The 288,358-nt window shown below is 47.2% G+C and overlaps 1 protein-coding gene across 1 annotated transcript; it reads left to right on the forward strand.

Moving 5' to 3' along the window:
- The first annotated feature begins 24,313 nt into the window (after positions 1–24,313).
- Positions 24,314–229,658, forward strand: DBP (D-box binding PAR bZIP transcription factor). The gene is made up of 4 exons (XM_069607035.1): positions 24,314–24,880; positions 76,289–76,621; positions 214,718–214,941; positions 223,598–229,658. Exons 1-4 carry the CDS (start codon positions 24,715–24,717, stop codon positions 223,811–223,813), a joined length of 939 nt encoding a protein of 312 aa, XP_069463136.1. The 5' UTR covers positions 24,314–24,714; the 3' UTR covers positions 223,814–229,658.
- The last annotated feature ends 58,700 nt before the right edge of the window (positions 229,659–288,358 follow it).

A 288,358-nucleotide genomic window follows, 5' to 3' on the forward strand; every position in this document is an offset into this window, starting at 1 on the left:
TAGGAACTTGGTTTCTGTCTATCATGAGCCCACCACACATGAAACAACAGTGCACAGAAAATATAATGGGGTGCTGAACTGGGTTTAAGCAGCTGTAGTAAAATGGAGTTCTTTCATGGGTGAAATCAACAAAATGGCAATTCAATTTTGCCTCCAAAGTGACAGTCTGTAAGGCCCTAAACATGTAATTATGATGTCTTCCTTGACAACATTTATACCCTTGTTTGTGTGGTAACTGTGTGCTTTCTAAAAAGCTTATTTAAAAGGTAAAATGTGAGTTAACAGGCAATTTCGGCTGAGTGGGGGAAGGCCGTGGGCTGCTTGGTGATTTCTTCAGATGTGAAACTGAATTCCTTCCCTTAGTTGTCTTGGAGACCTAGAGAGGCCTGTAACTTCAAACATGAGTGCATCCCTTACAAATACAAAGAATAAGTGTCTCTGAGGTCGAATCCACAGGCAGGACAAGATAAGACAGTTCTGGTCCCCAGCATTTATGACCTACAAGTCACGCAAACCCATTAAAAAATGCATTATTGTTCGTTAGCCCTTGGAATGAGCAGGCTATTCTAAACACAGATCTCTCTGCTGATATCATGTACTCCAGGAAGGAGGGGGACAGAGCCAAGGAGTGGTGTTGGCTGTCCATTGTGTAAAATGAGAGAAATGTATTTCATCATGTAAAATGAATATTTATCTCACTATAGTCATTGTGGAATTTCTGGAAAGGTGTCAGCAAACCCCTTCTGGACATCCCAAAACGGTTTTTGTGGGATCAACACAGCTAAAGTTATTCATGAAAATGTAATGTGGCCCTCCTTGTGAACTTGAGAGAAATAAAACTTTGATTAAAGCGGGCCCAGTATGGTTCATAAGCCACCCACCAAGGGCCATATTTTTCACTGATATAATTCTGGAGTAAATGAAGAAAAAATGTATCTTTGCACAGGAATGACGCACAGACACCTGACAAGGCTTATTTAACTCACAGTAAAATATCGAAGTGAGATGATGAAGTGGTCTCCCCCCTGGTGTCCCAAAGCACTCCCACATTTTCTGGACCTATCAGCACACAGGTGGGAGTGGGGCACTGGAGCAGTAACCAATCCCTTCTGCAGGAACTATGACACATTAGTGAAGTCATTTGCCCTATAACTAAGTAAGCTTGTCTCAGAGCAGGACTCTTTCCACTAACCCCGGAGGTGATCTGCTGTTGAAATCTGGAGAAACATCCCAGCAGTAAGAGGCATAGCTTGCAGTGTGGCCAGGAGATTTAGAAGCTGACTTGGGACCCCTTGGAGGACTCAGCAGAGACCTTGACTGACCCCTGTTTGCTGTCCCAGCAGTGTCCTGATGCTCCCTGATGTCCAGTCCATACCTCTCCTGTAAGTAGAACTAAACCAAAAAAACGACAGAGTGTGTAGGCCCAGTATTCTTGTAGCATTGCATTAGATAATCCCCCATTTCAAAATCCCCATTTGCCTGTATATTTCAGTCATTTCCCCATTGAAGAATCATTGTTTGCCTGTGTATTTCAGTCATTGTTCCATTGAAGAATCCTCATTTGCCTGTGTAGATCCTTAATATATTTTTCAAAGAAAATCAATGAATTCCCCCATTGAATCCATGCAATCTGGATTTGTAGAATTTTTAACCAACAATCTTTTCCCAGTGTTTTGTGAGCCGGTAGATTTGCGAAAGAATTGACTTCAAAATGCCCTGTTTCCATGCATGTCCCATTGTAAGGCAAAACAAAATTGTTTCCATTTTCCCATTCCAAACCTATTTCCCCATTGTAAGTGTTCTGACTTGAGTGTCGTGTAGACCGATGAGACCTCCGTCCCCAAGTGACGCACAGGGGAACTAAATAGAAACCCGCTGTACGACCTTTGAGGCCACAGGTGAGAGATGTCTTCTCGGATCCACGGAGCCTCTAGGAACACCGATGCTGCTGTCAAGAGGGAATGAGGTTAAGCACCAGGCAAGCACAATACAATAAGGAAAACAAGTAACTAAAGTGTCTTACCTATCTGGTGTAAGGGAGACCCAGGTGACCTAGTAGGGAGGTTCGAGGCTCATTAGATGCGGCGGTCCCTGGAATGGTAGAACCGCAGGTTCAGCGTGGATGAAGAGTAGCCACCTGTGGGAGTCAGGGCTGGACTTGAATCCCCAGTAGGGAAAAGGCGTAGAAGATCAGCAAGGTACCAAGGGATGATCCAAAGACAAGTCGAGGTGCAGTCCAAATATCCGGCAACAGGTAAAGAGTTCCAAGCAAAAGTACCAAGGGGTGTCCAAGGGAGTCCGTGATAGATTTCCGTGGTCAAGGTAAACAAGGAGCAAGTTGTAACGCCAAACAGTGTCCGAAGCCAGCTGAGAAGCAATGAGCGTTCTGTCTCTCAGTACTTTATACTGATCGCCCCTGGATCACGTGACTTCTCTGGATCATGTGACGTCCACCAAGATCACATGGGGAACGCCGTAGTGTATCACGTGACTGGCGTGAGGACGTGAGGCCGCCCTTTCTGCTATACGTTCTCCAAGGCAGTTGCCAATGCAGAAAAGGTTGCAATCGAGCCCGTACACTGGTACGGAGTTTTCGGTTCTGTGGGTTCACCGAATCACTTGAGCCTCGAAGCTTGGGAGGAGGTGTTGGGGGAATGTGGGCAGTGTTCTGACGTGTCGTGACCTGGTGTGCAGAGGATCGCCTAACATAGCCCCCCCCCAACGGCCCACGACCCCGTGGGCAGGACGGATGATCCCTATGGAAGCGGGCAACCAACCGCGGGGCGTTCAGATCAGACGCGGAAACCCAAGAACGCTCCTCCGGGCCGTAACCCGTCCAATCCACCAGATACTGGAGTCTACCCCTAAACCACCTAGAACCCAAAATGGCCGATACCTCAAAAACATCAGGAGAGGTCAAGGACACCGGCGCAACAGGGGTACGAAGACGGACTGAGTCGGGACAGGGTTTGAGGAGGGAGACATGAAACACAGGATGGATACGCCAAGAGCTGGGGAGTACTAAACGGAAAGCCACCGGATTAACAACCTGTGAGATCACATACGGACCGACAAAGCGAGGCAGCAACTTCCGGCAACCCACCAGTCGAAGATGCCGGGAAGATAACCAGACCCTAGAACCCACCACCAGAGGGGGAGCAGCACGACGCTTGCCATCCGCACGGGCCTTAATGGAGGCCTTTGCTTCAGTGAGATGAACCACTGTACTTGCATGAATAGCCGAAAGATCCCTAAGACATGACGTGGCCGCAGGATTCAAAGAACCAGAGGCATCAGGGACCGGTAAAACCCTGGGATGTTGACCATAGAGGGCGTAAAAAGGAGAATAACCAGTAGCTGAATGAGCCGCGTTGTTATACGCGAACTCCGCAAGCCGCAAAACGGCCAACCAAGAGGACTGATGTTGCAATATGAGGCAGCGTAGGTATTGTTCCATCGATTGATTCGTCCTTTCGGTCTGGCCATCGGTCTCCGGATGATAGGCCGAAGAATACCTCGTATCGATGCCCAACAGTTTCGTCAAGGACCTCCAAAACCGAGAGGTGAACTGTGAACCTCGATCGGAAACAATGACCGAAGGGAGGCCGAATAACATAAACACATGTTCAAAAAACAAGTCCGCCAAGACAGGGGCCGAAGGGATACCCCTACAAGGAACAAAACGGGCCATTTTAGTGAACGTGTCCACCACTACCCAGACGGTGTCAAAGCCTTTGGACTTGGGGAGATCGGTAACGAAATCCATTGTTAACGTATGCCAGGGCCTGGGAGGTACCGGGAGTGGAAGCAACAATCCAACCGGTCGACCCCTTTGATGTTTAGCCTGAGCACATACCGCACAAGATCTGACATAACACTCTACATCGCGCTTCATAGAAGGCCACCAACACCAACGCTTGAGAAGATCCAAAGTGCGCTCTTGTCCGGGATGGGCATTAAAGGGAGCGTCATGAGACCACTCAAGGGCTAGGTTACGTGTATCAGGTGTAGGAAGAAACAGGCGTTCATGTACGAAAGGTAGACCATCTGAATATACAGGATCCCATTCTCGCAACTGGTCAGAATGATTGCTAGTCCAGGACCGGACCAAATCTAATAGTGACAATGAGGGTGTACAGAGACAGATCACATGGCTTTTACCGAGAACAGTGTCGGGGAATGTAGGCAACTGGACCCCACCCGGAGAACGTGACAAGGCATCCGCCTTCCCATGTGAAGTGCCAGGACGGTGCATGATATGGAAATCAAAGGCGGAAAAGAAAAGATGCCATCGGACCTGTCTGCTATTGATGCATTTCAAAGAAGCCAGATCCTGTAGGTTCCGATGATCGGAGTATACCGTGACGGGATGTCTAGCCCCCAGAAGATGATGACGCCAGACGCGGAAAGCATCCATGACAGCCAAGAGTTCTTTCTCCGTGACGGTATAATGAGACTCAGTACTGGAAAACTTACGGGAATGATATGCAACCGGATGTAATTTGCCTGTATTTGGACATGTCTGTGATAACACCGCACCGAGGGCAAAGGAAGAGGCATCCGCCTCAACAATGAACGGAAGATCAGGATTAGGATGTTGGAGTACCGGTGCGGTAGTAAAGGCGATTTTCAAAGCCTCAAAAGCCTCCTGCTGTTCTCTCTGCCATTGATAAGATACCTGAGGACTAGTCAGGGCCGTAAGCGGGGCTACAATTGTGGAAAAGGAAGAAATGAAACGTCTGTAAAAGTTGGCGAACCCTAAAAAAGCCTGCAAGGATTTGAGTGTACGAGGTACTGGCCAATCTAATACTGCTTTGACCTTAGATTCATTCATGGATAACGCCCCAGGGGTGATGTGAAAACCCAAAAACTCGACAGTTGTCTTATGGAACTGACATTTCTCAGGTTTGGCAAACAAGGAATGTTCTCTCAAACGGGTCAATATTTCTCGGACATGTATCACGTGTTCATCAAGGTCACGAGAAAAGATTAGGATATCGTCCAAGTACACAACCATATATACATCCAATATATCCCTGAATATGTCGTTCATGAATCGTTGGAAAGTGGCCGGGGCGTTACATAGGCCAAAGGGCATGACCAGATATTCGTACAAGCCATACCGAGTGCTGAAAGCGGTCTTCCACTCGTCTCCCTCGCGGACGCGTACTAAGTTGTATGCGCCGCGTAGGTCGAGCTTAGTGAAAACGGAAGCGTGTGTTAAATGGTCTAGAAGCGGAGTGATTAACGGGATGGGATACCTATCCTTTTTAGTGATAGCGTTAAGACGCCGATAATCTACACAAGGGCGTAAATCCCCCTCCTTCTTAGGTACAAAGAAGATAGGACTTGCCGCGGGTGAAGTGGAGGGGCGGATGTGTCCTAGTCGCAGGGCGTTCTGTACATAGTCTTTCAATGCCAGTTCTTCCGAAGGGGACAAAGAATAGATCCTGCCCGAAGGAATATTGGAATCGGGAAGCAGTTCGATTGGGCAGTCATATGGTCTGTGTGGAGGGAGTACCTCAGACGAGCCCCGGTCGAACACTGACTCGAATTCTCTGTATTCTGGCGGAATCCCAGATACCAACCCCCCAACAGTATGTGTATGCACAAGCTCCGGATCGTCGACAGTCAGTGCGAGTTGGGCTAAGGCCCCCAAAGCCCGGGAAGGTGTGTCAGGGGCTTGATGGACCGGAAGACAATAATTCTGACAGATATCAGACTCAAAGACTACAGTACCTGACTGCCAATTGATCAACGGATTATGTTCATGTAACCATGGAATCCCTAGGATGATGCCGAATTGGGGTGTGGTGATCAAATCAAAACTCAGGGTTTCGGTGTGTACTTCTTGTATGGTTAGCAAGAGGGGTGCGGTTTGCTGTTTGACAGGACCAGAAACCAGTGCAGAGCCGTCCACGGCTTGGACATGTTCTGGTCGTGTTTTCACCACTAAAGGTAGGTTGAGGGAATGGGCCAAATCAATATCTATGTAATTACCAGTGGCACCTGAATCGATAATGATATTGACTGCATGAAGAAGGCCTGTAGAGGGACATAGGGTAGCCTTTACAGAAATGGGTTGAACACGAGTAAAGGCAAGGGAGGTACCCGGAGAAGATGACGGAACACTCGACCTGTTCTCCGGTTCTAAGGTCGAGCCGTCCGAAAAACCTGACTCTTCCTGGGCCGTCGAGGACACTCTTTCACGAAATGTCCAGTGGTACCACAATAAAAGCATGCATTATCCACCCTTCTACGTTCTCTCTCAGATGATGTAATAGGACTACGTAACCCTCCCACTTGCATAGGTTCTTCGGTACTGGAAGCAGGAGTGCCAACAAGAGTGGGAGAGGAAGTGGCCCCCAATTCTGCTCTACGCTCCGATCGTCGTGCATCTACCTGCAAGACTAGATCAACCAATTCCTGGAACTGAGTAGGCATAGAAGGGATCACTGCTAGTGCATCTTTCATGGTGTTACTCAACCCCCTATAGAAAACCACCGCCCTCTTGTTTTCTGGCCATGATGTTTCCGCAACTAGCTGATTGAATCGGGTGATGTAATCTATCAGAGACCTTTTACCCTGAGTCAATTCCAACAACTCCAAATCCCTAGACTGTACTTTGTGTCGGGTATCGAATTCTCGGGCCATTTCTAGGACCAGCAAATCAAAGTCGTAGAGAACTGGGCTGTTGTTCTCTAACAGGGGATTAGCCCAAGCGGCTGCTGTTCCGGCCAAATGGGAAAGGGCGAAGGCAGCTTTAGCAGTGGTGGTGGAAAAAGCCAAAGGTCTGCATAGGAAATGTAACTTGCACTGATTAATAAAGGTTCTGAACTTCTTGGGATCCCCTTGATAGCGTTCAGGAGCAGCTAGGGGGGAAGGGGTTGGAAGTATCATCGGAGTTGGGACTACAGGAGCAATAACGGGAGAGGGCGTAGTGGAGGAGCTGGCATCGCCAAACTGAGGGCCTGCAGGAAGGGAATGTTGAACACTTTGTATGGAATCTAACCTTTGATGGATCACAGCGTTTGCGGCGGCCATATCTGCCCTTAATATTGTAATTGCCTGAACCAAAGCAGCTATGGGTTCATCCGTGGATCCCTGCATCGTCTGACACGACTATACGGCTTCTCAGTCTGTTCTGACTTGAGTGTCGTGTAGACCGATGAGACCTCCGTCCCCAAGTGACGCACAGGGGAACTAAATAGAAACCCGCTGTACGACCTTTGAGGCCACAGGTGAGAGATGTCTTCTCGGATCCACGGAGCCTCTAGGAACACCGATGCTGCTGTCAAGAGGGAATGAGGTTAAGCACCAGGCAAGCACAATACAATAAGGAAAACAAGTAACTAAAGTGTCTTACCTATCTGGTGTAAGGGAGACCCAGGTGACCTAGTAGGGAGGTTCGAGGCTCATTAGATGCGGCGGTCCCTGGAATGGTAGAACCGCAGGTTCAGCGTGGATGAAGAGTAGCCACCTGTGGGAGTCAGGGCTGGACTTGAATCCCCAGTAGGGAAAAGGCGTAGAAGATCAGCAAGGTACCAAGGGATGATCCAAAGACAAGTCGAGGTGCAGTCCAAATATCCGGCAACAGGTAAAGAGTTCCAAGCAAAAGTACCAAGGGGTGTCCAAGGGAGTCCGTGATAGATTTCCGTGGTCAAGGTAAACAAGGAGCAAGTTGTAACGCCAAACAGTGTCCGAAGCCAGCTGAGAAGCAATGAGCGTTCTGTCTCTCAGTACTTTATACTGATCGCCCCTGGATCACGTGACTTCTCTGGATCATGTGACGTCCACCAAGATCACATGGGGAACGCCGTAGTGTATCACGTGACTGGCGTGAGGACGTGAGGCCGCCCTTTCTGCTATACGTTCTCCAAGGCAGTTGCCAATGCAGAAAAGGTTGCAATCGAGCCCGTACACTGGTACGGAGTTTTCGGTTCTGTGGGTTCACCGAATCACTTGAGCCTCGAAGCTTGGGAGGAGGTGTTGGGGGAATGTGGGCAGTGTTCTGACGTGTCGTGACCTGGTGTGCAGAGGATCGCCTAACAGTAAGGCAAAACGAAATTGTTCCAATTTTCCCATTCTGTTCCTACTTCCCCATTGTAAGGTAAAAACGAATTCCTATTTGCATTTTTCTTTCCCCAGTGAAATTGTGCTCATCATCCAAAATCGATTTTCCCATTCTGTTCCTAATTCCCCAATGTGAAGTAAAAAAACAAATTCCCATTTGCTTTTTTCTTTCCCCATTGAAATTGTGCTAAAACTCCCAAAATCGGTTTTCCTATCCTGTTCTAACCATAAACCTAAAAACCTGTGTGTTACTGCCAGGAGTGGCAAAACAAATGTTCCCCTTGCATCCCTGTCTCCTCTCTATAGATTTTGTGATCAATCTTTCAAAATCCGATTTTCCCATTGTGTGCTGACTGATAATCTATAAAGTCCTAACTGTCTTTTAAGTGTAAGCAGAACGGATTCCCTTCCCTTTAGTTCTTTCCCCTAGCAATTGTGATAAATAATTTTAAAACCTATTCTTCTATTGTGCTCTAAAAACGAATGTTCCCCTTCTTTGACTGCTCCCCGTATTGTTTCTGTGAACCATATACCAAATCCGATTTTTCCCTTGTGTTCCCACTCCTTGCCACTTCCATCCATCCAAAAGAGACAAGCCTGGTGGATGTTTGAGGGGGTGGGAGGGTGAGGGTTGCTGGGAGCAAAGCATAGTTCTGTGTACCTTCACTTTCCTATTTGCTTGCATTCATTTTCTTGGTGTGTTTTGAACTGTTCTCTGATTGTAGTGGCGGGAGAAGTAAAAGGAAAATCTTATCACTGTATATGTTTGAGTTATCTTAGTGTGCTGTTTGACCAGAAAGGATATTTGACTTTGTGTTGCCACAACATTGGTGGCTGATGTAAGCTGTTTATTCTAATTTGACCTAAATAATAAATTAATAAGTACCTTCTCAATACACACCGGACTGGTTCCTAGTCCATTGGGGCATAGGATATTTGTTTGGATTTTGTGCAAGATGGGTTGGAGGCCTTCTCAGAAGGGACCTAAAGTATAAAAATCAAAGCGTTTTTATTGTGCGCCACATTCATTGTAGGGGACGGAGATCCCTGACTTGCGTGTGCCGTGTAATATACCGCAACAAATTGGGGGCTCGTAAACCGGGATTGAGGAAGTGTTTTCGCTCGTGACAGTGCAGCAGAGCAAACTAGCCATTCAAGGTATAGTTACATTTAGTGGGTAGAAAGCTGGGTTGCATTGTGAAGGCGCCATCCAAACTTGTACCCTGGGTTCAGGGCTGTGTGTATACATCAAAATAATCAGTGAGTGCATTGTTGTCAATACAAACAAAGCAGGAGCAGGGTGGAGATTTTGCCCTTGCATAGAGAACCTATCGGATTCAGAACACATTTCATAATGAGCACCGTAGAAATTAACATGGCTAGGAAGCACCTTCTAGCCAAGCGGTTTATCAAGGGTGAATGGGTAGAACAAGTGAATGAAGCGTGGCAATCTAGAATGATGCAGGAGGTAACACCTATACACGTGGATATGTGGCAAGATAATGGCCTGCTACATTGGGCCCTGACAGATTTTTATATGACACCGACTACCAGAGATGAGCACATTAAAATGGCCCACCTCACAGCATATATGTACTTCCATATGATGATCATGGAAGAACAATACAAGGAGAGTGGAGCTACTGTGCAAAATCAATCTGAGCTTTTGGATCAAGCACAGAGAGAGTTGAAGCAAGTAGAGAAGAAAGTGCAACAGAGTCAGGATTCTGAGTTAAAATTAAAAAACATCGTTCAGACAGAATCTCAAGGATGAGTTAGCCGCACGGCAGAAAATAAATTTAGAGTGAGAGTCCCAATGTTCTGCACTGAAAGAGGAATGTCTAGAAGGTGTTGAGAACCTGAGAGAGAGTCAACTAAAATTGAGTCAACAAATGGTGCACCATAGAGCCTGCTTAGAGGACATCTGTACATTTCAAATGCAGATTAAGCAATCGAAAGAGCAGAATAGCCAGTTGGCCATAAGGGAGGTCCATTCCCAGGCGGAATTTGATCAGGAGCGCCAGAATTTGAGTGCTATGAAACGGCAGAGAGATCACATCAGCGAACAGAATAGCACATTGTGTCAGTGAAAAAATGTTCTGTGTCAGGAAGTGTGCCAGTTAAAGACAGACGTGGAGGAAAGCAAGTCATGTTTTCAGGAACTTACTGACATGAGGGTAGAAAATGAAAATTAAAGGGACATGTGAGGCAAGCAGAATTGGATTTAGAGCAAGCGACAGAGACCAAAAGTGCACAAAGTGAGAAGACTAGTCTCCTGCAAAAGAAGAAGGCTGAGTATACCCAAATAATACAGGGCGCACAGAAGGAAAATGAGTCCTTTTGTGAGGAGAACAAGGGACTCCATGGCCAAGTAGTGGCCCAAAGCAAGGTCATAGAAGCTACTAAAGCCCTGGTAGCAGAGCTCAAAGCTCAGACCTCTATATACCACCAAGAGATAGGGGCTGAGAAAGAAAGCAGAGAGATTGGAGAAGGAAATGGCTAGATACAATCTGGCTTTGAGGCACCCCGAACAGTTAGGGTATGGAAGGGCAACCCGTGACCACGATGTGATGTCCTCTTTACCAGGGGCCTCAAGCCAACTCACCACATTATAGGCGCAGGGCGCTGCTAACTTCATGCCTACCAATTTACATGAACAGGGAAACATGAGGCAGCTGGACTCAATCAGGCCTAGTATATCTGAGCCGGAAGGCCAGTCCCTAGCAGCTATTGACGGATATTCCTCTTTATCCAGATTGGAAATACACTAGCAAATACTTCTGACCAGGAAAGCTCCTATGATGAGAGGATCAGGGAGTTAGACTGGCAGAAACATAAACTACAAAGGGACCACTTGGTCTGCTTTGCAGACAGAGAAGGATCAAGGACCAGGCCTCAAAACATCATCTTGAAAACCTTCACCCAGTTGGGGGGTTGTGGGGGTTCTCCACCACACCCAGGAGAAGGGAGGAGGAAGATGAGTACACCCCTGTTCAAAAGGGGGAGCCCAGGTGAAGTGGCCTAGAGAGCCCACAGCACCACAGGGGAGAAGAGACCAGACCCTGTCATTCTGCAAGTGATTCCCAGTCTCAAGGAGTCAGGGAGCGCCTAGAGGACAGGCAGTGGACAACAAATAGTAGCGGCTCTGAGTCTGAGGGCGAATGGACTCAGTTGCAGAGGAAAAAGACGACTGCCAAACAGAAGAGAGGTCTTGTAAAAGACCCAATTTTGTAGATCAAAGCCATCCGAAGCTTCATGGCTCCCCACCACAAAAAATGGTAAATACTCAGTATGAGAGCATCTGGAGCTGTATGACCAGATGATGACATCATTTGGTATCAAAATGTATCACACTTCCATAGAGTTTTTTAAAATGGACATTCTCCCTGGAATACTCCAGCTTCTTTGCTGGGCTGGAGGATCAAGATCATCAAAGGTGGTCCACCTATAATGTGGCCATTTTGAAGCATTTCTTTGTATACAGGAACCCGCAGGAGGCCCACAAGGTGGCCTACAACCTGCAGTGCGGAGAGGACCAGGCACCGGGAGAGTTCATGCAAGAACTGAAGCGGGCATTTGCCTAGTTCTCTCGACGGGTGCGCACCAATAGTAGGGAGTTCATTAATACTTATTTTCGTGCCCTCCCTAAATATATAATAACCCAACTGGTTAGGGACTTCTATGAGCAAAGGACCCTGAATTGGGTAATAGAACAGGCTACCTGGATCTATGAGGTCCAAAAGCCAGTGGAAAACAAAAAGAATCCCAAAAATCCCAAACCATCAACCACTCCTGCTGCTGCTAAGGTGGCAGAGGTGAAGAATACCCCCATTTTGGACTTAGAAATGGGCGGGCCTAAAAACGCTCTTCCCTCCAATAAGTAAATGAGAGGCAGAGGAGACCCTCTGATCAATCCAAATTGGGGGGTAGCCACGCAGGGTATCTACCACCTATATTAGCCCAAGATGCAACGGTAACCGACCCATCTTGGGGTATGTATGGACTCCCCGGCACAAGGGGGGGGTCCATTCAGGTAAGTACGGCCCCAGAAAACTTCCCTCAAAACTTCCCTCAGGAGGGAAGAAATATTTCACCCTCCAACTTAAGTTTCTTTCCCAGGTACCCTCCAAACCCCAATTTTCAGAACAATGCTCCTCTCTCTCCCTGCTTTCCAGACTCTAGACCCCCCAAATCAGGGAGAAGGGAGACCAAGGATGGAGGGCTACCAGGGAAACCCTCAATACCCGAGATACCCCTGGAGAAGGGACAGCTACCCTTCCCGAGAGCAGCAAAGGTATGACTCTAGACCCCCATACCAACCAGAAAGGATGTTGCAACTGGAACGCCAGGTCCAAAGTCTGACCCAAGACCTGAGTCGCATGTTAAGGGTTCAGCAGGGCCCTCAAATGAACATGGCCGCCCAGAACAGCTCCAACACAAGGTCTGGTGCCCGGGAGCAATGATGGGGAGAAAACCCTGACAACCAACAGGTTCCAGAGAAGGAGGTCCGGGGGGTGGAAGGGAGATGCAAAGCCCTAGAGGAAACTTCCTTTCTCACCCATTAAAAACCCCTAGAAACTTCTGAACCTGAACCCAAATCTCCTACCGCCAAAAAGCTGGACCCGCCGGAACAGAGGGTAAGTAGGAGAAACAATGGGACAATGAAAACCCATTTCGTGGAGAAAGTCCACGTCATCCAGTTTGAAGGGGAAGAATCCCTGGAGGATTCAGGGAAGAAAATCTTCTCTTTCATGGATGAGGGATTCCTCCCAAGGAAAAAGTGGTCCCAAAAGACCCTAACTTAGACTAGATAAGTATGGAAACAGTACAACTACCAATTCCTGAACCCCAACCATGTTACCCATGTGACTCTGCAATAAATGAGGTATCCTCCCCCAACCCTGTTCAAGTGAGTGTCTCCAGGAAAAGGAAAGGAGGGCTGCAAAGACTCAGGGGAAAAGGGGATTTCCCAATCCCACAAATATATGGGTGCCAAATTTGCTTCACAGATTCCCGGACTCTGACACAGAAAACTGCCCAAGATCACATAGTGTCAGAGTCCAAAATAAAGAAACTAACTTCCAGGCTAGCTCAAAATGCACATTTTCTTTGCCCCCTTGAAGAGAGAGAAGGCAGATTTTATGCCTCCATCAAGGCACAGGGGCAATGTGCATTTTCAGCATGTGTGGATACTGGATCCCAAGCCACCCTTCTGTCCAAAAAGGCATCTGACCAAATGAATTCTACAAGGGGGGAGAGTCACCAAATTGACCTCACAACTCTTCCTGGACAACTCCAAAACTTCAACAGGAATTACATTTCTGTCGGGGGGAACTGCGGATCTGGAGATCAAAATTGGCCAACATAGGGTGAAACACCCGGTCATAGTCGTCACTCCGGAGGGCACACCTTGTCTCCTGGGGAATTACCTCCTCCTGAGTTTGTCACCCATAATTGACTATTTGACTATGTGAACACGGTCCTCTGGACAGAGACTAACCAATCAAACTGAAACAAAGCACAAATTACGTAAGTCTAAGTGGCACATGCCACATGATTGAACAACTGTCTGACCAAATCGAATTCCACCTTAGGAACAACCAAGTCCCTGACATCACAGTTATTTCAGTAGGAGTACAAACTGGTGATTGGAACCCTTCCTCATTTTTGAAATTCAACCTTCCTCCCAGTTCTAATTGGCATTCCACACTGGGAGGAAATAACCTGAAATGTTTTACCGATCCACAATCTGAAGAAAACCCAAACCCATGACAAAAGATGATGAAAAACCAGCTCAGAGTCTGACTGACATCCAGAGAAAGGGTGAACAGCTGTTTCTCCCCATTCAGGTAAAGGAGAGGGAGGGCCTGTTCTCGTCAGTGTATGCCTGAATAATGGAAAAAGCTTAAATAAGCGAAGCATTATTCAGGAAACTCCCAAAAGATCAGGCCAGTCCCACATTTAAGTTGATTGATAAGTGGAAAATGGGCCTGGAAATTCCAAATTCCAAACATCTTCTGCAGTGCAGGTGCATGCTAAAAATGTCCATTGGTGACAAAAGCATAGATCATAATTGCTGGGTTGTGAGAGATATCCTCTCTGCCTTTTACTTAGGCAGTGACATTCTCAATCGGTTCGCAAATAATTTGGACCTAATCAATTACAAAGTCTCATCCCAACTGGTGGGTAACCCCATCAGCTTTGATGACCCTGAGAAAGCATTTTGGTCAGGCCAATCCTGCCCTATGCAGTTGAAGTTCAAACGGGAGAAAAGGTCTGCATCCCAGGACAGGTACGACAAGTCATAATTCCGCCAAGAATAAAGCGAGGACAGAACTTCAAAAACCAGGACACTTATATAAATTTGAAATATCACCTCCAACAGCAAGGGTTGTATCTGAACCCGACACCACTAGTTGACCTACAACACGACACCATTTGAATATTGGTGGATAACAACGACCCTAGAAGTATCACTTTGGGTCCAGACACCTTTATTGGAATGGCGGTTGTGGCCCAACATTTTTCCATTTACTTAGGGAAAGGGATCATGCGACAAATTCCAAGTGACTGTTACAAATGTGACTACGACATCCCTCCGGAGAAGATTTTCACCCGGCAAGGGGGGAATTTCTTGGTGTACTCTTCATGCCCTTATGGTGGGGAAGAGGTAACCTATGAAATCAGGAAGGATGAGGTAGTTTTTCAAGTCAACAGTGACTACCTTCCCTCCTTGAAACCTCCTGTCCAGGCCAACACCATAACAAGAGATCTCTCCACTAAACTGGAGGATACCACAGAAATTGCAAAACCTGAGGTATTTCCAGGTTGAGGAATGAATCAACGTCGCTGATGCCTGTGAGACCGAGTCGCAGAAGCAGAAGCTGAAACAGGCATTTTGGGATTTTCAAGAGATCTTTGCCATAGACTCGTACGACTGTGGCCGCACCGAGATACATTCAACCTCCATACCAACAGACCCTGGGATGGCCCCCCTGTTTGTAAAGCAATACCAGTTGCCTCTCGCGTCTATAGACTCACTCACAGAGATTATAAAGAAATTAGAATCCCGTGGGATAATTCGTCCAGTCCACAGTACCTTTAATAACCCAGTACTGGGGATACTCAAACCCAATGGCCAATGGAGACTTTGCGCAGACCTTAGGGAGTTAAACAAACTGGTCCACATGTCGAGATGGCCCCTTCCCTACATCGATCAGGGAATGGCCCAGATCCAAGGGTCAAATGTGTATACCACCATTGACCTGACCAACGGATACTGGACAGTACCCGTGAGTAGGGAAGACCAGTACAAGCTTACCTTTACCTTTGGGGAGCAACAATACACATGGACCAGAACCCCCTTTGGATACATAAACTCTGGCAATGAATTTAACATCTTTCTTCCCAATATGGGTGAAAGGGGAAACCTAGCCTATTTTTTGGGGCAATTGGGCCTGCGCATAGAGCGCCATAAGGGGTAGTTAAGGGAGCAGGGAAGGTTCGGGAGCAGGCGACAGTTGGGAAACAGTTTTTGTCCAGGGCGCTGCTCCCAAGCCTTCCCTGCTTTGGGCCTTGGTAGTGGGCAACAGTTGGTGGTAGGGGTTTCAAGGTTGGAGAAAGGTAGAGGAGTTTCTTGGGACTCTCGGTGGGGATATTTATATATAAAAACAATTTTTTTCAAAAAACAATAAAGGGTGACAGGCATAACGGCAATTAGGAGGTGCTATAAATAAAGCACTTCTTGGGCTTACCTGGAGGTGAGCTGCCTCCCGCAGCACTGTGGGCCCGTTCCATGTCTCCCGATGTCTCTGGTAAAAGGGGTCTTTTGCACGTGCCGGTCAACAGGCTTCCTCAGCTACGTGTGCATTGTAGTGCGGTGCCGGCGTTCCGCCACCAGGGGGCAGTGCAGAGCCCTTAAAGGGGCAGCACAGTTTATGCTAGGAATAGTGTGGTGCTTAGAAGCCAGATTAACAGTGCCACACAGTTAGAGTGAATCTTTTCATTTTGCCACACGTAGAGGAAAGTAGCACTGTGTGCGCACGTTATAGGTTTGGCAATAATATGTTTCAAAAAAAGAAAGGAAGATTTTGTTGTCAGGAATTTATTTAATTTAGATTGCTGGGGTCACGTTTCCCCAGCCATTTGACTATTTCAGGAGCATTTCCATGCTTTAAGGGGGACAGCCCCTGCCTGCCACTGGGGGGGTTATTATAATATAAGGGAGAATTATATAGGTTACATGTAGGAAGCCTGGTATTGCTTCCAGCATATATTTGTTAGGTCAGGCCCCGCAGGAAAATATTGATCAGGCACGTGAGCCAGCTATTTTGGGGGCGCGTCAGGGAGCAGTGTCATTAAATTAATTATTTTCAGATTGTAGCAAGATGGCAGGACAGGGCTCTGGACTTAGGGGCTTGGTGGATGCCCAGGCATTGAGGGATGCCCTGGCTATTATTATCAGGGCATCTAAAGCCCAGCTGGAAGAGGCAGTAGGGGAAGTTACAGGGGAAAGGGAGGCTGGGGAGGGTAGGCCACAGCGCAGAGCGGCATCGGACGGGGCCCTCTCTGCAGTGGTGGCTTGTAGCTTGGCAGCGGGATGGGGGGGGGTATGGGACAGAAGGGTCAGAATGAGCAGGAGGGAGGTACCTAGGAGAGCAACCAGGAGTGGGGGGCGGTGGGGGAAGGGTCAGGTAGTGGGACAGGAGCTAAGGGGCCAGTGGAGGCCTCTAGCAGAACAGGAACCAGGGTAGAGGTAGGCACAGGTCAAGTTATGGGTGAGGTTAGGGTCAGCTCTGACCGAAGAGGGGCTGCTGTGCAGAAGGGCAGAGGAAGGAAATACCTGCAGAAGAGTGCAGGTGGGCGGAAGAGGGCTCCATCCCCGTCGGTTAGTGAAAAAAGGGGCAGGTGCGGAACAACCTCCCTCGCCTAGGAGTGCGTTATGCGGAGGGCATAGTATGACCCCTGTGGTTCCTGATGAGGTGGTAGGAGGGGGCTTGAGGGCGGTCCCTCTGGAGAGCAGACTAGAGGGCTCATTACAGCCCCTAGCACGGATGAGCACAGGGTGGAGGAGAGAACCTACACACCCAAGAAGATGAGGAGCAGGTAAGGGTTGCCGCGACCCCGCTGATAAGACGTCATTGGAGCGGCTGGGCGAACTCCCTGGGCTCACCAGAAGATGAGCTGCCCGAGCGTGCGCTCGCAACAACAATGGTATTTCACTGGGGATAATGAAGGGGAAGAGGAGAATGTGGTGCAGTGGTGGGATGGGTATAAGATGGGTTACGGGGAGAGAAAGAGCAAGTAGGGGTTTAAGGTTTGAAGGGGAAGATCAGGTTGGGAGGCAGAAGAGCAAGAAGACAACAGGGAAATCGGCAGGGGAATCTGCTAATGTTTTTTGTCTCCACAGCAGGAGCCCGGGGAGAAAAGAGAGGAGGAGTTTCAGAATGGAGGACAGGATGCCACGGCTAGGTGATGGCGGGGTCGAAAGAGGTGAGCAGGAACGGGAATGGTTGGCGGCATGGGTCAGGTTGGGCACGAGATGGAGGACATGTAGGGAGGGAGCTGGGGCACAGGTGACAGGTGGGGAAACAGAGTCTCTGACTGCGGGGGCCTTGTTTAGTGCGAGCGGAAGGAGTGTCTCCTCAGTGGGAGTACAAACTGACAAGGTGGTGGAGCCTGTGGCCTAGGGGGGTTGAGGTTCCTAAGGAGAGGACTGTGGTAGGTGCAGGGAAGGACAAAAGGATGCCTTATATGGGCATTACAAAGCTGCAGGGTGCACATTTGATGGGGGCGACAAAAGAAAAGATGTGGGCAGGAGAGTTTGTGGACATTTTTAAACTCCTGCACAGGGAGGTGGGAGCGAAAGAAGGATCCAAGGACGAAGACCGGGAATTGGCCACAAGACCAAAGGTGCCGGTCAGAATTGACAATTGGACGTCAGCATTTATTATACATGCAAGTGTTTATTGCAAGATGTTTCCAGAGAGGTTTGTACTGAAATACATGGATGTAATAAGGAAGGCGTTTACAAGTTTCGAGAGTTTCACATGGGTGAGATACGATGAAGAATTTATGGCAAGGATGGCAGAGGATAGCCAAGCGGTATGGGGAGAGATTGACATAGATCTATGGCTACAATGGATGGCACCTACGCGTACAGCATCAACGCTGCATACGGCAAGTGGTTTACCTGTGCCTTACTGGCCCTTCCATGGTCGCCCAGCCTCGGAGGAGGCTGGGGGAGAAGGCAGAGGTCAGCCATCAGCAGCATGTTGGGCATTCAATAAAGAAAGCTTTACGAGAAAGGTGTGCAAATTTAGGCACAAGGGTAGCCTATGTGCGGGACGGCATCCGGTTACACAATGTTTTTAAACAGGGGACAGAGGGAGGGGGCGTGGATCTGGACGTGGAGTTGGGGGGAAAGGTCTTTACTCCAGTTCAAGTTGCGGTTCTGGAAGAGTGGCTCAGTTTACCCGGACAGGGAGAGGGGCAAGATTTATGGGGAAAGGTTTTCACAAGGGAGTTAAGTTGGGTTATCAAGGTCCAAGGATGCGGCAGTGGGTGGAAAATTTGAAAGATCTGGAAGTGGTGAAAGTGAAGCTGCACAAGGAGGGGCAGCGGAAGAGTGGTAGGGCTCATTACGGATCTGTCGGGAGACTTGTTGGTGTTTTCCAGTTGGGGTCGTGCCTAAAAAGGTTGCGGGAGTACTTAGACTAATTTACCATTTTGGCAGGGCTGAAGGGCATGTCAGTGAAGGTTTTTTTTTATTGCACCGAAAAACTGCGGGGTGTACTATGCCAGTGACGGGCAGGCAGTGTGTTTGGTGAGGAAGGAAGCTTGTGGAGCATTCATGGCCGGGTGCGTTATCAAGGAAGCGTTTAGTTTGTCACTGGTGCACCAGGAAAAAATTTTGTTGCTGGGGATGCAGTTCAAAGGTCAAAGTAGGTTGAGAAAGCATTGCATATGGGCTGGGCAATTTTATGCGCATTGTTTGAGCGCTTTAGCTCTTTGCTGCAGTGTGTTTTACTTACAGTTCGGGTTGTGAAATAGGTTTGCATTAGTGGGACGATTTTCAGTGGGGCGGGCAGAGAACAGGAATTTCGGAGGATGCTGGAGGTCTTGCAGACATTGATGCAGGAATTGGGAGTGCCATTGGCAGTAGTTTAAAACTGAAGAGCTGGTGGTGGTGTTGACCTTTCTAGGGAGGGAGTTGGATGCTGTGGCCGGGACCTCACGCTTACTGCGCAACAAGGTCAGCAGACATGTAGGGTTGCTGGAGAAAGTGATAGCGGAAAATGATACTGGGGGTATACAGAGGTTAGTTGGGCTTCTCAATTTCGAGTGTCGGTTAGTAGCCCCGGTTCGCACTTGTGTAGAAACATGGCACGGTCTATGGCGGGAGCTAAGTACCCACAGCACGGGGGGAGGTTGTCAGGAGCGGTCCGGGAGGATTGCAAGTTTGGCCAAGATTACTGGAAGAATTTAGTGGGGGGCAAAAAGGGGTTATATCATAGGATTTGCATTAGGGTGAAGGAGCACAAGTAGAGCGGCACACAAGAGGATAAAGGGCAGTGATGCTACGTGAAGGGCAGGTTATGGGAATTGAACGGCATGGACAGGGGTGCACGTTTGGCCCCTGGTGCAGTGGGGTGGAACAGTGATGAGAGGGAGCTGCATGGATGGGAGTGAACGTTTGGCCCCTAGTGCAGTGGGGGTGGAACCACGATGAGATGGAATTGCATGGACAGGGGTGCATGGATGGCCTCTGGTGCAGTGGTGGAAACACTGATGATATGCAAAATGTTCACGGGTAAACATGGGATTACAGTGGACTAGAGGGAAGGATGTGGTGTCACAGGGGGCAGTGCATAGTGGGAATTCATTGGTACGGACAGGAGACATGGGTATGGCAACTGGGAAAGGGGGGACAACAGGTGAAGCACGTAGCAGAGAGCAAGGGATGACTTGGTTGATTTTATACTGGGGTGTATGGACGAGGGTTGGTCTAGGGCAACGATAGAAGGGAAATTGGCGGACACTGCTTTTACAGGAAACGCCTTTGGGGCTTTCAGCCTAGCGGCAGGGGAAATAGCACATAGGATGCTGGAAGGATGGGTGTGCTGGTCATCAGGGGAGGGGGACATGTTTTGTACTTTGGGGCATTTACGGTGTCAGAACTGCTGGGGAAGGAGGTTTCGGTAGGAAGATAAACATTGCCGGAAATAAGTGTAGAGACAAAGATAGGCAGAGCAAAGACGACTCAGAGAGGAAAGGACGGTTGGGTGCTTCTGGATAGAGGTAGTAAAAAGGTGTCCTGTTAGTGCGGGAATAGCGTGGCGGGAAACAGGTATGGGTAGAGAAGGGTTTCGGTTTTTCAGCATGAAAATGGGTCGAGGGCGACAGCAGTTCAAGTTCGAGGGGTCATGAGAAGGGCTCTATTGGCATTGCGGGAGAGAGCAGAAGAGTTGTAACTCACTGTTTTAGGACGGGGCAGCGTCGGAAGGTGGTAGGATGGGGCTATCTGAGGAGAAGGTCAAGTTTTTGGGGCAATGGGAGTAGGGAAAATACAGGGGGTATATCGGAGAGAGGGGGGATGGGGCCGGTTAGGAGAGGAAGGAGTTTGGGGGGCGGGGAGAACCAAGGCAGTTGGTGGAGAGAAAACTCATAACATTTTCTTTTGCAGATGTAGCACGGATTAAGGGTGAGCGCCGCAGATCAGGATTGTAAACTACGTGGTGAAATGGGCAGGTAAAGATACGGCAAAAAGAATGTCCGGGACCCATTGGGATGTATTTATAACAATGCCCTAGTGAGATGGTCGTGGGTAAGGGGGCTCTGGTGGGGCCAACTGCTGCCTATGATGGCAGGATTGAGGGAGCACCAGGAGGAGCCGGCGGCAATAATTCTTCATGCAAGGGAGAACAATCTAGTCAGGGATATGGGGTTGTCGCTGCTAAAAGGATGCAAAGGGGCCTGAGTTGGTTAAGGGGGTTATGGCCCAAGGCGGGGCTGGTGGGGGATCAAGCTATCGCCAAGAAGAGTATGGAGGGGGACCGCTGAACGAAGGTGCAATAGAGAGGACAAGGATAAAGATGAACAGGGAGATGCTAACATTTTTGCAAAGACTGGCACACCAGGAAATAATTTATGAGGTGAGGACTTTTTCATTGTTTCAAGAGAATGGGGTGCATTTGTCACGGTTTGGAAACATGTATTACCTGGGGGTTTTGAGATTGGTAGTGTAGGATATCGTAAAGAGTTGGTAGAGGAAAATGTGGGTAAGGAGGGGGTGGGGCAGAAAGAACACCTCAGGGGTGGGTTTTTCTGGTGCCGGGGAAATTGCCCTTTGGAGAATGGGTGGGGAATCACAATGGGGTACTAGCGCGGTAAAGGAGGGGGGTGGTGCTGTTTGCACGAACGGGCTACCCTGGGGGTACAAAGAGGGGGAAGAGGTATTGAAGAAGGAGGGGCATGTGGACGCTAGAAGAAAATGGGAGAAAGCGGGAACGAAGGTTGAGAGGAATTTAAGGGGAAGGGAGGGAGCAAGAGATAGGAAGGGAGGAATTCTAAATGGTTTATTTATTTAATTGTGGCGAATTGAAATTGTTTATTTATTTAATTGTTTGGCAATTTTGTTAAAATGGATATGTTAGTCTGCAGGGCCAGGGAGGCAGGTTAGAGTTTTTTGTGAGCTGTGGCCTGTCACATTAAAGCAACCTTTTCCACTTAAAAGCAAGTCTGGGAATTTTTGTGCAGTAAGCCCACGGGGGAGATAGGGGGGAACGCGCAAGCGTTTCCCCCTGGGGTGATTTTGGGCGTTGCACAGGCCAAGTCTGCGCATAGAGTGCCATTAGGGGCACTTAGGGGGGCAGGGAAGGTTTGGGAGCAGACAACGGTTGGGACGTAGCGTTTGTCCCCACCCTCCCACCCCCTTTTGGGTAATTAAGGGAAGGGCCCGGATTTTCTTTTACATGTTCCCCCTATTTTTAGTTCCAGGGTTTGAGAATGGTCAAGGAGGTTATTGGGGGTGGTGGGGGTGGTTTTCGTGTGACAGGCCGGGGCGGTCGACGGGGCAATATGATGTAAGGTTTTCATTGTTGCTAATGTGGCAGGTCAGCCTGGCTACAAGTCGTACTTTAAGGAGGAGATTGGTGTTGAGGTGAGTTTTCAGGGGTAAGGAGTTTTTTGTGTTAGTGCCAGGGACATGGCCCTTTGGAGGGGAGGTGGGTGAAGCACAATGGGGTACTAGCGCGGGAAAGGAGGGGGGTGGTGCTGTTTGCACGAACGGGCTACCCGAGGGGTAAAAAGAGGGGGAAGAGGTATTGAAGGAAAGGGCGTGGCCTCTGGGAGAAGATGGGAGAAAGCGGGAATGACGGTTGTGAGGAATTTAAGGGGACGGGGAGCAAGGGATAGGAAGGGAGGAATTCTAAATGGTTTCATTATTTAATTGTGGGAGGAATGGAAATTGTTTATTTAATTGTTTGGCAATTTGTTAAAATGGATATGTTAGTCTGTAAGGCCAGGGAGCAAGGTTAGCGGTTTTTGTGACCTGTGGCGTTAAAGCGAGTCTGGGTATTTGTGTGCAGCAAGCCCAAAGATGCAGAGAGAGTGAATCAAGGAAGGCAGGCTTGCACAGATTACCAATTTAGCGGGCTCAGGGTGAATACGGAGACCCTCAGGGTGAGTGGTGCGGGAGGAATTCTTTCGATTGTCTGGCTCACGAGAGGGCAGAGGGAGGACGACTGAGGGTAACAGGGCGCACTGACAACAGGACAGGGGCGAAAGAGTGGCAGGAGAGAGGGGTGCTCGAGATGAGACTGAAAAGTGCGCTGCCCGCGACGTGAAGGGTGCAGTCAGCTGACAGGAGAAATGTGGGAGGGGAGGGCTGCAGAGCTGGGGGGGGGGGTAGAGATAAGAGGAGTCTTCGGCAGCGAGGGAGTAGGCACAGCAGGGAGAAGAGGTGGGAAGAAGCCTGGAGAACAGCTGGCGGGGGAGGGCGGGCGCACGAAGTTGGAGACCTTGGGAGGGGAGCAGGGCCATCGGCTTCCTGCGTTCGATATCCTCAACACGAGGCGGGGCTAAGGCGAGCGCGCGAGGAGAGCGAATGGGGAGCCGAGACTTTCCAAACCAGTGTTTTTGGCGCACGCTACACGCTTGCCTGTCTCTAGGGTGGCGCCTTGGTAAAGAACATCATTCACCAAGTCTTTGTTCTAATTGGATCGCCTCGAAAAGATGAATTGTCAACGCCGGCAGCAATCGAACCGGCGGGTGGCACACAAATACCAACAGCGGGCGTATTAATTAACCCTTGGGCATTTTACATGGCATTGGAAGCTATAGCCTTCCGCTCTTTGCAGTTGGCACGGTAACCAACCGTTCAATCGTTGTGACATTGTATCCTGGCATCCTCAGATCACACACAATTCCCAAACTCGCATTAAACCCATTTGCGGGCCATTCTACCTACTAAACGCACTCAAATTGCGCTCTGCGTCTTGCAGCGAACACATACGTCGACAAGCCCTATAAGCCATGCACCTAATAAGCTGCAATGGCATTTCGTGACATGCACAAGATTTACACGCAGGTGCATTAACCCACTGAGCTTTGCACGGCGTGTTAAAACATGTACCATTCGGTGCGCATCGAATCTCTTCTTTGCTATAGTTGGCCTCTGGGTTACACACAGACATCAGCAGCAGGTGCATTAACCCACTGGGATTGGATCCTGCGACGAGCGATGTCTCGCCGATCAGTGCACCCTGCGCATTAATCCATCGGGCTCCGTGATACGGCGGACATCAAATGAATCCACCCGTCCACGCAGAGATCCCGCCCAGAAACGTGTCTCCAAGTGTGAATCAATGCGAGCTGATGCTCCTAATTTTTGGGCTAACACCGCTGAGTCACTGTCGCTTTAAGACTACACCGACACACGCGCGCACGCTCACAATCTCTGCCTCTTAATCAGAGCCCTGCCAGGTGACACATGCCTGTCCATGTGTACCTAACCCCCGCCTGCCACTCCCCCGGTGCCTCTCCATTGGCCCAAACTGGGTCAGGCTCCTCCCGCGCCTGCTCCCATTGGTCAAATCTAGGTCAGGGCCCACCTGCCTCCCTCCACCCCCATGTCGCTGCCACATGACTTTCCCTGGGAAACTTGGGAAACACACACACAGAGTCCTCGGGATAAAAAAAAAATAATTAATTAAATTGGCTCGCCCGCGCCACTGATTGGCTGCCTGCGGCCCACTGGGTCTCACTTCATGGATGTGGCTGGATGAGAAGGAGGGGTGGTGAAAACTCCGCCCCCTCCCAGTGCCAAAGAGGGAGGGGAAAAAACCCGTGCAGGGAAAAAGCAAAACATTTTTTGCATAGAAGACCGAAGGAAATGGGCCAAGTTGGATATCTTGGACAGGGATAGCGGTTGGCTGCGCCTAGAGACGATTGGATTCGCAGTTTGGGAGACACGGATCCGAAAGCAGAGCCTTGCAAAGTTCCCGGAGCTGCCCTGGTGTCTGGCTTTTGTCGATTTTTAACGGGGTTGGGGCACGCACTCTGCACTTGGCACTCGCGTTCGCCCTGGCAAACCTTTCGGAGAGACCGAAAGACACCGACCGGAGCTGCGGGTGCGTCAACATGGCAAGGCCGGGCGGCCAGCTGGGTTCCAGCGACAGGGTGACGGGCCCGCTGCTTGCCAACGGAGGACTGGCAGCCGTGCCCGGGGCGGGCATGGTAAGCCTGAAGAGCCTGCTGCAGGGGCCGGTGAAGGGCCAGGAGCGGCGTGGCAAGGAGCACAGTAACTGTGAGTACCGGAGCTAGAGGGGAGTTGTTTGGCGCTGAGTGGTGTGTGTGTGTGTGTGTGTGTGTTCAGTGCTATGCCCTCCTGCAATGTTGCATGGCATGATACGGGGCGGTCGGGCGCATGGCATAGCACACTATCGGGAGCTTATCTACTGCATCCATGTGGGCTGAGTGTGCACGCTGGAGACAGGCTTGTGTATAAAATGCTGGCCACGGGTTCGAATCCCAGCACGGTAGCCCGGTGGGTTTTGCAATTCTCGCAGAGATCTGCGTGGAGCCTGCAGGTCACGGAATTCAAAAGCCAGCCAAGGCAACTGTGTGGGCACTGCAGCCTGCAGTAGTGTGCGAACCTGCACCTAAAAACGGGCTTGAGCCTGGTGGAGCCCAAGCAGCCTTGGTCCCCGTTGAGATCTTTACTAAAGCGGCTGGTTTTTTTTAAACGCCAGGAGACCAATTGATGTGCTGCGAAGCAGTGGTCGTTAGTGTAGCGCCTCGACATTTGCAGGCTCACGGAAGGCAAATCCTCATAGGCCGGCAAGTGGGCGACTGCAGCTTTCACTCTTAATGCATGCATGTATTCATATGTGCGTGTGTCTACGTGTGTCTGTTTCTCTACCATGCAGGCACATCCCTCTGCTGCATTTCGCAGCGGCTGCCTCTCTGCAGACGGGAAACCGCGAACGCCTGGGCCTTCTTCACTCCCACACCGCAGGGCACCCCTGTCTGTGACTGTCCCTCGGCAGAGAGATGTGTCTGTGTCTCCGTCTGTCTGATACCTGCTGTCTCAGCTCCTCTGTGAGTATCCCTCGTGTCGGCCTGCCCGCGCTCTCTTTCCATTTCGCCCCATCTGTCTGTCCGCTTTCTTTTTCTGTGTCTTCCCTGCTCATGCGTCCTTTCCGCATCAAAAAATGCACCGGAAAGTGGGGGGCGGCGTTGCACGCAGACAATTTGGCTCTCTGTGTAGGTTTGCATGTATCAGCCCATGTATTTCATGTCTTCCCGTTTCGGAATGCCAGCATTGTGTATTTATTTATTTATTTATTGCCCTACCTATGCCCTTCTTATCTCTGCGGTCTCGTGTTCTTTTACCGGCCCGTGCATTATACCTGCCTCTATTCCCATCTATCTCGCCCTTACTGCCCCTCCCCCGTGCATTTAATTCTAGGCCTATATCCGTGCAGGTCCTCTCTACTCCCCTTCTAAAGATAAGGGACGACACAGGCTCACAGCCCTTCTCTGCGCCCGGCTCAGCATCTCAGTCTGTCTCCCCAGCTCTTGCAACCCGGCTTGGTCTGCCAGCCTCCCTGAAGTCTCCATTTCCCTACTGCCAACCTGTCGGTTCCCAAGTCCAGCCCTTCCAGCTCAGCCGGCCCCCTGCCATTACAATGTGCCTGCGACCTCGCTCGTATCTCGCCTCTTATTGCGTGGCATTGCACCCAGGCCAGCACGCCCTTGCATTCGGTGATGGAGAACGTTGCAGTTACGGCTGTCTTTTGTGCAAGTATTGTCATGTCAGCCAGCGTGCCTCTTTCCAGTGCCACCCCACTCTGCCTCGTCTACCCGTCTCTGTACATGCAATTCCAGCGGGGCCCGTCCCTCGGCTGGCCATGTGGGTGTTGCAGCCAAACGGCCCCTGAAGGTAAGCGCACCCTACTCTCCATCTCTCCCATTCCACCTGTCTGGCCCCTTTCCCCCGCTATCCCACCCCCCCCCGTCTCTCTGTTCACCCCTTCTTCTCCCCGAGCCTGCTCGCCTCTTCTCCCCGCTCTACCCAATGCACCCACCTCTCCGCCTAAAACCCCCGGCACAGCTCGCCTCCTTTCAGAATTGGGCCTCGTCTCAGCCGGGGATGCGCCGTGACATTATGATACATGGGGGGCTTGCGGGCAGATTGTCACTTTGTGGAGGTTTTCGTTCCAGTCGTATCTCGTGGTTGCAAAAGCCTGTCTCATTTCAGTGTCGTTGTTCGGCCTATCTCCTTGCAGTCTGATTTACATATTTTTTAGCACAGTGCAAAGTGACTTTGTACTGGTGCAAAGTGACTTTGTACTGCCAACAAACACCCTGATTTACCGAACACTTCGCACTGAAAAAGTACACTTTGCACCGTGAAATGGGCCCACTTAGCGCAGTGCAAAGAGTCCCTTTTCAGTGCAAAGTGATTCACACAACAGTGCAAACTGTATTTTTGCACTGTCCTGTAAATCAGTGTTTACAAAGTCACTTTGCACCACGCTAAACATTCAGCCAATCAGGTTCACCCCCTGAGCACCCGTGTGCACGCCTTCCTCGCGTTGGGCGACCGTAAGTGCCACTCTCGGCCTGCCAACCTTCGGCCTGCCAACCTTCAGTGATGCCCGGCAGTGTGAGTGCAGGTTTGCCCGTCCGCACCCGCTTGTGTGTGTGTTGCTCGCCTAGAAGGCAGCAGCGCTTGGCATGTGCCCGCGCGGGGCTCTTACGGATCACGCCCCCCGCCCCCTCACTCTGCCCGGTGCAGACCACTCTTTAGAATGGATCGCAATCCCCTTCAGCGCACCTGTGACTGCGTGTCTACCTGCCTGCCTCTGTGAGCACCGCATGCCTGTCTCTCTGTCTGCAGTGCCTGCCTTGTCTCGTCGTCCCTATGTGTCTGCCTTTCGCGCTGCCTTCGCTGCAGGCGAGCCTGCTTCCTTGTGCAGTGCTCGTCTACCCTGTTAGCATTCTGTGCACAGCTGGTCTCTTTATTGATTGCTTTTCTGTGCATATATTGGCTGTCTCTCTGCGCCCACTGTCTCTGTGCAGTGACTGTCCCATCCCTGCACTCTTGCTTGTTTTTATCACCTTGTTCGTCTATTTTCCCTCGCCGTCTACAGATCCACGGGGGGCGGGGGGGGGGGGGGGCTACTCCTGCGGGGATTTGCAGGGGTCGGGGTGCACCGCACGGTTGGTGCATTTTGTGGAACGCCTCGGCTGCCGGGCCTAGGAGAGGGCCAGTCTCGGGGCACGCGCATGTGCAGATTAGGGCTGGCATCTCTGCCAGAGTCTCCCCGTCCCTCTGAGGTCTTTGGGGGCCTGCAAGTCTCCCCTCGTCCATCTGCCATTATAGGTAGTGGTGTCTCCACGGTGAGGCTATCCGCGTCTGTAGCTTCGTGGCCGGGCTGGGATCCCGCTGCAGCAAAGGTCTTAAACTATCTGTGTCAAGAAGATTACTCGTCGCACTTTCTCTGGGTCTTCTAAACCCTTCCTTATCAGGGTTCGAATTGGCCTCCCTCGTTTTGGCCGGGTCTGTGGCTCAGTGGACTAATACATCCATTACATGTTTGACACCCTGGTCACCGGTTCGAATCCCGGCAGGTCCACTCAGCCCTTAATCCTTCCGAGGGCGATAAAATGAGTACCATTACATTGGGTAACAATACACATCTGTTATTAGCGCAAAGGTGGGGTGAACCTGTGCTTTACAAATACGCCCGTTATGTCTGTCACTCGTCCAATAATCCGCCTGCCTGGCCCTAGCTAACAACCAGCGTCTCTCTTGTTCTGTCTGTATATGTATCCGAATCTGCCGTTCAGCCATTCTGTCAGTCTGTCTTTCTGTCTCCTGAACCCTTGGGCCCCTCATAGGCCCTGGTGACTGTCCCTTATGTGACTGTGCGCCCCGGCATTCACCCCCTCGCCTGGCCCGTCCTTCAGGCGCGTATTCTTGGGGCAAAGCAGCCAAATGTCCTCTCAAAAAAACGGGAATTAAATGTCTAGGGGTTTCAAGTGTTGAATGTCGAAACATAGTGGCGCCATATTAGTTGGGCCTGTCCCTGGGGTGCTTAGTGGTAACTCACTGGCACACACCGACTGAGCTGCTGAAAATAATAGCTCAGAGGTATGCGCACCTGCGGCAGAGAACTGTTTGCAATCCAAAGGTCACAAATCAGGCCTCAGCATCCCCACAGAACAATTAAAATGAGTACCAATGGACTGGGTAAACACAAGCGAACACGAATCAACGTGTGATAACATTTTGTAAATTATTACTAATAATATTATCATTATTAACCTCATAACGTTTTCGGTTTTCTTTTTGCTGGTGGCGTTTTTTCTCCGTCCCTTTTAAAAATGCAACCCTTCACAAATTCGATCGAGGCCTGATTGTGTCGCATGTGCGCTATGAATTCCTGACCCAGTCCTGTTTTTGTTTCCATCCTGGTACTTGCAGATTGTTCCGTAGGTCACCTTGACTTTTAGCCGCGAAAGTGGAGCTTCTGCTTAAAAGTGAGGGTCCCCAAAGTCCTAAATGATCAAGTCTGCAGCTCTTATGGTGGGAGGGGAGTGGAGGAGACGGGGGATATTTACATGTACTAACCGTAGCGCACATTAGCTCATCCCATGGTGGAATATCGGGCCCAATTCGCTTTCTTCACCTACCAGGGCGCTTCCAAACATGCTACTGGTGAAGGCCAATCGTTATAACCCCATGCCTTGGTGATTAGCCCGTCTTCGGCGCGGGCACACCATTCAATTGATTCAACCAATTCCCCACTTCTTTACTCTCCCCCCTTCCACCCATCATCTCACTGAATACCCCCTGTTACGTGTCTCCCCTGTTGGGAGGCATGGTATCGCCCAAGGGTGTTTGATGTCAACGGGGCACCAGATTGAGGCTGGCATATAGGGCAGTTGTGATGTCATCTGCCAGATTGGGGGGCGGGGGGGAGGGCTCGGAAAACTAGCCATATTTAAACAAAAAAAACGTTTGGGCCCACCAGACGCGTAGTGCGTGCTTGGCACGAGTCGGGCACATGCCCTGAGACAGCGTGACACGTGACTGAGTTTGCCGCAACTATACTGCCCCGGCATTCAGAGGCAACTTCCTTTCAGGTAATACGTAATGACCACATTTCCCTGCCAACCACCCCGCCTCCAAATGGGAGTGAGACAGGAACGCACGGGCAAGTTCAGGGGACGCTCCACCGAGACACGCCGGAAAGGCGTGACACTCCTAAGAAACTACAGTAATTAGAGCCCAGACTCACTCACGTGGCAAAGGCAGGCGGCGCATCTCCCGTGGCTTCACACAAAACACCCCGTGCGGCCGTGCCTTTACCAGACACGTTTTTGGGGTTTAATCGTGGGTGTACAACACAAGCTTCGCCCAAAAGACAACATCCCTCCTACACGGGTTTGTTGTGTTTACTTACACGGACAGGGGTTGCGATGTCGTATTTTTGCCCACGTAGGTGTCTCGCCAGTCAAACACGGAAAAGGAAAACGCGGATTTGCTGCAACTAAACGGGTCGGAACTTGGAAGGCCGATAGCCCTGGGCAGGATGCAGTTATTGGCAAGCTTGCAGTGCCAGTGTAGAGCAGGTAACATAGACCATTGGTTGATACGTCACTGAGCCTGCCCCTGCCCCGCTTGCATGGCCCCAGGATCTTTAACATATACGCATATTGTCTACTGCTTATATTTTCCATTAAAAGCAGTCAGCACAATTATTTTTTTTATATTAAAAACGGTCATCTTAATCCCTTTATAAAGCGACTTCCCCCCCCACATCCTTCGGGCCCCCCAGTTTGAAGACCACTGGTCTAGATGCAGGGGCGCACCAAGCATAGCGCCAAGAGCCCATGCAAATGGACGCAGAGCACGGTATAAAACTCAGTAACATAACCTGGCAGAAATGGAGGTGAACTGTGGAAAAAGTTCAGATTTTTTTCTTGTTTGGGATCTCGGTCTCCCAAGGTGTGTTCAAAGGTGGGAGTGAGGCATGTGTGTCACAGGTCATACCCTAAGCCGCCATCTTCGTGTCCCTACTCCAACTGCAGTTTAGCACCGCGACAGCTGGCCAGTTTAGAAAGTGGGGGGAGCGTTAATATGTTGCAGCTGAATTCGATTGAGCAAGCCAGAACCAAGCACACAGTGTTCTAGGGGCTTCTTGCCCTGAGGACATTTTATCTCTTAAGTAATGGGTTGAATACATATGCACGTTCGGCACACATTTCATACAATTGTGTAAGAAGTCACAGAATCTACTGCAGGACAATACACAAAATATCCCAATCGATGCTAGGTCACCAACAGTACTCGAAAGCCGTTTGCAATACATTTTCATGCAGCCTGTGTCCGAAGACAACCACGAGGCCAGGTTCAACAATATATTCCAGCCTTGACCACTTGCAGGGTGGTTGAGCCCAAAGCCCAGAGATGGACCTCTTTCATGCTGGTTGTGCCCAAAGGAAGTCATACGATGTGTCTCAACAATATATGCCAGCACTGTCACTGAAAAACACGTTCATGCTGGTTATGCGTCTTGAGATCATACCAATGGTACATAAGGCGCTATATAAATGCCAATGACGACCCTCAGAAAAGCACAAGGGGTAGCATATGGCCGCCTCGATAGGTGTTGTTTGGTCAGTTACCCACCCACTGACTCCTCCTGGCCACGCTAATCCCTGCGGCCTTTCCCACCCAATCCCTGCCCCTCTGCCAAAAACGTACCCTTCTGGGATTATTGTTGAGCATGCTTTATCAAGTAGTAACATCAAACTTTGTTTTTGTTCTCAACGTTCCTGCCAGTGTTATTTCAAAGCAGTCTTCTGAGAGTTAACTGCTTCATTGGAGCTGTAAATGATGCGCTGCTGGGGTAACGAAAATGCCTTAACCAAGTGTGCCTTCAGGCGCTCTTGATTTATAATCAGTATCTGTGTCCTTCACTGAAGTTCTGTTCAAAACAAGCATTGGCAAAGCCAACAACTTTGGCTTGTGTATAAGTATGATATATGCTACTATATGTCCAGGTGCTCAAGCCATTGGCGTCTGCTACCATTAATGACCAGTTCGTACCAATACGGCAGTACCTGGCAAATGCCTAGCCCGTATCTACATAAAAGCCACAACTGTTGGCATTGCAAATGCTTGTTTTTGTTGTACTGAAAGCAGACCACGAAGCCTGTCAATGATATTTGATAATATTGCTACTCTTTCAAGCTGCTTGCAACAAAAGTAGACCAGCAGTCTCGTCTCGGCAGTACATGCCTGCATTTCCACAGTACATTTTATTGTCATGATGCTGGTACCCAACAATACATGCCGGCATTGCCCCCCAAAAATAAATGTTCATGCTGCTAATGCCTCAGGAAAACGAGAGGGCTGTCTCAATGTATGCCTGTATTGCACCCTTTACGTGCTGTTAGTGTCAAAACCAAATTATATATGCCTGTACTGCACCCAATATTGCTTTATGTTGCTCTCAGTGCCGGCAAACCTCACCTGTACCCCCTAGACACACATTTTCGAAGGCATGCACACACATTTTCCTTTCACATACTTTTTTCATTCCAGTCCAGCAGCTCTGCTCCAGCCCTCATTGAAACCTGAAGTCCCGCCTCTGGTGGGCCTATGCAAGGCTAGCAGGGCTCGGATTTCGAGCCCTTGAATGCACTCTTCTGCACCTGCTGGGGCTGCAACTCAGGGCCCTCTGGGGACATTGGCTTCTAAACAACCCCTAGTTCCTGTAGGGGCAGAGGCATTTGCAGGCCCCACTGTAGAATGCTGGCCCTGCTGGCACAAGGTTCTATGTCCTGCAGAGCGCTCCCCTGCCAGGCTTACTGGTGAACTGACGAAGAACCCTCTGCAAGGGACAGTGGACGCCTATGCACAGGGTCGGACTGGGCCATACAACTGTCTCGGGCCCCAATGAAAAAGTGGACCGCAATTGCAACTGGCTGTTCATTCCTTTTGTGACACTGTTTGAATAGTACCCAAGGTGAGGTTATTGGATAAAATGTGATGCAAAATTGTGTATTTTAAAGAATATTTATTCAGCAACACTGCTCCAAAACTACTAGGCGCATAGTGAAGGAACTCATGAAACTGGCTCACATTGGCCAGAAACATGGCCCATTTTGACTCCAAAAACTGTCCCACACCAGTATTTTGCGTTTTTGGGTCAGCCATGGGCCTATTGCCCTTTAGACCAGTCCGAGTCGGCCTATGCATAATGAAAGGACTCTGGCCCCAAGCCCACTCTGCACTTGCTGGACTTGGTGTCGAGTCTATCTGGCGTGCGGGGGGCTCACAGTGAGTGCCGCTAGCTCTGTGGTGCTGCAAATAACAGATCTTACCATGGCCCCACTACATTCTACTCATTCTTTAACTGCATAATGATGAACGGCAGAGACGGCACTGCCAGACTTCAAACACATGGATAACAAATAGATGCACACAGATCTGTGAAACTCGACAATCAGGGGGCACCAATTCAAGTTGCAAGCTACTAGCCAGCCATCCATAAAAAGTCACCCGCCACCTCAATTCTATACATGCACACAGCACACCGATCGTTACTGGACAAGAGTCAAACACCACTGGTCAATGACTAGTGGCGAATGCAAATTTCCCACCCTGCTCTACATATATGTGTTCCTGTCCACATGGGATGGACCTACATAATTGGCAGAGGTGCATTAGTTCACCTCTACATGTAAAATACCTGCTCAATATGAAGATTCGAGAGCCCACCAAAGCTGGAATGCAGGCAAGCCACTGCCACCTTTTCTCTCCTTACATCAGTACTTCTCTCACACTCATGCTTCTTTAAAATAAAAAAAATTGAGATTTAAACTCCTTTTCTGTGAATTCTAGCATGCTTGGCACATGCCATTTTGCATTCCTCAACACATTTTAATATGTTGGGTTACAAGTACCCAAAAGTAACATGGCATGAGCCAAAAAGCCAGGAATAGTTGATCATGTCATGCCATGCATTGGGCAATGTGACATCACTTTCAACTGTCCTATAGGTCTCACTTAGTCCAGCATTTAGACGCACCCAAGAACAGCCTTTGCGATAAAGCAACCTGCTTGTAGTTACTATTGGGCAAATCAATGCATGTTGTTGTTGTGCATAGACAGCATTTGCACATCAGGAAACGTTAGCACTCGACAGGAGCCAAGACTTTCAAGGGAGAAGGGCCACCCATATCCTCTTTGCCACGACTGCAGTGACTGCAGCGACCACAGATACAAGTGAAAGATACAGTGGGAGCAAAAGTATTTACCGCCCAGGAGGCCTGCTGGCGGAGCAGCCCATCACACATGCGACCCCCCTTCAGGGCCCACCTGCTGGCTCCCGCATATGAAACAGCTGGGTCCAAAAATACCAAACTACTCTAAATGTTCCTGGTCCCTTCCCTGAAGAGTGTGTCCGGGAGTTAGGGGGGTGGGCAAGCTCTCCCTTCTGCCCCCCAGTTGGTTCCTCACTGTCTAGATACCACATAGATTCCCTGCGGGCCTTTCCATCACCGTGTCCTGCACATGTGGTGTTTGTGGGTTTGGTATGAATATGAATGGAAATCCCCAAACATCCAGATGGGTTTTGACCAGTGTTCAGGGAGAGACTGCACAGCGCGCAACATACTTAAACTACGCGGTAAGCAAGGGATCCCAAACCCTCTGGTAGTATCTGCAGCTATTAACGGGTTTCACTCCAATAGGATAGGCTTACAGAATCAACCAATCAGGAAGTACAACCGCCAAATGCACGATTTCCACCAAGGGGCACTACCATTTTAGAAAGTGACCAATCAATGAATGGATCCATCCGTGGCCAACCAGCCAAGCTTGGGACGCTTTCCATCAAACAATTCCCATTCGGATATATCCAGACATCATCACAAAGAGCACCCCGTTACCCCAGGTTGACTTCATTACCCGAAGGCCAACCCCTCGTCCAATTCTCCCTTCACGTTTTATTCCCTCTGAAAAGGCACCCACCCCAAAGCCAGCACTGTGCCACACTGCTCCTTCCGGCAGGACCACCAGCAAAATAACGCTTTGATTACAGGTTTGAAAGAAATCCACAAAGTAATCATTAAGATGGTGTGGGATCTACATTTTCACGGGTATGCATTTCCATAGATAAGGGGAAAGTTGTGTCCAGTATAAGAGCCTTTTTGGCAACTTGCAGCTCTCCAGATGTTTTGAACTACCACTCCCATGAATCTTCACCATTTACCTCGCTGGCTAGGGCTGATGGGAGTTGTAGGGCAAACCATCTGAATAGCCGCAGTTTGCCTTCTCCTACCTCGGGGCATATTTCAGTAAACCTGGACCATCGTCATTCCACTCTGCCTTGCACATAAAGGGGTTGGTCTGCATGCCCTTGTCCATACAACCCAAAATAACAGAATGGGAACTAATGTTCACGTTGTGCACTCCGTGCATGAAGACATCCCTATTCTGCCTCTGAATCGTTCCCAACCCCTCCAATTCGACTTCGGCCGGGTTCAGTGCCTCCAACTTCAGTCACGTGAGCTGCAGATGTGAACCTTGCCTTTCAGCACATTGACAGTATTCTCAAATGCAATGTTTTTCTTAGGACTTGGCATTTCCCGTCTAATGTTGTAGGTCCTCCTTTCTGACTTGTTTCTGAATGTTCTACAGATAGTGTTAAGTTTGATACAACGTGTTCCTGGTTTGCGTTATCCCGCCTCCTGGTGCAAGCTTGAGTCTGTGCCAGTGCCCCCACTGTGCGGATATCACCACTCATCCCTAATGATATTCCATTGTCCCTCACACTTTAAAGTATCCTACGGGTGCTCTCATCGCATGATATTGTGTCTGCAAGCTGGGGGTACATATTTGCACACAAGCGAAGGTCTTGAACTGGGACTAGGCACCCACTCCGCCTTTTAGCTCCCGGCATTCCTTGCAAAGTTTCCTTGTAGGCGCATTATGTGACATAGGGAATTGATTTTACAGGTAGGAGGGGGCAGCATGCCATTCCGGTACCTGTAGGTCGGCTGCATGGCGGCCCAGGGATTTTCAAAAAAGCCTTCGTAGGACATGTCTGAGATGTAAGAAAGCTTGCTTGACTATTAACCCTGACTTGGGTGAAAATGTGGGTTTAAATCTTGAAGCAGACCCCTGGATGAGTTTAAAGTAAGAGGTGTCGCGGCATGTGTGTGCTTGTACCTTCTAGTGTTCTCCATTGCAATAATACCCTGCAAGTGATATCCCCACTTACAGCTCCCTCCCACATGCATGGCACCAGCACTTTACATGTCGGCCCAGGGAAGAGGCATCAGCCCCACCCCACTTGCATATTATTGATTGCGCTTTGAGTCGCCCCCACTGGCACTCACTTGGGCAGCCCGTCCCTACATGTGGCAATTCCAAAACAAATGACGCCTGGCACCCATGCCCCTTGTTTCTCCCGTTGCAGGCATTCCACAACACTCCTCAGAAGTGGGTTGGATCCCATGCCCATGCTGGACGACCACTCTGGGAACACTTGTGCACACGTATGGGATAGTGGGCAGGCACGGGAGTGGCGGCCTAGGAGGCCTTCAAGGGCCAGCTTCTGAAAACCTGCTGAAAGCGGACTTCACCGTCCTATCTCATGGCACGAGGAAGTCTGAAGAAGGATGGGATAGATGGGGCATTGGCAGTCTTTCTTTGCAAGACACATATGTGTTCCCTTTGACAATTTACACCCTGCAATCCCCAAGCAGCTGTTAATCCAGGTATTTCATGCCAGAATCACAGCAAACAGAGAGGTCTTGGTAATGGACATTTTACCTGGGGAGTGTCTGCTTTTCAGCGGCTTTTCGCCCAGTTTATTTTTTGCCAGCCGGACATTGAATAGTCTTTCCTGCCGCTGCCTCCAATTTGATTTACGTCCTAAGGCAATTACATGCTATCAGGTTCCAAACCAATCTTATCACTTCAAGAATGTACAATGAACACAAGAAAAAGATGTAGGCAGCCATAAAAAATCAAGCTCAGGACTGACATTGATGGGCTGAAATAATTGGTCCTTTGTGAAGTCCTTTGTGAAGTGCTTAGAAGCTTTGCCTTCGTTTTATAGGAGTGGTGCAACCTCTCTTACTAATGCACTGCTTTGCTGATCTCCAAGCTCGTTTGTACATTTGAAGAATTTTAAAGTTTTGATATGTGTAATGTGCGGTCCTCTGATGCGTTAGAGTGTGGCCAACAAAACTACGACTGGGTTGCAGGTCATTTTCCCTTCACTGCAAGGCACAAAATAAACAGTGCCACATAGCAAATTGCTATGCAATTCAGTAGGTTTGCTAATTAAATTGAAACTTATGTAGCAAAGCTAGCTATTTAAATTACCCAGTTCAATGAAAGCACAGCTTACCCTGCATTCCTCTCTTGCCTTCAGGGCTCTCTTTGCTCTCTTTTTTTTCTGTTCACTGCAAGTTCTATTGGGCTAATGCAGAGAGAGAGGGCATCAGTAATCATGTCCTTTACTCTCAAAAGCACCAATGGGTGTGCTAGGCAAGACCAGTTCTTTATTTTTCAAATAATTTCAAACCAGTGTCCCTTCACGCAGCAAACCTTTACATTTTACAGATTCGTCTCAGTATTGTCTTACTTCAGTGATATACATAAATGTTGCTCATTTTATGTCTTAGGTACCAATAACGTCTTGTGACATTACATATATTAGTACAACATTGCTAATCAAATAGGTTTGTTAGCTAATCAAATATACTTCAATTAGCAAACTCTGCTAATCCATTTTTGAAAACTAATTTATGCTTTGCACTGTGCCAAAAACTGAGCTGAAATGATAAACAGCACAGTTACACTTCTTGCTATGGGAATTTGAAACAGTTTTACTTTTTTTAAAGTAAGTGTCAAGAGAAAGCGATTTTGGTTGTTTTTCCTCTTGTTAGAATGAAAACAATGAACGCTGGCTGATGCTCAATTTTCATTTGGGCGTGCACTCAGTTTCTATGTCACATGGTACCAGCTGATGAAATAATGCATTGCTTCCCCCTTTAATGTCTGATTTTAGGTTGGGCCTGGGTTTGGGGTCGATATGGCAATGCCCAAGTGCCAGCCCATGATTCTAGTATGGGCCATTTCTTTGGCCAGTGGGCAGTTTCATAAATTACTACACTAGTTTTAACCAATGATACGAAGCAAATATGCTTTCAAAAGCATTATTTGCAACACATCTTAACTATAAAAAAAAGAACTTGGGTACTGCTCAAAAGGTCTATTCCGAAAAGTAACGAACTGTGATGTGTGATTGTGGGCTACTTTTTCATTGGTGCCCAGACCGATGTCCCAATCGAGCCTGTCTGAATACTAGAGTGAATTTTTTAACGCGCCACTGGCAGATTAAACCGCATCAAGGTGCAAAGCTCTAAAAAAAACGGATTTGTATCGTGGCTGAGAAAATAAAAGGTAAACGTCTTTAGCAAAAAGAGTAATGACACGAGGGATGGACGAAAGGCCAAGTAGTCCATTTTGCGCATAGAACTTTGGGGCGCATTGCATAAACAAGGAGCAGCTACAAAAAAGCCTAAGATCACCCCGCAATTCAAAATTAGATTAAGGGATCTCAAAAGACATATATTCTCTCAAAGCAAGGCCCAGCCAGGCTTGCATGTAGATGCTCCTTAGGTAAGCCATGCAAACATTTCAAAACCAGGCATAAGACCAAAGCCGATCCTTCTTTTGCAAAGCAACCACTGGAGAAATTGTCAGAGAATTGTCACTGAATCTTGACATATATTGAGTGTATTTTGGAGCGTAGGTATGGCGCTAATTAATTTCAATACTGACAATACATCATTGCACACCTCAACACACTCATTTCAAGTTCCCAAAACGACCCTCGGCTGCTTTAAATACTGCTGCATGCACACAGCCCCAACCCGCAGCCACCACGTCCCTGTGTAATCACCATACTTTACACTCACCATTCTTAACACTGTGGGGGTGGTCTCTTCCCAAGAGGGATCTTTTTTGGCCTGACTGGTGACTTTATATAGCACCAGCACAAATCAGACTCTCTTATTTCGGCGTGGAGACCAAGAGCTGCTTCACGTAAATATGTAACTGGAGTAGTCTACGAAAATGTAACATAGTGGGGTGCTGTTCTTCAAGGGTAGGGTGTCTTAGGCTTTAGCAACCAAGAGAGTAACTCGCCTCTTCTAGAAACTTCGTAAAATGAGTGTTGAAGAGATTCTGTTCAGTGGACCTGAGCAGTCTCGTCCAAACGTAGAATAGGTCAACACTAGAGTCAAGATATTCTGGTGCGTCTGTGTCCAGGCACTTGAATATTAAATTCAAGCTATTTCAAAATATTTTGTTTTCTTACTGAGATACATGAAAATCAAGAGATGTGCACAGAAATCCAAAAAAACCAAAAACATGGCTGCATTGGGGAATCCACCGATACAGCGCGGATCTCCATCCTCGCCCCACAGCCAGCAACATGAACCTGAAATAACATCATGACATGAGATGACATTTCAGCCTAAACAATATTCACAGCTGATAAATTAAGCATTAGAACAGCCACGCCCACCCACCGACCACTTACAAAAGACAGGTGGGGATTTCAACACCATGCTGAATGCGGCACTCAACAGTATTAGAACCCTTCGCAAGTCACCAAGAAAGTACACACTGGCCTTTTTTGTTGTACGAGATGCTTGGAGCTGCTTTTATGGTGACACAAGACAATACTTCTCTTTCTTTGGCTCTCAAGGCCGTTCTGCAAGGAAAGGTAACTGGTTGAGTTCAACAGACGTAGATGCAAAACTGTCAGATGCGCTCACACGCACGATGATATCCCCATTGCTGTCTGAATGCTTGGAGTCCCCACAGTGCACCTCAGCGATTGAAGTCAATAGCGTTGCAAGAGATGGCTTTCAGGGACTCGGTAACAGACGAGGTCACTCAATATTGTGGTCAACGAAAATTCAGCTGTGGACCACTGAATTGTATTGGATTTGTTGTATCAAAAGTATACGGCACCCAAAGTCCCGCAAGAAGACAACACTTAACATTTTTTTGTAATTACCTGGCCGCATTCATTCTTAAGTGCAACCAAAACATTTTTGCACAATACACCAAATAGGTTTCTACTCTAACAACGTTAAGGTTCTACACTAAGCAAGCAACACACTTCAATTCCGTGCACATCACATCTGATCAAGCTTAGCACATCAGTTGCATGTGCGGAGGGTGGGGGGCTTGCCTTTAGACACACCCACACACCCCGGAAGCAATCTCGGGAGTGAGGAAACCCCTCCTGAACCGACTCTCACCCAGTCCTCCCTCAATAGGCGACCCACTCTGCTGGCCCCATTAATGCCTGTGCTACTCCGCGCTTTACAGCTCAAGGACACGTTTTGCAATATATCAAATTATCCAAACTCCCTGCTCTGGCAGCCCTTCTAGATGCATGGCCCTTCTTATTTATCAGTCTGAGGAAAATGGGCTAGGAAGAGCGATTTGTATTGCCCAGTATCTTCACTACATATGTCTCAGCTAGAGTTTTCCTGAATGGGCTACTATGGAGCGCAATCAGACTAACTCGTGGAATTAGGCATGGAGGCCCACTGGTGCCCCCATCCCCACCCTCTAGGCCCCCCATTTCCCGTTCTTGTTTGCAGGCAGCAAAGGTGAAATCGCTAGCAAGGTGACTATGAGAATTTTATAATGAAGCGGGCTTCAGTTTCTATAAGTACATGGCACTCATACCTATTTACACAGATAAGGTATTGTATGTCAGACACCCAAAAGATAACATCCCTACATTAATAGAGGAAGCCGCACATTTTGGTGAATATTCTTGGCTTAAAACACTTCTAAATCTTCTTATCGTCTAATTTTAAAATGTTCCCTTTCGCACGGGTCACCCGACTTTTCGCACGGGTCACACGGGTTACGGAAAACGAATCTGGCAATGCTAGTCTGTCGTGAAGACCCAGTTCAGTGAAATACCTGGGGGCTGTTTTTGCGAAACAAGCAGAAGGCCTCGTTAGATTAAACCACAGTATCTGCTATACAGAACCGGGGGTGGGGGCGGGTACAGAAATTGATTCACCAGCCAGCTTCAATGATGGGCAGGAAAGTTACATTTTTGGGAAAATCTCTCTATTTTGGCTTGGACTTACCAAGTCAGTATCACTAAATTAAGGATTTGAATTTTACTATATAAATTCCTCATGCAATTTTGCTAGACTCCCACTGACGTGGTGTAGCCAACATGGAGCATCGAAGAGGGAGTTAAACCATCCATCCTCAACACCGAAGGAAACTGTTCCAGCTTTCGCAATTATTTCACAGCCAGGCGGATACATCCTTAAATGCAAACCATGCAGCTTCTCATAACAGCCCTAAAGTCATTGTATGACGATGCATATCACCATCTACTCCTTTGAAATATTACAGCTGTGCTTTTTTGTACTCTAGGGCGCATGGGCTGTTGTAAAAGTCTTTGAGACCTAAACAGATCATAATGTTACAAATATATATGTGCATTGCACAATGCAATAAAAACAACTTGGAATTACATAACAAAGTCACATGCCATGTACCCACTTGGCCCTGTTTTCTTTTCTTCTTCTGGGAAACCTGCGATCAGAAAGTCAGATGCCTTGTTTACTGGAGCTGCACCTGATCAGTTGATTCTAACACCTTAAGCAGCCTGTGTGGCTTCATATACAAAGAAGAGCACAAAGCGGGACTGGTTTCCATCTTCTTCTTTTTCATGCATTTTAATTCGAGCACGTGAATAACATTTTGCAAGATATCACAGGTTATTTTGATGGTTCTCATTGTGGAGGTAATTTCGCTCAATTCCATTTCCATCTGGTCCTTCATATTTTCCTTTGAAAATATATGTGGGAAGGTAAGGACCTTAGCACATAGTGCTCATTTGTAGGGCTGGCAAGCCATTGACTCCTAAGCCAAGTCCTTATCAAAGTCGTTTCCATGGCGAAAGGAAGGGTAACCATAGATATGTTTTGTCTGGTCCGGGTTTATCAGCGATTCCTTTCCAGCCTCTCTTAAATGAGGATCTTCAGTCCGGCATATCAATGCCATTGTTTGGATTGTAGATTGAGGTGTGCACAGCATCAACTGAAACCTTGCCAGATGGAGTGGCCGAGGTAGGGATGGATTCATTGATCATTAAGGTTTCCAGCTGTCTTACGTCACTTATATTAAGTTGAGCACTAGAACTCGGCAAGAGAGCCACACCTGGTTCGAATCCCAGTCTCCTTCTCCCACTTCCCTCTAAAACAGCATGAATACTGGCCAGTAGGTACCATGATTTTAGAGTTCTCACACATGAAGAATCTGCTCTACCGTTCAGAATAAGTTGGCTATTTGTCCTTGAAATGATCCCTGGGTAGCCGGCAGCTTAAATGCCTAAGTCTCTTGTACTAGGTTTGAGCTTGCATGCAACCTCGCACATGTATTTGTGCTGCGCGCAGACGCGACTGGACAGGCTTCCATCATTCACTGCTTTCTTGTAACCAGCATGTTAAGCTCCGCTTGCTCATGCAACCCCTCAGTAGATTAATGGTCCATCACTCAGGCAAGAAAAGACTAGCTACTGATACTCTGACTGGCTAGTTAGAAGGCCCATTAACAGCAGGTTAGTGATGGGATCACGCCAACCAGCGTATAATATCGGCCAGTTGGCTTCAACTTATAGCGCAAGCAAATACCTGCCACCATACTATCTAGAGGCTTTTAAGGATTACATTTTTTTTTTAAAACTGCAAAGCCTATGTCATCCCTGCATCACCCTAGTTTTGTGCATTGTAATGCGAGTAGCAGATGAGTGCTGGTGCCACCGCGACCCTCTCCCTAACTCTCCATCGGAGAACCTGAGGAGGCTTAATAACAAGTAAATCTTCAGCCTACGTTTGGAGCTTGCCTACACCGAGCGGGCCAAATACAAGCATCTCCCCGGTCCTGCCCGAAATCATTGTATGCCTACGGAGAACAACTGCCGGCCAGTGATAGAAGTGTACCAAAAATGAGTGGAACTGTGACTCCGGCGGGGGACACAGTAGGAAGGAAAGTAACAACATGGAACACATTTTTCAAGGGTTGTAGTCATGCTGGTTGACAGCCAGTTGAGTTGAAATACATCTAGGGTGTGTTTACCAATCTTCCAGCATTCCCCCTAAGCCACAGATTTTACGGGGTGGCCTGACGTGGCCTGCACAAATGCACCTGTCTTCACTTTGTGTGATGCGCTCAATGCAGCCTTGTTTCCCACTTGCATGTGCCCATGGCACACAGAGCTGGAGAAAATGCCCGCTGCAGATGGTTTTCAGGTGCGTTCACGGCATGCTAGGCAAATGATCGCCAGGAAAGAACTTTAGGGAGCAACCTTCAGATCCAGTTTTTCTGGTAAAACACAAAACCTAATATTTTTCCGTCACAGGTGAGTTTCTCCCTCTCGTTTAGATACGCTATATTTTGGAATTACCAGTTCACCAGTATGCTACTGACTTTACTTCAGCACCATCGGTTCTTCAGATGCACTGGACTGACATGTGACTGACTACCCACAGAACCATTATGGGCAATGGCTCTAGAATCATCTAGATTTCTATATAGGTCAGATCACTTCTATGTTATTTTATGTTATTGGGGCCTGCATTGCGCACCATTGCCATGTTTCAGGGTCTGCAGGCGCTCAGGCAGATCGGAAATGGAGGGGGATTTGGAGCGTTAATGGGGTTAAGAGGGAAAAGCGCAAGAGAGGTTTGATGTGCTGTTAATAGATTTAGTTCGGAAAAACCGGTCACTGTGTGCTGGTATGACTGGTAGATTGGCAATTTCCTGTTGTATGTGAATGTTCCTGTGTGTTGGGTGTTGTGGAGAGACAGAACAGTATATGTAGTTGGGCGTTTTGTGTCTGAGGTTTGTGTCAAGTCGTTTATGTAATGGTGCGGATATGATGAGTGTTAGAGGGTTAGAGAGAATTATTAGTATGGTTGGTTGAGGTTGCTTGGGATTGTTGCAATGGGTTCTCCCTTTCACTTAGTCTTGTTCCTGGTGTTTTTGTGGTTGACATTTGAGTGGTCCAGTTGCGTGGAATTCTCTTACGTTGTGGTGAGTGGATTTTTTGTCGCCCCAAAGTTTTCATTAGCTAGGATTGTTAAAGAGCCATGTTTTTAATAATTTCCTGAACTTGAGGTGGTCCTCTGTTGTTCATATTTCCGAAAATGCTGATCCCCCCCCACATTTTTGTTTTTAATATTGTTTGCGTTTGATGCAGATGTTGTTGGTGGATCTTAGTGTACGTGTTGGTTTGTAGATGGTGATTATTGATTATCTCCTGTATGCATTCCACTCCTTGGCTGTGGATCGCTCTGTGGGTTATGCAGAGCGTTTTTAAGATGTTCTTAGTGCTGGTGTGATGTGTTCTCTTCTTGTAAGTTTAATGAGTATTCTTGCAGCTGCGCTCTGGATTCAATATAGCTTCCTTAACAGGAATTCTGGCATTACGATGTAGAGGCTGTTGGCGTAGTCTATTCTTGTCATGAAGAGGGAGATGATGGTGAGCATTCACTGTCTGAAGGAAAAGAAGAGAAGTATTTTTTTTTTCCTGTGTAGGTGGAAGAACCATTTCTCGAGTACTGTGTTTACTTGTGATTCTAGTGTTACCTCGTTGTCCATTAGGATTTCAAGATTTTTGGCCACCTTGGATGGTTCGGGCGAGTTGCCTAGTTTGGCAGCCCATGGAATGTGCTGGTTGTTTGCCAGGTCATTGGGTGTAATTATAATTTCGATTTTGAGATGAGTTTGAGGCTGTTGGTGCTCATCCATTGGTTTAGTCCAATGAGGCAGTTGGTTAGCGTTGGGTTCTGTTCTTCATTGGCGTTGATTTTATAGATGATTTGGGTGTGGTCTGTGTAGGTTTAGCAAGTGAGGGCATATTTTTTGATTGGTTGATCAGTGGAGTCATGCAGATGCTAAAGAGTGTCAGTGAAAGCAATGAGCCCTGTGGGACTCCACGTGTTGTTTTCCGAGGTGCTGATTTGAATGGCTCTAGCCAGATTGTTTCTGTTCTTTCTTTCATGAAGGATTTTAACCAGAGGAGAGCAGTGTTGCTGATCCCAATATGTTCTAGTCTTTTGATGAGTGTCTTGGTTGACTGTGTTGAAGGCTGCTAAGAGATCGCATAGTATTAATGCAGATTTGGTGCAGAGTTGGTGTTGGAGTCTGCGTTGGTCTTTAGGTCATTTCAGATAGATAGATAGCGCAGGTTCTGTTCCTTTCATTGGTTTGAAGCCTTATTGTGCCTGATCCAGCAGTTGCTTGTTTTCCACGTATTCCAAGATTTGCTTGTAGACATAGCTTTCTAGTAGCTTCAACAGGCATGGTATATTTGAGATTGGTCAGCAGTTATTAAGGTCTTCCATGATTCCTGAGGTATCTTTAAGGAGTGGTTTGATGTAGGGTGATTTGAAGGCTGGTGGTACTGATCCTGTTGCTAATGAGAGGTTGAGTTAGTATTTTGCCGGTGTTCGCTGGGCGAGGATGGCGTTGTAGCCATCTGGTGGGAATGGATCTGCTGGGGAACCCGCTCTTGATATTGCTCATCAGGTTGCTGAATTTATCTATTGAGATAGACTGGAAGTGGTTTAGGCCCTTGTTCAGAGTGTTTTCCAATGGGGTTTTGCATTATAAAACACTTCTGTGAATTAGGCCCTTAGTCTGGTTCTTGGCTCCAGTGTTGGCTGGTTGGGATTGTCCTTTGGACGTTTTGGCTTGCTTTGCATGATTAGCTGAATGCTAGTGATTTTGTTCTTGAAGTGGTCGGCAAGGTCGCCACATAGTTTTTGTTTAGGGATCAGTGTGTTTTTGCACATAGATGGGTTTCTCCTCTCGTTTATGATCTTGAACATTTTTTTCTGGGTGTTGCCTGCATTTACAATCTGTTATTTGTAGCATTACTTTTTGGCTTTGAGCATTTCGGCTTTGTATAGTCTAATCTGTCTTCGGTATGCAGTTTTTTGTATGTTGATCGTAGTTTCACCTCCATTCTTTTTCTAGTTTCCTGTTCGTTTTTTTCAGTGCTTTGAGATGGAGCTTTGAACCATCTTACCATTGTCTTCCTTCATGATGGGTAGAAAGGTGTTTCCGGTGCAATGTCATCTATTGTTTTTGTGATCCATTTTAGGATTTTATCTGTCCTTTCTTCTATGCTGGTTGTGTTTAGGCCGGTGAGTGATGGTTTCATGGCTTCCAGTTTTGCGTTTAGGTCTACACTGTTGATGGTTCTCCAATTTCTCTTCTGGGCTGGTAGGTTATTAGGTATCCTTGATGGTATTTTAATAACAAAGGGTATAATGAGGGGGTTGCTCCAGAGGATTTGTATTGGGGGCGCATTTGTGACCAGGTTTTTGTTACAGAAGATTATATCTAGTATGTGGCCTGCTATGTGGGTTGCCCTTTTACCATTTGTCTTGGATGCATTGTAGCTAATTGATTGATTAGTGTTTTGGGTAAGTTGATGTACTCTTCTTTGAAGCAGATTTTGAAGTCTTCAAGAATGATCAGGTAGTTGTGATTAAAGGCCAAGTTGGTGACGGCTTCTATGACGGTGTCTACAAATGTAGGGTCTTACCTTGGCAGCGTGTAGACGAGTATCAGTGTTATATTGGTGTGAGGGTCTGAGGTTCGGTGTATGATGAGCGATTCGCAGTTTGTGATGTTTAATGGTTGGGCTGTTGTAATCTTTAGGTGGTCCTTGTATGCTACGGCGAGTCCTCCTCCTCTTTTTCCTGGTCTGTTAGCTTGCTTGAGATTGAAGTTGCTGGGTACACAGTCATGCACTATGACCATGTAGTTTTGTGTTATCCAGGTTTCAGTGATGAATAGGATGCCTATCGCTCCATTGCATAGCAGCGCTTGAAGTGTATCTTTGTGATTTTTGTGGTCAGTTTGGTCTTTGGCTGTATGTTTTGGTGGCCATATAGGGGCTGTTCATTATTACTGGTTGATGGCATGTTTGGGTCTGTGGGAGCTGATTCTTCATTGAGTAGTCCAGTCAGCTTCTGTATTGGTTAGATTCCTTCTTCGTGTTTGTCTGTCTGTCGATGTTGATGGTGCTTTTGGTCATGCCCATTTTTGGTGATGAATGGTGTGGTGGTGTTGTTTCCTTCTTTTTGATTCCTGCGTTTTTCATGTCTTTCTGCTTGGTGTTCTTCTATCCTGTGAATGTGCTTGGGTTTCTTTGGCATCACTGGCTGTCCGAGTGGGTTGACATGTATGGTGTTAGAGTGATTTTGATCTTGTTTAGGCATATGGGCTTATTTCTGTCTGGTGAGTTGCTTGATCCCTAGGTGTGTGTCTATTTTTAGTTGTGGTGTTCCGGGATTGTTCCATTTCATTTGCTCTGTTTTGATTGTTCCTTGTTCGTCGGTCTTTCCGGGTGCGTGGCATATTGGACTGGGTTTCTGTTCTGTGGAGGCTATTGTTCTAGGGGGGGGGGGCTTTTCACGGGTTGGACAGTTCTATGCACTGGGTTATCCTGTGGGTTGTGAGACCACCAGTATCAGGCTCCCCACAACGAGAGTCCCCCGGCCGTGGTCTTTTGTGGCCTATGGTTTGATCTTCCGATGTGGGGACCGGTATTTTTTTTATTTTGTCAGCTTCACGGTGGCAAAAAAACCTCCTTGTGTTGGCCTGTGGTTTGATTTTCCCTTGAGGGTCCTGTGCAGTTGTCTCCCTTTGTGAGCTTTTGTGTTATTAGTGGGTCCAGTAGTGGCGAATGCCTCCCTGTGGTGTTCAGTGGTGGCCTGTGGTTAGCTCTTCCTTTGTGAGGTCCCGTGTGGCTGTCTCTCCTTGTGGGGTCCTGTGGTTTTTGTCATGTCCGGTTCACGGAGGCAGTGGCTTTCCTGTGGTGATTTGTGGTTGAATCGGTTTTGGAGTTGTAGTTATCTCTCCTTGTGGGGTCCCCTGGATTTGGAGTTGTAGTTGTAACTCTGTCACAAAGGCGATGCCCGTCCTTTCTTTTGGTGACCTGTGGTTAGATCTTCCCTTGTGGACTCTAGTATAGTTGTCTTATTTAGTGGATTCTTATAGGTTTGCCCTTGTATCGGGTTCCACCGTGGAAAAAGTTCCCCTTTATTAACCTGTGGTTACTGTCTTCCCTTGTTGGTCCTCTGTGCCTGTCTCTCCTTATGGGGTCCCGCAGATTTTAGTTGTGTTCGGTTCACAGCTGCACAACTTCTCCCTTAAACCGAATCCGTGGCTACCTGCAAATTCGTATAGATTAAAAATATTGCATAATCATCCTACCTCTACATGACTGCCTTTCTAAAACGCGGCACGCTTGCAAGAATAAACAGCCATCTTGGGCGTCGTAACATAAATACACGTGCATGAAGTTACTTCCGTTGTGATCAGGTAAATACATTCTTGCTTAACAGAGGAATGCCTCCTCAGGCACTCTGAGCCACAATGGGAAGCGAGCACCGAGCACCTGCTCTGGGCACGAGGCAACGTGACAGGGCGGGTGCTGAGTCATGACACAATTGGCCCATAGCTCCTGTCAGAGGAAGGCAAGGCCCGTTTCCAGGCGCGTCCTTCTAGGTACAATTTTAGTGCTACCCCAAAAGTACGGCATGTCCTTACCCTAAGTGCAAGCTGTCATTTATTGATCTGATAACACAGTTATTCAATGGCGCACCACCCCAGTTTCTTTCCCGCCAGTCACGTTTTGTATGCAACAATGTTCTTCGAGTCATATATTTCTATTCAGTGCTGAGCACCAGCCTTTAGTTTACCCCCCGTCTTTCCATTTAAACAGAGAGCTGGGGGAAAAGGGGTGAAAGCGTTTGAAGACGATGCCACCATTTTGGCAGAGATCGGTGACTCTGTTTATGTCACAGAGTCGGCAAATCATCTACCTTGCCAGCCTCATCCCCAAAATTACCTCAAACTCAATTTCCTAGCTTATAAACGTACAAGCAGACCAAACCTCCCTACATACCCCCTCACAATGAACTCCCCGCCCACATTTGCCTTCTAGCAGTATTGCATAAAACCCACAAAAGCGAAAAGAATTGTCTGTGGGTTTTAATTCTGCGCCTTCATTTGGTTGTGAGCATGAGTTGTGTTTACAGACTACACATTTTGACTGTGCATATCTTTACGTACACGCCCGTGCGCGTATATATTCCAGGGGTGAAAATAAAGGGTGAATAAGCAGGAGCTAAAATTAGCTCCTCATGGGCGCAGGGCCTCGCCCCCTGACGCAGGAGCTACCTCTGCAGGACCAGGCTACTAATGTATGTAGCAAGCATCAGCTCTAACTTCAAGCAATAACGTTTTCCATCAGTAATAACAAAGTCCTGGTGCATTGCAGAAGACTCCAACTCTATTCCTGTCAAAATAAAGGAAAACCTTGTCAATGCTGCTCTTAAAACTATGCACAGTAAAAAGAAAGCCAGTGAGTGGTTATCTGCTCAGGGGTTCAATGTCATTTCAACTAAATACATTACTTTGTGGTCATTTACTTTGTGGAAATCACCACGAATTATTTCCTCACATTTTTTTATGCGGGGTTTACGCCCCCAAACACCCATTCACTACTACCCCTACACCAACCCCCCCTTTTCCCCTTAACCCACAAATATAAATTCGAAGAATTTCAAATTTCCACTAAGTGAATTACCACAAAGTAATTTACTTCGTGAAAACAATGGGAGGCCCTTCTCAGTATTATGACTAGAACCCACATCTAACGTTGATGGATTTAAAAGCACACAATGTGACTTGTTAATCATATTACATGTTTTTTAAATACTTCAAGAAATCCCAATTACAGGCGTGATTATAGACATGTGAATTTAGGCATATTAATATTAGGGTAAAGACATTGCTTGTTGTTTACAACATTAACAAGGGTCTGGGAGCCCCTCTTCTGAGAATGAACACTGCAAAATTACCTGTTCTATGGGTAGGTCCCCACTCAACCACGATTTAGCTCACTGTGCCTTTCGCAGAGGAGAAATCTCCATTTGCATATCAGTCTGATCCCACCCACCTGGGCAGCCCAGCACCAAAATGTTCGGCAATTTTCCTCTGAACAAGAGTAGCAGCAGCAACACCGGACATTTTTTAGGCCTTGTTGGGCCTCATCAGTCAGGTGAAGCTGTGCCTCTCTAAGTGCAGAGAGCAAGGGGTTAACATTTGGAATACTTCGGGTAATTTAGGGTTAATCCCCAAGCACTACAAAATTGACAAAGATATGGTAGCCCCTCTACTGAGAACGAACACAAACAAAAAGACGTTTCTATGGGTAGGTGCCAAGCGAGGAGGATCTGTCTTGGGTTATTGTACCTTTCATAGAAGAGAAATATCCATTTGAATATTAATCTGGTCCCACTCTCCTGGGCAATCCAGCACCAAAATGCTAAGCTATTCTCCTCCGAACAAGATGGGTTGCTGATGGTACTCTTGGAGAATTGCCTAGCCTAACGGTGCTGGACTGCCCTTATGGCTGTGACCAGACTGACAAGGAAACCGGTATTTGTCCTCTGTGAAAGGTACAGTGAGCTGAAACGTGGTTGGAGACCCTCCTGAGTGGCATACATTCTGCAGAACAGGTTATTTGAACCATGCTCGCTCTCAGTAGAGGACCACTCACACTTATTTAAGTTTACACATTTTAAGTAATTTCTGTCACTCTAAAAGTATTTTTCATTTTGATTATTTTCAGGGAGTTTGAAGTAAGATTATACTGCTATAGGATCCCAAATGTAATTGGTTTCAGGGCACTGTGAAGGGATAGCATCACTTCCTGGGAGGATTTTGGTTTAATAAGGCAACATATTATCCAATAGCGGTGGGATGAGTGGGACACAGCGGGCGGGGGGGGGGGGTGTGGGTGTGTGTGTGTGTGTGTGTGTGTGTGTGTGGGAGAGAGAGAAGGATAAAATGTGGAAAAAGGAGAACAGACAAAAAGAGAAAATACACACAGCCCAACTGCAATAAATAAATACAAGCAAGAGTCAAATACAGAGCGAACGAGAGCCAAACACAGACAGGCCTCAGAAAGTTAAAGAAAGATGCAAACAGAAAGATTGTTATAAATCTTGTTATCACGAAGTGCTACCACCACCAAGTGCCCAGGAGTGGTAGCTATTGAATCATGTAGTATGCGCTTACTGGCTCATGCTTGTCATTTCAAAACACTGTAAACAACAGCAGTGATGAGACGGGAATCAAACCAAGGACTTGCCTGTTGCGCTCAAATCCAACTGGCCCAATGACTCTTGCTGCCCTTTGGTATTGCAGAATGTCCTTGCATCTGTGGGGTCAAACATTGCATGGTGTGAGGCCTTCACCCTCACCACGTGCAGCCCATGCTAAAGGCTCAAACAGCTCCTCTCGTCATTCGATATTAAAACATAGGCTCTCGAGGAAGAATATACAGCATAACGTGTTACACAGGGGTGAACATCGAGGACAACATCATTGGGAAGATGTCGTCATATATGACCACTTTACCTGACCTTCTGAGCAGGAAGGGGAGTTTAGCACTAGGCACCCTACATTCATCAGGTACCACTAGGTGTGTACTCCCGAATGTGAACGGCCACGTCAAATGTTAGGTTTGTGTTAAGGAGTACGTGCTCTTGTAGCAAGTTATGCACAGGCATCGTCCATTTGCTGCTTACAGTTGACTGCAGAGGGAATCAATGCAGAGAGTCAGAGCGGAGAGCTATGTGCACAGGGCCATAGTTGGGTTGTGTGTTAGTATGCAGTCATTGCCAGTACCTCCAAAGGCACCTCCCATTAGTTCACCCAACGCTGTGGAGAAAGACAGGCCCCATTCATTCAGTTTCACCAAGTTTGACCACACTCAGAGGCCAAGTGACTGAGGAACTGCCACAGGTTATGAGCAGTCCTTTAGAGGCAATGGTTTTGATGGGTCGATAATTAATTTTTGGAAAGAAATACGTATCCATCAGCAAGAACTCTGCCAAAGGGAACTAATTTGTTGTTCTAGAGGTTTCCGTTCTACCACAGATTCCTCATGTTTGAAAGACACCCAAAACCGTCTATTTAAAGAATGAGGGAAAATAACAAGAAACAAGCACCTGCTGCAGAAACCTTTGGAGAACAGAAGAAACATATCTTGTCCTCTCCAATCAGGAAATCCAAGCAGTAATGTTTGGCAAACATGAGCAATGAAGCCCACGTTGCCACTTGGCAAATGCCCAGACCAGAACACCTTTCTGGAAAACAGATGTCACAGCTATACTTTGGATAGAATGTCGAAGGACCCATTGGCATAACTTTGTTAGCCAAAGCAAAGCATTCTGAGATGCAGAGAATAAATCACATAGACAGAGTGTACTTAGAGCTCGGTCCACACAAGCACCAGCAAAGCAAACAAGAAGCTCTGTAACATTTCTGAAGTCCTTCATTCAGAAGACTTAAAAGTCAAGGTCCTCTTTATATCCAGTCATGAAAAAGTGCCTCCATCTTGAAAGGATGTGGAGGAGGGGGGGGGGGGAAGACATGTAAATGAATTTTCAGTAGGAGGTGTAAATCTGTCACCAATTTAGGAAAGAAGGATTCATTCCAAAGTCTCCTTCTCTTTGAAAGGCACAGTATGGGGGATTGAAAGTTAGAGCCTGGAGCTTGCTCACCAATCTAGCCAAAGTGATAGCAACAAGGACAATCACCTTAAGGTGAACAAACAAGGAGAACAAGATGTCAAAAGCTCATGAGGAGCCACTGTCAAGAACATCAAAACTGCACCCATGCCCCAGGCCAGAAACACTCTTCAGAAATTGCATAACAGTAGGTGTGTGTCCTTATTAACACAGGGAAAGCCGCTAAGTAGCCCTCAATTTGGCCAATCTGAAGGCCACAATTAGCAAGCAACACCAATAAATAGAGCACACCATCCGTGGAACAGGCCAGAAGATACAAGCCCCTTCCCTGGAATCAGACGTCCAACTCTCACCATCTACAGGCATGGATCGATTTTGCAGCAGGTCCCATGGCTGATAACATGACATGGAGAACCTCATCAGACAGATCCCAGTCCTTGTCCCAACGTCTACTGAAACCCAAACATTAAAATTAAGCCTGGCCAGATTCTGGAGGAGGATCCTTCTCTCCACCTTTGACAGAAAGAAAGTCCACCCTTGTTGGGAACTGCAAATGCTCACAGATGACAAGTCCAGAAGGATCAGATACCATAAGGACGTCCTCTTAGCACAATCGGAAGCAAGCTCCTGAGTACCAACGAGAATAAGAGATCAGCGGGAATGCCTACAGGAGATCGAATGTAAAATCGACAATCCGCACACTCCCTGACACACCCCTCGGGGGGAAGACCCTGTAGCAAAACAAATTGCACATCCTGTTGAGACTGAGAGCAAACAGGTCCATGTGAGCAGTGCACCTAAGGCCAAGATCTCCTCCAGGACTTCTGGCAGAGTTCACCTTCATGCACGACTGTCAATTGCCTACTCAACGCATCTGCCACAATATTCTTCTTTATCACCAGATGTGGGGCTAACAAGAAGACCTCTTTGCTCAGCCCAGAGGACCACCAGTGCATGACCTCCCTGCAGAGAGGCAGCGACTCTGTACCATCTTCCTTGTTTAGGTATTGCTTGACAACCGTGTTGTCTGTTAAGATCGGAATGTACTTTCCCCATATAGATGCCAGAAAAGTCACAGATGGCACTGTATAGCCCCGAGTTTCAGCAGATTGAGGCATTCAGCACTCTCACTCAACGTCCACAGACTGTTTGCAGTTAGGCTGTTCAACCTTTCAGGTGGATCTGTAACGACTGTGGCGTGATCCATTGGGGCCATCCATCTGAGATCCTCAGACACCCTGTCAGTGACTCAGACCAGGTTTTTCATGTTGCCCCTATATTGGGACCAGTGCCCATATAAACAATGCAGGAAACTCACCCTCAGTCTGGCCTCCTGCTCTAGGACAATAGATGAGGCCTTGAGTCCCAGAAGTAGTGGGGAAGCCAAAGCCTGTTCTGGAAGGTGATGATCATCTATTGGAAGTTGGAAGTGTATGACTGGGTTCTCTATAGGGAGACCCTTGTCAGCCAGTGTATCCATCACTGTTTCAAGGAACTGTAGTAAAAAGAGATACAAAAAAGATCTGCAACTTTCTCAAGTTGAAGGAGAAAACCAGACCATGAAACAGTTGGCACATCTGGCAGAGGTGTTCGAAGTTCTTGACAAGCGGGTGTGCCCAGATCAACCAGACGGCTACATATTGGAAGGCATGGATACAATCCCTCTTGTAAAGTGAGCTGCAAGCCCCACCAGATGCTTTGTGAAAACCTTGGAGATAGAGGAAAGACTGAAAAGCAACACTGAACACTAGTTGTGTACAACACTCGCCATCACACTCAGGATCATCCAATGTTTTGCATAGGCAGAGATATTGAATTGGGCTTTCTAGATGCCCAGTCATTGTGAACCAGAACTTGTAGGATCTGTCTGGTGTCACCATCTGGAAGGTGTCTTTTCAAAGGATCAAGCAGGTGCTAGCCCTGGATGGGACTTCGAGCACTTCTCTCTTGGGGATAAGACAGTAGTGTGAATGTAAGCCCTTTCCAATCTCCATAAGAGGTACCATGGTTGTCTCGTACAGGAGTCTAGACAGCGCTTCCATCGGAAGGGTTTCTTGCAAGGGTTTGGCTAAAGGAGGGGGATTATTTGGTGGCTTCTGCATGGAATGGATTCATTCAAATGCTGGGAAATTACCAGTAAGCCTCCTGCAAGGGAGATAATTTTCATCCACTACAAATAGAAAAAAAACACAGCCTCCTACCACCGGAGTAGAGCACTGTAAGAACTCCAAATTAAAAAGGGTGTGCAACTGGGGCAGCAGAAGTGACTGATTTGGTTCGGGTACTGCCTTTTGACTCACCTCTGACTATTGCTAGTTTCAAGTACAGTCCCTGTTGGCCCGGCTGCCTGCCCTTCACCTTGCTGTGAGGAGGAGGAGGAGGAGGAGAAGGAGAGAAAAAAGCAGCCACTCAGAAAAGAAGATTCAGACTGTTGGATCGGTAAGCACAGGGACTCAGTAGTCCCGTTTGATATCTTAAAGTTGTTCATTGTATCATCCACTCTTGTGCCAAACAAACTGGTACCATCAGAGGACATGTCAATCAATTCTGACTGGCTTTGGTTGTAAAATCAAAGTTCTGCATTCAAGAATGCCTGTGGACACATACCCTGTGCCCTTAGAAATCTGCTGTGTCATGGCCTGTTTGCAGAATTTGCTTGGCTGCCTCCTTGCCATTGTTGACAACGCCAGTGAACAGACCCTGCGCCTCAGAGGAAATTAGCCATAGTCCCCCTCACCATGTATAGCAAGCTATTATGGACAATGCCTTAACATCCTGCAGGGCTGAACTGCTGAATGCAGAGACATTGTGCCCAAAGACACCTAACATGTTGGATTCCCTTTCATTAGAGAGGGAAGGTGAAGCAGCCACCTTCATGCCAACTGAGGATGCTGCCCCACCAGGCTCCTTGCAGTCTGATATGTGGAAACCATCCTGAGTCATTGAAAGCATGTCTGTGCTTCTTAGCGTTTTCAAGAAAGTATGAACATATGCTGTTTTCCCCATAACAACAACACTGTCTCAGAAATGTCTGAGCTGAAAGGCAGCAAGTATTCTTTTGGTGCCTTTGCTCCATAATATCAGTCAAGGCATTCTGCTTTCCTTCAACTAAAGAGGCTGCAATGCCAAGAGATTCTACCGCTTCGTCGTCCGTGAGTTGATATTGATATTTTATTTCTATCGCGCTCATACACCGGTGTTTCAGAGTTGAAAACAGATATTCATACACCCAAAGGGGACAGAGGTCTAGTTAGTGGTGTGTCCGAAGACAACTCTGCAATGTCGGTTTCTAAGTATAGAACTTCTCAGGGAAATGGCTTGTATCACCTGATTCCAGGTAACAAAGACCAACGGAACAGGATTGGCTTCCTCATCTAAGATACGCTTAAACCGAAGGGCAGAAGGACGTACACAGGCTGGGACAATGTCAAATCCCCTGGGGTCCAGCATGGCTTAAAAGCCTTGGACCAGGTCTAAGACCAACGCCGAGTCAAAGCGTCCTCACTCATTATGATCCACTACTGATGCCGGGATGGAGGAGGAAGAAGGGCCTCCACCATACCTGGAGGACGTGTTGAGGCTGGGCATCACCAGCAGCCCTGAGAAGATTCTAATTCTTCTGGGTTGGAGGAGGCACTAGGGTCTGACCTGTTGGTATCAGACATTGTGCCGATTCCTCAGATTACGTCTTAGGTGTATGTGTATTTTGTATTTAATTGCAAGGAGGTTCAACAATAACATGTACATAGAATATATATGGGAATAGGTGAGTATCGGGGGAGGGTGCCATACTACATTGCAGGTTGATGTATGTTTGATTAGAAACCGGTTGTACTAATGGGTGATATTATAGTGGCGGCCCAAAACGGGCAAGCCATTAAGTACATGGAAGAATCGTCAGAAATGAGTTTGTATATTGTATACAGTAATTTGACATATAACGCAATAGAGAGTGCCGTAGAGGCGAAGTAGAAAGGGTGAGGGATGGGGTGAAGGAACTAGGGGTGCAGGTCTACACCCAAAAGGTAGAGGAGGTGCTAGGTGGATTTGATGGCCAGTGGTATAGTGCTGCAGTGGAGCAGAGCAAGTAGAAAAAAGACGCAGCAGCAAAGAGGTGGCACAAGAATGTTGTGGGACTGAGTTTGATAATATCTGCAGATCGTAGAGTGCAAGGGGAAAGCGTAACGAAGTGGAGGCAGGCAGTTACGGGGATACCATGCCAGGAATGGATTGGCAGACAAGATGGAGAAGTTTTAAAAGCGAGAGGTTGCACATGCATAGTCCTTCTATCTCTAATAAGTGGTTTGAAGATGGAGCACATCAGGTAAGGAAGAGGATTCAGACAAAAAACTTGATGATCTTAGGTAAAGGGGAGGCCCAAGAGCAGGCTGGAGCATTAGTCTAGGCGGCTCTGTGTGATATTACTGCATGTTAAAAACCGAACACAAAAAAAGACTGCTCTATTTTGCTCGTTTTTGTTTCGGCTTTTTAATGCGGCAATATCACTTTCTACGCCAACCACCCCCTCTCTGCCCTGACAAGGTGAACGCCAACCCACCCCAGCCCTCTCCCGCAGGAAATTTACTTAATCTGGGGATTAACCCCCTGAATCTCCTTTTTAAGCCACACACTGCCCCTTCACATAACAATAAAACCCTCACTACATACACGCACACTCACCCACACACAGACACACACCTACCTTCCACTCCCGCAATGGCTCTTCTGGGTCCTTGTCAACCCGTCAGCCCCTCCACGCACTCTTGGGCGGCAGGGGTGTGACAAGTATGACAGTTCGATTTAGAAAGACCGCTCCATGCAGTCACAAAGCGGCCCTTCTAAATCGACCATTTTTCTATATGACCCTTTTTAAAAGGTCAATTCACTTAGGACCGTCTAGGCAGCTGTGGACACGTGCGGAAATAAAAGTTAGTGGAGAGTAAGGTCAGATGGGACAAATTCTACAGATTGTCGAGAGGCTAAGCCTGGCAGCCATAGAGGTGGAGATGATGAACTGCTCGAGTTTGTGGTTGCTGTAAAAGAGGACGCTCAGGTTGCTATCCATGGGATGGAGTGAGGGCATCAGGTGAATAGGATAGGGGGAAGACTGGGAGGGGCATGATAGCCCAGGAGATATATGACGTTATTCTTCAATGAGTTCAGCATAAGGTATTGGAGCACCATCCAGTGATGTAAACCTGCCAAACAGTCCGTGATTTTGGAGCAGAGGTCCGGGAGAAAGGGGAGTGGGGGGTTAAAAGTTCTGTGTGTCATGGGTGGAGAGATGGTAAGAGAAGCCACACAAGAAGATGAGTTTGCCCAGTCAGCAAGTGTAGAGAGTAAAGAGAAGGACGCCAAGGACAGATTCTTGTGGAGCCACATAAGGAAGGGGAGTATATTCTTATGCCGCCTACTTCCACAATATGGAGAACGATAGGCCAAACCGGCAGCAGGCAATCCAGGTAATGACAGTGCCCTGGAAGCCAAGGAGAGCAAAACCAGCGTGGAGAGAATAGCTGTCAACAATGCCAAATGCTGCAGAGTTTGAGAAGGATCATGGTTGATGACAGTGTTTTGTGATACGGCAGCTATGCAGGTCTCACTGGAGAAGGTTGTTGAAGCCATGGGTTTCCAGGTACGAGGGGATGTGCTTTAAGACCAGCCATTTAAGTATAATGGAGTATGGAGGGATAAGAGAGACAGGCGGTAATTGGCATGGTTGTTGGGATCAGCCATAGTTTGCTTTAGCAGAGAAAGCACAGCTACTACTTTGTAGCAGTCAGAGAAGTTCCCAGATTAGAGGGAGAGATTACAGAAGGGGCAGAGGTGAGAGGTGGTATCTCCTTTATAATGTGAGGTGCAAATAGATCAATGGGGGCACAGGAGGAGTTGGCTAACCGGAAGATAGGGGGCAGTTAGAATGGAGAGATTGATGCAAACTCAGAGAAGATGGAACAGCAGGGTGGGGAGGATGGTGTGTAGAAAGAGGAAGGGGGCATACGAGGAGGACAACAATGGTATCCCAGTCTTTGAGGTTTTAAAGGAGACACATCAGGCAAAGTGATCCCCTGCAAGAGAAGAAAGAATGGAGAGTGTGGAGCAGGGACAGGCATGACTTAGAGGGATTTGGCAAGTTTGCAGAGGAAATGAGAGACGGATTTGGCATGATCAAGGACAAAGTGAAGCCAGAGGAGGCCCTCCTTGCAAGAAGTAGTAATGTGGGAAGGAGAGCTGGATTTCCACCAACATCTAAGGCAAAGTTGCACGTTAGACCTTAGGCTGAATGGCAGTAGAGTTCCAGGGTTGGAGAGAAGGAGCGAGCAGGATAGAACTGCCAAGGCAGTATCATGAGCATTATAACAATCCTGATTTTCTGTTTCAATGGAGGCCTCGTTGGGAAACGTTTATCAGGTCTAAGCAGGGCAGTATGGAGTCAGTCTGCAACATGCTTTTGTTGATCCGGACTGGTCGAGGGAAGCAGAGTAGTTGAGGGATGTAAACAGTCAAGTGGAGGAACGACTGGTCTGAGGGATAGGAGTCAATGATGGGGAGTTAGGACAGGGGGAGAAGGGCAGGAAGATCAAATCCAAAATGTTTCCATGGGAATGAGCGGACTGATTGTGAAGGGAGATAGGAGAGTGGTTAGAGAGGAAGGAGTCAAGTAAAGGCTGATATGCCTTGTTTGAGCAAGGCAGGTTAAAGTCACGCATGACTGTGGTAGCTCCCTCAGAGGGGAAGGATTGTAAAAGAAGTGGGAGCAAGGCGCTGAACCTAAATGTACTCTAAAGAAGGGGGTAGGGGGGAGTGGCGGTAATATCTTTCTTGATCATGGGGCTACCCTTCCTCCTCTCTTGGAGTGATGAGGAGAGTGCGAGAAGGTAGCATGGTCAGTGCGGGAGAGCAGTGACTGCCTCCTAGAGCAGAGCTATGCTTGGAAGATGATGAGCTCTTGGAAAAGGGGTCATTTCTTCTTCTTTATGTCTTTAACTTTATCACACTGCTCAACCTACTTTTGAGTTTTCTGAGTCACGTGGCGTTGAAAGGGTCAATGTGGTGAGGGTACTACATGCTGCCTTACATTTGTGCAAGTCTGCACAGGGAGGATATTTGGGGGCGAGGTGGAGTGGGGAGGGAGTTGGGGGCAGAACTGGCCAGTGTGAACTGGAGCGCCGATAAAAATGATGGCAGCACGTGGGGAAAGGGTTCATGTGGCTGCTGAAACCAGGGGTGGACTGGCCCATAGGGAACTCTGGAGATTTCCCGGTGGGCCTCTGCACCCTGGGCCTCTTTTGTGTGGTATTTAAACATTTTCTCATAGGAAAAGCATTGGGCTTGTTGAAAATGTGTCATATGGGGCCACTTTGAACATTATTTCCAGGGCCTCTTTTGGTCACCAGTAATTATTTCCAGGGCCTCTTTTAGTTCCCAGTCCACCCCTGGCTGAAACATGGGCAGGACACTGGCAGTTCTCGCCTGTCTTTCCAGCCACCTGATGGGCTGAGCGCCCTTCCCTGGGTGTCAATGTCAGAGTCTTGGAGGCTTTGTAGAGGAGGGGACATGGCATAGCACAAAAATGCTAGGTTGTAAATCGGCATCTGAGAAGGCGGAAAAAATAACTGGTGTTATGGGGTGGCACGGCTACATATAAACAAATACTTTCAGGGCCATATGCAGCACCACAAGTGAAAGTGATGTCAAGCAAAACCAGCCCCAGGTGGCTGGTAAAATAGTTTCTGCTCTAGTCTGGGAAGGTACTTTGTTGATGAGAGATTTGTGTGCGGAAGGTATTCATTACATAAACCTGTCTACTACCAACAATTTCGGACCTGCAGGGTAGAAGTGGTAAACGTCAAACAACTGACTTGACCTCACACAACACATTGCACGCACACAGTGCCTTAAAAAAAAAGTTCAAACTTATTAGCGAATTTAAGAACCCATCAACCTGCAACCGCACTCCAACCGCATCACAGGAAACTGTATATCTGCCCACTTCACCAACAAAACCTTGCGGTCGCAAGATCATTGGGACAAAAAGTCTAGCATCTCAATACCAAACAAAACAGAAGCAGTAGCACATATTACAGCAAAAGCTGCAACCCTGGCAGCTTTCTGCCCCTTCCTCAACTCCAACAATCCAGCAGCTTCACCAGAGAGCCCATGATCACCTAACTGTTATGGACTTGATCTTGATGGTCGTGTAGACTAGTAATGCCTCCGTCCCCAAGTACCACACAGACAACGAGATATTCAGTGCCTGTGCAGTCTTTGAGGCCACAGGTTGTTTTGTGAGCCGTCAGGTCTGGAACCGGGAACAGCCAGAAGGACCCCTGGAGCACTGCAAGGCAATAAGTGATTATCAAACAATGTGCGTGTTGTACAATGAATACCCAGCAAGGAAAAAGAGCACCGCTTACCTAGAGTATAGGAAGTGTCAACCTGAAGGATAGTGGGGCCCTGGACGGGGCTTGAACTTCCAATAGCAGAGGGTTAGGGGTTGGTGTGCGACACTCTGTGGATGGGCGCACACCGTGGTTTGAGGCAATCCAGGTTATGCAGCCAGGCGAACGCCTTGCAGAGGCCGGTGGCCAAAGTACCAAAACAAAACGAAATCCGTGAGGCAGTCCAAATCCAAGTCCGAGGTCGTGAAAAATGCAAAGACAAGGTTCAAAGGTGCCAGGGGTGTAGACAAATCAATCCAGTAGACAAATTCCGAGGTCGTGCAAAGATCGTAGGAGCAAGGTTCAAAACAAGGAACAAGAGCCGTACGGTACTGAAAGAGTTCAGCTGTGAAGCAACGCTTCCGTGTTCCTGGCCGCTTTTGAATCCTTGAGAGAAATCACATGATGCATGTCACGTGATGCGGAAGCGTTGTCGCCACGTGACTCCTGGCGGTGCTAGCCCCTCAGTTGATGCGTGATCGTGTTGGCCCCCTCACGTGACGCGAGGATCGTCGCAAACGATGTGGATTGTTACGGGCTGCCAGTGGGAGTCTCCATTGTAATTTCCAGCGCTGGGATGGCCGGTAAACCCATGGTCCAAACAGTGTCTTGGTATGGCGGGTAAGATGATGCAGTCTCCGACTGCCAGAGTGCATAAACGGGATCCCCTGATGGTGTTTGGCAGAGGCCGGGCGTGCGGAGGGAGCAGGGAGAGGGTGTGCAGGAGAAAGCGTGACACTAACATCTACAAAGCCCAAACACGATAGCCAGGGATTTCCTCACGTGCCAACTGATCTATAAAACAATGAACTGTTCCAATAGTCTTCAAATCTGTATATCTCATGGCCCTGGTAAAACAAAACCCACAGCAAATCCAGATGACGATTCAAGCTACCCCCTATTACTAACGCTTCCTACACTGCACAACACCAAGAGAAATTCATCTACCAAGAACTTCGGGACTACGTAGACACGGTGCTACATGTTTTAAAAGACTTTCTGTTGAAAGTCTAACGTTTGCTTGTGCACTTTTGGTCGACCCCAATCCGAGGTTTCTTTTGTTCTGGGGGTTCCCCTCATTGCCCCCATCCCTGCACCATGCCCGTGCTCCCACACATCCTTCTCCCCCTTCCCCACATACACAGATACACATACATTTAAATGTAATTGGTCGATTCAACCAAAAGTGCACAACTAAACTGTAGACTTTCAAATAGAAGTCTTATTAAACATGCGATATCGTAGGAACCAACATTATGCATGAGACAGAACATGGATTCAGAGCAATGAGGGGAACAGAATAAACCCTCCAATTCATCTAGGACATACTCGTGATCATCACTGATACTGACACACCATCCTCCCTCATCCACCGGGATATTTCGTCTGCATTTGACACCATCAGCCACAAAATCCTCCTATCAAGACATTGATATGGGAATGGAAGGAATCGCGCTTTACTGCTGGAATCTTTTCTATCCCAAATAACGGGGAGAATGCACATGCTTCCTTTCAACTCTGCCCCACAATATCACCTGCAAGGTATGATACGTTTTCAATCTGCTTCCCTGCCCGCTGCTCTTCAATGTCTACTTGGCCCCATTTTTGGTAACTCATGTCACACCTGATATAATAATGCCAATCATACACAAAGTGTCTATAAACTAACAAGTCTCTAATGAATATCAACCAAATCGGGGTTCGCAGTTGACAAGGGCCGGGAGCTATTTAGCTCCTGGGGACAGCCTTAAGATACTGCTTCACTTAACAGCTACCAGGTGCTACTTTTGACTCCCCAAGCCAACTGGTCCTACTTAAATATGCCTTGGAAATTCACTGTGTCCGGGGATTTGAAAAAAGGTACATCAGGACACTTCTAGAAGTCTTTTAAAGCAGGAGGGTTCATATGTTATGGGGACAAAGTTACCAATGCATAACTTTTTATCTTCTTGTTCTGCTCATCCAACAAAAAACCTTCACTGCTCTGAGAACTCATTCGTGAGAACCGACTTTAATAGCTCCTGGATTGCAATGAGCAGCTCCTGGTCAGCGGACTATCCTGTCACCCAGGAGATACTTCGAGCTCCGGCCCCCATGAATGAAAGTTTTGACCCCTGCAAATGCTTCTCACAAAAGCACTTGTGGCTGATGATCAACCAGTTGAAACTCAGAACATCTAAAGCCACACTCGTGCTCTGCCACACAAGCACAATGCACAACTATTTGTTGGCCATATGAAATGGTAATGTGCCCTCAATTGACTTCAACAGTCAAAACCCTCGCATTTACCGTGAATAAAGTCCCCCACCATGGGAGCACCACATGAGGCAATAGTCATGAGCTGCTTTCTCATCCAATATCCATTCCACCCATCGTGCCAAACCTGATGTTGCCACTAAGAATCCTGACAGTCATTGCCCTAGAACTATGAAGACTTGACAGCGCCAACAGTCTTTTCCTAAGCCGTCTGTACTGCTTGCTGAACAGGGTATGGAAAATAGAAACGGCCATAGAGGACTCCCTCCTGAGACTAGAATGAGCGGGACACATCATCCTGGTACCCCGGACTCTTCACTCTCTCCCAATTAAATACAGGAACCACTTCAAATTCCTTTACATATTCCACAGTGCCGTCCATGACCGGGCCCTAGAAACCACAATTAAGGTTCATCCAGTATGCACCTGTCAGGACGGTTTGCTAAAGCATCGTGACTATATAATAACAGTGCAGTGCTTCAAGAGGCAAATTCAAGAAGAGGCCGCTTTCTCAGCACTAGCATCTAACCTATGGAACACCATCGCCTGGTGACTCTGCGCTTTGGCTGACCACCTGACTTGATCCTTAAAAACCTGGCTGTGCAAAGGCCACAATAGGGGAGATAGCGCTTACGTGCTCACTCCTGAGGACGGACACAATCTTAATTGGGTCGGAATCACCCATGTGCTCTTCACAAAGGACGCAGGTCATCTAGACCTTTTTCTTGAGCAAAACCCCTACCTGGGCGAAGGATGACTAGAACATCCTCACAGCTTCTCTCCCGAACTCCATTATCATCACAGGTATAAACAAAGGGAAGATGGAATACCCTGCCCTGATCACTATCCCACTGGGTCCAACCGGGTCATACAAAAAGCCTGGGCACCAATAAACAATGTTACCACAATTGTAAAACACGTTTCATCCATTGTTGCCACCAAATCTTTGAGAAGTGTCTGGAAGCAGATTTGTTGTGAAATCTGTGGCAAATATGGTGCATTGTAATGCACTTGGGCGTCGATAACCTTGGTCCAAACTACAAGCTGTATAACGTATTTACTCAACAAACTGATGCACATTATCCGCAAAAGTGGACCACGCGTGCCAGATAGACCATCCTGCCGGGCATTGCCCTATTGCCTTCCGAGGCAGTCTGAACATGTATCCTCAGCCCAGGTGTGCTGTCCCCACTAACCTGCCCTCCATTTCTTCTCCTCACTAGGCACTACATAAAACGCTGGTCCCTCCCCAGCTGACACTATCTCCATCAGAGCTGTGCAGGCCTTACACTCCATAACTCTGCACCATTTCTACCCGGACACCACAAGAACACAGCACAACACCCTGATCCAGTAGCTCTCCTGGCAGAACAAGCTAGCAACATGTTGACAAAAGAGCGGCAATGGGCATACACACACAAACTAAGCACCCTCATCCAACTCCACATATTAACACACAGGAAAGAGGTTCTACCTGTCCCTAATCGTCAACACTCCAGAATGTACATCAGCTTCTCCCTCTCCTCTCTCACTATTTCTTCCAGGACCAATGATACGATATGATAGGTTATTTATAACGCGCTTAATACCCAGAGGTTTCAAAGCGCTGACCCAGGGATTGAACCTGCGCTCCGTGTGGTCTTGCTTCCAAGGCGAGCACGTTGTCCCTAAGCTATCCTCCCGAGACACTGAGCCAATATATCAGAAGGCCTACTATACAAGACCACTCTACATTGCAATAAAAAAAGCAGCACCTACCAAAGGGTCCTGGAGTTCCGTAGAAATGTGTTCCTGTGCTGGGCTCGAAGCACAAGGGCTATTGAACGTACTAAGGAAGATGAAATAGCATGATCTCCTTAAGAGCAGCAGTATACGTGCCGTGGGCTCAGCCCGCAGAGCCATCCCATGCAGCACTCCCTGCGTGAGCTCCATGCCCCCTGTCCCCAAGCTGCTGTGGGGGTTCTGCCCCCAGTCCCTGCCCTTCAGCATCAGATTCACCTATGGAGCCGAAGACGCTCATAGGTCCAGGGATCTGCAACCTTTGGCTCGCCAGATGTTTTGGACTACAACTCCCATCAGCCCTAGCCAGCATAGTCCATGGCAAGGGATCATGGGAGGTGTAGTCCAAAACATCTGGAGCGGCAACGGTTGCAGACCCCTGCAATAACCCAATTACTTGCAAGGGACTCAGGCGCATGCGTGTGATGCAGGGGAGTAATGGCGCTATCAGGAAATTGTGTACAGAGTCAGAAAATGTATATGGCACCATGGCCAGGGACCTGCCTAAGATTTTAAGAGGACAGGGTATTTATACCCTTCGAGAGGGAAAAAAATACGTTTGGAGGACTAAAGGATGATTTTTGTAGGACAAACGGGTGCTTTTAGAGGTCTTACAAGAAAAGGAACTGATTTGGGCAGGGCTAGCCTTGAAACCGCAGGTTCTTGCACCCTGCAAATCGGTTCCCGGATCGATCACGGGAAAGGCTGCCAGATACTTTGCTCTCCAGCTGCAATCATAAATCCTAGAATTGCCAGGTGCTGCCATCGCATGCCAGAATGAAAGGTTTTACAAACCCTCCCAAACCCCCTTGTCACTGGTAACTTGCAAGATGTCCCAAAAAGCTGCGGCTATTGAAAGGTCCGTCACTTTGGGGAATTGTCAGTTGCATGTCACTGTGTGTCCATGCCAGCCAATACCACTTGTCTGTCACAAAATCTGTCTGAACTGGGACATATTTTTCTTAATTAGATATTATAGTCAAAGACTTGTTTATCGACACACAAATAATGAAAATACAATTTGGTCCACAGTAACACATATCAATTCATTAGTTAAGATTACTCTAAAAATCTGTCAATACATTAAGAACATTACTTGTATACATCTATAGCCTGGTAGTATGATAAATCATATTAATGTCATTGCAAACAGCCCGAAACATTAGCAGGATTCAAGTTATTCAATTCCAACTTGCCATAAGCCGTGTTCCATTTATTGCGTGCATCATTCAGGCTATCACAAAAAAAAACTGTCTTTGGTGGTCTCTAGTACCTGTTCGCAAAGTCTGCACCAACGTTCCTGTCTAGGCATTTTCATCCATGTGCCAACCTTCTTGTTAAGTATTAACCATGTTCCCGGCTCCCCTAGCACTTATGGTCTGTATCTGCAACCCTACAGTCCCTTCTCTCTGCACTTATGAGCCATTCATCGGCTGCAATTATTGAGTTACCTGCACCTTCTCCCCCCACCCCCCTCCCCTCCCTTCCCCTTGCATGATCTGAATGACACAGGGCCTAGTAAGATCGTTTTGTCCTCTCTCTGTTTCCCCCTCCTTGCCTTGTCGTGCCTAGAAACGCTTGTGTACAGGCGCGCTATGAATGACATATATTGTATCATATCAGATCTGATTCTCGGATATGCCCACAAGATATCCCTTTCAGGAAATGCGTAACCACATGCTGGGCTATATACCGCATCTATTATGGATGCCAAGTATAATCCACTTGAAGATTTAGAAATCCAACAGGTTTTGCTCACGGTCATATAACTTAATAGATTTTCGAGTCGAGTTTTTACACTGCACATAATTGGCACAATCAAAAGTCTCAGACGCACAAGATCCCCAAGCAGATCGAAGGTCAAAAATATAATCTTACATCTCGCAAGCAAATGCGCCCCCATGAAATATATCCCCTGACAATATCATAAACCAAAGAGCCAGGAGAGGCATGGGAGCACTTCCAGTGGCAATCTAAGTGTCTAGTGAGCAAAACACAGCTTCATTTTCAAACTTTACATTCTATATGTACACATACTCAATGGGGTAGAGGGCGGGAGTTTAAGAAGAGTTTTGAACGCACTGCTGTCAATACGGTCTAATGTTTGCCCCATTTTAATAGACCATATTTGTGTTCCATAGGTAATTACAGGGAGGATTTTACTTTGATATATCTGCGAGCATAGCCAAGGTTAGAATTAGGGAGTGTATGTTCTTTCTACATTTTCCTACTACAAATACCATTGTTGGTGATCCCGGTTGTTCACCGTGTTGCATGCTGCGAGAAGCATACCCAAGTGTGATTCCACACCATTGCTGACAAATTCAAGATTATGGGCCTCATAAGTTTGCCGGTCCGGTAGTAACGGTGCCGGTAAGCTACTGGTGCCTTTACTACCAGACCGTCAAACTACGAGTTCTGCTTGCGGGTGCCTTTTTGCCCGCCAGGTCTGATCTGGCGGGCGTACCGGCACCCGCGAGCAGAGCATGTCGGAAAGAATATTTTCCGGCACACGCAAATGGGAAATTACCGGGTCCGGCAAGGCCGTAATGCCTCGGTAATCGCCCATTCATGGGCGCTGGAAAGAAAATGATACCAGCGGCAGCCATGCCGGTTTTACAGGCACGGCTACCTCCAGTATCCTAATGAGGCCCTATGTGTTTTCCATACTACACGATGTTTTGCTGAATTAAAATTGACAGGCCCAATGCCATCGGTTGGTGGAAGTCAACAACCATAAGTGATCATATGTAGTGGAAATCGTCTCTGGCATCGACCCTCATATCCACAATATAGGGATATAGAGGAGCATTCCCAAACACATAATCAAGGATAGATGCACTTTTTCCAGCCATTCGAGTGAAACTTGGCGGACAATACCCTGGACAATGTGCATTCAACATAGGAAACCGTAAAAATATAGCATATTCACCCAAAACAACCCTCTTGAATCTGCGCAGTTAACAATTGGGGGTATCCAGAATCAATTATTAAATAATCATGGTCCGAATTAAAAGCACCACAAATTAATGTGGGAAATTCTGAAATTTCCCAATTAACATTCCAACCTCTGATAACAGTGGGATGGCAATGGGCATACATTGGCTCATAGATGTTAATTAATGGCAGTCGTCTAGGAGTGTCTTTTATATCCATCCACCTCAATCCCCCAGCCGAAACACAATCAGTAGCGGAATCTTTGGCTAGAATATCAATATTCTCACTGACACTAATAATTAGACATCCCTAAGGACGACCTTTAGGGCCTTTTATGGCAGGAGATTGAATAGTTTGTCTGCCATCGACTTCCAATGTTCCCACCCTCCAGGTCTCTTGCAAAGCAATCGCACTATTCTCCCCTCGGGCTTTCCAACAGCCGCCCCTCCCCCCCAAATTATAATGATCATGCACTCGTGTATTCCAGGAGAGGATATTGAAAGCTACTCTAGGGACGTTTTATGAGCTGTGGCTGCAACACCTGAGGTAGCCAATTCCAGTCAGAAGCTAAAGGCTCGTCGACCCGGGCTGTCAGGAGTTTTTGGGGTATTTGTCAAGTTCCTGTGGAGTCGAGATTAATAGCCGGCGAGGCATAATCACCCATACTGAGAAATAAAGGCCCTCTACCGTGCCTCCCCACAACAGCATGGGGCAACCTTGGGCGATTGGTTATAGTGAAAGAGCTCATATGTTGCAGGGACAACTTGGTGGGGCACTCAGGAGAAGCCTCAACAATGGTACAATCGTAACCCTTTTTCCATAGAGCCATTAAGTGTGAATAAACATATTCAAGCAACGAGGCCACATTGAAATATACAATAGCAGTAGAGAATTGAGGGCCCTCGAGTTGCTCCCCAATAGCAATGTCCTCTGACCTAATGCCAAGCATGGGGATTACACCATGAAACAACTGGAGTACAGCAAAACTATTTAAACAATGATAATGGGCCAAACAAGAAAATGTGTATCTTTAAAGCATAAGAATTACTACCATTACTCTGGTCACTGTTACTTTTCTGTGCTAGTAATTTAGGTACCCGTGAATCATGGATATTAGTACCCTCTATCTGCTGAGAGTCAGTACTAGTGGAGGTATTTACCCATAGGGCGGATGCAGCCCTACAGATAAGGGGTGCATCAGCCACTTTTACTCCCAGAAAATAAAAATAGAGAGTCAAAATACTCATAACAAAAAGTAGGAAACAGACACATAGGTCCTTGTGCCCTTGTTGTCACCCACACAGCTGCATGGGCACGTTTGGACCAGTAGTGCACTTAGTACCACAGGAAGAAACTATTATTGCTGCCTGATACGAAGATGAAAAATCTCTCTCTCAATGTGCTTGAATAAACTAGGCGCAACGAAGTATGTGTTACAAAAACATTTCTGTTTTACTTTTAAAACATACTTTTACTCACTTATAAAATACTCCCTTTTGGAATGTGACTTAATTATTTACTCCCTAAAAAAATGTTTTACTCCCAACTTGAAAAAATAGGAAGTAAAATACTCCCACTTTAAAATCTTATCTGGAGCCCTTGTGAAGCGGTATAACACCATTGGTCAACTGAGAGCAAATGCCAGTAAGCACACTAGGGGAAGGACCCCGATCTAAATTGGTGCTGGCCTCAACCCTGGTGTAAGGAATGAGAGGTCCCCCTATAAATAGCGAGCAAGTATTAGTAGAAGCATTAGACTTTGAAGGAAGCACCTTAGTTTGTAATCTTACAGGCTCTTCCTCGCGGAACTATTGCGCCACTCCCTCCATACAAATAGAGACATCTACATCAACAGTCTCCCTGCGAACAGTGTGGGAGGTAGACCCGGGCCGGCGTCTGGGTAAATCAGGCTATAGGGGAGCAGCTTGGGCCTCCGATGTTTTTACCATAAATGAGTGACTATGTTTAGTGGCGACTTTGTTGGTATCATTTACATACCTAACATAATTTAATGATTTTGTTCTTAGCCACTCTCTTTTTTTTTTAAACCTCACCCCTTCAATGCAGCATTATGAGTTTTAATGGAACTGGAATCATCAAATAGACCAGCCTCATTAGTGATCGATTCCCTAGTCACTGTACTTGCAACTATCTGACCAGTAGCTTTCTTTTTTTCCCTATTACCCTTCTGATGACTTTCAATACGATTCTGGGCAAATGTCAGTAGGCTTGATTTCGTCTGTTTCTTCCTAGGTTTTTCTTTTTGTTGTTAACCATAGTAGGAGAGATTATCCCAGGCAATGATTGTGCGTCAACAAGTATGATGTCGCTTCCAGAACCGTCAACAATGATAAACTCATCAGGAGCAGAGGTAGATTGAAGATGACGATCAGAAAGCTGCTTCATAGCGCAGACCACTTCTTCATCACCTACTGTTGTATTGTATTGTATTGTATTGCATTGTAGTCATTATTTATATTGTGCCGATTTCCCCATTTGCATGGCTTCAATGCGCTTTGTGGTTGGAACACCCTCAGAGCCCGAAGTCCAGATATGGGAAAAACGAAGAGTGGACTTTAGATGCATGTGTGAATTCTACTGGGATTAGGACTTAAGAGGGCTGGCTAGGCTCCAGTAAACAACCCCCAAGAGGTCAGATGCATGTGCGGGTTCTGTCTGTGGTCAAGACAGACTGCTAGTGCAGGAGACTGGATGTGTGCCCAACCAGACCGAATTTATCGTAGGATGTTGCTGTATACTAAAAGCAGAGGTGTTGAGGCACATCAGCGGTTTCAGTGAGGAAAGCTATATGAGCAGCTAGACCGAATTTGACATAGCCGTAGCTGCATTATAGAATGCATGGATGGAGAGCCGTGCCTGCGGCATGTGTCCACAGAGCTGGTGCATTTATACATACCTTAAACTCAGACAGAGTTTGTCATCAATGTTGTTTTGTTAGGTTTTTATGACCCTTAAGTCTCCCAAGGTGAGAGGCTGGTTGTTCGAGTGCATCTTCTGGTGCGGTCAGCATACTACCATTGGTAATGACCTGGCTAGTGGCATTCTTTTAGTGCAATAGGCAAATAAATTAAATGGACATTGCGACCTATTGCTGTCGTATTTTATGCCCCCCAGGAGCATTTTAGCGCATCACCATTCCTATCCCCAAGGGCCATCTGAGTGCATACTGTGTCCTATAGCCCAAGTTAAACTGGCGCACTTCCCCTCTATCGCCAGTGAAAACCTGTCAATTGAGCATTCTGAGTGTTTAGGTATGCCGTTTGATAATTAGGTAGGGTGGCCCTTACAAAATATCCTGCCCCTAAATCAAACTAGGCACGCTACAGTTGCTACCTCTAGTGGTTTGTCGAATCAAGCATTCTGTCCAGATGCTTTTCACTGGCAACGTTTCAAGGTACAATCAGATTTCAGGTGGTGTTCCTTCCCAGAGTGCACCAGTTAGAGAGTTGGAGGTCCGACGTGGGAGAGCGGGTTGGTGTATGATTGTCTGTGGGAGTGGAAAGGGTCGAGTTTATCAGTGTGCCACTGCGAACACTGCTGGCTAATGCTGTCATGTGAAATTGTTGGTGTTTTGTTGGGTCTGGTCCAGCACTTGTTTGCGAGGAGCGAACAAAGGATAGTGTGGAAGAGGGATTAAAAAAGAGGAACGAAAAATCCAGGTTTTAAGGCCTTTCTGAATGTGAGATGGTTGTCAATCTGGCAGTTGCAGAGAGGGAGATGGTTCCAGATGGTGGGAGCTTGGGTGGAGAAGGATGAACCGCCCAGTATTGTGCAATTATATTGGGGGATAACTAGGAGAAGTGCTGAGCCAGATCTGAGGGTCCTGGAGGGTCGGTAGCATGTGAGTTTATCTTGAAGGAATTTGGGACCAGTGTTGTGGATGGCACAGTGAGTAATGCACAATGATTTAAAGGTAGTCCATCAGCCAATAGGGAACCGGTGTAGGACTCTCAGTGCGGGGCTGATGTGTTCTCTAGGTGGGAGGCCACTGAGCAGGTGGGCTGCAGCGTTTTGGATTCTTTGGAGTTTCTAAGTTGGAATGCAGTGCGCCTTGATAAAGGCAGTTTGCATAGTCTAAGTGGGATAGGATGATGGTGAGGATGGCAAAGATTCGGTGTGGGTAGATGAGGTAGGGGAAGATTTGCCTGAGAATGCGTAGGTGGAAAACTTAGGTTGTTAAGGACTTGCGGATGGGACCTCACAACATTCATCCAGATACATAGCAGAGAAACTTGGGCTCATCAAAGACTCCCTACCGGAAGAACGGAACAGTCAGCCATTGGGCAAAGTATACTGTCTTTATTATCCAAAACATACAGGAATCACAGAGGAAAACAATTCTCCAGCATTCTCAGCTTCTGAGCCTGTGTCACATGGTTTTATACAAGTATGACGCCACAAAATCGGGTAAACACCCAAAACATACGGGGTCTCCCCATTCGTCAGTTTGGGCTAACTATATATACAAAATCCATAGATTAGTATATTTATTGGTCCCCCATATCAGGTAGCTCCGCATGAGACTACCCCTAAATGTTACAAACTAAACTGTTGCAGGGTACTAGGAAGGCCATTGGCCTGTGCAACATTTTATACCACCTCATAAATGGAACCTCTGAATTGGCTAAAACGGGTCCTCCCAGGCCTGGGACCCTGCCTGGTCACAGAGCTGAGTGTACCTTTTCAAGGTGATGGGAACGAACATGGAGGGCTGTGTGTTCCCTATTGTCACAACTGTCTGATCACCTAACCCTGAGAGAGTGCCTGCAGGTTGCAGTTCTGGTGAGCAGCACTTGTATCATTCCACTCTGTCCTGCTGGTAACAGCTTCTCTTCCCACCACGAGTAAATGAGCATTGTCATCTTCTGCTGGGTCACATGTGAGATGACTGCAAAACAAAGCTCTTCTGTCTGCAATTATGAGAATTTTATTCTGAATTCTTGCAGGTGGCTTGCTGGCTCGGGAACCAGGAATTTTCCACCTGCCCCAGTCCTTGGCTGTGAACACCAGCACTGCGCCTTGTGCTGCAGGGATCAGGTCTCCCCTTTCATGTATTTGAGGCCTGTCTTTCCAATCTGATTCACTGTAGGTTCCCTATGTGTCTTCATGGCTTCTTAAGGTTAGCTGCAATAAAGCATATGCAAGCTTGGTCCACGTATATACTGCATATAGCGGTTTTGCTTTGGCAAAAGAAAGAAAAGGTTCTTAGCATTATGTAAATGTATCCACCCCTCTACCTACGGGAGTTACAAGCATGTTTTACATGTCTACAAGCAATAAACTAGTGCATGTTTGTGTAGCTTCATGAATGGATGCATATTTACCTCATGGCTATGTCGTGATGTCCCTGATGATGTTGTTGATACCGAGCTTTATTGCCATACGACCTGGTCCATTGATGAGACCGCTGTCTCCTCGAAACCATCAACTGGATACAGTTTAAATGGCTGGCTGACAAAATTTCACTTGTCATATCTGTGATACATTTGTGCAGCCACTGACTGGCCAAAGAGTGAGTTATACCTTTCATACTTCATTCTGCGAGTCGACAGTCGCATAGCGGTCATAATGGACATTTCTGGGACCCTCCCTTCAAGGTTCTGGATACGGACGCGATGTATTGGGAGAGGGATAGATTAGAGTCCATCATGCAACCGTTTTTCACCGAAGTGAAGGGTCTCGAGGGGGGGGTGGAGGGCTTTATAGTGAGGCCAGGGGATAGGTTAGGGGAGGAGAGTGGTTTCTCTGCAAACTAGGATTTCTGTTTATCCAGTGTTGAGGATGAGGTGGTTGGTCATCATCCAGAGGTCAATATCCGAGAGGCATGAGGATGGATCCCGACGGGTGGTGCCTAGCGATTTTTGGGATTTTGAGGATGATCTGGGTATCATCTGTGTAGGTGTAGCAGGTGAGATTGTGGAAGTGGGTTCAGATAGAGATTGAAGAGGAGGGGAGATAGGTATGTGGAACCCAAGTCGGCGCTGGGCCGGATGTGGAGTTGAAAGGGAGGAGGAGCATGATTTGTAAGCAATTACATATGAAGGAGGAGATCCATGTGAGAGAAGTGTCCTTGATTCCTAAGGAGTGTAGCCTGTCCCATAAGCAGTGCTTTTTTCTAACATTAGTGTAGGGAGCCCCATCCAAAACAGCAACCAAAACATTAGCCACGTCAGGTGAATCAGGCAATCAATCAATCAAGAGGCCTTTTTGGTGCAAGGTACTCAAGAATAGTATTAGGTAAACCAGTGTGCAAAGAAACTGTGCATTGTAAATCTTCACAAGCACAAGCATTGACCAGCATTGATATGTGGTCATTGGCCTGCATTAGTAGAGTTGAAGAAAAACCCTCATTAACGGGATTGGCTAATCTTGATGCAGCTTTGGCAATAACAGACGGAATGGGAGACTCTTCATTAATCGGGGTCTGAAACAAGTGGGGCGTTGCCGTAAAGGCTATTATTGTGCGGTGAGCCAACAACCCTGTGCACGTCAAAGTCTTTTATCTGTACTTCTCTTGATACCACGGGTAGCGAATTACCACCCTCTCTGCATCCCTGAACCAGGTGCAGATTCGTGTGAGTAATAGTTTGCCCAGTGGTGTTTTCAGTGTCCAGTGGAACATCAATTGTGGTGACCAGCAGGGGAGGTATATTTAAAACGTTCTCTGAGCGGAGCAACTGAACAATATCCCGACTGCCGAACCAGGCCAGCTTGGAAGTAATACACAATTCTAGAGCAGATACGTTGTCATTGGTCAATTCTACTCGAGCTTGGAAGTATTCTGTAATTTTCGAATTTATTGGAGGCAAGTTATGTTTATGCGGTACAATGGTCGGCACCTTTATTAGATTTGGCATCAGTTCGTTCATAACCCAGGTGAGCGCCCTGGAGTAATCCTGCTACTATCGCATTCTCATTGAAACTAGTCCCACAACACCCAATATAAAGTGGCTCATGTGTGCGTGTGTATGTGTGTGTGCGCGTGCGCGCAGGAAAATGCTTCAGACAAGTAGGGTGGGAAACTGACATCGGCCCATGTGAGCCCCAGAGAAGTTACTGTTATCACCAAGATATCTTTTGAGGAGTGGATCTCTAAAATGTAATGCTAAGAATCAAGCACTGTTAGCCATCAAACTAATAACATTGGGGTGTTCTATAGCGCTTCATAATGGAGTCATACTGCTTTTAAGTGCTCTAATAATAGATGTTATTATTACCCAAAGTAATGATACTCAAAGTATCAGCCTCTGAAGAAGGAGGGTCTGAGTCAGCCTAGCTAATTTTAAGAGATCCTTCACATACATCGGCATGAAGCTCAAAACCCTCCATCGGTCACAGACGGTAAAGGAGACTTAAAGCAAGACCATCCTGGAGCTGGCTAGAATCCAGGGAACTTGTTTGGCGGTTGTTCATTCGTTGACAAGACCTTGGACAGAATGAGGAAGTATAGGTGGGACCGATGTAGTATTCACGAAACCATTGGGTGCAGTCGGGGTGAGGTCCCTGCTGTGCGTCTTCGGTTACTTGTGTAATCTGAAGGTGACTGTTCATAATTGCCTCCCATTATGCAACAAACTGCTATACTTGAATAATTCTTATGTCACATGTTATTAGATTTCCACTAAGCACAAGGAATAGAACGGAATAGCCAATAATGTGAGTTCTTGTTTCTTCAAATGGTGTTACATTTCCCAGTTTCTTGATTGTGAAAGTGGCAGAAACCACATTGGTTGCGATATTGACTAGAGGCTAGAACCATATGATGTTTTGCAATAAAGCTCTGTCTCTATGATCCCATCTGGCACTGCCAGATGCTTTCCACCCCTTTCTGTTCCCTTCCTAGTTACTTTGTCATGATACCCTTCTCACGTCCTCAAACCGCCCAATATTCCTATGACGATTTATTACCCTCTCCCTTTGCTTTTCAGGGACCAGCAAACCTTTTCTTCAATCTCCTCGGTATTCCCTCCATACTCCCTAACATTAGTGAGATCCTGATGGACCACATTGCCCGACCTTACCTTGAACCACGGCATTCATGCTCCTGCTTAGACCTACGATTCTCCACTTACAATTCCTGTCCTTTTGTATCCTGATGTTCTCCCCATACCTGCCAGGAAATGTCATATTTCTGCGATTCATTTCCTGATAAATTCTTCCATAATTATCTCCATAGGCCCTCTTAATCCCGATACCTTTTCTGGCATTACCTTCTCATGTCTGCCACTTACCGGATGCTCTCGCCATTCCTCCAGCCCCACAACCCCCTTGGGCACACCTCTTGGACCGCTGATGCTCCAGTGGGTTTCCTGCTTGTCTTTTTCCTATGTTCCCATGCCGCCCCAGCATCTCATTTTGTCTTGCAGGGTTTCCTATCCTACATGACCTCCCTCTCCCCTTGCCCTTTATCTTTCCCCCATCTCTCAATATTCATTTGTGGCTCCTATGCTTCCTTTCACCTACATACATGTTTATCTACCAAGGTCATTATATTCTGCCCACCTTCCTTGTCCTCTATGCATCTCTCTCATCCCATCATCCTTCTGTCTCTCATCATGCAGGTATTATGAAGGAGAAGGAGCGGAAGCTGGAAGAGGACATCCCAGGGCCACGCGCATCTCACTGCGCTTTCCTGGGCTCGCTCCTCTGGGAGCGCACCCTGCCCTACAACGAGATTGAGTATGTCGACTTGGACGAGTTCCTCCTGGAGAACGGTCTGCCACCCAGTCCGCCCCAACAGCCTTTCTCCTCCGCCAACCTGACGCCGCCACCATCCAACCAGTCAGTGGTGGATATCAGCCGGCCTGCATCTTGTGCCTCCTCCATCTCAGCCTGCTCCTCGCCTGTGCAAGACATGATGGGGAGCGAATATGAACACTGCAATGGGAAAGCAGGTACTGACCAATAGTGTCACACTTCACTTTGTTTCACGACTTTCTGCAGTAAGAAAGATTTGGCAAAGCCAATAGGTTTGACTTTGTGTTATGGTCACAATCTGATGCGCGAGGCTGGAGATGTGCTTTCACTTACACTTGGCTTTGTTTTCCCACATCTCCTAATGAGAATCATTGACACAGCCCGGGAGGTGGGGGAGGAGAAGGTGTGGGGGGGGGAGCGGGGGGGGGGTGTGGGGGTGTGTGTGTGTGTGCGTGCGTGTGCGTGTCCGTGTCCGACCTCAAGGCTTTCTAAAAGGCAAACAGCATGTTGCCCCTTGTTCACCTCACCTATGTGCCTGGTGAGACACTGTACCTCACCAGCACACCCCTGATTTTGCACAACAAGCCACGCCTTTCAGGGGTTGCAGTTGGTACTCAGGTACAGACTAGAATTAGCTACAAATCTAATGCTGGGCAGTCCTTGTGTGTGGGACCAGACTGATATAGACAATCATATTTCGCGAGGAAACATGATTGTAGACCGTTCTGAGGGGCAGAGAATAGGTAATTTGGGGCTGTTTGTTCTCAGTAGTGGAGCCCTCACAATTTTGACCAGTGTTGAAATGCTCGGTGTTTCTTCCCACGTTAGTCGGGGTATTCCAGCTCTGAACCCATTTCTGTCTGGGGCTAGATATTGCACCTTATCCACACCTCACTGATGATGTACAACGATCCCAAAACAAGTTTCAGGGGTTAATGTTGGTACTCTCGTTCAGAGTAGAATTGCCTGGCATTCTGGTGCTGGACTGACCAGAATTGGCCTCTGGGAACCCCGGTTCAGAGTTCCTAGGGTCGGTGCCCGCACACTTCGGGCAACCCTTATCAGAATGCATCAGAAGCAGAAGACGGTGGGGAATGGCTCGTTCACACTTTTCTTCTGCTTCCGCCATGAAGAATAAGGCTCTAAGTTGAAAAATGTTAAGGGGGTAATTCATAGAATCCGGCGCACGAGAAGTAGGCCTTTTTTAGATGACGCTGATATCCTGTATTGTTCTCAAAGGAATGAGATGTAAGTATTTCACATGGCACGGATAATAAAAACATTCCACAGATGATGCATTTGCCGGCTCCATCCACGCTCCTTTTTTTGGTATAAATTACTGTTCAAAGACACCTGCTGTGTCTGTTCACTTTTAGCTATATGTTTGACTCAACCAGTTACCTCAGGGGAGTTTTAGGACTGAAATAGGGTGTTCCCAGTGAGACAGTCACCTGTTAATGTAAATTTTAAACCAGGAAGTGAAGGTTGCACCTACGCCGGTCCCTGGTGTTCCTGCGGAATCTGTGGTGTGGCAAAAGCGCCAAATAGCAGCACGAAAGAAACGTTAGTCAAGTGTAGAAGGCCTAACCAAGTAAAAAAGCAAAAAGATTGATTCGAAAGATAAAATAAAAAATGAGCTGTATCAAAACCATGAACAAAAAGGAAGTAGATCAGTTCTACATCAAGAGTAGGGAGCTAGGCAGTCCGGCATCTCCACCAGCAGTGGCATGCACAAGTGGCCCCTTGGTTAAAAAAAACTATGTTGATGGATATTGGACACTAAAGGAAACCTCCACAATAAACAAGAGTTAAAATAAAACAAGATACCAATTGCCATACATGCCAGCAGAAAGGTTATCAGGTGATTGAGAAAAAAGTCCTCCTAAGAGAGACTGAACCATTCAGACAGTCAACCCTGTACTGGATCTACGTTAAACGGGCATGCAATGGTGGGATTCTGCTGTGGCACTATGGGGAGCGAATGTCTCTTTCAGCTCCGGTATGATGGCCATGGCTGCCGTGGAGCCCACGAAGTGTAGCATGGGGTATCTCGAGAATTCATCCAGCAGCACCAAGAAGTGTTGGGATTGAAGTACAGTTCCAAAGTCCATGCTCAGGGCTTTCCACAGGACCTCTGCACGTGCAAGGCAGGCAATGGGGGTCCTTTGGCAAGAGGCCACACCACTTGGCACCAGGTGCACGCCACTACTGCATCAGCAACTTTTCTCTCCATCTCCGGGAACCACGTCTTCTCACGAAGCCTTGCCACCGTCTTTGGTCACTCCTTGGTGGCCCATGCGGGTTTGGTCTATCACCGCCTTCTGGAGGGACACAGGGTTTACCAGTTGAGTCCCGCAGAGCAGTACATGCTATGGCCCTATCGTGAGCTCGCTCCTCACGTTCCATAGGCCCCTGAGGAAGGCTTGAGCTTTGGAAGTCCGGGTTTGAGTGATGCTCAAGAAGTCCTTCCACCGACCCGACCGCAGCTGCTGTCAGATCCTGCATGCCCAAGTAGATACAGGAGGCAGAGCACGCAGGGTGCGCAGAAACCTCTGGAGGAGCGACAGAAGCCGTGCGAAATGTGTGGTGAGTTGCCTCCATAATGTCGGTGACAGACCTGGACCTTTGGATTGCAGCTCAAGAAACTAGCACCACCGTGACCTTGAGGTCATCCACAGAAGTCTCCTCGCCACCAGCCCTCTCGGGTGTCTGGACAGGAAGTCCACAGGGTTGTCGGCATCCGTTTTGAAAGTTAGTGTCACATCGTACTCCTGCAGTTGAAGTAGCCGGTACTCGAGCCTGATTGGGGGTCTGGGTGCGGTACGCCCCGGATAGGGACACGGGGTTTGTGGTCAGTGACCATTGTAACGAGGTGTCCATAGATGTAGATATGAAAGTTCTTGCACCCCCACAGGACCGCCAGCGCCTCCCGTTCAATCTGCGAATACCTGCGCTGTGTGGCCGTTAGTGCCTTGCTCGCGAATATGATCGATTGCCTTTCTCCAGATTCAGAAACTTGTAGGAGTACTACTCCCAGCCCCAACGGGCTTGCGTCCACTATCCCCTCTGATTCCTTTGTGGGATCAAAGTACACCATGGTCGCATCGGCCGTGAGGGCATCCTTGGAGGCCTCAAACGCTCCGTGCTCCGCCCTGCCCCACCTCCAGTCCTGGTCCTTGTTTGTCAGGTCGTGTAGGGGTTCGGTGAGGGTGGCAAGGTTCGGGATGAATCTCTCGCAAAAGTTGACCATGCTCAGGTAACTGTGGACCTCGGAGGGTGGAATCAGCACGGGTGCCGCCTTGATGTCTTCCACCTTCCTCGGATCGGGCAACAGTCCCCTGTCGTGAAAGATGAATCCAAAGAATTCGACCCTTGGCTCCATGAACCTGCACTTCCTCCTTTTCAGGGTCAGTCCCACCCGGGACAGCCTCTCCAGTACCGCTGTGAGCCTGGCCATGTGCTCCTTTGGTGATGCTGAGCACACCAGCACGTCGTTGCTCACGTTGAGGACTACTTGGAGGCCTGCCAGCATGCCCCTGTTGGAGTGCCCGAAGACCTCGGCTGCCGATGACACAACGAAGCCCAGCCGCTGATATCGGAATAGGCCGATGTGGGAGGAGAACGTAGTAATGGCCCTGGAGTCCACATGCAGGGGAACCTGATGATACCCCGCCTTGAGGTCCAACATCGAAAATGGCTGTGCTCCCCACAGAGAGGCCAGGATGTCATAGAGTGTGGGATGCCTCTCCTTCCTGATCGCACGGTTGGGTAGCCTCATCGGACCTCTTCTGGGCACTTCGGTTTGGCTGCCATGACGATCGGTGAAACCCAGGGCATGGGCCCTTCCACTCTCTCGATGATGCCGGGTCCCTCCATCTTGATGAGCTCGCCCTCTACCATCTGCCGCATGTGGAATGGTACACATCGGTGCCTCAGCACCACCGGTTGGATGGTTGAGTCAACATGCAGACACATCCTGTCCTTTTAGGCAGCCCTCTCCCTCGAAAAGGCCCGGGAACTGAGCCAACAGAAAGTCCTGGCGATATACCTGGAAGGCAAAATGCACCAGTCTCAAGTCCTCTGCCGTTGCACAGCTGAGCAATGTCTCTTTTGCCACAGGTGTCACATAGAACTTGGCGGGTCTTGTGACATCTTCGTGTTACACCAAAGTGACGAAGAACCCATCCAGCGGTAGGGTGAAGGAGCCTCCATATGTGAATATGTGAATGGTTGGGCGTTGCAGCGGTAGTGGCGCTGGTGAGAGCTTTCTGAACCCTGACGTTGACATCCTCATTTGCATGATGGGTATCGAGCATCGGGGCTTACTCTGCTGCTTCCTGGAATCCAGGCATATCGCTGAAATAAAGAACACCTCCTCTGTCGCTCGCTCTTTTCATCCTCGACAGGGGAACCAGTCCTGTCCTCCCATCCTCCTCCACTGTGGCCACCTGCTGGTACCTGGGCCTGGGAGGTGTTGGGGGCGGTCCAGACGTCTGAGCAGATTGCAAAGGTGCTCTGCACATTCAGGCGTAATGGTTGACCTTGCCACACAACCCGCACGTGGCTCTCACTGCTGGGCATGGCTGGTCATGATGCGCTGGGCCGCCACATGCGTCACACGGCTTCTGGCACTCCTCCAGAGGTTTCTACGCACCCTGCATGGTCTGCCTCCTGTATCTTCTGCGGGACCTCGGTGACCCTCTCGTCGACACCGCCTGCACTAGCTCTGGGCATCCACCTTTCAACGCCTCCTCCATTTGCGTCGCTCTGGACATAGAGAGCTCCTGGGTTCTTCCTAGCTCCAGGATCCTGTGGAGGGGTATGTATGGCTCCATTACAATCTGGCGGTGCAGCACCGCTGAAGAGCAGTGTTGGATATCTGCACCCTTATTTCGTGGGTCTCGTCGACTAGCCGACAGGTCATGGCTAGTCTCTGTAGTTGAGCATGATTCACGTCCAATGACTCCGCCGGATTTGGTGGGCCGGTCGTAGGCAAAACCTATCCTAGTCCCTGTTGAACAGCAGTCAGAAATACTCCTTTAGCGCTTCCTTTGCTGTGCTGTGTGAGACTTCTTGCAGCTGCAGAGTTTTGAAAATATGATGCACCTTCCTGCCCGCCATAGAACAGGAGCATAGCCCCCTGAGCTGCGTCATCGTCCTCCTTGGCGGTAGCGAAGTACATCTCTAGCCTCTCCACCCACATGTTCCACCGTGGTCCAAGGGTGGCAGGGGCACCTGAGATGTCGAATTCCAGACCTGGACACTCAACAGGCCGCGCCCGAGCTCCTGCACCCTCACTCCGGGATGCTAACAGGCCCAGCCTGCCCATTGATGAGGCGCCTTCTCCACTATCCCGGTCTTCATCCCTCATGTTGGTAGGGCTCTTTCACTGCCTGATTCAACAGTGTTCTTTCTGTGCAGCTCCCCCTCGGCGGCACAAGCTCCCCCTTGGCAGCATGAACACCCCTCTGATCTCTCTTTGGCTGCAAGCCGAGTCGCTGGGTAGTCATGTGGTGGATGAGGTGATTAGGCCAGCTACCTCCTACAACACCCCCCCCACCCACCCCCGCAGCATGAGCACCCTGGCAGGGCTGCTTGTGGCGATAGAGTTGCTGTGTCCTTTGGGGGCACCCCCTTGTGCTGTTGGCTGTGTGTGCACATTGCTTGTATAGCTGGCGGTGGAATAGGCAGTCTTTTCCTTTGGCGTGTGTTCCTTCATTTGGGCTGAAGACCCCGTGTGCACCCCGCTTACCTCGCTTTGGCTGGAGTGGGGCGTCTTGATTTATGATGCACGTTGCGCTCCTCCTCCCTGCCCCCGGCAGTAGGTAGTCCCTCTCCTTACAGAGAGGGCGGTCCGTGGCCTATAGGCACAGCTGCCTGAGTCCAGCGGGGTGTCGTTAAGGGGGCATGTACTTACCCGGCCGCCCCAGGCAGGGATGAGACAGAGGGCTGTCTCTGTGGGGCCACCACTTTAGGCCCCTCCTCCTGCCGGCCCACAAGCTGCCATTGACAGTATGGCGGAGTGCGGTGCCAGCTGAGGCTGCGCGACAGGCCGCCCAGGTGGTGAAGAGGCACTGCAGCTCCCACTTACACAGCATGCTTGGGCCTCCGTGCACCCTCGTCGCCAGTTGTTGTAGGCTCAGGAGGTACTCGGGGCCAGAGGAAATGAAGATGCGACACAATGACTTTTGGGTGGATAGAGGACAGACTATCAATCCACCATGTTTCCCGTTGGTGTAAAAGGCTTTCAAGAGCTCCACCTTTCTTAGGTCGCTACACTTGTTCCTAGATGACAACTTGAAATTGAGCCACCAAATACTTATTTTCCTTGAAGTGCATCGCTAATGTTGAATGTTGGGTTACGCAACGAATATTGGAGTTGTGTTCAGTCCATCTCTGCTTGGCTTTTCGTGTCGTTAGGCCCATGTAAAAAAGGCCCCCGGGGCATTTCAATCCATACACAACATTCATTGAGTCACATGTGCATGCAGAGTTAAGTTAGATCTTTTTACCAGAATAAGGGCCTGATCACGACTTTGGCGGTAACGCCGGCAGTATTACCTACCTAATTCCCCATTCCCCATTGAGCCCATTCGGGAATGCCCCATTCCCCATTGGGCTTAATGGGGAAAATTCGTACTCTTACCGCCGGCGGATTTCCTGCCGGCGATAATAGCGTTAATTTTTTTCGGCGGATTTCCCCCAAGCTCATAGCTGGGGTGAAATCCGCCGAAGTCCTGATTTGGCGGACCCTTAAATCTTGCGGTAATAGCGCTACAGCCGGATTTAAGGTTTACCGCCAAAGTCGTGATCAGGCCCTAAGGCTGGTTAATGGTAGAGTAAAATAATAATATTATGACAGTGCTGACACGAATAACATGGAAATGTACCAAGATTGGTAGGTCTCGACCGTTGAGCAGCCTCACATTCTGCGTGCACCAATGATTTACGCAAAGAGGTTTTGTTTTTATAAGCAAAAACAGGTTTGTTAGGGAACAGATTCGCTGTAATGTCGTCATGCAGCAAAATGTTCCAATGTTTCGAGACCATTTGCTTTACTCTATTGCTTTGTCGTGAATAGGTATATGTATAGAACAAATTGTTTTATTTTCGAATAAAAGGGAAAGTAGAGTGTTTTTTTTGTTTAATTTTTTTATTTTATTTTATTGTGTTTTGGTTTACAGAAAATCTTCCCCAAAATACAAAACATGCAGCAGATAGGCATACAAACAGAAGAATAAAACAAAATGTTAATTTGTACAAAAAAAAGATAGGAATTAAAAGAAAAATGACTTCATTTTCACAATCCATTAAAGAACAGATAATTACATTTAACAAATAAAATCTTTTCCATTCAGAAAGCTTACAAGTGCAATAGTCAATGAGATATGTGTTCCCCACGTCCGTCTACACCAAAACAGACCAGTGCCTAGTTCGCTCTCTACAGTGGAAATAATTAAGTTTAAAATGTAGACAAACCTGTCGGGTCTTTTGACATTGAAAACACTTCAGATATATTGGTAAAACCCCTCTTTTTTCTGGGGAACTTAGTATATTGTCTGTAGAGTGAATAATTGGACAAAGCCTCAAGGGTCATCTTGCAGTTTGAATTTTACTTTATCTGGATTCAAATTGAGTTCCATGTCCGATGAGCCAATTTCTTCCAGTAATTCCCTCATACAAGTCCTGAACTCATTCACGGGGGGAACTGTACCACATTCTGCCATACATTTGAAATCCACAAATAACAAGTTGGCTGGAGGTCTCAAAAACAGAATATAGCAAGAGTTGTTTCCATTGATATCGAGCATGGAGTGAATTAAGATTTAATTTGTGGCAAATTACTGTGTTGGGGATCTATGATGCTAGGCCCAATATATTCTTCCACATTAGTCCTTGCAGGCTATCAAGAACAGGCCACACATCGACAGATGCCAAGTCCAGCCCATACAGCAGGACCGGTTCTACCTTTCCAAGATAATAATTGACTGCTGGTAGAAGTGAGAAACCACAGGCTCTCCTAAATATGCGTTTCATGTGGGACCTGAAGGGATTGAATTTGGCCTTTAGTGACTCTTTCCACTTCTTAACTGAGGATGCATAGGTCTGATTATACCCCAGATAGCGAATAGAGGCCACCCTCTCCACTTGGCCCGTGCCCAAAGACCAGCGCTTGACCACAGAGTTCTTACCACTAGAAAACACAACCACCTTGGACTTGTCAGCATTTACCACTGGATTGTTAGACTGGGCGTACTCCTAGAAAATGGTGAGCTTCCATTGGAGGCCTTGCAGCGTTCTGTCGAAGATGACTATGTCATCAGCAAAATTCAACCAATTAATGTCAAGATGGCCCAGCCTGGGGTAACTTGGGGGACAGCCCTATTGTGGGAGGACTATGGGCTCGAAATCTATGAAACAAGAAAGCGTCCTGCCACTTGTTGTTTTGGACATACCATGTTTCATGTATGTTTCAATTATTCAAAGAATGTACTGGCTAGAATAAATCTGCTCTATGAACCCATCGAAAGACTGTTTCTATGTTCGTATAGGTCATTGTGCAAATAAATGAAGCTACAACTTGTATGATTCAAGACAGCCCTATTTAATTGGCTGTAGCATTATTTTTTTCTCATGTTTTTGCTATTTTCATGTAAATAAATGAACAAACAATGTGAAGCTAATTATTTCTTCCTTAGCAAGTTCACATGTGCTAAACATAAATGAGCAATTAAACACCAAATGAAAGTGTAACACAAAAGAAACAGTGCAATGTGTATGGACCGTCAATTAATTCCAAAGACCGTAAGCTTATACATTGTTACAAGTATAAAACATAATACAGAAAACATATTGTCATAGTCATCAGACATATATGGAAAAAGATAAACAGAGAATTAGTCCAACAATTGTTATAATTCCTGATATGTGCCCTCGTCTGGGACCTAATGTAGGTCAAACTGCAAGCAAAAGTGACCAATCCTTGGGTCTACGTCAGGGTGGTAAGCCCTAGATGTGTTGTGGACTCTGCAGCAGGGGGAGAGCTGGGTCCATGGACGTTTTGGCTACAGTTGATTGCGCCATCTTCCGGGCATTGGATTGTGTCTCTCTAAGGGAGGAACACACATGTAAATAGGAATAAAAGTTAATAAAAACAGGAACGTAGAGGTAGGCTCTATAAGGGTGGGTATGATATGATAGTTTATTTATATAGCGCCTATACACAATGTGTTTCAAAGCGCTTCAAGGCAAGGGAGGGAACAGGGGAAAATACAACCACATTCTTACAGGCTATGAACAGTAAGGATGTGAAATTAACTATCACACTCGCCCTGACGACATTTCAGATAGTGCAAGAGCTAAGACATAGATAAGGAAGGGAGGGGGAGAGTGGGAAGGAAATGGAAACAGACAGGCGACTACCGTACTAGGCCTACAGCTTCAATGAAAGCTCGGAAAGTCGTGTCTTCCACAAGAGAGCACCACTGACCTTGTATGTGCCCCCCTGGGGTAGGGGGGGTACCAAATAGAACGTGAAGCAGTTTCTGTTGCGGTATGGGGGCTACTACTGCGCCTCTGTAGACTGTTAGCGGAGCGTCTCTGCTGGTTCTGTGGTACTACCGCACCCTTGTTATTTGCGTGTTGTCGTCACTGGACAATGCTCTGTTGGGGAGAGCAGAGTAAAGGTATATAGTATGAGGAAGTAAATCAGAACAGGGCCCCATCGTATTATTGTAAAGCGTGAAAATGGAAGTTGGGCATGAGATGGCACAGAATGGCTAATATTACGAATTGTGGGATTAGTGGAGCAAGTACGAGATGAATGTACTTTGTTAACCCGTAGTACTGGTGTGCATTAAGGAGGTGCATGGCGTAAGAGGAAAGTGCCTATATTAGGCAGGGTTCCTGATTTCTTATGTCTTAGTAGTCCTCGGGCTGGAGGAGGGGGGAGTAGAGAAGGAAAACAGCAGTGATCAGGGTTTGGGGTTGGAGCACAAAGATTATTGGTGCTAGTCACAAGTCCAGCTCTCCAGGTTGGAAAGGAACGTGATTGGTTCATTGCAGAATGCAATAAGGGGGAATGGGTGGGCTGCGTTAAGTGAGGCTGCTTACCTCCATGTGGTAGCCTGAAAGGAGTGTTCTATACTGTCCTCTGTGGGACGGTGTGTCGCACTCGCTCTGTACAATGGAGTCCCAAACTGTCTCGAGCGGTTTCTATGTGGTCTTAACTGTGGGCCATGTGAGGTGTGGTCAAGACTGCGGGCCCTCTGTTGCTGGTGTCCCCACTACAAATGGTATGATACAGGGGAGGCTAGGTATCAATGGGCGCTCATGCTGCCAGGGGGCTTATGTAGTCGCCCAGTGTTTGATAGAAAGCATGGACAATGTGTAAAAGCAGCTCAATTATAGGGGCATATTGGTTTAGCCTCATTCAGTCCTGAAGTAATGGATTGAAGTTTGAACAGCCACCATGATTCTTTAGGGTTTAGAGCATTGCTCACATTGGTGTTGCTAAGGTATTTGCCGACCACCCACCATCTGATGTCATCTGGGCTGTGCTGGTGCTCCATAAAGTGGGAGACCAGGGGAGCATTTTGGGTTTTGCAGCGGATTCTAGAACAGTGTTCACCAAATCTTTTGTTGACTTGCCTTTGTGTCTGGCCCACATACCTAAGCCCACAGGGGCATTCTGTGATGTAAATGGCATTCGTGGTCTTACAGTTCGAGAAGTGTCTTAGACTCCAATCTTTGCCTGCCACCTTAAACGTCTTTGTTTTGCTAGTGAATCTGCAGGCAGTGCAAGACCTGCATGGGTAGTGTACTGTGATGTCTGTGAGGATCCAAAGGCCTGTTCTTGTCGTCATTTTGGTAAGCCTTGCATGAGTAAAATATTCTTTTAAATGTTTTGAATGTTTAGGGCCATCCTGGGGCTGGGTTTGTCGGGTAGACTAAGTTGGACCAAAGGCCAAAACTGTTTGATTATATGTTTAATCTTCGTGGTGTCTGGACTGAAGGTGGTCACACAGGTAATGGTGTTTTGTTCTGTAGGCTTGGTTTTTGGTAGCAAAAGTGCCTCCCTAGGGATACATAGTGCTCTCTTGCGGGTGTTCTTCAAGAGTTTTTTTGGGGTACCCTCGGCCTTGTAGTCTGCACTCCATGTGAACTGCATGTCGCCTGTACTGTTGAATTTCGGTACAGTTAGGTTATCCTTAAGATTCTTCGGCTGGCTGCTCCTGTAATCTAGTAATGTGTTCCGGTCTGTGTCCTTCTTGTATAGAGTGCAGATAAGTTTGTCATCTTGTACCTTGATGGTAAGGTCGAGAAAATTATTGGCATCCGTGCTGCTGTTAATGGTGAATTTTATTTCGGGGGTTTGGATATTAATCCAATTATAGTATTTAAGTGACATGGTACTCCACTTCCAGATGTAAATAATGTCATCAATGTATCTTAACCATCCCGGATGCCATGTCCAGCCCATACAGCAGGACCGGTTCTACCTTTCCCAGCTAATATTTGACTGCTGGTAGAAGCGAGAAACCACAAACTCTCCTAAATATGCGTTTCATTTGGGACTTCAAGGGATTCAATTTGGCCTTCAGTGACTCTTTCCACATCTTAGCTGAGGATGCATAGGTCTGATTATACCCGAGATAGCGAATAGAGGCCACCCTCTCCACCTGTCCCGTGTCCGAAGACCACGCTTGACCACGGACTTCTTACCAATAGAAAACACAACCACCTTGTACTTGTCACCATTTACCACTAGATTATTAGACTGGGCGTACTCATAAAAAATTGTGAGCTTGCGTTGGAGGCCTTGCGCTGTTCTGTCGAAGATGACTGTCATCAACAAAAGCCAACCAATGAATGTCCCGTTTTAAAAGAACTGGTGGTAGGCCATATGGACCGGGAGCCCTGCATGGTTTAAGTCTATTTATAGTCCATACTATATCCTCCATAGCCCATGGGCAGGACTTATCACAGATAGGTTTATTTTATTTATTTCATGTGTTACACGCCCGGACCCTGGGGTATCACGGCGTGGTTATAAACAGCTTAGGTATAGTTAATACATTGTGCATGGAGAAATACAAATATTATTTACAGGCAAAGGATAATAATACATTGTGTTCATGAAAAATAATACATATGATATTTACAAGGAGCGGCTCATACATTGTGATCATGGTGAAGAGTTACATAATCAGCAGGTTATCATTGTGCTAGTATTGGTTGAATAACCAGGTTTTTAGCAGTTTTTTTTTTTTTAAGCCTGTAAGGGATGTCTATTTTTTGATGTTGATGGGGAGGGAGTTCCAGTGCCTAGGGGCAAGGACGTGGAAGCTGCTGCCCCCAGCTCTGGTATTTTTGAAGCGGGGGATCACTATGAGTTGATTGTCATTGGACCTCAGCGATCTGGTGGGTTCTTTTTTCTAGATAGCGTTGTTGAGGTAAATGGGGGCTTTTTGGCAAGACATTTGTGTGCAATACAGAGTGTTTTATAAATAAGTCTGGCTTTAATGGGTAGCCATTGGGCATCCTTCCTGATCTTGGAGATGTGGTTGAATTTCTTTATTCCTAATGCTGCTCGTAGGACTTTATTTTGCATAAGTTGCAGTTTGCTGAGATTGGTGTTGTATGTGCCTAGTAGTAGTACATTGCAGTAATCAAACTTGGATAAAACTAGTGCCCTAGCCAGGGTGAGGCAGTTGGTGGGTGTCAGAAATTGTCTGCTTAGTGAGATTAGTTTGGATGTATATGCTGTGGAGGAGGAGAGGGTGTTGATGTGTTTGGTTGGTCATGGTGAGGTTGGCATCAAATTATACGCCTAGATCTTTTACTTGCTTGAGTACTGGGATCAGTGTACCATCAATATTGATGGAGGAGTAGTCTGTATGGAGGGCGGCTATTTTAGATTGGAATCCCACAATGAGAATTTCTGTCTTCTCATCGTTGAGACAGAGGCTATTCGAAGCCATCCAGGTTTGGATTATGGTGCATATTTTAATTATGGTTAATGTGTCCAGATCATAGTTGCCTGAGAGAGGTATAAGGATCTGGGTGTCATCAGCAACGTTTGTGTAGATGACACCCACATCGTCTAATGCCGAGAAGAGAAGCTTTGTGTAGGCATTATATAGCGTTGGAGAGAGACATGATCCTTGGGGTACTCCTATGGGGACTGGTATAGGGTCAGCGGATTCTTTGTTTATGGAGACTCTGGAGGTGCGTTCGGCCAAGAAGGATTTAACCCACATGGTGGCATTTTTAGAGAAGTTGAAGTCATTAGCTAGTGAGCTGCACAGTTTATTGTAATCCACGAGGTCAAATTCTGCAGATAGGTCTAACAGCAGAAGTATGCATAGTTTCCCTGAATCTCTGATAGTGTCCATCCGGATTTTAAGGTGCAGAAGGGCTGTTTCAGTGCGGTGATTTGGTCTGAAACCGGATTGTCTGGTTCCGAGGAGCTGGTTTTGTTCGAGGTGGGTTTAGATTTGTGTGTATGCAATATGCAATTCTGTCAATAATTTTAAGTAGAAATGGGACCGTTGTTATTGGGCGGTAATTGGTGGGCACAGTAGGGTCCAATGTGTATTATTTTTCTTATTTTTATTTTTTAGAAGGGGGGTGACCTGGATTTTTTGATGCTGGCTGGGACTGTTAGTGTGGAAGGAGGCGTTGACAAAATTAGTGATAGTGGGGGTGAGGGTGGAGGCACATGCTTTGATTATTTTGGCTGGGACATTGTCTCCTTTGCAGTTCGTGGCTTTTGGCTTGGGGATGGTATCAAATACTAGTTCTTGGGTGACTGGGGCAAAGTAAAAAGTAGCATTGGTGTTTTCATTGGGGGTTGTGCTGGGGTTGGTGGTTGGCGTATTTTTGTCTGCTAGGACAAGCCTTTTGGTAGTTATTTTATTTTGTAGTAGTGCAATTTTGGCGGCTAAAGCATCTTGAATAGTGGTACACCATTCTTTGCTGGAGTTGACCAGTGTCGTGGCTGGGGCGGGATTTTCTAATTCTCTGAGGATAGAGAAGAGTTCTTTAGAGTATGATGCAGCATTGCTGATGCAAGTGTTATAGGCATTGGCTTTGCCGGTGATGATAGCTGTTTTATAGATTTTGTTCGCCTCGTTGAAGGCATTAGCAGAGTCCGAAGTGGGATGTTTGTTGTGGGTGTGTTCAAGGGAGCATTTGGTTGTTCAAAGACACTTTGATAGCGAACAGCCATAAGGGGAAGAATTCCAAATTGGTCTACATAGTACGAGACCCATATGCTTTCTTGTATAGATTCCACTGTTGAGTTATAGGTGGATTCCTGTATTTTATTTATGCAAACCCAAAATTGTCTATTATCGGAATGAAGAAGTGTCTTCATCATAAACTTGTTACGTTGCAAATAAAGATCATATTTCAGTACTTTGACCAGATTCTTATGTCTAGTACCCTCCTTGGTCCTATGTCTGTGATATTCACAGTCAGAAATTCCCAAATCCCTCAAATGTTTTAAAGCCTGTCTCTTGTGTCTCTTAGACTCCCTAATTCTAGGGTCAAATTGATGAGTATGTGGGACCAACGGGGGAAGAATCCTGCCATTGGAGGCCATAGTAATGCCCTCAGCAATGCATCTGTCCAGGGGTCTCTCGCCAATAATCCATAAGGAGTCATAGTCCATGAAGTTGGCATCCCCTATATTGCAGGCCTGCTTCAAGTATCCTGTGAGACGTCCATAGGTCCTATTGTCCCATCTACAGGATAGACCACTCCTAGAAGGTTTGACAGGAATCAATAAGGGCAAACTGTCACACCCATATGCAAATGTCAACATACTAAAATAAAATGATTAGGTGGTCACTACTTCCAGGATCCAGCAAACACATAGGAGTACACTTAGACTTCATAGATGAAGACACAAAAAAGTAATCAATCCATGAGGTACTAGAACCCCTATGTCAAGTATAAACAGGGGCGCCAAGTGAGGAAAAGGCCTCTATTTGCAAAAGATCCCAAGAGGTCCTAAAAGAATCCCATTCCATACCACGCCTGAGGTTATAGGAAAATGTTCGAGGTGTGGTAGATTTCCTGTTATGAATCTGTCCTTCCGCACAGTAGGCATTGAAATCGCCCTCCCCAGAATTATAGCATGCTGATATCCTTCGGCCAACCAGCGATCAAATAACATGTAATTATCACCTGAAAATGCTGGATAGGATGTTTAGTCGGATTCCAGTAGACATTGACCAGCAGTAAGTCTCCTATACCACCCAAGAAACAAACATGTACTGCCAAGATGCCTTTTGACACATACCATAATGTAGAGGAGGCTGAAATGTTGACATCAAGTACAGTGTGTTTAGGACCATATACTGCCCTTATCGAATGCATTCAAATAGTGTGTATAGTTTGGCATAGAATGCATTAAGGACCTGAAAAATGGTGGGACTTTTTAAGAGGAGAAACTCTTTGCCTTCTCGGTAAAGCTCTAGAAACATTGAGTTTTCTAATGGACAGAGTGCATCAATATCTGGTATATAGTAAAGTATCCAATGATATCATTTTTCAACTTTGGTGCTCGTACGAGAGGATGTTTTGTTTTGTTTAGTTTTTCCTTAGTGACCAAGACAATTTTCTGCAGTAAAATGCATGCTTTGATCTAATTTGCATATCCACAATGCATTGCTTGGTGGCTCTAAATTGGAGGTGAACTATCAGGGCTGACTACTGGATTGCAATGTGGTATGGGTGACCTGTCAGCTGAAATGGACAAGACTACTCTCACATTACAGATCGACAGGGTTTTCATGCCTTTTTAAGTTCACTAGAACATTGATGTTGTTTGCTAAGGATACACCATTCACAAAAATGTTAGTTTACCACACTTGGGATTCCTATTAAGCGTGAAACATGTATGTGGTTATCTATGTCGCGGTGAGCTGTCTGTCTTGTATTTAGTAGACCTATGTATAAAAGAGCACTGGCATATTGTCACGATCTGAGTCCGCGTAGATATGTGTACCTCCGTCCCCAAGTACCAGTCAGAGAGGGTTAATGTACTCGCTGACCGACCTTTGAGGCCACAGGTGGGAGAAACAGGAAGCACCGGATCCCGGGTGGCTGCAATGGAAAAGTAAGGTTAAGAACGTGATACAATAATGGCTTTTGTGTTATATCATATAGTAAACAACCTCTTACCCGGGGACTGGTCGGTGTCAGCTGTGTACCTAGTTGTTTCTTCTCTGGTAAATCAGTGAGAATGGAGTAACAATAAACCAGAGTCACTTGAGGTAAAAGTATCAGATACCAAAGCCAAGGAAAAGACAGGATGCGGTCCAAACACAGTTCAGAGATCCAAAGCCAAAACCAAGGGATAAGCCAAAGCAGTCCTATAACAGTTCCAGGGTCAGAGTAATCCAAATAAATCCAGTCCAAGGATGTAACCAGGCGACAAATCCAGAAGAGCAAATCCGCTCCACAGAAATCCCAGTAGTACAAAGTCCAAGGTCAAAAATCTGTGAAGGTCCAAGTTCGCTAGGAGAACGTAGCCACACGCTGCTAAACAGCTGAGAAGCGCTGCATGAAGGAGCAGAGCCGTCTTTATGCCGGCATTTCCTGACCACGTGACTGCCGTGTGGGAATCATGTGAACATGAGGCTGAGTGTGTCCACTTGACCGCCTCAGAGTGAAAGCGTGAGGCTTGGCATGCTCACGTGACTGCTTCCCCGCGGTCGTTCTTGCAGGACGACGGAACGAAGGGCGGAGCGTTCGCTGATACAAACGCCATGGCAACCCCCCAAACACTCGACTTTTCCAGCGCCAGGGCTGCCGCCACGCGTGACCGCCAGTGCCCAGGCGAGTACGGGCACCTCCAAACAAAGAGTGTGGCCCACGTTGTTGCTGGCACCACTCCCCAGGGCTCGGTTTGCTAGAGAGCCTAGTCTCTGGTGAGTCGTGCGTACGTCAGTGCGTGTTTGCATGCATGACACATATAAGGCAAAGACAAGTTCTTGAGCAAAATGCATTCTTTTTGCCCAGTGTGCACATCACTTGTATTTCTGAGTGGCACTGAACTGGAGATAAACTGGCAGGGGTGGCGCTTCGGTGTGTTAGCGAAATGGCTCATTCTGATTTCACATTTCAGGTAGAGGGGTTATTTTCATGCATTTGTAAACCCACCATAACATTGATGTTGTATGTTTAGTTCATGTCATTGCTGATTGTATGAGGTTGCAACTTCTGTTTGTTGGGAATGATGTGTATGCGGGATCGTCAGCAACCTTTTAGTAAGAATATGCAGAATGTGTCCAGAAGGAGCTAGAACTTCACGTTTTGATCAGCTGGATACTCAGGATGTTTTGAGAAAAGCAGATAGAGTTTGACTAATGAGACCTGTTTTAATCCTGGGCAATGTGACAAGTGTCCTTTTGGAAACATCCAGACCGAAGCCTGAGTTTGAAGAGGAAGGTTCATTGTGCTAGATGACTGTTATGTGGTACCGGGAGGGACCCTCTCCATGATCAGCCGATACACCCTCTTACTGCTGAGATTGAATGGTGGATCTGATTCATGGAATTTATAGCGTGGTGCAAAATGACTTTGCACTGGTGCAAAGTGACTTTGCACGGCCAACAAACACCCTGATTCACAGAGTGGTGCAAAGTGTATTGTTGTAGTGCAAAGTGACTTTGCACTGCGCTAAATATTCCATGTTCCAGGCCCTTTGTCTTTTAGAATGTGTGGGATATCTTTATGGCTGTCCCTTTGCTGCATGAATTTGACTAACCACACTTTGTTCATGCAATGGGGTCTTTCTGAGCGTTCAGAGCAAAGGAAAAGCAGGTGAAGGTTGTAACATGCGTCCGGAGCAGCCAAATGCAGTGACCTTTCTTTATTGGAACTTAAAATAGGAATTCGATGTGTACTTTTAGATGGCACCACCACCCGCCCATCGCACAGATTTGACAATCGAGTGGTACAGGTGTGGATGGGGGCAGGGGGGCTCGCTATTCCCCTGTGTGGGGGGGGGAAGGTTGAGATCGATGCATTAGGGTTGTCTACAAGTGAACAAGTAGCTATTTTGCTGGAACACCGGACTCCTGACCTTTCAGTGGATGGCTGGCAGCTGCCCTCCCTGGAAGCGGTGCGGTTTAAATCATTGATGGCACACGAAAAGCCAGTGGCCATCCAACAGAGCCTTCAGCAGGCAGCAAAACAGATTGAGGGTTTGTATGTCTTGGAGGGGTGTTTTGAGGTGAGGCTGCAAGTGCCCGCAGTCCTTTTCGTACCATGCCGCAATACTGTGATGTGTGGCGGCGGCAGGAGAATGTTTCCCAGTGTGAGCAGAACTTTAACATGCCACACTGTTTCAGTAATTCGGTCAATTGAGGCCCCTGGAAGCCTCAATGTTGCTAACGACAGGAAACCGCATCAACCCTATTGGTGTGTGTAGGCTGAACCAAATGAGTTTTTTTTGTCTACAGCATTTAATACTTGTGGTTAGTCTGTTCCCAAGAGCTCCCCATTTTCGGCATTGTCCCTCCTCTGGAAGAGCCTCCCGTTCCGTCTTGAGCATGACCTTCTGAAGTTCCAAAAACACCTCAAGACTCTCCTCTTTCCCTCCTCCTCCCTCTGCTAATCCCACCGTTGCTGTGATTGGTGTCTTGGACCCTTATGTATCCTCTGGGCCTCTGACCATTCACACCAAGTCTCCCCAGCATCTGTCTTCTTTCAGCACTTGCCTCGGCACACCCCCTGCAGTGAAGATTTGCACTTTTCACTTTCCACCCAACACGGCTCCTGCCCGCATAGCACTTACCATACCCTGCACTTCATCTGGGGTTCACCCTCGAGCACAGGCACCTCAGCACCTACCCCACTGCCCTCTTCCTTCCTGCACATGCACATTCTGAATACTCACAAGGCATAGTAAGTTCGTCCGTCCCTTTCCCCCCTCTGTTTTTTGTATTTAAATGTACTGCTAGCCCATATTCCCATAGTGCTGCCCTGTGGGCACTTTGAAACAGAATTGACTTCCCGTATAAGCGCCTAACAAGCAAACAATAAAGAAAGAAATAAGTGCGCCACTGGAATAGGATGTCATTTGCACATGATTCTACTAATGTTTGTAAAGTGCGATTCCAGGTTTAGAAACGAGTTCTCCTTGTTCTCAAGTCGCCATTTTAATCACTAGAACGCATACCATCTTACCCTGTACAGTCCATTTTAAATTAGCTGCTAGACCACATCTCAAGTCAGCTAAAAAGACATTACACCAGATCTCGGTTTAGCCAAGAGACAATGGGCCTCATTGCAGGTCCGGTGATAACCGTACCGATAATAACGGCGGGTTGCCGCCGGACTTGTAAATATTTACCGGCGTCTGACTTGCCGGTAACACCGCGGGATTACAACCCCGGCGGTCCGGAAAGTCAGGCACCAGTAAATTATAATTCCCCATTCCCATAGAAAGTCCCATAGCACTCTATGGGAATGGGGACTACGGAAGCACTGGCACTGTTGTTAAGGGTGCCAGTGCTTCCGTGGCGGTCTGCATACTGTTGCTGCTGTGCCCAACAAGGTCCGACCTCGGGCACAGCGGCTCCAGCATGTAGACCTGTAATATGCCGGTCCGAAAAAAACGGTGCCGGTACCGGACCGGCAGGCTCAGAATGAGCCACAATGTCTGAAGACTGAAGTTCCCCAAAATGCTTCATCCCCATGTAGCCATTGGAGCGCATCCCACATCTCAGTTCAGCCATTGAAACATAACTCAGCGTAAGCACTTGCCCACAAATATCTCACGCTTGCCTCTAGACTGCGTCTCAAACACTGAGCACCATCTCAACTTCACAAGTAGACCATGTCGCCTCCCTCTGCAAACTGTGAATCATGCTTGACTGCAAGTGCCTGCAAGTTCTGGCAGGGACTTAGCCGGCTCCAGTGCTTCCAGCCCCCTTCGGCCTGTTCATGTCCTCGGTCCCGAGTTCAGGTGCACGTGGAAGGGTTAAGCAATACTGCCATTGGCAGTGGCTTTGCTTGGAACGCGCCCAAACGTCTTTATCTGCCAAGAGCAGACAGAGCCAGCGACGACTTACTTGCCTGGCTCAAGTTGAGGAGACTCCCGCAAGCCAACCTACCGTATCAGCCATGTAATGTCGAGCCAGGAAAACCAGCTCTTCTGTGCTGGAAAATCGTAGCAGGTGAAGTGGAGCAAGAGGGAAGAACAAGATGGCCACCACACTACATGACATGCTTGGGAGCCACTCGACGTCCTTAGGGGCGCCCTGCTGTTGGTTTCAGGTGGTGACCTCACTAATGTGCGCCACTTCCTATACCTCAGGGGGCTTGAGCACTGACAGTATTTCATATGTGTGACCTATGGGGGTGGCATGAGCAAGGACTGATATGTGTGCTGTTCAGAGTGATGAAAAACACTTGCCGTGTTTACTTTGAGGGCCTTGTTTGTTACCCTCAGGCAATACAGTAGAAGTTGCCTGATATGCAACCCATGGGGGAGGGGAGGAGTGCCACCAGTATTAGTGAGTGTGAGGGTTGCACTGCTGTATAGCCATGTGGCCGTTGCCAAATAATATTCTGAGATCCCATGGGGAGGAGACTAACCAGCCTTGGTAGGTAGAGGGTTTGCATTGTAGTGCAGACATGTGATCTTTGCCAAACTTTATCAATTCCTAGGTCTGGCGTTGTATGTGAATGCATCGTGTGGCCTAGTAACCATGCCATAAATTGATATTTAGCAAAATAGCCAACGGAATTTGTTGTTTTAAAATTAGCCAAACTACAGACAGTTGTCTGCCACCCTCTGCCTTCTGTTTAGCATTGTTTGCAAATCTGTCCATTTGATCTTGGTGCACCTCGTTCCCACGTGCTTAAAATGCTGCATGAAATATAGCAAAGTGGTCATGATTTCAGCTTATTGAGTGGGATGGTGGTGCACGTGGCCATGTGAAAGGGACTGAGTATTTTCCCTGTGGGACATGTCTTTTAGGATTCACATACAGAAGAAGGCCAATAGCTGGGCTGGCTTCAGATAAGAGGTGGTCTGGCCTACACAGAAAGTGGCCTTTTCCAGACAGAGCGAGCTCTATAAAAGGCCTGTTGGGCAGACTCCATGATGTATGAGGTTTATAGGGAAGCTCCCAGGGTTTGCTTTGGTGCGAATTAGTGGAGAGGAGGACGGGAGAGGGGATTGGAATGGAGGGAAGGCATCAGGGATGAGAAAGGGGAGAAGGGAATGAGCTGGGAAGGGGATGCAGGACTATGAGCAAATCAGGTCTCTGTGTGCTTCCAAAGAGACCTCCTGCAGTGCATCTGTACTTTCTGTTATTATTAAATCTTTCCCAATCAGGGATCCTTCCCACATGTGGCAGATGAGGTTTTGTTGCCCATGGTCACACTTCTCGCTTTGTTGGCAGCCATGGGCACGGTGCACTCTGTCTCCTTGTTATAATTGCTGGAGTGATGAGTGCAGTCTGGTGGGAGAACGGAAACATGTCTGGCGAAGCTCTATGATGCTACCTGAGAAATGATTGACGTTTCTGGATGTAATTGAGTAAGTTACTAACTTTGATATCCTCAGGGACCCTCTTTATGTCCCATTGGGGTCTCGGATAACCCCTAAGGCCCTGCAAAAGCAGACTGGCTTCAAGCCTGCTATCAGTGGTAAAAGTCACACTGGCTTCATTACGGGACACAGAGACCCCACCAAATGGTTAACTACGCCTTGAAACACTTGTGTACAGGCGCGTTATAAATGCCATATCATATCTACAAATGATATGGCTGTGATATATGGTGGTGATTATAACTAATGTGGATGGCTAAAGTTGAGGGCTTGACGAACAAACAGCCCTACAGATAAGGGGTGTATCAGCCATTTGATCATCCATTTGATATCATATCATATCATTTTCACTCAGTAAACATCTGCAAATACTCCCGAAAATGAAAACGGAAAAAAAAAATAGTTCCAAACAAAACAGACAATGGACACACAGGAAGCTGTCCTCTGTTTTCACCCTCGCAGCTACATGGATATGTTGGACCAGCAGTACCCCTAGTGCCACAGGAATAACATCTTCTGGTCTTACTGCTTGATATTTTAATGTGCATAAATATATAGATGGAAAGAAATGTTTGTTACAAAATGTTTCCATTTTTTACAGATGAAACATTGTAATTGGTTATTTATATCATGCTTAATACCCAGAGGTTTCCAAGCGCCGTCCCGGTGATGGAACCTGTGTTGCTCTGCATCGTCTTCCTTCCAAGACCAGCGGGTTGCCCCTGAGCTATCCTCCCGAGACTTTCTTAGTTGCTTATAAAGTAATCCCATCGGGAATGTGACTTACTTTTTTACTTCCGACAAAATCATTGTACTTCCAACTTTAAAAATTGGGAGCAAAATACTCGCACTTTCTTACCTCGAGCACAGCGAACAAGTATTCTAAAAATAGGGAGCAAAATACTTGCACTTTCTTATCTGGAGCACAGCGAACAAGTATTATAAAAAATAGGGAGCAAAATACTTGCACTTTCTTATCTGGAGCACAGTGAACAAGTATTATAAAAATAGGGAGAAAAATACTTGCACTTTCTTATCTGGAGCACAGCGAACAAGTATTATAAAAAATAGGGAGCAAAATACTTGCACTTTCTTATCTGGAGCACAGCAAACAAGTATTATATTGTATGGCAAAAGAAAAGGTTCTGAGTTTTGTCAGGGATAGCAACAACTACCATGTTACAGGCCCCTTGCTTGGTCATCTAAATTAGTATGCTTAGACACAAAGAAGGTTGATTGAGGTATGATAGTTGTACCTCCATCACTAGAGGCCATTGTAACTTGCCATTTGAACCCCGGGTTGAAGTGCAGAGTTCGGAAAAAAAGATGATGCATAGCACCCAAAAGCAGTGCCTTTGTATCATGCATCATCCAGGAATCAGAAGCTACCTCGGGGTATTGAGGAGGTAGCACATCCTGTGCTGCAACTCTAACTACCACATTTAAATATTTTTTTCAGATAAGTCAAAATGCCCCTTTAAAAGAAATGACCGAACACAGAGAATGTCACCTAGGTATGCCTGCAGATCGCCAGTGGGCCTGGAGAGTCAAATGTAAATCCCGGTAACTGTTGGTGTTAAGCTAACGGAATTACCCAATCTGATCGTTTCGAATTGATCGTATCGTACATCTGGCCGGATTTGGCCAGTACCAATCGATCGATTCAGAATGGGTAATCACTACCAAACATGGGGAGCGGGAGTTGCAGGGGTGTCCCCCGCTCTCCATATTTGGTAGTGATGGTCTTTAGGGGTAGCAGGGGTGTCCCCTGCTTCCGGAGGTTTGGAGGCAGGGGCCGGGGAAAAAAAGAAAAGCAGACCCTGCGGTGTCGGATCCGACCCGCATAGGAGGGACGGAACGGACACTGCAGGTTCAGAAGATAAGCAGACGCCAAAAAGGTAAGTACGGAGTCAGTGGGGGAATGTATTAGGGGGTGTGGGGGGTTTAAGTTTAGCTGGATTTGGCCTTGGCAAAATTGTCTTTGTGGCAAAATTAACCAGGGTCAATTTGGCTGCAAAGAATTCTGCCAAGGCCAAATCGTATACATCCAAGCTAACCAGGCTCTTATAGGCTGCAAACAGCCACTAACTATCTCCCAACACCTTCGAACCCCGATGGGTGCACATGGAAGACGGAGAGGTCGAGAGAAGAAAGAAATGCATTTTCTTTTGTTAGCAAAGCATACCCAGCGTTACAACCACACATTTACTCCCTAAAAACAGGCAAACGTGCCTTAAGAAAATAAGTAAAAATACTACCAACAAAAAATAGGAAACAATACACATATAGGAGGAGCCTGCCCCCTTCTTCTACGCAAGGAGCTGCACTGACCTATTCAGATTAGTGGTATTAATAAAAGAATTTGAAGCACTCGAGAGATGGCTGCACCCAAATCCCTATGAAAGGAATGAGGCAAAACAGAGATTTTGGTTCCGGAGGCAAAACAGAGATTTTGGTTCCGAACCCCAACCGTTGCTCATAAAAAAAAAACACTCTCAGCCATTTGCTCCTGCTAAATTGCTTTACTCGGTCAGCCACATTAAAACTAAGGTTAAAAAAAAACCTGGTCATCCCATCAGCATGCATTCCAATAGATCCATGCCAGGCAGGTGTGTAATCCATCCAGTTTTTGTCTTTGCATTGTGGGAGCTGTAGTCCAGTATTCATAATGAAAAACACATAACTACAACAAGAAAAACGCAAAGGATTAAAAAGGGATGTGGTTTGACATAGGTCTAGTATATTTAGTGCTTACTGATTTGAGCGCTGACAGGTTAAATAAAGCTTGACTTTTCCCAAAATGTGCTGTTCAGACCTGGGAGGAAATGATGCTAAAGTGGCGGGAATCGGGGGGCCCTGGGGGGGATGCGAAGCGTTTCCCCCCGGGGAGGTTTTTGGCGCTGCACACGGCCAGCGAGTGGCCGTGGGGGGGGGGGGGGCAGAGCGCCTCCCTGGGGTATTTAAAGGGCCAGGGAAGGTTCGGGAGCCAGACGACAGTTTGACTTGGTGATTGTACAGTCCTGTCGCCTGCTCCCGAGCCTTCCCTGAGGTAGCTGGGGCCTTAGTGTGCGAGGTTAGAGTAGGTGAGGCAGGGTTGCTGGGTGAGTTAAAAGGTGGTTTGGATTTAGTTAGGCATTTCAATCGAGCGTAAAAGTTATTTAAAAAAAAAAAAAAAAAAGTTTTCAAATAGTCGGGGGTACCGTACATAAGGCACCCCCCCCTTACCGGTGCCGCCGCCGGCTTCAACGGTGCCCTTGGTAGGTGGGTTGCGGGTGTTTTGGGTTGACTCGTCCAGCCCAGCTCTCAGTTTCTGGGAGGGTAGGTAGTCGGGTGGAATCCAGGTTTCCCTCTCGTCTCCCCGGGTGGGCGTTTGTTTCTATGGGTGCGGGGGCTCGTGGGCTCGCGGGTTCAGGAATCGGCGGGCGGTTGGGGTTTCTGCAGCGGGCCCAGCCGTAGTAGGTGCTGCCAGTTTGCTCCCCTGACAATCGGGGCCTGTGGAGGCCGCGGTGAGCTACGCGTCCGGGTACGCGGTAGCGGCCTCTTAGCAGAGGGGGCAGTGCGGTCGCCTTAAAGGGGCCGCACTATTTTTCTGAATTCGGTGTGAGTGCTGTTTCTCCTCGCGAGCCACCAGGGGGCAGCGCGTACACATTTTTTCCCCAACTAAGTGTTTTGGGGTTTGGGTAGGTGTTCTGCTGTGCACAGGGGACCCTGTTTGGGGGGTCGCCTTAGGAAAAGGCAAAAGGGGGGGTGTTTAAAAAATAAAAAAATTAAAAAAAAATGTTTATATCATAGATGGTAATAACTATTATTGTAGAATATGAACAGGTCATATAGCGTTTAGGACTCTTTAGGGAGTGCAGTTATTGGGTCATTTTACTTCTTGGCCCCCATTTCCTAGATTATTTGCCCACGGGTAGATGCTGGCTCGGGGGCTTATTTAGCACAAGGCTAAAAGGGGCATATTTAGGGCACAATTAGATTTGCAGTGCAAGATGGTGGGCCAGGGAGCCAATAAGAAGGGGCTAGTGGATGCGAGGGCGCTGAGGGAGGTTTTGGAGATCATTAGCAGGGCATCTAAGGCCCAATTGGAAGGGGCGGTGGGAAAAGTATCGGGAGAAGGGGAGGTAGGCGGGGGCAGGCCGCAGCGGAGAGCTGCGGCTGATGGGGCTCTTGCAGCAGTGATGGCTTGCACCCCCACGGTGGAGAGAGGGGAGTTTTGGAAAGCCAGGGGCAGGAAGATGAGGAGGGATATAGACAGCAGGGTGTCCGGGGGAGAAAGGTTTTTGGGTGGGGAGCCTGTTAGGGAGGGAGTCAATGATAGCCGAGGGGTAGCTAGGAGTGCGCATAACGAGGTGGGGCAAGGGATCCATGGGGGGGGGGCGGTGATGGAGCACAGGAGGGGGTGACAGGACAGAGGGGAAAAGGGGGTAAATACCTGCAGACGAGTGCAGGTGGGAGAAGGTGGGAGAGGTCACCATCAATTGAGGATGTTAGAAGGGGGTGTGGAAAGGCGCCCTCGGGTAGGACGAGTGAGGGCGGAGGGCAATGCGCAGCCCCCGCTGTTCAGGTGGAGGTAGAGGGTTTTAGAACGGCCCCTCCTCGGTCAGCGCACGGTGAGCCTAGAGGGTGCAGCACGGCCCCTAGCGATGAGGATTCCAGGGTGGAGGACGGCATGCCTCGCCCGAGAGAAGAGGACCAGGCAGGGGTTTCTGCGGCCCCGCCGAGAAGACGTCAAAGGAGTGGCGGGCGGACACCCCGGGCCCGCATGAAGAAGATCAACTCAACCCGGGCATGAGCTCGCTTCCACAATGGTATTTAAGGGATGATGAAGTTGGATTGGAGGATTATGTGGGGCAGGGGGAGGTAGAAGGTTACAGGGCTGTAAGGGAAAGGGGTGAGGAGAGAAGAAATTTGAGGTGGGATCGGGAAAGGCAGGTGCAGAGTGCTTGTGCAAGAGGTCGGGGGAACTGATGGTTGGGTGAGTTTGCTGACATGTTTTGTCCCCGCAGTAGGAGCCCTCTAAGAAAAGAGATGAGGAGCATTGGTGTGGACGCCAGACCGCAGACGGCCGGTGTGGAAAGAGGTGAGCGGGAGAGGGAATGGTCTTCTGCATGGCAGAGAGGGGTCACAAGAAGGGGGACGGGAAATGAAGGGTCTAGACTGCAAGGGGTAAGGAAGGAAGTCGGTGTACAGGCCATTGGAGCCTTGGGGGTTGAGAAGAGCATTTGCTCAGTGGAGATTCAAACGGACAAGGTGGTGGAGCCATTAGGGCTCGAGGTGCAAGGGGGAAAAGAAAAGGAGGTTGAAGTGAAAGGCAAGGAGAAAAAACTGCCATACATGGGGATAATAAAAACGGTGGGGGCGCACTTGATGGCAGTGACCAGGGAGAAGATTCAGGCGGGGGAGTTTTTAAACTGCTCCATAGGGAAGTGAGAGCTAAGGAGGGGTCTAAAGAAGAGGAGAGGGAACTGGCTGCGCGCCCAAGGGTACCGGTGACTATTGAGAATTGGACATCGGCTTTTATCATTTATGCCAGTGTATATTGTGAAAAATTACCAGAGCGTTGCGTGGCCCTGCTTAAATATATGGACGTAATCAGGAGGGCGTTCACAAGTTTTGGGGGTTTTGCCTGGGTACGCTATGATGAGGAATTCAGAGCGAGAATGGCGGAGGACAGTCAGGCGTTCTGGGGGGAGATAGACATGGATCTTTGGCTGCAATGGATGGCTCCAACGAGGCCTGCCCCGACATTGCACACAGCAAGTGGGCTGTCTGTGCCTTACCGGCCCTTTCTTGGTCGCCCCGCCCATGAGGAGGTGGGGGGAGGAGGCGGAGGACAGCCCTCGACAGCATGTTGGGCGTTCAATAAAGAAGGCTGCACGAGGTGGATGTGCAAATTTAAACACGAGTGCAGCAGGTGTGCGGGTCGGCATCCGGTTACGGATTGTTTTCAGGCAGGGGACAGTGGGTCAAGGCGAGGAGCGGGGCAAGGAGGTAGGGGGAAGGACCGCATGCCAGGTAAATTGGGGTGTGCTGGTAGGTCGGGCTCAGTTTATCTTAAAAGGAGGGGAGGCACAAGGTTTGATGAAAGGTTTTGGGGGTGATTTAAAGGGGGTAGGAGAGAGGTGAGGAGGAAGAATTGTAGGTAGGGGAGGGCCGCAGGGGGGTGTAACTGTGGAAATTGTTAAGGGGTGGTGGCCGTCGGTTGGAGGGCATGGTTGACGGTGGCAAAGCCCTCGCGCTTGCCGCACGACAGGGTGAGTAAGCTTCAGGCTGCATGGACGGAGGTGCGGGAGCGCCTCTAGTGCAGGAGGGGGAAGTGAGGAGATGGGTCTGCATGGACGGGGGTGCACTAGGGCCGGGTAACATGGTCCGGGTCTGGGGGGCTGGGCTGGGATCAGTTGCTTCCTATGCTGGCTGGGTTGAGGGAAAACTATGGGCCTCCAGTTGGGGGGGGGGGGACTAGTTTTGGTGGGGAAAATGATCTGGTAAGGGATACGGGTGTGGCTTTTTTCAAGAAAATAAAAAGGGTTTTTTGTTATGGGTCCGACAAGTGTGGCCTCAAGCAACGGTATGGGGGACTAAGGGTTTGCCACAGAGAGTTGGGAGGGGAGCAAGGAATGAGGGTCCGATAGAGCGGGCAAGGAAGGGGATAAACAGAGAAATGGTAGAATTTTGGACATCGGTGTCAGTACAGGTTTTGGAATGTACGGAGATGGTTGAGAAAGGATTGATGAGATTTAGAGAGGATGGGTAAACTTTCCGGTTTGGGGGAACAATCATTATCTGGCGGGACTTGAGTTCTTGGCTGGGAGATTGGTTGAGGAGTTGGAGGTAGGAAATTGGTGGGGGGGGGGTGGGGGGGCAGAAAGAACACCTCGGGGGAGGGTTTTTCTGGTGCCGGGGGCATGGCCCCTTTTGATGTGGGGGGAGGGAAGCACAATGGGGGAATGACACGGGAAAGGATGGGGTGGAGCTGTTTGCACAAGCGGGCCACCACGGGGGAACAGGTATTGAGCCTGGAGGGGCATGGCCCGGGGGAGAAAGCGGGACGCCTGGAAAAGGGGGAAGGAGACGGTAGGGTCCAAGGGATAGTTAGGGAGGAAGTGGCTTTATTTCATTATTTAATTGTTGGGTAAAAATGAGAATGTTTAATTATTTAATTGGTTGTTTAAAATATGTCTTTAGTTTGTAAGGCCATGGAGCCAGGTAAGCGTTTAATTGTAAGCTTTGGCCTGTCACATTAAAGCGACCTTTTCCACTTATGAGTCTGGGTTTTTGTGCAGTAAGCCAAAAGGGGCGCCCCGGGGGGGAACGTGAAGCTTTTCCCCCGGGGAAGTTTTTGGCGCTGAACACGGCCAGCGAGTGGCCGTGGGGGGCAGAGCGCCTCCTGGGTTATTTAAAGGGCCAGGGAAGGTTCAGGAGCCAGGCGACAGTTTGACTTGGTGATTGTCCCGCCCTCCCACCCCCTTCATGTTGGGTTAGGTATGGTGTCTGGTTTTATGAAAGGGGATGGGGGACCATTGTACTTGGTTTCTGCAGGGTTTTTTACGTCCCATGTCAAGGTCTTACAGGGTTTTCTGGTCTGAAGGAGCTATTATAGGGTAGTTTTGTGTGACAGGTCGGGGCATCAGTGAAGTTGTAAGGTACAATTTTGTTGCTGATGTGGCAGGTCAGACTGGCTGCAGGTCATAGGAAGGGGGAGATTGGTGTAGAGGGGAATCTGAGGGCTATTGAAGTGGTCCTGGGCTCCGGGTGCATGGCCCCTTTTGATGTGGGGGGAGGGAAGCACAATGGGGGAATGACACAGGAAAGGATGGGGTGGCGCTGTTTGCACAAGCGGGCCACCACGGGGGAACAGTTATTGGGCCTGGAGGGGCATGGCCCCGGGGAGAAAGCGGGACACCTGGAAAAGGGGGAAGGAGACGGTATGGTCCAAGGGATAGTTAGGGAGGAAATGGCTTTATTTAATTATTTAATTGTTGGGTAAAAATGAGAATGTTTAATTATTTAATTGGTTGTTTAAAATATGTCTTTAGTTTGTAAGGCCATGGAGCCAGGTAAGCGTTTAATTGTAAGCTTTGGCCTGTCACATTAAAGCGACCTTTTCCACTTTTAAATGAGTCTGGGTTTTTGTGCAGTAAGCCAAAAAGATGAGTGCCCGGTTAGACTATGCCAACATGTATTACGCCATCTTGCTACGTAGCATATCAAAAGGTTGCATGCAATCCAGAATGCAGCTGGCTGTCTAATTGTAGGTTACTTTAAAACATATGATAATTGGATGCAGTTACCACCATAGCTTACAGTTACGTCGAGTGCAGGTGTAATCCTATGGACTCTGCTCATTAGCAGGTTCTAATGCCAGGCGGGTTGCATTCATTTTCCGCTAGCATGAAAATGCCATGCAGGAGGAAAACACTGCCATCTCCCAAGACAGAAGGAATGCGTGGCGGAGTAGCAAACTCCGTTTCGTGCCCGTTCTCCTCCTTGGAAGGGGACACAAGTCGGCTGGAGCATAAGGCAGGCCGTTACTCTTATGCTCTGCCTGTATGCCTCGTTTTAACGCTCCGTCCATTTTAAAACGACCGTCATTAAATTGAAGCACCCGCTACAAATGCATTTTACAGGACTGCATACGCCAGGTCCGGTTGACACAGGGTAATCTGGTCACCCTATCACATGAGAGTGCCAAGAACAAACTGCGTATTATAGTTTGCTGATCAGGGCATATCTCCCAGCCCTGTTGGGCATTTCAGAGGCAGCCTCTAGTTTTGGAATCTCCCCGGTGTATGTCAGTTACTCTCATAAAAGTGGCTTTCGGCGATACAGCTTAAAAACACTGGGGGCCATTTGGCTCCTGCTTGTATCTGAAATAAGCATTGTTAGCTGGCCGTTCACACACATGCATGTGGCATTACAACCCTGTTGGCCATTTTGTATTCCGGTAAATATGCATACTAATCACAATTCGAATTATAATATATGTGTGTTGACATGCCATTATCTGTGTGGTTTTTGGAATCAGCTCTGAAGTGGCTTCTACTGCCATTGGGCGCTTCACAAAACTTCAAATATTTTTGGGGGAAATAGCACACATTATGCATGATAGAAAAAGCGATACTGCTTTAATCTCGTGTTGAAAACAGATTTGCTGCATGCTGTTTACACTACGCGCGCGTTTTTCTGCAACAGAAGTGCTGACTCTGTGAGAAGTTGTTCTAAACCCAGAATCTACATTTACCTCCTGTCCCTTAACTCACATTCATCCATTTTTATAACAATAAGTGTAATAAGAAATAATAAAAGAACCACAGACCCCAAAACCCCCAGCAACCATTCGCGTCCCCCAAATCTCCTTTCCTTCACCCCGCCTGTGTGACGACGTGTGCTTGAATGACGCTGAGCCCAGCTGCTCGCGCGCTCTCTCTTATTTCTGTGCCGAGGTTGAAAGCCGGGGAATATTCGCTGGCTCTGCCTGAGGCGCCTCCCCTCCTCCGTCTGTGCACGTGAGGTGGTGCTGGGAGATCTGCGCGGGGCACGTGCAGCGGCTCAGACATTCCTCGCATGATGCAATGCAGACTACACTCCCAGCCTCCTTTTTTTGTGCATACGAACTAGAGGCAGAAACAGATGGCGGAGGCGGCTTAGCACTGTCTGTCTCTGCGGGAAAGTGTGCATGGGAGGGCCAGTGCCTGGAAAACGGACCGCCTGAATGTCCGACTGACCCCTCGTGCCGGTTGAAAGCCCACCAGTGTGCGCTCCTCAGGTAGCTCATCAGAGGCACCTGCACACTGCCGACCAGCGTGGGATTTCCCCACTGCAATGTCTCGTCTCATATCAACTATAGTTCCCTCATATGGCAGACCACTAATGCCAGATACTCAATGCCGCCAATCAGCTGCTATTTACACTGCCCACCAGGGCTGGCTGTGGATGCGTGGGGGCCATTTCAAAATTATGACCGGAGAGGGGGCAGCGTACCTTCAGCTAGGAAACCCTGCTTCCTTATTATTGTGGGGCCAGCGGCGGTCACACGGCCTCCCTGGTGCTGTGGGCACAGCACAATGCTGTGCCCCCAGCATTGGTAGTTGCAGGGCTGGACGCTGTGGGGGACACACCCTGGATGCCGGTAACATCCTGGATGGTGGGTGCCTGGGCTGGACCTATGGCACCAGTCTGGTCTGGGGGGCCCAGCCCAGCAGAGACCTACAGGGACATGGTCACATGGCCTGGGGCCTGCAGGCCAGGGCTGCAGGACCATGATTACACAGTGTAGTTCCATAGTTAGAGACTGCAGCCGTTTTGCCACACATGCCTGCAGGGGCTCCTTTTATTAGCTTGGCCCATGACAGTCATGGCCCATCTTAAAAGTGTAATAGACGTGGGAGAAGCACATCCCCTTTAAAAGGGTAATACACATGGGAGGGTCACACATCACACTTATAGCAGCAACAAAAATGCTTTGTGTGGGCACAGTTCAAGGCTCTGAAAATCAAAAGGACCGTGGAGAAACTGCATAGACGTTTATCACTACATAATAAGGAATTAGGAGGATTCTTGGAAACATATCTGTTTATCTTGATTACAGGTCTGCTAGAGCAATACTGGGCAATGCTGCATGGGCATCCCACAAGCGAGGCAGGGTAACTGCTGTTACCATCGGCAGCTGAGAGAGGGGCAGCCCCAACTTTCTTTGTGCCTGCTCCTCTCCTCCCCCCAGCTACAGAGACACACAGTCTCGGCAGCACAAAGCCACGGAAGGGTAAGGTGCGAACAGTCATCTCACCCTTCCTCCAAGGCGCTATGCACGTAAGGAAAACAACCATCAGACAGGGCCCAGGTTCAAAAGATCTGCCCCCACCAGGGGGCCAGACAGTCGGCTATCCGGCCGGGGATTGCGACAACAGCAGCCCCCACCACATACACAACAAAGACCCAGGGCCTCCCAGGGTCCTATAAAGATGAGCAGCATGCTCAGAGTAAACACAATCTGTTTGTGGACCCTGAACGGGGACCCAAGCAAACAGGAGGTTCACTGTTTACTCGGTGTCTTCCAAATCTTCTTGCTTCTTTAGCAAATCTCGAAGTTCGCTGTACATCGCAGCGTCTTTGTTCTTTCCTGAACATTGTACTGTTCAAAGCAATTGCATTGCAGCCTTAACGAAGGAGGAAGAGGCCACCGAACTGCCAGCGCAGCCGGTGTCAATGTCAGCATTTCGGCATAGAGGAAAAGCAAGCGTGTCCAAAACGAAACAAACAAAGACGCGTGCTGCAGAATCATCCTAAACCAGTACGAACGAAGGAGAGAGAGGCACCCGAGCGGCCCAGCGTGGACGGAGGCCGATTCAACAACTTAAAGGTGAGCCACCGCGCTGGGGCTACGAGGGAGGAAAACTAGACACTTGTGTCCGGGAAGAGATACAATTTGTTACAGTGGACCGGAGCCCCCGCTTGATAAGGCAGACGGGGCAAGACAACACAAGCCAGTTTTTAACGCGGGCAGAGCCACAGCCAGCCTGGTAGCACGGCGAGCCGGGAGCTCGTTCTTTCTTGACATCCACACAGAACTTGCGAACGCAATTTCAAGCTCGGCGGGCCCAAATACTACAGATTACAAATATTTTCTGTAATTTTGCACGGGCGCCCTCACAGCGAAACCAATTATTTAAATACCATTGAAACAAGTCTGGGGACTGCCCGTTTATTAAAATGAACACCGCACAAAGCGGACACTAGGAGACAATTTTCTTTGAACCCTTTCAAGAAGGTACCAGTCAGCAGTTACCCAGCACGGGCAACAAATAGAACAAGCTCAAAGAGCTCGCCGATAGCAACAGTTTTAACTCCTTGATAAAACTTTTTGCCTTTTCCTATAACAGGCATAAAAAATCATGGGGCCTAAACGGAAAGCACGGGCACCCTCAACACCGGCGCAAAAGCCCAAATCACCACAATTGTTAGCAGCCATTGAGGCGGCAGAGCACTACGGATGGGCATGGGTTAGAGAAAACATGTGCGGCCTACCCAGGGAAGGAATTACCAGCCCACCCAGCCAAGGGAACCTGGGGCTTCAAACCCTACCATCACAGTAGAACCTACAATAACGGTTGTCAACACAACCGTAACCCTACCTACAGCAATCCCGCCACAACAAGTACAGCAGTTGCCAGTAGCACCCACAGCTATAAATACAACAGCCTTCACAACTCCAGCAACAGACGCAGCAGGTGCTCTAAAAGCATGGCAACCCCCAGCGCAGACAATACGGGCGTGACAGGGACACCCGGCAGCAATACAACTGACATTGGAACAATCTGTAATGCACAGTTAGACCAAAAAATGAAATCTTTCCAAACAGAGATATTAAATAGATACAAAAGATGCCTGGCATGGAACATTGATACCACAATCAAAGAAGCCATATGGGCCAAGGAATTTATAGAAATCTTTTCCTTAATAGAAGCCCAACGCAAAGAGAAAGACGCTTTCAGAGACCCCAAAAAGATAGAAGAAAAAGCGATTGCCAGAAACGCCCAGGTCGAACAAAACTGGGACAACTGGTTACAAGCCTTTGCCATCTCAGCAACAATATATGAAGAAAAATTCCCCATGGATGGTAGGAAGATCTGGGCATACATTGATAAAATAAGGGAAGTAAATGTAACCCAGAGGGGGAAGACATGGCTAGCATATGACATCAGATTTAGGAAGAGCATGTCAGAAAGGCCGGCCATTGAGTGGGATGAAGTCCAGAACGATTTATACACCCTCAACGCCGAACCTCCCTAGGAAGAAGATACCATGCATTCTTCTTCCAAAAATAGCAAATATTTGCAAGGAAGCAAATCCCATGACAATGATGAATCCAAAAAAGGGGAGCAGCCCTTTCGGAAGAACCAGCCCTGGGCGGCTAAGAATAATGCCCACAGACAGAACAAACAGCAGGCTGCCAAATCCAACATCCCATGCAGAAATTTTGGGAAAAACCAGTGTACATGGGGCAAAGAATGCTGGTACAAACACGCCTGCACAAACTGCAACGCAACCATGCAGCAAGCAACTGCACCAGACTACCAGCCAAGAAAGAATGATAGGTGCCCAACCCCAATTTTAGAACCAGGATGAACACCCATCAATCCGGGCACCTTTAGGGACGCCCTAAACAACTACCCAGACAAGGAAATCAGCAGGATATTATGGCAGGGTTTCATCAAAGGTTTTTCCATCCCATTTAAGGGCTCTGGGTCACACACTATCCTGATGAACCTGAAGTCAGCCAGGACAACCCCTAGATAGTAGAAACCAAAATCAAGAAAGAACTGCAACTAGGCAGGGTAGCAGGTCCCTGGGACGGCATGCCTTTAAAGAACTATTTAATATCTCCACTAGGCCTGGTCCCCAAAAAAGAACATGGGGAAAATGAGGCTAATCCATCATCTCTCCTACCCTAAAGGCCAGTCTTTAAACAACGGCATCCCACACACAGAATCCGCCATATCTTATACACATTTCCAAGAGGAGGTAAGGCTCATACAAGAGTGCGGCAGAAACGCCTTGATGGCCAAACTGGACATCAAATCTGCTTTCAGACTTTTGCCAGTACACCCAGATTCACAGCAGTGGCTAGGTTTCACTTTTAACAACAAATTCTATGTAGATAGATGCCTCCCCATGGGGTGCGCAGTATCCTGTGCGCTGTTTGAGCAATTCAGTTCCTTTTTCAAATGGGCTTTCATAAAGCAGAGACCAGGGACAGAAATAGTGCATTACCTAGAGGACTTCATGGTCATAGGGCCACCAAACTTCGGGGAATGCGGCAGGGCTTTAGCAAAACTTGAGCACATGGCCGCACAATGGGGAATTCCCCTAGCGAAGGGAAAAACCACCAAACCAGACACAAACATAATTTTCCTGGGCATTGAAATAGACACAGCAAAGGGCCTTTGCAGAATCCCCAAAATAAAAATAGCAGAACTCCTGTTTAAAATACAAAGCCTGATAACGAAAGAAAAGGGGACAGTAAAGGAAATACAACCCTTAGCAGGCAGCCTCAATTTCTCATCCAGAATAATACCGCAAGGGAGGATATTTTCCAGAAGCCTAGAGTTCAAAATCAAATCATTCACCAAACCACACTTGCATATCCGGCTAGGTAGACGGGTGAAACAAGACCTGGAAACATGGGGAAAATTCCTCAGAGATTTCAACAGGTCTTTACTTTGGCGAACGCCTTTAAATACCTGGTCAAACAGGGTCCTATACACTGACGCAGCCGGGAGGGGTTTGGAGCCATACTAGACTCCGAATGGGTGGCAGGACATTGGCCCAATTCATGGCAAGCAGCAGGGTGGACAAGAAACATCACCCTACTAGAAACATTTCCCATCTGGCTAACATTACACATCTGGGGCAGGCGACTAGCGGATACGGAACTTTGATCTGGTGGGATAACATGGCGGTAGTAGGCTCCATAAACAGAAGGTCTACGAAATGTCCTTTAGTACTGAAAGTATTACGAGCCTTTACAACAGTCACACTACAAGAAAATGTTGTAATCAAAGCGAAGCACATTTCAGAGGCAGATAATAACATTGCTGATGCTTTATCTTGCTTCCAGTGGACAAGATTCCGAGAGCTAGCGCCGCACGCCCAAGAACAGATGACGCCAATACCAGCAGAATGCTGGGCAATAATGGGAAGACAAGAATAACGGCATCAACGCCAGAGAGCACAGGCCGGGATGCCCAACGAAAACCAGGCACCTCTGAAACGGGTGCCAACAACACATTTGCATCAACGCCATCACCAGAGAGTGCAGGCCGGGATGACCAATACAAAGCTGGCACCCCTAAAACGGGTGCCAACAACACATTGGCATCAACGCCAGCGCCAGAGAGCCCAGGCCGGGATGCCCAACAAGAATCAGGCACATCACCAACGGGAGCCAACCATCTCACAGGCTTCCTAACAGAGATGGCAGAGAGGGCAGTGGCAAGCACTATGGCAACACAGTACAGTAAGTGTTTGCAAACAGTATTTAAGGCCACAGGTGTAAACCACGTAGAATTAATAACGATTAAAGATATAGACGTATTTTTAAAATGGGCTCGGGAACAAGGTTTCAAAAGGGATTGGGCCAAAAGACACCTGGTGGCAATTTCATATTTTACAAAAATACGGGGCGATTCAGACCCCACCCAGAACACCCTCATCTCTTATGCAATGAAGGGATGGGGCAGAATAGAGGGTGCCCAAGTGGATACCCGCCGACCCCTTGATTTCAGCAAACTGGTGCAGATAGCAAGCCAGTTGGAAGCCATATGTTGGCATCCATACGAGGTAATGTTATTTAAAACAGCCTTTTTCCTAGCCTACTTTGGGGCTTTCCGGGTAGGAGAACTCATTGCTTCCAGCACCAAGGCCACAAACGGCCTGGGTGTCATGGAAGTCAGGGTGAGACAGGAGAGTGTTAACATAGAAATGCAACAGTCGCGAAAACTGGTGCAAAAAGAACCATCAACATTTGTTGCATTGATGAAGCAACAAACTGTCCGGTTTGCATCACCAACCTCTATTACGCCCAACGACCCAAAGTGGGGGGGGGGGTTTTAATCCACAAGGATGCATCGGCCCTAAGCTTCTACCAATTTAAAGGAGTGCTGATAAAAGCAATCGGCAAAGCGGGGTGGGATCCCAATGAGTTCGGCACCCATTCCCTTCAGGATAGGTGCCGCCACTGCAGCATGGCAGGGAGGCTTAGGACCACAACATCTAAAAAACATAGGGGGATGGAAGTCAGACTGTTATAAAAGATATATCATACCACAACTGACATAGCCATCCTCCCTCAAATTTTCTTTTCTTTTCCCTCCCTCCCTCCACCACAGAAACAACAGGCGTATCGAGGACCACACTCCGATTAGCATGGATAGTTGGCCACTCATTCGTTTTCAGGACAGGCAGATGGGCAGAAGAGACCAAAGAAGGGCCACCCTTCAGAAACACCATTACTTCATGGTGGGGATACAGAGGCCTTCGGTGGGCCGACGTCCACGAAACACTAGCAGAACTGGTGGCATACAGGGACTCCCCAGAATTCCTGATCATCCATCTAGGGGGCAACGATCTAGTTAACACAACTAGACGCATCCTATGCGAGGAAATCTGCTCCTCCCTAGCAGGCATTTCGCACAACTGGAGGGGTACTGAAATATACTTCTCAGCCATTTTACCAAGAAAGAAATGGCTAGGGGCCAACTGCTACAAATCTATAGACATATTCAGAAGAAAATTGAACAGGGGGATAGAGAGATTCTGTATGACAAGAGGACTGGGTTTCATAAAACACCCAGCCATTACACTAGGAAGATCTCTTCCTCCACGACGGCACCCATTTGTCTAACAAGGGCATGGGGCATTTCTTTCGGGAAATCAATGCAACACTTGCTCACAGGGGCTGTCTCTAGGGCATACTCTTGGGGGAACACGATCAACCGTCAACCTGCCCGTCTGTGGCGGCACAGGTCAGAGGAGGTAACCTCAGGACCCGGTGCCCAAAAGTATGATGATACCATCATGATATGTGATGTTGTGTATTTGCCATAACTCATATCTGTACAATAAAATCCTACGGCCTTTTATTGCCAACACTTGACACATGTTGTGAGCCTATCAATAAGGGAGAGGGTTTGGGGTTCGGCCAATACCAATGCATGCATATAGGTTCAGCAGTTATGGGCAATGCTGCATGGGCATCCCACAAGCGAGGCAGGGTAACTGCTGTTACCATCGGCAGCTGAGAGAGGGGCAGCCCCAACCTTCCCTCGTCTGCTCCTCTCCTCCCCCAGCTACGGAGACACGCAGTCCCTGCAGCACAAAGCCAAGGAAGGGTGAGGTGTGAACAATCACCTCACCCTTCCTCCAAACAGCAAGGTGCTAAGCACCATAAGGAAAACAACCATCAGGCAGGGCCCAGGTTCAAAAGATCTGCCCCCACCAGGGGGCCAGACAGTCGGCTATCCGGCCGGGGGTTGCGACAACAGCAGCCCCCACCACATACACAACAAAGACCCAGGGCCTCCCAGGGTCCTATAAAGATGAGCAGCATGCTCAGAGTAAACACAATCTGTTTGTGGACCCTGAACGGGGACCAAGCAAACAGGAGGGACACTGTTTACTCAGTGTCTTCCAATTCTTCTTGCTTCTTTACCACATAACCCGCCCACCCTACAAAAAGGGGAGAAGAACAAAAATAAGTACAAGGCACTGTACAGTGCCCACAACAAGTCGTGGGACACAAGAAGGTGGCACGGGTCAGAGGGGGTAACCTCAGGACCCGATGCCCAAAAGTATGATACCATCATGATATGTGATATTGTGTATTTGCCATATCTCATATCTGTACAATAAAATCCTACGGCCTTTTATTGCCAACACTTGACACATGTTGTGAGCCTATCATTAAGGGAGAGGGTTTGAGGTTCGGCCAATACCAATGCATGCATATGGGTTCAGCAGTTATGATAAGAATGTGGCTTTGTTAGCAAATATGTGCATGGACACAGACCAATTTGGTGCTTTGATTTTGTGTCCAAAATCTTCAATACAGCAATGCAAGGGGTATTGGGCGGCAGATTATCAAGGGACGTGTGTATTGTCTTCTCTGCAGCATAACTAAGAAAGGGAGTCATTGGGGGAGCTGAAGGCAACAATACCCACTTAAGAAAGGCATTTAGGGCCTGATTCAGAGAACGTTTTTCAATGAGATTGCACCATTATAAAAGGCCTCTCTGAATCAGGCCCTAAGTTTCCTTTGTCAGTCATAGGAGCTGGCCAAGGTATGGGGCCCCATTTCAATTGAAAGAAATTAAAGGCGCTGGTGCCGTCCCTGTTGCTCCCCAGTGCCGAATGTTACACTTGCCCAGTTGCAGATTTAAGACAAAGGGCCCAGTGGGCAAAAATGACAGAGGGGCCGCAAGTGGGCAGGTTATGGAGGTGGAGCCTAGAGTGGGCAGGGCTGCCCATTGATGAACTTTAGGGACAAATGTTACTTTTTAAGTTGTGTTTTGACAGGTTTCTGTGCTGGGGGTCTGACTAGCTAGTGACAGCTGGGCCCCCTCGCCCGGTTTTGCTGTCAATGGTGCTAATATTGAAAGGTCAAGCCTGAAGCTAATGTTGAAAATTATAGGGTTAAAGGCAATGGGAGGGGACATTACACCAGGTGATATCACAGAATAATTCCTAAAGCATGCAGAACCATTTTGTGCATGGCCCCAGTGTTCTTACCCAAAACATTTCAAATGTCTTTAACATTGCAAACTTAAAGGAGTTTGCCTTTTAATCTCAAAACATACCAGGGGTTACCTTTCTTGTGGGTGCTGCTCTTGGCACATGAATGACCCCTTAACTCCAGCCCCACCAGCTCCATATCTCCTTCAGATCCACAGGGCCCTGCTGCAGGGCAGTGAGTGGAAAGGGAGAGGGAATGGTGAGGGAGAAAAGTAGAGAGGGGGCAGGTAACCTGAACACGGATGGGACAGGAGAGTGGAGAATGAAGGAGGGCAGAAGGTGAGTGAGGGAAAAGCAGGAACTAAGTGATTGAGCGAAGCTTGAAAGGGTGAATGGGTACAGAGAATGAACGAGGGTAGGAGAATGAGGCAATGGGTAATAAGGCACAAAAGTGAGGGGAAATGCAGGGTGAAGTGGATTAAAGGGCGAGCAAATGGAGAGCAGGGGCTTCAGGAGTACAAGGAGAATGGGGGATAATGGAGGTCTAAAGAGTCGGGGAGAAATGAAGAGTGAGGAGGCAGGAGAAAGGGAGAGAAGGGAGCCAACTGAATGAGGAAGGGGCGGTGGAGGGTCAGCAATGTAAAGGCAACTGGTTGACGTGGGTAAACGAGGGAGGGAAACTGAGTGAGTGAAGTGATTATGCGAATAGCAGCAAAATGAGGAAGAGACCCGTTTCTTAATAACAAAGAATGGTTCTATGTAAAAATGTTCAATATTGTAGGCCGCACCAAAAAGATCAATTATTTTTGGCCGATTTGGTGCAGCCTACAATATTTAACATGTTTATGTTTATTGAATTTAGATAGCGCTTTAAACCAAAGCGCTTTACAATATGACAGGTACCAAGTGAGAGAGGCATATTTACAATCATGAACAGGCCATTAGAACAATAAGTAGAACTATTTACACCTGACCATATAATGGTTAGCAGGGAAGTTAGCCGGTAAGATAGCTCAGCGGGTTGAACGCGTGTTCTGCAGGTCGCAGGTTCGAATCCCGGCATTTCCAACTCGGCCTTTCATCCTTCCAAGGTCGATAAATGAGTGCCAATTTCAGTTGGGTGATATTGTATGTAAATATGTGCTCTGTAAAGCGCTTTGGTTTAAGGCGCTATATAAATAACACATCATTATCATTATATAATACCAACACCTGACCGTTGATGCGATAACCTTGTATACTATAAAAATGCCTGCCCTATAGGCACGTCATGTGAAAAACTGTCAAATGGTGACAATTCCCAGAATTGGGTGGCAGTGCCGTTTTGATTTCCTGGTGCAAGTATCAGCATTGCCTGTGTGTGCAGGTGTAACTCGGCTGTTTTTCACCATACAAGTAAATGGGTGCCTTCCTCGATGTGCGTTTGGTTGTTTTACAAAGCACTGACCTGCAAGCATGCTGACCGCTTCAGCGCGACCCCATTATACGATTCTGCAATTCCCCTGCAGTCGCTGCGTCATCGGTCTCGTGCAGCTCCAGTCGCAATATTCCTTCATACTCTGTAATCCCTGCTGTTTTTAGCTGGGACTCGTGCCAGGCTGCTGCCATAAGGAGGCTGTATCCGTGGCTCGGGGGAAGCGGGCGGGAGGGCTCCCCCATCAGCACGGACTGTGTCCTACTTCAGCCTTCTCATAGGAAAGCCTTTATAGCGCGGAGCGGTTTCCAATAGTTCCACTGGGATAATTCGAGAAGTCGGCGCCCATCCACCCCAACCCCATAAAGGGCAGTAGCAGGCCGCGTTTCATTGTACCACATCATTGAATGGACACACTAACACTGCACGCAGGATCCCCGCATTAACCTAGCCTGTGCACGCCACAGAACGCGGGAGCAGCAGGCTACTTAAAACCCTACAAAAAGGAACCGGAAATGGGTTGACACTGAATTGGACTTTATGAATGCTAGGACAAAGCTGCCGGAAAACGCTGGATAAGGAAGATGAACTGAAATGCCCTCACCATCGAAGGCGGTAAATGCGTAAAGAGAAAACTTGGCTTCACCGCCGTATCTTTCTTGCTTCCTGATACCCCGGTTCAAATGTCCCCAACAAGCTAAAAACTGAGCTCTATTTTTCCAAAAGAAAATTAAGAAAAGCCGTTCAAATATCGGCAAGCAGACAGATCACGCCTCTCACCACCACTGACATTATCAAAGTACAGAATATGAAAGCGTCTTCTGCAAAGTGTCGCTTGCCCATCAGCCACAATGAAGAAAACCACCGCAGCCCTCCTTCCCCCTGGCCTCAGTTCTCATAGCTCTTATCAATAGCTCCTTTGAACGCAGGACTTTTCCCCAGCCTTTAAAAATGTCCCGTTTGATCCCCCTCTTTAAAAGATTTTATGAAACCCCACTCCCCTGACTCTTTTTTGAACATCACCAACACAACACTCAGGAGAGTATCCAGGAGAGAGAGACACAGAGAGAGACACAGAGAGAGACACAGAGAGAGAGACAGAGCGAGACAGAGCGAGAGAGAGGGAGAGAGAGACAGAGAGGGAGAGAGAGGAAGAGAGAGGGAGAGAGAGGGAGAGAGTTGTGAGGGGTGGTCGCCATGAAAAAGTCCTGCTAATTTCCACCCAAATGCAGTACGCGCAATTCCATAAATTACATACGATCTCATTTGCGCACCCAAACCGCCCACCCCTCTCCCAATCTACGTTTTGGTAACATTAGTGGCAGATTGCATTTTAACACAACAAAAAAAAAGAAAACTGTAGTATCTTTACAGATGCAGGAAACTCATCTGTTAGAGCTCTGTTCATGCGTTCGGCCAACCTCCTAATTTGCATATGGATTGCACCAACAGAAGTGGCTTCACAGAGATGGACATTGCAAGGAGCATCATCAGTCTTGCATACTCAGAGGCACCATGCAAGTGGCTTTATAATAAGTTGCTATAAGTAAGCCAAGTGGCAAATAACTTTGCAGTGCAAAATACTTAAATTGCACAATTATTATGGAGCAACTCTACAGTCATTAGTCTTTTTTAAAATAACAGCATGATATATTAACATGAGCTATGAAGTGAATCACTTACAGAGCTGCAGATAAGACACCGTGTGATTAAATGATTTACCCAGGATCACACACTTAATTAAGTTAAGTGGTGAAACAGGGATGTGGACAATTCAAGCAACTGAGCACATCTTCCCAGGTTTAGTTGATAAAGATATGTATGAAGGTTTTGCTTTGCATTTCATGTGCTTGAATAATACGTTATTTATAGCAATGCCTTGGAAGCAAACCACATTACATAATAAATTGGCCGTTCATAGTAAGCTAACTATAGACTATATACATTGTCATAAAAATATGTTGAGCAGTAAGAGCATGGCTTTAGTTTTATTCTCCCCATCCTGCATGCAAAGTCACAATAGCATCATGCAGATTAATCTGACCCTAACAAATCCCCCTTGGGATTTAAAGCCATAGTTGTTATTTCATAAAGGATGCAGCATGATGCAGCCATCTCACTTCTGATCAATCCCTCCCATTCCCATTTCTAAAGGGGCACAAGTCCCTGCTAATAGTAACCCCTCCCTCCCATCAGTGCCTAATGGCTCACATTGAAATGCTCTTTTGAGCACAGAGCAAGGTGAGGGCCCCTCTGATGCCCGGAGCTTCTTGGGACATTGTCCTAGCAGCGGGACACCTTTCCTGTTGGACACTGAGGTGCCGAACGGGAGAGGAGTCCCACTGAAAAAATGTCCCGGTCTGGCATTTAAAAGAGCCTCCGGGAGGGGCTGCTTGCCCCCCACCCACCCTTTTGCTAAATTGCAGCCATCTTTAAATCCAGGCCTGGTGCATTGTTGCAACTTGGACAGTAGACCCTGGCACAGGGCATTATTGTACGCGTGTGAATGTGGGAGCAGGGTACGACTGAGGGGGGAGTGCGACAGGCCTCACACAGCTTCATAAACCTCTCATTGTTTCGTATCATTAGCACATGTAACCTAGAAAGAATGCACCCTGCAAGGCCATGAGGGGGCAGAGAGCTCCCTGCGCACAGTTATCCCACAAGAAGGAGGGCAATAGCCTCTGACCCAGCCCAACCCAAATCCTAAGTATTGTCCAAATGCCACCATAACAAGACCCTAGCATTCCAGGATATCAGTCAGTTCAAGACCCCTGATCATAAAACTGTTTGATCACCCATTTGTCATATAGATCACAGTAGAATGTCCGAGGCCACTGTGATTTGTGCTGCGAGGTGCCAGGGAGGGAGAGTAATACATTTAGCAGCAAGGGTGGGAAGACTTGGAATGGCGCCGGCACGTCCGGTATTGAGCTGAGGTTTGCTGAGAAGACCTTGAATGTAGCCTCTGCGCCTATGTCTGCGGTACCAGGCGCACATTAGGCCACTGACAGGTTAGGCAGTGAACTCCATCCTTAATTGGCAATTATTGAGCCCAGCACCAGATGACGTTGTGAGAAGCGCCCCACGTGGAAGAAGATGGACAAGAAAATCTGGGACCAATGACCTGGCATCCCATATGGAACAGGCCATTGTTAGGATAGGTTTCCATTTATGTGTAATTTTCCCTCCAGTTGTGCCCCTCCCAACTGTTTGCTGTTGTTTGACCAACCTCTCCTGACTTTTGCCAGTGAAGCCCAGCCTTCTGCTGTACTCTGCTGGGCTTTTGCTCATGTTGTTATATGGGAACTGACATGCCCTTAAGACAGTCAGTACTGGGAGACTTTGTTTCCCTTAGTCTTTCACTTTGTTGCTATTCTTTAGCAACATTTTATCAGTGCCCAAGGTACCTTACAGTACAGTGTGCTGGGGTCCCCTTTTCATTTTTATGGCCCAAAATGCCCTCAAAGGATTTTTCAGTGAATGTACAAATGTGCCTTGGACAGAGTTGGTGGCAGCTGTTACATTTCATGTATTTTTAATGCTTTTCTGTGGTCCATACTGTGTTTACCGCATTTGGCCCAGGACAGTGGCTAGTGTCTAAAATGGCCATGCCACGAGGTCCTTTTTTCTGTCCTTTGGCCATCTTGTCCCTTTGTCTTTCCCAGGTCGAGCAGGCCCAGGAAATTCCTTATTTGGTCATGCTGACCCCCGTGCAAACCAAAGCTTTTGCAGGCTTCTTCATGCCTTGTGTGTGTGCGCCCAGGATGTGGGCTGGACTGTCTAACCACTGGGACCACCGTGCTCCATGATTGGTCCACGTCTGGGATGGCTGTATGTGAGCAGATCTCTCATTGGGTCCTCTTCATTTTGGCGCGAAGGAGATTCTGGATAAGAGAAGGCATTTTACACCCATTCCAGGTCGATCTTTTGAGTTCACACCGAACTTAGGAGAGGAGCCAAGTATCCTGAAACCAAGAAGCAGAGCGAGAACCGTCGGCGACCCGCTGAAAAGTTTGGCACACTGAGCCCGCTGCCGTCCCGTTGGACCCACTGTTTCTGATCGAACCTAGAAGGTCTGCAAAGGCGCTTCGACTCATTGGAATAGTGGGACTAACTATTCTCGGCACCTCGTACGCAAGCCTTCTCGGCAGTGTTCCTGGACCGCCTAGTGAACAGATCAGCTTGCACGGGGCCTTTCCCAGGAACCGCTGCTGTCTTGAGTTGATACTTGAGCATTTGGAGACTGTAAGCTCTCGGTATAAGGCACTCTCCTGATTAGTTTCGTACACCTAGCATTCCTAGGTCTGGAATTAGGAGGGTACGCCTGAACCGGAGCATACGCAGTCACTGTTTCGTCCATCTGTGGTGACAAACATTGTGGGTGCCTTTTTGCTGTGCCCCCTGTGCCCTCAGACTTGCGGCAGTGCAATTGGCCTGATCCCTTCATCAGGAGCAGAGAAATTGCCACTGTCCTGCCACAGAATCTTCCCTGGAACGCAGCCACTGAAAGCCACAGATTCAAACCTGCGACCGAAGTGGACTCGACTGCCGTAGTTTGGTCCAGAGTGCACCAAGGGTCGGTGAGTACTTGAAACCCTTACCAGTGGCCCCTGGCGCATCCATCCATTTTTACGCACAAGTGTCCCCTGAGGGCCACTCTTGTTTTTAGCAGTAGCCTGTGCTACAGAGCTATTCCCAACTCTTGGATCCTGTTCTTCCCTCTTGGGGAGACCCTCCTTGAATAGTGGGAACTTATTCTTCACTGCCTCACCCACTTTCCTACAGCCCCTGCAGGAGACCCTGTTTTGGCTCAACCGCACGTGCACCAGCACCGAAAGTACTTTTGAGCACAAGGCTCCACTCATCTTAGGGATTGGACTGCTTTTCAGTTAGGATTTGAATAGTGAAGGACTGCCTAAACGATATTTGCACAGTATGCTTCCTTTCTTTACAGGTTGTGGACCCTTACTGTGCACTATTACTTTAGGCCATTGGTGACTATATATGTTTAATAGTAGTGTTGTGTTGGTTTAGTTATTACTGCTCTGTATGATTTAAAAAGCCTTTAATAAATGTATATGTATTTTTGATATATATACCTGACTGAGAGTAATTTGTAGTGTCATTTACTGTGTGTGCTCATTGCGTTCGACCCATTGGAATAGTGGGACCAACTATCCTCGGCAACTTCATCAAAACCTGCAAGTAAGCCTTTTCGGCAGTGTCCCTGGGCCAACCAGTGGGCTGACCAGCTTGCGCAGGACCTTTGCCCTGATACTGCTGCCGTTTCGAGGAGGCCGTTGAAACATGGTAGCCCGCAAGCACAAATTTCGTACACTTGACGTTCTCTGGTCTGGAGTAAAGAGAGAGCACCCGAACAGGGGTACATACGGTTACGGTGTCGCCCAGCCATGGTGACGAACTTTGCAAACTCATTGGAGCTTCGCCCCTCTCTGCCCTGAAGCCTGCTACAGCGGAACTGGCCTGATCCATCCACCAGGAGCAGAGAAATCACCTCTGTTCCGTTTGGGAATCAACTTTGTAACTTCGTCGCTCAAAGCCGCAGAGCCGCGAGATTACCGTATTTGAACATGCAACCGAAGTGGACTCGACTGCCAAAATTTGGTCCGGAGTGGGCCGGGGGTCAGTGAGTAATTGCAACCCATACAAGTGGCTCCTAGCACATCCATACATTTTTAAGCACGAGTGGCCCCTGAGGGTCCCTCTCCTTTACACTTCTAGAGCGAACTAGCAAACTATTCTCAACTCTTGGAACCTGCTCTACCCTCAAGGATAGACCCTCCACGAATAGTGGGAACCTATTCTGCATCACCTCACCCGCGTTCCTGAGCTGATACAGCCCCTAAAAGAGACCCTGTTTCGCCCATCTGCCCAACCGTGTGCGCCAGCATCACAAATACATTTGAGCACTACACTACCCTCATTTTAGGGCTTGGACTGCCTTTCAGTTAGGAGTGTGTTTTGATGCAGAACTGCCTGAAGACTCTTTGCCCTACCTGCTTCCTCCCCTTTCTAAGCTGTGGTCCCATTTCATGGCTTAACCCTTTAGGCCCCTTTGGTCTTGTATATATGTATATTGATAGGATTGTGTTGGCTTAGAAGTGTTACTGTGATTTTATTTGTGTTGAATCTCAAAGGCCTTGAAATAAATGTATTTGTATTTTTAATATATATACACCTGACTGGGAGTGATTTATAAGTGCCCTTTACTCCGTGTGCTCTTTGAGGTCTTTCAGTCACCCTCGCCCCTCCTGAGACCTACTCTTGACCGTCGCCAATGCTACCTTGATTGGTCTGGCTTGTCTAGAAGGTTACCGTGTCCCAAGAAACTAGGCTGGCCTTCTGAACCTCTGCCCACCAGGTCAGAGTTCAGAAATCCATCTTAACAGCCGCCTATGTATAGGGTCACACCAACCAGCTTGATGGATTTGTACCCTATGTGATGTAAGTCATTGTGACACTTTTTGCCCTTATAAGCTGCCATACATGTTGGATTTTGTTAGAGCTCTCCGTGGCAGCAGCGTTCTTTGCTATCGAGTACCTGGTTTTGCATCCACTTTATAACAACATGTTGCATGACCATTTGGCAATTTTCCACTGTTTAAAAAAAAACATACGTTAGAAACCTGTGATTTACTCCCCAAATTCCTAATTTTACCCTTCCCCAGCTCCCAACTCTGAAATTCAGAACATGTTTAGAACAGCCAGGAACACCTTTTATCTGGTCATTACAATTCCCTAAGTCACAGGTGGATGAATTTTATTTCTACAAAATCTATCTAAAAAATGAAACATTCATGGAATCAGTGCGACTTGTGGTTACTGGGAAAATGTAACAATTGTGATTGTCAATTTAAAAAAATGGGAATCTTCATATGTGTGGATATGAGCTTTCTTATCTCCAGGTCATTTGCCACTCTTAGCCAGCCTGTGACCAGGTTTTATTTTTATTACCCTCTTTGTTGTTTGAATTCAGAGTTCAGCCTTGATTGCAGACCCTGTTTTCACACATGCCGCCCTATAACCGGTCATGCTCCTGCTACAAAATTTGGCCTGCACAGAACTGACTTCAGAGACAGTAGTTCTAGGGAAACTTGGTTTTCAACACCCTTTAGGCAGACCGCATTTTATTGCTATTGTATATAGTGGGGATGCGCAAACCAGGCTTGCAGTGGGGGAAGCCATTTGCAAGTTCTGCCCAGAGATCCACCATTTGTCCCTGGCTGACAGGAACTCACATATTGCATTTTCTAACATCAGCCTGGATTCTTTGACATATGGTGTGTTTTACTGATCAGGGCTCACTTTGCTATTGCACTGAAAGTACAGGGCTGCTTCTTTCAGTCATTAATAAAATACACTTTTCATTATTTGCTGTCCATTTGTCTGCTGAAAAGTGGATCTGAATGGTTACAGTGCACCACTTTTTGATCGATGGCAGTTTCAGTGAAAATGCTGCATTTATTTCTCAGCCAGTAATGTGATGTGCTTTTCCAATCTGCACTTGGATTACATTTTTGTTTTAGCTTTCTCTGGATTTCAACTGCAGAAAGACACCCACATAGTCTGCCTGAATCAGTCCCTTTTCAGCATGCAGGTTTCTGAATGCTGGCAGGTTATTTCCCCAGTGTCCCCCTCAGTTCTGTTGGTTTGGGGACTTTCATTACAGCCCACATGTGGCATTTCAGTTCTCCAATTTCTCACCCTCCCCAACTGTAGATTGGGGGTTGAGAGGGTGTGTTGCAGAAGTTTGGGGCACAATGAATTTAGTTATGGGTTCAACAAATTGGGTCTGTGAAAGGAAGATTTTTTGGCTGATTTATGTTATGGGCTAAGGTTCGGCACAGAGCAGTGAGTTGTCATGCCAGGCGCTCATTGAGCAGTCATCAACGCTCTGCGAAATGGGGGAACAGGACTGGTCGGTTTACGTGGTCACATATTTCCCTCAGGCCCATTTCGGGAGCGTGGGTGGCGATGGCCACATTCACCCCCCCATGCTAGAGGATGTAATTGATGATGTAACTTATGATGTCATTCATCTATTGCTTTGTCGTATTTGGGTTTTGTATAAAATGTAATAAATGCAGCCTAATGCCTTCCAAAGAATATATGTTTATGGTGTTACTCACTGGCCCTGAAGCTTGCGCACCCAACCCCACAACCCGCTCCCCCATCAGCTCTGCTCACCTTATATCCTTTTAAGAAGCTCAACCCCATATCTTCGAGGTGGCCTACGTAGGCCTTCTGGCACGCAGTTCCCACCTCCCTACAACCACAAAAAGAAACTCTTTGTATTATCGCAGGAGTCTGATTTCTATTTTCATTGTTCCCAAACACTGCGTGATGGTCCACTTTCAGGTCGCAGTGACAAATAGTGATGACATCCGGTGCCGTCCTCCTCAGGCAAGGGGCGTAGCTCCTCAGCCCCCTGAAGACGTTCTGGTTTCCAATGAGGGGCTCATTGCTAGTTATAGCGAGAATAGCCTTAATAAAGTAACCTTGTCAGCATTAAAATGTCCTGGGCTTAGCAGTTCTTATGGCGTACATGCTCAGTCTCTCGTGTTACGTGCCTTCAGCCTGCGAGACAAAAGGGAAACCCTCAAATAAGTCTGCTATGATTTAAAGAAAAATAATAAATGCCAGGGCCTGTTACATATGAGCGTGGCAAAGGCACCACAAGCAGACAGGCTATACATGGCCCTCCCTCTCCACAGCTTATCATATCCCTGCAATAACGTAATTCCATTTCATCCTAACTCATGAGGCGGGATACGCATGTGGACTCTGCCTAATATGCCCTATGAAGAAAGCTCTTGCATTGTCCACCTTCCTATCATGCATACTGTAATACTCTGTATCCTGAACCTGTCCTTTTCCCTTCCAAGTGCATTTACCTGATCTGGAATGTATTGTATTGCACTTCTCATTTGTATAACACCTTTTAGCATTATTATAGTCTCAATGCACTGTAAGTGGGCACGACCTCGGAGGACCGAAGTCCTGAGTGTTGGAGGTCATAGAGTATGATTAGGATGCGTATGTGCATTGGGCCAAAAAAGGCTTAGCAGGACTGGCCTGGCTCTGGTAGAGAGCAACCCACGCGGGTGCTGAGAGGAGTCGGGAGATGGCGTGAGTGCAAGAGACTCGCTATGTGATCAGCTTGCTCAAATTTGTCATAGATCTGCGCTGCATTCTGCTATCACGGGTGCTGAGGTTAAGTCTGGTGTAAATAGGAAGAGAATTATGTGAATAACACGACCACATGTTGTCATAGTCCTTGCTGTATACTGATGTGTGTGTACTGTATAGCTATGCTTGCGGTCAGTGGGGCGTCATACGTACCTTTTCGAAATCGATGGTGCTTTGCTGTTTGGGTGTCCGCTCAGATACTTGGCTTCTTCTCTCAGTTCTTGCAGTTGTGGTAAAACCGTTAGCAACAGAGAGTGTCTATGATCCACCTATTTGCCACAAGAGGACACCGGTTATACTTTCAGATTCTTCTAGGCAGATAGAGTGGTCGAGTCTACTTGGATATCGAACGCTTACTCAACATTTTAAGAAGTTACCTTTACTGTGGGCAGGCCATCCTATGGTTCGTACATGTGCAATACCTGCACATCCTCCCATTCCTTCCAGAGTGATGCTGGGCTGGTTCTTGATTGCCCCCCTGTAGTATTGTACAGGGGACCCCCACCTGGCCAGCCGGTTCGGGACATGGCCTTTGCGACACAACCTCCCATGACAATTCCCTGCAGTTAATACCAATCTGTCGAATTGGGGTGGTGGTTCTATCACACCACTATGCTTCTACCACGGTTTGCAATTTGCCTGTTTTCCCGGACTTGCCAGGTGCAGTGATTCATCAATCCTATGACATTACAAATATGAGGGCTGTGATTCAGCTAGTGGTGCTTAAGGGAACACGGTCATGATAGGTGTGTGATAGTGTGCTTGGTCCAGGCCGCTGTGAAAACGGCTGGCGCTGCCATGTGCTTGGAGGTCAGTGCCACCGCTATTGAAGCCGGCATCACCTGGGGTGGCTGTTCATCTGCTTGGAGTGGGGATTTGAAGTTTGCGGTTGCCAATGAGTTTCCCTCTCACCCTGTTACATTCACCTCCTTTGTCTCCTTGCCACAAATCAATCGTACTGCAGTGAGCACTTTCAATCGGTTTAGGATGATTTTCCCGAAAACAAATGGTCGCAATGACCATTTGTTCTAAAAATGCTACCACCAAAGTTTCGAACACCAAAAGTTTGAACCTTTGGTGGTAGCATTGTAAAAAAAAAGGGGGGCTGTGGGGGTGTCTTCGGTCCTCCGCATCGCCCCGCTCACTATACTTCATGGTATAATGAGCGAGGGATGCGGGGGACAACACCCCCAGAGCCTTCCGTTTAAAAAAAAAAGAAATAGGGGCTGTGGGGGTGTCCCCCGCATCGCCCCGCTTACTATACTTTATGGTATAGTGAGCGGGAGTTGCGGGGGTTCACCCCCCAGCCTTCCGTTAAAAAAAAAAGAAATGGGAGCTGTGGGGGTGTCCCCTGCATCACCCCACTCACTATAATTTATGGTATAGTGAGGGGGGGCTGCAGGGGACACCCCCGCAGCCTTCTGTAAAAAAAAAACTAAAAAAAAAGGACCCTGCAGCGCTGGTTCCCGATCACGGAAATGAAAGGGAACTGGCGCTGCAGGGAACCAGCGTGAAGATGAAGGTAAGTGGGGTTTGTTTATGTTGGGGTTGTGGGTGGGCGTGTGCTGTGGGTGGGGGGGTGTTATGGGTGTGTTGTGTGTGTGAGAATGTATGTGTGTTCGCATGAGAAAGGTGCAAACTTTTGGTAGTTCGCACCTTTCTCATGCAAACGATTCGCCCGCGGTACTTTCCGCCGCGGGCAAATCACTTGGATTCCTTTCAATCAACAATAAATAAGTGAATCGAAGCAGCAATGCCACTAGAAGCTGCCAAATAATGCCATGCATAAATACACAAATGTGATGGCTTTGCCCCGAAATGCCAGCATTGGTCCCAGTAATGATACACATTTGATGGTGTTGCCCCGACATCCCAACATTTGTCCGTTTAAGGACCCACTTGTGTTGGCTTTGGCGGAACATGGCAGCATTTGCCCATGTGCGAATATCCAGGTTACATAGTTCCGTTCACTCTAGTGAACGCAAGTCGTTTTACTATCATACATGCCATGTCTGCTTAATGTAATAAATAGTGCACAAAACTTAACATACACACATTTTTCAGAGTTGAAAGGTATTTACTAGGTACATGGCCTTTATTTAAATCCCTTTGTCAAATGACAGCACGTTGTGAGATACTAAGATCAAAATATTAAAGTATGCTGTAATTTTCCAAAGAGTTCTTTAATAAAGCCATATACTTAATAAATACCTTTCAACGCTTAAACATGTGTTAGGATGTACACACTATCACATTAAGCATAAACATGATAAAAATACTTCTGAACACAAATGGAAAACTCAGAAACATGTTTGGCGGCAAAGAAGGTTTCCCCGTTTCCCCAAAAAACGTCATTAAAATCATTAGGCATATTCATATCTGAAAAATACAAATATGATACATACGCAGAGTCGCCAAAAAATTCAGTAAAGCACTCACGATGAATCTTACTTGATTTGCAGTTCCTTTGGGACTTTGTGCAGCGCCAAGAAGGACACCAGGGAAGTGATGACGCTAGTTATGGTTTTTTGGACGCAAACAGGAGTTCAGTGGCAGACTCATTCCGCCCCTGGTGCTCAAGTATCAGTTGTAGCCGATCGGCTATGTTACTTTACATTTAGGTAGAGTGACCAGACCTCCTGGTTTTGCAGGGTTGGGTGGCTACGGTAATTAAAAGTGTACTTATTTTCACAACACTTTCAGAATTTTGAAGTTGGAGAATTGGACCGAACCCCCAACCTCTCGGTACAAGTCACAACACTTACTGACTGTGCCACAGAGACTGGCTTGGAAATGGATGTACAACAATCCATGTAACATCAATAAGAGCAAAGGGTTGTTTTGAATTAACATGACAAGATTTACAGACAAAACTGCACAAATGAGATCGTATACAGTTTATAGAAAGGAGAAGTGCAGGAAATATGATTGTGTGGGAGTTGCGGGGGGCTTGTTGGGGGAGGGGCGGTAATTGGTGGGCTGCGATGTGGTAGTCCCTCTTTTATGTTGTTGGTTGTCCCGGTTTTTTGTTTTGGAAATCTGGTCACCCTACATTTAGGTAGAGCCCAGATGTGCAACCTGTGGCTCTCAAAGGGACTCATTACAACCCTGGCGTTAATGGGGTTAACGGCACCTTAAAAGGCTGCGGCGCCGTTAAACCCTTAACGCCAGATTCACACTTTAACGCCTGCTTTTTGCAGGCGTTAAAGTCCAACCAGCTAAGGGACCTTGGTGCTAATTACGGCACCGTAGTTTACGGTGCCGTAATTAGCGCCTTCCCCATTCTCATTGAGCCCTATGGGCCATAAATGGGAATGGGGAAGGGGCCATGGTGAATGGGGATTTACCGCCCCGCCAACCTTGGAATGGGGCGGTAAATCCGCCATCCACCATGGCGGAATCCGGCTTGGACCATGGTGCTAATAGCACCATGGTCCAACGCCAGGGTTGTAATGAGGCCCAAAGTATTTTTCACCATGTCTCCCATGATCCCTCAAGTTGACTAGGGCTAATGGGTGTTGTAGTCCAAAACATCTGGAGAAGAAAAGGTTGCAGACCCAGAGAGTAGGGTTTTGTTTTGAAAGGGCGTTTTCACTGCAACTCGTTTTTCCAATAAAGCTGTTCCACCCAGATGCCAAAATACCTTCATGTGCCGGTAACGGCAGCGAATCCCCGTGTTGCATGTTCGACTGTTATCTTCGATTTTAGATGACATTTTGAGGTTTCTGACCATGACTGGACGACACACACGTTTCCAATTGTGGCATTTCAGAATTCAAAGGCCCATCTATCAAAATTTAAGCGACAGATGTCGTTTTAATGTCCCAATTGGGAGTATGGGCCTAAAGCATGCACACGGCTGTTGACTTAAAAAGCAGTGGGCTTAGTTAAAGACGACTCCCGTGACAGGAAGTTACACGCATTTTGCCAAAAGGTGTTATTGAGCGTATTGTTAGAAGTAAGCTCGTTGTGTAATGAGGCTGCTGAAAATATAGGTGCGCCTTTCAAGTCGCATGCAGTTTAGGGTGCCTTTAAGCTGCAGCACTGTGACAGTAAGTGTGCACAGCCGCCAAGTTGCCTTGTGTACCTAAAGCCAGACCTGTTATGCTTGGGCTTCTTTTTCCCAATTTAAGGATGGTCGTATAAGTCCCAGCATTCAAGGATAAAAGCCAGGGCTGGCTCATAGTGCCACACATGACATGCGGCTGCAGCTATGAGCGTTATCGAAGTAACCGTTATTGCCCCACTCGAACTGACTCTCCAGGCCAGTCTTTATAAATCAGAGGCAGGATTTTTCAGTGGAGGACTAGCCTGCAAGTAATGTAGAGATTGACTGACATGCTGCTGCCACTGAAATGCCTCACAATGCTCTGTCCCAATAAGTCACATGTTAGTTTTCCTGAGGGGCTGGTGACACTGAACGTGTTACTGACTCCGTCCCAGGTCCACCGACCCTTCACAGAAGGCAGCCTACAAGATCAAATGCAGTATTGCACGTGACAGGCTCGCTCTGCCACAAGCCTGCAGTCTTGCACGAGCAGCGGCCTATCAGCAAATCGTTCTGAGTCCCATGGCCCCGTGCGACTCTGGCCGCACTGCTCGACTGGTCATGCGTCCCCCCAGAACAGGATCCCCAAGAGCCTTACCTGGTGGAGGCCACTGAAGGGCCCCTCAATGGGCAGCGAGAAGCGGTGGTGCATCGTTAGACTCTTGTGTTTCTTCCTCGCCTTAGTCCTTACAACGTGAGACAGAGGGCCTCATTACGAGTCCGGTGGTAACCTGCCGTTTTTTCTGGCTCGGTTACCGCCGGACTCGTATTACCATTCCACCTCTGTGATTCCCGGAATTACCGGGACATTACAACCCCGGTGACCCGGGAATTCCAGAGGCGGAATTCGGTAAATCCCCATTCCCATTGAGTCCCACAGGACTCAATGGGAATGGGGACCATGGAAACACCGGCACCATCTCGTGATGGTGCCGGTGTTTCCACGTCCGCCTGCAGGCGGGCGGTGTTAAACCCGCCAAGTCAAACCTGGAGGGAATGACACCTCTGCCTGCAGGACTCGAGATCACCCGGTATGGTAACAACGGTGGCGGCGGGTTTACCGCCACCGTTATTTCCATACCGGGTGACTCGTAATGAGGCCTAGAGTCTACCGAGACACACTCCCAATACCAACCTTTTCAACAAGCTTGAATATGGTAGAAACCCCTTGGCCCAGCTATGGTCCCTTTTACATGTCTAGTGTTACCTCTTTTTGCCACTTAAATATGGCCTTTTGCCTACTATTTTTTATTTATTGTGTTATAGCCGATCATTTGGCTTTTCACATTACAGAAGAAATTCATACAAAATTTAAAAGAAAACATCTCATTTACATCCAATCCCAAATAACAGCACGATTGTGTATAAAATATACAGGTCAAGAGAGAAATGTTTCAACTTTTAAATATCCCAACATAGATTAGTAGCTCTACATTAGGCCACACACCTGCAAGGCTTGCACAACATGTATAGTCCAAGAGGTTTTGTGACTTGCTATCAGCCTTTCCCAGAACATCTCGCAGTCTATCTTCCCTTTCCACAAAGTGCAGAAAATGCTTCACCCTTAGATCCCACGTGCCTCTACACTCCAATAGAATGTGTCCGAGGGATTGAGCTCTGGTTTCCTCACAATAAGAGCAATATTTTGTTACCTGTGTGCTCCTGTTGCGCTGAGACGGCACCTCACCTTTATGTACCAAGTTGAGGCGGACGTTTAGAAATGCCCGCCTCAACTTCAAACTAGGGAAGCATCTCAGATACCTAGGCAAGAAGCCAAACTTGTTATCAAAAGGTGGCAATGATTGGCCAAGGTCAGCTCTCGCGTACTATCAATTGTGCGGATCCAGTCCATTCGCATCAGCATCCCCCTTTACCTTCCTGGGATTGGTTATTAAAGTTTCAACATCACAGTCGCATTCCGGCAGCGCCCCAGAGACAATCGACTTTAAATTCAACGGGAATGATGAAGATGCCTGTTCCATGAGGATCCCAATATCCTCGTACAAATAATTTGCTTGTGGAGCCACTATCAATCAGTCTGTACAATGAGATGAGCCTCCATTCGACATACATCCGCTGGGACCTTAGGCCGAGTTCATAACTTAGGCTGCTCATTTATAAGCTCTGTGGGAGACCCAACACTCTCTTCCATATTCAGCCCCCTCCACTCCGACCAATTTGTATTCCATGCCAATTGTTTAGCTTCTATCGTATACAGAATGACTGGGATCACTTTGGCAGTGTAAAATTGAATCAGAGGCAACAGTGAACATTTGCAAAATGTGGCCAAATGTTTTTTTCATTTGGCATGTTGATTGGGACGCTTTTCCAATCTAAGACGAGTCAAATTTTCTAGTTTTGGGAAAAGTGTATATTGTGAAAACTAGGTACACCCCCTCCCTCTCTACCGGGATCCGGTGTTCTCCCAGGGCCTACTTGAAATTGGCCACACACCTACCCAGCCTCTTCAAAACCGATATTTAGGATTTTTTTGGGTTGATTAAGAAGTCATTCTCCCTGGCATATTTACCCAGGGAGCTCAAGAGGCGTTGCAAACCAACTGCAGTATAATCAAGGAGAATAATGTAATCGGTGTAGGCTAGCCAACTGACTGGGTGAGTGCCTATCTTGGGACTAGCCAATGCAGATTATCCAAATGCTTTCTCCAAATTTACCAAATAGAGGTTAAAGTCATGGGGTGCAATTAAACAACCCTGTCAAACTCCCCTTTCAACCTGGACAAAAACGGATAGGTGACCCCTAGCATCCAAAATGACCTTGAAGTTGACATTCTCTTGTAGGCTTGATAATATTGCCAAGAGAGATCTCAGGGCCCGCTAAGCCTTTCAACTTTTCCCAAAGACGGCCCCCACTGACCGTATCAAAGGCGTTGTAGTGGTCATTCCACGCTCCATAAAGCACCAGGCCACCCTTCACCCAAGATTTTCACAGAGAATGCTCAACACCGTCCCATTCAATACTTTTGAGAGGCCTCTGCGGAAGCCCGCCTGGAATCTTGCCAATATGTTATTTTGCTTGTCCCACTGGTCCAACTCTCTCATCAGGAGCCCCACAAATATTTTGCTCTCTACATCAAGGAGAGCGATTGGATGATAGTTAACGGGATCTGTCCAACCTCCCCCCTTGAATATTGGGATGACTATCGAGGTTTTCCATGTGGGAGGGAAGAGTCTCTCAGCCACAATCTTCCCAAAGAACGTGGCCAACAGCTTGGACCACCATGCCACATTTCCCTTCGGGACCTGGTACGTCAGACCATTTGGCTCCGTCGCCCTGGAGGAAGGTGACTTGTGAATCAATTTGGAGATGGAGTCCTCTGAATGCTCCAACTCCCAAGGAATATTGGCTGTTTTATAACGAAACTTCATGGATGATTTTGTATAGAGAGAACGGAAGTGGTCGCACCGCGTTGCTACAGCGATCACATTACTTTGATGATTCGCCTGTGAGGCCTCTGAAGGGTTGATTAGGGTCCAAAGGTTTTGCAAGTTATTATTACTCAGTGCTCCCAACATCAACTCACCATCTTTTTGGAGGCAGAGGAATCTATGACCCGGGGACCAATTCCTATAGTCCCTCCTTAGGTTACCCAATCTTGACCTGTATTCCTCTGACTCCAAAGGTCCGAGCCTTAGGTCCCTTAATGCTTTGCGCAGTTCTTTCTTCTTTACCCATGTTTCCTCATCAATGTGTGGGTGTATGGGATGCTTATGGAAATCTGTCATAGATGGGTGGTCTACTGCCCAAAGAAATTCACGGAAACCTGATGGGCTACATGTGTACACCAAGCAAATACCGGGAATATCCATGCAGTATAATTGCAGCTCGTGATTTAGGCGTGTACCATCCCTTCTGAACATCACCAGCCTATTCTTCCCATTATTAATGATCACAGCTTGACATAGTCCCGGACGTTGCCTGGGAAAATCCCAGGTGAGGGAGCCCTCCAGTCGACCATGATCACTCCTGCTCCCCTCCCCCACTTGAAAGTTATTATTAATCTCAAAGAGCTGGTGTTAGAGAAACACATAATCAATGGTCGAACTGGAGGTTCCCCTCCTCCAGGTTGCAGCCGGGGCACACCCCCCTTGATTGCACCGTTCGCCGTAGTCAGGTTCCAATTAGAAAGGAACGATACCCATCTCTTCCCAATGGCCGTCATTTTTATTTTGTGGCTGATCTACCCTGTCCATTAACTGTCGATGCATTGAGCATTAAAGTCTCCTGCCAAGAGAATGCCAATTCCGGGATAACTTGAGTCTACCTTGACCAACAAATCGGCAAGCAACTCCAAAAAAAGTACAAGCTCAGAATAAGGGGGGGTTCCAATTTAAATTGATAATTATCAATGGTTGTACCCGATCTCTACCACGTAGCCCCAATTTAACTGCCAACAATCCATTTGTTTTGGAGAGGATGACTTCAATCCCTGCTGTTGCAGAGTTACGGATGGCAATAGTAAGGCCACCCGATGGCCTTCCACTGTTCTGATGTGTAGCTGGCTGATGTGAGATAGTAAAGCCCTCCATCTGGAAAGAGTTTATAAGCCACGTTTCCTGTAAAAGGACGAGATCTTTGCAACCAAAAATGGCCTCTTTAATGGCCCTATTTTTTATTCAAGCTTACGAACCGCCCCTCATTTGCAACTAAAGTGATTCTTGCGCCACCCCCAATTTCTGAAATACTTGATTTAAGAATCTCTGCGAGCAGGGACCAGAGCTTCATTTCTGACTCGCACTGTGGATTGGACTTTCGTTTTACTTTGACTGACTGGCTTGCACATACATTATCGATTAGGCTACCCCTGTGGTGCTCCCCTCCACTACCAGTCCTCCCGGGGCTAGCCCTCATTTCCCTATCTGGAAGGGCGGTATAAACCTCCAGACCCCGTTTCCTAAGGTCATGGATAATTGCCAGACTTCTGTTGTACGCACAACTCTACTGTTGAGACAGTATGTTCAAACGGAAAACCAACTCAATGTCGTTGGTGGACAACAAGTTCAAATCCGGTATCTCCCTAAAGAAGGCCAAAATTGCTTTGTGGTTCAGTGAATTATGTTATATGCCCTTCCCGGTGCATTTCAACCATAGTCTCACAATAGCAAAAGCGGCTATCCCGGCGTCATTGATCTCTTGCCTCAAGTTTAAAGCCACTTCCACATCCTCACGTCTTCCTTGGGACAATATATAGGGACTCTGAGCAGACACTATCGGGAGACTGTTCCTTCAGATATGACAGGACTCTGATTTTCTCCTGCGGCCACTGAGGGTCCTGCAGGCGATAACTTCAGGTTAAGGCTCAAGTCAGCCAGATGATCCGTCTTTTTCCCTCGCAAAAAAATAGGGCCCCATTTTATTAATTTGGCCCTATTCTCTGCTACAGTACCACTAGGATTTCCAAGGGGCTGTTGGTCATTAAGAAGTAGCTCCCCTATACCCTGAATGTTCTATAATGGACCATTCATAGCATCAGGCCTTGTCTCTGTCTGCACACCGATGCTACTAGCCTTGACAACCTGCACCCGGGCTGCCTTTGAATTGGCACACTTCTCGGCCAAGTTTTTTTCCCTGTGGCAAAGATGCCCCTCCATCAGATGAAGGGGGCTTTATTTCCTGGACCTGCTGCCTAGTAGTTCCAGAATGCTTGGGACTTCCTCGTCCATTCTGGATCCACTTTGCAGGTCTCAGACAGAGAAAAAATGAAACCAGCAGACCCATTATTCTTGGCTCCCCGGGATTTTTGATTCTTTGTTTTTTTTCCTTTTGGGAGATGTCAAGTCCTGTCTCCTACTTGTATTCCTCTTCCTCTTAGCTTTGCCCCTCGTTCGATGTACTTGGCTCACAACCTCCATCTATAGGTGGCTCCGTGTGGGCGGACCTGGGCACCAATTCCTCTTTGTCTGCTTAGGAGACCACACAGTCGACTTCCACCGCGTGTGGCAGCCATCTGAACTCCTCCAAGACAGAGACCGAGAGGGGGTGTCATCAAACGTTGTGCTAAATCTACCATCCAATGGAATAATATTCTCTGCAACTACCTGGCCACTGCCCTTCTCAGTGTTGTTTACCAGCTGGGAGACTCCTCCCAAGATCATTTCCCTTTGGGTATTTGCATCGCCAAAAGCACCCCGTATGACAGTCACCTCAGAAGCCTGCTGTTTCACCTCGGCCTTCACTTCAGATAGGGTGGTTATAACTGTTGTGTTTAGGGCATTCCTGAGACCAACCATTGATGATACACATGGGCCCGTTTCCCTAGTCATCTCATTAAGATACCGGAATGGGTTTGCACTTCACCCTTCAAGAGTTCGAACACATTAAGCAGAGAGTTCAGTACAAAATTCAGGGCCGGCAGAGTTGCGTTGTTAATGATTGGGCCATTCCAATTATCACTGGGTTTGTGGAGATGTGTAGCGGCTTGATCGTGGGTACTTGGCTGTACTTGTTGGAAATGGTGAGAGCTGCCACAGAATTGGACTCATAGGCAAGGCTCTGCTTGGGTGGCTCAATATTACAGGGGGCGGTATCCCCTCCTGGGATTCTCCTTCCACCAAATTGCTCCTGCCACCCACTTCTGAATTGTGAAGGATTCTAGCCGGGTGTCACACACTGGATCAGGACTCTTGCCCTTAGCCTAGGATGTAGCACTCAATTAGAATACTTTATCTTTATTTTCAACTAATTCAAATTGAGCGGATACCCAACCCATCTCACACCCCCTTTTACAAATACCCCAGGTCACAATGTACCATGAACAAGGCCAGTGGGTGTTAACACAATATTTATTTATTTTAATTTCAAAGAAAATCACACAACTTTTATATTGGTCATCAATCACTAATGGGGTGATAATTACCATGAAAACCACTGAAATGCACTTGGGTAACCTTCTATAATAATATATCCAAAGCACAAATGAATAGGAGCACTTTTTCAATTAGGATAGATAGCACCCGAGTTAAGGTATCCCCTTGCAATGTTCCCTCAGCCCACAATTACTCATATTCTAAGTGGATAGAAAGAAGCATCAGGTAGTCAGGGATGTAAGGCAGCAAACAGAATCAAAATCCGACCAACCCTTAGCATTGGCCTAAAATGACACTCAGATTTTAACAAATAATTTATTCTATGTGTGGTCAAATAATGATGTACCTATTTTTTATCACAGTATCAGGGATGTTATAGCACTAGCAACTATAAGGGAAGGTATCATTAAAGGTATACAGTTCACAAAGCAGGTTAAAATTAAAAACACAGCGCAGTCAAATCACACATGGAAAAGTTGCATTGTTCTCTTTTTCAGCTTTAAATGTCAAAAACGTTTTGTTTTTTAAACGGGTGAAAAACACAGAATCGGAATGTGGTTTTTAGCCTGGGTGATAGATGCATATCACAGGGACAATACAGAAGTGAAAGGGTGACTATAGATCAAGAATTGGATGAGATTTTCAAGGTGAAATGAGGTTTGATTGTAGGCAAATAAAGCAGTGAAAATGCGAAGTTTTACTTACACAAGATTTAATGGCTAGAAAAGAGGAACGCCACCCGTGAATATAAAAATGACGCTGCAGTTGTAACCCGTCATGCAGTGTACCCCTTTTCTTTAGGGAAAATTAATTTAGTTAATCAAAATATTGCTAAGGACCTATGATCTATGCAAGGCAGAAGTGAAAAGTGGCACTAACGCTTGGAGATCAAGGACAAGATGCACAGAGAAGTGTAACCGTTTTAAACATGGAATCAAGGAATGGATAGGATTACTTAAAAAGTGGGACCAAGACATGGTGTCAGGATGGGTAGACTATGTGTTGCTATGGGATGGGGAAATACTCGCAATCGGCACTGGAGTTTAGAATTTGGGACAGCCAACCTGGTTCTTGACTCAAAAGGTTCTGGTCACCGGAAAGCAGGCGTCCCTTACAGCAAACAGCTGGGTAAGTCTGGTCACTGGATGATGGCAGCGGGCATGAAGGGAGTGGGCAAAAAGCTGGTCTGGTCACAGGCTGCTTCCCAAAAGGGTACCACAGCTTTTCCCCTTTGTTATTGGGATTTGAGTGGAATTTCTGGATCAATGACCTTGCTGGGATAGGATCAGCTATGCTTTGGCCTTGCTGGGAGTGGAATCTTGCAATGGTGGATCTGGAATGTCAGGATACGTAGGCGCTGGAAATTCAGGAGAGAGGTGTCCCTGTGAGCTCCCACCACTTATATAAAAGTGGGTGACATCACTGGTTTATTGTTGGGCAGAACTGAGCTAGACCGGATAGGTCAGCCAATGTTGGTTGCCTCTTCTAGGAGGGGACTCAGTTTACGGGGTTGTGGTTTATGAGGTGCAAAGTCTTCCCACAGTCCTTTTTGCCAAAAATCATTCTTAATATAAATTACACATTTGTACATTTGTGGGACTTTAACAAATTACATAGGCAGAATACATATTTCACTCAGAGCATGGCAGTCTGATTCTCATGTTTGTACGCCATTGTTTCGCCCTCCAAATAGTTTTTCGGGATTTTTAGTAAAAACCGCTTTACCCAAAGTCCACCATTTTAGGTGTGTGTGCATATTATCATAGGGCATATTTCTATTAATTTTTAAAGTTCCACCATATGTACTTTCCCCATGATTTACATTCTCCTGCCGTTTGTGTCCCATACATGCTATGGACGGCCGTGATATCTTGTTTAGAAGCCATGAAAATCACATATAAACTGATGAACTTTTCATTTCTGTGCTGTCCGGTTACAGAATTAAGAGTCTTAAAAGTTTATTCATCAAATAGTATTTTGAGGAAGATGGCCAGCCTTTGTCCTTCAACTGGGACCATTTTTTTCTTCAGCTACCACCAACTGTCAGTTCAGTCAGGGCGGCCATGGGGGTTGACCAGTTTGATTGAATGTTTATTGCCACTTCCCCCAATTCACCCATAGGTGTCCCAGATCTATTGTCTCAAGCTGAAGCCCAGACAAATGTCTGACGAGTGTGTGATATTTCTTTGTCTTGGTCCATTCAAAGTTTCCAAAGGTAGCAATTAACATGTATGTCTTTGTAACTTTATGCTTCTTGTTTACTATGTATTCTTGTTGTATTGTAAAGCACTTTGGCGTAAAGCGCTATATAAACCTAATAAATACAAATACAAATATGCTCCAGAAGTTTTATGATGGCTCCTTTTGGAAGAAGGCCTCAGTTTAGCCAGCAGAAAAACCTGTTCTGGAGCTTCCTCAGTCAAACCAATGCATTTAATTCTTTATTTTATTTTGTTCTGAATCAGAAGCAAGCCTATTGAAATAACACATACCATATATGTTTCCCAGCAAAAACCCCATTACATTGCTAGGCCAGGACAGGGCCTTATCCAACATATACTTTAAAAACAGGTATTTTTCTTATTTTGCAAAAACACATTTAAACATGTGGTGAAGCCTGCTAGTATGTCCATTTCAAAAGGTTTTCTCTTCCATCTGAATTTCCCACATGGTTTTTTGCATCCCTAGTAAGTTTCTCTCATAAAGCAATCTGTTTAAGACACAGATCCACTGAAATTGACATAGGTCCTTAGAGCCAGGGTTTCTTTTGAAGCAGTGATTTTTGACATTTTGTAGCCCAAAAGTCACACGTTTTTCCATATGGCTGAAGTTAAGCCTCTGTTGATTTCCCAGACTTGGTCTGACACAGCCTGCCATTCAGGAATAATGCTCTTTTCTGATGGAGCACAATCTGAACATGGATGGCACTTCTCATCAATAAAAATGAGCACCGGTACTGAGGGCCGTTGATTTTTCTCTGTAGGCCGATTCGTGCTGCAGAGCAGTCGCAGCTGTACCTGTTCCTGCACGCTGATTAAGCACTTGGCTCCTAGTTTAGCAAAACGGCAGGGCCCAATCAGCTTACAGGATCAGATGGTCAGTAGTTTGCCAGTCCGCCCCCCAAACCACTGTAAGTCTCGAAAGGTGCTATGTTTGCCGTGAATTTTTCAAACCAATAGGTAGTCGGGCACGTGACGCAAATCCAGTAGTTTGTTTTGCCTGCCTTTCATTTGTAAAAAGACGACCACCAGTCCAGTTCGAGCCATGCTGCAGTGACTCGTGTGATTTCCTTTTTTCCTGCCCATTGCTCGCTGCCACAACGATCCACTGAAGGAAAGGGTAAGCTGAAGTCTGTTTTTTTTTTTGCTCTACATTTGTACTTTACTCTAAGGACTGAGCAGCCTCACAGCCTGACTTTCAGCATCGTAGTGCCACGTGTGTGTCTGTGCTAAGTGCGGATCTTCCTTTTTTGAACCTATGCAGTGTTATTATAAGGATGAGGGGTCCTTTCTTTGTTTGGTGACCTTTTCACGGATTGCGTGGCTTTTGCTTTTTACTCATGCAGTGTTATAATGGGCGTAGGTGATGAGGTGACCATTTCAAGTTTCATTTTGGACATGATTGCATTTTGGGGGTTGAACACTTGTTTAGCTTCTAATTAACCCAACAGGCTCAATGATGGTATGTGATTGTGTCAAAGTAAGGCCAGGTTATGAAAAAGTGCTATTGTTTGGAATTCAAATTATGGCAGCTTTTTCAAAGTGTGGTTATTATTTAGTGCGGCCACTGGTTCGTTTCAGTCTGGAATCTCAGTGGGCTTTGTCTTATACCTGAAACCTGCAGATATGGGAATTATGTTAAGGTGACAGTGCAAATCCAGGGAGGGGACAGTTGCCCTTCATGGTGGGTACAGAGGAGTTTCTATTCAGTGAAGTGATAACGTGGCAGAAAAGTGATCTTGAGAGAGGACTGCCTATGTCGGTTCCTTGCTTTTCTATGGAGTAGCAGAACAGGGGGCTGCATGTCTCATCACCACCAACGTCTCTGGGACTACAGATAACTGCAGCGCAATGCCAAAGCACCACTGATTTAAAGGAAATGCACTGTAATGAGTCACACGAGTTAGGGTGGAGGAACCAGTGATACCTGGAGTCACCTTTGTAATCACAAAGTCAACCTCATCGGGAGGCGGGGTTTGGTTGGCAGTTTTCTTGAGACAGGCTGGGGCATTAGTTGGGGAAGTTATGTTGTAAAGTTTCTGTTGCTGATGTGGCAGGTCAGCCTGGCTGCAAGTCATAGAAGGAAGGAGTTTGGTGTAGAGGGGAGTTCATAGGTATTGAGGTTGTGGGTTGCCGGGGGCATGACCCCTTTAGATGAGGGGGGAGGGAAGCAAAATGGGGGAATAGCGTGGGAAATCATGGGGGTGGTGCTGTTTGCACAAACGGGCTACCCCGAGTCAACAGGTATGGAAGATGGAGGGGAATGGCCCCGGGAGGAAGCGGGACTCCTTGAGAAGATGGTAAGGAGACGATAGGGACCAAGGGATAGGTAGGGAGGAAGTGGAACTGATTTAATTATTTAATTGTTGGGGGAACTGAAAGTGTTGAATTATTACTTTGGTTTGGTTGTTAAAACATTTTGTGTTAGTCTGTAAGGCCAGGGAGCCAGGTTAGCGGTTATTTGTGAGCTTTGGCCTGTCACATTAAAGCAACCTTTTCCACTACAAGCGAGTCTTGGTGTTTTTGTGCAGAAAGCCCAAAAGGCTGCTTTGTCGATCACTTACTGTACCAGGGAGTCGTGCAGCTCCTCCTCGATAACCGGTATGGTGTGCTGCGGCACCTCATGAGAGAACACAGGGGGGCACTGTAAGTAACAGCACAATAGAGAGTGGGAGCCATCGGGATCAGATGGAGTACAATGTGCAACAAAAAGGTGGTATGCAGTGTCAACCAGGGGAGGAGATTATTGCATGATCAGCTAGTTAAAATTGATGCAAAGTGCAAGCCCACCATTATTAAGGGGGATGAAAGTCACTAAGGAGAGGCAAGAGTATTGGGCGACAGGACAGCTGGGGAATAACGATTGCAGATTGAAATGAAGGGGGTGGGGGGAATATCCCTCTGCAAGAAAAGGGAGCTAATAGTGTGCATGCACAGTAGTGGGAGGTCTCAACGCAAGTGTGGTGGCGCTCCATAGACTGTGGAGAAAGATGCCTCTCTAGTTTAGGTGGGGAGAACTGACTCTTGGGCCACAGTTTTAAATGTGCATTGCATATTGTATGTAACGAATAATTTAGGAACGATTTTATCGGACCGGAGCAACACAAAATGAATAAAAAATGAACAAAGGGGATTGGCCCAGTATTACATTAAACATAGACACAGTAAAAAGACTTCCATTCATTGCGAAGAACTAGACATTTCTAACTCTGCCTGCCTAATTTAATAGTGTGCAAACACTAACTTTTACATGTCTCCTCACTCCCCATGCCCTATACTTGCCTGTCTGCAGGTGCTGGAACGAAAGAGTGTGTATCACAACCAGTGGCGGAACGACCCATGGACAGATTTAGCTTTACCACCCCATCCCCGAAATACATTTTGGATTAATTAGACGTTTTACAATTTTTTGATGTTTTTAAAAATTTTGATTTGGTTTACAGAACCTTGCACATTGAATATGAAATCATCAAATTTACCAAAATTAATCACAGTGAAAATCAATACATCCACATTACATACATGATGCATACAAAAACAATCATGTAATTCATGCGAATTTATACAGGCCTTTCTCATGCTAAATTGACTTGATCTGGCAGACCTACGGACCTGTGGCAGGTCAGAACAGGACACAGACAATAAACGATGCCTGTGGCTGTACAGTTAACAAAGGCCCGGAAATTACTAATGTACAGCGTTTCATTGTTAACACCTTTATTTGTATGCATACATTTTTAGGCAATTGAAATCGTGATGAGGGTGTTAGTTGTTGCATGTCAGAAGATTGATTGGAAGGGTAGGGGGACAGGAGACCTCTCCTTCTCACAGCAGTTCTTAAGTGTGGTGTTTCAGAGGTGAAGGAGAGAGTAAATGTTGTAACATTGAAGCTTCACCAGCATAGTCTCCGTAGAATGTGTAAAGAAGTTAGATGCTCCCACATAGGTTTGCCCCTTGCCCACAGTCTCTGAAGTTAGCCGCTCTCCCAACATTTGAAGGATTAGCCACCCCTCCCCATTGTCCCATGACATTTTTGCTTATTTGTACCCCTGATCACAACACTAGGCTCAACAGTTTGGAGTTGTACATGGCCTGCACTGAGATACAAGAGCATTTGTCGATGACAGGTCAATACGCCAACTGGTCTGTACTACTGAAAGGACGAGAGTCCTGGGGCAAAGGCATGACCGGAAGTCCTGGTTTAGGCGGGGGAGAGGTCCTTTGTTTTTCACACAATTTCCCATATTCTCAGCACGCTTCGCCAAACAGTTAAATGTCTCAGATATTAGACAAAATTTTAGACGATGCTTTGAAGATAGACCTTATTACAGCAATCAGAGCGCTTCGTTGATAAAGCGTGAATGCAGGAAAGTCTTGTGTGAGGGGAAAGACAGTGTAAACAAACTAACCTCTTTGGCAGCAGCCAGAAGATCAGATAGTTCAGAACAGGAACAGGAAAAGGAGAGTGTGGGTAAGCAATGGCATGAAAAAGAATAGACGAATATGTGGGAAACTGTGAGGACAATTGACGGTGCAAAAAAGGACGGGTCGGGCGGAAAATAAGATATAAGTGTGGTAAAAAATGTATGAACATCAAGAGCCCCAATATTGTGCTATCACTAGTGCATCCAATAACTATGCACCAAAAGACCTGTAATCTCCTTGAATAATGTGTACATACTACCTCTGCAATGGCTGTAAGAACTTAAATAATAGCAGCAAAAAAGTTTGAAGAGGCCTCAGATCTAGCTGGATTGTTTAAAAAAAAAACTCTAGTATATGGGACCAGTCTACCTGTGGACAAGGTCATTCGGGTCTGTCATATATATTTTTCAGTGTTCATTGTTTGCTGTAACCTTTTTATGTCTATTACATCGACTTTATAAAATTGACATTTTTGGTTCGGAAAAAAGCACCTTTATGTCATGCAAAGTTCAATATGCAAATGACCGTAGGTGCAGAAGGAGCAGTGCAAGATTGTCAGCCGGAGCAAGATCTGTGTGCTTGCCGGCACTCTAGGAGTGAATGCACTCACAAGGATGCACCACGTGTAGGTATCCTCCTAGATTTGCTACTAAGACGTCTGGGGTGTGAACAAGGAAGGGTCAATGGTTGAGGAAGGACTGTGTGTGACAAGCAGAGGAGTGTAGAGTTTGGATGGTGTTACACACTGTCAATGTGTGTAGTATGTGTTGGAATGTAGAATGGTAAGGTGGTTGGCTTAGGGGAACGACATATCAAAGAAGCGACACACAATAATGGCATAGCAAGACATTGCAAGGCATTGCAAAGCGGAAAACGCATTGGAGGTTATAGGACATCAAGACCAGAAATGCCCTAGCCATGCAAAAAGAAAATGCAGTAGTCCCTGCACTCGGTTCACTGTGATATTAACTAATCAATAAATAACAAAACAAAAAAATTTAACAAAACATTTGTACTGAAAAAAAATACTGATTTAAAAAAAAAATGTGGGGGAGCTCCTGTCTTATATCCCCGTACCCTACCCCCATAATATATGAAACAAATCTGTATTTTTCTGTAGAAATTATGTGTTCAAAATGTTGTTCGTTATTATCTTTTCGTTATTATCACTGGATACCCTGCACTCCTACCCCTGGACTCCGCACACAATCCTAATTTCACTTTTGGATTTCACTTGGTTAGCAGGCCGAGAGCCACCTCGAACCTCAATCCAAGTTGATCAGGTGTTGAGCCCAGTGGGGCCTGCTGGGATAACCTTGTGGCCCTATAATGCCGTTCAGGGGTTCAGGTGACATGACAAATCACAAGGCAGAGCAGTTTGTATATCTAGACACCACGTTGGTTGAAAGCCTTAACTCTGGGGAATATTCTAGAAAAATAGTAGCACAACAAGAGATACAAATATATTCAATATGCCATTTTTGGTTTCCCCTACACATATGTCATTACAAAGAGGCTAGCATTGCCTTTTTAGTACATCATTTTTTCAAAGTTTACTATGGCATGAAACTTATTTTTCCAAATCAGAAAATAATTATTGAAAGTACAAAGAGGAAATATGTTGCATACTATTTGGTAGATTATGTTAAACAATATAAACTATATTTCAGTAGCTGGTTTTTTTTCTGAACATAACATAAGAGATTCCTTAAGAGTATACAGATCTTTCTTAACATCACATTCATAACATTTCTTCATATATCACCATATAACATCAAACATTCGTAGTCAATTAAAAAAATATATTATAACAATATAGAAGTACATATTATGAAACATGCTTTGTGTTGTGTTATTGGTGACTGAAAATGTACTGTCGCAATTGAGTGTCTGTTTTCCTTCCTTTCCCTCCCTAACCCTTTCTTCCCTGACAGAGTGCAGCGTTTCATGTATGGCATACCTGGTGGGGGCTCAACCACCACCATGGCCTGTGTAAGGCGTGATGTACACAACATTCCAGCATGCTCATTCTCACTACGAGGAATGATGTGGATGGCAACTGGGGCTTTAGATGTGCTGGGGCTAGCCAGGTCTCAGCCCTGGCATTGTCCAAATATTGCCCTTCAGCCTGGGCTCCACCAGGAGTCTCCAAACTGACATTCCTGGCCACATTTCTATATGTACGGCAGTACTGTTCTTTGCCAGTAGCTATCATCTTCAGTAATGTTTAGAATCATAACATCAGTTAAAGAAATTTGAAAATAGTTGTTTTCAAACAGGAAAAGAAAGTTATAAGACCGTTGAGAGGCGGATGAGGTGGTGCACAGTGAGTATGCAGCAAAGGTACTTACCTAAGTGTAGAGGTGGAGCCAAGTACCCCGACTCAAAGCTCCGCCCCCATGATGCCTATATGTTAGGAGACAGAGTGTGAGAGTGTTCACGAGGAGAGGAATTCGCTGACGGGCCCATTGGCCAGCACTCACCCTCTAGAACTTGTAAGACAAGATAGCTGCACCATGTGAGGACAGGGGGTGCAGGATTCACTTACTCCGACACGACTCAATAACGAGGACTCAGTAGTTTGGCAAAGGGAAGTCCGTTTAATGATACATACATCAAACATGGAAAGAAATGGGAATCAGCTGTAGTGCGATCCCCGGTCTCGCTCCGACTTCCTCGAACTTCAATTGAACAGAGATTCTTATAGGCAATGTTCGTCATCATTGAAGTCTAACTTTACAAAACTCGACATGCAATATAATTGGTTAGGAAAGGTAACTTAAGTATAGGTGTTATATCTGTATATGATAATAGGGCATGCGGATTGGATAACTCTTATTGGGTGGGTGTCTACGTCCATCCCTCTACATCATGCGTGATATACGTCACTACAACTATGTCGTCCTATTGGTTGCAATATCTATAGGACTCCAGATAACTTGGTCCATTGTGATTGGGCAGGTTACACCCGTAGACATAAATTTCCACTTTTAATTAGCAGCATGCAGAATGGACACCCCTGTGCCTGGTGTCCCAAGTTTCACCCTGCTTCCCTTTCATCAATCAGTTTTTTAGGGCGACGTGTCAATTAGTTGGCTAAGGATGGCCTCGAAACTGTAGTCTCTTATCGGGAAAAGTTATGGCATCCTCGGGACCTGGATGACATCAGGCGATGGTACTTCTTCGCGCCTGGCTGGTCACATGTTAGTTCACCATGAATCTGCTTCAGTTTCCAGCTTTTAGTGCATTTAATTCTGTGTCGGCCTAGCCACCTGCATGGGCCCCCCCTTATCTTGACCTTCATGAGGCAGGCTGGTATGCTCTGAAGTTGGAGTCTTGTGAGCTGATGCTCTCCTCTCTTCTCTGGTTGACCTCAATTTCCTAGACATGAGCCGCTCTTTGTTGAGTTTCGATTCCGCTCCTTCTCTTGCCTTTGGCTGGGTTTCGAAACTTGGCCTGTCGGGCCTCTGGCTGCCTGGGTACCTTTCTGCTTTTACAAAATGAAGTCGCACTTGTATAATGTGCCTTATTGAGGTAGATACACGGTTGGCGGTTGCCGCTCTATCTTCTACTAAGCATTGCAAGCAGTATCGATTTCTTAGCATCTTGCGTTTCAAGCCTATTTACACACGTTTAACAGGACGGTTGCTTCCATCTTGTCTCGTAACACTGTTTCCTCACGTTGTAACATTGTCTCCTCTCTGTGCCTATTCCATTCAATTTCGTAGTTACTCGCACTGGCGTGTTATCTTCGATAGCTGCTTTTGTTCATTCACGGATCTGTTCAGGCCCTTGTGTCATTTCCACTGGCCTTCCATTAAGGCTTTAGGGGTCTCTTCGCGGACAGTGTGTAGGTACTCCTCATTTCGTATCAGAGGCTGGTATGGCTGTCTAATAGGGTACCATGCTGCCCAGGGTTGTCTGGTTATGGCTGCTTCAACCGGTATGGATCTTCTGATGTATACTGGGCATAGTCCCAGTGCAGCTCTTTGTAGGTTCATTTGCTCTTCATATGTCACATACCTTGGCGAGCGCGTTCATGGTACCTCGAAATGAGGGGAAGGGGTGCAGGCCATGTCTGGGACCTCCTCTACAAGACATATGCAGTGCCAGTGAAAATACCTATACCGAAAGGAATCCTGGAAGTGAGGTACCCATTGAGGAAATCATATATGCACTCACGACAATATGATAGTCATTTGAATGAAATCCCGCAGGAAGTGTGAAAACGAGCAAGAAAGAAGATTGGTGACATCATGCAAAGCAGAGCTGACACATCCAGAACAGAGGCTGAAGACCATAAACATTCTACTAGATCTAAGGAGGAGGTGTTAAAGATGAGCAAAATTTTGGGCTTGAGATGAAGATGCTCATGCTACAAAAACGATGAAGAAAATGCCAAGTTATTTTACAATTGTACAGATGCAGTAACGCAAGTCGAGAAAGTATTCTTAAAGGCTGGCTACGTAGTGAATAGATTGCGGCGATGCACCAATATATATGCATAGGAATGTATAGAATATTGATGTTCCACAACGCACTTTAGCAAAGTCTGGACTCTTGAATAAAAAGGCTTTTTCAGTCTGGCACAGTTGGAAAACAACTTAATGACGGAGGAAGAGTCAAGAAGAGCTTGGCTGGCTCAGCACCAGGAAGTCAATGCCACCGTGAGCTTGGATATTCATGCAGTACCTACAAAATGTGTGAAAAAGAACAAACTCCTGTCTGAGGTGAGGAGCAAGAGCATTGAAGACATCAGAGGTTCATCATTTAATAGTATTTCAAATACAGAAAAGCTCTGAAACATGGTCTCTAGTCACATGGTCGGATGAAAATCGATACTGAGTCGAGCTACTTTGAAACCAAGAGACAAAGTATGCCTATACTCCCTTTTATTCTCAGGCACAGAGAACATTTCCAAGGCCATATTCAAAGGCTAATTGACTGGCAGACCACAAGAGTGATGATAGAAGGCAGGCTAATTAGGTGGGAGGCTATGGTTCTGACCAGACCACCAGCACCTGGGTGCCAGCCTGCGTGCTGCTAGCATGTGTGGAATATTAAAGAGGGGTACAAGGGTGCCAACCAATTGTGGAGGGCCATTTAATAGAGAGTCCTATAGTTTGTATAACAAATAGGACACTGTGTATTTGATGACATTCACAGTGACTTGCACTAGAGGAGGGCTTAGTTGCCCCACCTGATGGTAGAGCAGCAATCACTTTCCCGAACAAGTATGGAACGTATACCTAGATGTTACCTTTAAGCCTATCACTTTCCCAAATAGGCTTTTGTAGTTTGCCACGTAGATTGGCGTCAATGATGATGACTTTCTGCTATATAACCTGCATTTTTTTATGAAACTCTCTGAGTGAGAAGATCGAGTGCATGTTCGTTGAAGTTCATTATACTCCCTGTTTTAGAAAATTGATATTAAGACAGATGGACAACACTGAACCTCTCAGAATTAGCAGTGGCCTTAAGGCTTCCTCGAAAAGCTCAAAAGGCTGAATCCACGGAAACACATATCCGTGCAGTGCTCAGACAGTAGCTGGCAACAAGTACCAAGGTTAGAGGCAATAAGGAAGGATGGGGACGGCAGAAAGAAGGCACGAGATAACAGTTTCCAAGACGCAAGTAGCATACTCCTAGATTGATTGATGTTTCTGAGAAGCACAAACAGCCTTTGATAGCCAGGTGCAGCAAAACATTAAGCCAAAAGACTCCATGAAAAATAACTTGATTGTCCCAAGCGGCAGAAGAAAACACAACATGCACATTGATAGTAGCTGAAATCTTAATAAACAGAAGGTAATTCAATTGCATAGCCAATGACCCATACACAAAAAATACTGGCCATTCATTAGAAGCGAACACAGATAAGGCACCTGCGAAACTCCCTAAAATCACACATAGACAGGAATCGCTGCACAAATCCAAGTACAAAGGGATTGCCCGGTTTCATGGCCTGATAATGATGGATGATAACTTGTAATTGGCTTCTCCCCCATACTCTGTCTGGCTCATATCTTGATGACCTGTCAAGTGTCCAAGATTGGTAAGTGAAGCACCAACCTATCAAAATCCTTGCTGTCACGCCGCCCAGGAAACAACCACTTGACATACAGATTTTGTATTGTAACCTTTTTTTTAAACATACGTTTTATTGACGGTTTTGCAAAATTAACAATTTAGAGCTCATCAATACTCAACAATAGCGTATACCATCAAAACCACCCCTCAACCTCCAAAGTTACCTAAAGAAAACAAAAAAATTAAAAGAAGTGATCACAAAATCATATCATCAAGATTTATAATGGCATGGCAATCTTAGGAGCTGTTCTGTCAAGTTCAAACTAATTTGGTCCTCTCAGCCCTGAATCAGTGTTACAGTTAGGGGATTTCCCTACTCTTCATACTCTGCATCAGGCGAGAACTATGCAATCCCGCTAAATATTGCTTTCATTTATAAATCCTTCCCACCCGTCTTCCCCACTCATTCCAGCCACCCCCCGCCGACTCATCCTCACAATTCCTCTTTTTCGCAGTGTCAATTTCCCACTTTCTAATCAACGGACCCCATTCTTCCTGAAATAACTACTCCTTTATTACCACTTTTTTCCATAGTCTATTAAACAACGCACTGTGGTCTTTAAGGTTCAGCCTTTTCTCTTCCGCTCTTAATTCCTAGAAGAATTGGAGCAATAATTTGGGAATTATATTATCAAACATGGCTTGTAGAAATACTATGGCACTTTTTTGAAAATATTAGGTAATGCTTGTGTTTAGCTTTTTATAACTCCTCTGCACATAAAGAAAGGGTCTTGGATTCAGATGTTACTTTTATTTCGGCCGTCCATGTGCATGTTTGGGCATAAGATCACATCGCGTCCTGTACGAGTACCACCATCTTCTATATATTTCCTCTTTTAGGCATCTAGTCCAGTACCCAGCATAAGCATAAAAATACATACCCGCTGTTCCATAGCGCCAGACAACATTTTCATTGCTAACAACAGGGGTCATACCTTTATGCATAGCCAAAAGTATCATTGATGCACCAAAGTTTAAAGATCAGGAATAGAAATTAATGTTTTTGTTAGAACATCATGAATAGCAGTTATTATTATTGGCAGTACATTTTCACTGGAGACAACAAAAGGACACTGATTAATCATGTAAAAAAATGATCTAAGTATATTCTCTCATTATTTTTACAGTTAGTCAATCTAAAGGCTATTCAAAGGAAACCGTGATCTTAGCTAAGGCATTTTAATCACCATTGTCTCATATTTATATTTATTTTACATTTTAAATATTGTTTTAAGTGTGGACCTAGCTCGAGAGCAGCAGAGCTCTCTACAGGGTGTGGGCAGTAAGCGTTTGGGCTGGCGTCTTTTAAACAGTAGCGTAGTACTGTGATTTGTGGTCTGTGTGTCCATCCGTATTAGTCCTTGGACAGGTACTGTAGAAAACCCCACGTTTTGAGAGCTTTGCAGAACTGGACAATGGTGGGGGCTTTCCTAGCCGTATCAGAAGATCTAGTTCCAGAAGGTGGGTGCGTGACAAGAGAAGGATTGTTTGCAGGTCCTCTCTTTGTGGGCAAGATGTGATTCGAGCCGTTTGTTTGATTTGTTGTGCGAGGGACATGTGCCACCAGATATGTGAAGCTTAGCCACCAGGTACACTGGTGTAATACTCGTGGCTACTTTGTAGATGATGCATGCAGTCTTATACAGTATCCTGGTTTGCAGAGAAAGCCAGTGTAGTTCACGTAGGACGTGGGTGATTCGGTCAAATTTCTGTGTGTGCCTTAATGAGGCATGCTGCAGCATGGTGCTGCTTTTAGGGGAGCCAGGTGAGTGTCTGGAGCCCCATCAGGAAGGCATTTCCCCCATTAATGAGCAAGACTACAAGGGCCAGCACTATGGTCTTGAAACAGTGAAGATTTGATTTTGCACTGGGTGGAGACTTGGACAAGGCCGTTTCTGCCTTTGTGGCTATGTGTTTCTACAAGGGCAGGCTGTTGTTGATAATGAAGCCTAAGGATTTTGCTGAATCTGAGGGTTGCGGGTCAAATCCTTTCAGGCACATATCATTGGGCCATTGTTGGGTGAGTTGTTGTTTAGCGTGGAAACTGAGGAGGATGAATTAGGTCTTGGAGGTGTTAAGTTTGAGGTAGCCAGTCGACATCCAGGACTGGATGATGGTTAGGTAATCATTGAAATGACTGAAGTCCTGTTGGGTTTTTTACTCTCATTTATAACCGAGTATCATCTACCTTTTGGTGGATGACTGTATCGGGTTGTTTGAAGAGGGTTCCCAGAGGCTCCATGTAAAGGTTAAACAGGATTGGTGAGATGTTGACAATTGGAGGGCATTGTTAACCACCTAGATGGTGGCTGTCTCAATGATGCACTTTGGGCAGAACCCTGGCTGATAGTGGTGTAGAAGGTGTAGTTGTTTCTTTCTGGTGATTAGTTTTGTTGCAACTACTTCTTCCAAGATTTTGCAGATAAATGGGAGGTTCGTAAACGGCCAATAGTTGGCCAGTTATTGTGGGTTTAGTCTTTTTTTTTTCAAAGGAGGTTGTATGAGACCAGTCTTGAGGGTGTCCAGGAATTACCCTTCAGCGATGAAGGCGTTAATGATGCTGAGGAGTGTGTTGAGCGCATTGCCCATCATTTCTTTTAATGGCGGAATCTGGGATGATATTGACAGAGTAAGAGGTAGGCTTGAGAGAGGCAAGTGCTTTTAGGACGTCCAGGAGCAAGGAGAGAATTCAGTTCACTGGGGCAGTGAGCCTGTATGTATGTATGCCTATTCAGTATGCCCCTATTTGTTAAGGACTAAACTGCCCATACCTAAAGTCAACCTCTTGGCCTCCGTGTAATGAGGAGACCACATACCACTTAATGCATGGACAAGCCAGCATATAAACAACAAATGTATGCTCGCATCCTGTGTGCTGTAGTACTTTGCAAATGTTAACGGTTCTTTGATTTATGTTTTTCACAGTATTTATCCAATACATGCCTGCCCTATCGTCACATTTGAAAACAAGACCTTACAAAGTCAGTAGTTTGGGCTGTTGTATGGTGAAAACTTTTTCCGAGTTCATGCACACACCCCTGATACAATGACAGAGATCAAGTTTATGTCCAGGGTAGAGCTGGCAGAGTGTTGATAGAGGGTACAAGAGGCATGGATGAATGAATATCAATGTGAAGATTGATGACTGAAGGAGATAGAGGGAGGATGTGTGAATGAAAGATTATGAGGCTAGATGAATGGGTACGGGTATGGTGCTGGAGATTAATGAATGATAGGAAGATTGGTGAATGTATGAAGATTTTCGAACATATCATAGTGTGAAGGTGTATGGACGGATAAATGTGGTATGGATGAATGGATTATTGAATACGCATGTAGGGATCGATAAATGGGTGCGAGGATGGGCAAGTCAATGACAATTTGAGGATTGTTGGGGAGAAAGGGGGTGGCGGGCTCAGAGGTAGGGTTAGAAATAGAAATTCACCCAGCTACGGTCTGCCTTGTCATGTCAGGTTCTGACAGAAACCTGATTGGGTGAATTCTCTACTGGAAAAAAACAACAAGCCTTACTACTTTGTTTCCTTCCGCAAATCAAAAAAGCCCATATAAATACTAATACTTTGACTGCAAAGTTACTGTCGCCAACTTTACTTTAAACCAAAACTAAAAATCTTAGTTGTGCTGGGTAACTATATATCCTTTTTGCTTTTTTGTTATATTCATAAAAACTGGACAGCAACATGTTTGATGGTTGAATGTGGCATAGCTGCATTCTCACTCAGTATCGGACGGGACAATTTGGGTGTTTGTATATGATCGAAACCTTCCAAAGCCACAGTCCTTTTTACACCCTATGCTTGTGACTTAAATGTTATTACAAATCGAATATTTTCTCTCTTAGTTATATTGACAATGCACTCATTTATTTATTCGTGTTCATCAGTTCTTCCCGTGTCCTGTTTTTGGCAGTGGGAAAGGTTGTCTCAACAAATGTGTTTATTTATGAGCAAGAATTATTTTTACTGTTATTTTTGATTGTTGGGACCACTTTTTCCCGGTAGAATCTACTAGAATAGGCAGATCTAAGACTGCTGATATTACCTAGGCATCTGAAGAACTCCCAATGAGTGATGCAAGGTAGGCAAGTTCATGCACCAGACACCTTGAATCTGGGCTTTTTCTAAGAACACAGGTTCTTGACAGATTTACATATGTGATAATTCACAAGCACATTTAAAATAGTTATGTGTTGTGTTTATGTTTTATTCTGTGTTTTTGATGTTCTTTGAAACATTCATGTTCAAGTTTTTAAGGTTCTATGTCATGTTTTTGATTTTCCTTCAAACATCACGAATTCAAGGATTATAATTTGTTTAATGTTTTTTGTTGTTGAAGACAGCATGATATGTATTGGTCTGTAATTTTGCACTTTATTCATATACGTAAGTGTTTACATAAAAAAAAACGTTATTTTGTCTCAATACAATTAATGTATACCCACAGCCCGTTTGTGTATGTGGTCTTTCCTTTCTGGACAACTTCATGGGCTACTAACCTTGGGATATATTCCATTAGTAAAACAGGTAAAGGTTCCCCGATATAACCAATATGTTTTTTTGTTTCATTCAATGACAAAATCGGGGTGTGCCTTTTCTTAGTAGCAGTGCACCCTTTCTGTGTTTCTTAACCCCTTTTTTTGCCCGAGTCTGCTACTCTTCACCACGGGTATACCAAACTTTCAAGTGTGGTTATTTTTGACTGTGCCAAAACATAAACTGTCTGGATCTGTGTGATTTTACCGCAAAAAAATTCAGAGAATGATTTTTTTCACAAAACTAAAAAATGTAAAATCAAAGATGTTTTCATTTTTTAATTTGGGTGGTTCCCACCCAAAGCCCCCCATTTCCCTATGTTTATAACACCACCCCAACCCCCTCCCCACCTGTTTTAACCCCTTATCCCACCCCATATATATATTTGTAATTCAATAATTTTTCAATTTTTGTTTCATTAAAAAATAATTCTCTGAAATGTTTTCGTTAAAATCACACTGGATACTAAACTATCTGTGCCACACATTTCTTTTCTTTGGAGCATTTTGTCTGATACTGACAAATTCTCTATAAAGAACGCTCCATTTCAGATGGTTTGGGTGGCCGCTCTCAGTATAGAGCAGTGCTTACTTTGTCGGGGTGTTTGCCACGGCTCAACCCTGGCACTTATTTCTATTGTCTCAGACTCAGTTTGATTATGAAGTGATGATAGCCAAAGCATCCATCAACCCCAATGTGCAGGTGCGAGCTGTAGTTCAAACCCAAATGCGTCGACACTGTGGGGAGCAGCTGTGGGTAGTGGCAGCAATGGTGGGGAAATGCTGCACGCAATGTCACAAGCGTGCTCAAAACTATTTGGGCCCTGGCACTTATTTTCTTACAAATTAATGAAGTGCTAGTATAGAGTACAGCACTGGAACTGGTGAGTTTAAAAAATAAGGTACTGGCCAACTTACCAGTATCCAATCTTTTTACCGAACAAGCCTCACTAAACACTTTATTGCTGCATTGTTTACTAAATTTCACTGAAAAAAATAAGATGGTCATCTATGTACCTGGCCCAGAGGATTATTTTATCCGTGTATAGTTTATTGGATTGTGCCCAAGCAAACTCTTGTTCCCACTAGTCCATTAGCATAAGTAAGGGAAGAGTTCATTCCCATGGCTCCCCTCGTCTGTCTACATACTAGAAACACATTGTTCGCTACTCAGAACTCAGCATCTTGATAAGCAATTGAGAGTGACAAAGATAGTTGGACAATGTATAGTTCAAAAATATTTGAAAGAATTGGTAGCTTGATGATGGTGAATATGGGTGTTTAATGAGACTTTGCATGAGACTTTGCCCATTAGATTTGTAATGTCTCTTATATAAGATGCATTTTCTGTAGCAATGGAAAAACAAATTCATCAACATATTTTGACGCATTCTCCAAAAGTGGGGAATTGGATGCATTGATGGATCCTGCAATGGTTTATTAATACGACCTGGGCAGCCTGGGAGAAAAGTAGACCGGACATATAAGAGGATGTCCCATTGTCAGGTATAGGTTCTCTGCCCAGCCGAATCCTTGGATATGTCAAAAATCAGCTTTTATTCCCGTTCTGGGATTCTCTGTCAGTTTTTCATAAAACTGTCTGAGTTGGAATTGCGCGTCCTTTAAATGCATTTTTTTACACCGATGAGAATGGGGCGATTTTACCCAAGGCAGCGGGCCGACCCTGTCGATAACAGCCCGCCACCCAAGTTAAGGGGCCGAGCGAAACAAGCGTCCCTTAATGCTGGTGGTGGTGCTCTTACCGACATGGTCAGCCAGCCGCAACAAGTAATATCGCCCCATTAGCACCGTGTAGTTTTCTATGTGTGTGCTAAAGGTTTAATTTTGCTCTTTTAAAAAAAGAAATATACTTCGTTGTCCCGCGAGTCTGTTTTCAATGTTAATTACTGTGACGTCATCAACAATGAAACAGACTCAGGGAAAGCATTGTGCTGCGCAACGAGATACATTTTTTACATTTTTTATTACATACTCTTAGCACCCACATAGGAAAGTACATGGGTGCTAAGAGGGGGAGGTAGGAGGCGCGGGAAAGCAAGTGGGTGCTGGCTAGCAGCTCCATGCTGCTTGGATCGCGGCCTTGTGCCAGACAAGACAGCCGTGGTCTCAGCATCCTGATTGGCCAGCACCCCCTTCCAGGGAAATGTTTTCATCTTTGTAAGATTGTTTGATTTTGACAGAATGTTAATTGTTCAACAATGTGATTGCCAATCTTAGATCCATGTTGAGATTTCTGTCTGTACTTGATACATCTTGGAACACATTGTTGGTGTTGTGAGATGGCAACTGAGGATTAAAGGCAGATTGTCTCTGTAAATGTTATTTGCCTGTCCATGTCATGCAGTTGCTGCAAATCAGCAACTCGGCGGGTTGTGCTTTTTTCCTCTCTAGACTCTACATTGTCTACGTTTGCCTTTACCTTCTTTAGAATTGGAAGTTCAGATACAGTGAGACAAGTCCCGCCACATTGGGGATAAACTTTTTTCATTTCTTTTAGGAATAAGCTGAAAGAATGTAGCTTTTATTTACGTATAAAAAGATGTAAATCTAGACGTGTCTTAGTGTAATCAAAATGTTCCATGTGGAAAAATAACATGCCTTTTTAGAGAGCATTGTCTCAATAGCAGTTAGTCGTCTGCAGCGATGGACTGGGGAGCAGAAGAGGCCCTGGAAATAATTTTCAAAGTGGCCCCATATCACACATTTTCAGAAACCCGAAACCCTTTTCCTACGTGAACATTTGGAAATAACAGACACAAGAGGCTCAGAGTGCAGATGCCTACCGGAAAATCTCCAGAGTTCCCTATAACCACGGATGCACAGAGGCAATCGTACCGAGAGAAAGGAACATCTTTGAATCCACAAGAATCTACACACAAGGGAAAAAAAGAAAAAAAGAAAAAAGGGAAAAAGAACAAAAGGAAGACAAATAGAGAGCCGATGAGAGAGAAAATTGAATACCAATCAATACTGAATCAGAATTATGAGAAACATGACAAGGGTGAGTGTATGTCCTCTTCTCAGATAGAAGTGGTTATGAAACTAGAGGTTTAATGCACTTAAGTCTCTGTTTATATACATAGAATGTATGAACTTGGGTTCTTTTTTCACTTTAGAATCTTCCCTGAGGAACCGTGGCTAAAGTCATGGGGAAACACGTGTTGGGAGACAATTTGGGAGACAAAGTTTGTTTATTGAAACTTTAAGTGTATGGAGTATCCAGAACCTATACTGAATAAACAAATTGGAATTAACATAACCAAGTGATTGAGTAATTCTTCCCAAGGAGCGCACTAAAGGGTACCAACTTTATTTCTCGGTTTTCCCTATAGGCCTGTCCACCACTGGTCGTCTGCTTGCAAGTTCAACATTTGTAACTCATCAGCCTTTGTCCTGCTCTTTTTTTGTTCCCACATGGCATTTTCCTATTCTGAAGGGTCTAGTCGCCCTATCAACCCTCCTTTGCAGGTGCGTTCTCCCCTCACCCCCCACTTTCTCTTGATCTTCTTAATCTTCTGCCACAAGGGGTTTGTTTAAGAAACTGAAGGTTGACGGTTTGAAGGTTTTCAATTCATCGTTATAAAAGACCAACCACCTCATATAGTGTAACCTCTGGAATGGCGCTAGGTAACCATCCACAGTAAGGTCATTGTTTTTCAGCCTGCCACGTCAATACTGATTCAATCTTGGTCCAACCCCTAAAGGCTGCATCCATTTTGCATGAGACAAAAACATAGCTCTCAAGATTCTGTGGCCCCTGGGTAGGTGTAAGCCCACTAACATGCATGGGTGGGTAGAGGGAGAGAACTACTGTAAGAGCAGGTGACAACCGCCAAACGCGTGTGAGTTGAGAGGTATGCAATAAGTAAGCCCAGACATATTTTATCCTCATTGGGCATTGTCAGTCAGCTCTAGCTTGTGTCTCATAGCAGAGCAGGCTTGGGGCCCCCATCTGGGCATACCCGCCCCACTCGGAGTGACATTTGCAAAACTGAAGTTTGATAGCTGGAAGGTGAATGAATAATAACCTCGTGATTGCACTGGGCAACCCTCCAGACAACCATACTTTTACAACATGCCATGCCTTTACAGAAGGGGAGAGACGATATGCCTATCAGTTTTGGTCTCACCCCAAATGGGTCAGCCACGCTGAACTGCTCGGTCGCTTCCCTTCTGCAAGGGATCACATGCCACAGCAGACATGTTTCAGCAAGTCGTTTAGGTTTATTCAAAACTATTCAGCCATCACTCATGAGTGTTGTATATGTCACCTTGAATTGGATGAGTATACCGAGACGTGAGTCCCGAGCCTGCTGTGAATAGCGACCTCACTGAAGAAACCCAATGAGGCCATTCATTCTTGGGGTTGTTTGTGGTTTCGTGCAGAAGGCTGTCAGTTTGAGCTGCACTGGAACCTTTTTAGACTGGGACCAGGCCTCATTTCCATATGGTCTTTCACGCTTCTGTAATTGCATGGCAGGATGAAAACGATGGCCTGAGGGTTGCCCGGAACATTGCCAGTGGTTTCTATTTATTGAACAGTTTCCAGACTTCATTCTTCCGATGTGTGTATATGTCACAGCAGGTGGGTTTTTTCCCCATCCTGATGGAGTAGTCTGAACTCCTGTACAAAACACAAACGTCTAAACGGTGTTTCAAGTGTTTGCCAGACAGCTACTGTCTGCGCTACCCACAGAATTCACAAATATTGGGAGAGTACTATGTTCATTGACTGATCATGTAAGACAACTCGAAAGACTATTGAAAAAGAATTATATCAGAGCCACTGATTTAGATTTTCAATTTTTGTTATTGAAGAAATTTGCACTTTCATGGTGAAATTGAACAAAAAACCCTAATACACTTTATGGTCTGAGAATCAATAGAAGCAACCATATAGGAAAGTGACTTGAAATTCAACGTTAATCGTCAACAACAGCCATGATACAAAATAACAACAAAACCAACGCCAACACGTGTTTCAACCCTAACTGGGCCGTCTTCAGGGCGTAAATAATATAAAATGAACTGGTGATTGGAGTCAAAGTACTGGGTGTGCGCAAAATCCTGCGCAAGATAACGTTGTGTATTCTACTCATTCATAATGAAATGTTCAAAGGTGCCAAGACTCTGCCCGTATTTTAGGTGGGTTGCTAGCCGGATTGGAACAAAGAGATGTGATTCCATTCAATGCGTATGCCGTTGCCGCTTAACTTGCAAAATAACAAGTCACTGCTTCAATGCAATCTACTGGCGAAGTACATGCCGTGTGGCCGGTCGTACGTTGGGGTTTTTTCCCCATCCTGATGGAGTAATCTGAACTCCTGTACAAAACACAAACGTCTAAACGGTGTTGCCTCACGTTCTGAGTTGTGTATGGTTGAGCTAGATGCGTCATCATCCCTCACAGGATTTTGCCAACTCCGTTACAGTTCAAATCAACTGTATTGGGGTTGGGGTAGGGGGCATATAGATGTTCACTTGAAGGAATTTTGTGTAAACCTTGATGGGAACCAATGGTATTACAAAGGAGGGATGCTGGTGAATGATATGATGTTGAAATCACAAAGCTGAACGCCGAGTGCTTTCTAAATGTCACCAGAGGCCACAGCATGTTGGGACCATAATACAGATGTTTTTCCTAATGTATTTTATATAATATGAAAACAAATCCAGACTTCAAAGTGTGCAATTCACGGTGAAGCAAGTATATGCCATACATTAAACCCTTACATCGCTATGTTTCTCTTTGACGTTTTTGTGAATATATGATGTGCTTGTGTGTGTCTGCGTGTATGCACACAAGTACACATATTCCATAGCCGAAAGCGCATATAGTGAATTCTGTTTCCAGTACTGAGCTACTTAAGCCTACTGCTCACTCAATGGAAAGCAGCCCTTTACTGTGCTTGTTTCCTCTGGGTTATGTACAAGAGAACGCTCTCCTGTACGTGCAGGGGAATGGAGCAGAGACCGCACCACGTGACAGCAGCGCTGAGAGTAAAAATAGGCCCTGTGAGCGTGCTGTTCTGTACAGTAGAGAAAATGGCATTACGCCATCACTGCAGCAATACATTCTGGACAGGTAGCACATATCAACACCATCACCTCCTGGCACGGTACATCGCAGGCGGCATTGCTTCTAAAAGGGACCCAAAGATCTGTGTTGATGATTTTTTTTGTCTGGATTTTACAGTGCATTTCCCCAATGGTCCATCGCCATGATTTTGATGTGGTTTTGCCCATGCAAGTTACATAAAACGAACGTATGACGTGGCATTATATAAAACATCAATGAGTGTTGCACATTAACAATTTGTGTAGTTGTCGCGCACACTTCAATTGGCTGAGTATTATGTGTCATTTTGGCTTACTGCACAAAAACCCAGACTCATTTAAAAGTGGAAAAGGTCACTTTAATGTGACAGGCCAAAGCTTACAATCAAAACGCTTAACTGGCTCCATGGCCTAACAAACTAAAGACATATTTTAACAACCAATTAAATAAATTAAACATTTTCATTTTCATTTTCCCCCAACAATTAAATAATTAAATAACCCATTTCCTCCCTAATTATCCCTTGGACCCTACCGTCTCCTTGCCCCTTTTCCAGGCGTCCCGCTTTCTCCCAGGGGCCATGCCCCTCCAGGCTCAATACCTGTTCCCCCGGGGTGACCTGCTTGTGCAAACAGCACCACCCCATCCTTTCCCGTGTCATTCCCCCATTGTGCTTCCTTCCCCCCACATCAAAAGGGGCCATGCCCCCAGCGCCCCGACCCACTTCAACACCCTTCAAACTCCCCTCTACACCAAACTCCCCCTTCCTATGACCTGCAGCCAGCCTGACCTGCCACATCAGCAACATATATTACACACAAACTTTCACAATGCCCTGACCTGTCACACAAAACTACCAACCCCTACCATCCTAACAGACCTCAAAACTCATAAAAAACTCGCCATGTCATCTAAAACCCCCCGCATAATCCCATGAACAATGGACCCCCCATATTCCATAACCAGACACCAGCCTAAAACCAAAATGAAGGGGTGGGAGGGCGGGACAATCACCAAGTCCTAACCGTCGCCTGCCTCCCGAACCTTCCCTGAGCCCTTAAATACCCCCGGGAGGCGCTCTGCCCCCCACGGCCACCCGCTGGCCGTGTGCAGCGCCAAAATCGCGTTCCCCCCGGGGACCCCCTTTTGGCTTACTGCACAAAAACCCAGACTCATTTAAAAGTGGAAAAGGTCGCTTTAATGTGACAGGCCAAAGCTTACAATCAAAACGCTTAACTGGCTCCATGGCCTAACAAACTAAAGAAATATTTTAACAACCAATGAAACATTTTCATTTTCATTTTCCCCCAACAATTAAATAATTAAATAACCCATTTCCTCCCTAATTATCCCTTGGACCCTACCGTCTCCTTGCCCCTTTTCCAGGCGTCCCGCTTTCTCCCAGGGGCCATGCCCCTCCAGGCTCTATACCTGTTCCCCCGGGGTGACCTGCTTGTGCAAACAGCGCCACCCCATCCTTTCCCGTGTCATTCCCCCATTGTGCTTCCCTCCCCCCACATCAAAAGGGGCCATGCCCCCGGCACCAGAAAAACCCTCCCCCGAGGAGTTCTTTCTGCCCCCCCCCCCCAATATTTTTTTTTTCTTTTTTTTTCCTACCTCCAACTTTTTACCCAGTCTCCCAGCCAAGAACCCAAGTCCGCCAGGTAGTGATTATTCCCATACACGGACAAGTGTACCCCATCCTCTCTAAAGATAAGGAGACCCTCATATGTTATTTCCTTATGGTCCATGACCTGCACTGCCACCGAGGCACAAAATGTTACCATTTCTCTGTTTATCCCCTTCCTGGCCCGCTCTATTGCTCCCTCACTTCTCACTCCCCTCCACACTCATCGCGGCAACAACTTAGTCCATACCACCACTGCTTGAGGCCACATTTCCCGCACCCACACTAAGTCCCTCTTTATTTTCCTTAGCAGAGCTACCCCCGTATCTCTCACCAGGTCATTCTCCCCTGCATGCATAATCACCACCTCTGGAACCCCAAGCGTTCCCTCATCCCTGCCAATATAGGAAGCAGCTGATCCCACCGCAGGCCCCCTAACCCGTGCCATCTCACCACCACTTCCTTGTAACTGCACCCCAGTTGCCTTCCAAACACCCTTTTCTCCGCCTCTTTCCCAGCCCACTTAACAATTGAATGGCCAACAATCCAAAATTGCGCCAACTCCCCCTTCTTTCGCGCAGCATCTGAAAAAGAAATTACAAAATCACTGACAAGTCAAAAATATTTCAACAACAACAGTTGGCCCACAAAGTCCTACTCCACCTTTTCAACATTCCCCTTTATTAAACTTCCTGCCGTACCCCTTGTATTTCCCAGACCTCCAACGCCCCAATCTTTTCACCTTGTCTTCTGAAAAACCCAGCCTGGTACCCTCAGATGCTGCGCCCATCCTAAAGGAATGAGTCCCAAAATCCTCTGCCTTTTCTCCCACTGCCACCAGCGCCTTCCGCAATACCCCTAGCACCTGGGCCGCTGAAACCGGCGATCCATCCGCATGCTGAAAAAAAAAAACAAACAAAAAACAAAACAAAAAAAAATAAACAAAAAAAAACAAGCCTGTCTTACCCCCACAGCGCTCCTTCCACACCTTGCCTGTCTGAACTGGGCATAATACCTTGCTCCCTCGACCCAGCCGAACCCAAGAGCCCCTTCCCTTCTGATCCGTCTTAGACCTTTTAATCTTGATGTCTAAACCTTCTTCTGTAATTTGAACATCTTCCCATTGCAGTCCCCCACCCCCCCTTTTCCCCCGACCAACTCAGAAACCCTGAAAGCCCCAAAGAATAACCACGTAAAACAAGTCGCAAACAGTTCCCCTACAAGCAATAAACTATTTGTTCAACTTGTTGTGCCCAGTTTATTGCTTTACAGTCCTGCGTTGCCCCCCCTGCACCGGGGGCCCACGTGCACCCCCGTCCATGCAGGCCCTTTAGTTTATTATTCCTCTCGCCACTGCGCCAGGGGCCAAACCTGCACCCCTGTCCATGCAGTTCCTTCCATATAACTAATCTTCAAGCTCCTTGCATCCATTACCACCTGTTTCCCACCTGCACCAGGAGCCCTAGTGCACCCCCGTCCATGCAGGCCCCTTTTCTGCCTTACTCCTCTCCACCGCTGCACCAGGGGCCAAACCTGCACCCCCGTCCATGCAGTCCATTCCACATAAATTCCTCTTCCATCACCCTGCTTCGTTGCTCCACTTTTTTTTTTTTTTTTCAGCTGCACCAGGTGCCCTAGTGCACCCCCGTCCATGCAGACCCATCTCATCACTTCCCCTTGCTGCATCAGAGGTGCTCCCGTACCTCCGTCCATGCAGCCTGAAGCCTACTCACCTTGTCGTGCGGCAAGCGTGAGGGCTTCACCACCGTCGTCCATGCCCTCCAAACGACAGCTACCTCCCCTTAACAATTTCCACCGTTACATCCCCCCTGCGGCCCTCCCCTACTTACGCGTCTTCCTCCTCACCCTTCTCCTGCCCCCTTTAAGTTGCCCCCAAAAACCTTTCATCAAACCTTGTGCCCCCCCTCCTTTTACGATAAACTGAGCCCGACCTACCAGCACACCCCAATTTACCTGGCATGCGGTCCTTCCCCCCCACCTACTTGCCCCGCTCCTCGCCCTGACCCACTATCCCCTGCCTGAAAACAATCTGTAAGCGGATGCCGACCCGCACACCTGCTGCACTCGTGTTTAAATTTGCACATCCACCTCGTGCAGCCTTCTTTATTGAACGCCCAACATGCTGTCGAGGGCTGTCCTCTGCCTCCTCCCCCTGCCCCCTCATGGGCGGGACGACCAAGAAAGGGCCGGAAAGGCACGGGCAGCCCACTTGCTGTGTGCAATGTCGGGGCAGGCCTCGTTGGGGCCATCCATTGCAGCCAGAGATCCATGTCTATCTCCCCCCAGGCCGCCTGACTGTCCTCTGCCATTCTCGCTCTGAATTCCTCATCATACCTTACCCAGGCAAAAGCACCAAAACTTGTGAAAGCCTTCCTTATTACATCCATATATTTAAGCAGGGCCACGCACGCTCCGGGAATTTTTTGCAATACACACTGGCATATATGATAAACGCTGACGTCCAATTCTCAATAGTCACCGGGACCCTAGGGCGTGAAGCCAGTTCCCCCTCTTCCTCCTTAGACCCCTCATTTGCTCTCACTTCCATATGGAGCAATTTAAAGACATCCACAAATTCCCCCACCTGAATCTTCTCCCTGGTCGCTGCCATCAAGTGCGCCCCCAATGCTTTTGTTATCCCCATGTATGGCAATTTTTTCTCTTTTCCTTTCACTTCAACCTCCTTTTCTTTCCAGCTTGCACTTCGAGCACCAATGGCTCCCCCACTTAGTCCGTTTGGACCTCCACTGAGCAAATGCTCATTTCAACCCCTGCGGCTCCAATGGCCTGCACACCAGCTTCTTTCCTTACACCTTGCAGTCCAGACCCTTCGTCCCCTGTCCCCCTTCTTGTGACCCCTTTCTGCCATGCAGATGACCATTCCCTTTCCCGCTCAACTCTTTCCACACCTGCCGCCTGTGGTCTGGCGTCCACACCGATGCTCCTCATCTCCTTTCTTAGAGGGCTCCTACATTGCGGATGCAAGCTCATGCTCGAGTTGAATTGATGATCTTCTTGCGAGCCCGGGGCGTCCGCCCCGCCACTCCTTTGACGTCTTCTCGGCGGGGTTGTGGAAACCCCTGCCTGGTCCTCTTCTTTCGGGCGAGGCGTTCCGTCCTCCACCCTGGAATCCTCATTGCTAGGGGCTGTGCTGCACCCTCTAGGCTCTCCTTGCGCTGACCGAGGAGGGACCGTACTGAAACCCTCTACCTCCACCTGCCCAGCAGGGGCTGCGCAGCGCCCTCCGCCCTCACTCCTCCTACCCTGGGGGGCCGTTACGCGCCCCACTCTACCTTCCTCTATTGATGAGGACCTCTCCCTCCTTCTCCCACCTGCACTCTTCTGCAGGTATTTACCCCCTCTTCCCCTCTGCCCTGACACCCCCTTCTGTGCCCCATCCCTGCCCCCACTGTTGTTCCCTCGAGCCACCTCCTTTTGAGCATTCCCAGCTTCCCTAGGTCTATCATTCACTCCCTCCCTCACTGGCTCCCCACCCAAAATCCTTTCTCCCCCGGACGCCCTCCTGTCTATCTCCCTCCTCATCTTCCTGCCCCTGGATTCCCAAACCTCCCCTCTCCCTGCCGCGGGGGTGCAAGCCACCACTACCGCGAGAGCCCCATCAGCCGTAGCTCTACGCTGCGGCCTGCCCCCACCTACCTCCCCTTCTCCCGTTACTTCCCCTACCGCCCCTTCCAATTGGGCCTTAGATGCTCTGCTAATAATTTCCAGGGCCTCCCTCAGAGCCCTAGCATCAACCAAACTCTTCTTGCTAGCTCCCTGGCCCACCTTTGTGCACCAATAATCTGGTTGTGCACTAAAAATATGCCCCCTGAAAATTAAGCTAGCTAAACTACGCCCCCGAGCCAAAACCTACCCGTGGACCTATACCCAAAATGCCAAAACTGCTATCTTTGAACAGCATAAAATTAACACCTCATAAAAACCCACTGGTAATATGTAAACCAAAATAGTATATTTGTTTATTTATTTATATTATTATTATTATTTTTTTAATTTTCCTATTTTACCCCCCTAAATACTGCCCCCCGCTTAATGCCCTCGCCCTCAGAGACCCCCCAATCCTGCTCTACAGTGCCCAGCAAAAACCCTACACCCACCAGATCCACTTGAACACAATACCTCCCACACTGCCCCCTGGTGTATCGCGAGATGCACCGCACTGTAACGCAATCAAGGAAAAATAGAGCTGCCCCTTTAATAGTAATAATTTGGCATTTATATAGTGCCTCGCTGCTTATTATTACCCACGGTGCGCGGTGCTCATTTATTGAGCTCGGAAGGATGAAAGGCTAAGTTTGGCACCACCGGGATTCGAACCTGTGTTAGCAGGCTCTGCATTGATATCAAAGTGAGCGCTCTACTCGCTGTGCCACTTGACCAGGTATGATCCCACTGACACTAGACAGCCCATGCATCCTTAATCTTGTCTGTGCGCGAAAAAAAAAAAAATAAATAAATAAACCCGGGCCCTGGACACGGAGCTGCAGGCTGCCAATAACGTAAACAGCAAATGCCAATAAAACGCACTCTTAAAAGAGAAAACGCTCGCAGGCAACTTTCCCAAATCCCCCGAAGAATGAATTGGCCAAGAATCCGTGTTCCTAACCCCAACGCTCTACACCACCCCCTCCTCCCAATTAGAAACGGTCGAAACGTTCGCTCCACAACCTGCAAACTTAAAAAGGAAAACCAACTGAACTACAGCGGCTCCCGTAAACACCCCGCCAACAGCGCTTTCCTCCCCCCAGGTAAGAAAATGGAGGTACCTTATTTACGGTACCTCCGCTATAAAACAAATTTAATTTTTTTTTTTTTTTTTTATATAACTACCTACACAACAAACCTACACGCTAAGATGCCCTATTCCTCACCTCTACTGATAACCCCTTCAAAAAGCCCAACTGAGGGAAGGCTCGGGAGCAGGCGACAGGACTTCACAATCACCAAGTCCTAACCGTCGCCTGCCTCCCGAACCTTCCCTGAGCCCTTAAATACCCCCGGGAGGCGCTCTCCCCCCCATGGCCACTCGCTGGCCGTGTGCAGCGCCAAAAACTCCCCAGGGGGAAACGCTTTGCGTTCCCCCCAGTGCCCCCCTTATGCAATTCGTTAGTACTCATTTTATCAAGTTAGGATGAAGGCTGAGCCTGGCTAAATTCTGACTTGGAGAACACAGTCGCCTGGCGTACCTTTTCATCCCTAAGAAACAGCGGCATATCTCTCACATGCATCCCTAATTACACACTTGTTTCTACCTTCTGTTATTTTACCCTGTTTGTTACCTAAGTCTGTTCCATTTTGTTCTCCCCCAATTTACCTTTCCTTTACTTCACTTTCTCTTTTCCTCTCATGCCGCAGACTATGGTCTGGTTTAACACTGTGGACGGGGCCACAATTCGCTCCCCTACGGACAAGGACTCTGCGCTTTAGGTCCACTAGGATGGTTTTTGCAGTATATAAGCCAAATAACATACATACCATATTACTCAAGGGTGGCTGTGGGATACCTGTTAACCCACACTCATTTACAGGGTTCCCGAACCTTGAACCCAGGGAGAGGCTGCTGATCTCTGCATCTATTACTAAAAAGGATGCCTGTGGACAGAAGAGCTGACTTTTTATTTTCCGGAGTGGGGGGCAGTGGGCAGATTTTTTTGGGAAGTCACATGAAAGGTATAGGGACTTTTGGTGCAGTTGCTTTTCTGGGGGGGGGTTGCCCGGGGCCCCCGTAGCACCCGTGTACTCAGTGCTCCAGCGGGGGGGACAGCAGCCACATATTTTCCACCTTAATGGTGGTGCTGCCCCTCGCCAGGTATTTAACGAGGGACAGCAGCACCATTAGGGCTGAAAAGTGAGGCTGCTGAAAGCCGAGGCCTTTTTGCCTAAAGCCTGAAGCTCCTGTGAACAAGCAGGAGCTTCAGGCTTAAAAAAAGGCCTTGGCTTCCAGTAGCCTCACCTATTCTTCTACAATGGTGGAAACCGGACCCACAGGCATGCATCTCTCGATTAAAGGGATGCTTCGCAGGTACCAGTGGCACCATTATAGGGAAAAGGATTTTTTTTCTGAAGTCTGAAGCTCTCGCACATGACCGAGGGATTCAGGCTGTAGAAAAAAAGCCTTGTCCTCTAGTGAAGTCACATCTGGTATGTGAAAGGAGGATAGGACAGGGACAACGTGCAGGTCTTGAAAGCAAGACCACGCAGAGCAACAGAGGTTCCAATCCCAGATCTGTGCATAGAAACTGAACTCGGGTATGGTATGAGGTGTGTTGTAAAAAAACAAATTAAATAAATAAATAGTGCCGGAGCTGCCATGGGACATGAGGGGACACTGGCAGGGCCCAGCCTCAGGCCCACATTTCTCCTTCTCTCTACCAAAAATGTTTTTCCTCATTGACTGCACTATGTCCATGACATTCTACTTCATCTTGATTGAAGAGGCAGCCGTTTAAAATGTACGCCTAGCAAAAACGTAATCTACTTAATTCACTTACTAGTATGTAAATCTGTGATTTGCAGGTCGCACAGAGATCCCTGCGGCAGGACTTTAACCCACTGAGGTATTTCGCTTAGATTAAAATGTGTACGCTATACGTAGATTGACGCGGAGAGCCCTCAACCCACTCATCTGTTTAACTGGCCATTGTCACCGAAAGCTACCTCTTCTTTCCCCAACCTCACACTTAGGCCCTAGTTCACAGAGCGTTTTCTTATAACAATACACCATTATAACACGCTGCTTTGAATCAGGCCTTTAATTTCTGGCCATGTCATTTTGAAAGCGGCACTTTAATGGGTGGGCACAGACACTCTTGTAACCCGGCGACACTACCTCCTTTTCACCTAACGCCCCGCCCGCCGAGGCATTTGAGATCATGAATTAGCCACGCACGTGTGGATTCTTTTTTTTTATTTTTATTTTGCTGGCGCCTCTCCATCTCTCCCGCCCTCCCCGGCTGCCTCACACGCTAGGCCCACGTGCGCAGCCCGCCGCGTCTCCGGCCCCTCCCCCCCCCTCTCCTCGGCGGTTGGGAGGATCCACTGGCGTGGAGGCAGGAGCAGGCATGTGCTCGCGCCGCCGTCGCCGTCGGGCAGAAACGTGCCCACGGAGGCAGGGCGGGGCCACCAGCGTGACTTCCCTGTGACGAGCACAAAGCTGCCTGGGTCTCATCGCGGGGCTCTCGGCTGCTTGGCCTCATTCGTTTACCTACTGCTACAGCAAAAGAAACCAAGCCGGAGTTTGTTTGGAAGGCCACGACCATCCAGTGCGCATATGAATACAATTAAACATGCGAATTAGAGGGATACTTGTATCGAGGTTGTGCCTCCTAAACCCATGAGATGCCAGGTCACGTAATGCCTCTCCTGTCACTGCTGCCCATCCCATTCAGGTCATGAGGGCGTATTTTACACCCTCCTGCATTTTGTTTTTAGCCAACTGTGTATTGTATGCAATGAACTATATATAAGTTCATATCCACAAACAGAATATAGAAACAATACGTTTCAGAAACCAAAATGCTCTTAAATACAAATGCAAGGCTAGTTGTTAGGTGTGAGTTGACGCTCACAGCATGTTGATGTAACAGCACTTGTCAAAAAAGTTACGCAGGTGAAACATGATTATACATTCCGTTTGCTCCGGTATGAGTCCGTGCCTTCAATATTTAAATGTGTTAATTTCATAGTATGCCTTTTGAAGAGTGTATCCATTATATCTATATTTATCTATGATGACTTAATTCAATGACGACTTCATTGAGAGCACTTCAAATACTGGGACAAGTAAGCCTATTGTTAGGACAGCAATATAAAACTACACGTTTCAGAATGCAAAATGGTTTGGGCATTACGGGCAGAAGGTATTGCACATGACCAGTGTTGGCAATTGGGTAGTTGTTTTGTTGCAATGGCATATGAGAGACTGTGGCCGAATTTAATTGTTCTGTCCCCTTCCCTTTAGTGTGTGATGGTAGGATTACCAGAAGAGTCCATGCCACTGTTGACACCATGACCAGTTTACAATTTTCACCACATAACCAAATGCACCTGAGTCTGGTAATACAATAGGACAATTCTGTGCAGGGGCGCAACTACACCTAGATTTTGGGGGTAACCCTTCAAAGGATCGGGAAAGGCGCTAACTTCATAGACGTTGGTGTTATGTACGCCTTACGTCCTGCTACGCAGTGACGTAAGGCAGTGCTTTAAGTGGGGTAAAAAATTGAGGGGGGGGCCCTCGTTTGGGGGCGTGGCTTCAATTGCGGGCGTGGCCTAAAAGTGCACAAATCATAGTAAGGTGTGCAAACAAATATATAAATGTATTTGAGCATTTATATATTTGTTTGCGTACTACTATGGTTTGTGATTTTTCAAGCCTTCTTTTATATACATAGCAATGTTACATATTTCTATGTTTATACAAGGTGGCTTGTAAGTGCGCACACCATAGTAAGTTACGCACACTTGTGTGCTTACCTTACTATGGTTTGTGTACTTTTCAAGCTGCCTTTTATAAACGTAGACATTTGTAACATATGTCTATGTTTATGAAAGACGGCTTGAAATGTAGCCATCTTTTATAAAGCGTTGAGGATGGACAAAACCCAATGTGGCTTTGTCCGTCGACAAAGCTATATAAAAGATGCCTTGAACTGTGTACGATTCAAGCCGTCTGTTATAAACATAGAAATATGTCTACGTTTATAAAAGATGGCTTAAACGTACACAGTTGAAGGCATATTTTATAAAGCCTTGCCAAAGCAGAAAGGCGCCTCGGGCTCCGTGATCTCTGCTTAGAGCAGATAGATCACGGAGCCCGAGGTGTCTTTCACCCTCTGCGAACCCGCGGGCTCCGTGATCTAATCTGCAGATTAGATCACGGAGCCCGCAGGTTTGCTGAGGGTCAGTGACCTAGCGAGGGAAAACTAAGGAACTGTAACTTCCCTGATGACCCCTCAGATGAGGGGTCATCAGAGAAAGTTACAGTGACTGACGGAAGTGCCAGCCAGTCACAGCAACGCTGTGCCTGGCTGGCACTTCTGTCAGCTTGCCTGACGTTAAACTGGCGGGCGCATCTCCCGTCGCGGCTGCGGCCGCGGCGGGATAATGCGTCCTGCCATGGCGTGGTGAGGCCGGGGCGCTCAGCCCCACTTTTTGGAGACTGCCGGGGCCCGGCCCCGGCAGGCCCCGGCACACTTAAAGCACTGACGTAAGGTGCCATCTAAAGAAATGCCCCGCCCTCGCTTTGTGAGGGTAGTTCCGGGCGCACCAGAGCATCAGCGTGTCCGTGTCTCCTTTCGCTCCAGCTGGAGCTGCGCTGCAAGGCCTTGGCGCCCAGGGCCTCACACTCTCTGCTTCCCGCCGACGCATCGGTCGGGAAGCAGGATACAACACTGCGGCGAGGAAGCTGTAACAAACACCACACGTGATGCCCAGCAATGCAAGCCCTCGCACGGGTACCATTTTTGCGAACTCAGTGGGGGGGGGCCCATCCCCCACCAAGAAAAAAAAATATTTCTCAATTCTTACATCTCGCCGAAAAAATAAATAAATAAATCATCAGGGAGCTGTCCACAAATCAGCTGGCATCCTAACTCACCAGCATCCGGCCACAGGAAGAGACACAGGAGTCCAGGGTGAGGGGAATCGACACAAGTGCGCATAGACAGGTTCGGGGGCACGCACAATGGCAACAGGCCTCTCCACTCCGAGACCCAGCACACTTTCAAGAATGGCAGCCAACCTCTCACCATCGACGCCACACGCGTTCGCAAGGGGGGATGTCGCTGGCACTCAGCCCGTTCGACCCATACACCGACCCCTCATCAGTTGGTTCGCGATGGCAGCTGTGGATCCAGAAATTCGAGATGGCCCTGGATTGCAAAGACGTTACCGCTTCTCGCAAAATGAGGTCACACCTTCTACTTAATGTCGGGGATGAGGTTCTACGCATATTCAACTCGCTGGCAATAGCAGATGGCTCCAACGTCTACCAACAAACAAAAGATGCTCTCACAGCCCATTTTTTGCCCCAGCTAAATCCAGACTATGAAACATTCATTTTCTGTACCACCATCCAGTCCGAGGACGAGACACTCTATGCCTATCACACCAGACTCTGGAAACTTGCAATCTCCTGCGAATTTGCCGATGTTGAAAAAGAAATCCGACGCCAGATCATCAATGGGATACACTCGGAGAAGCTAAGGAGAATGGTGTTAAGTGAAAAAGGCATATCTCTGACCAGAATCTTAGAACTTGGGCGCCAGAGGGAGTTGTCACATGCCAGAGCAGCGCACATGGGCACGACCCTGCAGAAACTCCAACCGACACTAACAATGGCGACAGTGGCCCAAATCACAAACCGCCAATACACGAGAGACGAGGCCAGCGTCAACAACACCCTCCCACCCCCTAGTGGCAATCGAGAACCCCGGGACCCACTGAGTGTGGGTGGTGCGGAGGACCTCACCATGGGAGACAAAATTTCCCGGCCCAATTCACCACGTGCGGTGCATGTGGAAGAAAAGATCACTATGCAAAAGTATGCAGATCGTCTGGGCCACCCCAATACCCCAAACTCCTCAAGACAAAAACACAGGGAAGAATAAGAAACAAGCCAGTGCCCACCGAGTTGAGACTGTCAATTCGTCAACCGATGAGGAAGGGAACAGCGAGGCACAACCTCAAAAAGATGCAGCAAACGAGCAATGGAGAAAAGGAAAAAAGGTGTACCTAGTCTCAGCACTGGACTACGTAGGCACGATACCCACAAAAAGACTGAGAAGACAGAAATGTTTGGTGGCCATTCAAGGCCAAGAAATGCAGATGACCATAGACACCGGGGCATCCGTTAGCGTCATGCCAATGACCGCATTCAGAAAACTACGACACCCACCAATCCTGAAAATGATGGACACGTTGTTCGCATATGGGTGCAAAACTCCACTGCCCATAATAGGACCGATTCCGGACGACTCACAGCAGAGGTGACAAGTCACTGCAGTCTAAAATTTACATTGTGAAAGCAGGAATTGAGTGTCTACTGAGTGGAGATGTGGCAGAGGACCTGGGACTCATAAGTTTCATCTGTGATGTGACAGACACACAGGACATTAACAGCATTCTCGGGAAATACCCGAACCTCCTCAAGGGCATTGGGTGCCTAAAAGGAAAGTCCATTAAACTTCATATTGATGAGTCCGTCCAACCGCCAGCAGTACGCCATCGAAGAACTCTGTTCCACATAAGAAATCAGGTTGAGAAAGAACTCCATGCACTAGAGAAAGCGGGCATCATTGAGGAAGTGACTGGACCAACAACATGGGTGTCACCCAATACAACTTGCTAAGGAAAAAGACCAAAGACACCACTTGTAAGGATAACAAGTATTTATTTCTACAAAATAGAAGGTCATCAGCAAAGAACTCTGCTGCCGCTGAACGTTACGGCCTCTGTCGGCATGTGCGGCACGTTATAAGCACAACTGACATCACTGATGATGTAATTTCATACAGTACAATTCTACAACACTAATTAGCTGACCCTATGCATGTAAGACCTGCTCCTTAGGGGATGCCAGGCCATTGGTCCATCTTCATCTGTCCACCTTTGTCCACGTGGGTGCTGCTGGGCTCGTCCTCCGCGGTGTGGTTGGCCTCACAATTAACTAGCTACTTGGAAACACAATGTTATTTTATCATTGTAACAGTGCACCTGGCAGGCACAAAGATGAGCCTGGGGGGAGTACCGGGGTCACACTAACTCCCACACTCGACTCACTCCCGAGCAGATCAGCAACTCCCAAGGCTTTCCACCTTCATTTTAGGCTATAATTTGAAGCCACCCTGCACCTCGCTGCACAAATCACGTGACCCATTTGTGAAGGCGAGATAGCCTTGCCTTCTGATCTTAGTAATCGATCGATGGGGTATAAATGTTTTATGGTTGGTGGTCTGAGTTTGGATGGTACAGTGTCATGCAGGGGTCTTAGTATGAAAGCATTGCAAAGCTGTATTTCTCATGTGGGGATCGTTGGCTGCAGGGGGGCCTTTGCTATCAGTTCCGTGGGATTGTACTGCCAAGAGGCGCTCTGCTCCATTCTCATGACCTTGCAGAGCACATTCTTCCCAAGGGGCGAAGACCTGTAACTTCTAAGACAATGGAGGGTTTATGGATCTCTGAAACCTGCCCAGGGTGGGGGTGATGTCCGCACTCATGCAGGAGATCTTTTACTAACACATTTAATGCTTTTCGCTTCACTTGGCTCTAAGTTCCAAAATGGCTGCCTTTAGCTAAAATGGTGTTCACCCGGCATCTACTATATAGCCTCTAATGCGTGCACTAATGTGATTGTGCACCTTCCTTTGTTTGCACCCCCCTGGATGTGCTCTCTAGCATTTATTTCTCATTCGGTATCGCCTAGGGGGGTGGGGCGACCCTTTATCCTTCCCAACACAATTCATAAGTATATCCTTGTTTCTTTGAACCATATGTATGCTACAATTTTTATTTGTACCTATCTACAGCCCTCTCCCTCCTAAGATAAGCCTGACTGCTCTGTCATATTATCAACATCTCATGCGGTACAGCCTTATACTAAGAGTTGGAGATTCTGTATCAGCTAAGGTATGGTTTTTCTAGCATCTGGTAGAACTTTAGAAAACTGCCCTAACACCTTCCCAAGAGGAATACAGTCTGCATCTGTTGGAAGTTCTCGTTAACATAGAGGCAACTTCTGTGTTTTGCAAGTCAGAACCCAATTTCACTACTTTAGGTCTAGCCAGGCAATATCTTCTTTTGCCATAATATTCTTTGGTCGGATTTAATGCTGGGTAACAATATTTCTAAACTGATCTGTTTATATTGGATGATTTTCGATGTGTTTGCTACAAACACAAGACTGTCGGGACTATACTGCACTGATGAGCCCTGATAAGGGTGAAACCAGGTATGTAGTTGTCCTGGCAGCCTTGCAAACTGTCTGTCTTGGGTTGATTAAGCTATGCATAAAGTAGCACTGCCCTCTTAGACCAAGACAATTTCCTGGAGAATAAGGTTTGCATTTGGGCTAATATGCATACCCACAATGCCTTGCTGTTGTGGCTCAGAACTGGAGGTGAACTTCCAGCGATGGCTACTAGGGGTCGCTGTGGAGTGTGAGACCTGGCTCCAATGAATTTTCCTATTTTCACATTTCAGATGAAAGCGTTTTTTTTTCAAACATTTTTAAACCCAGCATAACTTTATTGGTGTTGCTTTAAAATGTTTGACATAAAAATGTAAATATGATATGATAACAGTTTTAATATGAATGCTTGTAAAGTAATTAAATGTTTTTATTGTGTTTTTCTTTTTTCTTTATCTATTTTGCAGTCTTAATGTTTGAGTCGTATTGTAATTGATTTTGGAATTATATATTTGTTTTTGTGTGTAGTGCAAATGTTTTAAATTAAAACCAAATCGTTAATAAGAAAAACATATATATCTTCATTTCTCTGCTGTTACTCTGAGGAGGCGGTAAGATTAGCAACAGAAAGGGTATATTCAAGCTCCTACAACCCCCTTCCTCCTTTCATTCATGACTGATCAACTAAGGAAATGGCAGGCCTTTGGACTGAGTCAAAGGGGAATCAATTTCCAGACAATCCCAGAGCTTCCAGATGGGTCTCTTTGCATACATGCATTTCCCCCTGTACATTGAGGGTGGGAGATGATTCTGGTTGCTCTTTTGCCCTTGGCAGTTTGAGTTTGAGTCTCTAGTGTGGAATATTAAAGGGTTGTGTTTTTGCAGCACTTCTTGATTTCTGTGTCTTTTCTATCTGGCACTCAATGCTTCGCTTTTATGTTTGTTTTTCACTCACATAGTAAAGAGGGGGATACAGAAGAGCAGCACACTGGTAATGTCCGGAATCCTTTTTGTAACGCTCATGACTCCAGGTCCCACTCTTCCTAACCTGGTTCTGTCTTTTTCTTTTTTACGGCCCATTTTTGCACTTCAGTTTTTCACTTTGTATTTTGTAGCACATTTTTTGCTGAGGAATGCAGGGGCACACCCCGCAGCACCTTATTACCCCTCCCGCACTCCCCACAACCGTTAATCCAATATGCCCTTATTCAAACTAACCCTCAGTTTCCTTAACATTCAGTGATTTTTAATGCTGAATATTCTGCACTGAAAAATACATCCAGTGAATATTCAGTGGTGAAATCAATGGGGATACCCCTAAAGGGCTTGCAAAATCTGCTCGGTCACTAGCATTTTTTTGTAATATTTTTAGGAGGGCATGTACTATTTTCATAGTACTGAACCCTGCTGTGGAGTGTCCTTTCTGAAATGTTTGTATGCTCTAATTGCACGGTCTGTCCTGCTGAAAGCAATGCACAATGCAAATCCCAAGTACCTGGAAGTCAATGGACGTCTTCCCTTCAAGTCTGTTGGTGAAGGCAGTCTGTGGGTTGGACTCTGGAGCTGCCATAAGGTAAATGTGCTCTGAGACCGTGGAATCTTCTTGCTTATGATTTCTCACAGAGTAGGGCTCACTCAGATTGTAAATTATTAGCACAGATTCATGTGGGGTTGAGGAGGAGGGGCAGCTGCATTGGAAGCTGGTGCCTGTGGCATCGACGGGTTTTGCAGCAATAACACCACAAACCCCCTCCACTGGGGAGCGCCAGCGAGTGCCCCAATGTTGTGCTTCAAAATAATCATGTAAACTGTTGTCCTTCAAATGTAGTTGACCTGGAGGCAGTTGGCTCACGCTCATTAATATTTATAAATGGCCCTGCTCATATTTATTCATGAGTGAATATTGAGCAGGGATTAAACTGTGGCCTATTGCCACTTCTGCACGTCTTCTGCCACCACTGCCGTGCTGCACTTTAGGATACAAAGAATTGACTCTTAACAAAAATAGATGCAGTTACTTATTTTTCTATAGTTCTGTATCAGATTGGAGTTCACCAAATCCATTCTAGAACCATTAAAACGTATTAACACAGCATAGCATCCTGAACAATATAGTGCTCATTTACAGTAATAAGTACAAACACCAACTTGCTCTCTAACCCTATTTGGCACACTGAATGATGGTGCAGTGGCAGGAAAGTAGCTCAAGCCAGGACTACACCAAGCTCACCCTTTAGCTGAACTCTACTACCACCTCTAGGGATCCTTCCACCCATTGGCTGTCCATACACCGCTGAGCCTCTGTTACATCACAGGACCAATGAACATTGCTGTTTTGGGTCAGTTACCCGTGTTTTGGTTACGAATAGCCCCTTTCTAGCCTAACTCAGAGCTTACACATGCTTCTACTCAGCCAGCCCTCCACCCCTCCCTTTCCGATCACCCACCTAGCCTCCCTTTACTTTGGGCTGCACCTTTTCTTCATTGTCTTCCTTTGCCTATTTCTTCTACTCTTTATCGTGCATCTTAATTTACTCAATTCCTCCTTCTACTCCCTCTTCTCCATCGCTTCTCCCAAAGCCTTTAGCCTCAACTTGGTGTAGCTTCTGCATCAGCTTCCAGCCTCCCCGCCCTCCTCCTTGCCCCCTGCTCCTGCACCACTCAAATAAGATGTTCCTGTGCTCGCAGGATCTCCAACTTCATCTCTCTGCCTCGCCCACCGCACAGCACCTGCTCCTCTCCCCAACCGCCTATCACTCTTTCATTTGGCCTCTGGGATGCACAATCCCCCTGCAATAAAACATCCTACATCTCCAACTGCTTTCACTCTTATCGCCCTCAACTTTCACCTCTTGCTATCAAAGAAACCTGGATCTCCCCTCATGACCCTGATACACTAGCAGGCTCTTCACACTGACTCTGCTACCTTCTTCCACTCTTCCAGACCTGTTGAGAAGAGCAGCGGTGTGGGGTTCCTTATCAATAAGGTGCTCAATATTGCCCCTCTTCCCCTCTCGGACATCAACACTTCCTTTTTTGAATATGCCACTATTCAACTCCTCCATCCTACTCCTTTCACTCTTTGGCTCTCTATCGAGCCCCTGGTCCTCTCAACTCCGTCTTCCTGATCTGACCCTTCCCCTGGCTTCACTTCCTACCAACATCCACATTGTCATCCTAGGGACTTCAAACTTTCCAAGCCCTCTGCAGCCCCCTGCCTTGAACTCAAATCCCTCCCATCTGAACACTCCCTTTACTTCCTCCACAACCAGTCTACCCACTCTGGTGGGAACTCTCTTGACCTTGTGTCTGTCTCAAATTCACTCTCCGCCTCAGACCTCTCCATTGACCCCTCTAACCCTTATCACTGCATTGTTCACTTTAACATCTACCTTGCCTCTCTGGCCCACCTGATCTCCTCCTTCTCTCCTCACTTCCAGTGTTGTGGAAATGGCACACAGATCTCTTTCAAGCTTCTCTCTACTGCTTCCTCTTCCTCTTCTCTCAGTCCTGACTGTCTGACTGCTATTCAGGCATGGGGTGCGGTCAATGATCTCTGCCTTAATGCCAGTAAGACTGAGATCCTTCTAATTGGGATCCCTACTCCCTCCTTACCTCCTTCCCTCTAGCCACCCTCTATGGGTCCCCTCCTCTCAACCTCTTGTGAGGCAAAAAACCTTGCTGTCATCTTTGACTCCTCTCTCTCCTTCTCTTCCCACATTGCAGACCTTGCCAAGAAGGCCCAATATCAGCTGCAGCTCCTCAGAGGTATTCTCCCTTTCCTCACCTTCCCCCAGAAACTCAATGTTTTCAGAGTTCTGATCCTCTCTAGGCTAGACGGCTGCAACAGCCATTTCCTCAGTCTTCCTCTATGCTCACTGCGCCCCCTTCAACTAACCCAGAATAGGACTGCAAGACTTATCCTTGGCCTCAAACCCAGGGAACTCATCTCTCCAGCCCTAAAATCTCTCCAGTGGCTCCTGGTTGCTGCTAGGATCAATGTCAAGACCTCATGCATCATCCACAAGACTTTCTGGAGCCTGGGACCTCGCTACATCCAACTCTCTCTCTCCCTAATTACCTCCCTGCTAGAGCCCTTCGGCCTTCTAGCTGCAACTCTCTGCAGATCAGATGCTTCTCCAAGCAGAGAGAGGGAGGTAGATCTCTATCTCTCTCCTCCACAGAGGCCTCCCCCTGTAATGGTCTTCCTACCCATCTTATGCTTGAGCCGGAACTCCTTAAGTTCCAGGATGCTCCTCAAAACCCTCCTTTTCTCCTCTTCATTCCCTCTCCCCTTCCCCTGCTAACACCCCCATCTGCCTCAGTGACTGGCTGCCTGGTTCCGTCTTGAGTTCTACAGGGCACCAGCTCCACCCCAACCCCGCCCAGTCCACCCTGCTCGCACTTAGCATGTGGACCCTCACCCCAGCACCCCATGCATTTCCCTTACACTTGCCCTCCTGCCCTCCTCTTAGCACTCACCTAGCTCGTGTTGCCCCCTTTTCTCCATCTCCCCCTTCACTTGCACTCTCTCCTCTCTACCCTGTACTTCCCTTCCCATCCTAGCACTTTGCATTCGCGCAGACTGGCACCTCTGCCTCGCACTTCTTGTTACTGCACTTGCATGATCTGAATGTCACAAGGCCTAGTAGGACCATTATTGTTATCTTTCTCCCTTGCCCCCCCCTATTTTTGTCTTGTGGAGCCTTGAAACACCATTTGTTGTATAGGCGCCTTACAAATATCCAATAAAATAAACATCCGTTCCTTTCACCTTCTACTGCTCATCTGTCCTCTTCAATGACTAGAAGCAAATTCATGCAGGACTTTCTTTCCCCTTTCTTTGAAGATGTCAGAGATTCTGTCCCGTCCTTTCCCCTATTCATGCCTCTTCTATTGACCGTGCTTTCTCTGACTTTCACTATAGACTTATGCGTCCATTTGACCAACACAATCCTGCTCGCACATGTATGCCTTTCCTTCCTTATGCTCCGCCTTGTATCCCCTCTGAAATTCAGACTTTCAAAACAAACATGCACTGTGACCTCCTAGGCTAGCGCAAATTATGGACAACCTCCCTACTCCTAGCCTACAAAAATCCCCTTGCTGCGCTATCCTCTGCACTGGACTCTGCCAAATACTCCTACTTCACAAACCTAATCTCCTCCCTTCACTGTGAGGAGTGTGGGTGTGAGAGGCTAAGCCGGGCGATTGCAATTTCCGGTGCAAAGCTACAACTCCAGGCAGGCGAAGGGTGAGTGGTGGCACGCGAGGAAATAAGAGCAGGCCTTGTGCTTTCACAGGTCCTTGTGATACATTCTGGAAAGCATGTGCGCCTGGAAGGGGCTTATCACCCATGTGGGTGAGCTGACACCAAACACGCTGTGACCGTGTGCTTTTCCTCGTTTATGGTGGTGGTCCCGGGCCGTGGCGGTGAACTTGGAGCCCGCGTCAGATGAGGTTTCATGTACATGTGAAGGCCATTGCTGTGTGGCCTCAGCAGTGATTGTGCTGATTCTGGCTAATGGAACACTTGCAGATCATCTGCCTCTGAACTCGCCGCGGGTTCAGAGGCCTGAGATAAGTGACGCATCATTATGTGTGTAATATTGTTTGGTTTGTCAAGGTGTCAATAGTTACAACCTCTGGGGTTTCTCTTTGTTCTCATTGTGGGCAGAAAGCATGAATTGCATCAACCTTCTCAGCTTCTCTGCTGTAGGGGAAGAGTGGGAATACAGGAACACACGTGTGACTGTGCAAGAAAGACAAGGAGTTGGGCACTTGAGATTCATGTGCATTCTCTGACAGAAGGATGCTTAATGTTACAGGAGCTTGTGACAAAGAGTGTGTGATATGGGCAAATGAAAATGCATGATCCTTGGCAGGGAGTATTTATTTATGGGCAAATGTCAAGTAATGGAATGAGTTTTGCCTATAGAACACTCCTGATCTGGTTCAGGAGTGTTCTATAGGGAAAAGGACAAGTGCAGAAACCCTTACAGGAGCAAATGGTGAGGAGAGTGGATGCAGGGGCAAATTACAAATAATTGTCTATGAACCAAAGTGAAGGCCAAGGTGAGTGGCCCTTCAAGAAGTAATTACAGGACAGAGTACAAGATGTAAGTTTGGGTGACAGGAGTTGAGCGAATTACAGGGTATCGGGGGAGAACTGGAATCAAGTGTGGTGTTACAGATTACTTTGGAAGTGTATGAATCTTGTGTATCTTTCCCAAAGCCCCCTTCCTATCCATGATCTCTTCCTTAAACCTCTTTCCAGTTACCCTCAATGCCCCTCCCTATCCACTACCTTTACCTAACCCTCTTCCTCCCGTTTGTTGCCTTGGGGTGGCGTGTGTATCAAAGTGGGCATCTCCTGCCAACCAAGGTAGGAGGGTCGTGTACATGCGGCTTCCGTGGTTAGGTTGAGGGTGCCGATAGCACTTCTGACATTCGCAATCACCTCTAAAACTTTCATCTACCCTCCAGTCTTTGCTCACACCTCCCAAGCCAATATCTATCCCCTCTTCCCTTTCTACTAATGACTTAGCTCACTACTTTTTCTTTAAAATGGTCTTGGAGAGCCACTTAAATCTGGCTTCCATAGTAAACACTCTACCGAGACTGCGCTCATGAATGTCTCCAACTTTCTCTCTACTGTTCACCACTCCAAACTCGTGTGTGTACTCATCCTTTTGGACTTTTCTGCTGCTTTTGGCACTGTCGACCACTTCTCACTCTTCCTCACTCTCCAGGGCCTTGGGTTTTGTAAATCAGCATTTGCGTGTATTGCCTCCTACTTGGAAGGTTGATCCTTTAAAATCTCTAGGAACGCACAAACCTCTTACCCCACCCCTCTCAGCACTCCCCAATGATCAGTCCTTGGACCTCTGCTGTTCACCTTCTATTCCTCTGCCCTAGGAAGGCTTATCTCGTCCATTGGTGCTTTGACTATCACCTTTTTGCTGATGAAAGTGAAATATGTTTCTCCTTTCCCTCCTTCACCCAAGCCATCTCGGGATGGATTATGAACTGTCTTACTGCAATTCATCACTGGATGGCTCTCCGCTGCCTCATACTGCACTGGTCAAAAACAGATGTCCTCTTTCGTCCAGATTTCAATGCCATCCCTCCCCTCCCCTTTCTTGTTCTCGCCTGACCTTCTTGCTCCCTGGCCCAAAACGTGCCACCTTGGGGTCCTCCTTGATAGCAATCTACGACTGCAACAATTCATCACCACCACTGCCTCTACTGCTTGTATGCACCTCCTCAGCACTAAGAAAATGTACCCTTTTCTTACTAATCACTCCACATCAACTCTAATATCCACTGCTCTGCTCAGAAAACTGGACTATTGCTCAAGACTACTCATTGGCCTTCCTTTCTACTCTTTTTTACCCCTAGACAAAGTCCTCAACTTTGCTACCCACACTCTTTACAACCTACCCGGATGCTACCCCACTTCTACCTATCAACAACATGCTGGTTGGCTGTCCCTGCACAGCCACTCTCTTTTCACGTTCCTTTTCCTAGTGTACAAAGTTATCAATGGTCTTGCTGCTCAGTACCTGTCTGACTGTATCCCAGTTTATTCGCCATCTCGTTCCCTCTGATCCTTCTCTGCACTCAAGCTCACCATCCCATACACTCCCGGTGCTTCCTCTTGCTTCCGCTCTTTCTCCCTACTCGCCCCGCTCCACTGGAACCTACTGCCCAATGTGGATCTCTGTAAAACTTGGCTTAAACTTCACATACTTGCTAAAGAGGGAGCTCCCCCCACACCCTCGCCCATCCTCCCTACCTGACCTCTCCACTACCTCCAGTGACGCTTAATAATGTAATTTTGTGTATATTGTGTATATATAATGTGTACTCCACTTTAGTTTGAAGTACTTGCCCCCTTAGGTTAATGTTACCTTTTTATGACAACTACCTTATTATATACATTGTGTTTCTGTTTGTTTTGTCCCTGGTATATGTCCTGTTTTTTTACACCCTCATAAACGGTCTCACTACTTGTCCTCATTTTTATACCATTGTACGGGCACTCTTCGTGGGAATGCTTCCACCATCTGTAAATGCGTTATCGTAAGTCATTTCTGCTCAGAGTTGTACGATCAAATGCAGGACAAAAGGAAACCTGTAAGTCCCGGAATACAAAACCGCTGTTGGTGGAAATGCCATTGCTGGCAAGAGGCAAATCGTGGGACACTTGGTGATAAGAAAAGGGTTGTTTTAATTGAATCCTATGTCTGTATTTTTTCACACTGGTCCATGCCTGCTATGGAATGTTCTGCTAGGCCCGGCTTTCAAGCCTACATCACCCTGCCCTCCAGAATGTGTAGTATGGCATTTTCAATGTAAATAAAGCAATTACAAAACTGGATAAAAATCAAAACAATGTGGAAAAAAGCATTAGAACATCTCAAATCTGACATTGCACTACATTACCTAATTTTGACCAATGTCTATAAATAAGGTAGCGATATTATATGATTTAAGGTGACAGTTTTTCACCATTACTAGTTTACCATGAACACACATTTTCTTACTCAGCATTTACTTCACCTGAAGTCTTTTATTCTGTGGCTAAACAATCCGAGCTATAGAACATCCCCACATGGCTAGTTGTGTTGTGTTGAGTTATGTTTTGGAAGCGGTCATCTCTACTGCAACACCACCAGCAGAGTTGTTTTATAGAACAGAGCCTTGTTCATAGAGAGGCGAGCTAGGAACCAGACTGTGGTCTGTAGGAAGAAAGGAAAAGGGCATAAGATGGGAAGGAGGAGTATGCATGGAAAGCAGGAGAAGGGGAGCACCCCTACAGACCACAGAAATCTAGGTATAAATGAGTACGAGAAGGGGAATGAGATAGCAGAATCGGGAATGCCTGCAAAGTCAAAGGCGATATGATCAGAGTATGATCAAGGAATGATGGGAAAAACTGGCCAGGATGGCAGCAACACATTCACCTAAGCATTATCTGGAGCAATAGCGGTATAACACTGCCTTCAAACAGGCATGCATGTGGGATAACCTTGCGATGTGCTCGAGGCTGCCAACGACGTGTGGAGGCTTCAAAACCAGATGGCTTGATTGGATTCCCTCCTAGTAAAACCGGAAGGACGTCTGGGGGCGTCGAGCCTACCGACAAAGAAGTTGAAGCCAAGCGAGGGCAATCTACGGTTGAATTGGGGGAGGGGAGGCACAAAAGAGGAAGAGGGGGAGGAGGTTGGAGAGACCTCTCTCCTTTCAGTGCAGGACCAACTTGGTCACTCGGGGAAGTGGGGAAATGAGCATCCAGCAAGCTTGATCAGTAGATGGAGTATGAAAACGGAGTAATCAATGGTTGGCTATCCGCTTTGAATATTTTTTGATAGTTGCATATAAGACGTGAAATTATACTAGAAAACCCTTCTTTCCTGGAATATAGGGCGCTATGTTCACTCCAGTTGGACGCGTTGAACTGATCACATAGGGGAGTATCCCCGCGGATGCTTGCTTTACCGCATGAGCAGGGGTATTTGGAGTACTGGCAGTCCAATGGGAATTTTACCAAGCGGACTAAGACATTCGAGGTGAAAAGAGTAAAGAAACCACAAAGGTATATTTAATAATAAGAGGGAATAAAGGACGGGCCGCTGCATTTTGTATTCTCTGCAGTCTATCATTAAAGTATGATGATGCACGTAAATAATGGCTGTATTACACCACTTGAGCTAAGTCACACATGACACAGCGCCACTCAGTAGCCATCACTGGAAGTTCACCTCCAGTTCCGAGCCACAGGAGCAAAGCATTGTGGGTATGTACATCAGTGCAAATGCAAGCCTTTTACTCCAGAAAGTGATAGGGCTCTGCTATTTTATACATTGCAGACAACTGCATACATGTTGAACCCATATGAAGGATCATCAGTGCAGTATACTCTGGCATCCTTGCGGTTTGAGCATTGTGTTATGTCTGTTTTGCAAACCCCAACAAAGGCATGGGGAGTTTATAAAGGCGTGGATGAATCTTCCACCTGAAATGGGAAAGTGGAATAGGCAACTTCCGCTCAGTCACACATGATACAGGGACACCCTGGGGCCATCACTGGAAGTTCACCGCATGTAGTTAAAATAGTTAGGATGTTTCGATTCATTGCAACAAAACCTATGAAATTTGGCAGGTTTAGAAAGTAATGACCATATTAACTCAGTCACCCATTATGTCATGTTTAAGTCACTGTTGATCCCAGCCGTGAACACATGTATGTGCTAATGGGTAAAGGAACAGGGGAGGGAGTGACTCCAAGCTAAGATTGTTGTCACCTCCCATACCCTCTGAATGTCATGTTTTTTTTTTGCGATGAATTATATCATCTTATCTCTGTCTTAACTTAAGTGTTTTCACTGAATTGCAAGGGTTTTGTAATGTTAAATCTTCTCCATGACCCACTGGCCATGGACTTCATTAATGGCCTCTGGCCATGCTGTACTATGTAGTAAAAAGACTGTGTCCTGATGGCGGTGGCCCAAATATCCTTGCCTAGCATCTAACCAGGTCTCTCTTGCTAGCCTTTGGACATGGCCTAGGTTGCAGCCATCAGCCATGTCAAATGTCTATGTTTCAACAACTGCACACATAAAAATGGCCTTTGGACATGACCAGTTGCCACAGCCTGCAGTTGTGGCCCATATCCCCCTCCCTCCTAAATAACCGCCGTCCACAATGCTCTAATTGGATGAAGGCCAATATTCCTCTCACTAGGAAATAGCCAGATCCATGTTGCGCCAATACAATTAATGGAGCACGGGCCACTGTCCAATGCCTCCTCTTAATTTTTTCCCAAACTTTCAGTGACATGGTAGTTTCCCACAAAAACCACCTGCATAAACATGCACGGTCACCTCGATGCCACCTTCTATTACCACAGTAATGATTCCCATGGTAAAGCAGCATTTGCCAATTACCACGGTAATGGAAAAATGGTCTTCAATGAAAGACTCATCCCCATCCCGACTGCTATGTGCACACCTCCTCCTTTCTCATTTACCCCAACACCCCTGTTGTGTAAATCATCCCTAACACTCCCCTAACATCCTCTTTCACCCTGACACATTTTTTATTACGATTGCGTCTTGCGACGTCGCTGCACGACGATAAAAAAAAAACATATGAATGCAAAACAGCCTTCCCCAAACTATCCAGCTACCCATGTGGTCCTCTTTCACTCTCCCTACCTGTACTCTATGAAACCACCCCTTTCCCTTTTCCAAGTATAATTTTCAGGGAAACACCCAAAAAGACAGAAGAGAAAAAACTGTAAGGTATATTTGACTGAATTTAGGCTATGCGAAAATGTTGTATAGCTGAAGAATTCTAACAAATATGCCATACAAACCACAACAGTGAATAAGGGCATTGGGGACTGCAGGGGTGTCCCCAGCACCCTTCCTCACTGTAATGTGTGTGGGGTATGCGGGAGGGGGGGTGTCCATGCTCCCGTCTAAATAAAGTTTTGTCCCAAAAAGAGAAGCAGACCCTGCAGTGCCGCTTCTCATACACACAAGTGAAGGGACCCGTGTCGCATAGGGATGCTGGAGACGGTGACACACAAGGAGGTGAGCTGCCCACAGGTAAGTAAGGGGGCATGGGTGATAGTCTGTTTGTGAGAGAGAAAACCGAAGTTATTTTCGGTAAAATAACTTTAGGTCTTTTCTACCTTGAACATTTCATCTTCGTACAAATCACAGTAAATCAATGGTATGCCCTTTGCTTTTTCGGCTTCACACAGGATTACCCTGGGAATCGCTTGCTGTTTCCCCCCGTTAGCGATGTCTCCCCTTATACCAGTTTTTACCTTATTGTTAATCACTGCTGTGATGTCATGTATGTGCTCATGGAGTAGTTTAATGGTGGGGAATCTGAGTTAAGCAGGGACATCATTTAGGGGTCACCAGAGGTCGCAATTGTGACTTCTGAGGTCTCATTTGTGACCTCTGTGGTCTCCCTTGCGACCTCTAAATATAAAACCAAAAAAGAAACTTTTTTTTTTTTTTTTAATGCGAGCTCCTGGGTTGTGGCCAGCACCATGTGGCTCTTTTCTTCTGGAGTGGCTGCCTTTCTTGTTCAGGCCCCTTAAAAAAGGAAAAAAAAGAACAGGAGTGCCAAAAGTCTAACACTTTCAGCGCTGACCCTAAATAAGAAAGAATAGGAATACCAAATAATGTGTCTTTCTGGAATTCTATGCAATAATTGCTAGACTCATTACAGGTTTATTTCAGGCACACTTAAGGGGGTGAGTCACTGATTTAGTCTGTTCTTAAACGCCTCAACTCAGCCTTAGCCTTTCATCGTTCTAAGGTCGATATATGAGTACCAACAGAGGTTGGGTGATATTGGGTGTATATTTTTTCTATATAAAACGCTTAAGCGTAAGTGCTATATAATAACACATCATTACAATTTGGTCATGGACGTCTGCTTGCATTCACAGTAATTTGGTAATATGGGCATATATACACACTGGTCTTAACGATACATATGGCGATCCATTCTTGTATGAAATGTACATCACATTATAGTGATTTCGTAACCATATTTTTCTTAGTGTACAATGCTATGTGATGCCACTTCTGTTTTGTCAACGGGTGAAAGGTCGTGTTCCATCACTTCCCGCAATATCACTTCGGGGTGGGGTCAAATTACATCACTTCCTGTGATGTCAACAGGGAGTCAAGGGTCGTGTGATGTCACTTCCGCTACCCCTGGCATTTTGGTAAAATTACGTCCCTGGAGTTAAGATGACCACTTCTCACACCCTCTGAATTACATGGGTTTTACTGTGACAAATCAGATAATCTTAATTAATGTTTTTTCACTAAATTTCATGGGTTTGGTTTTGCTAAATCTTTCCACTGGCAATGCCCTTCAGCCATGGCCACTGTCTTTGTAGGAGCACTAATTATTATAAATGACAGAGACTCAGTGGCCATGGCCTCCAGGCTTAGGCTATGTCCCCATTCCTAGTAAGTAACCAAATCCCTTCTGACTTGTCCAATGTCCATGTTGCAACAAAAGGAAAAAAAAGACCAAGGGCTGTGGCCTATGGCTACGACCCATATCTCCCTGCCCATAGACACCAGGCCCATATCGCACTCACTGGACCATGGCCTATATCCCGGCCTAGTAACTCCCATCGGCCATGGCCGCCATTGCAAAAATGAGCAAATAATAGCATGGGCCTTTGGCCATGGCCTTCGACCATGTGCACCAACACGACTAAAAAGCATGGTGATAGCCAGTGGGCAAGGCCTACAGCCGAGGCCCACATCCCACTGAACATTAAATGATCTGATCCTACAGGCCATGGGCGCTGTACTAATGTTGGTGGCCCCTGCATATTTTACCATACCATTGAAAAGAGGTTTTTCGGACCATCCCTTTGTTCCCATGCTAATGTGCTGCGAAATTAGAATTAACACGGTTTTTCTCAATGAAGAAAAATTGCGGTTTACCAGGGTACTTGGACAGTAGTAGACAACGTCATTTTTTTCACATCTGCACTGCAACTCTCCATGTGTCCCCCTCCTGCTTTGAACCACCCCATTTGTGTTAAATGCTCCCTGAACCGCTCCTTTTACCCACTCGCCGGCTTGAGTGATGCATTTTCTTTCTGAACATGTCTTGCGATATATCCACAGGGAATCCAAAGGAAATCCCACAGGATTCCCCAAGTAAGAGGAAACCTTGGATGTCTGATACTTGTAGTTGTTTTGCTAGTTCCATTTTAAATTGAACACTACAAATCACAGAATTCCTTTGAAAAACGGAGCTGGTTGTCTTTCTCACGCATAGAACTGGGAAACCTGAGAGCTCTGTGCCCAGTTTCACCCAGTCCTGGAAAAATCCTTCTCTGCCACCGTTCTGATTATTAACATTGCTCGATCAACTCTGCGTTTTTTTGGATCGTTTTTGGACAGTTCAGATATTGACCAGGAGGTGGTGGCAAACACCAACAAGTCGATTCATGTTGATGTAAAGTACAGCCAACGATATCGCCAGCAGAGGAGAGGCCAAAGCCACGGTGCATCAGCGTTCTTTGGGGAATAAGACCACTGCTGATCGCTGCAAACGAATGCCAGCTAGGCTTGGCCACTTTGTCACACCAGCTGTAGAAATCACACCTTAGCTACTGAAAGCATATGGCTGCGCATCTCGCCATATCAATATATTTTCTTCCTGTCCCAAATCATATGCTTTGAAGATTTATTCGGCGCCATATTCCTCCACATTTTAGTAATGCACTGCAGCCTAAAATGTACTAGCTGCCTCATATTGCTTTTATAGCGCCTTGTCACGTAACTTCAAAGCACTCACATTCCATAGTACGCGTTCCCCCAGGCCAGTGGTGGTACTCCGGTACTCTTTATTCCTCACGCCTCCTTTCCCCTGCTCGATTTGGAGGTCCTTTGAAAGAAGATAAACCCCGGTATTAAGAACGTTGAACAGTGCATTTATAACAACTGCTCCATACGGATGAGAAAGTTGGCAGGATAACGCAGAGAGCGTTCTGTGTGCAACTTTCAACCACAGGCCTGACTCTAAGCAGGGCCGGCTCGCGCCTTCCTCACTAGGGGCGCGCGGAATCTGGCAAGCACCATCTCACAAAGAATGGTGTTGCTCATCATTACCAATTTCTATGCCACAATAATAGATGGTACTGCCCCCATCTCAAAATGAGTCATGTGATCAAACTCAGAAGAAAGGCTGCGCTGGGCGTTTTCCAACATGTTGCAGGCCGCCCGTGCAGACGCCTGTGCAGCAGGCGCTGTCAGACGCCGGGCACGCTCTGCTCGCCCGGCCATGGCGTGTTGCTTCGTGTTGTTTAACGGGCTGGAGATGTGCAGTCGGTCCCTTGTTATCACACACCAAGAAAGCGCCGTTTCACCGACATGCCAAGCTGCTGGTGGGCATCCTCGCAGGTCTCCCATGGTTACAGGGTTCCAAATATAGCAGGACTTTGATGCTGAGCTTTGCTGATGCCACACGTGCGGGCAAGGCTCTGGTTGTGATATCGCTTTGAGAATCGCAGGGCTCTGATTATGGCAGGCTCAGATTTGGGCATGCTTCAGAATATGACGGGGCTCTCTTATTATTATGGTAAGGATATTATTATGGCCGGGCTTCCAATCTGCAAAGTATGTGTTTATTTACTTGGTGTTTTATATTGTGTCACATGCAAGGCAGGTGGAAGGAAAGGTGGGGCCTGGAGGGCATGGAACCGGATGACCGAAACGTGCAGGTTTAGTATTTTCAGGGTCATTAGAAGCAGGGCCAGCCTTAGCTGCGGCAGCGCTCTGGGCGAATTTGCGCACCCCCTCCTACTTGCGCGCCCCTGGTCAACAGGGGGCGGGGAGCAGGATGCGCCACTTTTTTTTAATACCTCCTCGCTCCGGTGCCTTGCATTACCGCCCTATTCCAATGAAAACCGCCTTGCTGCTGCGTCGGAGCGAGGAGGTAATCACTTTACATCAGCACCCTATTGTTATTGAAAGCGCCCGCCACTGCGGGTGCATTTAATAACAAAAGGGCACCTGCCGCGCCTTTTCTCACTTCTCACCTAAGGTAAAGGCAGGGAATAATAGAGGAGGGCTCCTGGTAGTGATCTTGTGAAACCCTGGGATGAAGCCTCCCAAAAGATAAATGTGGGCTGGGCTCTGTTCCAGCAGACAAGTGTTCCATAGTTCAGTGCCCTTGAAGACCAATCTTTTACTCCGTAGCCTTTCCAGATAGCGGGGTGGTGAAAGAAGTCTACTTGCAGAGCTCCACCATCGGATACTGGATGGAGACTATAGGCCTCATTCCAAGTGTGGCGGTCCGGAAATAAGGGTGTCGGTCGCACCGGACCTGCAACCTTTCCAGACCGCTGCACTCCAACTCTGGCTCCCAGGGCCCTTGTGCCCGGCGGGTCCCAGGAACCTGAATATGGTACCGCTCTGATAAAAGAAGAGATCTCACCTGCCGTGTGCCACGACCATGGTAGGCACAGTAGTCATGTAAGCACCAGCACCGTTAACAACGGTGCCGGTGCTTCGGTGTCCGCATTCCCATGGAGTCCAGGGAATGGGGACTTACACTTTCCGCCGCCTGATATCCCGGGCTGCTGGGACTGCAAATGTCTCGGTGGCACCAGGGTATCAGGTGGCGGAAACAGTGTTACGAGTTCGGTGGCACAACACGCCGGTAGCACCGGCGGGTTACCGCCAAACTTGTGATGAGGCCCTATGTCTTGAAGTGGTTGGAGATGCAAGTCGGACTCAAGATTAATGCAGCTTTCCTGGTTCTCCACAGTGGCTTGCAATTTAGACATCTCTTGGGTCGACTGATTTTCATGATATCACAGTATTCCAGTTTTTATAACACTAGGGCCGAGATTTCAAAATATTACGTTTCATGTGGCGTGCTGGTAGACTCCTGATCAGTACATTCATTTGCAAGCGGCAACTGCTTGAAAGGGCTGCTTTTGCAGAACGAGGGGGAGCTGTTGGCCGAATATGTTGACAACCTTATAAAAATGTGTGCCAGTTCACAATGGAGAATTTGTTGAATTTATTTTTTTGCATTTAGACAAAGGCAATTATCTGTAACTGCTGTTGGCTGGCAGAAATGTTGAGATTCTTATTAAAATGGTGGGCTTGTCATCAAGGTGGATGCTCCACTATGTGTTGTCAACGTAGATGTTAAATGTCGAATTGAATTGGTTGATGAGTGTAGCCAGTGGGCAGATGGAAACATTAAGTAACAATGGCGAAAAGGATGATCCCTGGGTAACTCCCACACATTTGGGCTGCGACTTCCAAGGAACAAAAGGCCCACGGCCCTGAATATGGTACCGCTCTGATAAAAGAAGGGCTCTCATTATTGAGTACCTATAATTACTGCAGGATGCACACGCCTATGACTCGCATGTCCAGCTTCATGTAGAAAGAGAATCCTTATTGGATTCTATTCACTCTGGTTTCTGGCAAGCTTTGGGGGTAGGACTACATTGATGGCTGTGTGGGACGATCTCCTTGAAGTGGCAGCCCAAGGAGAACTATCCTTACTGGTCGTGTTGGATCTCTCAGCGGCCTTTGATACGGTGGATCACCGTATCCTACTTGGACGCCTCAGGGAGATCGGAAACATCTCTGACCAAGCCCTTACATGGTTTGATTCTTATCTTTCAGGCCAACAGCAACTGGTGAGAATAGGCAGCTTCATCTCGAACTCCCTCCCACAGAAGTGCAAAGTCCTTTAGGGCTCGTCACTTTCCCCCCTTCTTTTCAGCTTATACCAACGCCCTCTGATGAACATACTGAGGAGGCATGAGGTTAACTTCCACTTCTACGCACATCAAAATGTTTCAAAATCAAAAAATCAAAATCGTTCTGCCTCACATGCCCAGGTTCTGCCTCACATGCCCAGGTTCTGCCTCATATTCCCAGGTTCTGCCTCATATGCCAGGTTCTGCCTCATATGCCCAGTCTCCTTGTGATATTGTCAGAGAATCCCTTGTATGCCAAGATTCCACCTCATATTGCTTAGACACTGCCTCATGTGCACTGGGACTGCCTCATATCGCCTAATGGTTGCCCCATATCGCCAGTGACGGCCTAATTGCCTCTCCAAAAGCAGACACGCATCCATGCACACACAGACGCGCTCATATTCGCAGACACAATCCTACACAGCAACACATAGAGCTCTTCCAACCTTCCTGCACACCGTCTTTGCCTTTATTTGCACACCCAACAGGCTCCGCCCGCATGGTTATGTTTATCTGCTTCAATGGGGTCCTGTCATCAGATCCTGTTCCACTGTGCTGGGTGGGCCCCTGGCTGTGCTGTGTTGGCTCATAAATCCAGCCCTCCCCCCCAGCCCCACGAAGCCTGAGGACAAGCTGCAACTGTTTATTGGACGTGCATTATCCATCTGCATTTCCCCACATCACCACCCATTCAAGTGCTTTGAGGGATCCAGCAAGGCTTTAAAATCAAGTGCAGTGAATGCACAGGTGCAATGAAACATTCAGATTTTCCTGAGAGGAACCCAAATAGCATACTGAAAAGAACAAAACAAGAGAAGTATCTCCTGGTTTAGGTGAAAGTTGGAGCAGACCACTGGCTGAACAAGAGAGGGCAGAAAAAAGGGGACCACCTTGTTTGTCTAGGCAGTTGCATTTGGTTCTGATGCGCAAAGAGGAAGGAATTCCCGAGCTCTTTTTTGTATAGATTAATAGTAGTAAACCTTTTTTCGGCATGAGCCTTTAGGTACATCACATGATACAGATAAATACACGTATAACAATTAATGTTGTTGAGGGAAATGAATAAATTGGGTGTTAATTTATGATGGTATTAGGAGAGTGACTGAGGATTTTCATAAGATTATCTCTTTTTTTTCTCTCTTTTTTTCTCTCTTCCTTGTGTGATGAACTAAAATAGTTGTTGATGAGATGTGGAAAATGTAACTGGTTTTATGTTTTAAATGTAAATGGTTAATTACTTAATTGTTATTTTTTAAGTTCAACCAATAAACTTTTTTTTAAAAAATAGCAATTAATAAAACCATGAAACCCCATTACAAATGATTGAATAAAAACTGTCAAAATTCACTTCAGTCGCAAACACTTATTACAGTTAATAAAATCACAAGCCCCCAGTACAATAACCAAATGTATCCCTAGGAGAGAACACTCAAAAATCTTTCTCTCTCGTTCTGTATAGATTAAATTATTATTTCTATAGTATATTTAGAGTTTACACGTAACTTTACATGCAGTAGTGAAGAGCTCATAAGAGTGTGGCCTGATCCTGCAAGTTAAAAACAGCAACACATACTCAAGATATTAATTAATTAAACAGGCAAAATAAACTAATATAAAGCATAAAAATATGACTACGATAATAAAGCTGGCCACTTCAAATTGGTCAAGAATTTAAGCATGACAGTCCAGGAATTCACTCCATATTTTCTTCAGGAGGCCCACTCTTGTGTTACTTCTGTAAAGTGTATTTTCCATGCTCAACATTCCTCGGGTGGAGTCTTCTTGTTGCAGTTCACTAATGTCAGAAAGACTGTCGTCTTCCAAGACAACTATGTAGGCTCACACATAGCCTTAGGAGCCTCAATCGGTGACTCTCCGGATGTTATCTGCATCTCCCATAATCCTTCACCATTGACTTTGCTGGCTAGGCATGCTGGGACATCTGGAGAGCCAGCGGTTGACGTGCCATGACTTAGGCAAGTCAAGGATCCATGGCTTAGGCCTCGCTATCAGGGTTTTTGGCATTACAGCAGGCCAGAGAGAATGGTGCTAGCTCAGGCGTTCATCCGTCTACGACGCCTACATTCCTAATCAAGAGTTGTGTTTATCCTGGAATGAGTGGGGCCGAACAATGGCGGGCGGCTCAGCAATCGTCGAGGCAAAGCCCGGGCGCGCCCCTGAATGCATAACCAGCATCACCACATCGCTTGAAGGATGAGGTAAGTGCTGGGCAGACAGCCAGAAAATGTGATGAAACAAGGGACGGTGTTAACTAATCTCGGTTCAGCTGGCCACTCATTTCGTTGGCATTAGTGATGACAACCGCTTCTTGCCCTTTACAGAACTTGGTCCTCAAATGATATCCCCAATGCATTCCTTTATGAAGGCTCGCCTCTTCCAAATAGCCACGAGAAAGATATCATCCGCACTCAGGGCCTGTGTGTTTGAAGCGGGGCCTAATTACACAAAGTCTAAGGTTCTTAGCAATTCAATTTTCGGGTTTCCTATGGAACTTACTACACACTTCAGCTATCCGGCCACAACCACTGCTCTATTATATATGTCCCATGCTATAGATACATATCTGGATAGATAGGTTGATAGCATGGGAATGGAAAATGAGAGATCCTTGGAGAGTGTAAGCACGGGAGATATGGGCGGACTTAAACGCCATATAAGAAATGTAACAAGCATGCCAGAATTCACAAGGGCACTCTCAAATGGGAAAAATAAAGTTATGTTTTTTCTTGTTTATTGAAACCGCACAACTTTTTGGCCTGCAGAATGCGTCTCTGCTGCACTAAGGAACGGCGTTGCGTCTCTGTGCGCGCATGTGTGGGCGTCCTTGCTTGTCATCTGGTTTGTAGGGCGTGTGCAGGGCTGGGGAGTCACGTGGGTCTCATCGTGGAAAGGCGTGGGTGGCGTCTGTGAGGCAGGCTGCGGTGGGAGGCGCCTGCGCACGTATATGTACACGTGCGCACGTGTGTTTGTGTTCGTAGAACGGCACGTGGGCCCTTGCCGCTGCCAGCACAGGCCTGTTCACGTGCGCTCCCCAGCAGCGTCCCATGCACCCCCTGCCTGGGCGCTGCAATTTAGCAGCAGGCCTCTCAAATGCTCGTCCACTCGGGCATCTTTCTTTCTCTACAGCCGCGGGAGAGAGTAAATGTTTAATTATGAACCTGTCTATCGCTCTAGTCCAAAGGAAACAAGCTCTTTGCAACACCCTCCGGCTATGCCCTCATCACTACTTAGTCCCGGGCAAGTACAGCCCATAGGGAAGGACTCGCGCCGCCCCAAAACCCGTTATTTAAGTAACTAGGTCCGGCTGTGTGCCCCCTGCAGACATGGCAGGGGCTGCCTCACACTAGTAGCACAGGACCCTTCTGGTGTTCACATGTACCAGCCTTCCAGAGAGATTCCAGATAACAATTAAACAGTTATACACTTTATACACAGTCCTGTTTTCCTAACGTTGTTGCTATCGCTTATTTCATCACAGGGATGGTTCGAACCCCAGCCGCATACATTAAATGTTTGAGCCACGGTGCTGGCTATTAAATTGTTACCCACCAAAACCTGTAATTGCAATCAAAGAAAAAACAAGTTTGTTCTTGACTTGCCTATATTCACAGCCAAATCGCACACTATATATTCAGTAGCAGTGCTAAATTTGATTGCGGGCGAATTTTCCGGGGGCATTGGGTCTAGTTCTACTTTTATGTTTGTGCACGTCCCAGTTTTTTATTTTCAAAATCTGGTCACCATAACCCTCCCCCTGTTGCTTTCCTCTTGCCCTCTCACACGGGTACCACTGGATAATTCTGTTGTTCAAATGTACCCACCCCTCTCATTTTGTTTACTTCCTCTTGCCCTCCGTCGCTACATCCCTGCTGCCCGTTCCAACACCACCACTAAACCCTTATATTCCACCTCTTGGGTCCTTTCTCTCCACCACCTCTGTCTCCACATGTGGTGCTCCCCAGGGCTCTAACCACTCACTCTTTCCTCTGCTTTCGACACGGGTCAACCATGCCACCCTGAACAAATGTCTCTCTGAGTACCTGGGCATCATGGATCAGGCTATGGCTTGGTTCACCTTCTTCTTCCGGGACCGACCCTCCCATGTCCAACTTGGGTCCTTTTTCTCCACCACCTCTCTCTCCACATGTGGTATTCCCCAGGGCTCAAACCTCTCACCCTAGCTCTTCAATCTCTACTTGGCCCCTTTTGCCCATCTTATCTCTACCTTCTCCTCTAACTTTCAGTGGTATGCAGATGGCGCTCAGCTCTCCGACAGGCTACCCTCAGCCTTTCCCCTCTCACTCATTCCTGACTGTCTATCCGTGATTCAGGAGTGGTGCAATCTCTGCCTTAATGCCAGTAAGATTGACATCCTTCTCATTGGGACCCCGGCTCCCGCTTTCCCTCCCTCTCTCACTCTGGCTGCCCTCCTTGGGCCCTCTTCCTTCACCTTCCTTCGAGGCTAAAAACCTTGGTGTCATCTTCGACTCCACTCTCTCCTTCTTTCCTCATATCACGGATGTTGCCAAGAAGACTCACTACCAGCTGCAACTCCTTAGAGGTATTCTTCCTTTCCTCACTTTCCCCCAGAAGCTCACTGTCTCCATAGCACTGGTTCTCTCTAGGCCGGACTACTGCAACAGCCTCTTTCTCAATCTGCCTTCCTCTAATCTCCGCTCTTTGCAACTAATCCAGAACAGGACTGTGAAACTTGTCTTTGGCCTCAAGCCCAGGGACCGCATCTCTCCAGTCCTGAAATCTCTCCACTGGCTTCTGGTGGCTGCAAGGATCAAGCCCAAGACCCTCTGCAACTGCCACAAGACCTTCTGGGGCCAGGGCCCAAACTACATCCAACTCTCTCTTCCTAAACACCTATTTTCTGGAGACCTTCGCTCAGCCACCTCCAACACTCTGAGGGCCAGATGTTTCTCCAGGCACTGTGTAGGCGGTAGATCGTTCTCCTCTGCTGGTGCCTCTCTCTGGAATGGCCTCCCTGACCCTCTCAAACTTGAGCCGTTCCTCCCTGCCGGGGAGGCTAGCAGTTCTTTGTTGAGGGAGGTGGCAGAGGGTGCTCCTCTTTCCTTCATGCTGGGGAGACTGGCGATAAACGCACGTCGGGGAGGCCAACATTGTATCCCCTTTGTTGCAGGTACTTTGTGGCTCCATGCTGGGTAGACTGGCAGAGTGGGGTCACCGGAGCAGTTTTCATTGGGAAGACGACGGGGTGAGGGAACTGGACTCCGACTGCGTGAAGAGGATGGTCAGTGCCCTCTGGACTCCACGGTGCAGAGCAGTCAATGGCAGCAGTCCGAGCCATGCAGACAATAGGGCAGTGGTTTGAGCCACGCAGTTTGACAGCAGTCCGGTCTGTGCTGGCAGTGTGGCAGTGGTCTGAGCCGTGCAGTCAATGGGTGAACCGGGGGGTGGGGGCAGTTGTCGTGGGACGAGGTGCAGGGCGCTCTTCAGTGGCAAGATACCACCAATATGGTGATTGTGATCGGCAGAGGGCTGCATCCCATACTCGTCACCAGATGTCATGGACACAGGAAGGGATGGCCCACTAAAACGAAGGGCTCTGGGAGGCAGGCCCTCGGCCTTCTGGTCGCCACGCTCGCTGCAGTAAGTGAGGCAACACAGGCAGGAGTCGGGTGTCTGACTGGCAAGCGGGAAGCCGCTTACCTCTTTTATTAACACGACGCACATGACCACGCACACACCCTAGTGGTGATGTGCTGTAGTCACAACACCCACTACCACATTCCCCAAACACATCTGTACTCCCTTGCCAAAAACCTATCATTTGCCACTTTCCTTTGCACATAATCATAGCCCTCCTTGTTCGTCATTTTGAAGACATTCCCTTGTCTTCACAACTACACAAGTTCAAAGGCACAGAAAACATAATGAAATGTCAATGGGCCCGTATGTGTGCTGTTTTATGAAATCCACTGCGATCATGCGACAATGGGCCTCATTAGGAGTGTGCCAGTCCGGTAACAACGGTGCCGGTGAGCTACAGTTGTTACCAGACCGGCACACTCCGAGTTCTGCGGGCAGGTGCTGTCCCGCCTGCCAGATCTGACCTGGCGGGTGGAACGGCGCCCGCCTCAGGCTTTGACGGAAGCACCGGCACTGTTGCACAGTGAGTCCTCTGGGACTCAATGGGAATGGGGAGTTACTTTTTCCAGAGTCTGGCTTCCGGGACCGCCCGGGGCTGTACTGCCCCAGTAATTCCCCAAAGCCAGGTGCCGGAAAAAAACACGACTCCAGCGGCACCCGTGCCGTTTTTACCGGCACAGCTACCGCCATGGTTGTAATGAAATCTCTCACCAGCCCGCACTCTCCTAATTTATGTGGATTATTTTTACCATCTGATGCTAAGTTCTTATGTACCTTGAGATGCGACTTCTGTACATAATGTATATTCAGTAACCTCTAGAAAACGAATCCTTGTTAAAAAAAAAAAAGGCATTTTACCCACCTGTATGACACAGTGAACACGCCACCACCCCAGTCATGGTTTCCCTGCAGTGGCTTACCGTTGCAGCGGGTGTTGCCATCAAGGCAACCTACTCAATCTATTAGTATTTCATAACCAAATTATTATAATATTATATGTGGGTTGCCTGTTACCTGAATCTCCAACGCATGCGTTGCTAGGATACTTAAGTGGCCTTGTCAGCACTTACCAAAACTCCAAATGATAAGGGTTGTATAATACTAAAACTGAAAATATAGTATTATAGACTGAGAGAGTGGCCATTATAACCAGATACCAGCATCTAAGTATGACTGGGGAGAAGCTGCGATCCCATTGTGGAAACGATCAATTGGTAATGACCTTGCCCAAGGCATATAATAATAATAATTTAGCATTTATATAGCGCTACGAACCCTCAGGTATCTGAGTGCTGCTCATTATTATCCACAGTGTGTGGTGCTCCTTTATCGACCTCGGAAGGATGAAAGGTTGAGTTTGGCTCTGCCGGGATCCGAATTTGCGTCAGCATGCTCTGCATAGATGTCAAAGCGAGCGCTCTACTCGCTGTGCTATCGGACAGGCTGTTCACATAAAATGGCTATTAACATAAAATGGCAAATGGATATGATGGTGAGTAAACATCATAACTTTAATATTGAGTAAAAAATACACAAAAAGTGTTAGTAAATTAAATGTGGTTATAGTTGTCTTTATAATTTAAACCTTTGATAGAATAAGATTGCATTAGGTTTGCTGCAAAAGGGAACTGTTTCTCTATATGTATAAGAAAATGAAAGTTTAGTAAGTTCAATTTGATATCGCCAGGCAAGTTGACGGTGCAGTGAAAACAGGCTGCGACCAGATAAGTGTCTTGTTAAAGAAATCGTTTTGGGGAAGTTCTCCCTGGTTTATGTTTCCACCTTCACCTGCAACATCTGGTTGTCAATTCACATTCTCTCAACCTATCATCAAGGACTCACACACCCGCTCTGTTATAACTACTAAAATTCCCTGTGATTCCTATAAATACATTTTTTTTAAATTCCATTGCTGTTTGTGGAATGCAGAGAAATGATTTCTCTTGTTTTCCTCTCTGTTTCCGGTGTCAGAGAATGCTCGGAATGTATTCGATATCATTAGTTATTGACTGTATTCCCAGCATTCGGATTGGCGAAAAGGAGTTCAGTAACAATCTTCATGTGCTAATTAAGCAATATGCCCTGAGCCGCTGGGCCATTACCGAGTCAGGTAATGCCCCGGGGCCCATAGTTACTTGCCCAAGCGAAGCAAGGTAAAGTTGAGTTGGGGAGGTTGGGAGGGGATTGTTCAGAGTGTGGGAGGCGGGGGTTTGCCAAAACACTAACCCGAATCCCCAGAGGGGGAGGATGGCAGCCTCGAGGCCTGTTCCGAGCCTCCTCATTGGCTGAGGGGCTTCCACCCCCGCTAGAGACGTCAACAGAGCTAAAGCTTCGAGGGATTCTCTGCGAGGTATGGACCGGGTGAGGGCCAATCAGAATGCTTGTTACATTCTGGTCGACATTCGCCGGGTACTAATAATAATTAAAAGAAAAAGGACACGATGCGAGCTTGCAATAGGTGTGATTGGAAAAAGAGGCTCGTTGACTTTTAATGATGTACATTTTTCAATTTCCCACTTTGTTGGAAACTATACATTTCTTTAAATTTTCATGAAAACATCATTTGTAATAGTAGTCGTAAGAGTACAAAAGGTTTTAAGCATAAACTATCGCTAGAATGGAATTCCCGCTTGAAGGCACGCCCTTAAAACACAAGATAGCATTTTACAAATATAAAACAGTTAAAACAGACCCAGTTGTGCTATTCAATCCATCATGCTCCTAATTTCCTAGGATTCCAGTTTTAATCTCATTATAAAATTTGACAGCAATTGAATTTCCCGAATGTTCCGGGAAAGCACTTTCCGAAGGCCCACAATCTAACCCTTAAGGGCTTTGCCTCCTAGATGTCTCTCACTACCTGCATTATTTAGATTTTTGCATCGTATTGGAATGCAGAGATAGGTCTAGGCTTAATAAATTAGCCTCTATTAATTAAAGATCCTTTTTTGTGACCTGCACAGAGAAATTAAGGAATTATGTGTCCGATTTATAATGATGGAATAATCAAAACATTGAATGAGTTCCAAGAAGAATTGGCCAAACTAACAGAACTGAATAGGTCCAGGTCACAAGGGTGCTCTGTGATCAGTTGCTCCATTTTGATATATAGATAATGCCAGGCATGTAAAAATGTTGGTGGTGTGGGTAAAAGGAAATGCTTTATCACATGAAAATGCCTTTTTAGACCTGGGGCCATGGCCTACAAAAGAGCATCCAAACCTAGCAGCGGCATACTTCAAATCCAAAAACGGGGAGTCTGCAGCAGAGGGGATGTGTGGGTGTATGCATGTGTGTGTGTGTGTGTGTGTGAGTGCACGTGCAACCACTCCAATATCTTTAATATCTTTCTGGGAACACAGTATCTTTGCAGTGCTGTTTCTGCTGGGTTGCATCGCTATTTGTTTGGTATGTGTGAGAAATCTAACAACGTTATCCCACCTACTCCCTCAGGATCTTCCATTCATGTGGCCAGCGAAGGGCCATTACTTTTTGATCCCGACCCTTGGGGTGGACAAGCGAGGGAGGATCACCTGAGTGGAGGGTCACAGGGGATTGGGAGGAGGATACCTGAGGGCCAGACATGATATTTCCCCAATCCTGAAAGCGCCTTACCCTACTCTCTACTTTTGTGGGGTGTTTACAGTTTACCCTCATCTCCCCAATTCCAGTAGTACTGAGACAAGGAGGCCACTAAGAGCAATAAAGATAATCCATAGAAATAACATGGGGAAAGTAAGGGAAACCTACTTTTAGAGAAAACTACTGGCCCACTGATGAAGTCAGGCATTGGTAGGTAACCATTCACACCTGACTCCACTTGACTTTATTCAACTATAAAAGGTGTGGTCAGTCACAGAGACATGAATGAGCTGGGGATGCAGTCTGGACCGGTGAAGCAGGAGCTGCTGGCAAGAAGACGGCGCGCAGAGACGCTGGCCTAGTGTGTATTGGCTGCAGCGTGTCGAGGGAGCCGTGCCTCCAGGGAGCGGCAGAAGCACTGACTGCATTCCTCAGGCCAGGTCCAGTGAAGTGCTCATTCCCTTGGGGCCAATGCCGACCCCAAGGGTGCCTAAGGGGCTGATAGTGAGACCATGACCTCAACCCTACATTGCCTGGAGGAACCACCTCCCAACGCGACGCTGCCTGGTGAGTTTCATGAAGAATGCAAGAGAAACTCTGGAGCGTGCGTTTAAATGAGAGCGGAGTGGGAGAAAGGCCCAGACAGGAAAAGCAGCACAGAATCGCAAAAGAAAGGAAAGTGTGAAAGTTAGAGTAAACGCTGAAATAACAGCAAGGAAACAGAAAGAAAAAGGAAAGCAAATGAGACATGGAGATCGGAGAGAAAGGCGGGTAAATGCCTGATTGAAGTGGAAAGCGAGAGAAAGTGAAAAAATCCAGCGAATGGCCCGCAGCAAGAGAAGGTGCACGAGAAAGATAAAGTAAAGTGACCGGGGCACATTAAAGAAGGTGCAAGTTTGCATGGAAAGGAAAGCAAAGAGTGAAAGAATACACAGAAAGGAAAGCAGAAGAAAAGGAGTGAAGAAAGCATCTGAAGGGAACAAAAAGGTAATAGAAGAACGAGGGGCAAGAGGGTCAGAGTGTTCGTGCCAAGGAATAGCAAAAATTCTGGCGTTTTTGACAGCCTATGATAATACCCCATGAATGGATGATTTGTGAATACAAGACCGAACTGTGCTAAATCATGTGTTTTGTTTGGAACTGGAAGAGGCCTGTTTAAGAAATCTAAGCACATCCCGATAAAGAACAGGTTTTTGTGTTTCAAGGTTGAAAGGGGTCCGAACTTGAGGAAGGGAACCCTAAGAGGCCTAACCAAGTTGGAGACTTGTTAGTTTTTGTTGAACTGTTGAGAACATTGAAGCGTGGGGAAAGGAAGGGAAGCTTACAAAAGGAACTGTGTTCCCATTTTCCATGTTTTGAAAGGAACTGTGTTAACATTTTTCTTGGTGTTTTGAAACTTGAGGAAACTGAAGCTAAGCTTGGGGGAGGGAACCCCGAGGGACTTAAAGACACTGAAGGTAGAATAACTACAAGGGACCTGTGGAGAAGGTTATTTGAATAGCGCAGTGAATTGAACTTCTTTGTGTGACATTGATCCAGCAGCACCTGGTAAGAGGACCGGCTGGGACCAATCCTGGTTTCCATTTTAGTTGAACCACTATTTTTCCTATTTTTGAGAAGACTTCCTATCACGTTTTTGTATAGAGTGAGGGCAAGCATAGGTTTACACACAGACAGTCTTTTATTTTGTACTCTTAGACAACGACGACCATTAGAAATATCAGTTGAGGGGATTATCCCTTTAGAGTTGGGGCCAGTTAGGCATTACACCAACCCAGGAACCTTAGTAAATAAAGGTTTTTAAAACAAACCCACTTGAGTATGTGTCTCTCTTGATACCATACCTGTCTCACAGATGCCTAACGATGGCATGTTTTACTATGTGCCTGCACTAAGATGTATTGGGCCTCATTACGAGGTTGGAGGTAGCCTTGCCGGTTTTACCGGCAGGGCTACCTCCAAACTCGCATCTGGGTCCGGCACCCGCGAATGGGCAATTACCGGGCTATTACAGCCCAGCCGGACCCGGTAATTACCCTTTTGCGGGTGCTGGTCCCGGTACATCCCCATCCCCATTGCCATTTGAGCCCCATAGGCACCCGCAAGCATAACTCCTAGTATAGCGGTACAGTAGCAACGGTGCCGGTAGCGGTACCAGCGCTCTTGTTGCCTTACCGCCATACTTGTAATGAGGCCCATTGTCCATGTTCTGCCCTGTTTTGAAGTGCTACTTTCAGTTAGGTTTGGTATGCTACACTGTGTTGCGTTATGTTATTTCATGTCATGCTTGTAAGCTGTAGAAGCATGTTACATACTGTTTTGTTCTGTTGGGATAATCAATATGCTCTTTTGCCAAAGCTAAATGCAAGTTAACTAGAATCTACCCGAGTGTTGCTGATGTTTTACTTGCATTTGTGTGTACTTATTCGCTCAATTTTGGGGGTGGGGTTGGATATGATGTCTGTTTCTGTTGTATCGTTAGCTGGATGCTGAGTGTGATCGATGGAATGTGTGGTATGGAATGTGGATTGTTTGGATTCTGTGTGGATTGAAAACTACAAAAGTCAGTTGGCCCACTGGTAGTTGGGTGCTGTCGACTGCTGTCCAGTATCCTAAATGGCAATAAATGTGTTTATACCACATTACCCCGTCAGAGTACCTTCATATTATTGGTGATGAGTTGGTGGTGACGAGTGGCCCCCCGGCCATGTCCGTGGTGCACACAAGTGGTCCTGTAGGGGGATCGGACCCTCCAAGTGTGAGAGGACTAGACAGCCTGCAAGTCCTGCGGTGCTCCGGTGCCTTGCAAGAGTCCATTGCTATGACTCTTTTGTGGTTAAACCGTCCTGCTTCGCAAACCCGATTGTCTGTCTCATGAAGAGTGCGGAACGAGCCGCTGAGAGGAAAGGACCTGTCCCTGTGCGGCGCATATTGTACTCACTGTCTAAAGCTTTGGGAAAAGCGGCTGCCGTTTCTAAGCAACCGTAACGGATCCCAGCGCTCACCCAAGTGTGCTGTGAACGCTGCTGAAGGCAAGGTAGGTCACCAGGAAGCAATGACGAGGAAGGCGACCGATTGAGGGTTACGGCGGTTGTAGTTATTCACGTATTGCAGACATGTGTTTAAAGAGAAGTGTATGCCTCAGGCAGAATATATCATCAGAGGTACCGCTGAAGAGGGTGATAGACTCTTGTGGATAGCAGTCGGTGTGCAGTGTCATGGCCATGCAGAGCATACCGGGACCTCCCATTTTGTTGGCATTGCCTGTTCTGACCAAAATTAAATGGGGCAGTGGAAGAAAGAGTTTCTCCATTATGTTAGCGCTGCATGTGGGAGTAAATGTGCCACGGACAGAAAGGTATCACTATTAATGCACTTTTTGGGATATAAGGGCCAGCGCCTTATTGAGACACTAACAGAATTGGGAGACGTGGTGGATGCCGATGTTTCAAATGAGATAGAGATGTCTATGTTGAAATTGGACGCACATTTTAATCCAAAGACTAGCGCAATTCTGGAGCAGCATATCTTTGGAGTTTGTGTACAGGAGAACAGTGAGAGCTTGCAATAATACATCATGGCTCTACGGCATTTGGCATTGACGTGCACATTTGGAACTTCGGCGGATGAGCACATTAGGGATAGGTTCATGATACATTGTAGCAACAATAGAATCAGGTTAGAGCTGTGGCTGAAAGACGATCCCAGTCTGGATGAGGTGATCAATATAGCAAAAAGGTTTGAACACTAAATGGCTTGTGTGGCTAAGCTAAATAAGTCTGAGAGCAAAGCCATTGAGCTAGAAGTGTAGAAGTTGGGATTGGACGACAAAGGGAACAAGAAGAATGAATGAAGGAAGCATGCCATGCCACATGGGCGCAAGTGACCCGAAGGGAGATCGCCCAGGACCCAAGGGAGTAAAAGGGGAGGAGTGGCCATGTTTCAGATGTGCCAGCAAGACTCAATGTGCCAGGTTTCTGATGTGTGCCTGAAAAGTTAACAGAGCCCACTGCAAAAGATGGGGACGTTTCACTAATTGTTGTCAGAACTTTCAAGTTGGGCCGTCTAAGAAAAAGGTGTTTTATGTATCTGGTGAAGGGTATGAACCGTCTGAGGAAGATGGAAAAGAAAATGTTGAAATTATTATTGTAATCATTGTGGGTGGTCAAGGTCATGACGAATGTGAGAGTCTGGAGGCAGAGATATACGTGAATGGAAGAAGACCTTGAATGATGGCGTACTCGGGTGCCAAGATATCTCTGATGTCAAGAAAGGTGTTTGAGGAGGTGTTGTGTGGGAGTGTTGAGACACTGATACCTGCCGATACCAAACCGGGTGGTTATAACATGGACAGAATGTAATTGTTGGGTTTCTTCATGCCTGCATTGGAGTTTAAGGGTAGAAGGGGAAAAAGGAAGGGTGTATGTGATGAAGAAGGGAGCAACATTGTTGGGGTGGCAATAGCAAAAGAAACTTAACAAACGTCTTGACCCAAACCCCAATGAGCAGGTCCTCCATGTGGACAGATGGTTCAGTTGAGTGATAGTGAGAGGTATCAAAATGAGTTTTTGAAGGCTGTGGAAAGATAAGGGATGAGGCATTACATTATTTTGAAGTTTCAGCTAAACTCCGCCCTGTGCCATTGGTCCTTCGTGAGGGAGTGAAATTAGAGCTCAACACATTGTGTGAGATGGGTCTAATTGAAAGAGTTAGTGGCGTTCAATGGCTTTCGCCACTGGTTGTGGTGAAGAAACACAGTGGCGAATTGCGTTTATCAGTGGACCTAAGAAAACTAAACAATTGTGTTGCTGAGGGGCATCCTTTACCGAATATGTCGGAAATGCTGTCTATGACAGGCAAGGGATTTCACAAAATTAGACCTGGCATCAGCATATCACAAGGTAGGGCTTGACTCAGAGTCACGAAAACGTACTGCTTTTGTATCCCATGAGGGAATTTTCCAATTTCGCAAGATGCCATTCGGGGGTTGAAATTAAGATTAGATAAGCATGAGCTAAAAGCAGCTGCTGAGTATCCGGTATTTTCCAGGAAGCAGGAGCTACCACCGGGGAACCAAGAGCTAGTACATTGCTTTCTACAAATCTAACTTAAACGTAAAATGCACATTTAAACTTTTGCTTATTGTTATGACCCCTTATGCTTTAAATGTCAAATAGGGTTACATGTAATTATAACTAATGAAATAATAACGAATACAAAATAACGAATTCATTTTTCATCATTTCTTGGGGGGCTGGGGGGGATCCCCCTCCAGAGCCACCCGTTTTTAGAAAATAATACCTTTCCCCCAACGCCAGAACCACTGGTCCCTCTCTCAAGCCCATTTTTCTTTTTCAAAATTGGTTATTTTTTCATGAATTGTTTTAGATATGACATAATCACTGCATACCGTCATATAGATGTGTCCTAATGCATATGTATAGATTATCCCAAATGCATAGAGTTAAATTGACAAAGGTATATTTGTTTTGCATCAGTTGGCCTGGGGAGCCAAAAGTAGCTCCTGGTAGCTGTTAGTGCCACGCGAACCAGGCTCTTCTATGCTACAAGCAGGGTCTAAATAGCTCCCAAGTCCCCTCCATTTCAAACCCTGCAATTTGGTCTTGTGTCTGCATCTAACATATTTCTGAAGGTCCTGTACAAATTGTTTGATTGATTAAAAGGGATCCACTGTTTCCAGGATTATATTCTGATTTGTAGGGAAATGGTCGAAGGTCATAATGAAATATTAGGAAAGGTGTTGGATATCTTGGAGGGAAGAAGGGATGACATTGAGAAAGGAGAAGTGTGTTTCCACGAAAGAATCAGTGGACTATTTGAGGCATGAGATATCAGCAGAAATGGTGGGGGACTAGAAGGAGATTGTTGAAAGTAACAGTAAGGTGGAATGCCCAAAACGTAAAGGAGAGTTGTGGTTGTTTCTGGGAATGACTGGGTTCTACCAGAAATGAGTGTAGAACTTTGCAGACAAGGTGGGTGAAATGCAGAAAATTGTTAAGAAAGGGGGAGGAATTTGTATGGCATGGTAAAAGTGAGAAAGAATTTCAGGATACTGACGGGGGCTATAGCAATTTGATACAAGAAGGAAATCGGTGATAACTATTGACAGGGTTCAAAATTGAGGGCAGCTGGGAGCTATTTAGCTCTTGCTTCTAGCATAACAGAGCCTGGTTAGCTTGAAACCGACAGTTACCAGAAGCTACGTTTGGCTCTTAGTGCCAATTGGTGCCTTCCAAACATGTAAATGTGACATTAACTTTGAGTATTTGAGAATGTCAATAAAGAAGAATTAGAACACATCTAATATACGTTTACACACAATGGTTCATACAAACTGGACAAAAACTTAAAGGAGCATCTCTGGTAGCTCCTAGTTCTGCTATGATAGCTTCTGCCTACAGGGTGATGCCCGATACCCAGGAGCTGGTTTTAGCAGCTGCTCATTGAATCACAATTTTGAACCCTGCGTTGATGTCAATGACGTGGGTATTGGAACTGTTTTGACACAGATGGGTGAAAATGGGGAATAAAATGTAATTGTCTATGCATCAAGAGTATTGTATGGTCCTGAGAAAAGATATTCTGTGTTGGAGAAGGAAGCTTTGTCTTGTCATTGGGCTGTGAAAAAGTTCAGAAATGTTGTGTGGGGTGTAAAGTTTGTTTTGAGTTCAGATCATAGACCGTTAAAGAATGTATTTGAGTACATAGGCTTGAATAAGGTGTCAAGGTGAGTGGCTGATTGGGTTGTGAGAATGCAGAGTCATGCAATCACAATGGAAATTATTCCAGGAAGGGAGATCGTTTTGGCAGATCATTTGTCTCTGTTAGGTGGACAAGAGGAAAGGGTGAAGGAGGATATATCTGAAATGGTGTTCGTGACACATGATGTAATAATTGGCAAAGCGGAGTGGGAAGTTGTGATGACAGTTCCATTGTATGGGCAGTGCAATGGTGGCAATCTGAGTGGCTGGATACATGGAGATTGAAGGGAGAGGAAAGATCATAGTGGGAAGTGAGAGAGGAGTTAAGTGTAGAAGATGGTTTGTTGTACAGGTAGGGCTGTGTAGTGGTGTCTTCAGCGTTGAGAGAGAGGTTAATAATGATGGGCCATGTAGGGCATATAGGTGTAACAAAGACCAAAGCGGTTTTGATAGTTGATTATTGGTGGCTAGGGTTTGACCGAGAAGTGGAGCAGAGGCTTGAGAATTGTATTGAGTGCAAAAGGGGTGGTAAGGGTGTTATGGCTCATGCACAAACTTTAGTTAAAGGGGAGGTGTCAAAAGTTGTGTGGGATGAGTTAACGATTGATTTGTTGGGTCCTGTGGATGTTAGTGAGAACAATGGTAGGTTTAGCATAGTAGTGGTAGACGTGTTTTTGAGATTGGTGAAGTTCAAGGTTGTGAGAGAAGCAAACGCAGTGATGGCAACTGAATTTATGGATGAGAATTTTGAAAGGGAAGGCTATCTGGAAGCATCTTAACAGATAATGGGAGCAAGTTTGTAGAAAAGGTGTTCGGAGAATATTTGAGGAAGTGTGGTATTGTTAAAAAAAGGGTGGCCTTCTACCACCTGCAGAGTAATGGCACAGGTGAGAGAGTGAATAGAAGCATCATAGACACGATAAGTAAGGCTGGTGTATGTGCAGAAAATACGGAGACTGTGAGGGAGCATTTATATCCATGCAGAATGCAGTAATGAGGGAGGCAGTGAGGATCAAGGGCGGCCAGATTTTGAATTTGGGTTGGATGGCGAGAGTGAGAAGAGGTGGTATTGAGAGAGTGATGAGTAGTGATATGATAGTTTATTTATATAGCGCCTATACACAATGTGTTTCAAAGCACTTCAAGGCAAGGGAGGGAACAAGGGAAAATATAATGAAATTCTTACAGGCCATGAACAGTAAGAATGTGAAATTAACTATCGTACTCGGCCTGACGACATTTCAGATAGTGCAAGAGCTAAGACATAGATAAGGAAGGGAGTGGGAGAGTGGGAAGGTAATGGAAACAGGCAGGTGACTCCCATACTAGGCCTGATGACATTTCTGGTAGAGCCGGAGAAAAACAAAAGGTGAGGGAGAGGGGTGCAGAAAGGGAGGGGAGGAACAAAACAAGCGACTACCTTGCTAGGCCTGACGACATTTCAGATAGCGCTGGAGGGTGCGCGGGGGGAACAAGTAAGGGGAGGGAGGAGGAGACAGACAAGGTTGCTATCATACTAGGTCCAGGGACAGTTCTGATCGAGTAAATGCATAGAAGAAAGTAAGGGGAGGAGGGGAGGAGATAGGAAAAGGGAGAGGAGGAGAGAACAGAGAGTAAGCAGTCAAAAAGAGTGGAGAAGCAAGAGGGGAGAGCAAATACAATTGCAGAAGTAAGTAGTAACACATAATGTTGCAAGCCATGATACAAGATGAAGATGGGAACAGCATGATTCAAGGCCACCATGAGTACGGGATGCAAAGGAAGTCCAGCATGAGAGTTGAGAAAGGGTGACGCACAGTGAATCAATGAAGTCCATAAAAGTCAAATCCAGCATTGGCCACAAGACGGTGACGGTGATACCAGAATGCATCAGGACAGACTCCTGCAGAAGTAGGCTGGAGGGAGGGGAGGGGGAGCAGGGTAGAACAATCAGCATCCAGTAAGGATGGAGGGGAGATGCGTTGTATCATGAGCTGGATGCTGGATGCCGAGTGTGGTGGATGGAATGTGTGGTGTGGAATGTGTTTGGGTGTTGTTGTGTGGAATGAGGATTTCAGAAGATTCCGTTGGCCCAGTGGTAGTTGAGTGCCTAGTGCTGGGGGCTGCTGTGCTGTATGCTAAATGCCAAAACATGTGTTTATATAACAGCACTGCATCAGAGTACCTTCGTATTAGTTTCCTTTTATATTAGCTGGTTATGTCATGTTATATTATGTTGATGTTTCAGTGTAATGTGCTTTAAATGTGTAATGTTGAACTGCCTGCAAGCATCTATAAGGCAGCAGGCATCACCCCCCCTAAATATGCAAATAAAAAAGCAAAAAAACAAAACAGGAACAGAAGGTGGGCCTAGAACTCTAATCTGTTAACTAGACGCTACACCCCTGTTTTTAGCTAACATTTGCATAAAGCCCTCTATTAACAGGACACAGTAACTGCAAACCAGATTCAGGAGCCTATTCAAAGGCTGGATTTCCATCAGCAGCCCAAGAGGATTCTTGCCTCACACACCACTATAACCAATCCTATAATGGTTTTAGCAGAACTCGGGAACCTTCAGGAAGCTCGGATCAGACCTTCTGCTTCCAGCGAAGCTGTGGTAGAAACCCCACCCTCTGTTAAATGTGCCCATATTTTCTTCCAGCTTTCCCATCGACAGAACCTGGCTGTTCGTGGCTTAGGGGAATAAGTAGAAGGGCTTTGCCTGCTGTGTTTCTTGGGCCTGGTTTTAGCATGCCTCGGCTCATCATGACACCCTGGAAAGCTCAAAAGGCTTCCCACTGCTGAGGTTGTTATTTTGCTTACTTTTCAGGGAGCTTTTGCCTAATTTATATTTGTGACCTACAACCCCTCCCAAATGTTGTGGGGGTGGCCAGGGAAGTAAGTAGAAGGGCGTTGGCGCCTTAATTGTCTTGAGCATGGCTTCAACATGCCCATGCTCACCATGACACTGTGCAAGGCTCACAAGACTGAAAACTGCCAAGTGAGACGGGCTTTGTGTCCTTAAGCACTTGCACAGAAGCACAAGCCTAGGGCCTGGTCAAGTATAGAATCCTTGTGGTACCCATGACTGGAATGCAAGTGGGATTCCTAATCGGGATGCTGGTGGAGGGTAAGGTCATTGTCCAGGTGATCTTGTCTACAAGGATGATTCTTCCCCTCCTCTTGCTGGGCTGGTGCGGTTGACTAACTTAATCGGGTAGAACAAAGAGTGAATATGTGCGGACCTAAAGGAGTAATTAATAGATGATGTTGACATGTGTACACCGTGTGAACATTAATGAGAAGAGAACTGCCCTGCTGTTGGTTTCTGTCTGATCTGGTGGATGGTACTGTTGGGTATCTTGTGTGTGTTGGAGTTCATCCTGCAAGAGGCAAACAAGGTCCGCTTAGGACTGTAATAGTCTTTGAAGCTTGACTAGCTGGTTGCCTGAGATATTTTTATTATGAATGTTATTTTATTAAGTTAAAGTGAAATTATACATAGTAAACAGAACCTAATATTTCTAGGCACAATTCCACACTTCCTCCTCTTCCACTCGCCTGCCCCTTTACCCATGTTCTCCCCAGGCATAATTTTACACGGCCAACTCTTGGCGCGGTCACTCCTGTCAGCTGGCTTGGCAAACCTAGTACTCTTCCTTGATATAGGGATTGTTTATTACAAACTAATCTAGTGAAAGCCTCCACCCTACTGGGGCCTGCTTGAGCACCTCTGAGGTGCATCACAGAACCATTCACCACCTAACTTTCAGGTTCCACATATTGACATCACAATACAACTCTGCTCTATGCCAAGGTGTCCTCTCTTGAGTCCTACACTCCTGCTTACCAATAACTTGTCACATTAGAGAAACACGCATCCCTACTTTGATAACCATATCCCCTCCCCTCCCTCTCATCCCAATTGTTTTTCCTCTCTGAATTTGGTAATTCTGTTGTCTAGTTTCTCTTTCCTATCACCTCCCCACCCAAACCTTCCCTTCCTTTCCTCAGACTAATGTCTGGTGACACCCTGGAAGAGTCACAATATGCCACCTTTCAGACATGGCCGTCTGTTGTTGATGGGCACATTTCAAATATTGGATAACGTAGCATAATGCTTCCATTATGGATCTGCAGACTGCCCTCCCTTCTTTCCCACAAGGTTACCGTTCTTTTCTGGGATATGCAAGCAGAACACTCTTTGGCATTAGAGCCATCCATTAGGCAAAAGTACAGAGGTGTAGAGCCAATGAGATTGGAATGACATTGAAGAGGCTTACACTACTTTATTCAGTCATAAGCCCAAGATTTTGGATTCGCCAATGGTTAATCTATGACTGCACTTTGCTTCCAGCCGACTACTTTATTCATGTCCATTGGTGGCACTTCAGAACACCAATAATATTTTTGATCCATTGATTGTCCTTTAGGCACAACTACTGGGGACTAGTAGGGACTTCATAGGTTTAGCTTGGAGGTGGCAGTTTAGTGTCCGCATTATTTTGGACTCTTGGGTGGTTATTCAGCTCCAAGTAGCAAAGTTACATATTTGGATAATTGTATGTCTTACTGTTCCATTTTCTCTGTCAGTTTTATTGATTTGTGTTTTTTTTTTTTTTTTTTTTTTTTGCCATTTGGGTTTTTGTTTAATTACCTCATGAAGGTTACATCTTTCCCTGTGGTAATATGTACATTAATGTTGAGTTACAGAGGGAGTTTCTCCCTGGCAGTATGCATTAGCTACCACGTAACTGAGGAGTTCCTGGGTGTGGATTCTGTCCCAGTGAGCTTATTTGGATAGAGGCAGCTATACAATCTGAAAAGGGGTCACTCTTTTGTTTATTGCAATTATACATACTTTGATTGGCCTTGAAAAGGCACCTGTAGTGCAAAACATGACTCGGACAAATACCACAAAATAAATATTAAAAATGCAAATCAAAAAAGCTCGCTGACAGTTGTTTGGAGCAAGAAAATGAAAAAAAATAAAAGCTGCATTTTTATAAAGAGTAAGCGTGAGTGAGGATTTTTAATTTACTAGTTCACATCCTTGGAGGACCGCAGCTTGGATAACTCGGCGCCGTAGCATACTCAAGGCGGACGATCAATTGGGACCAAGCACACATGTCTTTATATTACTAAAACTGCATTCATTTGGCTCAAACATGGTGCTTTACCGCCAACATTTGTTTTGGCTTTTGGGTGGCACTTTAGCACCAAACCGAAGTAGTCCAGGATATTGTCATGGGTGATATGGGATGCGGCATGGACCAGAGTGTGCATACTGAGAAGCCCCAGGACTGGGGAGGTGGGTATGGTGGTAGGAATGCAAGGCCACAGCACTCATATGGTGGTAGGAATGCAAGGCCACAGCACTCATCTCTGCTAGCAATGCTCCTTCAGTGATGGTGGCTGCCCCCACTGTGACCAAAGGAGGACCCCTAGGTCTTTAATTAGATAAACAGATTTCACAGTTTCACCCTCCTCAGCTGCTCCACTCTTTGCCACATGGATCTAAAGTAATATTTGTAGATCTTGTGTTCCTTTTATGTTGACAGAAGCCAAGCACATACCTCGGCGGCATGTTAGACCGCCTGAGTTTTATTTCTGGCCACAGCTAGTCTGAAATGTAGGCATTATGAATTTGAATTCTTAATCATTACAGTTTTTGGCAACACTAGAACTGTTCATTTCCTTTCATGATTTATCAGCATAAAACACAAAGCTTATCCCGGTGCCCTCACGTTTTCTCCTGCTTAATTGAGTAATGCTTTTGATATAATTTTTCTTTTTTATTTCTTGCTTTCCTTCAAGGTCCAGTCACCCCTGCGTCTAGAAGTAGTCCCAGCCCCAGTGTTGACCAAGAAGACGTGGAAGTTATGATGAACTTTGACCCTGACCCTGCAGACTTGGCCCTGTCCAGCGTGCCGGGTCACGAGACCTTCGACCCCAGGAAGCACAGGTTTTCCGAAGAGGATCTGAAACCTCAGCCCATTATGAAAAAGGCCAGGAAGATCCAGGTGCCAGAAGAGCAGAAGGTAAAAGACTTGGTGAGGCCAGGCATATAATGGCGCATACGCGAGGATAGTTCAACAAAAGGGAGGACACCATCAGTCTACATTTTACCGAGGCACCACATTCCATTGTCTGGGATTTCCCAAAAAAACATGAAAGTACCCTGGAATTTATGGTCTTAGTTCACTTCGATCTTACCAATTGGATAAAAGTGATATATTGCAATTGGTTGTAAATTCAAAAACCCAGACTGGGAATTTGGTGGCACGGTGATGTGGAGTAAACATCTGCCCCTCACTCCGGTAGTGAGGGCGAGAGGAAGCCAGGTCAATGAATAATGTTGCCTCAGGCAAAGGGATATTGAAGCACCACCCTCCATTGAAATTAGGCCAGATGTGATGTTTTAGAGGCCATGTGGGTCTACGTGGTTCCTCCCTGTTGCTGATACCCTTGGAAACCGACTAGAATAAACGTACCGTAGACCTGACCCTTTAGACGCCTGCACTCAACGACAGAGATGTACAGGTGGATGTGGGATTCATATTCACTTTGACCTCCAGAAACAGGATGTTTAAGCGCCTGACCTTCTGACAGACCTTAAAAGTGATGTAGACAGACTTCCACTTTTCTGCCCCTCTGTCACTGCAAGACTGGCATGGCACTCCCTTTAGCGGCGAAGATTAGTCTGACGTCTGGAGCTGTCATACCCCATTCGAGAGCCCCCTACTCTTGCCCCAATTACAGATATTCTTCCCTTTCAGCAGTGGCATTGGAGCATGTAGCATAAGCAATCAAAAACGAGCTGCAGGGGGCATTATGCTGAAACAGTTCAGCAATGCTCTGGTATGGCTTTCATACAGGGCCAGTCCTATAATGATGCAACCTAAGCCGGCCGCCAAGGGTACCACCAACAGAAGGACACATGGTGGGAAGAAAGGGTACCACCAACAGAAGGACACTGGGGGGAGGAAAGGGTACCACCAACAGAAGGACACTGGGGGGGGGGGGAAGGGTTCCACCAACAGAAGGACACTGGGGGGGGAGGAAAGGGTTCCACCAACAGAAGGACACTGGGGGCGGGGGAGAAGGGTTCCACCAACAGAAGGACACTGGGGGGAGGAAAGGGTACCACCAACAAAAGGACACTGGGGGGGGGGGGAAGAAAGGGTACCACCAACAGAAGGACACTGGGGGGAGGAAAGGGTACCACCAACAGAAGGACACTGGGGGGGGGAGGAAAGGGTTCCACCAACAGAAGGACACTGGGGGGGAGGAAAGGGTTCCACCAACAGAAGGACACTGGGGGGAGGAGAGGGTACCACCAACAGAGGGACACTGGGGGGGGGGTACCACCAATAGAGGGACACTGGGGGGAGGAAAGGGTACCACCAACAGAGGGACACTGGGGGGAGGAGAGGGTACCACCAACAGGACGACACTGGGGGGAGGAGAGGGTACCACCAAAGAAGGACACTGGGGGGAGGAAAGGGTACCACCAACAGAAGGGCACTGGTGGGAGGAGAGGGTACCACCAACAGAGGGACACTGGGGGGGGAGGTACCACCAATAGAGGGACACTGGGGGGAGGAAAGGGTACCACCAACATAGGGACACTGGGGGGAGGAAAGGGTACCACCAACATAGGGACACTGGGGGGAGGAGAGGGTACCACCAACAGGACGACACTGGGGGGAGGAAAGGGTACCACCAAAGAAGGACACTGGGGGGAGGAAAGGGTACCACCAACAGAAGGGCACTGGTGGGAGGAGAGGGTACCACCAACAGAGGGACACTGGGGGGGGGAGGTACCACCAATAGAGGGACACTGGGGGGAGGAAAGGGTACCACCAACATAGGGACACTGGGGGGAGGAAAGGGTACCACCAACATAGGGACACTGGGGGGAGGAGAGGGTACCACCAACAGGACGACACTGGGGGGAGGAGAGGGTACCACCAACAGAAGTACACATGGGGGGAGGAAAGGGTACCACCAACAGAAGGACACTGGGGGGAGGAAAGGGTACCACCAACAGAAGGACACATGGGGGGAATGAAAGGGTAACACCAACAGAAGGACACTGGGGGGAGCAACCAGTTTGCCTTAAAAATATGAATGCTGGCCCTATCGTGATGGAGGGCACTAGAAATCGCAAATTAAACACATTTGGTCAAGGCTGCAGGATTAAAACACCACTCGCATAACTAACGTTAAAATGAGGAGGAAAAAGAAGCAAAAGAAAGAAATCTGCATATCGCAAATAAAATTCTCTCAATCATTATGCGCGTCCAAGCAGTCAGAATTCCAACCTACCAGCCTGTATGTCTAACAAAGCAGCTCCGAGTATAATGAACATTGACGTCTAACAAAACAGCTCTGAATGTAATGGACATTGAGGTCTAACAAAACAGCTCAGAGTGTAATAGACATTGAGGTCTAACAAAACAGCTCTTCGTGTAATGAACATTGAGGTCTAATGGAACAGCTCTGAGTATAGTGAACATCATGCGTGTCTTGATAGTCTGTGGGGATGGTTTCCATGCAGACTAAAGATGGGGCGAATCCAACCTAATTCTCATGTGTATACACTGGTAAAGTCACACACAACATTTTGAAAAAGGTTCAGGGCCTCATTACAATCTTGGCGGAATAGGTTAACGGGTGCCGCTAATGGATGCGGACCCGTTAAACCCATTCCGCCTGATTACGAGGTCCCCTCGCGGGACCCAGTAAGGACACCTGGTAAAACCGTAATCGGCCCGTTGTTAGCTCCCTGCACCCATTCCCATTGAGCCCTATGGGGGCTCGAATGGGAATGGGGAAGGTCCGGCCCGGGTTCCCTGAGGGAGGAATTACCGGGCCCTCCACACTCGGAATGGCCCGGTAATTCCCCATTCAGGGAACTCGGACCCGGTTTTGGAGGCAGCCATGCCGACAATAGCGGCATGGCTACCGCCAAAGCCGTAATGAGGCCCTAAGTCTTCGCTGTAAGCGAAGACTTGTCACTAAAGCAAGGTGACATCATCCAGAATATGACAGATGTGGAACTCGACCTCTGCATCAAATCTTCAATGAGACTGAAAGGCTCTGGTGAATAATGTAGCGGCACCCTGGCAAAACCCCCAAATGCATTATGCACTCCATTTCCGGCAAACAGAACCTCCTCTTCGTGCCTCCCCAGCCTTTCTACCCAATGCCTAGCAGATATTACTGCCTTCCCGCGACCCACATGCAGGTTTCTCAGAAAGGGGCCTATCTATCCAAGCTATGTTAAAAGAAGGTCCACTGGGACCCAAACTGGGCCTGCAGCCTTATTATTCTGACAATAGTCCCAAAAACCCTCTTGATCGTGACTAAATCGGTTGATTCATTCAATGGTGTATTACTATTGCAAGGGTGCTAAAAGTCCCAATCATCTCCCCCCTCACAAAAAGAGGCTCTTGAAATGATTGACCCCTAACACCTCTTAAAAATGGGGCTAGCATTTGTAGTAAAATCCACCCTTTACTCAAATGAGGTTATTTTGTATTAGTACCCGGCGTGGCGTGAAAAATAAAAAAGCCACTTACCTGTTCCGAGCCTTACCTGCTACTAATCCTTCACGCCGGTCCTCGCCTTTCTTCCGTGTTTCTTCAGGCCGCCATGGAAAGGGAGAAGGGACTACAGGTAGTCCCTTCTCCCTTTTCCATGACGGCCAGTTTTTACCATTTTTTTTTTAACATATGAGTCAATGGCCGCCATGGAAAGGGAGAAGGGGTTACTATTGCCACCATGGAAAGAGAAAGCAGACTACGTTTTTCTGCCCGCGGCAGAAATGTATTTTTTTTTTTAGTTTTTTTTTCCGACTGCGAAATGCAAAGCGTCTCGCAGCCGGAAAAAAACACCATCAGTACCTCAGTCTAAGGGGCTGGGGTACAAATGGCAATAAGCCTCTCGACTGCAGGCCATTACCGCCTACGTGAATGCCCCCGGGGCCTTCATTAAGGTCCTCACTACTCTTGGGCCTGTAACTAGGGGCCCCAGAGGCATTGACTTATGCGTTAATGGCCCGCACTCTCGGGGCTTATTGCCTAAATAATATATAATCTAGTTTCTTCACCATAACACAGCAAGGAGCAGCATCTTCTTCACATGTTTTTCTACCGCCCTTATTTCAATATTTTCAGCATAATACATTCATTTAATCACCATTCACTCATTATCCCTATAATTGGAGAACATATTTTTGTAACCAGGAAATTGAAACCGGCAATAATATCTATCATTGGAGGTCGAAAAATGGTGTATGTCATCCTGGGCAAGGTTACAAACTTCAGAAATAGGCTCATCACCATAAATCGTTTCTGTCTCCCCATTCCATCAACTTCATTCATCGTGGTTATAAACAGAAGAAGCTTGTACCCGTGAAACGGTCACAGCTAACAAAAATACATCCCAATCACTCTTCCGTCTATGGATTACGCGCATCCCAATAATCCTAAACCAAGCCTCAACTACCGCCAAAAACCCGTCAATGTTGGAGGGTTTAGCGCCCATGCAATTCGTGTAAACTACTGAGGTATTACTTTTTATGGCCATTTGCTAACTGTCGGGCCGTATTCACAGCCTAACCTAACCAAGACAATGCTGCTACATGATTGCCCAAGAAGGCAATACATTCCTTATTAGACTTAAATGTTTATTATAGACATTATACTAAACAAAACCAAACCCTTTTTGTGCATGCGCAAGATCACCTTGAGCATTTCAGAGGGTCTGTTTTTGGTGCGCACTTCCTCACAAAAATATGAAGAGAACAACATTTCTCTGACCACCTTTTCAGATTTAGAATTTACTAAAATGCAATCATTAGACCTGTCTATTTTCCGGTTGCCGATCAAATTGACCTGTTTCATCATTAAAATGCTACCCTGAGCGGAGTCCCACTGTGCCCCATATTCTGTGAATCAAAATAACATTTTCCTTAATAAGAAACCAAAGTCTTCTCTTGTGTCTGGGGACAACTTAGATGGAAACATTAATGGTTACACCTATATGTGGGGTGGAGGGAGGCGTATTTTCCAAGGATGAGGTTTCCCTGCCCACCTTCATCTCTCTCAAGCCATCTGAAGAGGCGGCATTCCTATTTTGGAGAGAAAGATGTTGTTCCAGTTTCTTGGTCCCCTTCGCCTGCTATGTCTGGATGTCTCTTGGGTTCATGGATTTCATGTGGTGAAGATAGGCCAGGCTGGGTGTCAACCTGGATCTGTCCTCCTTTCTTCCATTTGGCCTTCTAAATAGGATTCAGTATTGGCTAACTTCTGTAAAAAGTGTTGGAGCTCGTACTCAAAAATATTTAAGGACTTGTTGATCCTAGTTTCCAACAGCTTTCCTTAGATCATGGGTTCCAACATAGGGGGTACAGAAAGACCAGTAAAACTATTCCCATGTAGTTGTCTGTCAAGTAGCGCAGGGACTGCATGCATCTTGGAGCCCGCCTCCTTCTTAACCTCCTACAAACGCCTTCCGTAGTTCAAACATTGCCCTCTGATCCATATTCCCAGCAGAGCTCATCCCCATTCCTACCCTCATCTTGTTAGTTGGAACTTCTACTTGTGTCCCTACTTGCGTGCCAGACTCAGAATGATGTCCCTGTGACCCTTCTTTATTGACCCTTCTTGGTAATTATGCCAGGATTCCCAGCAGCGGAAATTCCCATGTTTGTTAACGTACTACTTGCAGGTGACTGTTATGCTCATTTTCCAAGGCACGCAGCGTCTTACTCGTTGTGTGTTACTTGGTCATATAAAAGACTTAGGTGAAATCAAAGGAATAACTGGGCCAATTTTTCCTTTTTTTTCAGCCCCTTATTCTCAATCACCCCCAGTCCGTCCTGTGCCGGGGGGGCTTCCACCTCTCAATTTGGGGAAGATATACAGCCCCCAATGATAACCATCTCCGGTCCAGTCACCGGCTGAACTTTCCACAGAGAATAAAGAAACACTTGTCTTCTGCTAACTCTTCCCCCTAACTCCAGCCCATTGGAGCCTTCCATTCCTCCACACATCTGGGACTACCCCATATTGCTTACTGTTCATCTAGAATAGGGTTTTACACCTGCTGGGGCGTGATGGGTCTTATTGCTAGGCAGCCTGTGGATGGGCTTCCAACATGAAAGACTGCCCCGGACGGTATCCCTACGAAATATCCTCACCATCAGATCAAAATTGACAACAGCTTCGTGTCGTCTATGTGAAAACCCTGATCAACTTGAAACTGTTAGACATCTCTTGACGTCTTGTCCTGCATTGTCTTCAGAAAGAGAGGCTTACTTGGCACCGCTAATATCTTACCCTTCGACAATAAGCGAAGAGACTGGCTGGTGTCGGCTTATTTCTGGCGATTCTGCCAGATGGTCGAGGGCCGCAGCCAAACTTTTGGACATTGCCTTAAAAAAAGCAACTTTGGGAAATCTCAATCGCCAAAGGGTTACTGATCAGTCAGAGAACGAAAATGTACAAACTGGTATTTGACCTTCCCAAGAATGAAATTAAGAGCGGTATCCCAAGTAGCCTCATAAGAACTATTCGCAAACAAACACAAAAAACTATTTTGTAAAAATCTTTTACTGGTTAAATACAAAAAAAAAAAAATAAATATCCCCACCAAATATATTGTTGTAAATATGGCCGTTTGTCTCGCCATAGGCAATATTTTTGGGGGGGATAATTTGTGGGAGGGGGGGGTGTCAATATCACTGATATTTGTGTATTGCAATATTTTTGCGGGGATATTAACACACGGAACCCCCGGACTGTGTGTTTCTTGTGTCCTTTGTGCACACTTCATGATGGATGGGGATTTTAAACCTGCAGAGAGACTCTGGGTCCTAGTGCTAGACACATTACGACCAGTCTTCCAATGGCAAAGAATGACCTGCACCAGATTCAGTGTTCTGTAATAATTACTAGTTGGCCGGAGGGGAGCAAGCTTCGTCGATGAACAAGACTCTGACGTTTAACTCTTCAACCATTCTAAGTGCCTTTAAATAGCTCTCCATGGCAGAGCGGGCCGCACAGAAGAAATGTATCAACCATGAAGAGTGCAGAAAGGAAATGAATGATACGTGGCCTTCAAGACCTCGAGAGTGTGACCTTTCTCAAACAGGCAGTCTTCCAAATTAGCTTCTGGATCAGTACAGGCGAAGGTGCCAGATGCCTAAATCAAGCACCGAAATTAAGCAAAATACTGCTTTCTGCAAGGCAACTCATTGCTCCTACTCCTCTAGGCAGTGCCAATGACGAGCAAATGAAGGCTCAGCCCAAATGCCTGGCTCAGATCTGGCTAAGCCTTTATGTCCAGAAAGCAGTAGTAGCACCAGCTTCTTCCTATAAGAGGTTATCTGGCTGGTCCATGCCAAAACAGTTATTCAAATCCAAGTTCCTGCTCCTCTCCATGCACGTTTCATAGTGTTTTAAAGCTTATGTGGCATTTTTAAATGTGATGCCTTCACTGGCACGTTTATTGTTTTGCCAGATGGAGCCAGCCAAACCTTTGGCTTGGTTCTGCTGCTGAACGGTTTGCCCTCTTCTAGTCCTTACTGCGTCGCTCCTTTTGTGAAGAGCCTCCCACCCGTCGGGTAGCCATCGATTCATTCAGGCGTGTCCCCGTGGTGCCCCAGGTCAGGTCCTGAGATCTCTATGCAGTTTCAAAATGTGTTAGCATGAAGTTAAGGTGACTCAGCAAGATGGGATACAATACTCTACTGAACAACTACTGAGGTCAATCTCCTAAGACTCCCTGGTAATGAATGAGAGTAAAGGGTGCGGAGGAGAGTAAACTGACTCTGGTATCAAAAGTCAAGAAAATAATGAGAGGAATGAAGTACCCATAATCCATGGGCACTCCCGTCCCCTACACACCTATGGACACTGGAGATAACTTCCAGTCAAGATTAATTCAAATGTTCACTTATTCATTCAATACTTTATACATACATTTCCATAAATCGATTCAACACATTTGTGTCCTTTAGACTTGGAAAAAAAGAGAATTTATTCTAATTTGTTCCAGGATTTATGTATTGTGATGAACACTTGCCTGTTATTTTATACCTCTGTGCAACCTGCAACAGCATCCTTATAGCATATATCTCCGAGCAAACTTTTCCCTCCCTCAAATTCAGTGGTGAAATATGGCGTGTTTTCACTGGGCAATTTTATATAATCTAAAATAAATGTATAGAATTACCGTTTTTAAAATCCTGAGTAACTTTTATATGTTTTAAAGATGGTGTGCAGGTTTATTAAAACATTAATTAAACACCTTTTAAAGTTGTTTTCAAGTTGGAATTGCTTGCTAAATTGTCTACTTGGTTTCAGAATGTTTCCTTTGTGAGTAAAAAATCCAACTATGTCTATGTTATGGGATATTTTGCGTTAACTTTGAATTAGAAAACATTCCCAATGAACTCTGGAGAACTTTATTTGAAATTGAAATGTCCTAAAATACTGCAGAGGTATGGTCTCCCAGGTGACGGGGATACTAGGTACAGTTACATCAACCTTTAATGTCAAAGATTTTGTGCAATTGTTGACTGTTGAACGCATGATAGATACATGCCAGTGCATTTTTGCCATGTACATTGTGACAGTCATGAACGATGGACCCTTACACGCATATATGTATCTCCCTTTCCAGGATGAGAAATACTGGAACCGCCGGTACAAGAACAACGAGGCCGCCAAGCGCTCCCGGGATGCCCGGCGCCTGAAGGAGAACCAGATCACAGTGCGAGCCGCCTTCCTAGAGAAGGAGAACGCTGTACTCAGGCAGGAAGTGGCCAACATCCGCCAAGAACTGTCCCGCTATCGGAACATCCTCTCCAAATATGAATCCCAGCATGGAACCTTGTAGACAACTGGCACACAAATGGAAATGGACAAACAAAAACAAGGATATGATCTTTCTTTTTTTGTATCTTCCCTCCCGGCTCCCCCCCTATGTGGGTGTGCACGAATTTACACAACGATCGAGAGCTCCCCTTTCTCCCAGCTCGTCTCCAAGGACCTGGTAAACCGATGACGAGAAGATGATGATAACCCTGGGAGTGCATCGGCGCAGGGTGCATCAGAAAAAGGCAGACTCATAGAGACAGAGTGTGTTGGTCTTGTGTCTTTTGGATTGGGTGCGGTGAAGCCACGTTAGACCATGGGCTTCGCGGCACCTTCTACAAGGTCATTGACCTCGGGTGCTACTGTGTGTGTATGCTGGTGGACACTGAGTTGCATTCCAGTGAAACAGACTTGAAGCTGCCATGAGGGCAACATTGTGGAAGGGGAGGGAGGGAGGGCAAGCACTTTTTCGTCAATTAGCACACATATGACGATACATGCACAACGATTGAGTCAGAGTACAACAACGTCTTGGGCATATTCGCGCCCCCACCCCCAATTTCTTGCTAGGAACCGCCTCTGTGCAAATGTCATGTCAACTATTAAGATATCCATTGCCTATTATGGGAGATGCTGTCCCAGGTACGAGAGGCAAGTCATTCGTTGCCCTTGGGAGACACTTGTCAGTTGACAGCCATGTGCAAACTAATCCACTGTCTATTGGTTGATAACCCTGGAGGCTCCTGTCAATCAAACTACAGATTATTTCCACTTCCATTTCCCCTTCCTTGGCGCCTCCAGGGAATGCAATGGGAGATGGTTGCTTAATCCCCAGTGATGTCAGGGTCTAATGAGAGTGTTGGCATTATGTCTCCCTTGCGCTTAGCAGGTTTCTATACCTCCTTGCATTTTTCTAGTTTTTGTGAGCATTTCACGTTGGAGGAGGGGGAAACTCTTTGTAAATGCACCTGCCCCTTTGGCATGCCAATGTGTTTTGCAATTTCATCCGAGCCTTCACACACCTACCCACACAATCACACACACATCCCTACACAAGGCCTCAGGGGCACCTTGTTGTGTGATATTATATGATTGGTTATTTATAATGCACTTACTACCCAGAGGTTTCTAAGCGCAGACCCGGGATCGAACCTGTGTTTGCTCTGTGTCGTCTTGTTTCCAAGTCGAGCACGTTGCCCCTGAGCTATCCTCCCGGCAGCATATGAGACGCTCAATAACAGCACAAATTCATGCCATCTCTTTGACAACCAAGTCTTACTCTCACATGAAAGGCCTTTTCAATCCCAGACTGAGTATGGATCTCTCTGAAACCACCATAAGTGATGGGGAAAAGCTATCTAAATGTAAGGTGGGATGCTATGTTTTCAGCAGCTTAGGAAGCTTTGGACACAAAGGAAGCTTGAGCAACTTCACGGCCAGGTATTACGAGCAGAGTTTGTAGGCGCGCAAGGGCAAGCAATCTCCCCTGTTGAGTGCACCTAGTTGTTATTGATGCATAGAGGCTCTGGTGTGAGTGGCACTGAAGTATGCTGGAGGCGTGTGGAAGGCCCAGGGATGTGTGGTGCCCAGGAGCAGACCATGAAGCAGAGGCCGGGTGTTGGTATGAGGGCCATGGGAGGGTGTCGATGACTAGCAAGGGTCCATGTTGAACCATTTGGCGCCTGTGCTCTAGTCCCAGATGCCGACCTGTCTCTTCCTTTTGGCGTGGGTGCAGACGTGGACGGAACCACTGGAATAACTTTGCTGAAAATTGTGGTGGGGAAATGACCTCTCAATTAAAGGGTCCCCCGCCGAATGAGCCGGACAAAAAGGTGTGCCACAAAAGTTGAGGGCGGGGGAGCACCCTTGTTCCCCCTTAAAATTACGCCCAAGGGGGGAAGGTTTGTTTTTCAAGTGGTTGTTATCCTGTACCCCAAATCCGGCATGGCCCAAATAAATCTGCATCCTTAAGCACTGGAAGGTATGGGTTGCGGATAGAAAAAAGTACCCTACAGACCAAGGATATGACAATGGCAGATGCTTAAGCGGGGATATTCGTCCCATTTGAAATTCAATCCTTCACCAGAAGGGAAAAGCTGTGAGATGGTCATGGAGCAATGGTATAATGTGTTTGGCAAGTATGCTAATGGGGGCGGCATCATTTATTTTTGTTTTCCTTTGCAGAGACTGTACTCTTACACTCCTGATGTCTGTCTGGTCCGCCTGCCCCGGTTGACATGAAGTTTGTCTCTTCTCTCAGACTCCATCGAAAATGTAATTCATAGGATGTAGAAACATACCACAATGTAGCTATCTTGAGAAGGCCTTCCCCTGACACTGCATTCATCATTCAATGATATTGCCTAAACAGGTCTATAGAAATGTCAGAAAATGAAACAGGTTAGTTGACCTGTACATATCCGATTGCAGAAACCCTTCATATTTGCTCCCTTCCAGTAAGACTTATCTATCCTTATTGGTGCCAAGAAGTCAGACTTACCAAATTACGCTATAGCTTGTGTACAGTCTCAATAAAGATTGCTTCTCCTGAAATTCCACTAAAGTGACACACGTGCCTTTTGTGGACATCGCCGTAGATTATATGAACATCTATTGGTGATTCTGAAAGCCTGACACAGTTTTAGCACATGCAGTCGGCATCGTTACGATGTGCTGAAAACATTGCCATGGCGATTGCTGATTTCGGCAACGTAACCAACTGGGCTAACAATAGACTGTCTCTTGGGAACATTGCGACCTGGCAAGTAGGTGAGAAGGAGGGACCCCTAGATGGACAGTCTTGGCTACTCTTCGGCAAAGAACCTGGCGGCATGCAGTTGCCGCAGATGCAATGCATTCACAAGGGGTGTGGGTGGAGGATCTGGATGTCCTCATCTGAACTTAGCTTGCTGGATCTGTCCCCAGGAGAAGATGTTTGTCTCACATGCTTGGGTGCGGTTCAGACACGCCCCACACCACTCTTAAAGGAGAAGCCTCCTATCGTCTTTTTCTCTCTGCTCAAAGGGGTTTACTGATTTGCCTGGTTCTCACCCAGCCCGTGCGGCTTTAAAGCATCTGCATTTTAAACCACCAAATTCTCGGTGGTTGCTCCAGCTGTCACTCTCACTGAAAGACTTTCCTCCTGCTGTTCACGGCAACCCAGACTGGTCCAGTGTGCACCATGTGTAGGGCAATGTGTCAGAATTTGCACAAAGTTTTTTAGTAGGATGGCCATCACCAATATATAGGCAGGATTGCCGTCCCGTGGTCACACATGATGTAGCTTCAGTGAAGCTGACCAACACACCTGGGTGAGGCGAAGCCTACACCGTAAAGGGCACCCAATTGAAAGGTTAAACTTAAAGTTATTGTTATTTATTTGAAGTGGTTTTATGATGAAGTTTTAGTGTTCTATTTTGTTTTTACTCATAGCTTGCAGGCGATCGCCCCAAGAACCTTTCGGGTGCAGTGCCAAATGTCCACTTCCCAATAGATCAGCCGGCTGTAGACTCTGGCAGGAAGAGAGGGGGTTCCCGCTGACCCCAGGATCAGGCGTGCTGGAAAAATGCTTATGATCCAATCATTTGGAAGGTTCAGAGACGAAGAAACACAATTTACTTTTGACAGTCTTCACCCCTTGCTCAGACTCTAAATAGGCATGCATGATTAGGTGCAGTGGGGCAGGTGGAAGGCGGCCGTGGTGGCTTGGCCATCGTGTTTTAGACAAGGTTGACTCTAGGGATGTGTAGGAAAGCACTTTTTGGTTATGTCACGGTAGCAGCACTGGTATTATCATATCCTGGTCTGGTAGGGTCCCTTATAAGACGTGTATATTTTTATGTTATTTTTGATTGGGGGCGGGGGAGTATTTTCATAGGAATTGCACTACACAGCTCAGGTCAGGTGAGGTAACAGCATCTAAGAAGGGGTGTGCCCCACAAGCCAGTGGAGAAAAGTCTCCAGCTTTGGCTAAACTAGCTTAGTATGATGAGATGTGTCTTACCTTCTCAATTAATGGTCACCCCTGATTTCTGCCACAGAACATGTACCCCCTGCCCCCCTTGTCCTTTGTGTCTTCTGCTACGCCCACCCATAGAACTCTGCACTTTATCCTCGGGGGCTCTGTACCCCCAGCATGCATTTCCAGTTCACATTGTTTCTAGCGGAATGACAAAGAAGACGATATGTAGTCTCAAACCATGCCTCTTCATCAATATAATGATGATGATAGGTTATTTATAACGCGCTTAATACCCAGAGGTTTCCAAGCGCAGACTCAGGGATTGAACTTGTGTTGCTCTGTCGTCTTGCTTCCAAGGCGAGCACGTTGCCGCTGAGCTATCCTCCGGAGTGTGGATAGCTACCAAGAGGCCACATGTCAGGTGACACCTTGCACCGCTCCTTGTACTTCAGGCAGCTGCACATTACATTCTTGGACTTGTAGTTTTGCTTTTACCAGGGTAGGCGTGAGCCTGCCAGTCCCAGAATGCAAAGTATTGTTGGCTCAAAAGCCAGGCTGGCTGAAACTTTGCACGTGACTTTGGGTCACTTTGCAGCTATGCCTGTGAAGGGACCTACAAACACCAAAAAGGCTGCTTACTCTGGAGCGGTGACCAAGGAGCGAACAGAGTCTGACGAAGTTGAAGAGTGGCCATAAAAGTAGCACTGATATTAGTGTTCTTTAATTGGTTAGGGTTGTTCTCGCATTAAAGACTATCTCTCATGCTTTTCTTTCCTATTATATAATATATAGAAGTCAACTCTGCTTATGCAGCTTTGAGGTCACAAAGAGCTCCCCGGCGTGTACAGACCATCCTGTCCACCTGTTGCATTGAGGTACTTGTAGTCATGTAACTGTATGCAAATAAATTAGAGGAAGAGCCAAAATACAAGAAAAATAACCCAGTTTTTGCATTCAGTGGTTCTCTAACATGGTCCAAGGACAGGGATATCCCTGGCTTTAAAGCAGCTGGCTCTACAGATCCCCATATTGAAAGTCATCCCAATTGTTTTTTCATCCACGGTTGTCTATGCCAGTCTGTACAAAATCTGTTACCAGTGCCTAGCATTACCAGGGGCCTCTATGCCACCCGAGACATAATGGTTTGAGTCCTTGGCTTTTCGTTTTTCAAACTAGTGAAATATCCTCAATTAGTCCATTTGTAGTAAACCAAGGGGCAAAGCCCCAGAATACTTGAGGTTGGTAAAGGAAAGCCTGGGGCTGGAAACACGATGACCACAGTAGTGCTGGGCCTGTTGTCTGTTTTGTCGGCGGACTCAGCAAGGAAACCAAGAATTGGATAAGCCAAAGGCACACACTCCTCGGTCATTGGAGGCCAGAGTGAGGTAGCTGGCCTAACGATGAAAGACTTCAGACCCCAATGCCGTCCACGCACCACACCACCATTTGTGAGGTCAAAAAAGAACTGTCTTACAGGCGCATGAGTAAAGATGGGCAGTCAACCACAAAAGGCTTTGGGAACCACTTGTGGAGACATCGCATGTCACTGACATTCGGTTCAAAGATGTATAAGTAATTGTTGTGTCCAAACTTTAGGTCTTTGCGTACCCCCGTTGTACCGTTTCAGTGTTAAAAGATGGCATTGTCAAGCAAGTGGCATTCTGGGAGTTCACGGCCTTCCGCTGCGACTCAGAACAAGTAATGCAACAAATTGGTTTTCTATGAAGAGTGATACAAAGCTGCTGTGTGGACTGTCCTGTGGCACCCAGGTGCATGTCAAGTGACCCCCCCCCTCTTGAAGAGAAGCACGTATTCTTAAAGTTGCCAAAATGTGGTTATTTTTAGCACAACAAATATATATAAAAGAGAAAAGAATGGAACATATATATATATATATAAAAAAATATATATTTATTTTCACACCCTTGAGAAAGAGTTTTCGTTTCCTATATACAGAGCAATAAGGTAAACTGCAGGGTATGTGATATCGAGCTATCATTGTAAGTCTGAGGGAATGGCTGGATGAGATGATGACGTGGACTTTGGAGATGATAGCAATGAAAAAAGCATCTTCGTTTTCATGCACCTTTCTGTGTTCTACCCATTTGGCAGTAAATCTCGGTTTAGGACTGGCTGTTCTTTCTTTATCGGTTGGTTCGCCTACAAATCTTTAAATGCACATGAATTTAGAGACCATCAACAATGCTTTGTCCTTTGGTCGAAGAAGCGTAGAATTTGGTCTGTCCATATCCTAAGGTTGTCCAGATCTTTTGGACGATAACTCCTATGATTCCCCCAACATTGGTTATTCTGGCTATTGCTGATGGGAGTTGTAGTTCAAAACATCTAGAGAAGCAAAGGTTGTAAACCCCAGGTCTGGTGAAACCTTGCCAGGGCATGTGTGGGTCAGATTGGTCAGAAAGTATAATCTACCTGGTATTGCTGGGTAGAAAGGAAACATCCCCTTAGTCCTCCCAGTTGTGGCCGATGTTCAGCAGGACCTGGAAATGGGTCTGCTGCAGATGAAAATAAGAATCTTTATTTTTATTTCTCCTGGGAGTTAGTTTGCAAGTTGTGTATGTTTTTGCAAACATCATGATAGTACTGGGCAGGTAGAGGCGTTTTGGTAGCGTGCGTCCACTCGAAGGCCTCTTGGCCGTGCTACATGAGCTGCATGACCAAGCACAAACTGGAGTGGAAAGGGTAGAGTTGTTAGACAGCATGGAAAAGCCAGATGGGGATTAAAACATTGGTAAGATTGGAGGCCAATTGAACAATGTAGAGAAAGAGCAGATGCAGTTATGTGGGAATGCGACAGACAAGGAGGATAAGCAGGAGCTGCAGTGGTTTGGAGAAGCATAAAACAATGTTTATAGGGAAGAAACAGGTGAAAAGAGTAGAACTGCTAAAAAGCACAGAGGAACCGGAACTGCGAAAGCAAAACATCAACAAATAAGTAAGGATGGGAAAAGGACGTGGAGGGTAGAAGAGGGATGGATGGGAGTAGCACATGAAAAAACAAGGAGCTAATAGGTAGGCGAGAAAAGGGGAGTATAATGTGACCTCCAGTTATCCCGTGACACGTGTGAGAAGCCCATGCAGTCCTTGCCTTTCCTCTGTGTTCTTTTATGGATAGGTTTACTTTTCCCATTAAAGAGGCAAGACTATATGTACCCGATTCCAAAGAAACGTAGGTGCTGGACACACACATCATTAAAAGACAATGGGCCTCATTACGACCCTGGCGGTACGGGGTAAACAGCGCTGTAAAAGGTGCCAGCGCCGTTTACCCCATACCGCCTCATTACGAGGTCCCCTCGCGGGACCCAGGAAGCAATGCCTGTTCAAACCAGGCATGCTTACCGGGTCCCGCGAGGGGAAGGGGGAGCAAACAACGGGCCAACTCGTAATGGCTCGTTGTTTGCTCCCTCTCCCATTTCCATTCAGCCCTATGGGTCCAGGTCCTTGGAGGGAGGAATTACCGGGCCTTGCGAACTCGGAATGGCTCGGTAATTCCTCATTCTGAGGACCCGGACGCGATTTCGGCAGCAGCTTTGCCGCCAATAGCGGCATGGCTACCGCCGAGGTCGTAATGAGGCCCAATGGATTAAAAGCATTGTAAATGTTGGGCCCTCCAGAAAGAAAGGTGACATTGAAATGAGAAGAGAGATTACAGCCGAATGGAAGAATACACAAAGGCCTAGTTGAAAAACAATGCTTTTTCTCATCTATTCTTTAAAAAAAAAAAAAGATAATGTTTGCCTACTTTTTAACTGATCTCCAGTGGCATTGATAACTTACAAAGAAGAATAAAACACTTGTTGTTTGCATTTTTGTACATTTTGCAATAAATAAAATCCTAGAATAAGTGTATTGAGGCGGAGACGTGCACTGCAGGAATAAAAGCCTATGCGTTTTAGTAAGGTTTAATGAGAAATAAATAATGTATTCTTTCAAAAAAACAACAAAAAAAATTCAAAATTAAAAAAACAATATTTCAACAAAAAGCAAATGGTGGATTCTGATTTTGTGTCATGAGTTTTCTTTTGTCACTGTGGTCGCGGGTAGTGAATAGTGTTTTCCCTCATGTCGGAAAACATTTCACCGTTATTATCTATAACAATGTCATTCTGACCTGTATCCTAAAAAACACATTGCGCCCCCTTCATCAAGGCAGTACTACAGGCAGCAGACTACGTGACCAACCAAACAGACGCGCTGATCCGATGACAACGCCCCAACTCTAGCTCTGCTGCACTGCGGCTCCTTGAGAAAAACCCTAGTTTTAATGGATACTTTCTAGCATACAAGACGCGCTGCCCAGAATACCTTTAATTTGTTTCCAAACCATTGTTGTATCCCAAAGTACTGGAGCACTTTGAAGCAAAAACCTTCCATGCCTGCATAATCCACACTTTCAATGAAAAACACTTCTATCTCCGGAGTTCTGAGTGTGAGAAAAAATGTGTATCTCTCTTTTTCAGGATTCACCCCCCTTCTGGCCTGATTACAAGTTTGATGCTAGTAGTAAAAAGTGGTGGTTGTAGAGTTACCACCAATATTCCCATACTGCTGTATTACAAGTTGGGAGGCGACATGGGAGGGAAAAGCCCCTACCAGTTGGCTTGATGAAGTCCTCCAAAATCCCACTAGAGCCCAATGGGAATTCATATGGGGAATAACATGACTTCTCTCCCACTTGTTATTTGGCAGATTTAACAGAATTCCACCAAACTCATTTGTCTTCTTCAGGAAGAAAACTCTTTGGGACAGTTTTCATCAGAGCCTGCGGTTTATCATTTGAGCAGGTTGTTTGCCTCTGGTCAAGTCACGGAACGCCTGTGCCTATTTCAGCTGTCTTCAGGTTGGGGTGGTGTGTCCAGAGATAGTGAGGCCTATATCAGTGGTCTTCTGGTGGGACGGTGTGTCCAGTGATAGTGAGGCCTATTTCAGCTGTCTTCTGGTGGGGGCGGTGGGTCCAGAGATGGTGAGGCCTATTTCAGCGGTCTTCTGGTGGGGGTGGTCCATCCAGAGATAGTGAGGCCTATTTCAGCTGTCTTCTGGTGGGGATGGTGGGTCCAGAGATGGTGAGGCCTATTTCAGTGGTCTTCTGGTGGGGGCGGTGCTCCAGAGATAGTGAGGCCTATTTCAGCAGTCTTCAGGTGGGTGTGGTGGGTCCAGTTATGATGAGGCCTATTTCAGCTGTCTTCTGGTGGGTGTGGTGGGTCCAGAGATGCTGAGGACTATTTCAGCGGTCTTCTGGTGGGGCGGTGCATCCAGTGATAATGAGACCTATTTCAGCCGTCTTCTGGTGGGGCGGTGTGTCCAGTGATATTGAGGCCTATTTCAGCTGTCTTCTGGTGGGGGCGGTGGGTCCAGAGATGGTGAGGCCTATTTCAGCGGTCTTCTGGTGGGGGTGGTCCATCCAGAGATAGTGAGGCCTATTTCAGCTGTCTTCTGGTGGGGGTGGTGGGTCCAGAGATGGTGAGGCCTATTTCAGTGGTCTTCTGGTGGGGGCGGTGCTCCAGAGATAGTGAGGCCTATTTCAGCAGTCTTCAGGTGGGTGTGGTGGGTCCAGTTATGATGAGGCCTATTTCAGCTGTCTTCTGGTGGGTGTGGTGCATCCAGAGATGGTGAGGCCTACTTCAGTGGTCTTCTGGTGGGAGCGGTGCATCCAGTGATAATGAGACCTATTTCAGCGGTCTTCTGGTGGGGCGGTGCGTCCAGTGATAATGAGGCCTATTTCAGCGGTCTTCTGGTGGGTGTGGTTCATCCAGTGATACTGAGGCCTATTTCAGCTGTCTTCTGGTGGGGGTGGTGCATCTAGAGATAGTGAGGCCTATTTCAGTGGTCTTCTGGTGGGGGCGGTGCATCCAGCAATAGTGAGGCCTATTTAAGCTGTCTTCTTGTCGGGGCGGTGCGTCCAGAGATGGGGAGGCCTATTTCAGTGGTCTTCTGATGGGGGGTGGTGGGTCCAAAGATGGTGAGGCCTATTTCAGCTGTCTTCTGGTGGGGGCGGTGCATCCAGTGATAGTGAGGCCTATTTGAGCGGTCTTCTGGTGGGGGTGGCGTGTCCAGTGATAGTGAGGCCTATTTCAGCTGTCTTCTGGTGGGGGCGGTGGATCCAGAGATGGTGAGGCCTATTTTAGCGGTCTTCTGGTGGGGGCGCTGCAACCAGAGATAGTGAGGCCAATTTCAGCTGTCTTCTGGTGGGGGCGGTGCATCCAGAGATAGTGAGGCCTATTTCAGCTGTCTTCTGGTGGGGGCGGTGCATCCAGCAATAGTGAGGCCTATTTCAGCTGTCTTCTTGTCAGAGCGGTGCATCTAGAGATAGTGAGGCCTATTTCAGCGGTCTTTTGGTGGGAGTGGTGCATCCAGAGATAGTGAGGCCTATTTCAGCTGTCTTCTGGTGGGGGCGGTGCATCTAGACATAGTGAGGCCTATTTCAGCTGTCTTCTGATGGGGCGGGGCATCCAGCGATAGTGAGGTCTATTTCAGCTGTCTTCTGGTGGGGGTGGTGCGTCCAGAGATAGTGAGGCCTAATTCAGTGGTCTTCTGGTTGGGGTGGTTTGTCCAGAGATGATGAGGTCTATTTCAGCGGTCTTCTGGTGGGGATGGTGGGTCCAGAGATGATGAGGCCTATCTCAGCAGTCTTCTGGTGGGGGTGGTGCGTCCAGAGATAGCAAGGCCCATTTCAGCTGTCGTTTGGTGGGGGCAGTGCATCCAGAGATAGTGAGGCCTATTTCAGCGGTCTTCTGGTGGGTGTGGTGTATCCAGAGATAGTGAGGCCTATTTCAGTGGTCTTCTGGTGGGGGCAGTGCATCCAGAGATAGTGAGGCCTATTTCAGCGGTCTTCTGGTGGGTGTGGTGTATCTAGAGATAGTGAGGCCTATTTCAGCTGCCTTCTGGTGGGGGTGGTGGGTCCAGTGATAGTGAGGCCTATTTTAGCGGTCTTCTGGTGGGGGCGGTGGGTCCAGAGATGGTGAGGCCTATTTCAGCGGTGCTCCAGAGATAGTGAGGCCTATTTCAGCTATCTTCTGGTGGGGGCGGTGCATCCAGCAAAAGTGAGGCCTATTTCAGCTATCTTCTGGTGGGGGCGGTGCTCCAGAGATAGTGAGGCCTATTTCAGCTATCTTCTGGTGGGGGCGGTGCTCCAGAGATAGTGAGGCCTATTTCAGCTATCTTCTGGTGGGTGTGGTGCATCCAGAGATAGTGAGGCCTATTTCCGCTGTCTTCTGGTGGGTGTGGTGGGTCCAGAGATAGTGAGGCCTATTTCAGCTGTCTTCTGGTGGGGGCGGTGCATCCAGAGATAGTGAGGCCCATTTCAGCGGTCTTCTGGTAGGGGCGTTGCATCCAGAGATAGTGAGGCCTATTTCAGCGGTCTTCTGGTGGGAGCGGTGCATCCAGAGATAGTGAGGCCTATTTCAGCGGTCTTATGGTGAGGGTGGTGGGTCCAGAGATGGTGAGGCCTATTTCAGCTGTCTTCTGGTTGGGGTGGTGCATCCAGAGATAGTGAGGCCTATTTCAGCTTTCTTCTGGTGGGGCGGGGCATCCAGCGATAGTGAGGCCTATTTCAGCTTTCTGGTCGGTGTGGTGCGTCCAGAGATAGTGAGGCCTATTTCAGTGGTCTTCTGGTTGGGGTGGTGTGTACAGAGATAGCAAGGCCCATTTCAGCTGTCTTTTGGTGGGGGCAGTGCATCCAGAGATAGTGAGGCCTATTTCTGCGGTCTTCTGGTGGGTGTGGTGCATCGAGAGATAGTGAGGCCTATTTCAGTGGTCTTCTGGTGGGGCGGTGTGTCCAGTGATAGTGAGGCCTATTTCAGCGGTCTTCTGGTGGGGCGGTGTGTCCAGAGATAGTGAGGCCTATTTCAGCTGTCTTCTGGTGTGGGGTGGTGGGTCCAGAGATGGTGAGGCCTATTTCAGCGGTCTTCTGGTGGGGGCGGTGGTCCAGAGATAGTGAGGCCTATTTCAGCTTTCTTCTGGTGGGTGTGGTGGGTCCAGTGATAGTGAGGCCTATTTCAGCTGTCTTCTGGTGGGTGCGGTGCATCCAGAGATAATGAGGCCTATTTCATCTGTCTTCTGGTGGGGGTGGTGCATCCAGAGATAGTGAGGCCTACTTCAGTGGTCTTCTGGTGGGGGCGGTGCGTCCACTGATAGTGATGCCTATTTCAGCTGTCTTCTGGTGGGGGTGGGGGGGTGCAGAGATGGTGAGGCCTATTTCAGCGGTCTTCTGGTGGGGGCGGTGCATCCAGAGATAGTGAAGCCTATTTCAGCGGTCTTCTGGTGGGGGTGGTGCATTCAAAGATGGTGAGGCCTATTTCAGCGGTCTTCTGGTGGGTGTGGTTAGTCCAGTGATAGTGAGGCCTATTTCAGCTGTCTTGTGGTCGGGCCCTGCATCTAGAGATAGTGAGGCCTATTTCAGCGGTCTTCTGGTGGGAGCGGTGCATCCAGAGATAGTGAGGCCTATTTCAGCTGTCTTCTGGTGTGGGCGGTGCATCCAGAGATGGTGAGGCCTATTTCAGCGGTCTTCTGGGGGCTGTGGTTCGTCCAGTGATAGTGAGGCCTATTTCAGCGGACTTCTGGTGGGGGTGTGCGTCCAGAGATGGTGAGGCCTATTTGAGCGGTCTTCTGATGGGTGTGGTGCGTCCAGTGATAGTGAGGCCTATTTCAGCTGTCTTCTGGTGGGGGTGGTGGGTCCAGAGATGGTGAGGCCTATTTCAGCGGTCTTCTGGTGGGGATGGTGGGTCCAGAGATGATGAGGCCTATTTCAGCTGTCTTCTGGTGGGGGTGGTGGATCCAAAGATGGTGAGGCCTATTTCAGCTGGTGCATCCAGCAATAGTGAGGCCTATTTCAGCTGTCTTCTTGTCGGGCGGTGCATCTAGAGATAGTGAGGCCTATTTCAGCGGTCTTCTGGTGGGAGCGGTGCATCCAAACATAGTGAGGCCTATTTCAGCGGTCTTCTGGTGGGGGAGGTGCATCCAGAGATAGTGAGGCCTATTTCAGCAGTCTTCTGGTGGGAGCGGTGCATCCAAACATAGTGAGGCCTATTTCAGCGGTCTTCTGGTGGGTGTGGTGGGTCCAGTTATGGTGAGGCCTATTTCAGCTGTCTTCTGGTGGGGGTGGTGGGTCCAGAGATGGTGAGGCCTATTTCAGCTGTCTTCTGGTGGGGGTGGTGGGTCCAGAGATGGTGAGGCCTATTTCAGCTGTCTTCTAGTGGGGGTGGTGGGTCCAGAGATGGTGAGGCCTATTTCAGCTGTCTTCTGGCAGGGGTCGGGGGTCCAGAGATGGTGAGGCCTATTTCAGCTGTCTTCTGGTGGGGGTGGTTGGACCAGAGATGGTGAGGCCTATTTAAGCTGTCTTCTGTTGGGTGTGGTGCGTCCAGAGATGGTGAGGCCTATTTCAGCGGTCATCTGGTGGGGGTGTGCGTCCAGAGATAGTGAGGCCTATTTCAGCTGTCATCTGGTGGGGTTGGTGGGTCCAGAGATAGTGAGGCCAATTTCAGCTGTCTTCTAGTGGGGGCGGTGCATCGAGAAATAGTGAGGCCTATTTCAGCTGTCTTCTGGTGGGGCTGGTGGGTCCAGAGATGGTGAGGCCTATTTCAGCTGTCTTCTGGCAGGGGTCGAGGGTCCAGAGATGGTGAGGCCTATTTCAGCTGTCTTCTGGCAGGGGTCGGGGGTCCAGAGATAGTGAGGCCAATTTCAGCTGTCTTCTAGTGGGGGCGGTGCATCGAGAAATAGTGAGGCCTATTTCAGCTGTCTTCTGGCGGGGGTGGTTGGTACAGAGGTGGTGAGGCCTATTTCAGCGGTCTTCTGGTGGGGGCGGTGCATCCAGAGATGGTGAGGCCTATTTCAGCGGTCTTCTGGTGGGTGTAGTTCGTCCAGTGATAGTGAGGCCTATTTCAGCTGTCTTCTGGTGAGGGTGGTGGGCCCACAGATGGTGAGGCCTATTTGAGCGGTCTTCCGGTGGGTGTGGTGCGACCAGAGATGGTGAGGCCTATGTCAGCGGTCATCTGGTGGGGGTGTGCGTCCAGAGATGGTGAGGCCTACTTCAGCGGTCTTCTTATGGGTGTGGTGCGTCCAGTGATAGTGAGGCCTATTTCAGCTGTCTTATGGTGGGGGTGGTGGGTCCAGAGATGGTGAGGCCTATTTCAGCGGTCTTCTTATGGGTGTGGTGCATCCATTGATAGTGAGGCCTATTTCAGCTGTCTTCTGGTCGGTGTCGGGTGTCCCGAGATAGAGAGGCCTATTTCAGCAGTCTTCTGGTGGGTGTGGTGGGTCCAGTTATGGTGAGGCCTATTTCAGCTGTCTTCTGGTGGGGGTGGTGGGTCCAGAGATGGTGAGGCCTATTTCTGCTGTCTTCTGGTGGGGGCGGTCCTTCCAGAGATATTGAGGCCTATTTCAGCTGTCTTCTGGTGGGGGTGGTGCATCCAGAGATAGTGAGGCCTATTTCAGCGGTCTTCTGGTGGAGGCGGTGCATCCAGAGATAGTGAGGCCTATTTCAGCTTTCTTCTGGTAGTGGTGTTGCATCCAGAGATAGTGAGGCCTATTTCAGCTGTCTTCTGATGGGAGCGGTGCATCCAGCAATAGTGAGGCCTATTTCAGCTGTCTTCTTGTTGGGGCTGTGCATCTAGAGATAGTGAGGCCTTCTGGTGGGAGCGGTGCATCCAGATATAGTGAGGCCTATTTCAGGTTTCCTCTGGTGGGGCAGTGCATCCAGAGATAATGAGGCCTATTTCAGCTGTCCTCTGGGGGGGCGGTGCATCCAAAGATAGTGAGGCCTATTTCAGCGGTCTTCTGGTGGGGGAGGTGCATCCAGAGATAGTGAGGCCTATTTCAGCAGTCTTATGGTGGGTTTGGTGGGTCCAGTTATGGCGAGGCCTATTTCAGCTGTCTTCTGGTGGGGGTGGTGGGTTCAGAGATGGTGAGGCCTATTTCAGCTGTCTTCTAGTGGGGGCGGTACATCCAGAGATGGTGATGCCTATTTAAGCTGTCTTCTGGCGGGTGTGGTGGGTCCAGTTATGGTGAGGCCTATTTCAGCTGTCTTCTGGTGGGGGTGGTGGGACCAGAGATGGTGAGGCCTATTTCAACTGTCTTCTGGTGGGTGTGGTGCATCCAGAGATGGTGAGGCCTATTTCAGCGGTCATCTGGTGGGGGTGTGCGTCCAGAGATAGTGAGGCCTATTTCAGCTGTCATCTGGTGGGGGTGGTGGGTCCAGAAATAGTGAGGCCAATTTCAGCTGTCTTCTGGTGGGGCTGGTGGGTCCAGAGATGGTGAGGCTTATTCCAGCTGTCTTCCCACTGGGGTCAGGGGTCCAGAAATGGTGAGGCCTATTACAGCTGTTTTCTGGGGGCGGTGGTGGGTCCAGAGGCGGTGAGGCCTATTTCAGTGGTCTTCTGGTGGGGGTGGTGCATCCAGAGATGGTGAGGCCTATTTCAGCTGTCTTCTGGTGGGGCTGGTGGGTCCAGAGATGGTGAGGCTTATTTCAGCTGTCTTCTGGCGGGGGTCAGGGGTCCAGAGGCGGTGAGGCCTATTTCAGCGGTCTTCTGGTGGGGGTGGTGCATCCAGAGATGGTGAGACCTATTTCAGCGGTCTTCTGGTGGGTGTGGTTCGTCCAGTGATAGTGAGGCCTATTTCAGCTGTCTTTTGGTGAGTGTGGTGGGCCCAGAGATGGTGAGGCCTATTTCAGCTGTCTTCTGGTGGGTGTGGTTCGTCCAGTGATAGTGAGGCCTATTTCAGCTGTCTTCTGGTGGGGGTGGTGGGTCCAGTGATAGTGAGGCCTATTTCAGCTGTCTTCTGGCGGGGGGCGGGGGACCCCGAGATAGAGAGGCCTATTTCAGCAGTCTTCAGGTGGGTGTGGTGGGTCCAGTAATGATGAGGCCTATTTCAGCTGTCTTCTGGTGGGGGTGGTGGGTCCAGAGATGGTGAGGCCTATTTCAGCTGTCTTCTGGTGGGGGCGGTGCATCCAGAGATAGTGAGGCCTATTTCAGCGGTCTTCTGGTGGGGGCGGTGCATCCAGAGATAGTGAGGCCTATTTCAGCTGTCTTCTGGCGGGGGTCGAGGGTCCAGATATGGTGAGCCCTATTTCAGCTGTCTTCTGGTGGGGGTGGTGCGTCCAGGGATAGTGAGGCCTATTTCAGCTGTCTTCTGGTGGGGGTGGTGGGTCCAGAGATGTTGAGGCCAATTTCAGCTGTCTTCTGGTGGGGGTGGTGGGTCCAGAGATGTTGAGGCCAATTTCAGCTGTCTTCTGGTGGGGGCGATGCATCCAGAGATAGTGAGGCCTATTTCAGCCGTCTTCTGGTGGGGGTTAGGGGTCCAGAGATGGTGAGGCCTATTTCAGCTGTCTTCTGGTGGGGGTGGTGGGTCCAGAGATGTTGAGGCCAATTTCAGCTGTCTTCTGGTGGGGGCGATGCATCCAGAGATAGTGAGGCCTATTTCAGCCGTCTTCTGGTGGGGGTTGGGGGTCCAGAGATGGTGAGGCCTATTTCAGCTGTCTTCTGGTGGGGGTGGCGCATCCAGTGATCTTCTGGTGGGGGTGGTGGGTCCAGATATAGTGAGGCCTATTTCAGCTGTCTTCTGGTGGGGGTAGTGGGTCCAGAGATAGCAAGGCCTATTTCAGATGTCTTCTGATGGGGGTGGTGGGTCCAGAGGTAGTGAGGCCTATTTCAGCTGTCTTCTGGTGGGGGTGGTGGGTCCAGAGGTGGTGAGGCCTATTTCAGCTGCCTTCTGGTGGGGGTGGTGGGTCCAGAGGTGGTGAGGCCTATTTCAGCTGCCTTCTGGAAGGGGTGGTGGGTCCAGAGGTGGTGAGGCCTGTTTCAGCTGCCTTCTGGTGGGGGTGGTGGGTCCAGAGGTGGTGAGGCCTATTTCAGCTACCTTCTGGTGCGGGTGGTGGGTCCGGAGGTGGTGAGGCCTATTTCAGCTGCCTTCTGGTGGGGGTGGTGGGTCCAGAGATGGTGAGGCCTATTTCTGCTGTCTTCTGGTGGGGGCGGTCCTTCCAGATATAGTGAGGCCTATTTCTGCTGTCTTCTGGTGGGGGCGGTCCTTCCAGAGATAGTGAGGCCTATTTCAGCTGTCTTCTGGTGGGGGCGGTCCTTCCAGAGATAGTGAGGCCTATTTCAGCGGTCTTCTGGTGGGGGCGGTGCATCCAGAGATAGTGAGGCCTATTTCAGCTGTCTTTTGGTAGTGGCGTTGCATCCAGAGATAGTGAGGCCTATTTCAGCTGTCTTCTGATGGGGGCGGTGCATCCAGCAATAGTGAAGCCTATTTCAGCTGTCTTCTTGTCGGGGCTGTGCATCTAGAGATAGTGAGGCCTATTTCAGCGGTCTTCTGGTGGGAGCGGGCCTATTTCAGTGGTCCTCTGGTGGGGCAGTGCATCCAGAGATAATGAGGCCTATTTCAGCTGTCCTCTGGGGGGGGGCGGTGCATCCAAAGATAGTGAGGCCTATTTCAGCGGTCTTCTTATGGGTGTGGTGCGTCCAGTGATAGTGAGGCCGGTTTCAGCTGTCTTCTGGTGGGGTGGTGGGTCCAGAGATGGTGAGGCCTATTTCAGCCATCTGCTGGTGGGGGTGGTGGGTCCAGAGATGGTGAGGCCTATTTCAGCGGTCTTCTGATGGGTGTGGTGCATCCAGTGATAGTGAGGCCTATTTCAGCTGTCTTCTGGTGGGGGCCGGGGGTCCCGAGATAGAGAGGCCTATTTCAGCAGTCTTCTGGTGGGTGTCGTGGGTCCAGTTATGGTGAGGCCTATTTCAGCTGTCTTCTGGTGGGGGTGATGGGTCCAGAGATGGTGAGGCCTATTTCTGCTGTCTTCTGGTGGGGGCGGTCCTTCCAGAGATAGTGAGGCCTATTTCAGCTGTCTTCTGGTGGGGGTGGTGCATCCAGAGATATTGAAGCCTATTTGAGCGGTCTTCTGGTGGGGGCGGTGCATCCAGAGATAGTGAGGTCTATTTCAGCTGTCTTCTGGTAGTGGCGGTGCATCCAGAGATAGTGAGGCCTATTTCAGTTATCCTCTGGTGGGGCAGTGCATCCAGAGATAATGAGGCCTATTTCAGCTGTCCTCTGGGGGGGCGGTGCATCCAAAGATAGTGAGGCCTATTTCAGCGGTCTTCTGGTGGGGGAGGTGCATCCAGAGATATTGAGGCCTATTTCAGCAGTCTTATGGTGGGTTTGGTGGGTCCAGTTATGGCGAGGCCTATTTCAGCTGTCTTCTGGTGGGGGTGGTGGGTTCAGAGATGGTGAGGCCTATTTCAGCTGTCTTCTAGTGGGGGCGGTACATCCAGAGATGGTGATGCCTATTTCAGCTGTCTTCTGGCGGGTGTGGTGGGTCCAGTTATGGTGAGGCCTATTTCAGCTGTCTTCTGGTGGGGGTGGTGGGACCAGAGATGGTGAGGCCTATTTCAGCTGTCTTCTGGTGGGTGTGGTGCGTCCAGAGATGGTGAGGCCTATTTCAGCGGTCATTTGGTGGGGGTGTGCGTCCAGAGATAGTGAGGCCTATTTCAGCTGTCATCTGGTGGGGGTGGTGGGTCAAGAGATAGTGAGGCCAATTTCAGCTGTCTTCTGGTGTTGCTGGTGGGTCCAGAGATGGTGAGGCTTATTCCAGCTGTCTTCTGGCGGGGGTCAGGGGTCCAGAGATGGTGAGGCCTATTACAGCTGTTTTCTGGGGGCGGTGGTGGGTCCAGAGGCGGTGAGGCCTATTTCAGCGGTCTTCTGGTGGGGGTGGTGCATCCAGAGATGGTGAGGCCTATTTCAGCTGTCTTCTGTTGGGTCCAGAGATGGTGAGGCTTATTTCAGCTGTCTTCTGGCGGGGGTCAGGGGTCCAGAGGCGGTGAGGCCTATTTCAGCGGTCTTCTGGTGGGGGTGGTGCATCCAGAGATGGTGAGACCTATTTGAGCGGTCTTCTGGTGGGTGTGGTTCGTCCAGTGATAGTGATGCCTATTTCAGCTGTCTTCTGGTGAGTGTGGTGTGCCCAGAGATGGTGAGGCCTATTTCAGCTGTCTTCTGGTGGGTGTGGTTCGTCCAGTGATAGTGAGGCCTATTTCAGCTGTCTTCTGGCGGGGGTCGGGGGACCCCGAGATAGAGAGGCCTATTTCAGCAGTCTTCAGGTGGGTTTGGTGGGTCCAGTAATGATGAGGCCTATTTCAGCTGTCTTCTGGTGGTGGTGGTGGGTCCAGAGATGGTGAGGCCTATTTCAGCTGTCTTCTGGTGGGGGCGGTGCATCCAGAGATAGTGAGGCCTATTTCAGCGGTCTTCTGGTGGGGGCGGTGCATCCAGAGATAGTGAGGCCTATTTCAGCTGTCTTCTGGCGGGGGTCGAGGGTCCAGAGATGGTGAGCCCTATTTCAGCTGTCTTCTGGTGGGGGTGGTGCATCCAAAGATAGTGAGGCCTATTTCAGCGGTCTTCTTATGGGTGTGGTGCGTCCAGTGATAGTGAGGCCTATTTCAGCTGTCTTCTGGTGGGTGTGGTGGGTCCAGTTATGTTGAGGCCTATTTCAGCTGTCTTCTGGTGGGGGTGGTGGGTCCAGAGATGGTGAGGCCTATTTCTGCTTTCTTCTGGTGGGGGCGGTCGTCCAGAGATAGTGAGGCCTATTTCAGCTGTCTTCTGGTGGGGGTGGTGCATCCAGAGATATTGAGGCCTATTTGAGCGGTCTTCTGGTGGGGGCGGTGCATCCAGAGATAGTGAGGCCTATTTCAGCTGTCTTCTGGTAGTGGCGCTGCATCCAGAGATAGTGAGGCCTATTTCAGCTGTCTTCTGATGGGGGCGGTGCATCCAGCAATAGTGAGGCCTATTTCAGCTGTCTTCTTGTCGGGGCTGTGCATCTAGAGATAGTGAGGCCTATTTCAGTGGTCTTCTGGTGGGAGCGGTGCATCCAGAGATAGTGAGGCCTATTTCAGTGGTCCTCTGGTGGGGCAGTGCATCCAGAGATAATGAGGCCTATTTCAGCTGTCCTCTGGGGGGCGGTGCATCCAAAGATAGTGAGGCCTATTTCTGCTGTCTTCTGATGGGGGAGGTGCATCCAGAGATAGTGAGGCCTATTTCAGCAGTCTTCTGGTGGGTTTGGTGGGTCCATTTATGGTGAGGCCTATTTCAGCTGTCTTCTGGTGGGGGTGGTGGGTTCAGAGATGGTGAGGCCTATTTCATCTGTCTTCTAGTGGGGCGGTACATCCAGAGATGGTGATGCCTATTTCAGCTGTCTTCTGGCGGGTGTGGTGGGTCCAGTTATGGTGAGGCCTATTTCAGCTGTCTTCTGGTGGGGGTGGTGGGACCAGAGATGGTGAGGCCTATTTCAGCTGTCTTCTGGTGGGTGTGGTGCATCCAGAGATGGTGAGGCCTATTTCAGCGGTCATCTGGTGGGGGTGTGCGTCCAGAGATAGTGAGGCCTATTTCAGCTGTCATCTGGTGGGGGTGGTGGGTCCAGAGATAGTGAGGCCAATTTCAGCTGTCTTCTGGTGGGGCTGGTGGGTCCAGAGAGGGTGAGGCTTATTCCAGCTGTCTTCTGGCGGGGGTCAGGGGTCCAGAGATGGTGAGACCTATTTCAGGTGTCTTCTGGGGGCGGTGGTGGGTCCAGAGGCGGTGAGGCCTATTTCACCGGTCTTCTGGTAGGGGTGGTGCATCCAGAGATGGTGAGGCCTATTTCAGCTGTCTTCTGGTGGGGCTGGTGGGTCCAGAGATGGTGAGGCTTATTTCAGCTGTCTTCTGGCGGGGGTCAGGGGTCCAGAGGCGGTGAGGCCTATTTCAGCGGTCTTCTGGTGGGGGTGGTGCATCCAGAGATGGTGAGACCTATTTCAGCGGTCTTCTGGTGGGTGTGGTTCGTCCAGTGATAGTGAGGCCTATTTCAGCTGTCTTCTGGTGAGTGTGGTGGGTCCAGAGATGGTGAGGCCTATTTCAGCTGTCTTCTGGTGGGTGTGGTTCATCCAGTGATAGTGAGGCCTATTTCAGCTGTCTTCTGGCGGGGGTCGGGGGTCCCGAGATAGAGAGGCCTATTTCAGCAGTCTTCAGGTGGGTGTGGTGGGTCCAGTTATGATGAGGCCTATTTCAGCTGTCTTCTGGTGGGTGTGGTTCGTCCAGTGATAGTGAGGCCTATTTCAGCTGTCTTCTGGTGGGGGTGGTGGGTCCAGAGATGGTGAGGCCTATTTCAGCCATCTGCTGGTGGGGGTGGTGGGTCCAGAGATGGTGAGGCCTATTTCAGAGGTCTTCTGATGGGTGTGGTGCATCCAGTGATAGTGAGGCCTATTTCAGCTGTCTTCTGGCGGGGGTCGGGGGTCCCGAGATAGAGAGGCCTATTTCAGCAGTCTTCAGGTGGGTGTGGTGGGTCCAGTTATGATGAGGCCTATTTCAGCTGTCTTCTGGTGGGTGTGGTTCGTCCAGTGATAGTGAGGCCTATTTCAGCTGTCTTCTGGTAGTGGCGTTGCATCCAGAGATAGTGAGGCCTATTTCAGCTGTCTTCTGATGGGGGCGGTGCATCCAGCAATAGTGAGGCCTATTTCAGCTGTCTTCTTGTCGGGGCTGTGCATCTAGAGATAGTGAGGCCTATTTCAGTGGTCTTCTGGTGGGAGCGGTGCATCCAGAGATAGTGAGGCCTATTTCAGTGGTCCTCTGGTGGGGCAGTGCATCCAGAGATAATGAGGCCTATTTCAGCTGTCCTCTGGGGGGCGGTGCATCCAAAGATAGTGAGGCCTATTTCTGCTGTCTTCTGATGGGGGAGGTGCATCCAGAGATAGTGAGGCCTATTTCAGCAGTCTTCTGGTGGGTTTGGTGGGTCCATTTATGGTGAGGCCTATTTCAGCTGTCTTCTGGTGGGGGTGGTGGGTTCAGAGATGGTGAGGCCTATTTCATCTGTCTTCTAGTGGGGCGGTACATCCAGAGATGGTGATGCCTATTTCAGCTGTCTTCTGGCGGGTGTGGTGGGTCCAGTTATGGTGAGGCCTATTTCAGCTGTCTTCTGGTGGGGGTGGTGGGACCAGAGATGGTGAGGCCTATTTCAGCTGTCTTCTGGTGGGTGTGGTGCATCCAGAGATGGTGAGGCCTATTTCAGCGGTCATCTGGTGGGGGTGTGCGTCCAGAGATAGTGAGGCCTATTTCAGCTGTCATCTGGTGGGGGTGGTGGGTCCAGAGATAGTGAGGCCAATTTCAGCTGTCTTCTGGTGGGGCTGGTGGGTCCAGAGAGGGTGAGGCTTATTCCAGCTGTCTTCTGGCGGGGGTCAGGGGTCCAGAGATGGTGAGACCTATTTCAGGTGTCTTCTGGGGGCGGTGGTGGGTCCAGAGGCGGTGAGGCCTATTTCACCGGTCTTCTGGTAGGGGTGGTGCATCCAGAGATGGTGAGGCCTATTTCAGCTGTCTTCTGGTGGGGCTGGTGGGTCCAGAGATGGTGAGGCTTATTTCAGCTGTCTTCTGGCGGGGGTCAGGGGTCCAGAGGCGGTGAGGCCTATTTCAGCGGTCTTCTGGTGGGGGTGGTGCATCCAGAGATGGTGAGACCTATTTCAGCGGTCTTCTGGTGGGTGTGGTTCGTCCAGTGATAGTGAGGCCTATTTCAGCTGTCTTCTGGTGAGTGTGGTGGGTCCAGAGATGGTGAGGCCTATTTCAGCTGTCTTCTGGTGGGTGTGGTTCATCCAGTGATAGTGAGGCCTATTTCAGCTGTCTTCTGGCGGGGGTCGGGGGTCCCGAGATAGAGAGGCCTATTTCAGCAGTCTTCAGGTGGGTGTGGTGGGTCCAGTTATGATGAGGCCTATTTCAGCTGTCTTCTGGTGGGTGTGGTTCGTCCAGTGATAGTGAGGCCTATTTCAGCTGTCTTCTGGTGGGGGTGGTGGGTCCAGAGATGGTGAGGCCTATTTCAGCCATCTGCTGGTGGGGGTGGTGGGTCCAGAGATGGTGAGGCCTATTTCAGAGGTCTTCTGATGGGTGTGGTGCATCCAGTGATAGTGAGGCCTATTTCAGCTGTCTTCTGGCGGGGGTCGGGGGTCCCGAGATAGAGAGGCCTATTTCAGCAGTCTTCAGGTGGGTGTGGTGGGTCCAGTTATGATGAGGCCTATTTCAGCTGTCTTCTGGTGGGTGTGGTTCGTCCAGTGATAGTGAGGCCTATTTCAGCTGTCTTCTGGTGAGTGTGGTGGGCCCAGAGATGGTGAGGCCTATTTCAGCTGTCTTCTGGTGGGTGTGGTTCGTCCAGTGATAGTGAGGCCTATTTCAGCTGTCTTCTGGTGGGGGTGGTGGGTCCAGAGATGGTGAGGCCTACTTCAGCCATCTGCTGGTGGGGGTGGTGGGTCCAGAGATGGTGAGGCCTATTTCAGCGGTCTTCTGATGGGTGTGGTGCATCCAGTGATAGTGAGGCCTATTTCAGCTGTCTTCTGGCGGGGGTCGGGGGTCCAGAGATAGAGAGGCCTATTTCAGCTGTCTTCTGGTGGGGGTGGTGGGTCCAGAGATGTTGAGGCCAATTTCAGCTGTCTTCTGGTGGGGGCGATGCATCCAGAGATAGTGAGGCCTATTTCAGCCGTCTTCTGGTGGGGGTTGGGGGTCCAGAGATGGTGAGGCCTATTTCAGCTGTCTTCTGGTGGGGGTGGTGCATCCAGTGATCTTCTGGTGGGGGTGGTGGGTCCAGAGCAGAGGTGGTGAGGCCTATTTCAGCTGTCTTCTGGTGGGGGTGGTGGGTCCGGAGGTGGTGAGGCCTATTTCAGCTGCCTTCTGGTGGGGGTGGTGGGTCCAGAGGTGGTGAGGCCTATTTCAGCTGCCTTCTGGTGGGGGTGGTGGGTCCGGAGGTGGTGAGGCCTATTTCAGCTGCCTTCTGGTGGGGGTGGTGGGTCCAGAGGTGGTGAGGCCTATTTCAGCTGCCTTCTGGTGGGGGTGGTAGGTCCGGAGGTGGTGAGGCCTATTTCAGCTGCCTTCTGGTGGGGGTGGTGGGTCCGGAGGTGGTGAGGCCTATTTCAGCTGCCTTCTGGTGGGGGTTGTGGGTCCAGAGGTGGTGAGGCCTATTTCAGCTGCCTTCTGGTGGGGGTGGTGGGTCCAGAGGTGGTGGGTCCAGAGGTGGTGAGCCATTCCCACTTCTGTGGAAAAGTCGATTCTAAGCGACTGATGATTCGATCTAGAAATCACATTTTCCATTTTCTCTTGCGAAAAGTTTAAAGAAACCGCACAATGACAAAAACGTAATGTAATACAAAATGTATCTAAAAATACACATTGAAACTATTCACATACCTATTATTAATTGCTATCAATCACCTATAAAGCCACCTCATTATCACTATAAGCCCTCTGGAGCCACATTAAAACATGTATCTTTTATTTACAGATATATTTCTCTCCTTCCTCATTTACAAAGCACTGTGCTAACCCAGCTTTATTAGACGTACTAATTCATTTATAAAAGTACACAGCAGCATCCCTGTGAATTGAGAAGACCAGGGAATCGCATGTACCAAAACAAAACGCCTTCATAATTACAGCCATCTGGCTGGCACTCATAAGTTACAAACACAGTTTGGACCCTAATTTCTCTTTTTTCTGGGGACCCAGCCCCCAGACATCAGTGCTCATGATTCGCCTTTCTCACGACCATGGTGAGAAAAACATTTTATTTGTCAACAATATCAAACAGTCGCTGAATACAATACTAATATACATACACATTTCTATTTAAGTTAACAGTGGACAAATCTACTATAATCCACAGGAAAGCAGCATGTCGTATTTTCCATTTTCTGACCAATATGAAAAGTGCAATCGTGCAATGCATCACTAAAGTGCCATTTGTGTTGATAAAGTCCAATGTGCATAGTGATGTTCGTGGCTAGCAGGGAAGTGCAATCGCATATGATGGCACACCCACTTGTCTAGAAGCAATACTGTGATATAACAGGCCACTTATGAGTGTCAGCTAGATGGCTCTTATTCATTTATAAAGCAGATCAAATTAAGGGCTCTGCAACCCTTGGCTCCCCCAGAGGTTTTGGAATACAACTTCCATCACAACTAGCCAGCATAATCAATGGCAAGGGATCATGGGAGCTGTAGTCCAAAACACCAGGCAAACATCCGGTAACAGACCTACCTTTTACTAAATGTTCCAAACCCTTCAACTGAGGATTCGTTTAGAATGAGGCAGATCAGCTTTCCTCTGCCCACCTTTAACAGCAGGCAGCCAAAAGGTATGTGCTGAAGAGATGTCCACTGTTCTTTCTGGATCCAGTATCTTGTGCCCATGGGCACACCCACACAGATGCCTGCCCTAGGCACAGCAAAATAAACCTATCCGGCATCTCTTGCTGAGGAGAATGGTGCCAATATCTCTTCCTCAGACCCTCTTGCCCCCAATGCTCAATGGGCACATTGGTGGAAGTGACCTTCTCCCTAATGTGTAACCGAATGGGTGAGTGTGGCTCATCTGTTTGTGGCAAGGAATCCAGAGAGAGGGCAGAATTGCAGAGACGGTTGGGCGTCCAGACAGGGCCTCGGCAGGAGAGAATGAAGGCCTTGGGCACCAAACTTAGATCTTCATAATATAAACCAGCAATGTGGGGTAAAAAGCCAAAATCAGTAGCTGCATAAAAGCCGTACTGTACAATTGAGTACACAATGACCAGTATCAATGGGTGACTTTCTCAATTTTGTAACACTAGTCGGGAGTCTGACGGTCGCAAGGGCACTGATCTCACAATGCCATGTATTTCAGCGGGCGTGTAACCAGCAGTTCCTTCTCCCTTGCTTATTGCCCAACGCTTGAGCTCATGGATTGTTACAAATGACCCCGGCTCCTCCTCAGAAAGACTGGCAGCGGCTCACTTAGCACGCTATTCGCAGAAGGCAGGGAAGCATCCACCAATGGATGAAAGCCCCCCTGATTGACACTCTGGCTCTCCTTGCTATTGTATCAATGGAAGTTCACCAGGTTATTCCACATGGCCATCCAAACGGAGTCATACGCCCAGTCCCGTTTCAAGGCCCGGGATTCTTTTTGGTTGTCAAATGTGGGCATCACATTGCCTACACTCATCCTAAAGCCATGGACTAAATTAGTACTGACAGTCTCCCAATGACCTCATTCTAATAGGCTTCTGACCCCTCTCCATCCCAAGGAGGTGCCCAAAGCTCTTCACATGCATTTCCAATGATGATCAGGAGCTACAGGAGTGTGGCAACTTGTTAAATGAAAGGACCAGTCAAGCCCTCTTGGTCAGGCTGCCTCCCTTTTAGCCCTGCGGCTGCCTGTGGAGGATGGGGTTGTGGCCTCATGCCAAGTGATGCGCCTTTTTAGCCCTGCAGCTGCATGTGGACAATGAGTTTTTTTTTGGCCTCATGCCAAGTGCAGTGATATTGTGAGGTTCAGTATCAGAATCGGCTGCTACTGACTGGCAGAGCCGTGGGAAGGAATGGGTTACAATGGCATGGCTGTTGTACCTCTCACTGTACTGATGGGCTAGGGAGACCGGCAGGCATGCCATTCTTTGCTCTGAGCTGTAGGTAAGTACACTAAGCCCAGTTAGTACAATAGTCCAAAGAAACACACCAATAAAGTTATATTAAAATATATTTTTATTATATTTACACAAGGAATGTCTTAAAATACTTAGATCACTTAACCAACACAAATAGGATTACTTATAAATAGTTTTCAAAGGCCACTGCTTAGTTGGTATTTGCGCATGGTACACTTGTTACAGAGTTTGACACTAAGGACAGTTCTATCGTATTATTGATACGACCGTGCACTCATGTTAAGTCAAAGATATACAGTAATTGTATTTATTTAGCAAAACCACATAAAATAAAGTCTTTTAGGAAAGAAAAGGGTTGATTAGTCATACAGTAGCAGAGCTTAACGTTCTAGAGGCGGTTTCTTAGTAAACTAAAGCTTTTAAAGTTCGATTCCCTGACTCTATGCAAAAGTCAGTTTGGAGAGGGCTCAAAGTCTTACAAAGCAGCAGAACAGCAAACGTTCCTGTGTATACCTTCAATCTCAAAGGCAAGATGCTAGAAGAGTTAACACAATGATGCATACCCTGTTAAAGGACTCACTAAAGGTACACAAGCCGGCAGCTTGGGCCAGAGGTAAGGGTGGACACCCTGGACACCTCTTCACGCACTACAAAACTCTGTAGCGAGTTCTTGGTTAAAAGTTAGCAATACCTTTTCACTGCTCAGTAGGTTAGAAGAAATGATTGTGGCTGTATTCTCTGTGCAGCAGTGACTGACCCGGTCTCCTGATTCCTCGGTCAGGTGACGAAAGGAAGGACTCCGAATGGGATGTCTCATCAGCAGTCTGGAGAGAGGACCCTTGGCATGGATTTCTTAGTCTTCTCTGTTCAGTCTGTGGTTTTGGCAACTTTTTCTGAGCACCAACAAAGGACAGTATTTGCAGTTCTATGTCATTTTATTGCCTGTCTGTTCATCCCCAGGCTTTTTAACGTGCACATTCCTTCCAATGTGCTCATCGTTTTTTGGGGTTTTTTGTACCCCCCAAACCCCTTCCCACACTTATATTTTGCTATTGCCCACCTGCACAAACCCTTACCTGCCCTTTCCCACCCCCCCCTAAAAAAATTCGATGAGCACATTCGCTGGAATGTCCACGTTAAAAAGCCTGGGGATGAACAGGCAGGCGATGAAAAGACGTCGTACCGTATTTGCTTGGTCGATCTTCTTCAATCCCTGGAGTCCTGCACTTTGGTGAGGCGATTTGGATGAGTCGGATCGTGTCTCTGAAGGTCACCTGTAGATCAGTAAAGACTTCAACGGATTCAGCCTCAGTAAGATCTTGCGCTACAAATGGGTCAGAGGTCTCCTGGTATTCACAGTCTGTAGCTCTGGAAAGGCAAAGCACCATGGAAGATGGCTCAGATAGTAGTTCATCTCAGGACTGGTTGGTCCCACCATCCAAAGGGAGGGAATACTCCTCTTTGTAGCTCCTGTGTTGAGTAGAAATAGTGGTCAGGACAGCAGCGGTCACTACACACTGATGCAAATTGTTTGTAGCCATCTCTGGTCATCATCTTCGTCTTCGGTTACTTTAGTTTCCAGTGGTGCACTTGCCTTTCACCTCAGGAACCTCACTTTCTATTCAGTTTCAGTGCACACTCCTCTGCAATCTCTCTCAGCTGTTTACAGAAAGGGGCGGGTGGCTGTCCAATCAGTACTGCCAGACCCCCACTGGGCACTGGTTACATTCAGGCACTCGGGCAGACAAAGGGCGGGGGAGTGAATAACTCCTCCCCCACTTCCTGCCTGCCCACTTGAGCCTATGCACACAAGGGTTCCCGCCAAAGGCAAACCACAAACACAGACCTCCCCCTCCAGGAATAGTAGAAGGACTAACAAATGACAATCAGGCTAGAAATGGCGAAAAAAGAAAGGAGCCACCATGTTAGAACAAAGGTGACCCTACTGTGCACAACCAAGACTGTGAATACAATCTACAGTAAAAAATAGCACAATAGTTGGTAGAACACGTACACTGCCACCAGCCATAACTAAAGGGTTGTCTATCTGACTAAATAGTCACAGGGGCAGAGTAGCAGTACACATGAGGTGGTGTGTGCCAATCTCTCATAGTTTAAAGATTTAGGAGGGATAAAAAGTATCCCTCTATCCTTAAGAACTGTAGTTAGTAGGGGTTAGAAAAACTCTCAAAAGGAGAAACCTAAGGGTTCCCAGCAACACTGCCCATAAGGAGCTGTGTGCTGCAAAAGTAAAACACAGATGCCTTAATAGAGATATGGAGGAAAGTAGACTCCATAGTAAAGGTAAAACACAGTTCCAAAAGTCAGAGCAAATAAGAGGGAATGAGTTGAAAAAGACTCCACTCATTCAGGATAGAAAGAAAAAGGTCCAGAAGTCCAGCAAAAAGTGTTGGGGGTCTCACTAGGAGAGGAGACGAAGCATACAAATGTTAAATCTCCCTAACACAAACCCACGTTTGGTGGCAGGAATAACTCCAATACAGAGAAGGCCCTGAAGCTCAGGTGCTTATATTGAATGAGGCTAACATGTGAGGAGAACGTGCTGATTTATCTCAAGTCTTCGTGCAGAAGGGCGTGATGTTACCTGGCATTCAGATCCACTTTTGAGAACATGGTCGCTGCCTACAGATCTGCCATATATCATTGATCATTGGTGTGGGATGCCGTTTTCTCTTAGTTGCGTTACTGGGTAGGTGCATATCAATGCATATGTGAACTGCGTTGGGCTGTTTCAGTTTCATCCATATTGCGACTACAATCAGGGATAACCAAGGAGTCCGACCTGTTGCTTTTTCTATGATTCCACATGTTTCCAGCTCCACCATTTTGCCTCTGCCTTCTTCCCCAAAGGAAACAGTATCCATCAGTTGCGAAGAAGTACCGGCTGTACTGATGGGGCAATGTGAAGGTGAACTTGTTGACCTCCTAGGTAGCCTCTGCACATAACCTCTTTTATCATTCACTTTATTCGGCCATAGGCCATCGAAGCACATCCTATCAATTCAATTCTAGAGATTCCAATACATTACTTCAGACGAAATATAATAACAATCAGAAAACTAAGGATAAGAAGGATTACTAAGAACACTCCCAATATCGGGGAATTCAGAAGTCAAGTAAGTCCCTTCTTATACAACAACACCATTCTTAACTCCACAGGCCTAAAACCACATCAATTCCCAAAATGTATTTTTTCCCAAAGGCGTGAGATTCACACCCGACAAAAAATTATTGCTTGGGACAGTTCTAATGTGATCACCAGTTCCAAAACAGGGGTATGGGCCAAGTACAATCCCGCTGATGGGGGCCCGACCATGATGCCCAACATTTTCCAGGACATCCCTAGTCATTCACTCGATCCTGAAAACCAGTTTGACAGAATCAAATCGATTGTCGCCCTCATTAGGAGTAGTTGTACTCTTCCGGCAGCCTGCCAATGGGCTCTCGGTACACCTGCTTCAACCATGTCACATGGCAGGAGAGTTTCCTTTGTCTTCTTTTGTCCCATAGAAGTTCACCCTGACGCACTCCTCAATGAATAATTACCTTCGAAAGGTAGCAGATTGCAACCTTCATAGGTGTAACTCCGCACTGTTGATGGTGAGACTACTGGGTGGACCCAGAGTCTTGAAATGTGATTTGGTCATTACATTGACCGATGCTCCTATATCAATAAGGACTGGAACGTCCCTGCTCTGTATCCTACCTTGGGAACAAGGTTGCCTCCTTTTGCCTGATTTCATGCAGCAGACCCTCTATATTTCTTCCCCTGACGTATCATCACTGGCCACGCGTGGTTGATATTCTTTCATCGGGTCGACCACAGCTACATTGGTCATCTTTGCATCATTGGCATTCTGTGTATTGGAGAAATCACCTCATAAACGTTTACACTGACATCTCCCAAATGTGTGTCCTGTAGCTGGACAACTGCCGTGTGAGGAAGCCCTCCTCCATAGTATGCAGCGGGTGTGCATAATTCTGCTATTGCCTGATGTGGCCCCGCACATTGGCTTCTTCGTCCCCTGGGTTTGCCGTGGGCTGCATTGGGGGCACACACTGAATTCGCACCCTTCACTCTGAGAGATTCATGGTGGATCTGGAGCCTTATAATGGCAGAGCAGCATTTATCGATCAGGAGCGCTCTGATCTCATCTTCTTGGTCGGCTGGGAAGCATATCGAGGCCAGATGCCTGGTTCGTGCTTGATATGATACACAGCTAGCGATTCGTGTTCTCCTTCACGCGCCTGGTGGAGCTGAAAACCTTTGAAGTGCACATTAACAAGCGCGGTAAAGTACTTTTCAAGGGCTCTCTTTGAAGCATCATAGCTTCCACAGGCTTCATGGTCTTAAAGATGTTATGCACTGCTCCCCTGCGCACACAGGAGCATTGCCTTTCTTGCGACATCATCATTCTCTCTCACTTAAAAACATGTCTAGACGTTCACGCTTCATGTCCCATTTAGGGCCAAGCTGGATGTGGCACTTGTGACATCAAATTCAGGCAAATTCGGAGGATGATGGTGCCCGCCAAGATATTGGTGGCCAAGGAACCTATGACGTCATTCTAGAGGAGGAAACTCAGTTTTCCCCCTCATCACACATGTTGCTGGTACATCCTCGCAACACTGAGGTGGTTGCATATAGGGGAGGGGCCAAGGTGGTGCAATTACCCTCTCTGTTGGGTTGCCCACCCTTCCTAATGAGTGTTCTCCTCTGGGGGGGATACAACATAAGCACCCTTTTTTGGGCCATTTGCAGTACTTGTGTTGCACTGATGAGTAGGAGGCTGTGCTCACAAACACAGGGTAGGCCAGCTACACCCGGAGCAGTAGGACCACCGCATTGGTGTATTTGCAAGTGCGAAGCCTTGCAGACTGCTGCAGAGTGAAGATGTGGCAGTGGGCCCCCTACCAGGAGGACAATCACAGCATCTGGGGCAAACCGCGATGCGCGCTGAGGCAGGGATAGCCATAAAGGAGATTGTGGTCCTACAGCTCTAATGAAATCATTGCAAATTGTCTGGCCCACAAAGCCCTCTAGTCAGCCTTTGTGGCACCATTAATGCCTATACAGGGCTTTTTGGTGAGGTCTAGGGAGGGTCTGCTGCAAACATTTGGTAAGGCCCCTTACTATTTTGTCACTAACCTACCCGCGGTGCAGCACCACTATGGAGGAAGTGAGAACTCTCACTTGGGTTCATGAGTGGAGGAACTGGATTTTGGATTTCTGACTGCAACCAAAAGAAAACAAAATCCGTGTTTAGGCAAATAATCAAGGGACAGGCTACTAGCTAGGTAGAAATGTCTATGAATTAACACCATCACACACAATAAAACAACAATGAACAGTTCTTTAGTGGTGTGTCCACGGTAGTGCAGATTACTAAACCCTCACGTGCCACCAAATGGATCCAGTTAAAACTATTTTCAACTGGTTGGCTGGAGTTTCCACCAAGGTCAAACAAGGACCCTTAACTTTAATGGAGGATGATCACTCAAGAGGCTTGCGTTAGGTGCCCACACTAACTAGAAGCAGTGCTGTGCACCCTTGTCAAGCCTAAAAAGCACACTTTTTTTTACAGGGGATAAAGACCCTCTTTTTCCACCTCAGAGTCTAGTGTGCTGCACTTGTGGATCCCAATTATCATCTACGCCTCCCAGTGGCCTCCTGAAACTTGCCTAAGGTGAGGCCTATTGGCCATTTAGATTCAAATAACCCAAATGCGAACTCAACTAATCTCCTCTTGGGACCTAGAAGCGCTCCGGGGCTGCTGTCTTTTGGCAGAGCTTTTGGTGCTGTATCAAACTGCAATTCCATATAATTAATGCCGATGTGCTCCATGCCTCTGAGCAAGTTAGCAGTGCAGCTAAGCCTGCCCCCCTCCATGCTACAGATCAGGAAGGAAAAGTACACCATATGCTTCAAAGACCGTCTATCTGGTTGCGATTGCTGCACTCAACCCTACTTCTTCCACTTTGGAGCACCTACCACTCCTGCTCACCCCACCCCTTCCACACTACCTGTAACCCAATGGCTGCATCCCCCGTGTACAGCGCTCCATTGTGTCCCAGCTAGATATGTGCTCTCTAAATCGATTACCTGCATACATACATGCACGCATAATACAGACTGCCCATGAGCAGTAAGCTTCTTCAGTGTAGGTAAGGCTTGGTCGCCCACAGTGATTGGCAGAATCCTGCCACTGCATCCTCATTCCTGCCAGAGTAGCTCCCTGGCATGGTTGGAATCCTTAAATATGGTGCTAAGGGTCACATTTCTAAATGAAAATACATTCTTCATACCAAACAGACATCATAGAAAAATTACACTCATGGAGAAAATGCATTTCAAGTAACTTCCCATAGAGATGAAGCACATGGGCCTGCCCTCCATTCAGGGGTGTATGGAAGAAGTCTCAGAAATTACACCAGAGTGAACCATGGCCATTGCATAAATGAGAATGACGCCTGCAAATGGAAGAAGAGATTCCCTTTATGCCCTGTAAAAGGGTGCATAACATATAATGGATAACATGCTATGCATAGGTCATGCAAGCCTCTCATAATGCTAGGTAGTCTCTGTAATTGTTTACAAATCTGATTCCCGTGTCGTAGCCAAACCTCCCTGAAATTCGCTCACTCTGAAACTTTATAGACACTTCCCAGAGCTTCATACAACTTAGGTGGACATTTCATTTGGCCGTGTGCAAGCGGTTTATACTGGATTCTGTTGCAGGAAATAGGATTTTGACACTGGCCCAAGCAGGAGTGGACTGGGAACCAAAAGAGGCCCTGGATGTTTTTTCAAAAGTGGCCCCATATTACTACATGCATGTGCAAATAGCATATTGCGTGTGCTGCATGCAGCAATATAACACATTCTGAGTGCTCTTACAAAAGGGGCTCAGGGTGCAGAGGCCCACCGGGACATTTCCAGACTTCCTTGTAGGCCAGTCCACCACTGGGCCCAAAGCAAAAAACAAGGGGACTTCTACTTACTAAGTTATACAAACTGAAACACCCATACACATCTATATGTAACCCTTAATACTATGGTGAGAGTCCATGGTTTTTCTTCCATTTCCTCCCTATGCTGCATGCTATACAAAACACCTGCAAGACTCAAAGACTACAAGCAAAAAACGTTTATTAAAACAGGAATACAACTTCAAAGATGTTCACAAAGTAAACATAGGTACATTTTTAAGCTTTCAAAAAATTGATTTCCAAGGTATGTGGAAATGGAAAGAGTACTCATATTAAGTATGAGATCAGCAATGCCTTTTATTGTGGAAGTATTTGTTAAATATAGCAAAACATATCTTTTGTTATGGTACATAAAAAAGATGCCTATTTATCTTCTGCCATTTGTACAGGCTACCTGATTGTCAAATGATTATATGGCAGCAACTGGATCCTTTAGAAGCCAATTGACAATTCCTATCCTTGTTGAAAATACTTTGTCACTTGCTTTTCATCTAAAGGCATGGTGTCCTGGTATAAATACCAGTTAACAATTTCCAAATGATTTATAAAGACTCTAGTTGCCCACAGATGTGTGTCTGTATATCTCTTGAATTGCTATCAAGAAAGGTCAACGGTTGACTGTCACTGCTGGTTGGAGTTGTGTTCCTAGCTACCTTCACTGAGCAATCTCAGGTCTGACAAGTTGATGTTGATAGAATCTAAGGTGCCAATAGCACCTCATGCCCCCCTCCTGTTATAGAGATCAACAAGTGAAGCTATCCTGTTTCACAACATCACAGGCAGCTGTGGTAGCCCCAATTCTCCATCATTGGGTCTGGCATGGATTCCCATGCTCATGAATATTCCCCATCGTCAGGCTAGAAATCCTCCGTAAAAGAAAAACAATTTCACTTTCACTTACAAACTGTATTTCTCCTTTAAACCAATCACTGTCCTCTGGGTCATACTACCACTATCCAATGACAGCCCTCTCCCTAAGCCCCTCCTCTGGCAGCCATCTTCAGATTTTTACTGCACGCTTCAGTGTTGGGAGTCCTCGAGTTTGCTCTGCGAGCTACTTCCACGTTTATTTGTGTTTTCGACAGAAAAAGGTTCTATTTTTGTTCCAGAAGAGCCTGTTGGCTCTCTTCTCCATCTGCTGACAGCAGGGATCCATTGTCTGTGAATTTCGGCACCCCTCAAGGGGGAAGATCATCGAAGATTCCAGAAGGCCATCAGGCCTACTTCATGCCCTCCGACCATGATGGAGGAGAAGAAGGAGGGAGGGTCCCTCTTCAGGCTCGGCACCAAATGCAGGCTACGAAAAGTGTTTGTAGAAAACATGCACCTGCAATGCTTCTACTGCCTGCATCCGGACAACAAGGTGGTGGAGTGTGAGATATGCCTTGGGTTCTCCAAGAAGACAACGTGGGTCAGGCACAGTAGACTGGTGGCGTGGCTTAACTCCAAAGCCTCTGACCCGTGCTCCAACCAGTGTCATGCCTCACCCAGGTGTGGCTGGTCCGAGGAGCAGTCTTCTAAGTCCTTGGAGGACACCTCTTCCGTGGGGGCCCAAGACAAGTTCGAGTTTGCAGCAGAAGCGAGTCCCAAGGTAGATAGGGCGCGATCGACATCACCCTTCACCTCCATTGGCAGCTGGCAATTGAGCTCCTCCTCGAAAAGGAAATCATCTACCCTGGCTAAACTGTGTGAGAAATCCAAGAAGCCGCAGACGGATGAGAAAAAGGCTGAACAGCCCAGGCAGGCCCAATCAGCAAAGGCTAAGACTTCATCGACAATAGAGCTGGTGGCAGATGCTATCACGACAGCTAAGGCAGTGGACCCTGTGAAGGTATCCCCCGCAGCCTAGAAGTTATCCTTGCCCCCAAGGGGCAACAGCACTGCAGTGATTTTGGCAGAAGGGGGGTTAAGGTGGATCCGAGGAAACCCCAAAACAGCCCTCCCAGGACATGGCCCAAGCCATGGAGGTCTCATCCACGGACGACGAGGACCAGGAGTCCTTGAATAAGGTTCACAAGGGTGTGGAAGAGGAAGAGAAGGACGACGACGGCGCAGGGCCTAGTTTTCTGATCCCACCAGGTCATCCAAGGGATGTGTCTCTGGACATTCTGTCGACCCTTCACACCTTGGTGTCAGAGATCCAGAAGAGGATGCCACTGTGCCCAGTTCCGGTGGTTCCCCCAGTCCCCCCGCCAACAAAGAAGAGGAAACGTCATCTGATGCCCCCATTTCAGCCTTCACATCCGCGTCGGACCCCTTCTCCCCCAGCGGACATGGGTACAGGGACGGATACAGCCACGACTATGGACGATGACAAGGATATTGTTGCAGCGGATGGTGATTCTCTGTATTTGGATGTGCCACCTACGGCGTCCCCACCGGACGAGGTGTGGTCGTTTCACTGCATGATCGCCAGAGCCTCCAAGCTAGTCCAGCTTGTGCCTGAAGAAACCAGGAAGGAGGGTTTCTTGTACCAGAGGCGCGAGGCCAAGAGGAAGACAATCATGGCGGTGACCCTTGTAGACGACGTGTGGGAGGTGGGCCTAGCCCTCATGAAGAACCCTTGCATGTCTCCGGCCAAACGCGATAGGCTGGAGAAGAAGTATCGGGTGCCAGACTCCGCACCCAAGTACCTGAGGTCGCAACTATCGCCACATTCTGTGGTATCGGCAGCTGCGAGGAAACTGTCTGCTAACCCATCCTCATCGTCTTCAGTCCCTCCAGACAGCGAGGGGAAGAAGATGGATGCCATGGGAAGGAAGGTGATTTACACTGCAGTGTCCACTGTCAAGGCAGCCAACGCACTTGCGATCCTAGCCAGGTATGACAGGGAGCCGTGGTACAAGCTGGAGCCTATTTTTGAGTTCCTTACCGATGATAAGAGAATGGAGGCAATCGCTCTTTTCCAGGAGGGGGAAGTAGCGTCTAATCATGCCATTAAAGTGGCATTGGACGTTGATGATGCAGGATTCCGGAAGAATGGGAACAGTGTCTGTTTTTGTCGACAAGGCTGGATGAAGGCCACGAATTTCCAGAAGGAGGTCCATGCAAAGGTGTTGGACATGCCCTTCAACGGAGAGAACTTGTTTGGGAAGGTCATCGATGTGTCCCTCCAGGCCATCAAGGTGAATACAGAGATGGCCCTTTCCCTGGGCACTCTCCAGCAACAGCGCTCTTCTTTTCACTGCTCCAGGGGAAATTCAAGCAGGTCTTCCAAAGGTTTCTCCTCTTCCTACCATCAGCCCTCCAGATCCATGACTCAGGGAGCCTAAAGAGGTCGTTCCCAGGCCTTCGGTAGTCGAGGACAGCGTTGCCGTCAACCGCAGGGCAGGACGCTGTCTCCGAAATAGGCCTGAAGCAGACGGAACATCAGGCCCCCACGCGTGCACGCTAATGGGCGTCCGGCTGACGAAGTTTGTCAGCGAGTGGAAGAAGATCACCACTGGGTGCTGGATGCTCTCGCCCAGGGGCACACCATGGAGTTCCAATGCAAGTGTCCGCAAATCCCTCCTATTACCCTTCAAGAACAGCACATCCCTTAGTCCTGGAAGAGGTACGGCCCATGCTGTGAAAAGGGGCGATAGAGCTGGTTCCCCAACAGCTCTGGGGCTCCTAAGTTTTTTCCAGATACTTTCTGGTCAGAAAGAAGATAGGGGGCTGGAGGCCCATCCTAGACCTGTAACGTCTCAACAAATACTTGAAGTCCCACAAGTTCAGGATGGTTACGTTGCAGTACATGCTCAGTCAACTTGAGAAATGAGACTTCTTGACGTCGCTGGACCTGGAGGAAGTCTATTTTCATGTCCCCATTCACAAGAAACATTGAAAGTTTCTGTGTCTCGTAGTGCAGGGTCAGCACTACCAGTTCAAGGCTCTGCCGTTCGGATTGAAGTCAGCCCCCAGAGTGTTCACAAAATGCCTGGCACCGGGGGCGGTCCATCTACATTTTAGGGGCATACACATTTACCCATACCTCTAGGACTGGCTCATCCAGGCCCACTCGTGGGAGTTGGCCGTCAGACACATGGAGGCGACCGTCCAGCTACTGACAGATCTGTGATTCTCCATCAATTATTCAAAGTCCTGCTTAACACCATTGCAGGACGCGCTGCTCCTAGGAGCCAGACTTAATACGGTGTCCTGCCTGGCATCACCTGCGGAGGAGAGGGTAGCTGCTATTCAAGGGAAGAAGCAGCGGCTGTTGTCGTTGAAAACAGCCATGGTGCGAACCATCAAGTTGTTGCTCGTGTGATGTCCTGCATCTACCTCATGTGGCTCTGCAGGTTGCAGATGTGACCTCTTCAGGAGTTCCTGGACGCTCGCTGGATACAGGTGTCCGGAAGCTTTGGCGACAAGATCCCGCTCGATGAGGAGTTCCATTGGCGATAGGGTGGTGGGGCCTCTGCTCCAACATCGCCCAGGGCACATGGTTTCAAAACCCTCCATACCAGGAGACGGTCACCACAGACGCTTACCTGGATGGCTGGGGTGCCCACACCGGATGTCTGCACGCCAAAAGCGTGTGGCTGCCGTAGGAGAAGGATCTCCATATCAACATCCTGGAGCTATGGGCAGTGTTCTGGGGCCTCACATTGTTCCTTCCATCTCTGAAGGGCAAGGTGGTGAGGATCTACACAGACAACACCACCACCATATTTGACATCAGGAGACAGGGGTGCACTCGATCCCCAACGCTCTCCAAGGAAGCGTAGGATTTGTGACGCTGGGCCGTCGGACAAGAGATGTTCCTCGTCCCTCTTCAAGAAGTCAAGAACACCATTGCAGACTCCCTCAGCAGGGAATTCCGCTCCTACCAGGAGTGGGAACTTTGGCAGGACCAGGTGGACCACATATTCGCCAAGTGGAGCAAGCCCCAGATCGATCTGAATCCATAGGCCCTTTAAGCAAGGTAGCGCAATATGGGATGGATGGGGATGCAGAATTTACTCTTACACCAATAATAAGACTGACTCAGGAAGTTGGCAAACTTTAGCTGTTTTATTACCAATTATCTAAAAGAGGGAGTACAACGGACATCACGGATGTCTAACAGTATTTCTGTCAAAGTGTTTGTGAGGTGGAAGCAGTGGCAGCCGCCCTGGATACTGGGAGAAAGGAGGGGGTTGAGGAAGAGTCCCGTCAAGTGCTGGCCATCAATGAAAAGAGACAAACTACAGGTCCCAAAATGCCCCACGAAATACTGCATCAGGGGGGAGGCACACCGATGGGTAAAGAAAGGAAAACAAGGAAAGGGAGAACCGGGTTTCCTTATGTTAAAACCGCCCGAACACAAACAAAGTACAGGGTTAGCCCACAGTGGACGGAGCAGGGAGGAGGTGGGGAATCTGAATCAGGTATGTTAAAACCGTTGCTGAGAACACATGGGGCTGATTACGAGTGAGGGGCCGGACAAGAGTTAAATGCAACTCCAAGAGACTCAGGAGGCGTCTTATTTTTCAGGAGCAGCGCGTGGCGAGAGACGCCGCACCTGAATGGAGTGAGACCAGCCAAGAATAAGAGTGGGCTTACTAGTAGTAAGCGGAAAGTTCACAGACTGACACCGTACCCGGTCCAAGGCTCAAGACCTTTCAGTGGAGAGAAACGGCCGCCTAAGAAGAAGGATTCGGAGTGGTGAAGTGTGTACTATTGACATTGTGTTAATTTCGCTTTCATGGCCGGCGGACAGGTTGAAGGGTGAAACCTGTAATCGCCTGGCTGTTATCTTGGAACTAATTAAGGCCAATAGCGGCAGTTGCAAGTAAAGTAAGGCAGAACGCCTGTGCCTATGAGGTGAATAGAACTGTCATCAGTTGGCTGAATTTATTGATCTGTGACCAGTATTTGTTGTGCAATAAACCACTGTGAAAGAAAACCTCGTTTGTCGCCAGCTGACTACTTAACAGTGGTGGCAGCAGTGGGATTACAGAGGAACACAAAATCACCAGCAGCATGGAAGCCGTGTTAAAAGCATTGGCTGAAGGCCAACAGCAACTACAGCAGTTGGTGCAAGTACAAGGACATCAAGCCCAGGCGGACCGGCAGGCCCTACAACAGGCTCTACAAGTGCAAACAGCAGCTCAAGAACAGGGAAGAGAAGCATTGAGGATTCTGGGTGAATCAATGGCTAACCAACAGGCACATCCAGCTATTCCCCCTACCGTACTTCAAAAATACCAGGCAGGGGATGATCCTAGTTATTTCTTTGTAAACTTTGAAAGAATAGCCCGAGCAGCACAATGGCCACAGGACAGATGGGCTTTCTTTTTGGCGCCCCTGCTTACTGGAGTAATGCAGGGAGCCTATCAGGCTGCTAATCCCACAGGGGACACCCCATATGTGGACATCAAGAAATCAGTGTTGGAAAGGCTGGGGATGGATGAGGAGTCCTATAGGCTCCAGTTTCGTGAAACCAAACTGAAACCCGGAGAGAGTCCCAGGCAACTGTTCTACCGCATACAGGATTTAGCGGAAAAATGGCTACAACCCAACACAGCCACGATTGGACAGATTAAAGAAAAGGTAATGTTGGAACAATTCATTGACGCCCTGCCTAGTCCCATACAAAGGTGGGTAAGGCAACATCACCACCTTACTCTGTCGGAAGCCATAGATGTGGCCACCGCCTATCAAAAAGCCGGAACACCCCGCACATTCACAACACTACCAGCGAGGACCCCCAACAAAACTCCTATTATGCGCAGCAATTACAGGGGACCAATCCAAGAATCCAGGAATAGGCCAGACCCCAAGTCCAACAACGGAACCAGTGTCCTAAAGGGACAGGCACCCCAATGCTTCGAATGTGGAGAATGGGGCCATATAGCCCGGTTTTGTGCCAGAAAAACCAAGGCAGAACCAATGGACATTGGAACACTACAAGCTCCAGGATATCGGAAGAAACTGCCCTATGTAATAGAGGTAACGGTGGATGGACGTCCCCAACAAGCCATGATGGACAGCGGTAGCAGACAGACGGCCATACAACCGCATGTGAGTGAGCAAGATCCAGGAAAGGTGAGAACCATTGACATTAAATGTGTGCATGGGGATGTAAAAAGGTACCCTACGAAAGACGTTGTGTTGGGGCTACAGGGACAAGAGATACCAGTTAAAGTAGCCATTATTCCGGCCATACCGGCCCCGGTACTAATAGGGACAGATATTCCAGAACTCGATAAATGGTTAAAGGAAGCTCCATTTGCCAAAACAGAGATCGGGGTACCAATAAGAAGGGGGAAGCTCACAAAAAACCAAAAAAAAAATATGAAAGAGAACAGGGGAAAAGGAATGGAAATTGCCCTCATAGACTGGGGAGTGGGAGAACATCTTCCCTCGTTCCGGACCGAAACCGCACTGGATGAAACCCTAAAAAGGGCCAGGGAACAAGCACAAGCAATGAGAGGGACCCCAGTTACTACTCCTTACTTCAAGGAAAACCAAGGGCTAATATATAGGTGACCAGAGGTTCCGATAATCAGGAGAGGGAGCAATTGCTGGTTCCCCAGTCTTACATGAAAACTCTGATCCAACTGGCCCATGACCACACAACAGGGGGACACTTAGCGGAAAACATGACGGTGAAAAGGGTGTTGCAGAATTTCTACTGGCCTGGAGTATATGCGGAAATAGCCAGATATTGTCAAGAGTGTGCCATATGTCAAAAAGCTAGTCATCATATACCGGCTAGAGCACCTCTACAAAGAATGCCCCTGATTAGGGAAGCCTTCCAGAGAATAGGGATGGACATTGTAGGGCCATTGGATCCCACCAGTAGAGGGTTCCGGTTTCTCTTAGTGATTGTGGACTATGCCACTCGCTATCCCGAAGCTTTCCCTTTAAGGGGAATCTCAGCAAGACAGGTATGCGATGTGCTTATGCCGTTCTTTGCTCGAGTGGGAATTCCCCTGGAGATAGTGACAGACTGTTCAAGTCTTGATGGTCGTGCAGGTTAGTACTACCTCCGTCCCCAAGCACCACACGGACAGAAGTAAAGAAACACTACCCGTGCGGCACTTGAGGTCACAGGTGAAGAATGCCGTCGATCAGGAACCAGAAACGCCAAAGGACCCCCTGACCACTGTAAGGCAATGGAGGGTTAATCAAAACAGGGAATGAACAACAATACCATGTGATAGAAGATCAGAAAGGGGCTTACCCAAAAGTGAGGGAGATGGCGGCCTGTGAGATATGGAGGAGTAGTGGGGGTACAGCATACACTGGTAGGTTGTTTCTCTGACAGTACTCGAGAAGATGGAAACACCTGAGACAAATACGTAGGGCAATCAGTGAGCAGTCCAGAAAAGCAGTTCCGAGGTCGAGGGCCAAAAAGGTAACCATAAAGTTCAGTATTCAGTACAAAAGGATATCCGTGGGCAGTCCAGTGAACAAATCCGGGTCAAGAAACCAGTAGGAGGAAATGGAAACCAGCAGGTTGACAATCCAGGGATGATTTCCAGCAAGGCAGACAAAGCAGCGTGATATCAGGGGCAGAGACGAGGCAATCCGTGTAACGTTCCGTGGTCGAGCAATCGTAGTATTCAAAAGTATCCAAAAACGCCAAAGCAGTCAGTGAAGGAAGCAGCTGTGAAGCGGTGCTTCCGTGTTTCTCTGCTTCCTTTAACTGTGTGGAGGGTCACCTGATTCACATCACGGGGGGGACGTGAGGGTCCGTGTCACATGACCCGTGATGATGACGAAGGCCGTTGTGGATGCCTCGTCACGTGACGCGCGGTCCTGTGTATGCCCAAGCGGCAGCGCCAGTCATGCGAGAATCTCCATGGGAGGTGCCAGTGAAGAAAGGGGCGAAGAGCCCTCGGGCCGTAATGAACGGGTCTCCTTTGTTTGGCGGGATATCGCCGCCGTTTGTGTGCAGGGACACGAAAGTCACGTGAGCTCCGATGGTGGTGAATGACAGGTGGGTGATGATGACGAACGTTGGGAGACATGACACAGACCAGGGGAGCAACTTCATGTCAGTGGTTATGAAGGAGGTCTGTAAGACCTTAGGAATTCAACACTTGAAAACCTCAGTGTACCATCCCCAAACGGATGGGTTGGTGGAACGATATAACAAAACTATTAAACAGATGTTAAGAAGAGCCACCAGCCCCACAGGGTTGGGATGGGATCGGGTTCTACCTTGGGTGTTGATGGTACTAAGGGATACCCCGCAATCCTCAACCGGATACTCCCCTTTTGAATTGTTATTCGGAAGACAGCCCAAGTCCATACTGGGCTTACTAAAAGACACCTGGGAACAACAGGGGGAAACCTCACTCACCGAATATGTTAATGACCTAAAAGAACATCTAGGTAAACTGAGAGACTTTGCTCAAGAAAACCTGGGAAGGGCCCAAGATAGACAAGAGAAGTATTATGATCAAGGGAGCCGACCTCGAACTTTGAAGGTAGGAGATAAGGTATTGGTTTTGCTGCCTACCCACACGAACAAAATGTTGGCTCAGTGAAGGGCCCGTATCAGATAACAAAAATATTGGGACCTGTAAACTATGAGGTGTAACAACCCGAACAGAAAAATAAATTTCAGAATTATCACATTAACTTGCTCAAGCTATGGAAAGAAGGAACAACGAACATATTATGTTCAACCCTCTCAGACATGTCAGTCTCAGAGCAAATAGTCCCTAAAAGCCATAGTAGTCTTCAAGATGTGGAAATGGGGGAACAGTTGAGTGAATCCCAAAAGAACAAATTATTGGATACCTTGAAGCAGGTGGCTGGGATTTTTTTCAGGAATACCAGGAAGAACACATATGGCTACCCACTCTATACCCACGGAAGAAGGGAAAATTGTAAGGCTCAGGCCTTATCGAATTCCGGAGTCAAAACGTGGGGAAATGGCCAAGGAAATAGATAACATGCTCGAATTGGGGACCATCGTGCCATCTAAAAGTGCATGGTGCTCACCAGTGGTCCTAGTACCCAAACCTGATGGTACTACTAGGTTTTGTATGGACTTTCGGCAGTTGAATGCAATATCCCACTATGAAGCTTACCCGATGCCCAGAATGATGAACTGATAGAAAAACTGGGTTCAGCCTCATTCCTGAGCACCCTGGATTTAACCAAAGGGTATTGGCAGATACCCCTCAACCAATCAGATCAGGAGAAAACCGCCTTTTCGACACCCCAAGGCTTATTTCAGTTCACTGTCCTACCCTTTGGTTTGCAAGGGGCACCAGCCACATTCCAGGCATTAATGGATAAAATCTTGAGACCACACGAAGAATATGCTGCGGCTTACTTGGATGACATAGTGATCTTCAGCCATACGTGGAATGAGCACCTGGCACATTTGACCCAAGTAATACAATCATTAAAAGAGGCTGGTCTGCACATTAACCCCAAAAAGACTAAACTGGCAGCACACACAACCAAATACTTGGGGTATGCAGTGGGGGGAGGGGTGATAACCCCCCTTTTGGACAAGATTCAAGCCCTACAGAAGCTCAGGCCTCCCGAAACTAGGAAAGAAATTCGAGCCTTCTTGGGGTTTGTGGGGTACTATAGGAGATTCTTGCCACACTTCTCTACCATAGCTGCACCGCTTACAGATGTGCTGAAAACCAACCGTCCCCTACAGATCACCCCAGAGGCAGTGCAAGCATTCCAGAAGTTGATCCGGATGATTTCCACAAAACCTGTTCTCCATTGTCCTGACTTTTCAAAAGAATTCTATTTGCAGGCGGATGCCTCGGGATGTGGTTTAGGAGCAGTGCTGTCCCAGGGGACTGAGCAAAACCTTTGCCCAATAGCCTTCATCAGTAGGAAGTTGCTTCCACACGAGATTCCGTACTCAACGCTGGAGAAGGAATGCCTGGCCATAAAATGGGCTGTTGAGTCTCTTCGATATTACCTACTGGGTAGACGGTTTACCATTTTTACCGATCATGCAGCACTAAAATGGTTGGCTACACAAAAAGACTCAAACCATAGAGTTCTGAGATGGTTTTTGACGCTTCAGCCTTACCAGTTTGTGACTGTACATAAACCAGGAAAATATCAGATGGTGGCTGATTACTTGTCACGTGCCATGGACCTGCCCGAACGGCATGGGTCCTTGGGGGGAGTATGTGAGGTGGAAGCAGTGGCAGCGCCCTGGATACAGGGAGAAAGGAGGGGGTTGAGGTAGAGTCCCGTCAAGTGCTGGCCATCAATGAAAAGAGACAAACTACAGGTCCCAAAATGCCCCACGAAATACTGCATCAGGGGGGAGGCACACCTATGGGTAAAGAAAGGAAAAAAAGGAAAGGGAGAACCGGGTTTCCTTATGTTAAAACCGCCCGAACACAAACAAAGTACAGGATTAGCCCACAGTGGACGGAGCAGGGAGGAGGTGGGGAATCTGAATCAGGTGTGTTAAAACCGTTGCTGAGAACACATGGGGCTGATTACGGGGGAAGGGCTGGACAAGAGTTAAATGCAACTCCAAGAGACTCAGAGGGCGTCTTATTTTTCAGGAGCAGCGCGTGGCGAGAGACGCCGCACCCGAGTGGAGTGAGACCAGCCAAGAATACGAGTGGGCTTACTAGTAGTAAGCGGAAAGTTCACAGACTGACACCGTACCCGGTCCAAGGCTCAAGACCTTTCTGTGGAGAGAAACGGCCGCCTAGAAGAAGGATTCGGAGTGGTGAGGTGTGTACTATTGACATTGTGTTAATTTCGTTTTCATGGCCGGCGGACAGGTTGAAGGGTGAAAGCCTGTAATCGCCTGGCTGTTATCTTGGAACTAATTAAGGCCAATAGCGGCAGTTGCAAGTAAAGTAAGGCAGAACGCATGTGCCTATGAGGTGAATAGAACCGTCATCAGTTGGCTGAATTTATTGATCTGTGACCAGTATTTGTTGTGCAATAAACCACTGTGAAAGAAAACCTCGTTTGTCTCCAGCTGACTACTTAACAGTGTTACATGAAAAAACACAGTTATATAGTAAAAACTCGTCATCATTGACATCATACTACGTGGCAAATAAGAAAACCTGCTTGGGATTGTGGTTGGTCTACAGGGAACATCTAAATATACTTTCTATGGGGGATAGGATTGTGATTGGGTCTCTAAGGTCAAATGGACAGTATGCCCACCCCTAGTGCAAGTCATCTTCGCTGTCATGAAATACACAATGTTTCATTGGGTCTCAAACTGTAGGGCTCTTTGCTATTTAGCCCTCTATGATTGGTTGGTATGCTTGTACCCTTCTGGAATATTTCACTCGCTAGCAGCACGCAAGGTGGTACCCCAGGTGCTGGTGAGTTGGACTTCACCATGCCTCCCCACCCAATTAGCCCATCATCCATCATCACTCCTACTGTCTGCCATTCAAATTGTCTTTGAACTCGGGCTTGCAAAGTATTCCCACTCCTGAGAATAGAAGGGAGTGTGAGCATGGTCTTATCTTCAAGTCTTGATGTAGCTTGCCCAAGGTCTATTTTCATCTAGACCATGTGACAGGAGACATCTGTACAATTATAAAACGGCTTGCATTTTCTTCAGTGCTCTGCGCACATGCAATCTTCATTCAACACATGAAATGTTGCTCAATTTTCACTTCACCATCAGATTCTATAAGGTCTATTCACCTCCTTCCTTGGCATCTCTACTTGGTGCGTCATATCTACTTCATGTGACGTCACCAGTCTTCTCTTTCATTCATCTTCACACTTCTTCAGGGACCTCCACTAAGAGACTGCCCTCTCTCTGTGGATACATCATGTATGGTTTTCTCAATGGATACCTTGTTTCAAGGATTCTTCGTGGTATAGGCTTCATTACTGGTGCAGTGCATGTCGCAATTTGCAGCTTCCAACATATATGCAAAATGGGGCGGGACTTCCAGTAGAAACACTTGGCTCCTCCTCTACACTCGCCCCTCTGGTTGATTCATCAACCACTCTCTCACCAGTTTCCATATCTAGACATCCTCTTCTGAAAAAGTGCTTCTTTGGAGTCCATATCTTCACTACTCCTTTCAGAGATCTTGCTGATTTAACATCTTCATCAACACTCCAGGTCATACGGCTACATTGTCCATTTGGGCTGCAGTAGATCCATCTTCCCACGTACTTCTTGTGGTTTCTCGGACACATGAACTTTGTTCCCTCAGGTGCTGGAATGCTTGCTTCTATATACTTTCTGATTTATTCATCTGTCAGCTCTTTGGGTCTGAACCCTGACTCGAAATCGATCATGATCTTCATTCTTACTGCATTCTTTGCTGTCTTCTTGCACTGTGTGATTATTATTCTGATCACACAGAATCCAAACATGATCGTCACCAACAATGCTCCAAGAAACTTGAAAATATTCACCATCCATTGTGGAACCCATGAGAAGACTGATGAAAACCTGCTGTCATCTGCAATATCTTCTGTTTCATCTTCCATCTTGATATGTGTTAGGCAGAAACCTGTGCAGTTCCCTTAGGGACCAATGCAAAAGGCTTAGGACTACAGGTGTTGGCAGTAAACCCAATTGGTAGCAGTCTGTACCACCCAGATTTACCTGCTAGCTGTGGCTGAGCAGCCAGACTTCTCTCAAGAAGAGTTGGACAGTATATAGAGTATACAAAATAGCTACAGAGATACAGTAGCACAAGCAAACACTGACCAGAGCTTTGGTATAAAAGTATATAATTATTTTTTTTAAAACACACTTGTAAAATACTCTAACACTAATATGGCAAGCAAGTTCAAACACAGTCACTATCAATATATATACATCCCTGATTACTTATTGAAGAAGTCTTAGTTAAAACACCACTTATTTGCAGACAGAGGTGAGTGCTTAACCGAAGATGGCACTCCAATAAGTTAGTTAAAAAGGGAGGGAAAAGGCAGAATTAGGAAAGTACACAATACCAACACTTTAAAAAGAACCACAGCACATCAGAAAAGGCAGAGTCTACTGTTAGAGCAAGAAAGTTCATAGGTCAGGGGCACTCTTGGAGAGAGCAAGGCGGAATGTGTCCAAGATCACACAGTTGAATAATACTTTAAAAAGTCTTTGCAGGTAGTTCAAAAAGGGTTGGATCAGTTCAGAAAAAGTTAGTTAGCAGGTCCCAAGTCACCCCAGGATAGAGAGTAAAGGATTTACGGGACACCTTGAACAGTCTGTTGCAAGGGAGACCAGGCGGGACACAGTACCTGAAATGGTGAGAAAGCTCCAGCGGGGACAGTTGTTCCTGGCAGCGGGTGCAAGTTGGTGCTTCGTCCAGGCGAAGAGAAGGTCTCGACGTGGAGGAAAGCTGGAGGTCGTTGCACTGCCAGGGAAGAAACCAGCCGCAGAGTTTCGTGGTTAAAAGTTACTACCCTTTTATTCGCGGTAGTGGTGAAGCGTGGCTATCCGGCCGCCGGGGTGCTTGGCACGGGCGATTCGACTACGAGACGATCCAGGTAGGCGAAAAGAGGGCGAACTGTTTATCCCCACCAATTTAGAGGAAGAAGACTCTTACGGGATGACGATCTTCTCTGTCGTTGGGAAGTGGTGAGACGGTTCAGCAGGGCTCCACCGGTGGTGTCGTCGTTGCAGGTCAGCTCAGCTTCTCCCTCTTCGGATTCTTTGGTCCTGTGGCGACTTCTGAAGTTCCAGTCCCCAAAGCCCTGCTTTTATGCAGAAAACCCCCATTCATCAGTCCTAGCTGTCACTCAAACATGCTAAGTGGTGAGCCGGGCAGCTCACCACAGGGCCAATCACACAAGAGTGCGACTTGAGTTGCCGAGGAAACTCAGTCCAGGGTGCCTAAACCCCCCACCCACACATCCTGTAGATCCAGACAGAGTGGCACCACTTTTGGAGGCTTCTGTGCAGAAGCCTGCCAAAAAGTGGAACAAAGGGCTCGACTTGGGTTGGAGTTACAGAGGCGAACACAAACGCCATTTTAAAACCGAGTCCTGACAAAAAGACCCAACCGGGGAATAAATATTAAATAAATAATCCGGCGGTATCTTTAACATTGCACCAAAAAAGTGGTGCGTTTAAAATGAATGGGAAAATCCAATAGGAAATATTCTGGTGGAATATTTTGTGTGGTAACCACTGCCACCAGCCAGAAACTCCACGAGGGGGGACTGCACAGTGCCCCCTCGAAAAACAGACCCAGGAGCAATCTAATTACCCCTACCAGTACTTCCACAAGATGATGGTTTGTACTGGTTCTGTTCACAATTTAAGACTAGTAAAGTCAATGGTGACTTTACATGCCCTGGGAGACAGTAGTCAGTCCCAGGGTATGGAGTCTATGTTTGGGGGTCACTATGACACCCCTGTGTTACTGCACTGAGGGTGCTGTGTAACACACTTACCAAAAATACATGAAACCCTATGGAGTAAAAGACCCCATAGCCGATAACACACATTACAAAGTCAAAGGATATCTCAAATCATGTCTAAGAGTGGGAGAAAAAGAGTCTCACTCTTAGCAGGAGAAAAAAAGAAACCCCAAAAATCCAGCAAAGCTGCTGGGGGACTCACTAGGTTTGGGAAATTAGCCTTAACATGGAATTCTCCCTAACACTTGCCCCCTCCCCCCCAAACTAAGGGACAGGACGATTTAATCCACTCCTGGATTAATCTCATACCTCTAGTCGGTTATAAAAACCCTAGAGAGACCATCAGCATTTTGGTGGAGACACCCTGACCTATGTTCTATGGTCAAATCAAAGGTTTTCCTTTGTGAGCTATATGACCTACAAACCCTTTGAGGAACATCAGTCTTTTTAAAACTATAGGGGATCTGGGTGACCAGTCCCTGAGAAGTTGGTACAACTTCTGAACCTGCGTTAGGCTCTTTCAAGGGGCCCTTATAAAGGATTCCCTTAGATCTAGAGGGGCCTCCAGAGTTCCTCACCAATTCTCTGTTGGGAGAAGGTTGGGTTTTGGGCCTCTTGGTTGGAGGGGATGGAGATAAGCAAGGTACACGCTTCTCCTTCCTCTTATATCTATCCTTACCTACTTTAGGAGTTTCACTCCCAAGATTAGGATTTGAGTTGGAGTCTTCAGTAGAAGGTCCAACAGTCTGAAGGTTTTTGGCCTTAGACTTTTCTTTCCTGGTTTTCCACCAGCACTGAGAATTACCAGTTCTCTTAGGCCTAGTTAGGGGTCCAGTTGGTCTATCCACCTCTTCCTCAGAAGCAGGGGGAGTCACAGACTCTAAAACTGGGGGAATAATGATGGAGCTTGATTCGGGCTCCCATTTCCCTAACATTTTAGCTTGAAATTTGCCTGGGTCAGAGGTCAATTTACCAACACCGGGGCTTGTAGTGGGGTTCTCAGTAGAAGTTCCCACAGGCTTAGAGTGGTTCCTTAAGGTGGCCTCTCTAGCCAATTTGGTTTGGTTCTGGGTCTCCATACTGGGAGGCCTGGGGGAACTGGATACTACTCCTAGAGTTCTTAGATCATTTCCCAACAGGACTCTCCCAGGCACCTCAGTCTGAACACTGACAGGAATCCTCACTGTCATGTTATTACACTGAATGAGGGCTGGTAGAATTGGAACCATTTGGACAGGGCCTCCAGACATCTTAGTGGGACCTTTGGGTGCCTTAGCAACATCCTACGGCCTGAAAAAGCTTTCATCCACTACTGTTCTGCTGGCCCCAGAGTCTCGCCTGCCAGGAGTATCCTGGCCATTGACAAGAACACTGTCCACATAATAAACCTTAGAGTTTTCTGGTATGGAGTTGTACACACTCCTATTCTGATCACTAACCAGACCCATGGACTCTACTGTTACACTTGCTTGAAAACCCAAAGGTTCTTCAGCAAAGACTTCAAAGTGAGCACTAGCCATTTGGACTTCCTCCTCAGGAGTGAAGGTTAAGGAGACTGCTGATCCCTGCAGGTTTATCCTTACATATGGGATCTCCTTTGATATGGTCAGTTGCCTTACAGACATAGCATACTCCAAATTCTCTCTGAAAGGATGGCTTGTTCTGACCTCCTTCTGGTTGTTGACCAGAAGGTACACTAGCCTGTTGTGGTTTACCCTGGCACTTACCCTGTTTATTTTGTTGTTTTGGGCCCTCTTTTGTTTGGGAGGTATTAGAAATCTCTTGGTTCCCTTTTGGTGGCTGCTTTCCCTCATCCTTTTTCTGAGTGACCCCTGAATCCTTGTGAGTAGCCCTGTTGGCAACCCACAAGTCAGCAGCCTTAGCTAGCTTCCTGGAATCTAATTCCCTTGAATCAGCCAAGTGCTGTCTGAGCTCAGGAGAGCAGGCATCATAAATTGACTCCAACATTACAAGATTTCGCATTCACTCATAAGTGTTCACCTTGTAACCCTTAATCCATCCCTCTAAGTTTTTCAAACTTTCACTCAGCCAGGTAGCCCAAGGGGTACCATCATTCTTTTTGAGGTTCCTAAACCTCTTAAGGTACTGGGAAGGAGTCTTCCCAAATCTAGCTATCAAAGCTAGCTTCACACATTCATAATCCTTCTTATCCTCCTCCCCCAACTCCATTACCACATCAGTTGCAACGGGGGGAGCCTAGAGAACAACCAGGAAAGTAACTAATTTCCGGTGATGTTCTGGAGCCCATGATTATACTCAAACAAACTCAACCAATCCAGCACATCCAACTTAGACTCATACATACCCACAAGCTCTTTAGGCATCCAGGGTCTTTTGAGACTGGAACTCCTAGAGGACCCGGAGAGAGAAGCATTTTCAACAGACAATTTCTTCATCTCTAGCTCATGCTTGAGCTCCATTTCCCTGAGCCTTAGTTCTTGATTCAGTTATTGGTGTCTTTGTTCTGCTTGAGTATTAAGTTTCTTAAACTCCAATTCAAGTTTCATTTTCTCTAGTTCCAGATATTGAGGACTAAATGTGGGACCTGGCAAAGGTCCAGTAGGTACAGCTGGCAGAGCAGGTAGAGGCCTAGGGGGGACAACTACATCATCCTCACCCTCCTCTTCTGCTTCTGACTCAAGATTATCAATACTTGGATCAATATCAATATCATTACTGTTATCTACATTTGCTGGAGTGGTAGGTTCCTCTGAACCACCATCCAGACTTTGGTTTGCTAACAACCTTTCTATTAGCTCCATTATCTTGCCTTTAGTCAGGAGATTCTTATGCTTACAGAGAACTCTTAAACAATCAGCAGTTTTTGTAGCAAGGGACTCTTGACTATAACATTCCATAGTTGACAGGTTAGAAAATAAACTTTTAGTGCTAAGCTTTGTGGTTAGTTGCACTGAGGTATCTATAAGCACACTAAAATGTATACTCAATACAAATCACACCGCTGTACACCAGTGTTAGGCAGAAACCTTTGCAGTTACCTTAGGGACCACTGCAAAAGGCTTAGGACTACAGGTGTTGGCAGTAAACCCAATTGGTAGCAGTCTGTACCACCCAGATTTACCTGGTAGCTGTGGCTGAGCAGCCAGGCTTCTCTCAAGAAGAGTAAGACAGTATATAGAGTATACAAAATAGGTACAGAGATACAGTAGCACAAGCAAACACTGACCAGAGCTTTGGTATAAAAGTATATAATTATTTTTTTTAAAACACACTTGTAAAATACTCTAACACTAATATGGCAAGCAAGTTCAAACACAGTCACTATCAATATATATACATCCCTGATTACTTATTGAACAAGTCTTAGTTAAAACACCACTTATTTGCAGACAGAGGTGAGCGCTTAACCTAAGATGGCACTCCAATAAGTTAGTTAAAAAGGTAGGGAAAAGGCAGAATTAGGAAAGTACACAATACCAACACTTTAAAAAGAACCACAGCACGTCAGAAAAGGCATAGTCTACTGTTAGAGCAAGAAAGTTCATAGGCCATGCCCACTCTTGGAGAGAGCAAGACGGAATGTGTCCAAGATCACACAGTTGAATAATACTTTAAAAAGTCTTTGCAGGTAGTTCAAAAAGGGTTGGATCAGTTCAGAAAAAGTTAGTTAGCAGGTCCCAAGTCACCCCAGGATAGAGAGTCAAGGAATTTACGGGACACCTTGAACAGTCTGTTGCAAGGGAGACCAGGTGGGACACCGTACCTGAAATGGTGAGAAAGCTCCAGCGGGGGCAGTTGTTCCTGGCAGCGGGTGCAAGTCAGTGCTTCATCCAGGGGAAGAGAAGGTCTCGACGTGGAGTAAAGCTGGAGGTCGTTGCACTGCCAGGGAAGAAACCAGCTGCGGAGTTTCCCGGTTAAAAGCTACTACCTTTTTATTCGCGGTAGTGGTGAAGCGTGGCTATCCGGCCGCCGGGGTGCTTGGCACGGGCGATTTGACCACAAGACGATGCAGGAAGGCGAAAAGAGGGCAAACTGGCTATCCCCACCAGTTCAGAGGAAGAAGACTCTCCGGGATGAAGATCTTCTCTGTCGTTGGGAAGTGGTGAGACGGTTCAGCAGGGCTCCACCGGTGGTGTCGTTGTTGCAGGTCGGCTCAGCTGCTCCCTCTTTGGATTCTTTGGTCCTGTGGCGACTTCTGAAGTTCCAGTCCCCAAAGCCCTGCTTTTATGCAGAAAACCCCCATTCATCAGTCCTAGCTGTCACTCAAACATGCTAAGTGGTGAGCCGGGCCGCTCACCACTGGGCCAATTACACAAGAGTGGGACTTGAGTTGCCGAGGCAACTCAGTCCAGGGTGCCTAAACCCCCCTCCCACACATCCTGTAGACCCAGACAGAGTGGCACCACTTTTGGAGGCTTCTGTGCAGAAGCCTGCCAAAAAGTGCAACAAAGGGCTCGACTTGGGTTGGAGTTACAGAGGCGAACACAAACGCCATTTTAAAACGGAGTCCTGGCCAAAAGACCCAACCGGGGAATAAATATTAAATAAATAACCCGGCGGTATCTTTAACATTGCACCAAAAAAGCGGTGCGTTTAAAATGAATGGGAAAATCCCATGGGAAATATTCCGGTGGAATATTTTGTGTGGTAACTTCTGGCTGGTGGCAGTGACTCGATGAGGGGGGACTGCACAGTGCCCCCTCGAAAAACAGACCCAAGGGCAATCTAATTCCCCCTACCAGTACTTCCACAATATGATGGTTTGCACTGGTTCTGTTCACAATTTAAGACTAGTAAAGTCAATGGTGACTTTACATGCCCTGAGAGAGAGTAGTCAGTCCCAGGGTATGGAGTCTATGTTTGGGGGTCACTATGACACCCCTGTGTTACTGCACTGAGGGTGCTGTGTAACATACTTACCAAAAATACATGAAACCCCATGGAGTATAAGACCCCATAGCCCATAAAACACATTACAAATTCAAAGGATATCTCAAATCATGTCTAAGAGTGGGAGAAAAAGAGTCTCACTCTTAGCAGGAGAAAAAAAATAAACCCCAAAAATCCAGCAAAGCTGCTGGGGGACTCACTAGGTTTAGGAAATTCGCCTTAACAGAGAATTCTCCCTAACAATATGCAAGTTTGTTAGCAGCGTTATGGCCTCTGTCAAGGTCTTATTCTCGTCATCGTGAGAAGGTATGAATGTGCAACATGATTCTCCGATTTTGGCACAAACACCTCCATCCATTGCCGTGATCATGTCCAGAACATATCTATTCTGAAGAGTCAGCAGTCTTATGGCTCTCAATTCTTCTTTGATAGCATTGAATCCCTTTATGGTAGTTTTGATTGTCTGCAGGAGCTCCCAGCGAGTGATCTGTAACCACTTTGCATTCACCATCGTCTGGATCCATGGCATTAATATTGTCGCGAATACTGCCGAAGTCTGATTGAATAACCTGTGTTCATACGGAATAGCATCAAAAGCTTCTATTGATTTAGCTGAAAAGTAGTTCTCCCTCTTTGTTCGATTGAGAAATTCAAGTGATCTCCTCTTCCTCAGATGAACATCTGCTTTTGGAAACTCTCCAATGTTCAGGTCACTTTTTCGAATCACCAATGCTGGAACATGAACAATCACTATAGAAGACAGCCCTCCCCAGTCCTTGGGAAATTTCATATAAGCTCTGGACCACAGGCTCAGTAGTGGTCCATTATCATTACTGTTCCATCCTTCATGCCCAGTACATCAAAAATGCGGCCGCACTGCTGATTCATTCCAACCTTTCTTGTGCCATTGTTTCTGAAACACAGGGATGAATTCTCTAGAGGTACTATCTGCAACGGTGCTCCTTTGTCATCGACCCACGTTAGCAACTTTGCAATGTTTGACCAATGATGCTTGCATTCATTCTCTGCAGTGTCTATGACTGCCTCATAATATCCTCTAAGTGCTGGCGCCTTGCACTCAAACAGGCCTTCCGCCCATCCTTCTGGGTTCAGCACCATTCCCTTGATTTGCAGCTGACCTCTCTTCTTGCATCTTCTTATTTCTTCAGGGTCCTTTCCTTGACAATTGAGCTTTTTGTCTACTTCCCATCTGATTCCTGCTCCATTAATTCCAGGCTGTTCATATCTTATCACGCGATTTCTTGTTACATGTCTCTCTTGTCTTTAAGTCTTGCACATAGTCATCCTCTTCCAGGGCTGTCTTCTCTGTCACCCATACCAAGGATGCTGTTCGACCTTGGAACTGACCTCTCGTATGGCAGAGTGCAAGGTGCATCAGGCAAAGAGTTTTTCTGGACTGCTACTTCTATAGCTATAAATATCTTGGAGGTTCCCATAGATAAGGTATGAGAGCACAAACATAGCAGCGCTCCTTAGAGGTTCTCTCCCCTACCCTTTTCATGTGCTGATACCACATGTTATTCCCCAAATGTGTTGTACTGTCTAAATAATTATTTAATTCATACTCATCTTCCCTTGTGCTTCTCTTGTGTCTCCCTTTCATAACGAGAGTGCGTGCATAATGCTCACGAAGTATATCAGTGAGGGTCCTTAATACAGGGGGAATCATATGAACACTTGTCATAGAAATAGGTGACATTACACGTGTCCCAGGTGTGAGAATAATCACAAATGGCCCAGGCCTTTCGGAAATAGACAAGTCTGTGTGAGTCACTGGAGTGGGGAGAATCAAGGGGACTTCTGCTTTGCTTAGACCAATAAAATAAACAGCCTGGATCAAAAGAATCAGGAAAACAATGATAAATACTGTGCATTCATACATTACGCAGCAATACATTAATCCCCACCATATACGATTCTCCACAAGTGGTTGATTATACTCGTTTTCCAAAACTGCATCATTCTCAATAGTCCTCATTGTGCCTGTATGCTGCATTAAGGAAGGAAAAAACCTTTTTAATCAGGCAACTCTGTTAGATGGTCAGTTAACTGCAGGATCTGTTCAACTATTGCCACAAGCAGTCTCCTGATTGCAGGGCCATTTTTAGGATTGTGCAGAAAAATGCATATATTATTACTGCGCCCAACAAGAGCAGGATAACCACTAAGAAAAAAAACTAAAACACCAATAAGGAGCCTATGGACATCAACATTGAATAGGACCATTGATTTAACTGGACAGAAACTGGGTGAGGAACGAGTCTGGAATCTGCTCACGTTGCCAGTCATCAAATTAAAATTCTAGGTTTGGCATGTCTGTAGTACTTCAACACTTTCTAAAGTCCAATTCAAAACATTCCTGTGACTCAAGAACTGAGTTTGTACTCCTGCTATAATATCTATTAAGTGTGTCCGATGTGATCCACAATCCAAATGCACACTTGCATTTATTTAATCAACACCTTTAGCGTCATTTTTCCTCGTCATTGATCGAGTCTGCATGTGCTGAACTTCTTCTTCTTGTCTTGCTTCCGAATGGACGGTTGGGGGTGCATTGGTCTCACCAGCGTAAGACTTTACGTCTTTCAAATGGATCCATGCGCGTCTCCCTTGGACTTTTACTGCTGATGGAGTAATGTTAGGACTGTATCACCATAGAATAGTCTAGGTACAGGTAATAATGTTGAAAGTCTGGTTGCTGAATGGTCTTCATCTGTGTCCTCAAACCGACCCCCCTGGCGCTTGAGTTGATCTGAAATGAAAGAGATACTAGCGGTCATACATGTCAAATAAGCAAGTAATTAATTTCCTAACATTTCTGCAGTCTTCTGGGCATCACTTCTGCTCCTCGATGGAGGAGACAAAGGCGTTCTCATTCGCCTCCCTGTCATTAACTCATGGGGTGTGAGGTGGTGGTGCGACCCAGGCTGATTCCTCAATGCATATAATGCAAGAGGCAGGCAATACAGCCATCCCTTCTTCAGTGTCAATCTGAGTTTAGCAGTTCTCTCTTTAAGGAGACCATTGAGTCTTTCACATATCCTTTTTGCTTGCGGGTGATAAACAGAAGAAAACCTGTGCTTAATATTCGATAATAACCTAATCTGTTCAAATACTTCATTAGCAAAATGGGGCCCATTATCGGATCTCAGCATCTCACACACTCCCCATCTTGGAAAGACCTCCTGTACTAAAAACTTAGTTGCCAAGTGGCATCAGGGTGTGTACAAGGACCTGCTTCGATCCACCTTGAAAAGGGACACACCACCAGTATCATATACCTGTATCCACTACATACTTGCAGCATATCAACATAGTCAATATGTAAATGCTGAAAAGGACCATTCGGTCAAGAAATTACTTCTCTGATCTTTCGCAGTGTATGCCCAGTGGTAAACATTTGACACACAATGCAATTTACTACATAAAATACAACGTGTTCTAACAGATTTGGTATGAACCAGTCCTCTGCAATAGCTGCTGCAAGGCTTTCCCAAGTTACATGTGCGGGGTAGTGCAGCTGTTCAAGCGCTACCTTTAACAAGGATACAGGCATCACCGGCTTTCCAGTGCTGTCCTGTCGCCACAATGCTTCTGTGGGAGATAATGAGCACCCCCTTACTTTCCACAATTCTTGCTCTTCCTGTGGTGCACTACCTTAAACTTCCATCAACTGTGTTCTTGACAAATGATTTACCCTTCATTTATAATCATAATCGTAACTACTTTTTCCTTTACATCTGGAGTATGAAAACTTGAAATATCTGGTGAATATGCAACCCTCTTGGCCTCTTCCTGTGTGGCTTCATTCCGGCGAGAGATAAAGATAGTTTGCTTAGTATGAGCTGCGCATTTAACTATCGCTATGGCTACTTGGAGTTGTAGTGCCCTGATAAGCCTGTCCAATAACGCTGCATGTTGCACTGGAGTGCCATCCGCTCAGAAGTAGCCCCTCCTTTTTCAATGTGCTAGCCCTGCATGCACGGTTGCTGTCACATAGACAGAGTCACTGTACACTGTCACTTCCTGTTCTGCATGATTTTCCAGTGCGACAATAAGTGCTACCAATTCTGCCGCTTGTGCTGAAAAGTGAGACGGTAGTCTTGCACTTGCTACAACCTCAAATTCCCTGTTTGCTCTATACCTCAACACTACAGCACCTGAAGGACTTTCCCCATCAGTTTGATCAATTTTTGAAGAACTGTCAATAAAGAGATCTCCCCTCCAGACAGCGCGTTTTCCTTTACACTCGGAATGTCGTCGTAGAATTCCTCATAACTAGCGTAATCATGCACATGCTCACCCTCTGTCACAGGTTCGGCTACAAATGGGGCAGGGTTCACTATTTTACACCTGACTATTTTGATCGCTGGATTGAATATGACTACTTCTGAATGAGATGAATATCGCACTCCCTTTGTCTACTTCGCTGCATTTCTTCATCTAATTCTCTTCGCTTTCTCGGGTCCCATCTAACCCTTTCGTCTTCTTGTCTTCTCTCCTGCCTTCTTTCGCTCGCCCTTTGCTCTTCTTCTTCCCTTCATCTATGCATCCTTTTATCCCTTCATTTCTGTGCTTCCTTCTCTTCGCTCTTCCTTTCCTGCCTATCTCGTTCTTCGATTGCTCTGTCTGTTGTCATACTTTATTTGCTCCTCTGCCCTTTCTTCCTTTCTTTGCTGTTCTTCCTTATACATCTGTTCTCATTTTCGTCTATTCTTTCTCTTGTGCTCAACTTCTTTCAGTCTTTTCTCTCGTTCCCTGCCTTTTTCATCCTGTTCATCTTGATATTCTCTTTGCCTAACTTCCTCAATACTTTTCGCATCGGGCTTGAGTAATATCTGTCTACCCATCCATTCGTTCTGTACGAGCGGTACCTCATCAGCTCTATCCTTTTCTCCTTTCCATCTCTTAATCTCTCGTTCTATGTCTGTGGTTACATTCAATTGTTTATTTTCCTCCTCCTTGTCATGTAAGACCTTAAAGATCTCCTTCTTTCTTCTAGTCTCTAATGGACTATCGTCACTGCTGTAAGCAGGCGGTTCATATATTAAATTACTATACCCTGTTGCCGCTTTTAGTTCCTTAAACTGATACAATCCTACGTCTTCTGTACTATCGCTGTTTACTTTTCACGAGGTAAGGGTAGCACAAGGCACAACACCTTCCTCCCTGCACTGGGTGAACTTCCACTCCTCAGGCAGCGGATCCTCTCGCTCCTCCTGATACATTTTCCAGAGCTCTAAAATAGCTAACCTCTTTTCCAATTTCTTCCCTGTGTACGCAGCATTCCAGAATGTGGTCATGTGTTGCAATACCGCTTTTGACAGCGATCCCCCTTGTGGCCATGGCATGAAAACGTTGTCTGCTCTGCCTTTTACCCATTCTGCGCTATACTGTTAGAGCTTAGGCATATGTTTTGGCAGTGTCTTGCACAGGTGCATCAGTGGAGTAATATACCCCATTGTGACAACTCTCAATTGACTGTCAATACTTATCGTTGATTACACAGATACGTTTCAGAAAAACAACAAATATGAGCGCGATCCAACCTTCGCCGCTAAAAGCCTCTACTTCTCAATTATCTCAATCTACTTTTTCAGTCAGCGCAGACAATGACTCGAAAATAGATAACAACTTTTTATCTCTAGTTGACTTTTCACATACACACCATCGTACTCATTTTCTCTTAGCCCCTAAAGTACTCCAATTGGCGTTTGAGTCATTCCCTATCATAAACCTGTTTATATGCCGCATTATTATATACCCCACTTGGGCTTTTGCAATGACTCCTTCTAAACCTGCCTTGAGGTAGGAAACCAAGCTTACAAAATGCTCCTCATTTAAATCCTCCTCATTATATACTAAACACTCTTTGTTTTTAGTCTTTTCTATGTTACCACAATCTCATCCCCTTATTATGCCATTCCCCTTAGTCTACTCACCATTCGCTCTTCAGCATAAGGCCTTCAGTATCGTCTCCCCTCCTCCAATCGACCACCGTTGCCTTCCATCTGCTCAACGCCTGAGGAAACCAGAAGGGATTTCATCAAAGAGGGACCCGTTGTCATGAACTGTCGTCTATGTCCCTTCTGGACCTTCTGGTTCCTGACTCGCAGGGGATTGAATGCAGTAATCCTTCCAACATGGCCGCCCGGAACAGAACGCTCCTGGACAGTCTATACATTCCACGCTGCTCATCGTACAAGAGAGACACGCCCCCACGGCTCAGCGCGTCTCAACGCTAACGCTACCTGTAGTCGGACGTGTTTAGCCAGAGTTCGATCGGGGCTCTCGCTTCTATTCCTATTCCCAGTCCCTTGAATCCCGTCCTGTTCCTTTTCCCTCTCCAAAACGCCTGGAAACCCTTCTGCGCTCGAGTCACGGACCTCCGTGTCTCTGAGCGTACTTATTTACATCCTGGTATTACCCTGGATTTACGAAGACTCCTGGAAGCTGAACCGATATCCTCACACTGGACGCCGAGGACCAGCGTTCGGGTCTATACAAATCCCGGGCCGTGAAGAAGAAGAAAACCCAGAAGGTCGCAAGTACACAACAAAGCAGGTGAGAAGGGGAGAGACTTGTGACAGATTGAGACGCCTTAAAAACAAAACAGACACAGAGATGGAAGCCACACTTCAAGACCTCATGCGAGAAAGTGTGATATTGGGAGGAATAGTGGACAACTATGATGGTTCTTACAAGACCCTCCGCGCCTTCCTTGATTCATGTTTAGTTCACTTCACCTTCAAGCCCTACTATTTCCCCTCTCCTAGAGCAAAGGTGGGCTTTATGATCTCCCACCTCACTGAAAATGCATTGACTTGGGCAACCTCCCTGCTCAATTCAAGCAATGGCCTCTTGGATGACTATGATGGCTTTGTGAGAGCTCTTAAAGAAATGTTTGATAGCCCAGAACAGGTGTATAGTGCTCAAGAGAGACTACTCGAGTTTCAACAAGGGTCCCAGGATATGTTCACCTAGGTTACTCGTTTCAAACAACTTGTTGAAGAAGCATATTGTTCTCCAGAAGCCATCTTTACTCTCTTCCGAAGCGGATTAACGGAGAAATAAAAGATGAGCTAGCAAAGGTTGCCCGCCCAAGCTCCTTCCAGGCTCTTATGGACCTCTCATTGCAAATAGATTTCCGAATCCAAGAAAGAAGAGCAGAGAAAAGGAAATATAAGGCGACTTTTCAAAAGACCACTATGGAACCTGCTCCTAGAGCAGAGCCTACTGTTCCTCCTACCCCGGACCCAGAACCTATGCAACTATGAGCCTTCCATGGTCCCATTACCCCTCAAGAAAGGATGTGGTGGATCCATACTGGTCTGTGCATGTATTGCGCCTCCGATAAACATCTAGTGAGAGAATGTTCTATTGCCCCTCCACGGCGTTCGGGAAACGCCAGCTCCCGATCCTAGATGGAGCACGGTGTCGGGAGAGAGATGTTTGCTCCACATCAATTCCATCCTTGAACTCTCCTGGACGAAATAATCTTGTGGTTCTTCAGGCCCTTCTATCACCTTCCAAGACAGAATCCTACCCCATCCTGGCTTTAATTGACTGCGGAGCTATGGGCGTTTTTCTAGATCAAGGTTGGGCCACTGCCCACAACATTCCACACGAAAGCCGAGCAACAATGCAACCAGTGGAGGCAATTGATGGGAGATCTCTTTCTTCAGGATCCATTACCCTTCAGACTAAAGAGATTCTACTCTCTATTAATCACCATCAAGAAAGGATCAGAGTTGACCTCATTAAATCAGCCCATTATCCGATGGTTCTTGGAATGCCCTGGCTACAAAGGCATAATCCTTACATCAATTGGGCAGCAGGTTCCCTATTCCTAGGATCCAAATATTGTATGGCTCACTGCTTATCCCAGGATACCTTAACGAAGCCCTCTGAAGACTTCCCAGAGAGCCAACAAGGTCCAGTTACCGTTTCTAACATCATCCAGATTACCAAGGTCTACCAAGCCTTTTCTGATGTCTTTTCGACCGCTATAGTTCAAGATCTCCCTCCTCACAGGCCAGAGGATTGTGCCATCGATACAGAACCCTCAGCAGTGATTCCTTTCGGCAGAATGTTTATATTATCAGAACCTGAAAAGAAGGCTCTCCGTGAATACCTGAATACTAACCTGGAAAATGGCACCATATGCCCATCCAAAACTCCAGCGGGTGTTTCATTGTTCTTCGTGCCCAAGAAAGACACCAAGGAACTCAGACCATGTTTGGACTACCGTGGGCTAAATTAGTGCACTCTCAAGGACCGTTACCCCTTGCCCCTCATCTCGGATATCCTAGAAGCAGTCAGAGGTGCAGTAATCTTTACAAAATTAGACCTAAGGGGTGCCTACCATCTCATTCATATAAAGGAAGGTGACAAATGGAAAACAGCCTTTAGAACCCCCTTCGGCCATTTTGGTTACCTGGTCATGCCCTTCAGTCTTGCTAATGCCCCAGCAGTCTTCCAACGTTTCATGGATCAAGTGTTCTCTGATATGTTGTTCATCTTCGTTATAGTATATATAGACGATACACTGATATGTTCAAAGGACCATCGAAAACATGAGGAACACGTGAAGGCAGTCTTGCAACGTCTACGAGAACATAAGCTCCTGGCCAAGCCTGAGAAGTGTCTTTTTCATTTTTCAACTGTTCACTATCTCGGTTTTGTCCTTAGCCCTAAAGGGATTGGTATGGATTCTTCAAAGGTAGACTCCATTTTGTCCTGGCCTACTCCTACCACCGTGAAACAGATACAATCCTTCCTAGGACTTGCACATTTTTATCGTAAATTCATACCAACCTTTTCTGAGATTGTGCACCCTATCGTCTCCTTATTGAAGAAAGACACCCCCTTCTTGTGGACCGCAGCCCAAGACGTGGCCTTTCGCCGCCTGAAGTCGGAGTTTACACAAGCCCCCATTCTAGCCCAACCTGACATAGAGCGACTCTTTCTTGTTGAAATTGATGCTTCCAACTACGCCATTGGTGCCGTCCTAAAACAAGAATTGGACGACAACTTAGAGCACCCTATTGCCTATCTTTCTCGCACTCTAACACCCAGCGAAACCCATCACTCTGTTCTGGAAAAGGAATTGCTTGCCATTCGTCAAGCCTTTACTGATTGGCGCCATCTTCTCCTGGGAGCCAAATACCCAGTGCAGGTCCGAACGGATCATTGAAATCTTCAAGTCCGACAATCCCTGGAATGCAGAAACAGTCGTCAAGCCCATTGGGCCTTCCTTTTTGGTCAATATGAGTTTCAAATCCATCACGTTCCTGGAACGCATAACATAATTGCTGATGCCATATCCAGACATCCTGACTATGAAAAAAGGGAGGATCGAACCTTTCCAAGGATGTTTCCCCCCACAATCTTTGTTGCCCATGCACTCACCCTCCTGGAAAACATCCAAGGCCAAACTCGAAATTCGGACATCTGGAAGGAGCACAAGAGAAATAACAGATGGAATCTCATAACAAAGGATGGGTATCTATTTCAGGACAATCGCTTAGTCATCCCAACTCCTGGGCTGAGAATAAGGATCACAAGTCTCTGTCATGATACCTTACATTCGGGACATCGTGGAATTACCAACACTCTCCATCTAGTACAAAGACAGTTTTGGTGGCCGAAGATGAAGGATGACATTAGGATCCATGTCCAAACATGCTCAGTTTGCAATCAGAACAAACATGATAATAGAGAGCCGGCCGGACTCCTACTCCAACCAGCAATACCAACAAGACCCTGGGAAATCATCGCCACTGATTTTATCGTGGAATTACCACCCTCTAGAGCTACACGACAATCATGGTTAACATTGATTTGTTTACTCACATGGCTCATTTTACACCCTTATCCAAACTGCCGTCCTCATCTGACCTTGCCGGAATCTTCCTGGAACATATATTCCGACTTCATGGGCTGCCTTCCAAGATCATTTCAGACCGAGGACCCCAGTACATATCACAGTTTTGGAAGCAAGTGTGTCGTATTTTGGGAATCCAACATGCCTTATCATCTGGCTACCATCCACAAACCAATGGAGCCACTGAGCGTGTGAACCAGACTCTCGAACAATACCTTTGTTGCTTCGCCACCAAAGTTCAAGACGATTGGTCACTCCTAATTCCTATGGCCGAATTTGCTTATAACTATTCAGATAATACAGCCATCAAGACCAGTCCCTTCTTCTGCAGTCATGGATTTCATCCATCGGTGCTACCTTCCGTACTCCCTCACCCTACCCCAGTGCCTGCAGTAGACTCCTGGATCAGAAACCTCATCACAGTACACAAGGAGGTTAAGGAATATCTAGAAAGGGCCCAAAAAGATGTCAAACATTATGCTGACCCCAAAAGAAGACCTGGACCTTCATATTCAGTAGGAGATAAGGTTTGGTTATCTTCGAAGCTTCTTCCTTGACATCTGCACCCTAATAAGCTGGCTCCCAGATATTATGGTCCTTTTTCTATACAGGAGATCATCAACCCCGTAGCCTTTCGACTTCGATTGCCTGAGTCCTGGAAAAGAATCCATCCAGTATTTCACACTTCTCTGTTAAAACCATACATTCAGTTGTCCCGAACAGCTCCTAGATCCACCCCTGTTATCGTAACGAGGTTTCCAGGATTTGTGACTCAAGATATCGACGTGGTCAACTACAATATCTGGTTGAGTGGAAAGGTTACCCATCCAGTGAGCGTACCTGGGAACCTGTGTCAAACATGAATGCTCCCAGACTGGTTCGACGATTTCATCTGATCCATCCGGGAAAACCCGGAGGAGCTGGGTTTCAGAGGAGGCATGCTGTCATGAACCGTCGTCTACGTCCCTTCTGGACCTCCTGGTCCCTGACTCGCAGGGGATTGAATGCAGTGATCCTTCCAACATGGCTGCCCGGAACAGAACGCTCCTGGCCAGTCTATACGTTCCACGCTGCTCATCGTACAAGAGAGACACGCCCCCGCGGCTCAGCGCATCT

Source organism: Ambystoma mexicanum, chromosome 1p (genome assembly GCF_040938575.1).
Source record: "Ambystoma mexicanum isolate Mex_15411 chromosome 1p, UKY_AmexF1_1, whole genome shotgun sequence".
Lineage (NCBI taxonomy): Eukaryota > Metazoa > Chordata > Amphibia > Caudata > Ambystomatidae > Ambystoma > Ambystoma mexicanum.

Excerpts from the sequence above, each read along its gene's own strand:
- DBP (XM_069607035.1), top strand. The coding sequence starts at position 24,715 with ATGGCAAGGCCGGGCGGCCAGCTGGGTTCCAGCGACAGGGTGACGGGC. Across the intron at positions 76,622-214,717 it reads ACACTGCAATGGGAAAGCAG|GTCCAGTCACCCCTGCGTCT; the intron begins GTACTGACCAAT and ends CTTTCCTTCAAG. Across the intron at positions 214,942-223,597 it reads AGGTGCCAGAAGAGCAGAAG|GATGAGAAATACTGGAACCG; the intron begins GTAAAAGACTTG and ends CTCCCTTTCCAG.